This window comes from Dasypus novemcinctus, chromosome 5 (genome assembly GCF_030445035.2).
Source record: "Dasypus novemcinctus isolate mDasNov1 chromosome 5, mDasNov1.1.hap2, whole genome shotgun sequence".
Taxonomy (NCBI): domain Eukaryota; kingdom Metazoa; phylum Chordata; class Mammalia; order Cingulata; family Dasypodidae; genus Dasypus; species Dasypus novemcinctus.
Window position 1 is genome coordinate 37,149,477 of NC_080677.1, and position 288,358 is coordinate 37,437,834.

Sequence of the window (288,358 nt, forward strand, 5' to 3'; positions counted from 1 at the left end):
CAAGAATCTGCACTAGTGTGCATTCTATTTTGGAGCAGAATGGTTCATGGTGTGATTCAAATGGTATTTTCAGGGGGTGATAATGGTACAAGTACCCACTAATCAGAGTAGATGTTGACCAAAAGTGTCCTGAAGGACCTTCCTGGATCAGGTGTTAACCCTGTGTTGGGTGTATGGGATGTTTGGAGTATGGTACAAACTTTATTTCAACAATGGGTGCAGTTTGATACATACAAGAGGGATTTCAGTCTTGCAAAAATATTTGAGAGGTATTTGGGATCTGTAAAGTACTATAGAGTTTATTGTGGAGTCCTTTCCAATAAACACACATAGCATAAAGTAAGAGAATTTAAGGTATCTGACATGGGTCATTAGCATCCATTCTGGTATTTTCCCCCCTCTCCCACAGGTTTGACCCATTCTTAATGCCCAAAAAGTTCTGTGTGAAACTTTGGTGTTTTTGTCCTTATCTGAAGGACCCTCACCCCCCTTCCCATCTGGTGGAATCTTCCTCACTCAGTCTTTAGGCACATTTCAAGCCTCCTTTTCTTCTTTAACTTTTCTTTGCCTGTCCAAGCCCAGAAGCATTTCTCCTTCTTGAGGCCCTGAATGCACATTACCCATATTCTCTTGGCAATTACCAAGAGCACAAGGCAATATTTTGTTTTTCTATATATTTAGCTACTCCTGGTCCAAACTTCAACTTTCTTAAGGGTAGAGATCACATGCCACTCTTCCTTCTTCCCTACAGGCAACACTGCCATATGTAGTTATCAACCATCTACCATGCCAGGGGCTAAGGGTACAATGGTAAACCAATTTAAGATTCTGACATCCTATAATCCTCAACTGACCATTAAAAAAAAATTGATCAAGTTTATGCAATTCTTACAAGTCTCAGGCAAAGATTTGGATCTCAGGGTCCTGCTGATATGAAGTAAAAACCGTAGCTGGCTGTTATTGAGAACAGATTGAGCTGGGATGTGAGGATACACAGCCCCCTGAGATTTAAGGATCCGTTGGAACACTTTTACTCTCAGCACTCCACTATTCCTCCCTCCTGAAATGAGAAGGTAAACAATGATTCACATCATTGCAGGCCTTTATAGTTTATCAAGCACATTCATCACACAACCTCAGGCTTTCAGGGAGGGTCAGGTTCCATCACGTTAACAGAGATTCATCCTCGGGTCACCAGACTTACACCTACTTTGCAATCATAAACAAGTTTTCTCCCCTTATCCTCTAAAGATGGCTGTGCCAAAAAAGGGGTAGCAAGGGCACAATTCTGTCTTAATGGGGTTTGACTTGTAGCAGAATACCGAGCCTGTTTTGGAGCGTTTTTTTGACAAAAATAGCTTCTAGGAATAAAAATTATGATTTGGGCTGGACTGCTAAGACCGCGGGAGGAGGAAGGAGTACCCAGCATCTTAGCCCACTTGGTCTAAGCCCAGGTCAGCCCTCACTGTTAGGAAAAAGGAAGCGAAGCCAGGCTTTAGTCTAGGGGGAGTTAGGGGGGTGGGGGGTGGGGGGTCAGAAGAGGGGTTTCGTGGAGGATTCTGGGAATCCCCGCACCTGTGGATGAGCCGGTGCCCAAGGTGCCCTTCCGCCCGGTTCCTCTTCCTCTTCGGCCCGGGGAACGGCTCGGGGGGCCAGGTCTGGAGGTGGAGGTGAGCTGCTGGGAAGGGCGGGGCGGGGCGCACCTGGGCGCGGAGGGGGAGGCGCTCGGGCCGCGCCTCGCGGGGGCCGCGCGCGCGCCAATGGGCAGCAGTTGGCAGCGCGCCCCGCTCCCGAGCCGCAGTCGCGCCCTCTCGCTGCCTGGCGAAGCCGCAGACCGCGCACGCAGGCAGCGCGGTGGAGAGCAGCCTCCGCGCCGCAGCCGCCCGCAGGGCATGAGGATGGCCGTGGGCTCCGTCAAGATGCAGCCGCCGTGCGAGAGCCCGGCCCTGGCCGCGGCGGCGGCGGTGGCGGCGGCGGCGGCGGACAGCGCCCTGCGCCGCAGCCCCAGCGCCCGCGAGCTGGAGCGCGAGCAGCCGCCAGCCCCGCTGCGCCCGCGGCTGAGGGACCTGCCCGCCCTGCTGCGGAGCGGGCTCACCCTGCGGAGGAAGCGGAGCGTCGCCGGGGGCCGGGTGAGTGGCCCGGCCCGGTCCCGCCCGAGCGGGCATGCGAGGCGCGCACGTGGAGCCCGCGCCCACCCTCCCGGGCTGCTTTTGGGGGCTTCTGGAAGTTGGGGAGGTGGCGGAAGGGACGTCCTTTTGCCTGACTTGGGCCAGAAGGGGCCGGTGACGTCTGGGTCGTGAGGTGCCCACCCTCCACCCACCGTAGAGCGACGGTTGCCCCTTCGTGTAGACGCAACTGACTTAACCCAAGGGCACCTGGACTCGGGCTGCCGGATCGTGGGCATCGCGGGAAGAAGGGCCGTTTGCCTCTTCCCCAAGGGGAAGCTGCAGGTGTCCAGTGCCCAACGGTCAGCCAGTCCTGCCCCGACAGAAACCGTCGGGCCACGAGTGGGATCCCGGTTTGCAGGGGGCCTGGGACGTGAGCGCTTGCTTTGGGCGTCCCGCCTTAAGCTCTGCACGTCTGGGCTGCCTGTGGCCGCCGCTACCGCTGAGGGGGAGACCCAGGAGTTGGAAGTTGTTGGGCTAGCTCCTGGGTTCCTGCACTTACCCGGTGACGCCCCTTTTCGCAGGGGGGTGCATACACCCCCCCGCCCCGAGAATCTTAAATATTGACTTCCTGATGGTGTGTTCAGCTAGGATTTGCCGGTGAAGGAGTGTCCCTCGTTGGGTTCTAAGTGCATCTCATGACCTGAGCAGGTCCGACATGTTTTGCATGGTAAGTGTAGCAGGGACTGCCACTGCCTGCAGACTGTCTCCTGGGATCTTGCACAAGTCACTCAGCCGGCTGGGACGGGGCCTCAGGCCATGGGGCCGGCTTCTAAGATTTCCCTGCTCACCAGAGCTCTGGGGCACCTTTGGTGGTTTCTACACTGTTTTTAAAAAAATTCATCCTAATTCAGCAGTCTTTACTGAGGAGCTGCAGCAATGTAGATCTTTTTTTGGCTGTCATTTGAAAAATGAAGTCTTGCTTGTCTGCCTTAAAAGAAGACCTGCCTGGGAGAGGCATTTGCTCTTGGAAAGATGGGTTTGTAGAAACTTGAGGTTTAGAGAGAAACACTGATTTTGTTGTGGCTTCCTTTGGCTATGGAGGGTCTGAACTGATGTGGATCCTCGGCTTTCCGAGGCTGTGCTCTTCCTTTCCTGGGCATTTTCCTTCCTGTGTAGGAAGACTGAACATGGGCTGCCTCAGAAGGATGTTCTGAGGATGAGCTGGGTGCAATTGGACGTGCTTAATCTCCGGGACCACAGGAGTTCAGGGATTGCTCACAAGTAATCGTAACGTGTGGCGTGCAGGGTCACCTGCAAAGAAAGCAAGGCAATGTGTCCTAAAGACGTGATAGCTAAGTAAACACAAGAACCAGAGTTATAGACTGCAGGAATCTAGGGGAAAGTAGGTCAAATCGTGTTCCTATTTTCCTTGACAGTTACTTTTTCATGGCACAGAATACTGAAGACATGAGGGCAGCCAGGCAATCTGTGAGGAGAATTGCTGAGGGTTTCTGTATAAATAGGTCTGTAGTGTTCATTTGCATAGATGCTTGTGTTTCTCACTGCCCGGGATGTGGTTGTGTGCCTTGCCAATCTACGTTTACTGTAATATTTGTTGTGTTCTGATTGTGGTCATCTCAAACAAGAATATTTAATTAACCCTTCTTTGACTCTGATCCTGTATTATTCCTCCTTGGGACATTCCAAACACATATCATCAGTGCATGGCCCATTTTTTTATTGGTGGAGAGTTTGTCACATTTTCCAATATTGGGAACCAATAATTTTCACTATTTTCCCTCTTTCTGTTTTGGAACCACTTTTGTGATTTTGGAAGAGATTTGGGGAGAGAGAGTAAAAGGGTTAAATATACACCAGGTAGCTTGGTGACCTCTGAGTACCTGGGCTTGTCTTATTAACCCACTTGGTTAGGGCAGTGTTGTTAATGCAGACAAATCAAGGCTTAGCTCCTCTGGTAGACCTTTAGCTCTGAGTCTCACAGGGTGCCCCCGTCAGATTAGAGCCAACTGAACACAGAGACACCTTAACACAAATTCATTACTGCTGGTAGAAAAGCAGCCCAATGTGTTAAGCAAGAAGTTGGTAAGAAAGCTTGCAACTCCAGTGTCGACCAAGATTTGATCTGGGGATTCTTGTGCCTCTTGTGGCCCTGACCCCCATCAACCTGGACAATTCACATTATCTGAGCTCTTCGTGATTGTGTTGCTCAGCCTAAGTGCATTGTCGGCCGTCTCTTACAGGGAAAAATTTAACTGGCATTCAGTTAATACAGCAGAGTGTTCCTTGGTTCAATCACTTCTAATTAAATGGAATTCAAAATTCAATCTGATTAGGATCCTTTGTACCCCTCTCAGACAAATTGGGAGAGACTGAGTTCTGCTTTTGCAGGGGGACCATAGTTAGCTCTTAAAAATCAGTGGTAGGCAGTGTTTAGAATTCCTGTCGAAATCCTTTAATCTTTCTTTATTATGGAGATTCTGAGAGAATATAATAAACACTCAAGCTTCAACAGTTACCGACATTTCGCCAGTCAGGTTTCATTTATTTCCCCCTTCCCGGCTTTTGTGTGTGTGTGTGTGGGGGGGGCGGCTGGAGTATCTTACAGCAAAATCCTAAACATCAGGTCATTCCACTCATAAATGTTTCCGTTTATATTTCTGTTAATGATTTTTAACATGTAACTTCTATTCCTTCATTACAGCTAAAAGTATTAACAATAACTCCTTAATTTAATTCCCTCATTCAAATTTTCTCAAAGGTGTCTTACTTAAGGTTTGTTGGGATCAGGAATTAAACAAGGTTCACACATTACATTTGGTTGTTAAGCTTTTAAATCCCTTTTATTTTATAACATTTCCCCCTCCCTCCTTTCTTTTTTTCCTGCTGTTGATTTGCTGAACAGAGTAGGTCATTTGTCCGATAGACTAGCCTACTTCCTGGGCTGACTCCTTACTTGCTGTGGTGTTTGCCTTGTTCTTCTATTCCCCATGTCGTTAGATACAGAAGGGGATTAGATTCAGATTCAAAGGAAGCATTTTTTGTAGGTGATGCTGGGTACAACCTATTGCATCATATCAGGAGGCATAATGTTTGGATGCCTTTCTTTTTGAAATATTAAATTGATCAGTGGGTTCAGGTAGTATTCACTTTTCTGACCTTTTACTTAGTGAGTTAGCATCATAGATTATTGTAGCCTAGATTTATTTCATTAAGGGTTGCAAAATGATAATAATCTAAATCCAGCATGCATTTGTTAAGTGGGATTCTGTGTATAAAGAACTTTCCCTTACCAACTCTTTGGGTCTCTTGAAATTCAGATTGTGCAGGAAAATCAGGGAATTAATTTTTTTTCCTTTTATCAATTTTCAGAGTAATGATTTGGTGCCCTAGCAACCTCCGTAGGTAACCAATGAGCTTTTCATTTTTTTAATGAATTATTAAGATCTTAAAGTATTTGTTTTATTCCACTGCAGTCAATATTCTTTTTTATGCTCAATATGTCCTTTCCCTTTATACTTTTTACATGGCCCCTGTAGTCTGCTAGCTTTCTTGTTTTCTGGCACAAGCACAAGATGTTCTAAATTCATCTTGTCTGTTTTCTGCTTCAGAACTGAAATCAGCTGTTTTTTCCAAGGAGACTGATTATTTTTATTGAAAACCCTTCATTTTCCCCAACTTTCACCTCTCTTAGTGGCTGCGTTATTTCTACCTTGTTCTTAAACCTCGCACCTTGAGTTTTTTTGTTTTTTGTTTTATCCTTCTCATCAGGCTCTTCCTAAGACTGACATCACCTGTTCCCCTCAATAAGATAGCTGGTAACTACAATCCCTCTTTCTATATATATTGTCAAAGTGCTGGGACTGACTTATTTTGTGCTATGGCTGCTGTGATCTTTTTTGCAGTATTCTACTACCTTCTTCATTTCAAAATCTTTTTATTTACAGCAGTCAGAATGTCTTACCAATTGTGCCAACTTGACTGTTCACCAAAGTCCTCCAGGGTTCTCAGCCTTTGGATCAGACAGCAAACGAATGACCATCTCCTATCCTCCAGCCTCTTTGCTTTAGTCACTTTTCACACAGGCAGTGTCCTATGGCAGATACTCTTCAAACCTGAGAAACCAGGAAGAATAGCTTGTTGCTCTCTAAAGGAAGCTCTCTCTTTCATTTATAGTCTCTTTACCCTGATGAATCTCTTCCAAAAAGGAATCAAGGTAACGCTTTTCTTTTGTCCAAGCTGGAGTGCTTTAGATGTGACTTAATACCCTCCTCTGCCAGAAATTTGACTTTGTTGTTTGAGAGACACATACTGCTGCAAGTTGTATCGTTATGCCCCATTTGTAGTAATTTGTGCACATATTTTATAGGCAAATTATGTAATTTGTTCTATGTATTTAAAATCAATGGTTAATACCTCATAGAGTTTAATTATGTGCCATGCATATTCTGGGTAATATAATTTAATATATATATCACTTCATTTAACCCTGACAACAGGCCTGCAAGTTAGATGATTTCATACTCATTCTATGGATAAGGAAATTGATAATCTATGTAACTTCCCCAAGATCACAGAACTGTAAGGGGAGGGGGAGGTTTGAAGCTAGGCAGTCTGGCTCCAGAGTCCAGGCTCTGAATGACTGTCTTGTTTTCCTCAAGTGCATTGAGGGCAAAGGGTCTATTTACTCTTGACTACTGTAGCCTTATAGTACCTGGTGATACTTTACCACTCAGAGAATATTCAATAAATGCTGTTGATAATGCCAGACTTTACCTTTTCCTCCATTTGAACACCCAGAGGCTTGTGTTAGACCAGAGTAGTTGGTGTGTGTGTGTGTTGTGATTACAACTGAATGGTAACTAATGTGTGCTAAAATAAAAAAAGCATTCAGTGTGTCACAGGCAAACATCACCCAGGTCCACCTCGATCAAGGCCAATGCAGAAAGCTTGTGAACTCGTCCAGATTACTTTTTCTTCTCTGTGTATAACAGCCTTTCAGAAGATAAAGGCCACTAAGAAAGATATGTATCTTTCAGGGACGGTGCGTCAGATCAGCTATGAGGGACATGAGGCGATTTTATTTGAGAAATATTGAGTTCTTTGCTACTGATTGCTGGCAAAGATCAGCTAGAACTGTGATAGTATGAAGTTATGTTAACTATGGCTATAAATAAAGTAAAAAGAAAAAAATCCCATGGATGTTGCTTCCAAAAATATTTATGTGGGAAGAAGAAAATAGAACTGTAGATTCATCTATCCCATTTTAATTTCATGAGAATTTTAGCAAGGAACTCAATGACAAGTTAATACTTTATTTCTTCTCCCACTTCTCGCCCCCTACCCATCAAACACAGGCTTGGTTACATAACAGGCTCAGAGGAAAAGAGTATGGGCTTCGGCCTCAGAAAATGGATTTGAATCCCAGTGCCATCACTCTATATTTTTGAATGGGTTACTCTCTGACCCTTGGTTATTTCCTTTATGGTAGGATACACCATCTGTCAGTTTTCTTCTGATAATTGGGACAATACATGTAAAGTTTTAGACACTTTTAATTGTAGTTAAAAATTGGAGCTTATAATGTTCTTTCTCTAGATGCTTATTCTAGTCAAATGATTTTCATAGACATATTTATAGAAGTCTAAGCACAAAAATTTTGTATGCAAAATTTGCAAAAATGCATTGTATGCAATGTCAGATTCCATTTTTTAAAAAACGCAGTATCCTAACATACAGTGAATATTTTAGAGAATGTCAAAGTCCTGGTACCATAACAAACTTGTCTAAGAGAAGAATGTTTCACACTTAAATTGACTTGGCAGTAATTGGTATCTTGTCTGACTAAAATAGATGGAAAAGGTGGAAGAGAAGTCAGTTGTGATGACTTTGAGTACTTGTGATTTTTTGCCTCAATATTGCATAATCCTTGTTAGGAATACTGATAATTCCACCCATAATATGTGACATGGAAGTAGTTTATGGGATGTTATAGGGCTATAGGTGAAGGCAAAATAGAATCAATAACAATTTTTCTTGTGGTTAATCATTCTTACAATAGAACATTCATAATGAGGGTAGAGAAGGGAAAGTTCACAGACATCATTGTACCTGTGGACATGTCCATATCAGATTGAGACCTCAGTAGTCTTTTTAGGGAGGGAATATTAGCCCAATTTTTGCATAAGAGGAAACGACAGTCCAGAGAGGTTAAGTAACATTCCTGTGATCACCCAACTAGGAAGTGGCAGAGGCAGAATGGAGTCCAGGACGTGATTGTAAAGTCCTGGTCTTTGCACAATTCCATACTGTCTAAGACTATGACCTCATTGTAACAGGAGGTGCATTAAAACAATAGGTTCACAAAACATGGCAAATCTTAGTGCAAAACAGGGCTCATCTTCTTTCCAGTGTCTTCAGTAATGGCTTCTAGGATTAGTCTTTAATTACTCACAAACATGTGGCAAGGACTTGCACAGACGTCAGTCATCTCCCAGCAATACCAGCCAATGTATAAGGAATGGCCTGGGATGACTCATCCCAGGGCCATTGTTTTCTCAGGAGTTGTTGAATCTGACTAGCGCAACATTTCAAATCTACTGGGAGACTTATAAAGCAAGACAGTTCCTTTTCTGGCCTGTGTGGAAAAACTGGAGGAAGAGGGTGAATTAGTTTGGGGTAACTTGGATTAGTATTTCTGATGGGGACTTGCTTGATATTTAAGACACTTCAAGTTAGGAAGCCAGAATTATGTATACCTGTCTAACCGTTGTCGTAATTAAACATGTTGACAGTTTAATAAAATCATTGAGAATACAAATATGTTTTCATGAAATTTAACTCTTGCTTATTTGCCCTTTAATATGATGTGATTGCCTGAAGCAAATGACTTTTTAAAAAATCCCAGCACTTTTTAAGAATCAAAAGTTAGCATTCCCGAAAAATGCACATGTAGGCATAATTTTGCATTTCAGGGGGCTTGTAGATGTTCTGAAGCCTGGACCATCATAGACCCCTGATTAAAAAGCCCTTCCCTACTAACCTGCCTTCTAGAGAGCTGTACCATGGTTTTATTAATGGTTTTACCTTTTATCTTCTCTTGCTCTAAAGTTTTAATATAATAGCAAGTATTCATGCAGTTGTCAGTAATTATTTCATTGAATTAAAATATTTTATTGGTTTGTTGAACTGGAAATTGTTCACTTCTGAATGAAGCAGATGCTTCAATGAACTTTGGAAGGTGGTGATGGTAACTATTTTTTTTTTTTAACAAATCCTTATATAACATTTGAAGTGTTTTAAGAATATTAACTAATTTAATCCTTATGTGGTAGATATTCTCACTGTCTTTTTTTCCAAAGAGGAAACTGAGGCACAGAGAAATTAAGTAAGTTGTCTAAGATCACCCAGAAAGTGGAAGAGCCAAGATTTCAACCCAGGAAGTCTGACTTCAGAGTTCATGATCTAATTATTTTGTTATACTCTTCTTCAGTAAAATAGCTCATGTATTTCCTTTTTTTTTTTTTCCATTTTAGCACTTTTGAAAACAGGATGTATCTTACTATTTTTGTGATCATAAAAAGGGGTAATATTTTTTCAGTGTAAAGCTATTATTAAATTGATGATATGTCTTAAAATTGTTGGTGACATGGAATTAAGGAAATATGATAACCAATATTGTAGTTTTAAAATGTAGGTACATAGTTCATTTAAAGAAATATAAAATAAATCACAGCTTTAAAATTGTGCATACATACAAAACACATACATATTTATGAAGTATGGGAAATTAAAATTAAGATTATTTTAACAATTCGTTTGAACAATGATGTTACTTTGGTAATGATTTAAACATTAGGTAGGAATAAATTTGTAATTTTCCTACAGAAAGTATGAATAGTCTAAGAGTAATATTAAAGGTGGAAGAAATTGCAACTTTTTAAAGTGAAATCAAGTGTATATAGATAATTTATTATTGGTGTTCCCACAGATTTTTTTTTAATTTAGGAAAGTAAAATTTAAAAGTTAAACCTCCCATGTAAAATTCTTATTTTTTAGAACTGAGAACCATAGACATAATCAAATAACAATACATCTAGACTTGCCTTTGAGTCACCTTACTTTGTGTGGTGACTTGGCAGACTTTACTTTCTGTGACTCAGTTAATCTTTTTTTGTGTTTTATCTGCTTTGTTCGTGGGGCATTTGGCTTCGCTCTTGTAAAATGTTTTTCTTTTCATTTTGCACTATTTATGTTATCTGTAAAAAAAACAATTTTTTTCTCTAACAAGGCAAAACAAACCTTTACTAAAGTGAAAGAGTCCTGAAAAACAGAGCTTCTGCCTTCTAGTGTTTGTCTTCCTGTATTTTTTTTTTCCTAACTAGTTTAGCAACTTAAACTCCAACCTGATTGGTAGTTTTGCTCAGTTGAATTTGACCTTGTCAAATCATTTACCTGCAGCTGTAATGAGGTGTGCATGCAAATACTTGTGATTGCCTAACACTCACTCCCTTCGTGCTGACTGTAAATTTGCTTTACTCTTGCTTGTTCCTATTGAGTGAAGTGAGCAGCTTATCACTTCTGCTTGGTCTGACACTCTAAAAGTTGACTATAATGAAAAAAACACTACAAATGGGTCACCCATTGTATTGTGCTTTGAGTTTATACATAAATATAAAATCTTCTTTTGTAAAAAAATAGTAGAGAAGAAATGTGTGAGGGTAGCTTTTAGAGATGAGGGGAAATCTGATATGTATTTCAATCTATTAAAATAGAATTTGGATGCAGTGTAGTAGAGAGAACATTTTTATAAGTTTGTCGTTTAATGGCTGTGTGATCCAGGGTAAGTCAAATATCCTCTGAGTCTTTGTCTCTAAAGTGGAGTACCAATATTCTATCATAGGAAACTGGTGAAATAGGTAATAATCAGTTTTCATTTATTGGTCCTTGTTTGACTAGGGTCACATCCATGATCTGTCTACATTAAGATGCCAACTTGGGAAACGGACTTGGCCCAGTGGTTAGGGCATCCGTCTACCACATGGGAGGTCCGCGGTTCAAACCCCGGGCCTCCTTGACCCGTGTGGAGCTGACCCATGTGCAGTGCTGATGTGCGCAAAGAGTGTCCTGCCATGCAGGGGTGCCCCTGTGTATGGGAACCCCACATGCAGGGAGTGCACCCCATAAGGACAGCCACCCAGTGCAAAAGAAAGTGCAGCCTGCCCAGGAATGGCGCCACCCACACAGAGAGCTGACACAACAAGATGACGCAACAAAAAGAAACACAGATTCCCGTGCCACTGATAAGGATAGAAGCGGTCACAGATGAACACACAACAAATGGACACAGAGAGCAGACAACTGGGGTGGGGGGTGGGGGGGGAGGGGGAGAGAAATAAATCTTTTAAAAAAAAAAGATGCCAACTCAACTCGAAGAACACTTTGAGGCATATCTTAGACAAATGAAGATAGGGGTCTTTATAGTCACCACATCTCTTGAGTTGAGGAGAAATACGCATTATCAGAAGAGCATTTGAAGATCAGGAGGAATCTGATTAAATCACTAATCTGTCATGTCAAAAGAGTAAAAACATAAATCTGTTTCTTGGTAGTCAAATGATTGAACATAAACAGAATTCTGGGAGAGGTATCAAATGAGAACCTAGTGACAGCAACCCTTTGTATTTGTGTGATCTTACCAGGTGGTCTTACCTTCTTTTTGATAAGAAGTTTGTTGCTATTTCTTGTCATCAATGAATGCTGTTTCTTAGTCTCACATTAGCATCAATATGTGTTTTCCTTTACTATTTCAAGTTTATCACAAATCTTCAAAAACACCTGTTGATACATTCATATTTCCCATCATTCTTAGCATGTAACTCCTTAAAAAAAGAAAAAACTGCCTAGTCTATTCTCACATACCTTGAATATCTCAAATGAAGTTAGAGCTTTAAAAAGTCAGCGAATTCACATCATCAGTAGTTGGATATTTACTCTGCCATCATTTATGTAATGCTTTATATTTGCCAAGTGCTGTCACAACCATTCTTATTTTATTCTTCATAACTCTGGATTAAGATAGTCCCTTCTTTTATAGACTATGAAGCAAGTTACTGAGCTTCTCTATATCCTGCCATGCCTGTGAAGTGAAGGTCGTGCCCGTCTCACAGCATGGTGAATTAACACAAGCAGTGCTCTGAAACCGAGCTTGTTCTGTTGAGAGAGGGCCCAGGAAGTGTGAGCTGCTGCCATTGTCATTAGCATCCCTTGGCAGAAATGAAACACTTGGGCCCTGTTCATGAGCTTTGAATCAAATTGTCTAAGATCAGGGCCCTGGAATCTGTGTTTTAATAAAAACTCTAGGTGCTGCTGGCCCACGGACCACACTTAGTAGCAGCACTGGTCTAAAGGGCCTGAAAAGGTGGGGGGCTATGACTCTAAGAATGTTATTGAATTAATAGTAGTGTACCCACCCCCCATATTGGTTTCTATATAATGATTGACAGTAAAACAAAAAGTAATGAGCGCTTAGAAAACAAAGGGCCCATGGCAGCTGGGCAGGTTTATTGCCTGTTGTCCATCCATCCCCTCTCCACCCTTCTCTGCCCTGATCTTTCCCTTGGAGGCTGCACTCTCTGGACTTTTATCACCAGGCTTCCTTGCCCTCTGGCTTTGGTCGGGTTTCGTCAGTGGGAGGTCAGGAGGAGAGAGCGGCCAGGAATTTCTATCCTGCTTCATCCCTTCTGTGGCGTAGTCCTGGCCATGATACCACGGACCGTCTGTAACTACGGTTCTAGCTGGGCAATCCCTTCTCAATGGCTCCACTTCTCTCCAGCCTCCAGTGAGGCTGTGTCTTTCCCTCATCCCTCCCACCTGGGGCTGTTATTATTCGTGTTGGATCCCTGAACTCTATCCACACATCTTTGACAGGCCCTTTTCTGAGAGGACCCTTACTGAGAGAGCAGCCCCTGCAGGAGCAATGCTGGAAAGAGTGACAGATGGAGCGTGGGTTGGTGAGAAGGATTTCGTGAACAGAGTGGGCATTGGCAGGGATACAGCGAGGAAGCCCACCTGGTTCCTGAAGAAGCAAGGAGTGTAGGGAAGGATGCTGGCCTTAACCACAGAAGGTCTTGAGGGGTCCCTGGATCTCCCATCACAAGCAGTGACTGTGCTAGAACGTGGCGCAGGTCCCTGTCTAGTGTCAGGCCTCTGCAGAAACTTTTGTGGTCAGTGTTCAGAACCAGTGACGCGGTTATACGTAGACGTTAGGTTTCTTCTCTACAATTCCCTAGCCATCTTTTTTTCCCTCCCTCTGCCTTTTTTCCCCAGACACCCTAGTTAGCATTGTCAGTCTCTGCACAAGAGTTTAAAACCTTTATGTGGTATTTTGATTTTGTTAAATTTTGTCACAGTATATTGAACATGTTCTGAACTGCCTGCCTAAACTACATTCACAAAGTAACAAATAGTTGAATAGAATAATTACCCCTTCAGCTTCTTTGCCCATGGGTTCCAGTGAAGGGTGTGTCAATAAGATGAAAAACATTTTTCGTGGTTTTGGTGCCCAGCCAAATCATCTTCTACAGTAACCTTTCCACAAAGCAGAACCACAACATATACTCAAACCAATTCTGTGTGTTTAACAGTTCTTTTATATTGAAATGTCATGCTCAAGTTGACACTATTTCACAGCTTTTATAAATAATTTTGGGGTAGTTACGATTGGATAACATCTGAATACATTATGTTAATAAATGAAGTTTAGAGACAAAACAGATCTCACATTTTCCATTTTCCAGTTCTTTAGGAAGAAAGTTCTATATGAAGAAAAATTAACTCTGGATTTTTTCCCCCTTTTTCTGGGCTTTCATATATATGTGTAGGAAAACATGGACATGTGAAGGAAGTGAAGGTATGACTTCACACAACTGAAGCAAATCATGCTCAGTCAGCCTCATGTTATTTGGTGTGGCACCGATTGAAAAGTATTAGTCCGTTTTTTGCTCTGTCTTTCCTCCTTTCTGGTCATTTATCATACAAGTCACTGGGAGCCCCAAGGAGAGGAGCCCACATCTGCAGGAAGGGTTGGAGCCTTCCTCCGTGAAGCCTTCCCAGAAGTGGTGATGCTTGAGCCAAGGGTCTATTAGTGGGAACTCATCAGGGGGGTAAGAATAGGAACTCTAGTTCAAGTGGCCCTGCTGGGAGAGCCCATACCTTGTTCAAGGAGCACGGAGTGGCTCATGGTGGAGGAGCAGCTGTGAGTGGGCTCCCTCTCATGCAATGACAGACTCTGGGTTTAGGGTGGTTCTTGCTAATCCACCTTGTTCTTATCTTCAGTTTAAGTGAAAGTTCTACCAGTCTCCCTTGCTGGGGAAGGAGCTTTTTCTGTTCTGAGACTCCTGTCCATCTGTTCTTGTACCTCCTTCCTCAGTTGGGCCCCAGAACATCTCCGATTAGCCTTTTTCCTGGTTTTTAGACTCAGATCCTTACTTCCCTTGAATGAGCTGTCCATCTTCACTGGGAATTTGGTTCTTGGCTTTACCAGTCTTGTTTTCTTGCTCTCTGCTTCCCCTCGTTCCCCTCCCCCCAGCTTTTGTCCCTTATGGGCTGTTTCCCAGCATCCCTTCTCTGAATCAGCCCATCCTATTGTTTGCTCTCATGGTTTCCCTGCAAAGTACTTCTATTTCTTCATCCTCCTCCCAATCAGTTTACCTGGCCTGAGATGAGTGCCCTGTTTCATATGAAAAAGAATGGATGGGAGAATACCCTTTCCAGGAATTTAGGTGATTCAGGCCCACCTCCTCATGTTAAAGATAATAAGGTTACAACTCTCAGAATCCCTCATCTAACCCCCTTTAATGTTTTGTTTGTTTTTAGAATATTTTAAGAGCTCTCACATCATTGCTTCTCCCACACCCAAGAAGGAAAGAGGAATTTTATACAGGGCTTGAGTCAACCCCATCTAACCTGGTCTGCATTGCTAGATGGAGAGTTTGCAATGTATCATTACATTTTTTCCCTTAAAGCTACTTGCTTAATTTAATTTAATTTAATTTTTTAAGATTTATTTTTTACTCTCCCCGCCCCCAGTTGTCTGCTCTCTGTGTCCATTTGCTGTGTATTCTTCTGTGACCACTTCTATCCTTAGCAGCAGCACCGGGAATCTGTGTTTCTTTTTGTTGCGGCATCTTGCTGTGTCAGCTCTCCATGTGTGCGGCACCATTCTTGGGCAGGCTGCACTTTCTTTCATGCTGGGTGGCTCTCCTTGTGGGGTGCACTCCTTGTGCATGGGGCTCCCCTATGTGGGGGACACCCATGTGGCATGGCATTCCTTGCGTGCATCAGCACTGCACATGGGCCAGCTCCACATGAGTCAAGGAGGCCTGGGGTTTGAACTGCAGACCTCCCATGTGGCAGGCGGATGCCCTATCCATTGGGCCAAGTCCGCTTCCCGCTACTTGCTTTAAAAAGGGACTTCTGCCTTGGTCAAAGGGTGTCTCTAAGAAGTTATTGCTTTTGTAAGAACTTAGGTTGTGAAACTCAAAACCAGTTTCATTTCCTAATGGCTGAAATAAAAGTAGAAGCTTTTATTTAGGGAATTAGCCTTCAGAATACAGGGCTAAAGAGGGCAAAATAGAGAAGTTTCATGATATTGGTAATTGTTCTTTCACTGTAGTAGCTTCTTGTAATGTAGCACCTATCCCTCACATCCTGAGTTGTGATCCAGTATAGTCCCCTCCACTTTTACCTTTTCTGGTATCTTTTCTTTCTTCCAAATATCTGTATTGTGTGCTTACCCTCTGGTAGACAATGTATAAGTCAGGATAGTCTAGGGTTTGCTGCGGTGACAAAACCCAAAAAAATCTCAGTGATGTAACATAACAAAAGTTGATTTCTTGCTCACAAAAGTCCATTTTATGTCTGGGTTCGTTCCAGGAAAGCTGCCTACCCTGTGGGGCACTGGCATCTGCATCTGATGACATTTCTGTGTCATATTTTTCCATGATGACTGCAGCAGGTAAAGAAAGAATGGGGCATTATGTATGGACTTTTTTTTTTTTTTTTTGAGGTACTGGGGGTCGGAAATTGAACCCAGGACCTCATATATGGGAGGTGGGCACTCAGCTGCTTGAGCCGCATCTGCTCCTTGCACATAGACTTTTAAATGCTTCTGTCTGAAGGGACTTTTGCTTACATTTCAGGGCCAAAGCAAGGCACATAACCTTACTAATTGCAAGGTCCTAGGGAAGTGCCATCCTTCCAGAGCCCTGGAAGGGAGAAAAGCACAATTGTTAGTAAGGTCCCCTCAGTCATAGAAGTGGAGACTATAGAAACCAAGGCAGGCCAGGTCTCCGTCCTCCCAGTCCTCCCAGTCCAGGGGAGCAGACAGACATGCTAATGCTACTAGTATTGTGAGATAGTGGTGCACAGCTGTACAAATTACCAAACAGGTAGTGTAATGACTGTGTGAAAGAACAGAAGGTGCCTTGGGAGCACAAAGGTTAAGACTCTACCTCCCTGTACCTGGGGAGTGATGAAAGCTTCAGAGTGGAGGTGGTAGAAGAGCTGGGATTTGTCTGTTTGCCAGGTAAAGGTTATATGTTACCTTGGTAAGGATGGGATCTGATTTTACTTTATGTGCTGCCTAACTCTAAACTAACAATTTTGAATGCCGCTCTAAGAAATAGGCTTACCTGTTTTTGAGATGTCAAAAAAGAAATGAAAGCAATCTGTCAGCGATAGAACAGATCTGCTGGTTCAAATGAAATGCAACACGAGTATCCTTTTAATGAAGACTTGCTAAAAATACTTTTACTGAGCAATTATACTTCTGACAGTTCTTTGATGGCAAAAATTAAACTTGCTATTACAGTATGAAAAGAACAAAGCCAAGTGTAAAGTAACAATCAAGGTTAGTTATTAGGCAACAAAGGTTGCATATACAGTACTTGGGTTTGCCAAGTGGTTCTGACATATTTCACATTAGATATAAATGTATGAGGTGCACTAGCATGGCCAAGAATTTGCTTTATAGACAAAAGCAGGCAGTCTCTTTCTTAGATCACATAAAGCCAATTTCCTCGCATCTTTCACGGCTGTATCCACACTGGCCTCTTACAGGTCCTTCAGCAGCCCAGGCAAGCTCCCACCTCAAGACCTTAGCACTTGTTGTTCTCTCTGTTCCGAATATGCACGGGGCTGACTCACCTGCTTCAAGTCTTTACCCGAAGGCCGCTCTCCTGGGGAGGCCCCCTGGCTACTGTATTAAAGATGGCAGTACCTACCTGCTCCCCATGTCTTATTCCTGTCCCACCTTTAATGATTACCTTACTTATTTTGCTTCAGACCCTTCTTCTCACACTAGAATGTAAGCTTCAGGAGGGCCAGGATTATTGTCTGTTTCACAAACATCTGTATCCCCTAGCATGAGACCAGTGCCTGGACCATAGCAGATACCCAGTAAATACTTGTCAAACCAATGGGGGACTTTTTTTCCCCATAAGAGTTCCTCTAAACTGAACATGAAATTGTATACCTATGTATAGCGTTCCTTCCATGAAACCTCACCCCTTTCCTTCCTTAAGAATTACAGTGTGCCAGCTGCTCCTCCTTAGGAGAACAAAACTGAGAGCCATTCAAGCAGCTCATGGGCTGTTGTAGGAGTCCTGTTGTAAAGTTTAGTTAAATTGAGCAAGTGTTTGAATGTCTACTGTATGTAGATATTGAATAGAATTCCTGAATTCTAGAAGTCTGTTCTTTTTTAGTGTGATATGAGAGGGCTTAAGAGTTGTCTTGTTATATCATGACGTTCCATGGACAATTTCTTTCCCAGTGTGGCTTGGCAGAGTGAGTCCAGTAGCTCTCAGCTTTTCCTCTGCCACGAGACACATGAAGCAGGATCTTCACATGCTTGTCCATCCCAGGGTTGGGTTGAATTCCCAACAAATGGGAGATTTTCCCTCAAAGAATTCCATTAAACTGTACACAAAGTCACTCTTCACCTCTTTCTTTCCCATTCGAGAAAGTATATTGAAAAAACTTCATAAACTTAAGCACTTTTACTAGTAATAAAATTTTTGTGGCATACTGCAACTAATCAAACAGAGTGTCCTGATGCTTCAGTTGAGAACAATGGTCTTATGCAATTTATACTATGAGGGGTCGGAAAGGAGATGGAATTTGATTATTAGGATTTAAGAGAACTAACTATTAGGCAGAGACAGTATTTGAGGGTAGGAGTTAACTAGTTGGTAAGACTGCAATAGGTGGTGAGCGGAATAGTTCATGGCGGAAGGGGGCATGACGTGTGGTGGGGGCATAGAGCGTTGGTCCTGTCTGTGGCAGGAGTAGAGAGGGAGCAACTGTTGGATCTGTAAATTGAGGAAAGGTGATAGGTGACCTTGAGTTTGTCTTTGTATGGGTGTTGCCAGGAATGCAGAATGTCACTGGAAAACCTGTTTACTAAGGAGGCTGCCAGACTTGGTATTTAATGCTGTGGTAATAATAACTTTTTAAAAAGGAACCAACATATGACTTTAAACTTTTTTTATTTTGCCATATAAGCATGCCATATAAGCATGGTCAGTATCTCTCACCAGTCCATAAGAGAAAGACATTTTAGAATGGGATTATGAAAAACCCAACTCCAGAAAAAAGGACTGCTCTGCATAATTAAATCATTTAAATTTAGTTTCATAAGAAACTCATACATTGTCCTTATTCCATTGTGTTTCCCACTGGCTTTTGGGAACCACTTCATGTAATCTATATATGGGGTTCGAGGGCAGAATAAAGGTGACATTATAAGTGGATGTGATCTAATAGTGTAGGTGGCAGTTACTACCGGTCAACCAAGCAATTCTTTACAAAAATTAGTCTGAACGGGTGCTGTGAAGAATGGAGAAAGGAGTTTTTAGAAGCAGGAACATTGGGGAGGCAGGGAGTTTATTCCTAGGTGATGGTGGCTGGGGGTGAGTTAAGATGGAGGCACTGGGAATGAGAAGTTTGAGAGTTTGGGAAGGAAAAGATGCTAGGATTTTGTGATTTCCTTTCTGTTTTAAGGGGTAGTTAAAAACCAGCAAGAACTCAAAACCAGCTCTTGGTGTTCAGAGGAATATAACTTGTCAGAAATTTGACCAAAGATTGTCTCTCTTCTATACAGAAGGTTTCTTAGTTTTCGCCAGACATTTGCTTAAGAAATGGTGAGAAAGATGGTTTGTGTGTTTTCATGAAAAGTGGTCTCTATGTGTGTAGTCAGCTTAGTGAGAGAAAGAGGGAAAGGAGAAAATTTTAAATGACCCACAGGGTGACATTTGCCTCTAGGACATTTTTCCAAGTTCCTGTTGTTTCATTCAGGCCAGGAGAACCAGATGGCTCTCTGCAGCCTTTTTGTTGTGTCCCTCAGAGGTGACCCTGTGTGGCCCCCAGGCAGATGGGAATGGCTGCTTCCTCACCCCCAGGCCTCTCCTTCCCAACACCCTTCTTCAGGCTGCACCAGCTCTGTGCCAGGTCCCCACTGAGGCCAGAGAAGCACAGCGCCTGCTGCCCTCAGAGCCAGCCTTGGGGTAGGTGGAGGACAAGATGGCCCCGTGGGAAGAGAGGCAGCTGGCTGGAGTGAAAGGACGGGGTCACTCCCGTTACGCCGCCCAGGTTTCTGCATGTGCGAAGTCCAGGGAATTGTGGCCCAAAAACACTCATAACTACTTTTCAGTCAAGTTGGACAGAAAGCTATGATCTTCTGTAGCAACTGACCACAAGCAATCCACTTGCCTTCAGCTGGAAATGGAAAAGAACGGCAAACACAGCAATTTCTTGCTTCGACAACATTCACAGTAGTTGTTGATTCCCACCATGCGAGGTGACGATTTGGCTCCTTCCCAGTGCATGCTTGGCCCCCGCCCTCACCTCCCTCTTCCCGGTGTTAGGAAGGTAATTAATTGGCTTGTTACTGGGACAGAGTAGAGTGGAGGCTGTTTTGCTCATATCAGCCCTTCTCTGTAGCTGAATTTGAGATTGAGTCTCAAGAGAAACCAACTCTGGAATTACTGGAGGAATGTTGGGGTACAAGCTGGTTTGCAGATATACTGGCAGGCTGGAGGGGTGGGCTTCAGAAGGGACAGGACCCAAGGGCATCCTCCAGAGAAGAAGCCACAGAATGTGGGGCTTATGAGCACAAACTCTGGATGCAGCTAGCTTGCATTTTTCTGCCACTTAGGAGCTCAATGACCGTGAGCAAGTTACTTAACCTCTCTGTTCCTCCAAGGATACTTATGAATAATAAATGCATTAATATTTGTAAAAAGTGCTTAGAACATGTTTGGTAAGTCTATATTTTTAATTTGTGCATATACATGTGTGTGTTGACTTTAGCAACCAAATAAATGCCAGCTTGCTCCCTAGGCTACAGACTACACTTCCATGTCCACAGCCTTTTCTTTGCTCACAGAAGTTTTCCTTTATCACGAATTGTCAATTTTGGCCAAGGTCTTTATTTCAGTTCTGAATGGTTCCCTCAGAAACATCGGTCTGGAGACTTATTAACAATGAACGTTAACATAAAGATTTTAGTCTCTACATTTTGGGCTTTAGTTTTACTTTGCCACTCTTAGTGATAAGGACAGCCAATTTTTTTTCTGCCACCTTGTGTCTTTTCTTTTTTAAATATATACTGTTTTCATAATCATTAGTAACATCCCCTTTATTCTTCCTTCCTTTTATTTTATTAATTGAGAAACGGCCAACATGAAAACTCTTATAAAAGATAACATTCTACTTCTATGAAGGTTTTTAGAAGCACCCCCCCAACCTCTTTTTTTTCTTTATTTTAACTTTGGCATTAATATTTAGAAATAAAGAACAGGAGAGTTCTGCAATACATAATACATATTCATTTCCTTCTTCAATTTTGTTCAAAGAGAATTACATCTTTCCATTCTTTTGTTGAAATATCCTTTTCTTTGAGGTAAGATTGTTAAGCCTGTTGGTCATTCTGGCAAACCAGATCACCATCTATTTATAGAGATTTACTTTTCTGGGAAAAAAAAATAAGGTGGCTGTTTATCCCATGCATTGAATATGCTGTTTGGGGGTCTCAGTGTTAGTGGGTTAGTGTTTCTCTCACTCTTATTATGTACATTATATATATATATATATATAAATATATATTCAGCATAATTTTGAATGTATAAGTACTTAAATACTTAAATATTTATTGACTACTTTGAAGATTCAAAGTAGCTTAAAATATACATTTTTCATTGACAATTTAACATGAGAATTGTAGAATCATTATAATGAAGTATTAGAATTTACTATGAATATAGATCATAACTTCATGGGCTCCTATTTGATCTTATTTGGTAGGCATTATTAGGGGATGATTCAAAGCAGTTTGTTTCATTATTTACATGTATATGTATATGTGTGTGTCCTCGGCCACTATATATAATGTATTCTTTACTACGGTTTGCAGTAAAAAAAGCTTGGAAGCCACAATCTATTCCAGTTGTGTCTTTGTGGTCATACTAGCTGTGGTCTCTAGTCTGTAGCAATCGATTGCTCCCTCAGGCATAGAAGAGCCGTGAGAAAGCCCAAGAGTAGGTGGTTAAAGATTTAATGGATCACCTGATGGTTAATAGGACTACGATTGTGTAGAAGTGTTTGTTGTCCAGCTGGAGATACAGAGGACTTAAGTGAGGGTTATTTGAAAGGGATTGCCTGCCATGAGTCATGGAATTAATGTATAATTGGAAAGCTTTCAAAAACAAGTTGCCCTATGTGTGTCAGATAGAGTCAGTAATAAGAAATGGGGATAGGTTTTTGAAAACCTTTTGCTAGCAATGAATCTTGCCTACAGAAATGTGGGTGAGAGGGGAGGGATAAAGTGTTTTGTGAGGAAAAAAGAAAGTTCTGTTCTCTGCAGGTGGAGAAGTCCTAATTTTACCTTTATATTTAAGGCTTTATTTATACGAAGTCTTCTGAGCTGCATTTAAGTACATTTATAAGAAGGAAACATGGGTACACAATTATGTTAATTAACTCCTCGAGCTTCATTTGCTCATCGCCATTTAAAACCTCATTGAAGTTAAGAATTAGGTTTGACAAGGAATTAATTCATCACATGCCATGGAGGCTCAGACAATTCCCAGGCAAAGTTGGAATCCCCTAGAAGAGAACATTCAACCTGGAGGCCCTCTTGCTTTAGTTAGGCGCTTATTTTGTTGGCTTTGGAGATTGTCATTTGTAAGGAATTTGTGAATTTCAGGATCTATCAAAAATTGCTTTAAAGTTGGAAGAGTATAAAAGCTTTATTTTAGGAATGTTTTTACCCAAAGATTATAACAATATTTTAGTTTTCTACGTTCTTCCATTACTTTCAACTAATATCTTCTATTCATGGCTTTTGAAACACATAAGAGAAATTGAAATAAATCCTTGGTTGCCTTCTCTTTTCTGAACATACTTCTTCCTTGAAAGTTCTTGGTCAGCTCACTATCTCCTGCAACAGTTTTTCAAGGGGTCTTTGCCTTTTATTGCAATGGACACACAAGTTAATATCAAACTCAAGAGGATATAGAAATGCAAAGCTTTTGCGGGCCTCATTTCCTGGAGAAGGAAATACCTCAGGAAAACAAGAAAAGGTATCAGTCCTGTGTTCTTCTCCAAAAACCTTATACCAAATTAGTTTTATGTTCTGTCTATGAGTTTTTAAGTAGTTTTCAATGTAAGTTAGGAATTGCTTTAGAAACAGCTGCTTTGGTAATTTAATCTGACCTTCAGTGAAAGATCTGTGTGGAAAAGTAATTTATTGAATATGCATTTAAGGGCTCTTTGAAAACCCTTTTTCCTGCCATGGACTGAGAATGTTGTCCCTATCTGCATTGTGGAGGCCTGAGTGTTGGCATTTTCTTATATCAGACTGGAGAGTTGGCCCTCTGGACACAGAAAAGAAGATGATGGACAATGAGGGCATCGTGGTAAGGATCAAAGCTTAAAGTCTTGCTTCTGGTTCTTAGGAAGCCAATATCCTATGTGTGAGGATCATGAATAATTAAAAAAATTGATATGCTATTTGCATATCTAAGAGTCAGTGGTGAATGCAACTTGGGGAGACAAAGAACGGGTAGATTCTACCAGAAACTACCCTGACCCTGTGCCTTCAGATGATGTATTAAATGTAGCTGTGATGTCTTAAGCAATTGTATACTTCACACTCTTCTCTTTGAACCTGATATCTAACTTGGCTGCATGGAGACATAAGTAAATTCCAACACTGAATCCAAAAGTTACAGATATTTTACTTTGGGGTATTTACTTCCTGAATTGTTTTCTTTAGATGTTGTTAGCTCTAAGCATTCAGAGATTAAGGGCAGGAGAAAGAGATCTTAAACACTTCAGCAAATTGTCCACAAATCCACAAAGCAGACACTTCGGTGCTATTAGAATAGGAATGTTGGGTAGAGCCAACTTGTTTCCTTTACCCATGAAGAGCGGCCCCATCTCTTCTTGCTGTGCTTTTTAAATTTTCCAACTATAGTCTATTATTGTCCTCTGTCTCCCTTTCTCTTTCACAGAGAGCTCCTTAAAATTCTTCCACCAATCTCCAAAGTCTCTTCCATGCTCAAGTCTCTTTAGGACAAGCAGAGATAGTGGCTGAATGGACTCCAATGAGCAGAAAAGGAGAATAAGTGAAAGCATCTGTCCGATCTTCTTGGCCCTTTATCTGGAGTTTTATCCCACTCTCTCCCCATCCTTAAATACACTTGCAATGGACTAACTTAGGTTTGGATTTTTTCCTGGCTACAGCCATGCTCTTAATCATTTATGTATAAAATCACCATTTTCATCTGGGTAACTTTGCCTTTCCTTATATGGTTGGAGGTAAGGGTGGGAAGTGTGAGTGGAAGCTTTATCTTGTTTTTCTAAATAGCTATTTTTTTCTGGTTATAAAAGTAATTTATATTTGGAAATTTTAAATTTGGAAATATAGAAAGAAACAAATATCTACTGATAGTAACAGGTAACTGTTACTATTAGCCTTTAGTATATTCTTTTCTTTTATTTCTTTAAGTATAGTTGACCTAATGATGTCTGTTCAGTTTTTTTTTAAGATTTATTTTTTATTTATTTCTTTCCCCTTCCCCCACATTGTCTGCTCTCTGTGTCCATTCACTGTGTGTTCTGCTATGTCCACTTGCATGCTTGTCAGCGGCACTGGGAAACTGTGTTGCTTTTCTTGATGCGTCATCTTGCTGCGTCAGCTCTCCGTGTGTGCGGCACCACTCCTGGGCAAGCTGCACTTTTTTTTTTCATGCAGGGCGGCTCTCCTTGGCAGGGTGCACTCCTTGTGCATGGGGCATCCCTATGCAGGAGACACCCCTGTGTGGCATGGCACTGCTTGCGTGCGGCAGCACTGCATGTGGGCCAGCTTACCACACAGGTCAGGAGGCCCCGGGTATCAAACCCTAGACCCTCCGCATGGTAGGTAGGCACTCTATCAGTTGAGCCACAACTGCTTCCCTGTCTGTTCAGTTTTACCAACCCTGGTGTTTTTCGTTTCACTTTTCATCAGAATACTATCATTTGTTACACGCACTTTAACACATTTGTAATGGCGGCGTAATATTTCCTCACGGAATAGGCTGCAGGCAGGGGGAGTGTGGGTGGAGGAGGGCTGGGGAGTGAGAGGAGAAGGAGTCTAGTGCTTTTGGATAACCAAGGACTGTAGTACCCTTTTAAATGGTAAAAAATACCCTAATGACTAATGTAACATTTTTTGTGATCTATGTATCTTAAAAAAATAAAATAAAATACCCTAATGAAAGGTCTCCTCTATAACTCATGCACATTGTGTTGCTTAATACCTTGTCTCCTCCTTTTGAAATGTAGGACACTTTGTTAACTTTAGATCTTTCACCTAGAAAATGTATCAGTCGATGTTAATGTACTTTGAATAGGGCCTCTTTAAAAATTCTGGGCTGTTGCTGACTCTCCTGAAGTTGACTAAAGTTAGAGAAGAAATTCAGTTTGTTATCTAATTTCATGCAGCTAGAAAGCAGAAAGAGTGCCGCTGTAGGCATTTGAAATGAAGTTTGATTAAAAGTGAAGATTGAGGGTGTTGTAAAAATGGAATCCCATATGAAGTACCTCTTCCAGTAAGAGCACAGGAACACTTCAAGTTGTTTTTGGATCATACATAGCAGAATACAGAATGCATATACATTGGAAACTGGGGGTGATTGTCTCAGATGGTGGCAGAAGTAAACGGGGGCAGAGTGGGTCCGGCAGGCTGGGGGCCATCACAAGTTGCTTCAGTCTGAGGACTTGGGAACTCTGGTTACCCCTGTTGCCCCCTTTCCCCTGTTTTCTCCTTGACTGTTTAATGTCCTACCTTGGGGACCTTTTATGTTAGCCAAGGCTGGTTTCTGCTTGACCTTCCCAACTAAGAACATAGGGGCCAACATCACATCTAAAGTTGGTTCAGGGAAGCGGATCTGGCCCAACAGTTGGGGCATCCGTCTACCACATGGGAGGTCCAGGATTCAAACCCAGGGCTTCCGGACTCGTGTGGAGCTGGCCCATGCGCAGTGCTGATGCGCACAGGGAGTGCTTTGCCACGCAGGGGTGTCTCCTCTGTAAGGGAGCCCCATGGGGCAGGGAGTGCGCCCCGTGGGGAGATCTGCCTAGTGCAAGAAAGCACAGTCTCGCGCAGGAGTGGCGCTGCACACAGGGAAAGCTGACGCAGCAAAGCGGCACAAGCAGACATGGACGAGCACACCATGAATGGACACAGAGAGCAGACAACTGGGGTGGGAGGGAGAGAAATAAATAAAAAATAAATCTTTAAAATATAAATAAAGTAGCTACTTAAAAATAAAATAAAGTTGGTTCGTATAAATACTTGCAAGTCCGTGGTTAGCAGACCAGCAGGAGAGGCTTGAGGAGCGACTGCAGCCTTTTGTAATTTTCAAGTGGAGGTGCTTATGCACTGGGCAACTTTTCAGTGTACTGTTTTCTGATGAACAGCAGTAAATGTCCTTTGAGGTAGTGAGGGATGTTTAGCTAAGTAAATAAATTCCTTGGTTGGATGTGTTCCAGAATTGTTGAGTTAAACACATTTATTTGCTGAGGAACTTCTTTAGTGCCTTTAATATGCTTCTGTGTGTTTTGAGTACAAAAGGAGGGAGAAGAGAGGAAGCAGCACCTTCATTATTCATTTGACCGTACAATTCTTTTTAGGAGGACGCCCCTTGACACCTTGAGGGGCTTTCGTGATTTAGAAACATTTGCAGCAGGAAGCTAGATTTATTATCTAGGTGGTATCAATCAGAGCTTCTCAAACTTTGCTGTGCTTGTGACCCACCGGGGGATCCTGTCAAGCCGTATCTTCTGATTGGGTGCTTCTGTGGTGACCCAGGGAATCTGCATTTTCCATAAGCACCCAGGCGATGCTGATGCTGCTTATCCACAGACGACACTTGGAGTCAGGATGCAGATTACGGCTTATTACTAGCATCTCAGCATTGGCTGAAGGGGAAGATGATGTTTGCCACATGGTTTTAGTAGCATTGCAGGAGCCTCAATTGGGAGGGCCCCTGAAGAGCAGGGAGAACATACTGGGACTCGCTGATGCCTGCTGCTGAATAGGGGTATTTCCAGGGGAAACCAAAGAGGCCTAGAGAGCCCCTTAAATCTCAGGACAGCTGACCATTTTTAGGGTATGGGCTGCACTTCTGGTCCTGTGTGAGGGGATTGCTGACTGTGTATGCTGGGACTGTTATGGGTCTTTGTGCCAGAGTAGAAAGATGGGGCGGGGAAAAGAGCTTGAAAAAAGACTCTCAGTGGTGACTTATTAGAGAAAATAAAGGATGTCTAGGTAGTTTAGAAGAAATAATTCAGTGAGAAGACTGGAAAGAACTGATTCAGTGGAGGCCTAAGAGAATCTAAACCAGGGCCAAGGGGCCAGAATGTGTAAAGATAGAGGCAGGGCAAGAAGTTGGCATCACGAAGCATTACCACACGGATGGCGCACTTCCCATTATAGAAAGGGGATCTTGGGAGAAAGCGACCCTATTGTAAATCCTAAGTCCAACAAATTAGAGAAGTGATAGCTAGGGTGTCATAGCTGGAAACATTGAAAGGAAATGTGGCCCAGGAACTGAGTGAAATTCTGATTCTATAGCAATACTGTTAGAATGTATTAAAGAAGTGAAAAGATGTGAAAGAAGCCAGCATGGCTATAAGTGAACTTTGGATGGACCTCAGGTTTAAAAAAAGACATGTATGCGAGAGGAAGGAGGGGCATGTGACCCAGTAAAGTTTCACAAACCTGTGAGATTCAAGTGCCAGGGAACACGAGGGCTTGTGAAATAAGTGAAGGACAACAAAGCGAATAATTATCTGTGATCAGAGCAAGAAAAGAAGGTGGGCATTGGTTTACTTCTAATGGCAAATTAAGAAATTGACCAATGAGAGACACTATTTTTATCTCCATCAAGAGCAAGACAGACAGAAATAGAGTTCCTAACTGCTCTTGATGACTTCAGGGGAGCCAGAAAATTACCTTCCATGATACGGAGATTCTGCACACGGGTTACAGGCCTGCTGTTGGGAGTATTTATAAAATTATAGGGAACCTATGTGCCATACACTGGAATTGTGAGCATCATGATTTTATAAGTCACACGTGGGAGAGTTTAGATTGCTAAGGTTAATATGGACCCTCTCAAATTCTAAAATGACTTATTAAGTAAAAGATTTGTGAGCACTAAGCAAGATAAATAGTGATAACTAGGAGATAGTATAGATTTAGAGTGAATGGCAGGATTTCCACTTGTCACTGTCCAGGTAAACTCTTGTTTACATCAGAATTGACTGTACGTAGAGTTTTAAACAGAGGTGGGAGTGAAACATTACCACTGATAGAAACCCATGGAAATTCTGTACCCATTAGGAAAGGACCCTGGTCCCAAGAGCCTGATGAAAACGGATTGATTCCAATTCTGTTCTTAGATCTAAATGGCTAGGCATGACTTTGGGTTAAGCCAGACTCCCAAGTATGGGAAACAGGACCTAACCCTCATGGGTGAACTGGGTGAATGAAATAGCCCATGTGCAAAAATGCTTCTTGTGAAAACCCTGGGAATGATGCCGGTAGGAGGGTTTTCCTGTCTCCCACATTCTGTTTTCCCTTCTGACCAGGGGGAACCTTGGGTGAGGATTCTGATTTGGTATGCAGAGAATTCGCTTAGGGCTCCCCTGGCCTTGCTCGGTGCTGGGTACTCTCCCATGTCCTAGGGAGATGGATGGAAGAGATACATTCCAGTCCCCTGAGAAGCTTACTGCCCAGCAGAGGAGCCCCATTCATACACAATTATACTGATATAATTCTATACATAATTTTAGTAAAGCTTGCTGAGTGCTCATCAGATCAAAATAGCTAATTGAGAGTTTAAATTTAGGAGCAGGGAGGTGTTCTAGGCAGAGAGAATATTGTGTGCAAGATTGAGATGTTTGAAACATGTTTGGACTTACCTAGTACATTGGCATATTTGACTCTTGGCATCAGTTTTATGTAGTCTAGACTTGTGTAGCTTGTGGTATAGACTGCAATTTCCTAATTTAAGAGGAGGAGATAGTGAAACTAATTGCTTTTTTAAATTTTTTATTGTTTTACTCTTAGGAGCCAAAAACTGGTTTGAACTATTTCTTGCTGTTATGTAAATAAAGATGAAAATGTGCTGTAAACATTATTGGAGCTAATAATCTTATACTAGTGGGAGGTAATTTTGGTTCAAGACGAAAAGACTGCTTATGGATAACTGGTTAAGCACTGGACTACACTGATAGTGAGATTATAGAGTTCTTCCTGCTCTGTAGTAAAATTTGATAATCTTGAAGAGGATTGACACACTTTTTCTGTAAAGGGTCAGATAGTAAGTATTTTGGCTTTGTGGGTCATATAGTCTCTCTCACCACTACTCACCTCTGCTCAGGTAGTGTGAAAACAGCCAGGGAACATATGAAAGTTAATGGGCATGGCCGTGTTCCAGTAAACTTCATTCACAAAAACAGTTGGCAGTTGGATTTGACCAGAACTTATTATCCATTTAGCATAGTTGAGATGGAGATGTGGAATGGACCAGATGATTGATCTTTAGAGGTCCTTTCTGGTGCTACATCTCTGAGGTTCTTTGTATCTTATGTCAGTATGGATATTTTATTCTATGGGCTATAGTCCAATGCTTTCATTATTTAAATTGTCCCAGATTTTTGGCTCCTGTGGAAAAGGTCCATCTTTGAGTCTTGGTGTGACCGCATGGGTTGATGTTTCTACATGTAGGGATTCAGTGACAAGTTGGGGTAAGTAGGCTTGCTGATTTAACCATTGTTCCTGAATCTTTAGTTAATTGATTCCTAAATTTTAAAGGTTTTTCTGTGATTTCATTAACCAGGGAAGCTCACCCGCCCACCCGGGCAGGAAAAACTCTTCTCTTATTTGCAAACACAATGAGAAGAAAGATATTTTCCCAAGGACCGAATAAAGTAAAATTTGATGAAGCTTTTAGGGTTTATTTCTGTTGTACCTAATATGTATATTTTCCCTGAAGCTGATGGTCCTTGCTCATTTATATCCCTCACAGGTAAGACTATGAAATATTTATGCATATTCCTCAAACCAACTTTCATTTTCTCCTTTAGCTTTTAAATGGGGCAGACATGTTAATACTAGAATAGAGTCCTTAATAATGGAGACTAAAAATTAAGTTTAATGCTGTGGGATACCATCAAAAGGGTATATCCTTTCAGAAGGTATGTAGATATTATGCAGACATAAAGGTACTTCGTCCTAAGGCTATGTCTAGAATGGGATATGCAGAAAATAGAAAACTCATGAACAGGGGGCAAGGTGGGATTTACTGAAACAGCGGTTCTTTGTTCTATACAAGCCAGACTTGAGTCTCAGCCACGGATCCAAAGTGCTGATGGTCAAAATGACTTGTAGTTCCTCTTCTTTCTGAACTCAGCGTGGTATGTGAGGAAGGTAATGTTTGAAGGGTGCTCCAAGACTCATAGTTGAAGTGGATGATGAGTTCAAACTGCTATTCTTAGCCACTTATTCTAACACGGTTTTATTCAATCCTGGCTGCAGTTTAGAACTACTTGGAGAGCTTGGGAAAAAATTAACCAGAGCCCAACCCTAGAGATTCTAATTCACTTGATTTGGGGTGGGACCTGGGCACCTGTTTTTTGTTTTGTTTTGTTTTCAAAGTTTCCCAGAAAGTTCTAATTTAATCAAGGTTTGAGAACCACTGGATCTAGCAGATTACTGTTTTCGGCTTCTTAATGCAATTAGATATTCTTGTTTGTCATGTTACTTATAAATCAACACATTTTATGTTACAAAATGTATGGAGCAATGACTGAAAGTAAAGCTTGTGAACTCAGGCAAGACTAGTTTTGTCATCTGCAAACTAAGACTAATAATAGTACCTACCTCATAGTTTTTCAAGGATAAGTGATACGAAGCATGCAAAATGTTTACTATAAACTCACTTATTAACTATTATACGCTGTTAAATAGTATGTGTCATGTTTCAATAGAAGGGTAGCTTTGGAATCAGTCAAAATTATGTTTCAGTCCTGGCTTTGTAATTTTCCAGTCCTGGAATCTTCAATAAAATACTTAATTTCTCTGACCCTCAGACCTCTTATCTGTAAAAGTAGGGTCAAGTGGTTGCAATTATTAATAAGGAAAAATACTTCAAATGTAGCAGGTGCTCAGTAAGCATTTCTGTCACTGTCCCTTTCATTCTATATATGTTTTTTAACATATCAGTGCGGTAGAAAAAATATCATTTCGAGAACATCATCAACTTTGGTGTGGCTATGCTGTGTTGAGAAGATATTATTACAAACAGTCTTTGTAGCCATGACTGACTGTTGTTATGGGCACATCATTTGAGCCCTGAGGAAATGGTTGTGGGTGTGAATTGCAACCTCAGCTTACAGAAAGAGTTGTAGTTCCCTGTACTGCCGTCCAGTTTTCATTATGTTTAATTGGTGATGACAGTGTAAATCTGAAGCCTACAAACTGGTTGGGATTCTGCCCGTTTAATCTTGCTCAAGTTTTGGAGCTTAGAAATTACCCACAGTCTTACAGCCCTTTTGGATAGCTTTATGGATCACAGTCCTTATTGTCTTGTTTTATAATAAGAGTGTCGTATGTGACCACCAGTTGCTTATGAGGCTTTTTGGCTTCTTAAAATCATAAGGAATTCAAGCATGTTTATTTTACATTTCCATGTTCATATTCTACTTGATCACCCAGAATGGAAAAAGGGACACTAGCTGAAGGTGACAGAAAGACATATCATGAATGGATTTCTCCAGTTATTGGTAAATTTGGTAGCTTTTGTAGGTTCATGTTTTTAATAGGGCAGGTCATTCTTCTGTGGTGATTGAAGTATTTCAGACTCTCCCTTCATTTCTGTCATCTGCTAGTAACCTATGTACTTAACTCAATCTAAGGATATTGTGAAGACCTCTCCTTTAAGAACTGGTGAAAAACGTGCCTTAAGTCTGTCACATAGTTCAGCAAGATATTTTCAACAACTCTGGAATGAGTTTTCCATGCTCAGTTCAGACAGACTCATGGATTCTTGACATTTAAATTCAGTGATGCCCCACTTGAAAAAATGAAAGTAATTTATGGTTGCTAAACAATTATCCTCTTGAGGTATAGCATTTTCCCCCTCCAAGTCCATTTGTGGAGATTAAAGGGTTGCAGTTTTCTAATACATATTTAAAATATGAGGTTTGACTGAAATCATTTAGGGAATCATTTTTCGTGATTCATTAAAATGGAAAGGGGTGGAAATAAATTTGAATTAAAACCTAATTTCATTTGTGTTGCTACTCTTCTCTCTATGGTATGTGTTTTTCATGAAAGAGTCCTTGCATCTAGCCTAAGTAATTCTAGGAGGTTGGAAATAAGGGGGGAAAAAAGAGCTATTGCCTTGTCTGGACTTCGTTTTTATGAGATATTGTGATGATAATCATTTGAGAAAATACCCTACTTTAAGTGTATCCTAGATTATAGAACAAACTGATAGGAAAATCAGGATCAAGAAATAGAACTTATGGTCATGAAATATCCTTTAGAGTGAAGGTATTCTAGTAAATGGGTTTCTAAATCAGGGATGGTATCTTGTTCATTTGAAGGTTTCTGGAAGCTCCCACAGTGCCTAGCAAGGAGCTCAGTAGGTGCATAGTAAAGGTGAAATGAATAGAGATAAATTGCCACAGGAACAATTATATAAAATCTTGGAGGCTGGGTGAAGAAGGAAAACCAAGAGATTCAAAGATAGGATGAAAACATCTGAGTAACGATATATTAAGGAAAGAATGTTGAAATGGGGGTGCATTTTCAGGGGTAATCTAGTGATACTCTTGCAGTTAAATGCTGAAAGAGATTTGTGAGGTGGCTTAGAACAGTGATTCTCAAACTCCTGTGAGCTGGTACATGATAAATTTAAGTAACAGTCCTTTCCCCATTCCTAGTAAAAATGGGGTAATGGATGGACTATTCTTCCAATCTCTTTTTCCCTTGTCTTTGAACTTGCTGTTTTTGATCAATACTGAAAACTAACATAAAATGGTCTCTGAAAGTACAGAGTTAGGTTAGTTTTCTTCAGTTTAATGAATGAGTACTTTATGGCCTTCCACAAAGAGCACCATAACTGTCTGGAGCTCAGATGACAGGTTTGAGAATCACTATGTTAGAATGTTAAAGAAATAAAGCTCCCCTGGTAGCTTCACGGGAGCTTCTGACAGCAAATCTACGTCCTGTGTCCCATAAAAGACTGTTCTTACTATGTTGCTATTGTGGATTCCCTGTTGGCTAGTAGCTTATCTAACCCTGTTACCTATTCAGTGTAGAAGAATCCCATTGCTTTATTTACTCACCTTACACATCTTTTGAAACAAGCCATCCATGGGGCAGTTTCTGTTAAGTGGAATTATGTGCATGTAATGCTAGTGCTGAGACAGCCAGATTTAGGTTGGCAACAGAAAGAAAAGCAAGTGGTTTGCTTTCTTTTGTGAAAGTGTCCCTGCCCATATTTTTAGAACTTGCTTCTACCTAAAAGCTTTCTTTTTTTAAATTTAATTTTTAAATTTAATTGTCTTTTTTAAAAAGATACATGGATCACAAAAAATGTTACATTAAAAAATATGAGAGGTTCCCTTATACCCCACACCCCACACCCACTCCTCCCACATCAACAACCTCTTTCATCATTGTGGAACATTCATTGCATTTGGTGAATACATTTTGGAACATTGCTACATCAAATGGATTATATATTACATTGTAGTTTACACTCTCCCCCAATCCATTCAGTGGGTTATGGCAGGATATATAATGTCATGCATCTGTCCCTGCAATATCATTCAGGACAATTCCAAGTCCTGAAAATGCCCCCACATCACACCTCTTCTTCCCTCTCCCTGCCCACAGCAACTCCCATGGCCTCTGTCTCCACATCAATGATACAATTTCTTCCATTGCTAGAGTCACCTTAGTTCTATAGTAGAACACCAATAAGTCCACTCTAATCCATATTTTATTCCTCAGTCCTGTGGATCCTGGGATGGTGATGTCCACTCCACCTCTAAATTGAGAGGGGACTTAGATCCCACATGGCTGATGGATGTGATTCTTGTGCTTGCAGTTGTAGACACTCTCAGTTCTGTGGTGTGGTGGTTGGCCATCCTCACCTCCCTGTTAGCTGACCTGGGTAAGTTCAACGAACTGGAGAGTTGGTGCTGCAACTCTGCTGAGGCTCAGGGCCCAGCTGGCACATGGACAATCTAGAGATTCGCGTCTCCTGAGTATACACCAACCCCAGCGCCAACCACAGGTTCAGTAAAAGTAACAGAAGAGGCACATGTAGAAAGATCACATCTGAGTCCAACTCCATCACACTGAGGAGCACAAATTCCAAAGTAGGACCCACTGATAAGGCACTGACCTCCGGAGCCATCTGCTATGACCATGGAACCTGTGTGTCTCTGCAGCCCTCAGGAACACCAGTACCTGGGGTTGTATCTACTTTGGCTGTCTCTGGGATCCTGCTGAGATGTGCATAAGTGCAACCCACTGATGACCTGTGGACTCATTTTGAAGTCTCTTAGCCATGTAAACTCATTTGTCTTTGCCATTTCCCCCTTTTATTCAAGGTCTTTTTTTTTTTTAAAGATTTATTTATTCATTTTTCCTCTCCCCTTCCGCCCCCCCCCCCAGTTGTCTGTTCTCTGTCCATTTTGCTGCATGCTCTTTGTCCGCTTCTGTTATTGTCAGAGGCATGGGAATCTGTGTTTCTTTTTGCTGTGTGATCTTGTTGTGTCAGCTCTCCATGTGGGCCACGCCATTCCTAGGCAGGCTGCACTTTCTGTCGCGCTGGGCGGCTCTCCTTACAGGGCACACTCCTTGCACGTGGGGCTCCCCTACGCGGGGACACCCCTGCATGGCACGGCTCTCCTTGTGTGCATCAGCACTGCGCATGGGCCTGCTCCACACGGGTCAAGGAGGCCCGGGGTTTGAACCGCAGACCTCCCATGTGGTAAATGGATGCCCTAACCACTGGGCCAAGTCTGCTTCCCCAAGGTTTTCTAGTTGGTCACCAGCTAGTGATTGGTAGTAATCCCTCAGTGCCAAGAAGGCTCATCCCTGGGAGTCATGTCCCATGCTGGGGGAAAGGTAATGCATTTACATGCTGAGTTTTAGAGAGTGGCCACATTTGAGCAACATGGAGGCTCTCAGGAGGTAACTCTTAGGCACCCTGCAGCTCTAGGCCTAGTTGAAATTTCAAGCACACAGTTTCATAAGCATAGCCATCAGTATCAAGGGCCCATCATTGGACCATCCTTCTTCATGGTCTTTGCCCTTGCACTTGGGGAATTTTTGCTGTTCCATTGGGGAATGTGACAGAGCTCTCCCAGCTAGGAACTCAGCATTCCCTCAGTTGTCGTGTGTAACTCTACCTACTATGACAATACCCAACAAATACACCTATTACAGTGATGAAAAGCAAAATGTCAAAAACAAAGTTTTATGATATTTTTCATTGTTTAATACCCCAATTTATTTTTTATTTTAGTTTTTCTAAGTTAGTTTGTATTCTATTTCTAATCATTAAACCTATCGTTACTATTTCATTTTCCTACTAATTGAATTTGGCAATTTATTAGGCTCCTTTTTTGAAGAAGTTTTGGATTGCAGAGGGGTTCAACTATGACAGGAGAGGAGCACTGGTGTGTGGTGTCATTGATGGTTGGGAGGGAGTTCTCCAGGGTATGTGTATAGGGTATATAAAAGCTTTCTTTTTAACTAGATGATATGAAGCATTTGCTTTACTGAGCTGATACTGGCAATTGGATGAATAAAGATTGCCAGTTCTGGTCTGCCACATTGATTTTTAAAAGTCTCTCTCTTTAAGGGGAAAAGTCATTTTGGATGATGATTCATCTTATTATAAATCTGATGCATATACAAGTGTCAATTTGTTTGGGATTTCAATAAATGAAATCTTATTTAAGCTCAGATGACAGAAGGCCTAGGAAGGGTTGGAAAGAGTGGGTCTAGACAAAGATGAGAAAGCATGGATAGAAAACAAAAATGGCCTGGCTATCTTATAAAAACAGTTTTTTTGAAGTAAGTTGCAAATCTTTAGCAGAGTGTACCAATCAGCATTTCTGAATAAAGAGTCAATATATTTATTTCAGTTTAATAGAAGAAAAGTAATTTAGGAGGCGTGTGGGGTGGGGGAGAATTAGAGTAGGGAATCTATCTTAGACTAAAATTTGGGAGAAAGATCAAATGCTGAAAGCAATGACTGGCAGGGTATGTTTCATAAATTTAGCAAATTATTCTAGGAAGTGGAGGCGGCAGGCTAAGGAATCTCAAAAGACAGCAAATCTTGGAATAGAGGTGTAAAGGGCTTTTAAATATAGGTTGGAAGCTTAATAAATGTTACTTTCTCTGTGCTTTTTCCCATACTGCAGTGGGAAATGACAATAGTTCCCTATTGTACTTTAGCATATGTGGGTGACGGTGCTGCTTACTGGATTGTTAGATAGGAAAAATTAGCTCCTACAGGTCAGATCATTCAGCAAATACTTATTAAGTTGAAATAGACGTATAAATATCTATATGTAAATGGATGGAAAAATAAACATCCTTATGCAAGGCTGTGTGCTAAAGCAAAAGCAGTATGAACTGCCAGCACCACCTTCGAGGAGCTTATGGGTTAGTTGGAGTGAAAGCACGCTCAGAAAGAGAACTGGTACCACAGAGCAGCCCGGGGCTGCCACCTGAATGTTTGCAAAACCACACAGCTCCAAAGAGGAGAAAAATGCAGTGGGCTGGTGGGAGGAGCTTCACCCAGGAGGTAACTGTGCAGATTAGACTTTGAATTCGGGCAGGACTCTGGAAAGATTCAAGGAAAGGGGGGTGCTTTGTAATGTGGGGAACAGTGTGAGCTGAGGCGTGGGTATGAGTGGCAGGTACTTCTGATGAGTAGATAGATATTGCTAAATCAAAGAAACCCTGCAGGTAGGGGGAAAGAGAATTCCAGAAACCTGTTGGAGCCAGACTGTGGTGGGCACAGAAGGCTGGGGTGGTGGAGATGTGGTGGCGGTGGTGGTTTGGATTGACACGCGCATGAGCAATAAGAGGCCTACTCGAAACCAAGGGGCCGTTTAGGAAGATTTGTTCAGTTGAGGTTTGCAGGATGGCCTGAAGGGGGCGTACATAGAGGGCAAGGGCAACCCTTGGAGAGCAGAAGCAGCAGTTCAGGTGTGTAATAATAAAGGCCTGGGGTTGTGTGGTGGGAGTAAAATGAAAAGGAAAGGAGACATGGAATCAAAACCGCATTAAAAGGAAGGGAGAAGTAAAAAAAAAAAACAAAAAAAACCACCAGTTTTTCGATTTTACTTTTTTCTCTTGTGCTGTCTAGATTGGGAGCAGTTCAAGTAAAATATCTTGTCCCACTGGTATGAATTGTGACCAGAGACTTAACATTTAGTGAGAATAAAGACACTAATCTCATTGGTCTATGGTGTGAGAGTTAAGCTTATATATACATATCCATACAAATACATGTGTATATGTGTTATATATGTATTAGCATGGAAGACTCCTGGGCCTGTCACCTTCTCATACATTTTGCTCTTGTGGTTAAGAAGATTTCTTTTTGGTTCTAATTTCTCCCCCTTTCTTTCTTTCAAAACAGACTCTAACGAGAAGAATTTCCAATCCATACCTTGAACATGCTCCTTCCCAGGTATGCTTCCCTTCTCTTGTAACAATAATCCACAAATCTTGGTGTAAAATTCTGTAGATACCGATTCCCTTTGACCTTAACCACATGTCTCCTTCACCTGGGGTTTGGCACAACCGAAGGTGTTTGAGAAGCTGTGGTAATGGAACAGGTCCTGGGTGCTTGTGGTAAGAGAAGATGAGATGCCTCAACTGTGTTCTGTTCAGGAATCGGTCATCAGAGCATTGCAGTTTTTAGAATAACAGGAAACCGTGAGCTCTGTGAGGGCAGGGGCCTCTTCGGCCTTGTTCAGCCTGCGTCCCCTGCATCTAGTACAGGTCCTGGCACATAGTAGCTGCTTGTTAAAGGCCTTTTGAACAGCTGAGGGAATGAACTGTGGCACGAGGCCAGGACCAGTCAGGCGGCAGCTGCCTCCTCCCTCTTTTGGGTAATACTGTCACCGTCTGGGAAGGGGTTTTGTTTGTTTTTTTAAAAATAGTTTTCACATATTAAAAGTAAATCATTTCCTATCCTTCTCAGTTCCCATAATATTGTATCTAGGAGGTGAGAAGAAAATAAAAGCAGTATAAGGATGGGGTTGAATTCCCCTGTCAAGTAGTAATCAATATATTATCACATTGTTTGCTTTGAGGGAATATATACAACGTTTTGTAGACGCAAAACGAATGCACCAAGAAACAAGTAAAACAGTGTAAGTGTCCACACTGAACATATATTCATTTTCATGTGCTTTGCCTTATGAAGCCAGCACTTTTCACTTAGTTTCCTTTGTTTATGAAACAGCCTGCCACATGGGAGGAAGGGGTCACTTACAGAGAAGGAGGCAGTATATGTAGTCGCACCTGGACTTCTCTAGCTCTAGGGAAGTTCTTCTGTCCTGCTCCAAGAATCAGGGACTTAGTTGGAGGAATTAGGAAATTGAAAAAAAAAAAGTTAAGTGAAATATTTATATTACAGTTGGAACCATGAAATAGATGAAGCCAAAATGCTTAGAATTAATCATGAACTCTGCAGCTGAGTGACGCTGAAAAGTAAAGTTGACAGTAGCCAGCTATCAACCTGTGTTGTAGTTGAAGGTGTTCACTAGATTGGAAAAAAATTACTTTCCCATCTTTCAAGACCTTCACATGATTACATTATCAGTGTGGCAGGTTTAATATATTATATAAATGTTCTCAATGTGCTGTCTTGATCAATCGGTGTATTAAAAAGTAATGGATGTTTTGCATTGAAAACTGTGTTAAAGAAGTTTATTTATCATTATAGCTAAAATAAAGCAGCTTAGTATTTGGAGAATAGTTATTGTAGCTTAATAGCATAGGGAGACCAGAGCAAAATTTTTAAAAAAGATAAAATCAAATAGGTAGAAGTAGGAGTGTAGCCATACAGGCAAAAATGTTTTAAGCTTAGGGACTTGGTCATGATTTTTTTCTAGATAGAAGGCTATTGGTTGGTCGCTCACAAATTGCCATGTTGTTGTTTTACATTTACAGTGAATGTTTGTCTTTTCTAATTAGATTTATGGAGAGAGTTCTTCGTGTGCAGGAAGAGCACTGAGGAATATTGTTGTTCAGGCAACTGACCTGATAAAGGACAGAGTGAACCTCAAGGGATTTTACAGGTAACACAGTTTTCTAACACCTTGTCAGAATTCTCTTTCAGAAAAAAAAGCAACCTTGTATTAAAATTGTAACCTTACTCAAAGAGAGATGGACCATAACAGGAGGAGGAGGGGTTTGTTTGAAGTGTATGTTTAGGTTAGGATACTGGTGGTGACTGTTCTCTTTGTTAAACTTAGCTGTGGATTTGTTTACAGCTGGATTTCTGGTTTTGAAGTTCAAGTATGGAATCCACAGGCACAATTGTGGGTGGCTTCCTGATCTCTGTTCTGCTTCCTCTGAGCTGTGATATTTTTACTGTGTGTACTGCACTGGACCTTAATGGATGTACGTCCCCCTTTATCAAGGCTCTTTGAGTACTCCTGGAGGTTGTAGGCAGAGAGACCTTGTGCTCCGACTCCCCAGACGAGAGCCTCCTCCTCCGAGGCGCAGTACGAAGGGGCTGGGGGCAGGTGGGAGCAGGGCTGGCAGTTCTCTGCCTTGGCTAGTGAACTAGGCAGAGGTATCTGAATGGATGGTGGCTTAGTGCCTGCTATTTAAGTACAGTTGATGCCAGAGAATGGTTATTTAGAAACTTTGGAGTACATTGTTCTCATTTCAGGGAGCAGATAAAAGAAAAGAAAAAGTATATCATGGAAACCAGTATGGATTATTGGCTTTTTAAATAGAGACATTTCTAAAAGATAAGTGAACCACACTGAATGATATCAAAAGAAAACTACGAAGTGAAACTTAAAGAAAAACAGTGCCATTTATTTTCACTATTCTTTCTTGAAGAAATGACAGTGTAACATCAAAAAGAGTAGGAAGATTGGGAAGCAGCTTTGGCTCAATCATTTGGGCTCCCGTCTATCATATGGGACGCCCTGGGTTCACATCCCGGGGCCTCCTTGTGAAGGCAGGCTCTCCCGCACGCTGTGGAGCTCTGCCTGGCCCGGGCCCCACAGAGTGCTGCCCCGCCTACAAGCACCTGGGAGAGGTGAATGAGCAAGGTGATGCAAGCAAAAAAAGGGAGGCAATCAAAAACCACAGAAGAGCGCAGAGCAAATGGACACAGAGAACAGACAGCAAGCAAGCTGCAATGCTGGGGCTGGGGGTGTAAATAAATAAAATGCAGACACAGAAGAACGCACATTGACTGGACACAGAGAACAGACAGCACGCAAAAAGCCACAAGGGGTGGGGGTGGGGGTAAAAGAAAAAAAAAGAGTAGGAAGATTACTCAGAAGGAAAGACACCAAAAAAAGAAAAAGAGGTCTCAGAATAAAGGACATTTTTAAAAAACTAAATAAATTTAGCTTTATGCTAAACTCACTGCAGTATTCCTGGTTTTTTTCCCCCATTTGCCACAAATGGGGAAGAAATTTCGTCATTACCTGGCTTTGGGGGATAGTGGTTCCCAATCTATTTGAGTAAGAAGACAACCTTTTTATTGAGATATAATATACATACAATAAAATGTATCCATCTTAAGTGTACACTTGGTGAATTTTTAATTATTACCCATCTGTATAACTGTTGTCCATATCAACATATAATTTTCACATCCCCCAAAATTATTTAGTGCTCCTTTCCAGTCAATAAACATCCCTCACTACTAACTTTTTTTTTTTTAACATGAAAAACTCTGTAGAACTGTTTACTAAGGAGCCTTTAATTGAGCCCCAAATACACACTGGGAAGAAAAACTACAATGAATTAACATTTTAAAAGTCTTTTATTTAATTAATAATAGGTTTTGAGACTATGACCTAGGCTAGACATTATCTGTTCAGTTTACAAAGTGCTTTTACCTCTAAGGACCTGTGGACCTCTTTTTAAAAAGCTCCCAGAGATTAATTTTGAAGATGCAGCATCACTTATATAATTTTAGATAGAGGCTTTTAAAAGCAAGTATTCTAAACTTGCTGCAGTTGCTTTAAGTCTCTTCTTAAATTCCTGTCAACACGAATCTAAAAGACTGGTGAATATTCTATGAGTGTCACTAAAACAAAATACAGAAACTCCTCTGGGAGCAGCATTGTCATCCATCCACCCTAGCTTTGTAATTTGACAAGAAGCAAGTAAATACATTCGACAAAACTTTTTAAATATATACAAACATACATAGTATTCTTTCAAAGTTTGCATCTAGGCTTCTAATATATGGAGCTGATTTTTGATAAGTTTTTGTGTAGTTACTGTTGTCAAAGGACAAAAAGTCCTTTCCCCTGTTTTATTTTTATGTGTGTTCTGATTATATATATTAAAATGTAATTTGATCTTCATTGAATCCAATCTAATAAAAACCCAAACTTGTATTTTGAAAGAAAAATAAAAAAGTTCCAAGACTCCTCGCTGCTTCCCCTTGGGGGGTTCTTGAACTAAGAGCTGAGAACCACTAGTTAAGAGCAAAGGCCAAGTAGACTTGGCAGGAGGAAGAGGGACTGTGGCTGGTCTACCCATGAAGAGCCTCATCGGTTTTTAGATATATGAAGGCATCACTTTTAGATGTGCTATCTGATTTTTCCTTTTGTTTTTTAAAACTGAAATTGTATGTATATGTTTTTGGGTCTACTTGTGAGCAAGCTCAGAAGGACTCATTTTAGCTACCATGTAAGGCTCTGTGTAAAACCTATTGTTGTTCCCAGTTTCGTTTCTTCATTGTGATCTTCATGAAAATAGATTGAAAAAGGAATTGTCAGTTGTACATTCATCAAGTGGAGGGAAAAAGAGCCAGCCATCCAAGTTGCAACATATTTTAACACATTTAAAGTTTAGTGGGAGTAGAAATGGGGAGAGAACACGAGTTTCACTATATCGAGTTGCTGATGGTCTGAGCAGGACCTCCTTTTTTAGTACAGTCTAAGGACTGGCTAAGGTTCTGAGTTTAAAGACAAAGGGCTAATAAGATTGCCTAGAATAGATCATTTTCATTTGTCCGGTAGTAAATTGAAGTAAAGAGGTTCCCACAGACCGTGGGAAAATTCACTTTGAAAACTTTGAAATGTTTTCTTCCTGTTTTGTACTTGTATTAAAGGGAGAATCATACTGATTTCTGAGATGGCATTTCCTTTACACAAATATGTCACTAAATACCACCACTCCATTTATATTTGACGTTAGGGTCCTATCTGCACTGCCATGAATTAATTGGCTAAAAATGCAACCTGAGAAGGAGGCCACAAGAAGCCAAATGTTCAACTTCAGAGATTAAAATGCGTGCTCTGTCACAGCAATCACCTTGGCCTTAGAGCGAATCACCTCCATAGCAGTGTTCCCACCTAGCCTGTGAGCGTAGTTATGTCTACTTGTACTCAGGAGTTTCTGGATTCAGAACGAGGCTGAACGCACCCTGGGGTAAGATCCGCTCCTCATATTCAGATTGCTCCCACCCCATGTCTCGGGTTTTCTCTGCTCCCCTGAGTCCTGTGGATTCAGGTATTTCAACCCAAGTGTTGTAGACATGGTCAACAAGTCACTGGACTAGGAGTTAAGCGCAGGGGCAGCTCCCCTCATTTTGTTTGCTTTGGTGACATTAATGACAGTGTTTGTCCTCACCCTAGTGTTTCAGTTGGGCCACGTGGATCATTGAAAATGGTTTGAAGGGACCTGATAAAGTTAGGGGTTGGGCTAGAGAGGGATCATAGCACCTGAGACAGGAGCATGTCCTAAGAGTGGGGCCCAGCTAGTAATTTATGTCCTTCGGGCAATACTGTGCTCTAGCATATTGATTCAGAGCCCTTGTCCCCCAAAACAGAGTGAGCCGTTCCCAATGAGAGGGCAGGGGATTGGGGGACGGGAGGGCCTCGCCACACCCAGTTTGATCGCCAGTGTCACCGGGAGCCTAGAACCGTGGAGTCTCAGTCCCGCTAGCCCTGCTGTATCAGAATCTGCAGCCTAGCAAGGTCCCCCGGTGACTCCTAAGCACAATTTTGAGAAACCTCAGTCTAAGAAACTTCTCCATCACCTGTGAACAAACAAGCAGCTGTATCCATTTGGCCACTTTTTAAATTTGGCAGTGTAGCTTGTTTAGTAAATATTCTGTTGTGTCCTTCCATACTTGATGCTAGACACCAAAGCAGGCTGAGGAGCAGTCTTGTTCGGAGAATGGAGAATATGGATTAAGAGATACTATTTCATCCATGGGACAAAAGCTCTTTACGAGATTAGCCTATTAGCCAAAGATACTGGCTAATTGACAGAGGTGTTGAGGAATTAATTCGTTAATTAACACTTTGAGCCTATAACATGAAAGGAGTCCTATAGAATTAGAAGTTAGTATTGACTGCTTTGGTCTAATTGCCTGTTTTGTTGTGACTGCTTCTCCCATTTTGTTTAAAAAAACATCCATTTATTTGACTGTCGATCTTTCTGATGTCTTAATGCTAACAACCTGTAACTGAACATGACAAAATAGGCTTCATTGCCTTATAATGCCTTTCATATAATGGTGCTTTATTAAAAAACAAAAAAAAGTGATGCTTTACCAAAATCTAATTTGATCAAATATCTCAGCAAAAAAGTTTGGAACCTTACTTTTTCTGTACCCGAAAAATGTAGTAACTCATGGCATTTCTTCATATTGTTGGTTTCAGTGAATTCTGAAGTGTTGGTGGTATTCTGGCTATGCCAATAACCAGATATAGCAAAACAGGCAATCTTTTTCCATTTTAGGAATACAAATAATATTGACTTCTCTTAGTCCTCAAATACCATGTATAGAAAAAGATAGCCATTTATATGGCACATCATTTTTTAAAGCATTTTGATGACATATTCTTAGGAGGCAAACTGTGATTCATTGAAATTTCTGCAAATAAAAAAGATGTATTTCAGACAGTTTTATTTTTGTTTTTCATCTGAGACTGATAAAGATGGAAAAGTAGACGTGAGTCAAATCAGGGCACTGTTTGAATATAGTTATATATTTTAAGACAACTTTTCGAGATGAATTCTTGTGTGTGGTCAGTAGAATCCATCAAACGCACTGAGGTTTATAGGTTTATGATTAAGGCTTCTTGATTAGGTTGATTAGATTAATTTAAAAGATGAGCAGTCAAATTTATTGTTCTTTGAGACAAGTTTTAGGGTTTAATCTCTGAAGAGTAACAAACAAACCTCTATACCATTGACTGTGGTTCCAACTTTATCTAACTTTCTTGGAATTATTTTGATCTTAAAGGGACTAGATAAAAGTGTGCCAGTGGTTGAAACAAAGTTCCTGATCAGCAGCTTGAGGTGTATGTCTTAACCAAGACAGTAACTTTAACTTCATTATAATAAAGACTACTAAATTTACTCCTTCATTTCTTCAAACAAGGTTTTTGTTTGTTTGTTTGTTTGTTTTTGAGAACTTATTATGTACCTACTGTGGACTGTTCTAATTGTTGGAGGTTTAACATGAGTTATACAAAGTTCCTGTTCTCATGGAATTATTTTCTAGTGAGGGAAGCAGATATTATTCGTTTGAAAAGATATATAATTGTTAAATGTTAAGTGCTTTGAATGAAAAGTATATCTATTTCCCTAATGAAATTATATTTAGAACTAAAATATGAAGGAAGTGACACTTAGAGCTAAAATACAAAGGATGAATAAGACGTCTATCATTTATTCTTGGTTCTCTTCTTTCAAAGAGCAAACACATGAAAAGAATGGTAATAAGTATCAACATTTTTGCAAATTAGTGTCAACACTGCCTTACAGTGAATGACTTTTCTTTTGTCCAGGAGAAGCTGCGTTGGATCAGAACTGGTAGACTGGCTTCTAGAACACTGCTCTTTTGTCGAATGCAGATCTATGGCTGTAGGAGTCTGGCAGCTCCTACTGGATATGGGAATTATGTCATCAGGTTAGTACAAAATGTTTTGAAGACATAGCATGAATATTTTATTAAGATATCAGACCAAAATGTACATGTTTTCTAGAGAATGTTATAAGCTTGGTGGAAGTTGTTTTTTGCATGCAAATATTTGCATTCCTCTTATTTTATAAGTAAAAATGACAGGTCATTTTTTTATTCCGTTATTTATCTAACACCTTTTGTAAAAAATAACCAGGTACTTGCTGAGCCATAGACTGATGATACCTGTAAGAAACTTTTGTTTACCCCTTCCCTTCTCGACTCAAAATGCTGCTCACAGACTTTTTTTTCTTTTATACCTTTAGTTGCTCTAATTGTGTGACTTATCTTCAGAAACTGATTGTATGATTGGAATGTGTATGCCATTTTAATCAGACTTAGTAATCATGAACAATTAGAGATATAAGCTATGAAAATTAGCTGTTTGAACAGAACAGAAAATAGATAATGAGAAACTAAATTGGTGATATGTCTTTTCGTAGGTGAGCCCAGGGAAGCAAAGGACTAGAAGCCAAGCTATCTGGATTCCTTATTTAGCTCCGTCCCTTAGTTCTAGTTAGTCACTGGAGGAGGGGGAAAGGGCTTTACTTCTAGAGATAATAAATATTGAGCACCAGAGAACATAGTGAGGCTCAGGAAGCCTTACTCCTGTGCCTCTGTAAATGAATAGTACAGTTGAGGATGTGGGTGTAATCTTCTCAGAGAGTTGACAATATTACCTTATTTAGAAAATCAGTTTACCTTGGAGAAATGGAATATTATCAACTCACTTGCTAGGTTCAGGCGTGCGGTTACCATACGTATTTTGAGTTAATGTTTTGTGAAAAAGTCTCCAGTTCTTGATCGCTTTAAAACAGGGTTTCTCAACCTTGACCACTGACATGTTGTGCTGGGTGATTCTGTTTGTGTGCTGTGCATTGTAGGAAGCTTCGCCGCATCCCTGGCCTCTACCCACTCGATGCCAGTAGTATCTCCCCGCTGTGACAACCAAAAATGTCTGCAGACATTGCCAGATGCCCCTTGGGGACAGAAGTGCTCCTTGCACTTGGGTACCATTCAACTAATAAGCTGTATTAGTTTGCTTTTGGTCGTAAAAATATTTTTCAACACCCTTTTTTAATTACTTTTGAGTCTTCACACATCTCACAATATAAATATATGTGTTTAATGCATATGCTGGCCAAAGCTTCAAGTAATAAAAATAGACTGTCCAGTAAATCCTTTTCAATGTAATGGGGTTGTGAACATGAATGGGCTTAGAACATAATTATAGTCCTTCCTCTGGTTTCTTCCTAATAATTATTAGGGCTTCCAATTTATTATTTGGTTTATGACTCTCTACTTAATATGCTTTAAAAAACTGATCCATAAAATGGTTCTGCCACTGTGGAAAACAGTTTGGCAGTTCATCAGAAAGTTAAACATAGAATTGCTATAGGACTCGGCAGTTTTACTTGTAGGTATATATATACCTAAAAGAACTAAAAGCAGAGACTCAGATAGGCATTTGCACGCTGAGGCTCATAGTCGCATTATTCGCAATTGCCAAAAGGCAATTGTTAATTGTTAACCCTAGGGCCCATCAGTCTATGACTGGAGAAGGAAAATGTGGTCTATACATACCATGGGATATTTATTACTCAGTGTAAAAAGGAATAAAGCTCTGATACAAGTGACAACATCGATGAACCTTGAAGACATCATGTTGTGTGAAATAAGCCAGACCAAAGGACAAACACTGTATGATTTCACTTCATGAAATATGTAGAATATTCAGAGTCATGGAGACAGAAAGTAGATTACAGGTTACTGCGGGAATGCAGGGTATTAGGGAGTTGTTGCTTCATGGGTATAGAGTTTCTGCTTTGGGTGATGAAAAAGTTTTGGTAATTGACAGCAATGATGGTGGCACAACATTGTGAATATCATTAATACTATTGCATTATATACTTGAAAGTAGATAGAAAGGGAAATTTTGAGTTTTATATATGTTACCACAATCAAATTTTAAAAGAAAAGAAAACAAAAAGCAACCCACATCTCTTTTGTTTCCAACAGTGGACCAGCATTTATACTTCCAAGATACCTATGTGTTCTACCAGTTTTCATCTGATGAATGTAGCTACCTATACTGTGAATTTGAAAGAGAAGAAGAATGGCAAAATGGTGTCAAACTTTTGCTGCAACTTGTGCCTCTCATCCCCTCTAGAGCTGGCATCTGTGAACTGTAAGTAGATCTTTCTTTGTTACGTTATTCTCACTTAGAGAACATTTGTGTATACCAGGGACTGTGCCCTACCCTTTATGATCACTATCTTTTTAAAGAGGTGGTTGTAAATAGGAAATTAAGATACCCCATGTCACCAGTGGAGGAATTAACCTTTGAGTAGAGCCTGGTTGGGGAGTTGGGTCTACCAACTCTTCCCAAATTCCAAGGGTTCTCAGGAGGAAGACCCCTTAGCCTCTGTCATTGAGATGCGTTGTGTTATATCATACCAGGGAAGCCTGCCCCTCCTAGTTTCCTTTGCAGAATTCTGCAGAATGTTTGTCTTATATGCTAACGAACTTGTTTATAAGACAAATCTAATAAAGAAGTAGCAAAAATTGGAAAAGAAGAGGTAGTGATTCTATTCCCATTTTTCAGATGCGAGTTCAGGAAGGTAAAACAGATTGTTGAAAATTAAATACAGCTAATAAATGACTGAATTGGGATTCAAATCCCATACCCTGCCAGCTGCTTCTGATTTATCATCTCTATATGAGTAGATGATCTAAAATAGGAATTAACATGTGATTTGACTCAAGTTGGAATAAAATAATAACTCGCATCTTATCCAGTATCCAAGTCGTGACTTTCCTTTAGTAAGAAAGAGCTCAACAGACATTTTCGAAAATAATATAGAAGCAACATTTGGCAAATTAAAACATGTGAATCATTATCACATGAAGATACTGAATCATCATATGATTAAAATGAATTCATTAATTAGGGAAGATATGGGAGCAGAATTCAAGTCATGGTATGGCACATGCCTTTGTTTATCCATGGCAATGATGACAGGCTTATCTCAGTATTATGACTTGCAGATTAAATTTTCAATTAATAATCTTCTACATATATAGACTGTTCAGTTTTTACATACTGTTGACTCTTTTCGTTTTGTGAGATTAGCAGGGCAAATGGTACTGACCTCATCTCATAGGTAAGAAAGTAGATTCAAAGAGAAATACCTATAACCATAACAAAGATAAGTTACTCATCATAGTTTAAAAATGGTAATTAATACTGAATAATTAATGCAGGTTATTTTTAGGAAAAGAATATAAGTGTCAGAATATTAATGACACACTATGCTAATAGAAAGATTGATTGTAGAGAATGTATTTTATGTCAGGCACTGTGCTAAATGCTTAATATTCATTGCTACATTTTCAGATGAATTATATAAGACAGATACTCTTATTATCCCTGTTTTGTGAGAAAACTGAGGCACAGACGTCAGGTAACTGACCCAAGGCCACACAATTGGTGAAGGGAATGTTGGGGTTTGAATACGTGGCTGTCTGGCTCTAACACCCATGCTGATAACACCTGCTAGATTGTGTCTCCTGAAGCTGTAGGGGTCATTCTAACTTCCCCTTTTGAGAAGTTACGAACAGAAGCTATAGAAATGTTAGACTGAGCACTGAGATGGTTATGAATTTCCCTACCCTCCCACCCTCATTTAAAGAAATCCTTGCAATGGTTAAAAAACATTCAAATATAATGTATCCCTCAATTAGTCTGAGGAATGAAAATGTTCTTCAGTATAATATGCTCTAAATATAGGTCAGAAGTATCCTGAGAAAAGTTGAGGAACATTCGATCAACTTTGACGAGCTTTCTAAGAAAGAGTGGTGTGCTTTTAAACTGTAGGTGGCTGTTACTTGCTCTGACTCTGTGGGACTGGCATTGTCTGGCAGTCTCTTCTCAACCACTTTCCTATCCTGCACACAAGGTGGGGTGGGGTGCGCTACCCCATGGGCATACCCAGATTAACAGAGGCATACGGGCAACTGAAATAAACTTGTTCCCCCACTTTAGGAAGCATATTAGAATAGCAGCAGCCAAGAGGAATTCATTATAGGGATAAACCAGAGTCTGCTCTAGTTTCTGAAAATAAAAATATTGTTTAAACATGGGTCTTAATATTAACTTCAGGTTACTTGAATCTTTTGCCACACTGATCATGAACACAAATGGTGTGGCTCTGCAGCTGAGACTCACTGTAGCATGCTATGTTTATCGTAGGTTTTCTCCATCCGTGTGAATGTACACATATGAGAGGTAGCTGACTCCTACATGAAAGTTGTCACTGGGGAGCTGTGGACCTCTCTGCCCCATATCATAAGTACTAAATACAACAACAAAATTACTCAACCACTGCAAGTCTTTCTGGAGAGAGAGAAACTTTTTTTTTCTTATACTGGAGTTATAAGCGAACTTCCTAGAGAGAATGTTTCTGGTTGAATTTGGACAGCCAAGCTGTAGATGATCCAGACTGAGGATAAATTTTGGGGATGTTGTCCTCTTTCATTTGTGTCTTCACCCTTGTTCCTGCAGTCCCATGCGCGTGATCCCGGCGTAGCTCCCACTGGAACCCGCACACTTCCTTCTTTCTCGCCCCCACCGTCCCGCGTTTACTTCAAGCCACGGAGATGTTCCTGCTCTATCCACTGCCTTTTTTCCCTTGTCTATTCAAATTCTACCCTCCCCTCAAGGGGGAGCCCAAGTCCTACCTTGAGCACAAAGCTTCCGTGATGTCTCCAGTCTACACTGATTTTGTTTTTGGAAACTTGTGCTCTTGATGTTCATATCAAAAATTTTCCCACTTTCTACGTCATCTTTAGTCATCTGCTGCCTCACTTTTATTCTTCCTACTGAAAGGCCCTCTGCAGCCCTCACGATCCATTAACCAACAGTGTCCATTCATGCGATGAAAACACGAGCCTGTGGTTCTTTTAATAAGCTTTTTGATACCTGAAGGCCACTATGATTTGCCTGTGGTTTGCCTATACAATTCTACATTAAGCCCCTATAATTTGCTGTCTTCTCTCTAAGTGTCTTTAAAATGATGCAAGGGAAGTATCTCTATGTAATACAATTCTGCTGTGTACAAACGCATTGTAAAAAGAATAAGAAGAAAAGATTTTATTTAAAAGAGAATGCTTAAAACAGGAGAAGAAAATGAAACGGCTTCAGGTTTCAAGGCTAGAAAAAAAATCCTGTACAAAATAACTTTTATATCCAAGACAAGCTGATAATTTGAAAGATGTGAGTGAATCAGTTGTTCAGGTTAACTGTTTCTGGGGGAAAGGAACAATCATGGTCTCTCCTTCAGACTGAAAGCCAAATCCAGTCACCCAAAATGTATTTTTTCTAACTCTTCTTTTTTATGGGGGTCCCGAAGAGTGGCAAGGAATGATGAAGTAACAGGAGAATGCAGCCTAATAATTCCTTTAAGACTTAGCAAGATGTCTCTCTCTAGCACTAACTAGTTTGAGAATTTAGGATATGAGAAAGCTTGATGATTTCAATTCAACTGCTGATAAGGCAGGTCCCAGCTTGCCAGGGTGCAGATGGCAGTGTTCCAGCTAGATCAAATCGGGAAGCGGACTTGGTCCACTGGTTAGGGCATCCGTCTACCACATGGAAGGTCAGCAGTTCAAACCCCGGGCCTCTTTGACCCGTGTGGAGCTGGTCCATGTGCAGTGTTGATGTGTGCAAGGAGTGCCATGCCACACAGGGGTGTCCCTGTGTAGGGGAGCCCCATGTGCAGAGAGTGCGCCCTGTAAGGAGAGCCACCCAGCACGAAAGAAAGTACAGCCTGCCCAGGAATGGCGCTGCACACACGGAGGGCTGACACAGCAAGATGACGCAACAAAAAGAAACACAGATTCCCATGCCGCTGAAAACAACAGAAGCGGATAAAGAAGAAAACACAGCAAATGGACACAGAGAACAGACAACTGGAGGGGGGGAGAGAAATAAATTTAAAAAAACAACAACAAATAGACCAAGTCTAAGAAGCTTCAAAACATAAAATTATGTTCTACCAATTACACCACAGTCAACGTTTATGCTGTTATTTGGAAAGATGTAGAGGGCTGCGAAAATTTAACTCATGTTCCACTCAGATATGTGAAGAAAAATGTAGCATCTCTGTTTTTCTCTGATGGGTCTGCTGACTATGTGAGCCTCCATCCTGCTGGGTAGGATGGTTTTAATCTAAACCAGTGAAATTATTTGGATGCAGTAGTTTTTAAGTCCCTTTAGTTAATTGTCTAGCATAGTGTGGTGAAAGAGCTCAGTGTCTGTGTGTCCCTTCCCTGTTCCTCTGCAGGACAGCCTCTGGGTACATGGAGGAGTGGAACACTCCTTTGGACCTCTGCCAAGGAGGCTATCCTGTCAGGTTATCCCGTCCCGTCCTCACTGGCCTTGCCAAATGGATGGGCAGTCGGCTCCCTAGTGCCCCCGGAGTAGCCCCTGGCCTTGGACTCTGTTGGTGTCTGCAGTGGAGCCTGGGGCTGGTGTAGCTCAACCAGTGCCTAGGGGTCTTCCAGTGCCTGGTGGCGCTCCCTGGCCGGTCCTTCCCTCGTGCTGGCATTGCTCACTCTCCTGAGGTTGGCTCTGGCTCTCACAGGGATCTTTTTTTTTTTTAAAGATTTATTTATTTATTTCTCTCCCCTTTCTCCCCACCCCCCGCCCTGGTTGTCTGTTCTCTGTGTCTATTTGCTGCGTCTTGTTTCTTTGTCCACTTCTGTTGTTGTCAGTGGCAAGGGAATCTGTGTTTCTTTTTGTTGCGTCATCTTGTGTCAACTCTCCATGTGGGCGGCACCATTCCTGGGTAGGCTGTACTTTCTGTGGCGCTGGGTGGCTCTCCTTATGGGGTGCACTCCTTGTGTGTGGGGCTCCCCTACGCGGAGGACACCCCTGCGTGGCACGGCACTCCATGTGCGCATCAGCACTGCACATGGGCCAGCTCCATATGGGTCATGGAGGCCCGGGGTTTGAACTGCTGACCTCCCATGTGGTAGACGGACGCCCTAACCACTGGGCCAAGTCCACTTCCCCTGCAGGGATCTTGTTCCCCCACTTGACCTCTGCTGGAAGAGCTGCCTCTCACAAACTTCCTACCCCGATCTGTCCTAATTCCAACCTTATGGCTGAGCCTTGGGGTGGGGCATGTGGATGCTTGAGTCTGTCCACACCACACAGAACAAAGGTTTGGCTTGGCAGACCAGAGCTCAGGCCCTTCTCCTAACTACACTGTGTCTTCTGGTTTGCTTCGATGTGTCCATGCTTGGGTTGTTGTAGGGGTTGTCTGGGAGGCATCTCGGGCCTTGAAGGAGAAGCCCTAGTGCTTTTAATCACCTCCTTCAGGAGAGCTCTGTCCTGCCTGCCAGTATCTCTTGCCCTGTTCTTTTTTCTTCCCACTGTCCCTCAGAACTGGGAAGGATGAGCTGCTCTTTAACGTCTCCTGTTATACCCAGGGAGAAGGGGCTGACCTCAGGTGTTCCATTTCCGCTGTATCACGTCCTTATCCCTGATTCCAACCACATGGCTAAATATTAAAGGAGGATATGGTATAGGAAAAAAGACTTATCTTACTGCTTAAAAGGGAAGCAACACTGAAGGCCATTTAAAAATATATCATACTGGTTCATTGTTATTTTTTTTGAATAGTGTACTAAATTGGATAGTGTGCTAATATTCAGATTCCTCAGTGATAAACTCCAGGGAAAGCTCAGGTCCATAGGCTGAGGTGAATTTCATAGCATCTGTGATTCTGTGCACCAGACAGAGAAGAAGAGGAAGGGTGCTTGAGGGCGATGAACAGTGGCAGGGCCTGAAGACAGGAAACTGAGGGTGTGTTGGGGCAGTGCAAGGCAGCTGGCTGGAGCTGGAGCTGGGGGTCACAGCCGGGGGAGTTCAGAGTCTGCGGGCTGGGGGATGGGGCTCAGAGTGATGGCAGGGGTCTGCCAGTCATTAGGGGAACCACACATTATCTTTACATTGACTAAAGAGGCTGTCTGATACATATGTGTTATTTGTCAGCTGTCAACTGTATTTAGATGCTGCTGAAAAAAATGAAATACATTTTAAGTTGCTACTTGAATTCATAGTAATATTTTTGTCATTTATACCTTTGGTCAGTCAATATATGGAGAGTACATGGATCTATGATATGTTTTTATGTTAAAAAATGGGGAACCACTGGACTGATTAGTTGGCCTCAGGTGCCCTTGTGGCGATGACAACAACAGTAAAACAATAACAAAAATAATTAACACTAATGTCATACTTACCCTATCCCAGGCACTATTCTGAGCATATTACATATAATGATTCATGGAACACTCACAACAGCCCTTTGAACTTACTGTTGTTATCCTGATTTTACAGGTGATTTTACAGAATGAGGCCAGACAGGTTATGTAACTTGCCAAAGGTGCACAGCCAGTGAGATAATCCATGACAGTACTCTCTGTAATGGGTGGCGGCAATGTGAATTGAAGGCAAGAGGCAAGTTTGGAGGCCGTGGTTCTCAACCCTGTGATGTTCTTTAAGATTATAGAGGTAGCATCGGAAATCTGCTGAATGAGGCTAGGGAGGAGCGGTCAGGTGTGGTTATCGGTATTTTTGGTAAAGCCCTAAAGGCCATACTAATGCACTGACATTGAGAACCATTGATCCATAAAGCTAGTGTTGCAGAAAGAGCTCTATTAAGTGACAGCAAAAGTGGAAGTTAATTAAATCAAAGTCCTAAAATAATGCATAAAGGACCCACACTAACGTTAACATGATATAAAGGTGACTTTATCCAGCATGGTACCTATGGGCAGGCACTTGGCTGACACTTCAGAAAATGCCACACTTTTAGCTTCATAAGCATTTATATCTGGAAGGGATTTCCAAGATAATTGAATTTGCTCCTCTTAATTTTTAGGTGAGAAGAAAGAGCAGGGAGCAGACAGTCTGGTAAAAGATACCTATTTGTCACCAGCACTCTGCTGAGTGAAAGCATAGACACATAGATCAATGGAACAGAATGGAGAGTCCAGAAATAGAGCCCTCTATGTAAGGTCAATTGATTTTTTGGGCAAAGGTGAGATGGTAATTCAAGAAACAAAAGATAGCTTTTCAAGGATTGGTGCTGAAACTGTTGGCCATCTCTATGCATAAAAATAAGCCATGGCCCTTACCTTGTAGCTTATACAGAAATGATCTCAAAATGGATCATAAACCCATATGAAAAGCCTAAAACTCTAAGACTTCAAGGAGAAAAAAAATAGGAGAAAATGTCTTTTCATTAGGCAGATGTTAGATAAGAAACCAATAGCATGATCTATAAAAGAAAAAGTTATAATTGTACATGAAGTTAGAAACCATTAGCACTCTAGTAAAAGAATGAAGAGACAAGGAGAAAATATTTGCAAATATGTATCTGATGAAGGATTTGTATCTAGAATAAAGTATTCTCAAATCTCAATAAGAAGAAAACAACCCAATAAAAATGGGCAAAAGATTTGGATAGACTCTTCACCAATGGAGATATATTGATGGCAGATAAACACATGAAAAGATTCTCAGCATCATTAGTCATTAGGTAAATACAAATTAAAACCACAATGAGCAATGAGCATACAGTTATTAGGATGGCTAAAAACAACCCCAACAACAACAAACACTGACCATGACAAGTGGTAGCAAGAATGTGGAGCAATTGAAACTCAAATGTTGCTGGTAGTAGTGCACAGTGGCACAGCCACTTTGGAATACAGTTAAGGCAATTTCTTATAAAGTTTACATGTACTTGTCATATAAACCATTAACCCCACTTCTAGGTTTTCAGCCAAAAAGTAAAAACTACTGTTCACACAAAAACCTGTACACAAATATTTCTGACAGCTTTATTCCTAGTCGTCCAAGGCTGGAAAAAACCCAAATGTTCTTCAGCTGGTGAATGGATTTTCAAAACTGTGGTATAAAAATACAGTGGGATATTGCTTGGTGATAACAAGGAACAAACTACTGATACGTGCGACAACACAGTTGAATCGCAAGTGCGTTATATTGAGAACAGCCAGACTGAAAAGGCTAATGGGCATTTATGTTAAAAGCTTACAGTTCTAGACTTATTCTAGTAATGTAAGAACTTATAACATTGATATAAAGACAGTGGTCACCAGAGATTCTGAGGGAGGGAAAGGGAGGAATAGGTATAACATGGGGCATTTTGGAGACATTGACATTTGTTCTACAAGATATTGCAATAGCAGATACAAACCATTTTTGTCAAAACCTATAAAATTGTGCAGTGCAAAGTATAAAACATAATGTAAACTATAGACCATGCTTAGTAGCAATGCTTTAATATGTGTTCATCAATTGTAACAAATATACCAAACTAATGAAAGATACTTTTAGTGGGGAAACGTGTGGAAAGGGGAGAGGGTGGGTTATATGGGGATCTCCCATATTTTCGGTAACATATATGTAATCTAAAACTTCTTAAAAATAAATACATTTTTTAAAAAAGTACTACAGTTCTGAGTTGTGAAAATGTCCAAATCAAGACATCATCAGAGATCCTGTCTTGCAGAAGGTCAGCTGCTGGTGATCCTGGACTCCTGTCATGTGGCACGGCACCTGGAGGCATCTGCTTGTCTAGGTCTCTGCTTTCTCCTCAGCTCAGCTGGGGGCAGGCAGGCATATGGCTCATCTCTCCCCTCTCCTCTGGGCTCTTCTCTTTGAGCCTCTCAGAGGCCTCTTTCTGAACCTGTGTATTCTGCTGATTCCAGCCTCCCACCGCCCAGCCCTCTCTCTCAGCCTCTCAGGGTTTCTCTGTCTCTGCCATCTTTTCCTGTGGGTCTCTGCTTTCAGTCCTCCATTTTATAAATGTGCTGGAGTTTTTTTAGTGTGGGTTTTGTCTCTCTGTATTCATCCCATTTATAAAAGACTCCAGTAAGAGGATTAAGACCTACCTGGGCCACGCCTCACTGAAGTAATCCAGTCCAATCAAAGGGTCCCATACCCACAAGAATGGATTAGCTCCAAGAACATGATCTTTTCTGGGATCCACAAAAAGTGTCAAACTGTCAGAGTGCCATAATGTGTCTTGGAAAAATGAATGAAGAAATACTGATTATGTATCTGTATTTCTCATGTTGGAATGTGAAAAAGCAGAAAGGCAGACAAGAGTCTTTCTAAGAGACAAATTGGTGTAGGGAGGAAGAAAGAATGCATTAATGGTCATCTGGCTTCTGTGCATAGGTAGCATTTGGACTTGTCTTAGTTACTTGATGTTCTGATTTTATTACCAGGTACCCAAACCAGACCGTGGTCGTATAAAAAGGCAAGGCTAATGATTGTTTTCAGTCTCAGTGTCCCCAAATATTACTGTTTTCCCTAGAAGGCTTAACGAGCAGAGAGTGAGGATAGAAAAGGAAGAATCGGCTCCTGAACAAAGGTCAAAGGAGTAATTTTTAAAATCTTTCTGCTCTCCTTTCTTTCAGTTCCGTCCTGTCACTTGGCCTACTGACCTCCCTAAATAGGACTCTTGGCTTATGTCTGCGTCATCCTCATCTGGGTGAGGGTACACGTCAACACAACTCGGAGCAGTCAGAGCAAACATAGCAGGGCTTTTGCTTCTAAATCTCTCTCTCTCTTTGCCCAAATCATCAGTCCTGTGTTTCCTTCATCTTTAGCCATCAGTGGCCATTGTCTACACCTTTGTTGCGTCAAAATTGACACAATGGAAGGGGTGGTCTGAAGATGATTGTTGCTGTTTTTGTTTTTTTTTAATTTACAACTTCCAACCCTAAGTAGGTCTTCCATGCTGCTCAGCACTCCTATCAATTGTTTTAGTTACTTCAGTCCCTTAGGAGATCATATCACAAGATCTTTCCCCTTCCCTTTTTTCTGCTTTTTATTTCATTGAAAGAGGAAAAATCTTCTTATTTCCTTCATCAAAACTATAAACCTACCTACATTTGTGCCGGTGGATTATGACTTCCCTCCTGCTAAGGATGGATGATAGTCCACAGAATTAGCTAAGATCAAACTCCTCAAACTGTGCATTGGCCCTAGCCTGCACCCCTTCTCAAGGACCCCATTCCTACAACCCTCCCCTCTCTTTCCAGCATCATCCCCTTTGTCTTCTCTAGTGGATTCTCCCTGTCAGCACGTGTTAGTTTTCCCACATCCCCCTCTAGCCACTGACCACTGTCTTTGTTTTTCTTTTCAGCAAAATTCCTCAAAAGGTGTATCTCTAAGTCACTTTCTCTACTTCCTCTTCTCCTGTTTTCTCCGGAGTCCAATCGATTCAGATTCCAGTATTACCACTTCGCTGAAAGGTATTCTTGGCAAGATTATAAGAGGCCTCCATCTTGCCTAAAGCGATGGACGAGTTTCAGCCCTTCATCTTCCTTGACATGTCAGCAGCATTTGACATACTCGATCATGCACTTAAAGCAATTTCTTTGTTTGGCCTCAGGGATGCCATCTCTTAGTTCTCCCATCTCCTGCCTTTTCCTTTTGTTTGTTCCTTGTCTTCATGACCTCTGAACATGGCAGTGTCCCAAGACTCAGTCCTCACTTCTCTTTCTTCTCTTTCTTCTCTCACTCCCAATGCACCTTCACTCAGCCTTGTATTTCCATATCAGCTATACAGTGATGACACCCAAAATTCAGGTCCCTGTCCCCTGTTATGCCAGCACCAATAACCTCCTGCTCACTTTATTTTTCTTATCTTGCCTTCCTTCTCCTTTTCCATCTAAAATGTATACACAACATGAGAAGTCCATTGGCATCAGTTTCTGAAATGGTGCTGAATTAACACTTCTGATTGTGGAGAACAAGTTCAAGTCTGCCATTCCTTCAACCCAAATCTACCCTTTATACTCCTGACTTCTAACTAGAATCTCATTTTATGATTGTTAGGAAGAAATACTGCAGGAGTAAACAGATTTTTCAATGTTTTTAAAAAATTTGTAATGGAAATTGCAATGTTTTGCAATAGGATCATAGGTGAAGAAAATTTCCATTTATCACTTTAAATAGTTTTTTTATTTTAAAAAATAGTGTGACATCACCTAGTCTTAATCTTTGTTATTATTCATTACCCTCTCTCCCAAGGAAACACAAAGTCCTCCAAAATTTCCATCATTTACAGACTAAGTTTATTCCAGGTGTGGGAACAGATTGCTTATTTTTATCAGAGTACATCTTTATTTAAGGGTAATATTGGGTTTTTAGCAAAAAGTGAAGTTTTAGGCCTGGTTGTGTTGGCACTTGAAATGCAGCTGTTTAGGTATTAATAATCAATCCTCAAAATTTCAAAGCAAAATGTAAAAGAGATATCAGTAATCTCTAACTTTATTCAATTTTAGATTAACTATATACCCTGGACCCTTGATGAAATCTGTCACATTCACGGTTTACTTCTGTTTGATAAATTTCCTCCTTTGAGCATAACCCGCAGTCTGATGCTATGAAAAATTGCCTTCTCTTGGGAAGGTGAACATGTAAAGTTGGCATTGATGGTATCAAAAGGCCCAAGAAAAATCCAATTCTCATTTTTTTATCCATTCCCCTGTACCTTTTTGTCATGTGATTTTCTGTTAAACAGAAAAAGACCTGTTCAAGTATAGCTGTATGGAAAGATAGAGCTGTTTCTTCATGGGTGTCAGATGTCAGATATGACACCTACCTTCTTGGGATCAGTAGGGATTGAATATGGTAGAGATGGAGTCTGTGCTCTTTGAGGAGCTTTCTCTTGTGTGGTATTTAGGACTTGCGGGTGATTATTTTTCAGGAGGGAAAATTTCACATCTGGTCCAGGGAATATTTCTAAAAAGAAAGTCCCTGAGTCATTTCCTTATCTGACAATCAGCAGGAGTTATCCAAGGAGAGTCTGAGTTGTGGCATCCTCAGCCAATGTAACTTCATTTCTTCTCTGCTTGGTCGAGGAAGAGCTCCTCATGCTCAAGGCTCATTCTTCTGCCTAGTCTCTAGGTCTTATCCCTCTTGAGAGACTTTCTGCTCCTACTTTCTTAGCATCTCACTCTGTTCCCCTGAAGCACACAAATGGGCCCTCAATCATAATAACAAGAAATCAAACCTACCTTTGATCTTATATTGTCCTGTAGCTACTTCTCCATCCTTCCTGCATTTGCCTCACAGCCATCATTCCTGGCTCTCAGCATAAAATCCAAACCCTTTAGCAATAGTCCTGACATTATCTCTAGCTTATTTCTTGCCATTCCTCACTTGTCCTGATCATTCTGCTGCTGTTCTATAGACCTTCTTCTACACCAGAACCTCAGCTGGGATATCACTTCTCCCAAGACACCTCTGACAGTCGCAGATCAGGTTAAGTGACTCTCATTTGTGTTGGCAGAGTATCTGAAAGATGCATTCCACTGAACCCACTGAATATTAGGATTTTTTTTTTCATGTCTCTGTGTGCAGTGCTTCTCCTATTTGTGGAAGGATCATGTTTGAAAAATTCCTGTGAAATTTGTCTTTGTTCTGGTTTTTTCCATGCTCTGGAATTTCATCAGCCCTTAGCAAGGGTAATCTGAAGATCATCCTGAAAATTGTGTCCTCCCATAGGCCTCTCCAAAACATCGGTGGTAGGTCAGTATCAGCCCATCTGGGGGAAGGGGGTGGCAATGGAAAGGAGACGGTAGTAGGATGAGCCAGCCAACTTCCCCCAAACACATCTTCCTCCCTGTCAGAACTCTGATGTGGAGAGAGATGTGCTCTCATCCTTGCCAGGGCCCGATTCAGACTCTCTGTTCAGTGTGAAGATTGATTTGTGTTATGTACATAAGAAGCAGTAGGGAACAAATGAGAGCCCCAGGATGGCAGTAATAGCATTTTACATGAAAGCTGAGTGAGGACAGGTTTCATATGGTTAAATTCCTCTGTAATGTGAGTTATGCCCAGCCCAGTGCAAGGCTACCTGAAGTGTGCCGGGCATGTCACAAATCACACCTCAGCTGGATTGGCATGTGCCAATTAAATACAATCTCCACCTCTAGTCTCCAAATGTTTGTCTGTTTTATTGTAGTTGGAATGCATTTAACACATTTTTCTATATAAACCATATCATGTGTACTGGTAGCCTTTGGCAACCCGTATATGCTATTAAATATTGAATTACACACATATACACATATATGTGTGTGTGTATATATATATAAATATAGTGAAAGAACTGTTTTTAGAGGGTATATCTTTATACAATTATAAAGTGACATTATTTGGATAATATGTCTATGAGAAAATGCTCCTAGTTTTCCAACATGGAATATCAGGAAATCTCTTACACAGCTAAAAGGAAGTGGGGTTTTTCACCTCCGGGATGGTATTGGTTGCTCTTGGGTCCTCAGGCTCAAAGGTTTGGTCAAAACCTGATTCGGGAGTGTGGGTTCCATCTCTCGTCTAGAAGAGGCATGGCAACATTTGTTCTAAAAAAAACAAAACAAAACACCTGACTGGGATCATCTCAAGCCCACCGTACTAAGAATTCTCATGACAGAATTCTCAGTCAGAGGGATACCAGCTAAATCCAGGTTACTATAGATTATATTGGGGCCTAAATGATGTAAAAGGGATTCCACTGGCCTGGTTACGACTCCTTCGCACTGCCTTCTAAGACTGTTGATTGGAACTCAACACTACGTGACTATTTATCCCTCTTGGGACTTAGGGTTTGTATTGGGGGAGCTTCTTGGGTGGGACTTTCTGCTTATTTTCTTTCTATTGCATTGAGAATTGCATATGTGATTATCAAACAGTTGGCTAGGTTGGAAACTAAGTTTGTTAGACAGTGTATTTCCTCAGAGACTGGATAGTTTAAAACCCAAGGGGGAAAAACTTGTTTCAACAGGCTGGAGTGTCATTAAGTCTGAGCTAACTACTTTTTAGGGAAAGATCAGGAGGCAGTGGTAGTGGTCATTGTGTTGCTGGTATTTTATTTTACTGAAGATATTTTCAAAGTTGCTTGTTCTTTAGTATTTGATATGTCATTCTTGTCGGATTTTAGTGTCAAAAAAGTACTAGAGGCGGTGGACTTGGCCCAGTAGTTAGGGCGTCTGTCTACCACATGGGAGGTCCGCGGTTCAAACCCCGGGCCTCCTTGACCCGTGTGGAGCTGGCCCATGCGCAGTGCCGATGCGCGCAAGGAGTGCCCTGCCACGCAGGGGTGTCCCCCGCGTAGGGGAGCCCCACGTGCAAGGAGTGCACCCATAAGGAGAGCCGCCCAGTGCGAAAGAAAGTGCAGCCTGCCTAAGAATGGCACCACACACACAGAGAGCTGACACAAGATGATGCAACAAAAAGAAACACAAATTCCTGTGCCGTTAACAACAGAAGCAGACAAAGAAGATGCCGCAAATAGACACAGAGAACAGACAACGGGGGGGGGAGGGGGGAGAAGGGGAGAGAAATAAATAAATCTTTAAAAAAAAGTACTAGAAAGGAGAACTGTTACAAGGGCGTAGGAGAAGTATGATGGCATAGCTAAAGGGAACTGTTCCTGAGTGTAAGCAGGGTCTTTCAATTGAACTGTCTAAAGCTAACCAGTTAATAGCTTACACAGTGGTAATCCTGGGCTGTTGACTCATAACAGAGTGCCCCTTGAAAGTTATGGTACCCAGTTATTTAGTCAACAAATATTTATTGAGTGCCGTATACCAGGATATGACCTAGATGTTGGGAATACAATAATGAAGAAAAAAACCCAGAAATATCTCTTCCTATGGAGCCTACAGAACAGTATGGGAAGACAGATCACAAACAGATTTGTGTTGCTTAGAAGGTACAAAACTTTATGGAGGAAAAATAAAATAGGGAATGCAGAATGGGGATATGGGCCAGGAAAAGCCTCTCCAAGAAAGTGACAACGACTTGAAGAACACGAGGAAAAGGGCGATGCGGACATCTGGGGGAAGAGTTCTGGGTTGAGGGTACAGTCAGTGCAGATACTCTAAGGCAGAAGCGTTCTAGGGAAAACAAGTGTGGCTGGAGCAGAGCAAAGACAGGGTTGATGAGAAAACTACCAGGAGACTAGATCCTAAGGGTATTGTGCGTCATTTGAGACCTTTGGCTTTATGCCAAGCAAGATGGGGAGCTATAGGGGATTTTGAGCAGAGAAGGGACATGACCTAACTTATATGTTGACCCAGTATATAACTTCTGGCTGCTGGGTCCACATGAGACATGTTGTGGCTGGAAGCACAGTAAGAATGGTGTAGGTGATGAGAAGAGGTCACGTGGCGAGATACTTTGGAGATAGAGCCACCAGGATTTCAGGGTGGGATGTGAGAGAGAGGGGAATGAAGGATGACTTCCAACTGGAAGATGGAGTTGCCATTAATGAAGGTGAGGAAGACTGTGGGGAGGGCAGGTTTTTTTGTTTTTTGTTTTTGGATGGAGAAAGGGTAATGCTAATGGATGCAGTTTGATGGTTAAAGGGCCAGGGACAGAGGATCAGAAGCTTTTGTGATTCCAGCATCCTCACAATGGCATCCTTGGGTATTGCAGACCTCTCAAGTTTACAGAGACATCTGCCCGTATCATTGGACTCAGCACTTTCCCTTGGAAAATTACTGGGTCCGGCTTGGGCTGTGGGTAAGCAGGAACCTTCAGAAGTGGCAATGGAAATTCTGCAAGTGGAGCGTTTGTTGTCCTGGAGCTTCCTGCTGGCATAAGCCCTCAAGAATGAATCTTTCTTCCTGGGGTCATTCCTTTTCTTTTCTCTTTCTCTCTTCTGTTACTTGTCACTACCTTCTGACTCCAACCAGTGTTTCTTTCCCTTCACTGACCATTGGTGAGCCAGACTCACATCTTCTCTCCTCTTCCTGGAGCAGTATAGCCTCCCCTGAGAGGTTTTGGAGGGATTTGTATAGTTAGTAATAATGGGAACATGTGCAATAATATAATTGAATCCTTCTTTGTTCTTCCTTGCCCCATCTGTTTCATTATTTATTTTCATCTGATAAATGAGAACTTTGTCTTCCTTAGGTGGTACTGATGTGTATTTACATACACGAAAGAATCAGGATTTCTCTACATGAAAAACAACAACAACACATAATCTGGGGGAATAGACTCTAGCATTTTTGGGCATTTGGACATAGAGCTGGAAGGCGGTTTGTGTGACCACAGTACTGAGAAAGGAAGATGAGTGACTGAGTGTTGCCCTGCTCTCTTCCTTCCCCACTTCCAAGCTCTTCCACCGCTAGCCTGTTACCACCAGTCCTGCTTCCATGACTCCCTTTAGACAGGTGCTGGCACAGAGGAGCACGGAAACATTAGTGGGGAAGGAAGCATATTTCTGAATTCTAGAGCTCTCTGTTTGAACAGTTGTTTCCTGTCAGACGCTGAGATATAAAGGATTGTTGTGAAATGACTGTGAGTAGGTGATGATCTCTGGGTCTTATAGTTGCCCCTTGAGGGGTGGGATTTTTAAGTGGGGTGTCAAGAACGATGATGCCACACATATACCAAGAAGGTATGAAAAAGATTATTGGTTACATAATGAGGCTTCATGGGGAGAAGAGGGCAGGCTCTGCGCAGGACCCAGGATGCCTTGAGACAAAGGAGGCACTGGTTTGGCTGTAGTTAGGGAGTGGGGCAGAGATGAGGGTTCCCAAGCCTGGACTCAGGCTTGTGTGGACTGAATAGCCCCCCTCACACACCTCCCTGATGCCAGGGCTTTCCTGTCACTGTGCCTGTGTTGGGGAAGAAGCGGGGGGCTTGAAAGCTGTCAGTGGTCAAACCCAAAGACAGTCAGAGTCTATTATATTAGCTATCAATATTTTGTTGGCAAAGTTTTTTTTGACAGTTTCTTAAGCACTTGGAACTTGCCAGTCAGGCTGGCAGTAAGCTCTAATCCTATCTGTGAGACCCTCACAGTTCAGGGGACAACAGATTTAATTTTTTTTTTTTCATAACATAGTAAAATAGTATGTTAAAAGCGATGTTCCTGATGCTTGCAGAACACAGAAGAGGGCACGGAATTACTACTTAGGAGTCACAAAAGTGTCGCTGCCAATCCTGTTCTTTGAAACTGCAGGGGAAGTAAACGAGTGCAGAAGGAGTCCTTTAGGGTGTCAGTTATTTCGTGGATTCCACCCTTCACATGACAGCAGTTTTAATTTGTTGACTGAAGAAACATACAAAGATAAAAAGCTATGGTGGTTCAGCTACACATTTAGAAGAAATTAGTGTAAGTCTTCAAGTGTCTACAAACATTTGAAAAGTAGCTGTGCTTACTGGTGCGTGTGTGAGAGTTCCTCAAGCTGCAGGCATTGCTTGACGGGATAATTCTGTGGCCCCGGGACTCTGTGTGCCACAGGTTGGGATCCATTGCTGTGCCTCTAGCGTGTATCTTTACTCTCCCAAGTGCTTGCTGCTGGTGCGTTGGCTTCTATTTTAGGGTTCTTGTGCCTTGTGAATCTTGCCTGTAGCATGCTGCTGCTCTCCTCTCTGGAGGGCTCTCAGGTATCCTTCCAGACGAGCTGAAATCCCTCTCCTGAGAAGCCTTCCCTGGCTCCGCAGGCAGTTCGCTGCCTCCCCTTCACACAGCTGACTCTCATACCCCTCCAGACAGTGCCTGGTACGTGGCCTTGTCCACAAGGACCGTGTGTCTCAGGAGCAGCCCAGGCCAGGACTGTCGGTGCCGGGCACGTTGGTAATAAGTGAATGACGTTGAAGTATCTCTAGAGTAAAAGGTTGCTTCAGAGAGTAGAGAAGGGACCTTTCAGAAGGTAGAGTGGAGGTGAAGGCTTGGACGCTGTGAACACACTTCAGGTCAGAGGTCGGGGAAGGGCGTGGCATGCCCCAGAGCAGAGCTGGTGGAGAGGGGAAGGAGAGGTGCCTGCAGATGACTGGAAGGCTGGCTGCCGTCAGATCAGGAGGTGTCTGACAGACAGTGCCTGGCATTTGTCTTCTCCTTTAGGCAGTTGGGATGATCTCTGAAGGCTTGGAGTCTGAAGAGCAGCAGGGCCAGATCTGGGCTTTAGAAGGGTAATCCTTGTGCCTGTAGAAGAGAAGAAACTGGTGACAAAGCGGTCCCTTAGAAGGTGTTTCCAACAGTCTGTGCAAGAGGTGAGGGCCTGGCCGGGGAGTGGGGGGACAGGGATCATAGGGCAGCCAAGCTCGAGGAATGGAACTGAGGATGTCTAGTGACCAAAAGAAGGTGGGAGCGGGTGGCAGGGTGACGGGACGTCACGAGAGAGGCGAGGAGGCAAGAGGAGTTCAGTGTGGGCAGTAGTGAATTCAGGACCCTGCAGAATACCCTCGAGGTTAAAATTAGGTCCTGGGAATTCCATCTATAGGGGCTTGCAGGCAGATGGGAAAACGAGGCAAGCCCAGGAGATTCAGGAACTAGTAAAGGACTTGGCAGCCCTGGGCATAAATTGTGGGGACAGGCAATCAAGGCTGAGGCGGGCTGCTGGGTGGTTCTGCTGGAGACCGCCGCTCTGCCTCTCTCACACATAATTCCTTTAGAGATGTTTTTGCCAAGGCATGTTTTGTGCTGGAAGAATGATGAAAGATGGTTTTGTTTCTTAACAGGGAACTGAATTATTTGTCACTAAAACAGCCATTTCTCATGAAGCAGTCAAATCAGTCACAGCCATGCAGCTTCCCTCGGAATTTTGAGTTCCTCACAGCAGTTTGTTAAAAACAGATTCGTGACAGAATTTGTGCTAGTGCAAAATACCTCATACCCAACCCTTCAGGTGGCGGTCGGGGTCTGAGGAACATGAACAGCCCACGTTTCCCTGCAGAGACAGACTCAGAGCAGAAGCCCATGTGGTGCTTGAGCGTTTGGTACACTTGGCTTTTATAATACTTTCCTGTCCTGTTAGTCACCTCTGCTTGATCATGTAAACCTGGGTCAGTCGGTTAGGCATGCTTGGTTACAGAGAGCTGCAAATCTCTTCTCGCTCTAATTCATTTATTATGGAAACCTTGTCAATATAGAATTTTAATAGTAGAGCTCATTGTTTGAAATATTCATTATCAAGGTAACTTGCTTTTGGGGGAACACACTGATGTTAACTTACAATGCTCAGTTCCCACTGTTTTTTATTGGGCAGAGTGTTAACTAACCCTTCAGACACTTTGCTGCAGGAGTAATGAAGTTATTTGACAACAGCGACACTGCTTCATACCTCTACTATGCAGTTTAAGATCTGTGGTTTGTAAGTCAATGCTGCCATTTAAAGGGTGTGGCTTTTTCCTGGAAAAGAGTTTAATAAAATTTACAGAAACAATATGCCAATGCCAGAATTGATCCGACTGGCTTTTCTCTTTGTAAAGAGGTTCTTATTAGCTCTCCTGTGAGCAGAGAGAAGCCCTCCTGTGCTGCAAGTCCAGGGCTCCAGCTCATGGTACTTACTGAGATGGAAATTCATCATGGAACTGTGATTGTGATAACGTTGCTCTGCAGGGTAATTACTATGAATTCCTGCCAGTCCACAGAATGTATTGAAAGAGAGCTTCTGCAAATAGATTTGGGGAGACAGTCTTACATATTCACTTGGCATTAATCAATTTTTTTCTTGGACCAAACCAGAAAACAAAATACTATTTTCTTAGAAAGTAGGTAATTTTATATACATTTGTATATAAATGAGTATACACATTTGAGTTACGAAAATTTTCTCACGGAAAGCAGATTTGACTCAACCGATATAGCGTCTGCCTACCACATAGGAGGTCCAGGGTTCAAACCCAGGGCCTCCTGACCCATGTGGCAAGCTGGCGAATGCGCAGTGCTGATGCACGTAGGAGTACTGTGCCACTCAGGGGTGTCCCCCACATAGGGGAGCCCCATGCTCAGAAAAAGCACATCCAGCCCAGGAGTGGTGCCACACATACAGAGAGCTGACTCAGCAAGATAATGCAACAAAAAGAGACATGGGGAGAGAAATAAAAAATAAATCTTTAAAAAAAAAAGGAAATTTTCTCATGAATTGAGCTAGAAGGGTAATCTTCTTAAACAAACAAACTAACCTTTTACTATGCTATATGCCTCTTTAATTGTTTAATATATGTAGGATCTTCTTAGCTTCTCACCTGGGCTGTGAACTCTTGAAAAAGAGAGAAGTGCTTCTTCTGCTTTTGGGTTCCTCCTAATTCCTGTCATGGCGTTAGATCTATAATGGACCATTACATAGTAAATCTGTTTTGGCTATAACTCAAGCAAAGTGAAAAATTCACGTTTACGGTTCAGTTTGGAACCACATTATAGTTGCACCTATTTATCTGTGCATGCTCATCCTTGTAAATATGGTGTACTAGGGTTCTTCTGCGATATCACTTGTAGAACAATATTTGAAACTCATGATTTAATTGACGTATTGTAAAGAGGCTTTTGCTAATTGATTCCGAAGGAACAGTTGGGCTCAACAGGGTTGTGCTCCTATGACATTTCTGACAATATTATTTGCATGGATACTTCACTAATGTAGTAACAGCAATGTCATTATTTGCTGTGTATTCCCTGTAAATTAGTAGATAAATTTGAAAAACCCAAGCTATAGAGTAATTATTTCTTTTTTTTTAAAGGTCTCATCAGAAAATTGAAGACTCCGAAGAAACGAGTGATGAAATCCTCGCTCGTCTTACGTCCGCGGTAAGGCCACTGCAGTTTTCCTGCGTAGGGCTGCAGAAATAATGAGGCCTGGGTCTTTGAAGGGAGGTGGGTTAGGTAGTGACACGGAGAGGCAGCCTCTTGCTGGCCATTGTGGGAGGCCCAGAGCAAGCCACGGCAAAAGAGACAACAGCAGTGCCTTTGTGGGCCTGAGGCAACCTCCCCTGTGAGATCTTAGATATTCCTGGTGGAAAGTTCATGGAAGCTTAGTGGAAGCGTAGTATCTGACTTTTTCAATGCAGTATGATTTAACCTAAAATTGTGACCTGTGTTTCATTAGGGAAAAAAAAATATCACCTCAGAAGCTGTCTTAGGTCAAGATGTTGATTCACCACCACTCCATTCACTGTCCGCCTGCCCGGCCCGGCCCCCAGCTGGCTACTGGGCCTTTCTTTTCTTCTCTTTCATTCTTTTTTCTTTTATTGTGGCAACATATATAACATTAACGTTTCCCATTTTAACCACTTTCAAGCGTACAATTCAGTGACGTTAATTACATTCACAATGTTGTGATGCCATCACCACCATCCCATTACCAAAACTTTTCCAAACAGAAATTCTGTACCCATTACAGAATGGGTATCAACTTCTTATTCCACCTCCTCCCCACCCTTGATAACTTGTAATCTACTGTCTCCATGACTTTGAACATTCTACTTATTTCTTATAATTGAACCACACAATATCTCTCCTTTTGTGCCTGGCTTATTCACTCAACATGATGTCATCAAGGTTCATCAATGTTATATCATGCATCAGAACGCATTCCTTTTTATTGCTGAATAATACTCCATTGTATGTACATACACATTTTTTATCTATCTGTTGATAAACTCTTGGGTTGCTTCTATCTTTTGAAATTGTGAATAATGTTGCTATGGTATACAAATATCTTTTAGAGTTTCTCCTCCCAGTTCTTTTGTGCATATGCCTAGAAGTGGGACTGCCAGGTCATATGGTAATTCTAAGTTTAACATTTTTGAGGAATCTCAAAACTGTTTTCTACAGTGGTTGCACCATTTTATATTCCCATCACCAACATATGAGGGTTTCTGTTTCTCTGCATCCCCACCAACATTTGTTATTTTCCATATTAGCTCTCTTAGTCTGTCAGGAATGCTATGACAAATATCACACAATGAGTTGGGTTGAATGACAGGGATTTATTGTCTTGTGAATTTGGAGGCTACAAGTCCAAAATCAAGTCTTGTCAGAGCTTGCTTTCTCCAAATCTGTCATGTTCTGGCAGTCTTCTGTCACATGGTGACCACTTTCTGCTTGTGTCTGTTCCTCTGATTTCTGTTTACGTCTGGCTTCTGTTAACTTCTGGCTTACCTTGCATTCGATCAAACAAGCATTATACTGACTTCTGGCATTTACTGACTGACTGGATCTGAATTTCCTTTGTTTGTAAGGATTCCAATCATTTGGATTAAGGCTTACCCTGTTTTTAATTTTACTTTAACTAAATAGGATCCTTGAGGATACTGTTCACAAGGGGGTTCACACTATACCCTGACTCACCTTGGCATATCCAAAGATACTGTTTCCAAATGGGTTCTCACCCACACAAATGTGGTTTAAGACTTGAGCCTGCTTTTTGTGTGGTCTATGACTCAATCTCCAACATTAGCCATTCTTGTGCATATGAAGTAGTATCTCATTGTGGCTTTGTTTGCATCTCCCTAGTAGCTAGTGATGTTGAGTATCTTTTCATGTGCTTATTGATCATTTGTATTATGTTCTGTGGAGAAATGTCTTTTCAAGTCCTTTGCTTGTTGTTTAATTGGGTTGTTGAATTGTAGGAGTTCTTTATATATTATGGATTTTTAATATATATATATATATTATGGATCTTAAACCCTTACAGACATATGGTTTCCAAATATTTTCTCCTATCCTATTGGTGGTATTTTCATTTTCTTGGTACAATCCTTTGATAGCCCAGAGTTTTTTACTTTGATGGCATCCAGTTTATTTTTTCTTCCATTGTTCATGCTTTCAGTGAAAAGTCTAAGAATCCATTCCCTAAAACTAGGCCCTGAAGCTATTTCCCTTTATTTTCTTCTAATGGTTTTATGGTTTTAGTTATTATATTCATGTTGCACTAGTCTGCCAAAAGGCTGCCAATGCAAAGTACCAGAAATTGTTTGACTTTTATAAAGGGTATTTATACTTGGGGCAAAAGCTCACAGTTACAAGGCCATTAAAAGTCCAGCTCACAGAAGTCAGCTGCCATGTGGCAAAGCAAGATGGCTGCCAATCTTTGGCCAGGTTTCAGCCTTCTCCTCCAGGCTCACTCTTTCCTCTTGAGCTCCTTGGGCCCAGCCTTTTGAGGTTTCATACTTAAGTGATTCTGTAGTCTTCTCTTTCCTGGCATAGGGCTTGTTTCTTCCCAGGCCTTCTATATCAGTCTTGGTCATTCTGCTCTCTTCCTGATTTCAGCTGTAAGCTATCAGGCAAAATGGTTCGTCTCTCCCCAAGGCCTCAGCTCCCCAGAACCTTCTCCTTTCTGTTACATGGAAGGATAAAAATATGACAGAGCTCTCTCTTCCTATGTGTCTGTCTGTGTGAGTGTCCATTTATATCAAACCCAGCTAAGGGCGGGGACTCAACCTGAGTCAGGCCCACTGAAGGAGTTGGATCAAAAGCCCTAGGTAATCTAATCAAAGGCTCCTTAACTGAATTTAATGCAATCAAAGGATAGCACACCCAGAAGAATAGATTAGTGTACAAACAGAATCTTTTTCTTTTTGGGATTCATAAAATAATCTCAAACTGCCATATGTGTCATTGATCCATTTTGAGTTGGTTTCTGGATATGATGAGAGATAGAGATCAAACTTCAGTCTTTTGCCTGTGGATATCCAGTTTTCCACCATTTTGATATAGAGACTATTCTTTCCCCATTGAGTGGACATGGCACTCTTGTTGAAATCAATTGGCCAAAGAAGAATGGGTTTAATTTTGAGCCTTCAATTCTATTCCATTAGTCTGTATGTTTGTCCTGTGCCAGTTCTACATTGCTTTGATTATTCAAGCATTGTAATAAGTTTTGAAATTTGGAAATGTGAGGCTTTCCAACTTTGTTCTTCTTTTTTCAAGATGTTTTTGGCTATTTGGGGTCCCTCCCATATCTCCATATGAATTTTATGATTTTTTCATTTTTGAAAAGAAGGCAGTTAGAATTTTTATTGGGATTGCATTGAATGGTAAATAGCTTTAGGTTGGATTGATATCTTAATGTTGTTAAATCTTCTAATCCATGAACATGGGCTATCTTTACATTTATTTAGGTCTTCTTTAATTTCTCTCAGCAATGGTTTATAGATTTCCATGTACAAGTATTTTACATCCTTAGTTAAATGTGTCCCTAGATATTTTATTCTTTTAGTTGCTATTATAAATGTTATTGTTCCCTTGATTTCTTTTTGGAATTTTTCATTGCAAGACGTAGTTTTTAATGTACTATCATATCAGTCAGGGTTCTCTAGAGAATCTGAACCAACAGGATGTGTATGTGTGTGTGTATATATAAATAAATATATGTATGCACCCAGAGAGAGATTTATTTTAAGGAACTGGCTCACACAGTTGTGGGGGCTCACAAGTCCAAAATCCATAGGGAAGACCAGCAGGCTGAAAACTCACACATGAGATGATGTAGTAGTCTTGAGGCAGAATTTCTTCTTTCCTAGGAAGTCTCCATTTTTTGCTCTTAAGACCTTCAACTGATTGGATGAGGCTCACCCACATTATTAAGGGTAATCTCCTATACTTAAATTCAATTGATTATAGATGTTTGTGACATCTACAAAGTACCTTCACAGCAGTATCTAAGCTAGTGTTTGACTAAGCAAGTGGACTCTATAGCCTAGCCAAGTTGGCAAATCAAATTAACCATCACAACTATATTGAAATATTTTCTTTGTGCTTTTTAAGCCACTAAACAGACTTGTTAATTGCCTCGTTGGTTGAAAGAAAACCCATGTTGTTCTTCAAAGAAAAAAGCTGACTGCTGTCTCTAATTTTTGAGGTCCAGTTTTTTATAGGCTCTAACAACCCTGTGTCACAAAACCTATATCTGTTATTTTGCTGTTTTAGAAACATTTTCAGCCTTTCAAAAGATTCTTTAGCTATACTTTAACTGTATTATTAGACTGGTAGTTGCTGAAAATCATGTTGGATTTAGTTATGTAGGTAGAAATTGGTTTTGCACCAGGTTTTGTAAACCAGTTCTCAGTTTCTGGGCATGGCTTGAAAGTGGAAAGATGCCTTTCCTACTCCTCTGGAAGTGGTTTATAATTTTTTTTTTGCTAAATATGGAGATCAGTGGTATAAAACTTTGTGTGAAATGGAATCTTTACAGCATGTTATGAAAAAAAAATTTAATATGACTCTTACAGTTTTAAATATTGACCAATGAGAAGTGACTATTGTATGGATAATCATAGGAACCATCTGTTGAAAGAGCACTCACTATGAACCAGATACTATGTTAAGTACTCTGTGTGTACAAATACATCCTACTCTTTCTGGTAAACATCACAATAGCCCAAAGAAGCAGATTTGAAAGCTTTTACAAATCTTTTACAGATATGAAAGCTTATAGAGGTTAAGTAACTTTTCCAAGGTCACAAAGCAGGAAGCAAACAAAAGCCAGGATCTGAGCTCAGAATTTTCTGTCTCCTAATCATGTTCTCTTAATGAATATGTTCATTTTTCATAATATAATATAGTTATTGGGATAGTTTCAGAAGTTAAGATTTAGTTCCCACATCTATACCAGGAAGACAAGTCAGGTACATTTAGAAAGTTAATATAAAGCAATAAGAATTTGATCACCACCAGTTGTGTAGATAGCAAATCAAGAGCAGTAACAGAAAGCTTCATTGAGGAGTCTGAATTTGAACCACCACTGAGGTAGTCAGGATTTGAATAAGTGAAGATGGGGAGGATGTGTATTCTTGCTATGGGGCTTATCATGGGCTGGTGCAGGAATGAGAAAAGCACATTGGAAAAATAGTGATTATACTCATCTGGTTAGAGAAGGTCCTTCCTTGTTAACAAAATGGGAAGATTTTTTGAATCACAGTGTAACATGAAGTAGATGTTTAAGAGTTGAGTTTGAGGTAGGAAGACTGGTTGGGAAACTGATGAAAACATAGATTATGGTGGTTTTTGTGAGAACCAAAAGAGAGATGGGTTCAAAAAGGAGCACAAAGAAATTTAAAAAAAAATCAGTAGGACTTGTAAAGGATGAGTCACGTGATTAAAGTTCTGAACTTGCATGAATGTGATGATGCTGTTAGGAAATTGAATGGAATATTTGGAACAAGAAATTATTTTAGGGGTTAGGAGAGGACATACTGAGTTTGAAGGGATAAGACCAACTAGAAATATTCAGGAAACATCTGTAGACATAAGTCTGGAGCTGAGAGGTCAGCGCTAAAGCGAAGAGAATCAATCACAGAGAGATTGTAGATCGAAGAACAGCTTGAAAGATGGAGTTGTGAGAAACACTCAATGGAAGCATGCTATAGGGAGGTCAGAGACGAGTCAGAGGAAGTGAAAACAGCTGAATGGTTTAGGTCATGATAAGCCAAAGCTAGGAGGACCTCAGCAATGGGGGGATGGACGGCCAAGTGCTTACTCTAGGTTTGGTTGAAGTGATCTCCCTGGAACTATCCCCCCAAGCTAAAAGAATGAATAAATTGAGTGGAGATATTGGAGTGGTGGTCAAGGATGCAGACAAAGGTCAGAAGAGAAATTTCTGTCTCTTCAGTTGATACCTAATCAACCCAGAATAGTGGAAATATCCCTGTACTGAAGTTGAGGACCTTGACTCTTATTTCTTTCAATAGTGTGACCAAGGCCAAATTGAGGATGTTGAACCAGTCACTAAGGTCCCTTCAAGTTCAAAAATTCCATTGTTCATTCTACAAGCATTATTAAGGACTGTTGTGCTTATTTACCTCTTCACAATGTAGTTGTTCTAGCTGGCAGTGGTGTAGAAACTTTGTTATCTAGGTGTTAGCACCATGCAGACAGTTCTCATATACAAGGCCCCTAAACAGGATATAGAAAATCAAAAGTGGCATGTGGAATTCAGAATTGCTAATATATTCTTCAAGGGTTTGCATATTCTGGGGTTACTGCAAATAAGGCTTTAGTTTCCAGCAATGCAGTTTACTGTGCCCAAAAAAATAATTCATTTCTTTTTATTTGAGGTACTGGGGATTGAATCCAGGACCTCGTACGTTGGAAGCAGGCACTCAACCATGGAGCTACATCTGCTCCCCAATGAGCATTGGTTTTTTTGTTTGCTGGTTTGTTTGGTTGTTTTTTGGAGGTACTGGAGATTGAACCCAGGTCCTTATACCTGGGAAGCAGGTGCTCAACCACTTGAGCTACATCTGCTCGCCATTTCCTCATTTCTTAGCCCCAATAGTTTATTCCTAGACCCTTCTTAGGTTCATCAGGGAAAGGTGTTGCTTTAAACAATAACAACAAAAATCCCGAGAAGTCTATCCTAAAAGAAAATATGAGTGAGTTTGCATATTAAAAAAACAAGAGAAGACAGTGTATATGTGGAAATAAAAAATGTTTGTGTAATTAAGTCAGCTTTACAGTCATTAAATTTATACAAACTTGAGTGATTAAAATGTTCCAGCCATGTTTTTATTTAGTGATTTTCAGGGAAGAGCCACTCTCTCGAGTGCCTGACATACAAAACTCTAAATAATATGACTCTGTAAGAAGTTCTCAGCTTAAAGAAAAAGGATGTAGCCTATAACAGTCCATCCTAGAAAGCCTTCAAAAACACTCTTGGGATCATTATCTGGAAACAATTTGACTTTCCCTATTGTATACAGCCTTATGGCTTCTGCCTTAGCACCTTAACTTCCTTTCCAGTCTCTTCTGGTCCTGTGAATTTTAACTTGAAAACTTTTTTCTTTATTTACTATACGTCTTTGTTGGTACTACAAAATAAAGCTCATAGGCTAAGAAAGGCCTTTGAATGACACAACCTATCATTTCCTGTGATTGAAATTCTCAGCATTATTTTTTATTTTTAAGCATGAATCCTGCCAGGGTTCATGACAAAAGAATATTCAGAATTGCTAACATAGTCTTTATATATATGAATTACAATCTAAGGTCTGCTTGCTCAAAACTAAAGATAGGAAAAAGTTTACAGTAAAATAAATAATACTTTCAATTCTATAGTTCTTAAGGATGTAAAGTTAGGAAATAAGCTGAACTTTGAGCATTGTAAACAAGTACTTGGGAAGTGTCCAAAGTCTGGATATGGAAACTTGAACATCTTTAAAAAGGAGATAAAACTGATTCTAGAATTTTTTCTCATGCTTACTAAAGTCACTATCAGAAAGAAACCTATTAGCTATTTATATTTCCTTAGATTAAATTTTCATGATGGAAATCATAGAGATAAGAAAATACCACATCTTATCTGAGCTTGAGTAAGTTTGTGACTTTAATTTCCCTAGTCTAATCATCAAACCTCTGAAGTGATATGATAGGCTTAGTTGTGAATTTTGTATATTAGGTACCTGTTTCATTGGATGGTTACATTAGGGGCACTTATAAAAGGACAGGGGTTGTGTGGTAGGGTCATCTGTTCTCTTTGGTCCAATGATGTCAGCCCTCACTTGGATGGTGAATGAACAATTCTTTAAGCATCAGAAGAGCATAAACCATTAACAGGGCAGGACAGAGTCGGGTGGGAAGAGGGGTTGGGAGAAGGTATCATGAGAGAGTAATTAAAATTAAAAATCAGATGTTCGGAATTTAGGACCAATGACCAGTGTACCTGAGAACAAAATATAATATTCTGGGGCCATTTAACTAGGAATTCATATACTCTCTCACATTCCTTCTCAGAGCTGATTCGGTTTATCTTTTTTTTTTTCAGGAGGTACTGGGGATTTAACCTGGGTCCTCATACCTGAGAAGCAGGTGCTACACCTGCTCCATGAGTTTATCATTTTGATCAATTTCTGTTTCTTCCTTCATATGGTTCTGCTCCATCGCCTTGCTTATTTTCTTCAGTTCATCCAGCTTTAACTTAAAATATTTGCTTTTGATGCTTGTAGTTGTTTCTAAATTCCATCTCATAGGGTCTTCAAGGCATAAGTTACCACTTCATTGAGAAATAACGCTGAGCTAAAATCTTACATGTCAATTAAGCCCATGTTAAAAATGTTGGCAGTTGCCGTAAGTTCTAGGAGACCTGGAAGCAGATGAAGCTCCAAGAAGTTCCAAGAAGCAAACAGACATACTGGGATAGAATTTTTGGTGAAAGTGTTAGAGAATGAGAAACCTGCTGTGGAATTTCTTGTTGCATCTCTCTAGAGAAAAAGAGGTTATAAATAACTGCTGTACAATGTCAACCTCACAGAAATGTTTTTCCCTGCCTCATGCCCAGAGATTGTGACATAACTCCCTGCATTTTCACATTGCCTGTGAACTTGTTCTGTCATGCTTTCTAGTATTGTTTTTAGTAAACATCTTTTTCTTTTCCATCCAGTTTGTATCCTATTTTACAGGTAAAACTGATCCCATTTTATTCTCAATAACGAAGGCCTACACTTAACTTGGACCCCTGTCTCATTTTTCTCCCATGCCTTCTTTTCCTTAGATGGCATTCTCTTGGGAAATATTTGTTAAACAGCTTCAAGAAACTGAGTTTTACTGAACTACCAGTCTGTCCTGTGTTTCTAACAGCATGACACCATGGAATTCTGAAACCCCAAAATTTTCAATGTCTCTCTCTTCTCAGCTATCTCTATTCTTTAAAATTACCTTTTCTCATATTTTGCTTTTTCTCATTTTAAACTCCTTTCCTTCTTTGCCATGCTTAATCTTCAACCTGAAACTTTAAGCAATTTTTAGGGTGTTTGTTTCACAGGACTCTATTTACACCTTTCCTTAGTCCAGGAAGAATATGAAGTGACTAGGATTCCTCTAATTTGTCCTTCTTTATTAATTTTGTAACTTTAAATATGACTCATTGGAGAAATTCTCTTTTTGAACAGGTAGTATCTGAAGGTAACTGACAGCTTTTTTAAATTAGAAACTTCAGATTGTATCAGTTCAGGAAGCAGAAATAGCATGAGATTTGGTGCTGCATTCAGCTCACAATAGGTTGGATCAAAGGGAAGGCAACGCAGAAATAAAGGTAGAGACACAAGAGGGGAGACAAACCTGGGACCAGGGGACTCACATTGCATTTATTGGGAAACTACCAAGCAGCTGTTTGCCATCTGAACTGCAACATCATTTACAATAACGAGGAACAACTGCAACATCTACAATAGAACAGGTGTGACATTTACAATACGAAACAGGTAAGCCAGTTTCCCACAACAATTTGGGTTTTGCTGAGTCTTTAAAACACAGAATTTTAGAAATGTATTTGAGGTTGGATGCCCAGTTAAGCAAGGTCCAGGAGAAATCTTATCACTTAGGTGATTTTTACTTAGTAAGCATGAGGAGAATCCATCACATTGAGTTCATGGTGAGCCCAGCCAAGTGATGATTTCTACCATAATTAGAAATATGCTTTGAAAAACTCAAAAACACTGGTTTCCCTCCACTCTTCTTTCTAGGCTATCTGCCTCTTCCTTTCCGGGAAATGGAGAAACAGCGATAGTTCATCTCCTTTCCCTCAGTCTATCAGGGACTTGACAGGGTATGTCTATTCAGAGGATGAAAGTAAGTTACTCCCCCAGGAAATCATTAGCCCACTGTCTAGCTGACCAGGATGACAGAGATCTTGTTACCTTTGACTTCTTGTCAGTAGGGAGCATAGCGTTCACACATGGAATCTTGTGGCTGGCTACAACCCTTCCAGTGGCTTGAGATCTGCTATGTAATTTGGGAAAGAACCACTTAGATGGAGTTTTGGGAGAAATTCTCATGTGAGCCCTGAGAAGACCTGGTTTCCTGAAACATTAAAAAAGTAGAATGATTGCACATTTCTGGTATAGTATTACTTGTTCCTGTTGTTTATAAGGAGCCATGGGGCTTGTTAGTACCTCCCTTAGTAGCGTTATAGAAACCCTTATCCTACTAGAGTGTTCAAAGGGTTTGGGGCTGTTGATTGTAGGTCTCTAAGAACCTTTGGAGAACTGGTGTAAGCTCCTTCAGCTTCCCTCAGATAGGATCTCACAGTAATACGTGACAAAACCATGACTATCAATACCCAAACAGCTATACAGAATGGTATATTTCTGTAATTTGTAATTTAAAAATGCTTATATTTTCTATGTCTATTGAATACCAAAATTATTTTCATCCCAGGAATAGATCAGATACCATAATATGCATGTACACACACACATGCACACGTTCTTAAAATTAATACTGTCGTCATCCTTAATTCCAAACAAAAATGCTCCTATGATATTTTGAGTGTTTCCATAGTATCCCATTCCATGGATCTACATTGTCCCCTATTTTTGGACCTTGAGATTATGTTCAATCTTTTGATAATATAAACAAGAAAGAAGTGGACTTCTATGTGGGGAAATCTGAAGAAACTTGCTGACAAATGTTAATATATTAGCCTGCTGTTGATATAGGAAGAACAAGTGAGAAATGGGAAGAGACAAAGACTAGCTAATATGTATTGAGTGCTGACCTTGTACAGTACTTTGCTAATGCTTTCCATTCACTGTCACATTTCAGTCTCCCATCGCAGACTGTGTTATCATTCATGTTGGAGAAATAAAGCATTTGAGACAGGAAGTATTAATTTGAGTCTACATTAATTATAAAAAGTAACTATGTATGCCTAAAAGAAATTGTTTTCAATATTATTGTCTATTACAGCACGTAATATTCACTGAATGTGTCTTAGAAGTTTGGGTTTGGGATTTCATCATGGAATTCTCTTTTAAGGATTTTATGAAAGGAGGCCTACAAAGTATATTGCTGCATTCAGCACACAATAGGTTGGCTCGAAGGGAAGGCAATGCAGAAATAAAGGTAGAGGCACAAGAGGGGAGACAAACCTGGGATCAGGGGACTCATAGCTTCTGGAACTGAGAGCCTCAGCCCTAGTTTTCCCATGCCATTTATTGGGAAACGACCAAGCAGCTGTTTGCTATCTGAACTGCAACATCATTGACAATAACAGGGAACAATTGCAACATCTAACAACTGCTACATTTAACAGGTGTAACATTTACAATAACAAACAGGTAAGCCTGTTTCCCACAACAGTATATTAAATAGCAATTTAATTCTTTTAACTTATTAGAAATCACTAAATACTTGTAAACCTGACAGCATGGTTTAGCAGTTAAGAAATTTATTCAGATTGGTTCTTGGATGTCCTGGTTCCATTTTATGAGCTCCGAGGAAAGAAAAAACTATGGCTTGGTTCATGTCTTCAGGGAGCTTACTATCTACAGGTGGAGAGAAGACAATAAACAAATAACTATGCGAAAAGGTAGAATAAGGTATGTTTTATGGTGTGAGCACAGAGTGCTATAGAGATCAAAGGAGAAAGCCATTGTGTTGTGTTAAGGGAGACTGAAACTTTCCATGGAGGAAGGAGCCTTATGTGAGGTTTCAGATATCAGGATTAGAGGACGTAAATAGGGTGTAGCATGGTAAGCGGAAAGGACAGCATGAGCACAAAAGCCAGGAGACTGGATATATTTGAGGGTTGGTCATTATTTCCATTTGTGAGATGCATAAATGACAGTAATAAAGAATCCAGCAGAGTGAATTGTCAAGAGCCTATTTGATTTGGTAGATGGAAATAACCACCAAAGACCACTGAGAGGATTGGAATGTGCTGTAAGAAGCTTTGACATTTGTGTTGGATGGATTAGAGTGGAGAGAAGCAGGCTGCTTGGTTTCATGAGACTCATCTCACGGCTCAATTGAATCTCATTGTGTCTCCCCACCACAGGTGGGAGGCAGGGCTGGAGAAAGGAAAGTAGAAAATCAAGAGGAAATGTTGAAGAAGGAAATGCCAATCCTTTCCCCAGGCTTGGGTTAGGGGCAAGCAGATGCTTTGAACTGGATGAGAGAGTGAAACTCTGATACTAGACCTAACTGGACTTTTACATATCTACATGAAAACTGAGACTGAGCTGAGAAAGAGGAGAAAAGCTATGGACCAGTCAGAGCTTGTTCAAGGGAACAGTGGTGAGAAAGAGTATTTTCCGCTTTTCTGTTACAGATCCAGCTCATTTAACATGCCATTTATATGTATATTCTGAGTTTTATATTAGGGGTAGACACAGGTCGGTACAAAAGCCATTTTATTGGTTATTTTCTCTTAGTCTTATCCTTTCTCCCTTTTCTCTTCTGTTTATCTCTCCTTGTCGAATATATGCCCAAATCCCTTAATTGATAATAGAGCAGTAATCTCTTAAATGTCAAAACTTGCCAGGCCACAGCTGGTTAAGTTGATTGACATCTTTGAAATTTCAAAGGGAATTTCTGAAACTGAAGTTTGTCCTTCATATACATATAAATGCTTGAGTTCCATGGAAATCTAAGTTTATTTTTAAAGTAAACTGAATATACAAGCACACTGAGCTCTGGTCACAACTTCTCAATGAAACACTTGTCTCTTTTTATGCTAATTGCAATGGAAGGTGGGTTGCCAATGAGTTTATAATGTAGGTAGGAAGAGAGGGCTTAAACAGATGAAGCATTAAAGCAATTAATGGTAAGATATGCCCTTTCTTTTATTCTATCTTCTGTTTTATCATAAGCACAGTGATTGAGCAAGAATATTTTACTATGTGCAGAATATGTAACATTGGATAAATAGCACAGTAGTTCCTGAGTTTGCAAAGTGTATTTTGTCTTTGAAGACATATTTTATTAATTTAACTATCATGCAAAGCCATTGAAGAACAATTTATAATGTTGCAAATCAAGATATTTCGGGCTTACCAGAAAATGGATAAAATAACTTGATGCAAAAATTTTAAATGTAATGATGTAAATACAATAAGTATCTTGGGAAGCGGATGTTGCTCAACTGATAGAACATCCACTTACCATATAGGAAGTCCAGGGTTCGATGTCCAGGGTTCGATGTCCAGGGCCTCCTGGCCCGTGTGGTGAGCTGGCCCATATGCAGTGCTGTGCCACACAGGAGTGCCCCCCACATAGGGGTGCCCCATGTGCAAGGAGTGTGCTATGCAAGGAGAGCTGCTCCACACAAAAAAAGTGCAGCCTGTCCAGGAGTGGCAATGCATACATGGAGAGCTGATGCAAAAAGATGATGCAACAAAAAGAGACACAGATTCACAATGCTGCTGACAAGAATGCAAGCAGACACAGAAGAACACACAGCAAATGGACACAGAGAGCAGACATTGGCAGGGGAAAGGGGATGAAGGGGAGAGAAATAAATAAAATAAATCTTAAAAAAAAAAGTGTCTTAATCACAGCAAAAATCAGAATGTGCAATATAAACATGATTTCATGTGTATGAAATGTTTATTTTTTTTAGGGAATTCATGTTGATCAGCAGTTAGGGGATGTGAGGAACTCTCTGATCAGGAGTTGTAAGAGCAGCTTTGAAAGCTGAAGGAATGGAGATGCCTGCTCTTTGGAAGAGATCAGTGTCATTAGCGCTCTCTTTTCAAATTGCTTTCAGTCATATCTGAAGCTTCTCCTGCCCTTTGGTCCTGAAATTTATGAGATTTCCACAACGATAAATGACCTCTCACAATCTTTAAAAATCTCTGTTAAGATTCGCCTCACCTCTGTCTCTGTGGGGTGCACTAGATGGCCAGTCACTGACTGCTCAGCCACAGCTGGAGGAGATTGCACACCCTGGAGGCTTACGCTTGTTCTCTTTTGATAGGTTTGGAAAGGTGGCATTCATAAAACAATTATTTAGAACAGTTCCTTGGTCAGGGTGCTTTCAGTGTTACCTTTACTGAACTGCACGTGGTAGACGTTTCTGCTCTGAGCAGCTATTTGAAAGTTCTTAGGTTGAGACAAGCATACCTTCATGTAACTTTCCCCTTCAGTCTGAATTTTACCCTCAAACTTTCAAATATCTGAAGTTAATGACTATGTGATCAGGTTCCCCCTAAGTCCTCTGTTCTCAATAGCAACTACAAGCACTTTACTCATCTTATTGATCACAAAGGTGAGTACCAGCAATGGTAGCAGGACTTGGGGTCAAAATGATGAATAAGGGAGTCCATTTCAGCAGCTGATAATTTCGCATTGGAGACCCACGGCTAAAGAGGTAATTTCATTAGAATGTGATAAGTGCTATAACTGAGGTAAGAGTAGAATGCCAGAGGAGTATAAACAGTAGGGGTTCCACTCAGTTGAGGAGGGAGGTGGTACTAAGGAGAAGATGGTAACTCAGTTGGGACCTGAAGGACAACAAATGATAGCCACACAAAATGGGGCAGTGGAGAGGCCTTCCAGACAGAGTGAGTATGCAGACAGACCTAGAGGGAAGGGAGAGTGTGGGACAGGCAGAAAACTTGCAAGTGCTGTATTTCATTAAGGCTAGCGCATGGATTTTGAGAGGAGGGTTGGAGATAGAGTTGATACTAACGGCCAAACCAGAAGAATATAATTGATGCCATGTTAGACATTGGATGCTGTGGTGGTATCATGAGTAAGTCTGAACAGTTTTTCAGGAAGACATGTAATAAAATAAAATTCATATTTCAGGATGATCAGTTTGACTGCAGGGCCAAGAGTCATGTGATGTGAAGGAAGATAAGTTAGGAGACCTTCATAGCAGTCCCCGTTGGAAAAGATGGTGAACAGAACTAAATCAGGGATACCCCACTTCCGGCCTTGGGACTCTGGAGGCACAGTGGTATTATTCATTGAATGTGCATATGGGATGTGGAGCACATCTGTGCGGTGGAAAGAAGGGATAAGAAAGTGACTTCACCTCAGGACATGCTGATTTTGAACTATTAGTGGGACATTCAGTACAGATGTCCAGGAGGTGGGTGGATATGAGACTCTAGGGCCCAAAAGGTTTGGATTGGAGGAGCAGATGTAATTGAAGCCAAATGCAATCAGTGCAGTAGGATGGATGAAAAGGGGAAAAGTCAAGAGGAATGAAGATGGATCATTAGAGAACATAAAATTTAAAAACTGGTGGAGGAAGTGGGGAGACTTGAAGTAATAGCCAGAGAGGAAGAAGAGAAGCCTGGAGAATGTGGAGTCACGGACTCCTAGTGGTTAGAAGGAGGGAATGAGTAAGAGAGTCGAAGGGAAGGCAAGATAAATGAGGACTGCTGAGTCCACTGCTTTAGCTACAGGAGGCGTGACTATCTACTATTTGTCCTCCTATGGACACTGTCTACACTTCCTGAACCTAAACAAATCGTTTCCCAAACTGAAGAGAATACAGACTTATCTTTCTAGAGTCCTTTTTTTTTTCTTTTGGTTACCTGAATGTCATTTTTCTAGTAATAATCCTGAAAACATCATCAACCATTTTAAGTAATCCCATAAACTTTGTTAACTCATACTATGCTTTGTGATCAACTGAAACTATCATATTTTTTCATGTGAAGTTGTAGATGTAATAGACTTAAAGAACAGACTTTTTTTTAAAGATTTATTTTTTATTTATTTCTCTCCCCATCTCCCCCTCCCCCAGTTGTCTGCTCTCTGTGTCCATTCGCTGTGTGTTCTTCTGTGACTGCTTCTGTCCTTATCAGCGGCACTGGGAATCTCTGTTTCTTTTTGTTGCATCGTCTTGTTGTGTCATCTGTCTGTGTGTGCGGCGCCATTCCTGGGCAAGCTGCACTTTTGTGCTGGGCGACTCTCCTTATGGGGCACACTTCTTGCACTTGGGGCTCCCCTACATGGGGGACACCCCTGCATGGCACGGCACTCCTTGCATGCATCAGCACTGCGTATGGGCCAGCTCCACACGGGCCAAGAAGGTCTGGGGTTTGAACCTTGGACCTCCCATGTGGTAGGCGGATGCCCTATCCATTGGGCCAAGTCCGCTTCCAAGAACAGACTTAAAAACCTAAGTCTAGGACTTTATTCCAGTCCGTTTTATTAGTTTCATGCCGTTTCTATGTATATTACTCATTGAATGGCCAGCTATTTTATCTGAGTTAAAATTAATATTAATAGATATCTGAGTACATTCAACAAAAAGTATGCCTAAGAGTTTTTAAAATATCCGTAATAGACTTGGAACAGTTTTGGAACAGTTGAGTAAGTATAAGCTTATTTTATCATTCCAGCATGCCTAACAAACTTCTCTTTGATGTGGTGACAGCAATTATTGGGAAAACAACTATTTGTAAAATTAACTGAGGAGAGCAGTAGTGTCTAGACAATTATATAACTTCCCTAATTTGCTAATTATTGGTTGAAATTAACAGGTAATTGCAGGATTCTCAGTGTGTCAGACTTGTGGCGATATTTGCTCTTCGAATGCAGTGAACTTGGAAGTAGGAAAAGGGGTCTCTGAGGAACAAAGAAAATTGTCACTCAACCCAGTTTCCTTCACAGGAGAAAAGTTAAGCAACCATCATTACTGAGTTTGTGTCTTGTATAAAAGAAAATTGGTTACTTTAAGAGGCATATTTTTTTTCAAGACTCTTTTAAATCTTTACTAGCTTAAGTTTGTATGGTTGTTTAAAAAGTCAGTATGGGAGTAAAACAGGAGAGAGCTTATCAGATTACGTTTCTCATATTTAGGAAGTTGAGAAAATGGGTTCTATGTATTTAAAACATTTCTATATGCTATCAAAAGAAAAATATTCCTAAGATTAAAATATTCACTAAAATAACCTTGAAATTTGTGAATTGGTAATTCTATTTAAAATTAGTTTGTAAAGACAACCCTTTGGTTAGCTAAGACCTTTGCCAATATTGTTCTGTCCTCTCAATATGGCTTTTTTGACATTTTATTCAGCTTTGCACTTCGTTTTTCAAGGGCCTCTTCTTCCAGGAAGTGTGCTCAGGTCTTCTCATTAGATTGTCACATGAAAATGCTCCCTGGTACTCAGAGTTTGCATTTAACACTTGCTGTTACCGTTGAGTTTTGGCTCTGATACACAACAGCTTTGTAAGCGTTCAGACTTTGAGGCTGAGGGCACTATTAAAGTGCCAGAGAAAAAGGAAGTCTGGAAATAAGGCTGGCTTTAATTCTTGTTGAATTTCAGGGCCATTTTGTGGAACAGCCGTGTTGACTATTGGAGATCGAAAGCCAAAACATTTTAACATGTTTCTGATTCTCCTTTCTGATAAGTAACAAGCAAAGAGGGGGAAATTGGGACTATACCTTATCAGTGCTGTAATTATCTTCTATTTAGATATTTATAAGGGCAAATACACCCTAAGCTGCAGATGTGTTTTGAATTATATAGCTTTTTTATATTGCATAAACTATATATATGTGTAAATATAAATTTTATTGTGGTGACATATAAAACATGAAATCTGCCATTTCAACCATTTTTAAGTGTACAATTCAATGACATTAATTACATCTACAATGTTGTGCTACCATCAACACTATCCATTACCAAACTTTTTCATCACCCAAAACAGAAACTCTATATTCATTAAACAATAATTCTCCATTCCCTCCTCCTCCAGCCCCTGGTACCACTAATATACTTTCTATCGCTATGAATTTGCTTATTTGAGATATTTCATATAAGTGGAATCATGCAATATTTGTCTATTTTTGACTTATTTCATGCAGAATAATGTTTTTATGGTTTGAGTTAGCCAAAGGGGTGCTGATGCAAAGTGCCAGAACTCTGTTGGCTTTTATAAAGGGTATTTATTTGGCATAGAAGCTTATAGGTACAAGGCCCTAAAGAGTCCAACTCAGGGTACCATAAGAAGTACTTTCTCACCCAAACTTTGTTGCCACGTGTTGAAGCAAGATGGCGGGCAATGTCTGCTAGGGTTCAGCCTTCCTTCTTCTGCTTAAGGTTCTGTGGCCCAGCTTCTTCTTCTCAGCTGTAGGCTGACATAAGGTCTTCTTTCTCCCAGGGGCTTATTTCTTTCCGGGATCAGCTGCTCTGGTCTCTTCACGAAGTCAGCTGTAAACTATCAAGCTCATCTCTCTTCCCAGGTCTCTGATGTATCTAATGGAGCCTTTCTTTCCTCACCTATCTGCTTCTCTGTGTATTTTACTTGCATGTGAGAGTCTGTTTTAGCCCCACCAAGGGGACAGGGACTCAACCCTGCATACCTTAATGACATGGTTGAATCAAAGCCCTAATATTGATTTTAAAAAGTAAAAGTGAAACCTCTGAATTTAATACACAGGGTAACATGCCCAAGGGAACAGACCAGTTTACAAACATAATCAATTTTCTGTTTTTGGAATTCATAAATAATATCAAACTGCTACAAGGTTTATCCATGTTGTCACATGTATCAGAGCTTCATTCCTTTTTATGGCCAAGTAATATTCCATTGTGTGTATGTAGCACATTTTGTTTATTCACACATGGGTTATTCACCTGTTGGCTATTATGAATAATGCTGCTATGAACATTGGCATACAAGTATCTCTCTGAGGTCATGTTTTCAGTTCTTTGGGGTATTTACCAAGGAGTGGAATTGCCAGGTCATATGGTAGCTCTAGTTTAACTTTTTACTGGAACCACTAGCAATGTACTGGGGTTCCCATCTCTCAATCTTGTCCACACTTGTTATTTTCTGTTTTTTTTTTTTTTTTTGTTTTCTGTTTTTGTTTTAATAGCTCTTCTAGTGAGTAGGAGGTAGTATCTCATTGTGGTTTTGATTTGCATTTCCTTAATGGCTAATGATGTTAAACAACTTTCATGTGCTTTTTGGCCATTTGCATCTCTTCTTTGGAGAAGTGTCTTTTCAAGTCATCTGCCAATCTCTTAATTAGATTGTCTTTGTGTTGTTGAGTTGTAGGTGTTCTTTATATATTATGGATATCAATCTCTTATCCAATATATAATTTGCAACTCTTTTCTCACATTCCTTAGGTTGTCTTTGTACTTTCTTGATAATGTCCTTTGATGTACAAAAGTTTTAATTTTGATGCAGTCCAATTTTATTACTTTTTTTTACTTATGATTTTGGTGGCATATCTAAGAATCCATTGCCAAATCCCAGGTCATAAAGATTTTCCCCCATGTCTTCTAAGAGTTTTATGATTTTCGCTCTTATGTTTAGGTTTTCAATCCATTTTGAGTTAATTTTTGTATGTGATGTTATATAAGGGTCCAACTTCATTCTTTTGAAAATAGTAATCCATTTTTCCAAGCACCATTTGTTGAAGAGACTGTTCTTTCTCCACTGAATGCACATGGCATCCTTGTCAAAATTCTGTTCCATTGGTCATAGGTCTATCCTTGTGCCAGTACAGAAAACTATATTTTAAATCAAAGCTTAGGTTTCTTTAAAATCTTCCTTGCAACCTTCATTATACTTGAGTAGATCCAGTCTCTCATATGACAGAGGTAGTAACTGAATCTTACCATTTGATTGAATTATAGCATAATTTTATTCATACATAGTAAAGACCATGTTCCTTTACAAGTGAATTAAATTATACAACAAAACGAAAAGCAAAGATTGATCATCAGTTGAAATGATTATAAGATTGAAATATTGAGTCTCAGGGAAAACAAAGATATCTTCTTGGATAGAGTAGTGGCTCTCAGCCCTGGCTGCAATCTAGAATCACTTAGGGAGCTTTAAAACAACAACAGCAACAAATACAATACCTAACCCTTAGAGATTCTTATTTCATTGGAGCCCAAGTATCAGTGTTTTTCTAAAGCTCCCCAAGTGATTCTAATGTGCAGTCAGGTTTGAGAGCTGCTGGGATAGATAAGCAATTCGAACTATTTAAGGAAAACACATTTCTTAGTATACAAAAAAAGTAGTGAATGAATAGCTATTTGATGAGAGGAAACAGAAAATAAGAGCGGGAGAACATTTTAGCATAAATTAGTGGTTTACAATCCTTTTTTTACAGTTCTAAAATTTTAAAACTCTGAAAAGCAAAAGTTTTTCATAAGTTACTTGGTAGCAAAATCCAACCTAAATTGAACTTACTTGATGACAAACCTGAAACTGTTTATAGTCTTCCTTTATCTCATTTGGTATGGATAATCATACATTTAATTGCAGAAATATAAATGCACCTGATTACAAGTTTGCTGCTTCAGACTTCACTGAGGGTGTGACAAAGAAAGGGTACCATTCTGAAATATGTAGTATTTTGAATTCTTACATCTAGCCTGAGATATTTCAGAAAAGTGAGTTATGGAGTTATAACTCTTATAGTAGGAAAGAGTTATAATACGAATGGCCAAGATAATGCTGTACTTCAGGTGTCAAAGTTTCATTATTGTTTCTGTCAGATCAAGGGCAATGAATTTCTTACAACCATCTAGGTGGTGGTTGAACATCCACAGTAGATAAAAACACTGACCAACATCACAGTGCGATTCTTGGCTTTACATACATGCATTTCTTGAGCCTAATCTGAGGAGAGGGTCCAATTCAGGTAAAGGTTAACCAGTAATGAAAGTAGAATAAAATCATCTTATAAGAGGCTCTTCAGCCTAACTATCCCCAAAAGTTAGCCACTTATAACAACACGTATTTACTGTCTCACATAGTTTCTAAGGTCAGGAATTCGGGAGCATCTTAGCTGGGTGGCTCTCATTAGGATCCCTCAGGAGGCTGCGTAAGAATGTCAGGTAGGACTGTAGGCATCTGAAGGCTTGCCTGGGACTGCAGGACCCTCTTCCAAGATGCCTCCCTCACCTGGCTGCTGGTAGTGGCCTCGGCTCCTCGCTGTGTGGACCTCTCCATGGCTGTGCCCAAGTATGGGACAGAGCAACTGGCTTCCGCCCGTGTGTGATCCATGTGTGAGAGAACAAAGAAACCACCCTGTCTCTCATGACCTAGTTTTAGAAATCACACCTTGTCACTTCTGCCGTATTCTGTTGGTCATACAACTCACCCTGTGACAGAGTGGGAGAAGAGTCCACACGGTCTAAGTACCAGGAGGCTGAAACAGTTGGTGACCCCCAAAGAGGCTGGTATAACAGAGCCTTGTAAAAAATTACGTTCTTTAAAGAGCGCAACCATTTATAATAGTTCATTCTAAGGAAATAATCAAAGGTGAATAGTAAAACTTCTGCATAGGGATGTTTATTGCAGCGTAATTTATAAAGCAAATTGATTAGAAGTAGCCTACATGCCCAACAGCGAGCCATCCATTAAAGTATGAAAAATTCATAAAATGGCCATTAAAAGCAATGTTTTAAAAATATGTATTTGATGATATAATGAGCACTTTAAATAGGGTTAAATAAAAGCATAGATTACAGAATAGTGTTGAAGATGATTCCAGTCTTGTAGAAGAAAAAACAAATGACTGAAAACCACACCAAAATGAGAAGAGTGGTTTCTCCGGGGGTGTTTTTTAATGTTGTTCTTTATACTCTTTGTACCTTTTGAACTTTCTGGAATAAGTATGTGTGAGAACAAAACCTTCTCTGCTTTGTTTACCACAGATCCTAAAAATTCTAGCAGAATACTTGACACAAGTAGGCATTCAAGTATTTTTTGTTTGTTCTCTTTGAAGTTTTTTAAAAGTTGATTTTAACATGAAATTGACTAAATTCATCCAGTGTGAGGACTAAGAATGTTTTTCCTACACTAAAATCCTAAGAAAAACTTACAAAAATAAATTACATATGATGTGGGCCAGTGTGGGGGCCTCTCCAAGGCAATTCACGTTCTAGCCCCTGGAACCTGTGCACATGTCACCTTACATGGCAAAGGGACTTTACAGCTGTGATTCAATTAAGGATCTTGAGATGGGGAGATTATCCTGGATTTTTTGGGGAGGTCTCGTAATTACAAGAGTCCTTATAAGGAAAAGAGGGAAGGGGAGAAGGCAGATGTGGTGACGGAAGCAGAGGTCAGAAGAGTGATAGAGCCACGAGCCAAGTGATGCGGGCGGCCTCTAGAAGCCAGAAAAGGCATGGAAGGGGTTTTTCCCTAAAGTGCCCAGAAAGAAGGCGGCCCTGCTGGCCTCTTGATTTTAGTTTCATGGAACCTGTTTCTTACTTCTCACCTTCAAAACTGTAAAAGAATAGATTTTTATTGTTTCAAGCCACTGATTTTGCTACAGCAGCAGTGAGAAACTAATCCAACCAGGGATTTGATATAACTTCCAATTCCTCCATATAAAAGAATTGGTTAAAATACAAACAGGAGTGGATTAAGAAATAATCCATTTTGTTTTCGTCTGAATTTATCCAATTTGTCTTTTAAGGGTTTGTCGAGCCTCTTGTATTTCTTGTAGAATGCCAACAGATCTCATCATGATTTAAAGAAAATTCTAGTCTCTGTACACTAGCCCCAAAATTCTACTTTTCAATATAAACCTAACAATTATACTTTGCAAGAGCTTTGAATCCACCTAAAATGTTCTGGAGATTCCCTCTGGGGCTCACACAGGATTGGGACATGCCTTCTCTTTCAATTTTCATGTTCTCTCAGGTAGCTGTTTGCCTCCCACAGGGTCTCATTCTTGGTTCTCTTACTGATTGCCTCCGTATCCAGCTCCTGTGGGCCAGTGATTACGTGTTGATTCTCTGGGTACTGTGATGAAAAGACAGACGGGTCTCTATCTCTGTAAAGTGAAATTTCCATCAGCCAGAAGACAGGGATCAGGCATATAATTTTAAATAATTAATTACATGATTGCTAGTATGTTGGTTTTTTTTCAAAGTCTGTGAATACCCTATAGGTGCACATACTAGCGTTTACCTAGTTTAAGTTTTATCTGATCAACACTTTTCCCGTTGTGTATTTCTGTGGGGGGTGGGGGTTGAGGATGAGGGGAGAATACCCTCCTCTTACTGTGTTTGTGGAAAATCCATTCCCCCCTGGGGCAGAAACATGGAAGCTGTACTACATCCACCCCACGTAAAAAACACACTGATAGCCCCTTGATTGCAGAAGATCAGGGATGTAGCATTTAGTAATCTCATCGTCTTCCCATTTAAAAAGCTTTGATTCCTTCTAAATTTAGCTGTGAAGTTCTTGCCTTGCCCACTGCCCCGAACCTTCCTCCTGACTCTGCACCAAGTGCTCTATTGGTTTTTTGCTCATCTCTCACCCCATCTCTCCCTCCATCTCCCTGCCAAACCTTAAGAGAGGTGTAGTTTATATGATGATGGGAATACATTTCCTTTTCTGCACTATTTATATTTTCAGCCTTATTTCTAATTAGAGAAGGAAAAACTGAGGATACCAGAAGAATTCCAGGCACAAAAAACTGAAGGGGGAGAGTGCAGAAACTGTTTGGTGCCCTGTAAGCAAGTTAAGTGACCCACCTCATGCATCATTTTCCATCTTTGGCCTCTTTGCCTCTCTGAGACCATGGTGGGGTCTCTCCTGGGAGGTCACAAGATTGGAAAGCCATTGACAAGAGGTCACGGTGATTATTCATCATCTGCATCTTATCTCAACCCTCATGTATTTGTGACACTGAGGAGGAGGCAACCCCTGAAAAGACATGATAATAGGTCCATAAACCTTAACAATTTAAAATACATCAAATATGAATAATTGAAATATTTATTTCATTGCTGTTTTGATCTATTTGGGTACACATGTAAGTATTTATAAAGGTTTTCCTAAGGCCATTCATCACTTCTATCTCCCCTAACCCTCCATGTCCCCCATAAATTCATCAAGTAGAAATTTTCCTACTATAGCGTTTTCGGAGCCCACACTTCCAAGGTTGGGGTTGTCTTCTCGTTAGTCTGCAGCCTGAGGGTGTCAACGGCTAAATCGGGAGTACACACTTCCGGATGGCATTCACATTGGCCGGCCAGAGCACAGCGTAAACACTGTACCTGGAGAGCCTCCTCCTTCAGAGGTAATGCTTCCGGGCCGCCGTGGAAGCCGGCCGCTGCGCACTCCCGTGTCTAACACACTGCTACCTTCGCTTTCAGGTCATAATAGAAACTAACCTAACTGAATAGCAGACCTGTGGCTTAGCAGGGGCCTCCCACGGTCCCCCGTTAAAGTGTCACTGGTGTGATGCATGGGGCTACATGACCCTTCCAGATGCCTCCCCCTACCACCTCGGGCTCCTGGACACATACGCTGCTAAAGCGAAAAACATTGTGGCCTAAGGGAGAATAGCTTGGCCACTGTGGGGTTTTTTTGTTTTTTTTTGCTATCAGATTTCCCAAAGATTATCCTCATGTTATTTTTTATTTCATGTCATCTTTGAAAGTGACTGCTTGTTTTTGTCTGTTTTATGACTCTCTTTGAGAATTCTTTTAAGGAGGGATTAAAGCATTGTAAGTACTGAGGGAGACCAAGAATCTGGACAACTAAGTGGGATTTAAGGGATTTAGCATTTTAAAGGTAATTTTGTCTATCCCCATTTCACCTGCCCTATGAGTCTGTGATGCTTGCTTTTATGTCACAGAGTATCTGGAATGGTTGCTATAAACTTGTCAGGCTTCAAGTGAACACTCATTGTGTTTGAGCCGAGGTGCAATTAAACCAGGGTCACACTGCAATTTTTCTAGAATTTCTATTTAAACTAGGATTTTTGAGGGATAGATGGTATTTAATATCGTTGGCATGGTATTGTGTATATTTTTATAATTTAATTCTTAAATGCATTATTTATGAATGTTGCATAATTAAGGTTATCAGGTACTTCCCATCATCATGGCATAAATACCAATGTTTTACAATATATCATTCTGCCTTCGATAGTCTAATTTGTTTCAAAAGTAAGTCAGTATAATTCTTCTAGATTTTTGGTCTAAACTTTCTATGCGGTTTCTTCCATGTCATTAAAAACAAACAACAATAACAACAAAATGAAGACAGAAAACTTGGATTTAATGTAACAGCTCTTAATTTTGGTTATGTGCTTTAAAACAAAGAACTGCTTTTGATAGCTACATTTTTCTTCTTCTAATACAGTTTTTCCCTAATGTTTTATTAGGTGCAGAGAGAGCTAGCAGCTGTTATTGCTTTGAAAGCAAGAAAGTCTGGTGAGTAGTGTTTTATGTGGCTGGAGAAAGATTTTCATTCTGGGGGGCTACTTCACATATTATCCTGTTGTGGACAGTCAGATGAGTCTATCCCAGGAAACTTGGGTGGAGAATGCAGCATTTGGTGGAGAATGCACCATTTGTTTTTGTTTGGTTGGTTGGTTTTAGGAGGTACCAGGGATGGAACCCAGGACCTTGCACGTGGGAAGCAAGTGCTCAACCACTGAGCTACATTCGCTTCCCATTTGTTTTGTTTGTTTTTTATTCCCCCCTTTGTGGCTTCTTGCATGCTGTCTGCTCTCTGTGTCCATTCGCTATGCATTCTTCTGTGTCTGTATTTATTTATTTTTATTTCCCCTTCCCCCCTTGCGACTTGCTTGCTGTCTGCTCTCTGTGTCCATTCACTGCACACTCTTCTGTGTTTTTTCGCTTGTCTCCTTTTTTTTTTTTTGGTTGCATCACCTTGCTGAGTTGTTACTCTGCAGCATGCCAGCGAGCCTGCCTTCACAAGGAGGCCCCGGAACGCAAACCCAGGGCCTCCTGTATTGTAGACGGGAGCCCAACTGATTGAGCCACAGCCACTTCCCCCTTTTTGTTTTGTTTTTTAAGGATTTATTTTATTTATTCCTCTCCCCTTCCCCCCTGTTGTCTGCTGTGTCCATTCGCTGTGTGTTCTTCTGCATCCGCTTGCATTATCCTGTGGCACTGGGAAACTGTGTCTCTTTTTTGTTGCATCATCTTGCTGTGTCAGCTCTCTGTGTGTGCGGCGCCACTCTTGGGCGGGCTGAGCTTGTTTCACACAGGGTGGCTCTCCTTGCAGGGCACACTCCTTGCACATGGGGTCCCCTACATGGGGATGCCTCTGCTTGGCATGGCACTCCTTGTGCATAGCAGCAGCACTGCATGTGAGCCAGCTCACCACAGATCAGGAGGCGCTGGGATTGAACCCTAGACCTCCCATGTGGTAGGCAGATGCTCTGTCATTTGAGCCACATCCACTTCCCCACCCCCCCATTTGTTTTTAAAATCATTTTTTCTAACCATCAAATGGAATAGGATGCTCTATAGTTCTTTAAAATAAAATTTCACTGCTTTGCTCGATTTTATTTTAGATTTCAAGGGAAGACGAAATTTAAAATTTAAAATATGTTTGCAGTTTACCACAACCATGAAGAGTCTAAGTCCACAATAAAAAGAAAAATCTTAAAAGAAAGCAAACTACATTACATTGTAATGTAACAGAAAACAATACTAAAATGGGGGTCTTTTTAAGGTTATATTTTTCATCTCAAAGTAGTTTCTTTTAGAAATAATTTGTTTTTTAAATGTTTGTCTAATGATATTTAAAAGCAAACATTTTCATAGATTGGACTGCATGGATCTGAGTCTAGTGCCTGTGAAATAATTGGTGGAAGTGATATGTGGAAAGGAAAAGGGAGCTTTCAGATACATTTTGAAGGAGAAAATGCCATGCTCTGCTGAAATTCAATATGAAATGGAAACTCACTGAGGTAGAAAAATGCTTTCTTAGAGGAGGGCTGTCAGTGGGAGCATCCTTTACTGCTCCTTAGTGCTCAGAAGGAGGAGTTCGGTGTTGAATGGAATGAAAAACAGGAGAGAGGTACTGCCTGGATAATGTTAAACGAGCACACGACTTTTCAGGTAGAAAGACAGTGACAAAGTCAAACTGAAGACAAAATTTGAAGAAATAAATGGGATGGAAATGTCTTCAGAAGCAAACCATACGTTTTACATCGTTCCTTTTCCAATTAGAAACTGTAAGAACTCGCTTTTATCTCAGTTACTTTTTAAACCAAACACATGGAAGTGTGAATTAGCTTATTATAGTTCTATTACTTTCTTTGCTAATGTAGTTGATTTAAAGGACACAGAGACTGGGTATCATAAAGGCAGTGAAGAGGAAGGTGCAAGCATGAGCAGTCTGGACCCACAGGGTATTTCACAGAGAGGGCAGCGAGATTGAGGCTCTCTGTGAAGAGCAGCAGGTTGCCCGGCATCTGCAGAGGGGGCGACAAAGATGGAGAAAAGACACCAGCATAGAAGAGGCAGGAGGGATGGCTTAGAAATGCCTGTGCTAGAACTGATCTTGGTTCTAGAAGATGGAACTGACACTCTGTACTAGTTGGGATGGCCTTGGAGGAGAGGATTTGGTTTTTAAAGTTTCAGTCTAAGTTAGGGAAATGATCAAAAACAAAGAGTGTGTCAATGCTGGAGAAAAACAGAGTGGTTAGAGTCAGATAGGCTGCAGAAGGGGGTTGCTCATTTACAGGGTGCAGTGGGAAAGCTTCTGATAAGGTGATATTTGAGCAAAGTCTGTGAGGGAGCGAGTCCCGCCAATATCCAGAGGAGAGCCTTTGTCCAGAGGGATTGTACGTAATGTGTTTGAGAAGCAAGGAGGCTAGAGTGGCTGGAGCAAAATGAACAAGGCAGCGAAATGTAGGGTTGGATGCTAGGTTAAGAAGTTTGAACTTTCTGGAGGTGAAGGGAAATGAAGATAAGTAAACAAGACCCAGATAAAATTGTACTGGATTTTCTACATGGGTAATTTTATTATCTGCCAATTATGACTGTCTTGTCTCTATTTTACCAATCTATATAACTCTTTTCTTTCTTTTCTCGTATTATTTTATTAGCTAGGAACCTGAAGTATAAGGTTTAATAACAGCCATGATAGTTGGCATTCTTGCCTTGTCCCTGACTTTAATCATTTTAATTAAATATAGTGTTTTCTAATTAGAACAGTGAAATGAACAATGAAAATTATTTTTGAGAAAAAGACATTTCTCTCCCTACCACCTAAACCCCAACAAAATTGGGAAGCAACTAGTAGTAAAATAACCAATGAGGTGAATATTATAAAGTTTCAAGGACTTTCAAATACAGAAATACTGGAGATAGCTACCTGCTTTACTCTGCACTCTCAATGCTTGAGTTGGGAGTGAGAGTAGATGGAAAATAGCAATGGCGAGTCACCAAAGATCCTAAGTCTTGGGAACTGCTTTTATTCATTTCGTTATCAAATTCTATCTGGGTATCTAATATATGCCAGGCATGGTGTAAGGCACGAAGAATACAAGGACAAACATGGCCCCTGCTACTTTTAAATTGCAAAGCATTAATGAGCCAATGGTTATCTGAAAAAGGAAAACTTAGTTCTGTGACCTTCAGAGTGATAAAATGGCAGAACCATTAGTGGAACCTTAATTAAATAGCATTCCAGCTGCTGAATGGTGCTTCCTACATATGCTCGTTGCTGTTTTTTTAGAACTATTTTGAGTTTTTCTTTTAGGAAAGGAAGAAGAAGAAAAAGAAACTATTTTCCACCTAATAACGTATTAAAATGATGGTCGACACATCTGGGGCTTGACAGAAAAAACTGATTACCCTAATATCTTATGTCTTGCAGTAAAACTGTTAATTAGGGCTCAGGTGGTCACGCCAGATTTATGTCTAACTGTGAAAGGTTATTAAAATGAGAATTAGTATAAAGAAGAGTTTTTGGTTTCAGCTTACCATACAAACAGAAATAAAAGTAACTGCCAATCAATAGGTTATATGAATGAGTCAAGACTCTAGCTTAGTAAAAAGTCAATTTTGTTGTAATTTTCTAAGAGGCCTTTAGGAAGTGCCTTTAAATAGTTGTCTCTTCTAAGAGTTAATCTTGTTGAATGTGAATAGTATATTACTCCACAGCACTTACAAAAATCAGCACAAATATGCTTGCACTTCTTTTCCTTTGTTGGATTGTTAATTTTACTGCTAATGTTAGCTAATTAGTATCTTGGAATGTTTCTTCCCTTTTCCAGAGAATCCACAGCCAAAGCACTTTTCCCTCTTGTTATCTTTAGATCATATAAAATTTGTGCCCTGGTGGGCTTCTATTTCTGGAAAGTCTGAAATCTCATACTTGTAAATCTCCTTGGCACTTTTTAAGTTTCACTCTGTTTCTGCTTAGTCCATTGCTAATTACGTGTTTTAAAACAAAATATCTAGGGTATTAAGGTTTGGAAAGGAAACAAGGGGCTCTAGGTTCTGTTTCCACCATTAAATGTATTTGTGTCCTTAGCTAAATCATTCCATTTGGTATCCTAGTATCAAGCTGTATTAGTCAGGGTTCTCTAGGTAAACAGAATTAACAGGAAATGAATCTGTAAATAGTATGATACTTTATAAAATTCTCTCACATGACCAAGGGGATGCACAAGTCCAGGTTCCGCAGGGAGGCTGAAACCAGGGGCTCCAATAAAAGTCCAGTGAAGGTCCTTGATGAGTTTCTGGGATATGTTGACTGTCCAAAGACAAGCTGGGAAGTTTCTCTCTGAATGCTGAAGTCACTTCCCCTTTTAAGGCATTCAACTGATTGGATAAAACATCACTCATTGCTGATAGCAATCTCTGTGGTTGATCGTAGATGTAATCGGCCATCTATGCAGTAAACTCACTGATGACTGAAGTCCATAAATGTCCTTATATTACAGTTAGCTCAGTGCTCGCTTGACCAAAGAACTGGGCACAATTACCTGGCGGAGTTGACACATTAGCCTAACCATCACCAGGGGGGCAGTGTAGAATCTGACAGCCTTAGAGAGTCCATTCAGCTCTAATAAGTAATATTATAATAGGTAATATGTGATATTATTACATATTATAAAATAATATCCTAATATTTTCATTAATTACTTTAACCTTAATCACAATTTTGGGAGTCTTTTATTCAGGACTCTTTCAGGTGTGACAGAAACTCAGACTTGAAACTAAAAGGGGAATGTAGTGGCTCAGGGAATCTGTGGGGTTTGACAATCTCAGCAGAAAGAGAAAACCTCTCTCCTGATAGTCTCAACAGAAGACTTGGTGAGGGATCTTGTAAGGATGAAATGCCCCCCTCTAGGGCAGTGCAGGAGAGTTGGGGGGTGGGGTGGAGAGGTGAAGTCAGTCCCATACAAGTCACGTGGACTGAGGCTAGAGCAGGCGTGGCTCTGCAAAGCCGCAGGGAGGATGGAGGCTGGGCAGGGGGAGCAGCACGGGTGCACCACAGGAAGAAGTGTTTTGATAGTCCATTTCTCAGCAGAGAGTAAGTATCATGCCTGAGATCACGAAGGCTAGGAAGATGGTAGCCGGATGCAAGCCCAGGTTCCAACACCCCGTCTTGGGTTTTTCTTACTATGCTCTGCTCACCAGTTAATGAATTTCTGGAATATGAGAGTAGAGATGTGATTAGTGAAAAGGCATTTTTTTTAAAAGATTTATTTATTTATTTATTTCCCCCCCACCCCCGGTTGTCTGTTCTTGGTGTCTATTTGCTGCGTCTTGTTTCTTTGTCCGCTTCTCTTGTCCTCAGCGGCACGGGAAGTGTGGGCGGCGCCATTCCTGGGCAGGCTGCTCCCTCCTTCGCGCTGGGCGGCTCTCCTTATGGGTGCACTCCTTGCGCGTAGGGCTCCCCTACGCGGGGGACACCCCTGCGTGGCACGGCACTCCTGGTGCGCATCAGCACTGTGCATGGGCCAGCTGCACACGGGTCAAGACCCGGGGCTTGAACCGCGGACCTCCCATGTGGTAGACAGACGCCCTATCCACTGGGCCAAAGTCCGTTTTCCGTGAAAAGGCATTTTTCTGTTTTCCATTTTTGTTCCTGGAAACAGAAAAGAATGGAGTGGAAACTCATAATTTTTCAAGTAGTAAATATGGAATAGTAGCCTTTTTTTTTTTCTATTACTAGGAAAAAGCAGCCAAGGATGTAGGTTGAAGTGTTATTTGGTACCAATGTATTTTATTATTTCTTGAGTTATAAAAGGTATACATAACACAAATAGCATAAAATGATTTAGTTTACTTTGTTTTAGAGTTTTTTAAAAATTATTTTTCATAGGCTAGAAAGGACTAGAGGAAAGCTAACATTTTACTTTAAATTATTTCTCCTAGCCTTATAGAATTTATTGCTTATTTTATCATCTTTGAATGGCACGTTCAAGCGTCAATAGGCATTTCTAATGGGTGTTTGATTCCAAAGACCTGGAGTTACTGTTCTTTCCCATACAATTTAAGTCTGTGTGAAATATACAAGCAGGCAGCCACTGAATCTGGTGTTCATGGTGGACCTGGTTGAGTGCCTTTTATCGCTGGTAGGCTGGTGACATTCCCAGTTTTGAAGATCTATTAGCAACAATCACCAATAACACATTTTAGGAAATTTTAGCTATTTTAAGCTCCCTTCTTAAGTATATGTGTTTAAGACTGGAGGAAATAAAGTGGTATCTGGTATATGGTGATCTGATATGAAGTGTTGTCTGAGGTATGTAGCCTTCTCATCTTCCCTTTAGCCTGCTACAATTGAAAGGGCAGGACAGAAACGTTCCAACGAAAGGATATTCATATTGCTTTTTCATGAGAAATGAAATAGGTCGATTGATTATTTTTAATAGAGAATAAGGCTTCTCCTTTTGTAAGTATAGAAGAAAAAAATAACCTTTGAACCTATGGAATTGTTCCTTCTTTTGTCCTCTAAAGTTTTGCTTTTCATTTTTAGTTGATAGCTTTTTAAAAATACTGCACCATATGTGACTTTACGCTTATCCTTTTGTAAACACCTAACTCATGTAGGAGCATGTGCATGATAAAACGGGATTTTAGAGAATAGAAGCTAAGAATAAAGTTAAGGGCCAACTAAGACTGGTTCACACGCTAGTAAAATTATCTCAGACCTCCTCTCTCTTTCTAGATTTGTGTGATAATTGTTATTGAAAAAAATAAAAATAAAATGCTCTTAAAACTAAAAGATATAATGATCTTCTTTTGAATGGTTTGTTCCTCTAATCTCTGAGTGCTCTTATAATAATGTTTGAGATGAAAGTTGCTCATTTATAATGGTAGAAGCCTGGCAGTGGTGTTTTCAACCCATTGATATTTTCTCAAGACTTTCACAGCTTACCCTCAAAGGATGCCCCTCTTCTTGCAAAATGGCTGTTTCCACACGGTTGTTTCTGTCCTTTTCCTCTCCGTGGCTTTCTCCTGGATGCGTATCCACCAGGGTCCCTCACTCTCATTTGCGGTCAGCACAGACCTCCCCTGACTGTCTTTAGCCCCACTGAATGTGTATTTAGCATTTGTCAACCAAGAGGAAAGAAGCAGCATGTGTTTTCCCTTAAAATAATCCACAACCTCCTTGTCTTCTTGATTGATTGATTATCTAGGCTGTTTTCGAAGAAAGAACTTTGTACTAACACCACAATGATTACTGAAGTTTGTAAACTCTCTCTCCTTCTCTGGTGCAATAATAACTCCTTATTCTAACATTTCCAGAGACTGTTTTTCTGTCCCTACTCACTAATAGATTTTGTACATTCGCACCCCCATCTCCACTAGGGCATATTCTTATTAAGTAGTGATTAATTCAGTGGTTGACAGGTGCCTGTATCTTCCCTTTTTTTTTTTTTTGATAGCTTAAAAACATAATAAGAGTCTTTGAATAGCAATACTCAATGAAGTGTAAAGTTAAAGGGTCTTTGAAAATGTAAAACTCTTACAATGAAGAAAATAACACTGGTAAAAACCAAAGTAATTGAAAATGCATGCAGCAGATGCTTTGTAAAATTTTCCCTAACTCTCCCACTGGGATACAAAGAAAATTGCCTTTTAAAAAAAATCCTATGACACTGTCTTTGTAATTAGAGCTATTAAGTTGAAATGATAAATAATCATTCAGTGACAAACTATAAAAGAAAATAGCCATTTGCACTGGTTTCTCCTGAATCTCAAGAGATTTGAGAGTATTAAGTATGGAACTTGACTTTTTTAACCCTAAGTGTTGTTAGAATTTAGGAAATCAGAAAGCTAGGCAAAATGATTTCCTTTTTCACCGCTCCTCACGGTCATGACCTTTAAGATGGCAAATGAAACTGATTTGCCAAGGGGAAGAATAATTATAACCGCAACAGCCAGTAAACTCCAGAATCCAAGGTTTTTGAGGCCTTTGTTTTCAAAAACGCCTGCAGGGCACTTCAGCGAGGGTATGGAATGCTTATCGGGCTCAGTAGACAAAGGTAATTAACGTTCCTAATGGACGCTTATTCTTGTTGTAGAGAATCGGCTTTCCACCAGAGAACTGCAGGCTAGCGGTCCCGGATGGTACACGGAGCAGGTCCTTTTTTCTAATTCCAGGACAACAGTTTTACACCATTCAGATTCCTACTTGTTATTCCCTATATTTTACCAAGTTTTCTAGGGCTTGAAAAACAGTTCCCTGGGTTGGAGGAGAGAGGGGGTGGAAGGCAGGTGAGAGGAATTAGAAGGAGAAGCAAGTTTTCTGAGAGCTTAGAAATGGCTTCTACCAGTGCAGCTCCTGGGAATATATTTTCTGTGGAAAAAAAAAAGAGATGAGTGTAATGAGGATGCCCTGTGCATAAATTCAATATTAGTTTTACACCCAGGGTCAAATGAAAGTTAATGACCATTTGCACACCAGAGATCTGAAACCCACATTTTATTTCTTTCTTATAATGACAAAAAAGGAGAGCAATTTATATTTAAATTGACTTAGATTTTGAAGCATAAACACAAAGGTCTCCCTGGTACCCTCACCCGCTTTTTTTCAGTGAAACTTCCTGGCAGGGCTCACTTTCATAAAAAATTAAGTCCCATCCCACCCCAGTTCCCTTGCGTAGATGATACTTTGTTTTCTGTGAAACTATCCTGTTCCCACCCTGCTGGGTTAGTGATACTAAATCAGAAGCCAGCAATGCAATCAGGGCTACTCTCTTTAATGAGTTAGGTTTTGCATTTGTTTAGCTAATTAGCTGATTGAGGCAACTAACGATTGTCTTTAATATGCTGTTGACTGGGCAGCTTCTTCCCAATGGCTGCCAGTTCCCTTGTTTGTGATCCTCCAGTGAGTGGACCCGGTGAATATGTGATATATGCCACATAGCATTCGGAGGCAGGGCCCGGGAGGACGTTACACTAATCCCTAGGTGCCCCAAACAGGACATGCGTCCACGTGAAACCCTGCATCTGACTAATTCTGTGTATTTGAATAAAGCTTTATGTTTTGGGTTTGTGGATTGGGGCCAGGAGGGGGATGCATGCAAGATCCATTTTTAGGATTTATAACTCTGTGACTCCTTCTCTGAACACCCCTAAGGTACAAAGTAAAAATAATTTGTAGAGGTTTTAAAATATTAAATGTTAAAATATTTAAGGAAATATTAAAAGCAGATGAGGACATCATAAGATAGCTAAAATCATTTCTGACATGCTAAAGTATCCTTTAAGAAGAATCTTTGCTCTTCGCTGTTTGTGTAGAGTGTAAAGTTCTGCAGCCTGTTAAATACAGTTGCCTACCAGAATCTATACTCCTCCTGGGCATGGAGTCAGGGAATTTGCCTCCTGAACTTGCTTTGTGTAGAGGAGGCTGTGCCTTTAGGTCTGCAGTTCCATGTCCTTTGTAGCAAGCCTGGGAAACTGCTTCCCTCATGTAGAGCAGTGACATTTTCTCAAGATTTCTCAGCCATACGTGGCTATTGATTCGATAAGAATATAGGAATAATATTGCTGATACTTTGTTTCCCCAGTTTTTTTCATTTCATTGACTTTTGCTTCAGTGAAAATATACAGAAAGTGATAGAGGGAAGCGGACTTGGCCCAATGGATAGGGCGTCCACCTACCGCATGGGAAACACAGATTCCTGTTGCCACTGATAAGGATAGAAGCGGTCACAGAGGAACACACAGCGAATGGACACAGAGAGCAGACAATTGGGGGAGGGGAGAAAGTGAAATAAAAAAATAAATAAATCTTTTAAAAAAAGAAAGTGATATGGAGCAAAAGTGGGTTCTTTTCTCCAGATGTTCCTTTAAACCCAATTCCTGAGATACTGGGGTCTCAAAGAGAAAAAGTTTATTTGGTTGTGCAAGCAAAGGAGAGCAGTCGTCTTAAAAGGCCCAAACATTGCCTCCCTGATGTGCAGAAATTCTAATATTTTGTAACATTCAGGTGCTAATGAATAGTTGGGGTGGAGCTGGACATGGGTTCCTTCCTTAGTAAACCTTAAGGGGTTGAACACGCTGGGGGTAGACCCTAAACCACGGGGAGTTACAAAGTTACAATCATATTCAGAGATCAAGGTTTTGAGACAGCAAAGTAAAGAGGTCAGTTGCAAGGTTTTCCATATGGATAGTAAACAGAGGAGGGTTGAGTGTTTACCATCCCAATAGTAAGCACACACAGGGGTGAATGAACTCAGTCTAGAATTCCCATCCGGATAGGAAGATACACAAGGGTGAGGGTAAGTCTAGAAGAGCTGGCTAGAGGGGTGGGGCCAGCTTCAGAAATATAAGGTGTTAACCTTTGCTATTTTATAATATAAAGGCTTCTGTTATATATAATGACTTAGCAATCAAAATTGTTAATTTTTAACCCTTGATTACAAAAGCTCGCCCTGCCCCTCCTTCTTCACTGCTATTATTTGTATTAACAAATAAGAACTCTCCAGGGAAATCTTTGTTTTGGCCATATGATCATTCATCATATTAACGGTCTAATTATATAAACAGCCATGGAAATGGAGCTGTTCTTGGTAAAACTGAATATGACATAAACACAGTATGTGTGGAAAGAAGTAAATATTGCCCCATAATAAGTAACGCAAAGCACATAACTGGCTTCATCTGAATTTTACTGGGCTATGAGGTTGTTATGCAAAAGTGAAATTTACTTTGTATACAATTCTTTACATTTATATTACATGTAAATACTTAATCTTTGAGAATTACTAAAGCAGACATTTTCTTTGAAAGTAGATAAGTGGTGGTAGCTATTTGCATTTTTCAGATAGCTTATATAAATACTGGACTTTAACGCTACAGACAGTGATTTGAGCTCTGTTTTAGAGATAAGACCAGTGGTAAAAATTTTGACCCTGGAATCAGTAAAGACGGGTATGACATAAGTGCTTTTGTTTGGAATTGAGGAATCAGAGATGGTTAGATACTTTCTAAAAACAATTCTCGATCTCTTTCTGAACAGCTGTGTCAAAATCCCTCATTGACAGACTAAATAAAACTTATTTTTCTAAAGCTGTGTTCTCAAATTTAATTTTCATAGCAGCTATGGAGTTGAGTTTGTTAACAGCACTCATTCTTGGGCCCAGACCCTTGAGATTCCAATTAAGTCCAGATAGAGGCCTTGGAATCTGAATTTTTAACAAGCCCTCTCCTTTAGGTGCTTTAGATGACATACTTGGACAAAAACATGCTGTTGTCTGATCTGCAGTCTCAGGGAGTGAGATAGCGTTATCGGATTTTCTCTGGGTTCGTGGTTAAACTACAGAAAATAAATTTTGACAGCAAACCAGGTTAGTTAGGCCAGTAATTTATTAAAGAATGGTGAGAAGAGAAATGGGAGAAAATAACAGATCATTGGTCCCAGGTAGAGAGGAAGGGGCTGAAAAGTGAGAAAGAAGGCCAATTTACAGACTACAGTTCCCCATTACAGATTACAAATGTCCAGTTTTACTTGTGTGCTATTCCAGGCAGGAGGGAAGAAGGCAGAGCAGGGGGCAGAAAGCAAGAGCAGGGGGTAGTAAGCAAGAAGGGGGTGGAGGAGTGGGAGTGCTTTGGTGCTTGCCTTTTAAACCATTAATTATTCCACCCCTTTGCTAATGTCAGGGGAGGAGTCCCAGCTGTTTGTTGTTTTGATTGATTACCCCACCCATCATTGGGGGCGGTGGCAATGATAAGGTCACCTGGAGGAATATCCAGGGCTTCTGACTTCTGGAGGAAATCTTGTTCCGAATGGGGTTCTCGCAAGTTCTTCCAGCAGCCGTCTTGGGGGTACTGATGTCTACACAGCTTCTTGCCAGGTTCCAGATCTGTCTATTGATTTCCTGTTTTACTAGACTGTCTCAATAGTGTTTAATGAAGGATGTTACTCTAACGAACCAACCATGGTAGAAGGAATCAAAAAAGGAGTTCTGCTAACTCCTTTGTTAGGCAATTTGTTTCTCTACCTGAATTGGGATTTTCTCATGGGAATGGTAACCTAGGTGTAAAGCTCTCATGGCACTGGCCATAAAGTCTTTTTAAATGGAGAGAATTATTAAGCTTTATTTGGTGGGCAGAGTCAGGAATAAGCAAACATTCTGACTGAAGTTTCTGTAGTAAACTTGTCAGGAAGACATTCGTTTTGGATCTGATATGAATGGCTGTAGAGGGAAAATGAGTTTAACTCTGGCTCCAGTTAAGTGCACCTGAACCGGAGCCCTAGCCTAGTAAACTGTGTGCAGATACCAAGTCAGTGGGGTTAACAGGGTTTGTCTGGTTCTCCTGTTGCCAAGAAGTGGCTAATGTCCCTATCTGTTGAAAAACGCATTTAATAAAAGCAAAGCATTTACTTTAAGATCTATTAAGATCAACTGAAGAAGTTTAAACTGTATCATAATATTGTTTCTGGTAGAAAAATGACAAAAATTTGAGATTAAAATTATCTTTATATCCTAAAAATAAATGGTGATTTTTAGAAATGTTACCCATTTCCACCCATTCTATTTAGAAAAGAGAGTAAATCTTGACAGTTACAATTGCCATCTTTAATGTTAGAGACCGTAATTTTTTCATTTTGATTTTTGGCTTTGTTTTAGTGTGTTTAAAAGCTTATTTCCTATGCCGTAGTTCTGAAGGGGGAGGTAAGTTCAGGTTCTCCACTGTCCTGAGTGAGACCTTAAACAGCAAACACCACCTTAACACAGAGGAGGGAGGGGCAAGCAGATCCCGCTCCCCCACCCCTCTCCCTCAGTGAGATTGGCTGGAGCCGGCAGGCTGGGAACCCCTCTTACCGAGGACGGTGGAGGGGGGTCATTGGTCGCTGTCCCATCAGCTTGCAGTCCCCAAGGGGTGATGCATCCAGCCAGGGGCAGGGGGCATTTCCATCCCTGGGCCTCCTAGGGGTTGGAGAGGCAGGCCAGTTGAGCCCCCCACCCCCACCCCAGCACTCCCACCCCGTCCTCTCAGAGTCACCAAGGAAACAAACCACAAGCTTCAAATTCAGCGCTGACACCTAAATTCAAGTTATTGAAGTTGCTGCACTTTTCTCTTTAACATTAGATGGGGAAGAGTCAGCTAATGTCATTGTTTGTCTGGCAACCAAACAGGAAACGTCTCATCATGGAATTGCATTTATTTAAATGTTCCAGTTCCCCTCAAGGGAACTTTCCAGGGGCCTACGCCAGTGAAGTTTTTTATTACCTTGATATTTGAAGAAAGCCAGACAGAAAAAAAATCTATAGTTTGCCAGTGTTATGTGAAAACTCAAAATACTTATACTTTTCCTTGTTTGTGGCTTTGAAAAGTCATTTGGGCTGATAACCTATGCTCTGTCAAAACTTATCTCAAATTTATGTTCATTTAGTTTTGCATCTGGTAACCTTATGAGATTGCCTTTATCTTATGAGCCATTAAAGTATTTTCATTGATACTCAAAAATGGTAGAGTAGCAGGTTCTCCAAATTATTCACTACAATGAAATAGAGAAAAATTCTGTGATCCTTTATTTTCTACAGCTGTTTTTGGGTCCTCACAAGCCCCTACCTATGGCCAGTGAATGATATTCTGTTTGTTTCTGATTTGAACTGTGTTCAGGACATAGCTTCCCCGCTGGCGCTAGTTTAGGTTTCCTCTTTTGTATCACTGAGGGCCTGGTGTCGGGAGTGGAGGGGGCCTCCTTTGCTCACTGCCACCCCACTGGGATTTGCAGTGGTGGTCAGTGGCCCATCTCCCTGGGGTCAGGGTCTCTGGGCCCCCCATTGCTGCCTGCTGGGGCTATAACCTCCCCCACTTCCCTGTCACAGGTTCCATCCAGCCCCTCTGGGGTCCCTGTCCCCAGGCATAGAGAAACTTCCAAGTCCTGGGAAAGGGGGGCAACTCAGAACCTCTGCACCCTGGCTGCCCCCAGCCTTACTGTGCGATTGCTGATTCACTCTGAGGCCGCTGGCCCCCAGACATGGTGGGGTAGACTTCGAGGCCATCTCCTGCCTTTGCCAGAGGTGAGTCTGTGTGCAAACCAGTACCTCCGACCTCAGCAGTGCCCTCGGCCACCTCCCTGCCCTCGGGCTCTCAGAGCCCAAGCCCAGCCAGGGGAAAGTGGGCCTACAGCTCTTACCTTCCATCCCTGCAGCCTCTGGACCCTTCTCCCTGCAGCCCATGTGAAGCCACACTGGGACAGTCTTGAGCTTTTCCAGTCCCTTAGTTCTTGACCTCCTCCTCTAGAGCCACAAGCCCTGTGGCCCCTGGGATCTGGGGCTGCCAGCGCTGGCCCTTGCTCTGCTAATGGAAGGTGGCATGCCTTTCTCTACAGATTTTGCTCTTTGAAGCCTATTGTCTTGCTGAAAAATTCTACTTTGGATGTCAGAATATAAATGTTAATGTCTTTCTTTTTGCATTCCTCACCTTCTACTCTGTACCTATACCAGATGGGTCTAACTAGGAAAAAGGACCCATCCACAGAGAAAAGCACATTAGCATTCTTTGTACTATATAGTAGGTACCACTGATTAAGTGCTATCCATTCCACTCGACATTGCACCCTTTTCTCCGCCTCGTGCCATTTGAGTTTGCACATACTTTTGTCCCCCTTTTACAAGTAATGGAGTTGAAGCTTGGGGACTCGAGTAACTTGGGAAAGACCATATACTAGAAGTATTGTTGGAATGATGACACATTTTTTCCCCAAATGTATAATAAAAGGCAATTCATGTAAAGTCTAGGAGGAATTGATTTAGATGAGGGTTAAAGAAAATGTTCACAAGATTTAAGCTGTGTTACCACCAACCAGCATAGCCTGTTGGTAATCCTCTTTCCTGGCCTCCTCCCAGGCTGTCTGCCTCTATTGTTATTTTTCATGTGCATGCACCTGTGTGTGGCCCATTTAGTGTCACTGCTTTATTTGTAAACACTAGGACTCCTGAGGAATTCTTGATTCTTCTGTATGCTTTAGAATTCCACTGAGATTTCAGTGGGAAGGTTTAGCAATAGAATTACCAAAAATTCAGAAACAAAACTTATGAGCATCTTTTGAGTGGCATGAAATTGTAAAAAAAATGTTATTTTTAAAATGTGGATTACTTGTCTACCACAAAACCTTAGTCAACAACAGTGTCTGCACATCTGTAGCCTGTTTTCTTTTCTGGTTCGCATTCCTGGAGGTGGAATTGTGTAGAGGTGAAAAGCAAATGAACCGACCCGGTTGAGTCCTGGCTCAGCCACTGACTGTGACTCTTAGTGGCTTGCAGAGGCTCTTTTTCTGTGAAATGGAGCCAAGAGTGCCTGGCACCCAGATGGACTCAAAAATCATTTTTTTCTTTTACTTCCTGGAATAAATCTTTTAAAATTTAATTCCTGAGGGAAGTCCTATAAAGGAGATCCGTAGAGTTCACTAGGATCTTTTGGAATGAATGAACAGCTTGCAATGTCTGAGAGTGCTTGCTGATGATATCGTTTTACCACGTGATTGTAGCAGGTCAGTCTGAATCTCTCCTGTCACTGGAATGTGTTCTAGAAAAGCACTTCAAAAACTAAAGCCATTGGATCAACTGGCCCTTCTGTCTCTAACGCAGAATGTTGAAGAAAAACTGTAGTTAAAGTTAACTGGATTTTTGTTCACTGAGACTTTATTTTAGTTGTACAATATAGAAGCTACCTTTACATGAAAAGAAAACTTTTTTTTACTGGGTACATTTCCTCAGAAGAAAGGCCAGCAAACAGGCTACAGGGATCAAGGACTGATCCCCTCTTTACTTCCCTGGCAAAAGGGGAGAATCTATGTGCTCTGATTAAAGGTTTGATAGGCGACACACTTGGCTCTGCTGATATTATCATTTTTCTCTGTTGAATAACTTCTCCATTGATGGGGAATATATTAAATCTTACTCAAAGGAGAACAGTGTAAAAGTGTAGCACTATTAAGAAGGGGAAGCAAAGGAAGTTTGGAGGGTATTGGCTATAAGACAAAGACACAAGAATTGAGATAGAATCCATTCTGTCCTGGGCAGCGATAAATCATGCAGTCTGCCAGAGAGCAGAGAAGGCAGGCTAGTGGTCATCTCTCAAAGGTGTGACACCCCCCAGCCAAGTATGGAGAGTGAGCAGCTGATGGGGGAAATGGGAGTTTCTGGGCACCTCTGATTTTAGTCTCCTCACTGCAACTATTATGCTGTCTGTAGTGCTGTGTGTTTCCAGAAGAAGATCAGCATACCTATACTCAAGTATTAGTAAAAGTAAAATATTTCTCTTGGTCAGCAAATGTTTATTATCTTCTCTTTATAAATCCATGACAAGGGTTGGGGTGGGGAATAGGTAAGAGTGCTTAATAACAAATGTCTTTATAGCCGTAGTAGGAAATGTAAGCTACATTCAAGTCAGCTCTTGCTTAGACTGTTTGCAGTAAACCTTCAGTTTACTCTGTGTTCAGCCTCCTTCCTGTTCAACTCATTTTAGGCAATGATTTAATCCTCAGGGCATATTGGTGTAAATAGGCAGACCGAGGGACATTCCGCTGTCTTTTCCACTGCCTGTGTAATTCTGAGCACATGAGTTAGCGTTCCTTGGCCTCAATTTTCCCATCTGTAAATTGAGGATAATGCTTTTAGAGCTTGGGATCTGATTAATGTGAGGGCCAATCATAGGACTTCCCTAAAACATCAATGGCATGAGAGACTATATAGGCGAAGCAGACGTGGCTCAGCTGATAAAGCATCTGCCTACCATATGGAGGGTCCAGGGTTCGATACCCAGGGCCTCCTGACCCATGTGGTGAGCTGGCCCACACGCAGTGCTGCTGCGTGCAAGGAATGCCGTGCCATACGGGGGTGTCCCCATATAGGAGTGCCCACGTGCAAGGAATGCACCCCACAGGGAGATCTGCCCCATGTGAAAAAAGTGCAGCCTGCCCAAGAGTGGAGCCCCACACACAGAGAGCTGACGCAGCAAGATGATGCAACAAAAAAGAGACGCGGTTTCCCAGTGCCACCTGACAATGCAAGCAGATGCAGAAGAACACACAGCGGATGGACACAGACAGCAGAGAACAAGGGGGGAAGGGAGAGAAATAAATAAAATGTTTTTTTAAAAAAAGAGAGAGAGACTATATAATATAGTCAGATTTCCAATATGAAATGAATTGAAAATCTGCAAAACGTAAGTGAATCCTGTTTTGGCTAAGGAAGTTGATTTTATGCACTAGAGATTTTTTAACGCTCCTTACTGTGTCCATACATAGTGACCGGAAGTGCATTGCTCAAGGCCCACTAAGGTGGCCCCTGCAACCTGAAGGCTCACTAGTGTTTGGTTGGCAATTAGTGGAAATTCTGAGACCACATCACGTAGGAGGTATGGCTGGGTCTCTACAACAAGAACGTATCTGCGTAGGTGACTTACGTCTCTCCTTGTCAGTGTGAGGGTATCATGCAATCCATTTAAAAGCGTCAGAAGACATACCAAATGAGACGATTCAGAAGTGAGTGTGCTACAGCCCAGCAAAAGGTGTTCGTCTTTTGTTAACAGAAACTCAGTTTCCCACTGGTTCTACTAAATAAAGTCTGTACCAATATTTGACACATATGGGAAGGAAGGGACATTAAATCATTAACCTGCCCAGCCTTGCTCGTACTTCTCTCAGAGGGTTATGGAGAAGATTCAATGAGATAATCCACATAGAGAGTTTAGCATGTGTGTGGAACGTAGTAGGAACTCCGCAGCTGTATAGAGTCACTGTAAGGCTAGTGATATATCCTTTGTCCACATTGCCTTGTTACCAAATGACCTCCAGGCACCTCACCATAAACTCTGAGCCCAACCAACCTTTCTGGCTTCATTTCCCATTGTTTCCCACACCGTTGCCAGACTCCGTGCTCTCCTTCACCTTACCTCCGTTTATGCCAACCCATCATCACCATCCTTCCTCCCCCTCACCTCATCCACCTGTCAGGATGTGCCTACCCCTTGAAGTCCCTTTTATAACTTAACCACCCCGCTCCACAAAGTGGTTGACATTTAATTCAGTTTGTATCTACCTTAGTAATTATGACTTTCTGAATCAATTGGCTTCGTTCAGTTTAGTGGACCATTACTTAGCAATGCTATGTCCTAGAAATTATTCCATGTGCTCGGAATATGAAAACATAGTTTCTCCCCCTCAAGAAACTCATGATGTAAGTTAGCAAAGACAGACATCCATGTTGCTAGCTGTAGAACATGGAGATAAATAAAGAATAGTGTACAGAAAACGAGCTCTGTTAGGCCCAGAGGAGAGGCTCTTCCTTGTGACCAGTGCAGGTGGTGAGGACTCAGAGGAGATGGCATGTGAGCTGGAAACCAGTGGAGAAGAACAGTTCCATCCCCTGAAGGCAGGCCCAGGGCACTCCAGGCTAGACACAAAAGAATACATGGGAGGTGCACCTGGAAAGAGGATCTGGGACCTGAGGGTCAGCCTCAAGGCCAGGCTGAGGGCATCGGCCTGAAAGTCGGCCAGTGTTTAGTAGAGCCTGGTCTGGGTGTCCCAGGTGTCAACGCCGCCGAAGCTGCACATCCTGGGGCTGATCCCTTCTGCATCAGGAGCACTGGGGATGCGCCCTGGAGCCTGACTTTGTGTCCAGCATCCTGGGGGAGTCCTGTTCTCTAAGGAGGGATGGGCAGGAGGCTAAAGGGATAGGGTGGCACCATCAGATGTGCACTTTAGAAAGGAATTCGGGCAGCTGTGTGGAGAGTGGGCGGAGGGAGAGGCTGGCTGGGAGGTTTCAGCAGCGGGAGATGAGGAAGTCGTGAGCTGTGATGGTGGCAGAGAGGAAGAGGAGGCGGGAACAGTGCAGAGGGAGAACTGAGGGAAAGGAAGACGGTGAGGACGCCTGCAGTTCTAGCTTGGTACTTGGTGGTGATCTAAATAAAAACACAGGCTCCCGGAGAAGAGGCTTATAAAATAGAACAGAGGATGGGTGTGATTTCAGATCTTTGTGTACTCACCTGTCCTACCCCGTTAGATTCCTCTTTCTTGAGGCCAGAGCTTGTGCCCCTCCATGTACCTCTCCACCTGTCATAGCCTCCTGTATGTAGCGTATACTTAATGGTCTGTGAAGTGAAAATATTCAGGGTGTGACTGGAAATGTGGGCCTAGAACTCAGAGAAGAGGGCAGAGAAGGAGACTTAGATTTGGGGATAACCCCTATAGCCGTGCAAGTTGAAACCACAGAAACAGATAAGATCACCAAGGCCAGAGGCAGAGAGAGGAGAAAGGAAGCCTGAGGAAAACTTGCATTTCCAGAGGGTTCAAGGATGAGGAGGACCCAGAAAAGAGAGTGCTAAATCAACTGTCTCAAGTACAGCTGACAGGCTGGACAGATTGGAGCTGTGAAAAGACGGTTGGGAGAAATTCAGTGGTCTTTGCTGGGCTTAGAGAAGGACCTTCTAATGGCACCCAGTGGGCCAGGTTATAATACGAGGGGGAGTGACTTGATGGTGAATATTGGCCCCTATTTTGCACATTTTAATATTTTAAAAAGCAGGGTGATACATTGAAGGGTTGTGACTTCTTTTTTCCTGGCATTTTAAAAAATAGAAAGGACTTGAGCATTTTGAAGTATTCTGAAATTTGTGGTTATATTTAGTAACTATAAGTGGGTATACTTTATAAGCACTTCTTACAGCATATTTTTTCCATCTCACAAGGAATGTACTCCTTGCTGAATGTGGACTGAGTGTTGTTGAGGGGCTTCCTAAAATAAACATTACGGCCCCTCTCAAGGAATGGTACAAAAAAATAGCTGATTATTTAGATAAGAAGGAACTGGGTCCTGCCTCCTGTGGCCTGGAAACATCGCAGTGTTTTTCTGTTTTTTTTTCGGCCAACCCACAGAGCACACTAGACATCCTGACCTAGTACACATCTCATTGGTGAAAAATGCTTAACTCTACTAGCTGCTGTTCTGGCCTTGAAAAAAATTTTTTTTTCCCTGTTCTTTCTATTGTATTCTGTTCTGTTTCATTAAGAAAAAAAAAAAAAAAGGAAATGAAAATACTGTCAGGATCCAAATGAATTAATTTCCCAATTTGCAGATTTACCAGCATTATCCCAATACAACCTTGACTGTGAGGCCAAGACAAACTGCCCTGGATACATGTCCATTTTATATGTGAAGACCTGGCCAAGTTACTTAACCTCTCTAGTTTTAGTTTCCCTATCTAGAAAATGGGAACAATTTTACCTGCCCAGCTCTTCAGGTTGCATTAATATCAGGTGGGACCCTTTAGAAAAACATTTTTCTTTCTAAAAATGCTGTCTATTATGTGAAAGGTTATTTTGCCGAAACTTTAACTCTCAGCAAAGCATCCAACAAATTCTTTTTCTTTACTCTACATGCTGATTTCTCTAAAATGAAGATAGCATTTAGACTTGAAATGCTAAATTTCTGTCTCTGCTAAACTGTTTGATTGTTTGTAAATCTTTGGAAAAAAATAAGTTGGCGGATGTTTGAAGATGGTCTCCACTTTCGTCACCCAGTGCATCAGGATCCTTGTGTGCTTAATATCCTGTTAATGTGCCTCTGAACTTCACAAAATGGATAGGCAGAAATTAAATAAGCATCTTTTCGAAAGGAAAAGTATTTAATCTGTGTATTTAATATCACTAAGAAAATGTATTTAAGTATTTAATCTGTGTATTTAATATCATAAGGAAAATTTTCTTAGCACTCATCCTAGTAAATTGTAGGGAGAGAAAATCTATTGCTGTCCCCCAGGGCTTATCAAGGCAAGCCCCCAAATCCTTGAGAGGCTGTCAAAGTAGCTCACCTAGAATCTCTCTTAGCTAACTGCCAAATAGAGCCATTTGAACTAGCCTCTCTTATGTGAATCAGTGCTAATTAATCCACATGGAGTCTTAGTTCTCATTCAGGCTCTACTGTGTACTATTCAAAATATATGCTTTCAATCCTATATGCCTGACTTTTGTTGTGGTAAATGCTCTTTCAAAGGGCCTTTTCTTGCTTTTAGACTCTGTGTGTTGACAGATAAGGAATAGTTTGTGTTGGCAAAGAGTAAGGCTCCCAGCCTCCCTGGGTCCCAGAAGCTGTCATTCCTGTGTACGTGTTGCTCTGGAGGGAAGTGTCCCAAAATCAATATTTGCATAGGAAAACTTTCCTGTCCTACCCTTATTCTGATCAGATAAAAGAAAAATGAGACTCAAAATCTAAATAGCTGCTTCCTCCTCCTTCCACCACATGAATCATACCACCAGGAGGCATGAAATGAGAAATTGCCTCCTTATTCATTCCTTGACCTTAATCTATGTATTAAAGGGTCAGTAGAGCTTTCCCTTCTAGAGAACTCTTAACTCTGTTTCATGCATGTGACTGCATGAGGAGATCATAAATCCTTGAAAGGCCAGGAGAAATAAGGTTTTGTTCCCAAATGGTATATGTAGACGACTGGCTAAAATGCCTGTTCTTGAATCCTAATTTTTCAGCATTTCTGAGAAAATAATGTGATTTATTTGTTGCTAGAGGATGCTCTATTTTCTTCGTCATCATGGTGCTGAGGGTGGGAGTGCACCAGAACTTTGAAAGGTTCTCCATGATTCAGGTTGAGCGAGATCACCTTTGCCAAGTCCCTTAACTTGTCTGTTTCTGGTTCTGATTCCATTAACGTAAATGTAACACCAGACTGCAAACTCTGAGGTCGTCAAAGATGTGGCAAAAATGTGGTAGTATTGTTGTTGGGAATAGGCTAGAAATCCAGGACTGAATTTTTATCCCGTTTGCTTTTCTGCTAAGTGAGTCCTCCTGGATTTTATTCATGTATGTTAAGAATTGTGATTAAATCTCAAAAAAATAGGAAGTGTTAATTCTCAGTCCTGAAGTTGATATTCATTATCCCTCTTGTCCTGTGTCCTAGTATAAGGTTAAGAGTAAGAAATACCTATACTCCAGATCATGAAATGGCCAGTGGTGGATTAATTAGTTGGCAAAATACTACAAAATTTAATTTTCTTCACTTTCATCTAAACAAATTTCAAAGAGCAAAAATTCAAGTAAATCCTAAATTAAGTGCCAAGGTATGGTTGGTGCTTTGGCTAAAGTTCTCCTACCTTGGTATCTATCAAATTGTCTTCCAAGAATATTATTCCCCATTGCAAAATGAGGAACAGTCTCTTATTTCAATTAGTTAAGTGGAGTTCCACACTTCAATGCCCATTGCATTTTTAAAGTAGAATTTAAAATGCTATTCTCTAGTTACTTTTCCCTTTGTATTCTTGTCTCTACTTTTTCAGAGAAAAGTGTGTTTTTCTTTATTCTTAAGTTTCCTCCTAACCGGACAACAGTTTCAACAGAGGACACCCTTTGAGCCAGCATGAATGGACTTTTTTGCTGAAAATGAAAGAAAAGCTTCTACCCACTTCCTCTGTTCCTACCTTGCCTTCAGAGGCTCAGTTGGTGGGAGTTATCTGTGGAGTTTAAGCAAAGAATTTCCTTTCCCTCTTTATTCATAAATAAAAAGATATAGCTTATACAAGTTGGTGTGGTCAAGTCGTGCTGTTGGAGTCACTTGGGGATGAATTGTTCATCTTGGTGCATATTTACAGAGCTCATACTGTGTGCCCTGCCTTGTAGGTGGCCATTGTAGATGTGGTAACACCACGCGGTACGCATAGAAGGAAAACGCATGCAAAGGGACGTGAAATAATACTTTAAAAAATGAATAACAGAGGGCACGTATTTAAAAGTACACAAAACAGTGCCACCTGAATCTGACAGCACAGCAGGTGGACTCACTGTCAACTCAGTTGGTATGTTTTTTGCCTGCCTTAGATGGAGAGGGCAACAAGGAAAAATGGCACAGTGGTTACGAAGGAGAGTCCTCATCTACTAGGAATCACCTTGGATTGCTTCTGCGCCTTCATCTTTCTTTTCTCCTCCCCCCACATTCAATTCATTGGCAAATTGTGCCCAGATTGTCTCAAAAAACACCTCAAGTCCCCATGTTTCTCCAGCTCATTGCTACCTTCCTGGTCTAAGCCATCCTCATCTCTAGCCAAGATAGCAAGAGTCATTTAACTGTTCTCCCTGCTTCCACTCTTGCTACCCTAACGTCCATTTTCCACAAAGAAGTGGGAAACACTTTTCCCTTTGTTCTTATGCTGAAATCTGAACTCCCTGCTGTGGTTGCCCCCTCCACAGGCTTGTCTCCTATCACTGTCTCCTGCCCTTGTCCGTTCCATCTCAACTTTCAGGTCTCAGCCCAAATGTCACTTGTTCAGAGAAGCATCATCCCAGACAGCGTCTCTGAAATGAGAAGAAACCATCTTCTGTCATTTCTCCATTTTGTCTCATTTTTTTCTACCAAATTACTATCTGAAAGAAAATTATCTAAAACATTTTTCTTATGAAGGTATATTTGTTTGATATTGTTTTCTCTCTCTCTTTTTAAGCAATTGAGCAAGAAGAAGAGAACAGTGACAAACACGTAGCCGTGACAGAAACTGAAGGTGTTCCAGAGTCTCAGGTATGGTAAATCCTGTGAATTCTCGTATAGTGCCCTTTCTGTTTGTTGAGTGTGGTAACAGTGCAGATGTTCTCAAATCCTATGGGATTTTAACTTTCATATTCTAGAAATAAAGTTGTGTTACTGGGGAAAGTGCTAGCAGGGCCCTAAAATCCTCATCATAGTTATAATTTGATTCATGGGGGAGGCACACCTTCCTATATTCATAGGGAGACATACCTTCTCTGTCTCCATTTACCAGAGAAAGCAAGGAAAGCAAGTGAAGAAGCAGGAGGAAAGCTCCTCCCCCCAGGACCACCATCCCCTGCAGATGGCAGGAGACATCAGCCAGCTCATGTCACCAACCGCCTCCGTTTGGCCAGACAGACTTGTGTGAGGTTCCACCTGCCAAACATTCCGTGCCACCTCCCAATATCCAAATCATGGCACAGCTAAGGTTAGGTAGCACCTAACCTTCAAATGCTTTTGCAGCATAAGAACCCGACACTCTAGTCTCAACTGCTAACATCAAATAAAAGCAGAGTATTTAAAGATTCTTAACCTGCTTGACCAGTTGTGCTTCACCTTTGAAATTCTAAATCTCATGAATCTGGCCAGAATAATTACATTAATTTTTTTTCAGCTTAGATTGCACATATTATAATGTTTCAGTAAGTTCATATATAAGATATTGTTTCTCTGTGATAATGGTCAAAATGTTGCTGTCCACAAGTTCATACTGAAACTCTACTTCAGATTTCCTAGCAAACCTGGGCAGGGATTCGCCAACTCACCACATACACTGCTTTCACTAGGGTTTCTAGATCATGAAATTATTAATGACTTAAGTGTCTCTAACTTTAACTTTATTCTTTATTCTTTATTTATTTTGAACCTATTCTATGGGCAAAAGTCTGTTTTAATGCAATTTTATTCCTCAAAGGGACACACAGATCTTGTTCTCTGGGATTTTGTGACTTTGTTCAACAACCTTAGCATAACCATGTATCTTCACAAACATGAAGCTGAATGTGAATGGATAGTTATATCAGGAATAACTTCTGTTTAAGTTTGAAAGTCAGAGTTCAGTTTCCCGGCAGGCAAATGATGGGTGTGACAGGCCTCGACTGTGTAGGGAGGACAGCAGCTGCCACCTCCTCTGATGTGTCTGGGAAGGTTTGATTTGCTACCACAGTAGAACCACCAGTTTTTTTTCAGCTGGTCCGGTAGGTCCTTGTTTACAAATGCTCTGGGAGAATCACCAGTAGGCCAAGTCATGTCAGGTGAGCTTAAGAAAACTTTCACAATTTCACCATCGGTTATCTAGCGAGAATTAGAAGTAAATGTGTGTGCTCCTGTGTGTATAAATAGGCACATAATTATACATAAAATCCATTTATTTTGTGAATAGATTATATAAATACACATATATGTAATTATACATATAATTTATTGAGCACCCATATGCGAGGCACCATGGTAAATATTTAGCATTATTGCAATTTTCCTTCTTGGGTAAATTTTAAGTGAGTTGAGTGGAAATAGGCTTGTTCTTATTCCATGGTAAGTTATATAACATTGTTCCTAGATTGTTGAAAACTTTGTGTACATAAAGAAAGGGTCAAGATGGTCACTAACCCCAGAGAGACTGGACTTTGGGGTATACAGGTTTCCCACCTACCAGAGAACTCTAGTTTTCCCCTCATATGCTGGCTCCTTTCTCCCTTTTCTCTCTCAAAATCTTTTTTTCCTGCCTAAGAAACTTCCTGTTTCAATACTGCCAGGTATGAGCAGAGTGAAGAGAACAGTTAGACTTGGGCTTGCAGGCCAGTCCTTCTTCCCAGCCCTGGTGCCCTGGGGACATCCCTTAGCACCTCTAGAACTATATGTTCCTGCAGAGCGGCCCCTGTGCCTTTGTCACCGCGGTGTCCCTGCTGTTCTAGCCAGTGCCTGGCATGCTTGGTTTTCATCTCTGTCATATGGAGATTTTACAAGGATGTTGTGAGGTTGAAATGAAGCAATACAAAACTGCAATTCCTGACACATAGAAAGATTTCAATACTTGTTGGGCAGCATCACAGGAAGCTTAAGAGGGCTGCCTCTAGGGCCAGACTGCCCAGTTCATTTCCGGGCTGTACCACCTTAGCCTTAGCCAAGTTTCTCAACTCTCCTGTGCCCCATAGTCCTTTTCTATCATGATATTGAGTGTTAACACTCATACAGCACTTAATACACACTAGACACTCTTCTAAGCACTTTATGTTTATTAACATATTTAAACCTCATAACAAACCCAATGAGGTAGATAATATAACTGCCTCCATTTTATAGATGAGGAAGCAGCTGGTAAGTGGTGGGGCCTAGATTTAAATCCAGGAAGTTTGGCTCCAGAGTCCTTGATTTTAACCACCATGATAAACCTGCCTTCCTAAAAATCTGTGAGGTAGATGTTAAGTGTTGGGTTGGGTTGAAAACTAAATTGAGTAATACACCTGAAGCAATTACAACAGTGCCTGGCATACAGTGGACACTCAAAAAGTAAGCTTCTCTAAGTTGTTATCATCATGGCTGTGATCGTTGGCCACGTTAAAAAGTTTGAATATTTAAAGCATCTAGCATAGCTGAGATGTGGTATTAATCTTTCTGCCATTATGGGTCTTCACCTACATAAAACATGCCAGTACCTTCACTCTTCATAAAGAACTAAAGGATAATGTTTATCATACTGTATAATTTTTCCCTAAGATTCTAATAAGGGTTATGATGTGTTCATCAATGAGTAACATATAATGTGCTGAACTTGGGAAATTCTTGTTTCAGTTGGCCACTGAACAATGGATTCTGTAATTATTTTTTGTATTGTATCCCACATTTGAATCATTGTAATATGAAGTGATGATAATAGTTAATTACAAAATTGTCAATTACAAAATTAATTGTGAAATACTTGATAATTGATTTATCAGTAGCCTAAAGTTTGGTTATACATGTGTGTGTGTATATGTATATATTTATAAACACACACATATACCCTGAAAAAAGGTCTTTTAGGCTGTCATAGAAAACAAATGACCTTTTAAATCCTTTAAAAAGGATACTTTAAAAGGATTTATTAAAGTTTATTAGAGGAATTTACTTATTCTCTCTTTTCTTTCTTTTTTTTTTTTTCTTTCCTACTTTATTATTTTTCAACTGTGCTGCCCTCCTTAGCAGTCTGGTCAATAATGTATACGATTCTGAGCTCTAATTCCTCTCAGGTCAAAGCAAGATAAAATACTGGTGGCCTCCCTACCTGATCTGAAAGTTTAAGGAATCAAGTATATGAAATGAATCTACTCCTTTCTTCATCAATTATGTAATATATGACACTGTTTTGAATTTACCAAAAGGGAAAATTATTCGTTTCTTGGAACTGTGGTTCCTGCCTCCTCCCTGCCTCCCAGCAGGCTTTGGCAGGGTGCAGGATAGCATAGTATTTTTATAGGATGGGGCAGTTCTGATCCGCACAGGGCACAGGCCCTAGGATTTCTTCTCTCTGCTCCTGTGACACCCTGAGTGTGTACTGTGCTGTCCAGCTAGTGGGAGGATGCTGATGACCCGCCAAGATGGTGTGGCCACACAAGTCAGTTCTACAAAGGAGGGAGACCACAGGAGTGAACCTTCCTGAGCCTCCATTGCCTTGCCTGAAAAATGCAGGGCTAGGGTCGCTGAATGATTTCCAAGCTTCTGTGATGCCCTGGCATGGTGTGGCGGCGATGTCCTAGCCATTAGCAAGCCTGCCTCTATCATCACAGTCTTCTATCATGTGCACTGCTCATTGGGGATGCTTCTTAGTCCTTCCTTCAGTTATCAAAGTGTAATACATAGAATATACGTATTTCTATGCCAACCAGGGTGAGCCGTTCACAGTTTTCTTTCTTTCTATGCAGACATTCGAGCAAATGAATGCTTGCTGCCCTAAACTTACTATTTTTTTTTCAGTATGAATTGTCTTTTCAGTTTTCCTGGAAAAGATCCTTAATAGTTTCTGTCTGCTCTAGAAATAGGATGCATACAATTGAATAATGCAATATATCATTCAAACTCATCAGTTTGTTCTTATTATTTGGATTTTCTGTTTAAAATAGAGAACAAAAAATGTCCTCTATTCTGTGACTTTCTACTCAAGTTTTAATTTTAAAGAAATTAATCTACTATATAATAATCAATAAGAATTTATTTGAATTCCCTGACATTGTGAATTCTATACATTGCAAAAGTACTTTTATAAAAGGTGGACTCTTTAATTCTAGTTCCCTTCCCTTGATAGCAACTTTTGCATAATGTTTTAAGTAGGTGTTTTAGGAAAAGTGATTTTTAAAGTTAAAATTATATAGACAATATTGTCATACATAGAACTGTGCTTTCACCTTTTGTCACATAAAGATTGTTCATTTATCATCATCCATGTGGCCTTTCCTAAGGGAATCCTGTCCAAGTTTCATTTTGCCATTGAAAGAATGGGCCCACATTTTTATAACTCCATTTATAAAGGAAACAGACTTTTCATTTACATTCATAACATTTCTCAAATACTGAAAATCATATGAAAAACTTTAATGATACAGAGATTTTTTTTTCTTTAGGAAAAAGAAGCAGACCTTGAAATAAATAAGTCTCTTAAATAATTCTTCTGTTACACATGAATCTTTCATTTTTCAAGCCCAGCAGTGTTAGGTAAACTAATTAATTTACCTAATTTATAATTAGTTTCACATGGATAAATTAAACAGAGCAGGAATGTGAACATCTAGATCAAGGGCCTAGATCAACATCTAGGATCAAGAAATCCTAGGGCCTGTGCCCTGTGCAGGTCAGAACTGCCCCCACGGAATTGCAAATCAGGTAGCCAGTGAGGGTTACTGACTCTTGTACTTTTATTTCTGTAATTAACTGCATGTATTGCTTCTCATGTATGTCACCTGAGAAGAGGAGTGTGAAAGGAATGCCAGGAAAGCTAGCTAATTGATTGAAGAATCCAAAAGAGTTGTACCAAATAGATGTCATGTTACTTCGGGTAACATACATATTTTACATCTTAATACTTATAGGCAAATGTTCTTTTTTATTAGTCCCACTTCTAATTCTGTAAAATGTAGGCACACATGTAATAATGTCCATCAGCACATCAGATTATTCAAGGACTTTTATTCTGAAATGTTATTTCATTAGAATTGTCTTGCAGTTTTTTGTCCTTCCCAAAATGTGGGATTTTTTTTGTTTTCGATTTTCTTTCCAATTCAGCTGGGTTATTAGCATGTTATATAATATCAGGAAATAAGATGGTCCACAGGAATGAGACTTCTAGATAACTCAAACTTATTCCTTTACGGTGTCAAGGGTGTCAAAACATTTGAAGAATGTTAATCATTTTGTAAGCAGAAACTCCACCAAGAGTTGCCTGGTCTTCTCAGTTTAAAAGGGGATCGTTAACCCACTCTAGTGTTGATGAAAAGCAGAGAGCCGCCCATATAGTTAGCATTCTCTCAAGGTATGGGCTCCACTAAAATCCTGACGAAGGGAATATGTTCTTAAGAGGATGGCTGAGATGGTAAACGGATCAAAAGATAAAACGAGTGTGCCCTTGGTAAAGCTTGAAAATCTTCCTCTTCTTCCCTAGTTAAGCCTCTGTTCTTAGGTCAGGAGTTGACAAACCAAGGCCCACGGGCTAAATCTGTCCCACCCTGTTTTTGTAAACACAGTGTTATTGGAACACAGCTGCTACTGTCTTTTGTTGCTCTGGTACTACAGCAGCAGGGTTGAGTGGGCGTGGCAGGCACCACATGGCCCACAACCCACGTGATTATGTGGCCCTTTCCATAAAATGTTTACCAACTCTTACCACATGTATGACTATTTCATGCCTTTTCCCTTACCATCAACATCTTCTCCCCACAGTCCTGACCCTCAACTTATAACTTATTTTTCTAAAAAATAGGAGCCTTCAGAAAAGAATTTCCACAAGTTCCCAGCACCAAATATGCCAGCTGCCCTGCATATGTGTCCCTGTCCTTCACCTTCCATCCTGTTAAGAGGATGAAGTAGTCACATTCATGTCTCTCTGAGTGCAGATCTTAACCTCTCTTCCGTACTCAGACATCCTCCTGAAAATGTCCCTTCTTCCTCCCGCATCCTCACATTTCACTCTCTGCTATATGACTTCTAATAAAGTGCAAATATAATGGAATATCCCTCATCTTAAAACAAACAAGCAAGCAAAACTCTTCAACTAATGCACCATTTCTTATAAAGTAGAACTCAGAAAAGTAAGTTGTCCTCCAGTCTCCGTTGAACCCATGCTAAGCAGGCTTTTGTCCTTACCACTCCAGTAAAAGTGCAATTTTCCAAGTCACCAGTTACTTGTATCTTGTCAAATTTGCTATCAATTTCCAGCTCATTTTGTTTGACCTTTCTGCAGGATTTAACACAAGTTTTCACTCCTCCCCTCACAACATCATCTTCACTACTCTTTGGGTTCTCCTTCTAGTCACAAGCCACTCCTTCTTAATCTTCTTTTCTGATTTCTCCTCATCTTCCCAATATCTAAACATAAGACTCAGTTCCTGGATTTCATTTCTTCAATTACCTTGGTCCATTGGCAATCTTACTCATTTCTCTGAATTTTATACCATCTACACAGATGACTCCCAAATTCCTGTCTCTAGCCTGGAACTTCAAAATGTAAACCCCATACCTCTGCCTGGACATCTAGCAGGCATCTTCCTTCTCAAACCTTCTCCTCCAGTCTTCCCGGTCTCAGTACATAGCAACTCCATCCTTTCAGTTGCTCAAGCCAAATACCTTAGCCACTGCTAGTTCTCCCTTTGAAATGCATCCAGACTCTATCCAGTTCTCATCTACTCCGCCACTGCCACTTCCAAGCTACTTCCATCTCTTGTATACAGACCAGTCTCCTAACTGGTCTGTAAGCTTGAACTACTGCCCCTTGCCCAACAGTGTTTTCTCAACCCAGAAGTCAGAATTATTGTTACAATGTAAGTCAGATAAGGCTAAAACTGCACAGATGGTTCCCATCTCTCTCATAATAAAAATCCAAAGTCCTTCTAGAGCCAGTAGGGAAACTCCGTGATGTGGGCCCATCACCTCTCTCACCAGTCCTGCCAGCTCCTCCTGGCCAGCTCTACTCCAGCCATGCTGTCCTCTTTGCTTTTCCTTGAACATGCCAAATACAGCCAATCCTCACAAACCTGTGCTCACTATTCCTCTGCCTAGATCACTCTTCCTCTGAATATCCACATCATCTCTTCCACACTTCCTTTGTCTCTACTCAAAGCCATCTTACTAGAGAATTCTTCCCTGAAAATCCTGTCTTGTTAGCACTGCCAATCATTTCTCTCTCCCCTCATCCTGCTTTATTTTTTTCTTATCACAAGATTGTTACCTGATATTGCAAATCTATATGTTATATAATCTACATTCCCTATTGAATGTAAGTTCCATGTCATGAGGGACTTTATTTTTGTTGTGATTGTTCACTACTATATCCCCAGAACCTAAAGTAGACCTTGGCACATAGTGCTTGCTCAAATAAAATCTGTTGAATGAATGAATGAATGAAATAATTGGAGATACAGAATATATATATCTGGGAAATACTAAATGGAGGCTATATCAATATTGGTACTTAAATATTTGAAAGGTTGTCAAATTGAAAAAGAACAGACTTAATCTCAGTTGCTTTAAAAGGCAAAACTAGACCTTGGGGGTTGAAGTTAAATGGTTTTGGAGTTTTGTCTACTGTGATAAGGGACTTTCTAACAAGTTTAGCTCTCCATCTTAAGATAGACTGAGATCCCTGCCAAAGGAAACTTTAAAAACAGCTGGAGGACCTCTTGTGAGGGATGTCATAAACTGACTTTGGTATAGGAATTACACTTGCTGTCCTTGGTGAGTCTGTGATATGGGCCACTTCAAGGACTTTTTGTTTGTTTTCTTCCTGACCTATGGAGAAACTGGTCAATAAGGAGATGTCACTGCCCTTGGGAATAAAGGTTTAGTCATGGCCTTGCATGGATGTTGCCATTTCACTAACAGCCACTCAACAACTTTAGCACAAACTGTTAAGGCCACGAAGCTTTCGTTCACTTGCTGGCCCTTCCTCGTATTTGGTCATGTTGCTGTAGAATACTTGAACTCTGTAAGTCGTGTTGGGTAAAGATTCCATAGTTTTAACTACTCCTGCCAAGGGAAATCTGATTTTTTTATTAGCTCATGTCCTGGTATGCCAGTGCGAACCCTCTTGGAAAGAATTTGAGCAGAAACACATCATAAATTTTTACATTAGAAAGAACATATTTTATTCTAATCCAATGTCCTAGAATCCCTTCCTCATATTATTATTTCCCTCCCTCATGTTATTGTTAAGGTGCTTTGGCCTAATTTAAAAAAATGCTTTCTGGATCATTTTCAAACCCTGATGAATGAAATGTTCAGATTGTTTTCCAATGTCTTATTTTTAATAAGCTATTTCACTATCTCTTATGCATATTTGGGATATTTTACTAATGCCCCATAGTAATTTTCCAGTTGTGAAAAAGAAAATGGAATTTGTATGTGGAGTGACATGGTGGAGTTAAAGAATTAGGAGGGTCTCTACTGTTATATTTAGGACTCTGTATCACTTCACCCTTTCTGCCAGAGTAGTTCCTGGCTGACTTTCCCATGAGTTTTTAACCTCTTGCTAGGCTTTGCTTATGTAACAGGAAACAGGCTGTCAGGAACAAACAAATAGTGGCATATCAGGCGCACACTTGGTAGCAAATGATTTAGTTTGCTCTGCTCTTAAGTCTCAAAAGCTGACTGATAAATGATCGCTGCCTTATAAGTCTTTTGGCGCGGCATTCCTAGATTAAAATAATATCAGTTTTGGAAAAGCAGAACATTTTATCAAGACCATGATTTAATCCAGGAGATGGAAAAGATGAATTTACTCTAAGGGGACCTTTGCAGTGGTGTCATGTCCTGGGACTGTGGATTTAAGTATATCTTCGCTTTTTCTCCAACTCTTAAGGCAGGGGTGATGTGCAAGCTGCACGAGAGAGATGATATCGGACGAATCGAACTGGTCCAGAAGCTAGCAAGAGAAAACTGTCAGTTTCTGCAGACGGACAAAAAAGAACAAGAGAAATCTGAGCACGTAAGCCCTTTTCTCATTGGGGAGGCAGGTTTGAAGGGGTGGAAAATGTTTCTGGCTGGCTGAATGTTTGGGCCAATCTTTTGTTTTAAATTCTTAAAGACTTTAGTTTTCCTAAAGTATTCTCTTCAGGAAAAATGACAGTTGCTGAAGGCTCTAAGCCAATGGTTTATGACAGTGGATTTTTAAGAGAACTCTTAGAAGTATACACTTAAGCAAAGATGAATGCATCTCTATTTATGATCTTTTGTTCGATGGTTTTCAAGTTTGACTTTGCAAGTTTTGCCCTATCAGATATTTGTAGAATATTAGAATATGAATTTTGAAAGAAAATTCTGATGTACTGTTATGTTTAGTACGGTGCTGATCTAGTTGCCAAACGAATGCATCCTAAGTGGCTAGAATTAGGTAAGAACAGAAGAACAGATTATATATGGTCTTACTAAAGGGGTGGGGAGGTCAGAAGGGAGTTTTCCCAGTATCTTATGAAAGCTTGTGTTCCAACAAGAGTTATATTGTTTGGATGTAGTTAAAATTGGAGGAAAGGGACACTGCTCATTTCTTCTGAAAGCAGTTATTCAGATTGAGCCTTAGAATGGAGAATGCTGCCGTCATGCTGGCAAGACAATGGGGCCGTTTTCTTCTGCTACACATTGTTGTCCATTTATTTTTTGTTGTTTGTAAGATTTCACTCCCAGTGCCGAACTATCCAGGATGGCTCATGAAGGGGAAAATTCCTCAGGACTTATAAACATGTTTTTCTCTGAGTTTAACTTTTCCTTGCAATTTTATTTCCAACCCTTTCGGAGGGGGAAAATGTTGCTTCATGTTGTTTCTGCTGCCAGCCCATCAACACAGGGCTTTACTGAGCAGGAGAAGGGTGAGATGTTGGAGGATGGCACACTGCTCAGTTTAATAACACAACACATCTCTAGCAGTGAGACATCCAAATGTATCAACTGGTATCTCCAGGGGGAAATAATTGAGCGGTTTCAAAGCCTCACAATTTCAGGGGTGACTATTGACTTTAGGTGTGGTTGGAGCTCGCAGGAGCCTTTTCTTGCTCTGCACTATTGAAAAGTTTCAGGGCTTGCTGGAGTTCTTCAAAGCACACTGAAGACTGACTAATTCAAAGACAAACTCTAAACCCCTGCAGTATCCTAAGAATATTTGAGTACCATTAAGTAAGTGGTGTAAATTTCTCAAAACAATATTTCTTTAGATTCACTTTAATTAGAAGAGCAATAGTTTCCGTATGCCATAGTTTGCTGCTTCCAAGATACCCATTTCCTCTACTTTTTAACATCTCTAAAATTAGGATGCATCTTAACAACTGAGGATGTAAAAACATCTCATCGTTTGTGAGCAATTTTCTTTCCCAGTGATTCTTATAATGAATGATGTATCTTACAGTTGAGTGCATATTAGATTCAATGAGCTTGAAGTAGGGCAAGATCTTTCAAAATAGAACAAACAATAGGGTACAACTTTATCACCATGGGTAGAAATCATCGGACCTGGGCCACAAGTCTTCTTAAAAAGATATCTGTATTGCCTTTATCTTATATTTAGCCTAATCCCAAATATTATAAAGAATTGCATCTAGTGAGAATACCCTTCAGTTATATGACTAACGAAATCTGAACTTTGCACTGATCAATATAAAGAATTTTAACATGAGACAGAAATTTAGTGGTAGAAGGTTTGCAGCTTGGCCAGGGTCATTTACTCTGTTGCTTTTAGACCTTCAATTTAAGGTTTGTAAATTGCATGCTAATTTTTTTTTTAACTTCTTATATCAATATTATAAAGACGGATGCATTAACAGCCCTAAAATGTTTGTGCTTCTTAGAGGAAAGATGGTATGTAAATGATCATTGGAGTTATGTTCTCAAGTAGACTTTCCTGTGAAGCTTAAAGTAAGGAAAGGTGACTTTTCAGGAGCCTTCTTCCTTAGTGATCCCTTAAATATAAACTCAGCTATTTAGTGATCTCCCTTGGCAGGATGATGCCAGTTGAATTAATTAATCCTCAGGGCTGATATTGGTATGAGCAGGTGCTCCAAAATGGAGTATTTGATGCTAGGTGCCTACACTTTTTACAATCAATTTATTAAGAATAAAAATCATCTGACAGATTATTTTAATATTTTGTCTTAAGCATTTAATATATCAGTACCTTGGGGTTACACAATAATTTCTGAGACTGATGCAGTGTTTTCATTATTCCTGACCTTGCTTTCTTTTCAGTGTATATAGACGCTCAGTTATAACAATGAGGAAACTATAGTTTACTTACTGTAAGCCTAGGTCTGTGGTTTCCTCTTCTTATTGCAATAATAATGAACCAACCCTGGAGTTACATAGAGTTCCTTTCTTTTCTGATTTTAAATACTTCATCTACCTCATTTCCCATTCCTGAGCCCAAACTAGTTAAGTAGACTGGTAAAATTTGAGGTAGAATCCAAGTTGCCTATGAGCCTTTTTTTTTCCTCTGGTTCTAATATACCACATGTCATTTTATATGTATGTACCAAAATGAGAACGTTATCTTGAGGTGCTATGGTATAGAGAAAAACATGAATTTGTTCAAGTAAAGCTGTTGTTGGTACATATTGTTACAAATTGGAGGGGATTAGAGTTTTCTGAGTAGGTGTTTCTAATATTTCTTAAACTGGTGAATGCCATAACTATAAAATCATGCAATCAGACAAAATACCTCACTCTATACTTTTGGCAAGGTGTTTCTGAAATTAAAACGTTAAATGTATAATTATCTCAAGTTTCTCAGGAAGCACTTAGCTTTTCTATTTTCTTTTAAATAGCTATAGGCAAAATTAACCAGCACTTATTTCTAAGTGCCAAAAATTCATATAGGAGGACTTTATTTCTTCTAAGTGTTATGATAGTGGAGTTAACATTCAGCCATTAATTCAACTCTCTAGACATTGCATTTGCTTAGTCTTAATTCTATGATTTGATCGATAGAGGAAGGGGTATGTGTTATAGAGAAGAGTGGCACAGGAGAGAGCATTTCAGGCAGAGGGCCTAAGAGGAGGACATATAACTGGAAAATGGGGTGATTCTTGGGAAAAGCAAGGGGAAGACTGGAAGGAAGGTTAGAATTCGTAGTGAAAGATCTAATAAGCCACACTTAGGAGTTCAGACTTGTCTTTCTGACAAAGGCAAGCCATCAAAGAAGGGAAATGGCATAATCAGATGTGATCTTCCTGAGATCTCTCTGCCATTGGTTTAGAGGAAAAATTAAGTGGGAAAGAGAGAAAAGCATTTTGGAAGGAACCCTTAGAAAGTTATTAGAGGAAGTCAGGTGAGAGATGTAAGCTTGCACCTGGGTGATGACTATGGGGAACAAAGAAAGGGACAGATATTGAGAGGCATTTAGAAGGTAAAATTGGCAGAATTTGAAGGCTGCTCAATGGGGGAGTATGCGCGCCATTTTATTTCAATCAATTTTGAATTTTTGGTAAAGTTTCTTTGGACAGTGGTTGATAAGAATGTTTTGTTTTTCACTGGAATGGTTTGTCACCTTGGCCAAAAAGCTACAAATTTACCTTGTTTTTCCCCCCCTGCTATATTTTAGGTGTCTACAATATGTACCATGGCATACAGTGTTCATCTCACTAGCAAATTGTTAACGGGGGTTCTGGTTAATAGCATGGGGACTACATAAACTTCTCCTTCAGACCAGCTTCTTTCAAAATACCTTAATCAGAGAGAATCTCTGGTAGCCCCCAAAGAACTGGGCTTATTTGGCCCAAAACTTTGGCATTTGCTACAGTGATTTGTTTGCTTTCTCCAGAACTGACCCTGATTTTAAGCATGCTCTCTTAACCTATGTAGTCTGAGTTGGTGCTATTCCACTGTTATTCTAGAACAACCTCCATAATTCATTCATTCTACAAACTTTTATTGAATCTGATTATTGTAGAGGATTTGGAATAACTATGGGTGGCTCCTATTCTCAGAGTATAGTCCAATTATGTAGAAAAGACATGGACAGAAATAACTGAGATACAGGGTGATGAGAATCCCAAGAGAGATCCAGAGGTGTTAGAAGAATTTACACCTGGGGGAACAGAATCATTTCTTACGACGAAGGTAGAGTTTGACCTGGACCCTGAAGTAGATTTTGGATTGGATTTAAATAATTCAAAATGGAAGAAAAACATTCCTAGTGGGAACAGTAGCATTAGAAAGTACACAGAGATGTCAAGATACAAGACGTTTGGGGGAAGTCCTAAGCCATTTGCTGTCACCAGAGTACCAGGAGTTGGGGTTGGGGAGGAGATGGTGACAAGGAGACAAGAGGAGGAAGATTTTATGAGAATTGAATTTGGGACCAGACTAAGGAGAATTTTGGAGGCTGAGAAGTTTTACTTCATTCTAGGTCTAATGAGATGCTAATGATCATTTGGTTTTGTTTGTTAGTTTTCATTAGAAAGGGTGATGAAGGGAACTTTCTATGAGGTAGATGATACTGTTTCTTTCTGACAGATGAGAAAGCCGAGGCCGATGACTGGGTAAGCAGAGCTGGGCCCCTAGTGAACCCGTCTGCCTCAGGAGAATATCTAGACCCCAAGTCTGACTGCCTCAGGAGCGCATCTTCTCTCAGCCGTCACCACTGGAATGGTGAATGGGAAGCCAAGATGGCAAGAATCATGAAGTCCTGAGGGGGAGGGAAAGACTAGAAGGGCAGCCCTGGAGGAAAGAGGCAGAAGCATTCTGTATTGAAGGGAGGGTGGGGAAAGGGGAAAAAAGGAAATGCTAAGGTCCTTACTTCATTTGAATCCCAAGGTAGATTTGAGACGCTTATAAACGCTTCACATTGTAGTTATAGTGAAATAGTTACACCATAGTATCTGTCCAGATGTGGGTCCTGTTTTCTGGAATGCAATGGCAGTATTAACAGAAAACCGAAACTCTGTTTTTCCTGAAAAAAGCATGATATGATCATGCTCTGAGGTGTATTACATTATAGATTAGAAACATCAACAATAGCTCCTAAACTGACTTCCTAAAATCCAACGTGCAGAAATAAAGATCTATAAAATGCTTGTGAAAACTGCTCAGCAGTACTTTCCCGAGGGACCCTGTCTGTATCCCTCTCACTTCCCACCCACTTTCTTTGGTCATTTCTTTTGTTACATCTGGGGAGCCACCCTACTTCCTTCCCCTTTTCTAATAAACTCATGAACTATGGGTGGGAAGGGGATTTTGCACGTTCTGGAATTGAATCTTGGCATTCAATTCTGCTTTCAGGGTAGGGTCCCCATCACTCAACCTTGACCGGAATTTCCTTTTCCCGATTTCCTGCAGCCTCATCCTGGAATTCTGCCTACGTCAAAGGGCTAGCTGTTCAAGGATTACTAGGGGAGAAGTGGTTTGGAGGGATCTGGCACTGTAACTCTTATTTTACATATTAAAAGTTGCTCTCTCTCTTTTCCCAACTTTCATTTGGTCTATTAATATGTGTTTAAAAAGACAAAACAAAAACAAATGTTGTTAAATGAAAGTGTTAAAAGTCTTCTTTTTACTCTAAATGAAATACTAAAAGGAAAAGTGGTTTTATCATTCTGTATTCAAACTCACACTCTACATTCACATGTTTATGTCAAGTTAAGGGCAATTTGGCATTATTTGAAGTTTATCAGTAATTTCACTTAACCAAGAAACTACTTAAACAAATAGAATTTTATAACATTATTGTATAATATTGAAAGCCAGAATTCAGATGTAATAGGCAATTCATAATACATTGAATTTGTCCACCTATAAACTGAGAAATCACCATGGTCATACCATGCTTTTCTTTTTTAAATAACAGAATCCTAACTTTGTATTGGTTTGGCACTAACGTGACTTTTCGTTTGACATAGGCTTCCTTGAGTGAGTTGTTTTAGTCAGTTTTTAATCAGGATTGATTTGGCCATAAGAATAAAAGTGGTTGAAGAGAGTTCTTGCCTCCAAGAAGTTTACAACCTACCTGGGGAAAGAACTTACACAAGGAAAATGAGTAACCATGCAAGACAGCACTTAATAGTCTAAATAATTTCACAGGTGTTAGAGAGAGGGAAATCCGTCTGCTAAACATATTTCACAATGCCAACAAACCATGTTCTTCTCATCTATTCAAGAGCCAGATTTACAAGTTTGGTTCACTCTGTGCACTCTCTATATTCTGGGTTTTTTTTTCTCCAGAAAAATGGCACCTCGACTGCCAGGGAGCCAGTGCTGTGCTCGTGTGTCTGGTGGAGCCATCTGCTCATTAGCTGTATTTTTAGGTTCTCACAAGAAGAAACCCACTGCAAGTCCTGACAGTTTTAAAAAGTAATTTCAGTAATTTTAAAGGGTGAGGAATTTGCCAGTATGCTATTTGTTTATTTTTCAGTAAATATTCAAGTTTATCTAAAAAGGCCCAATTAAGAAAATCGATACTGGTTCGGTAAGTTGGATTTACCAAACTCATGTTACCAATGGATCTTTTCTTTTCTGTTTTACAGATGCCATTCCATAGGTTTACTAGGTTCTTATTCTTGTAAAGTTAAAATACATAACCATGTCATCTTCAGTATGTTTGGTAAGCCATTTAAGTGAGGCAAGGAAAACTAGGTTATTTTCCTTTGGCTTTTGCCCCTCTCAGTTGGTATGCCTCACTGTAGAACCCTCGTCACCTTATGATGGTCTTTTCTTCTCTACCCCCATCACAGCCTGATCTGCATTAATGTAACACTAGTTAATATCTTATATACTGTTGTTTGATGGGTTAACAGTAGGTATCTTTGGTTTTTGTGTTATTGGAGCTTATAATGGAAGCTGATAGGGCCAAAACCTAGGGCCAATGGATGGACAGTCCTTCGTGATAACTGTGAATGACTGAGGCTTAGAGAACTAGAGAAAACATGAAGAGATAGGAGGAGGGACACACAGATGCCAAGTCATGGTGGCCCTTGTGTTCCCCTGGGCACTGCCCTGATACGCTACTGCTCTCATGGAGCAAACACTAGAAGCAATGCTAGGGTGCTGAGGAAGCTCTTCACAGGGACCTCGGCTCATCTAGGGAGACAGGCTCAGCTCCCTGAGGAAGAGATGGAGTGAGGAGGATCAGAACAGCTACTAGGAGAGAGGAGGAACCTGTGTGAGGAAGCGGGGTGGGGGGGGGGGGTGGGGGGGTGGAAGAGGAGGAGGAGAAGCAGGAGTGGTGAGTTCTAGAAGGAGAACAAAGTGACTGGTGCATAAAAGGAGGGGGAGAGGCAAGGCAAGAGGCACAGGAGCCCAAGGATTCAGGGCCTGGCAGACTTAGCCCAAACTTGTATGTTTTATCCAAAGAGGGATATCAAACTCTTGTGAGGAAATTAAGCAAGAGAGAAAGGTGATTAGATCTGAATTTTTAAGATTCCTCTGGCTGCAGTGTGGGAATGGGCATGAAGGAGAAGCATGGGTCAGGCTCACTCCCTTCAGAACTTGCCCCTGTCCTTCCCTGGCATCGTCTCTTAGGTGAAGCAGTAACCAGCTTGAACATAGAGAATTTGACGTGCGGAGCTCAAGTTCAGAGACTTCAGCTACAGTGGACATAGATGCCAATTAGAGCTCAGATCTAATTATTTATAGTTTCACCTTAAAATATGCTACTGCATTATTTTCCTTTAAAAGGTGGCTTTTAGTCTTTTTTGTAGAAATGAATTTTGAGCACATGTGTAATATGAATACCATGTATTTCATTTTATGGTGTTTGCTTTAAATGCACCTTATTCTGATATATTTGCCTCATAACTATTCAGCCAAAGTTTGATGATTTCTAAGTGATTCAGATGCTCCAGTTAATAAAGATTAAGAAAAGGAATTTATACAGTTTCCTTGCAGGATGCAAAGAGCCTTTTTTCCTCTTGCAATGGGAAGTAGGAGGAAAGGGAAAAATTCCATCTGCCATCCAACTACCCTAAATGTTGTTTTACGATAGCAAAAATAGAAGATTGCCGAAAATATCGCAACAAAACATAACAGACTGTGGACAAGTGTACAGTACATATTTTTCTAATAAATCATATTAAATATCATTTTTTAAATTTAAAAACATGACCATATTTATATTTGTCATTACATAAAAATTTGTCTAATTAAAAAAATCATCTACTCCATTTCTGAAGCAAAAAGGACCTTTTGTTTTGGTCTGAAGAAGTCAATGCAGAAGCCAGTTAGGTTTACTTGGATTAGGTTTTTTGTCTTTTTTTTTTTTTTTCTTTTTTCCAATATTTTCTCCTGTATTAGGAGGGAAAAAAGGGGAGAAATAAGACAGGGCATGTGTGTTCATTTACTGTACATTTGTACGTAATTAAGCCAACAAGGCTCAACAATTTTAACAAACTCTTGTAAATCTCCTCTTTGTTCAGGTTCCAGGAATAGCTGGACATGATTGAGTAGAGGTGAGTCAGAATAAAGGATTAGGGGCTCCTCAAGATCCAGGAAACACATAGTGGGAGAGTATAGAAGTGATAATAAGACATTTACAGTGACAGGAAGTGGCTGGGGGCAGGGATTTGTAAGGAGCCTCTGCAAACCTAATGATTCATAGGAGCTTACCTGAAAGACCTGGTGGGGGTGGAGGTGTTGGCCCTGTCACAAAGGTGACAAGGGAGGAAGTAATACTTTGTAAGGATGATTCTTTAACCTTTTCTGATCTAGCATGGTTGGGATTTATAGGGGCAGAAAAAGCTGTGTTTTGATATCCTTGTGAATTAATATTCTAATGATTCCCAAGTGGTGCAACGCAAAATACAATTCCAAAATGAATTTGATGGTTGATGCCATCACTTTCTTTCTGCTCCAAAACTTTACTGTTATTACAAGTTGGTGGATTGTGACGATGTGTTATTTTTCACAACCAGGCTGACTGGCCTGGAGATGTTCTCTGAAAGTCAGACTTTGGAAAGAAGTTTAGACATCATATGCTTTGATCTGTCGAGAAAGAAAAAACTTCATTCAAAAACTGACATCTGCTTAATAAGACTGTGAAGAGTTAAATATAAAGATGTTGTAAATGTTCACATAAAAGGGGCAAAGAATACTATGTGATCAGTTAGCTCTGTTAGAAGTCTGTTAATCACAAGAAAATGTTAACATTTTTCAGTTGATAATAGTCTTCTTATAAAGTTGATAGCTTTTAGCTTCTGTAGGTCAGAAGTAGAAATGTATGAATAAAAAGAGTAATAATTGGAGATCTTTAGATGTATTAGGAGAAGTTGTAATTCAGTCTTAGTGCTTTTATTCCTGTGTTCTCACAGTTACATTTTGTGAGGCTAACCTGGAATGGCATTTGCCCCAATAAAACTGCTTCTCCCCTCTCATTCACAATTATCCTATCAGAAAATTAACATAGCAAGCCCCCAAAGCACAACAGTTTTGCCAGCAAAAAATAAATTAGATTATTTGGTGTTTCTCATTAAACAACCATAGGGAATCACAAATCTAAAACAGTATTAAAACAGTAATCAGATGCAACTATAAAAACCCATGAAAGAAGAAGGTAATAGACCATAGAGATTGCACTGTCTTTTCCAATAATTCATATGACAGGAATTTTAAAAGACTTAAGTAAATAAAACTACCGTATATAAAATGGCAGCCAGAAGGAGCACACATGGCCCAAAATGGTGCTGATTTATACCAACACATTTGTGAGGAGAGGAGAAGCCAGTGAGGCAGCAGTGAAGGCAAGAGTTTGAGCCTGAATGAGACAGAATTTGGACAAACCTTTAAAATTCAAGAAAAGAAACATTGGAACAAAACGATGGCAAGCCAATTTTATTCTGATCATCTTTTAAGGAACATGCATGAATGCCAGATACTTGTGAACAGAAACATCCCATGATTTGTTGAATGATTAAATGCCATTTCCATTGAAATTCAGCAATCAAATCTGACCTTTTCTCAGTTTTAAGGAGATTCCATTTCCGTTCCAAGATGGTAAACCCTAAATTCCTACCCTTCACTATTACTCATAATCTTGGCCTGTGGAGGAGATCTGCACGGACCTGAGAAGCGTCTACCACGCCCTGGAAAAATCCTCATTAATAAAGATCAGAGTGGCTCTAGGTATATGCAACATCTGCAGCTGTTGGCTTCTTTTCGCACCACGCTCTGTGGTTTGCCAGTTTGCATCTAAGCGATGGAAGGGTGCATGTGCTGATCGCTGGGAGACATAGAAGACAAGAATGCCAGGAACCTGGTGCTCTGACTCCTACCTATTTGTTCCATATCTGGCTACAGGGGTGTCTTGTTGGTCCCACTGTGGCCCCAACCTCAGTTTTGAGACTGCTTGATTCCAGAAAGGAGAAGCCAGGAATGGTGTCCTTTCCCCTGAGGTGTTAAGGAGGCTGGCAGGCTGCAGACATCCTCTGTCTGGGGGATCTTAGGAAGAAAGCCTGAGTTGGATAGCACCTGGCATTTGCACTCGCCTGTAGAAGACCCCGAGTGACCAGAATTGTAACCAGTGGTCACTTATGTAACAGCCCTGAGGTCTTTGCAGCGGAGACCATCATCCCTCAATAGGTTCAGGCATGAGGTGTCATCACCATTGGCAGCTTACCTGGGAATCTCATGCTTGAGCTCATAGAGCTGATTAGAAAGCACAACTTGATGAGGACCAGAGACAGTCAAATAACTGTTAGGTTTGCTGCCACTTGCAGTGGTCATTCCGCCACAGCACTAAAGATGACTTTATTGAGGGCCTAAGTAATTGCTAATGTCAGTATCACCTTCTTTTTTGTGTATAAAGCAGGTTTTTTTAAAAAGATCTGGCTAAGATTAATTTGTTCTTGCCTTCGTTCATTGAGAAAAGCATTTGTTGAGCACCTGTGAACAAGATATCACATGAAATAAAATAGAACTAAGCCAGATGTGATTTGAGCCCCAAAGGAACCCACCATTTAGCGGGAGACAGGGGGAAGGATGAGAAAACAAAGACAGGAGAATAAAGAAGAAGGGCAATGAGCAGGGCTGGGAAGGGCTTCCAGAAATGAGAAGGGTACGCTTTGAGTAAGGGAGTTGTTTCCAGAATATTGTTCCCTCGCATTCCTGTGAGGCATTTGCTAAATTAAATATCACCGTTTGTACTTCCTAGGTTATGACCGGGTCAGGCACACATCACAACTGGCCAAGCTCATAAATCTCAAATCTAAAGAAAGTTACATATTATTGGAGTTTATCATTGCCTGTCCCCCATTTTCTAACTACTATATATATATATGTATTTTAATTTTAGAATATTATGTATAGTCCTTCACCTGTTTTACTGTGAATTTGTTTTTGAAAACAAGCTTCATTACTGAAAAGGTTTATAAGTGTTTAAAAGTTGTGAACAAGGTATCAGGCAACTTGCTGGAATTTATAGCATATGTCTGTTAAAGTTTCTTCCCATTGTTTAAAATTGTTTTACTAATTGTAAAAGCAATACATGCCTTTTGTAGAGAATTTAAAAATAATAGAAAGCTTCTATTTCTAGTAATAATAGAAAGCTACTATTTCTAGTAATAGTAGAAAGCTACTATTACTATTATTATAGGAAGAAAGGAAAAAATTTAATGATCACTAGCCACTGCATGCACACACACACACACACACACACATACACACACACTATATTCATCATGAAGCTTTCCTCGTGTTTTCACAGCATACATTACATAACCATTCTTTCATTTTGGGGCAGATATGTTATAAAAAATGTTGCTGTTGTAAGTGATCTGTCATGCATATCTCTACACAAAAATATTTATCTAAGTTTATATTCCTTAAGATAAATTCTTAACAATTACTAATAACAGATATGAACTTATGAACTGTGTTAATCTCTGTTAGTTTTTGCTTAACTACTTTCCATAAAACCTACACCAGTTTTCACATTTATCAACTCTCCATGCAAGTACTTGTTTTGACAGGTCCTCACCCCACCTTCACCCTCGCTGAGTAGTATGACTTACAATAGGGAAACTAAGTATCTTTGTCAGGTTAAGGGGGGTAGGGTGGAGTAATACCTTGTTCAAAGTTACATTTATTTATGAATGAGATTGAATATTTGATCAGCTGTATATTAATCCATTTATATTTCTTCTGTAAATAATCCATTTTTCCATTGGGATTTTTCTTATTGATTTTCATAACCTCTATATATTAAGGATATGAAACTTGGTACATTTGTTGTATATGGTTTTTCCACTTTGTTTCTTAATCTTTTAGTTGTTTTTTTTATACATACATGAGTAAAACTGTTGATTCATTTAGAAAAATTGCTTTTAAAATTAGTCATCCCCATTCAGTGACTAGATACTCAACTTTATTGTCTTCTATTTCTTGTATTGTCTTCTTTTTTTATTGTCTCTATTTCATGTTTAACTCAGATTCTTAATACAGCTGGGAGTTATTTTTGTAATGTAAAAGTAAGATTTCTTGATTAGCTATCATGCAAATAATTTTTCTTCAGTTAACATGCAAATAATTTTTCTTCAGTTCTAAGTTTTATTATTAGAATTTCAAAAATTCACTTTATTCTGAAGGAATTAACCTCTGTTAACAAACTCCTCCCAAATTAAATATGTTGAGTAAAGAGATTTAGTGAGGTGCTTTACCTTTCTGAGCTTCAGTTTTTTCATCTATAAAATTAGGAGACTAGAGATTTAAGATTTTTTTTCTTGCTCTAAAATTTCATGTTTATAGCCTTCTTTAATTTGGAGACTTCCAAAATATAGTGACATCCTTACTTTTAAGTGTTGAACTCTCTTTGGGAAAATGCTGCCTCCTTTTCTAGTAGATACCGAGTGATGTAAGGAAGCTTTGAGTAGCCATTATTTACTCTGATTAACTATTTCTAGCAATGTCAAGAATCCATTTTGTTCTTTTATGTTCTAGAAATACTCCTTGGATAGAACGACTGAAAATGTATTTTTGTGAGATTGCATTGATATGTGAAAGATTGCTGATCTAGCGTATCTAACCAAAAGTGTCTCTGCTATCAGGGTATTGAAGTCATATTTCAAGTCAAGTCATCAAATATTTTGAATTGCTTTTCTAAGTTCAGAATGTCCCAAGGAGCACAGATATCTGGAATTACCAAAAAAAATGACAAAATGAAAAATGTTAGCTCTTATTGCCTTGCACCCTTGGAAATATCAAGAATGTAGCCTAATTACACTAGCTAGATTCTTTAACTAAACCCACTGCTTTTAAAAAACACATGTTTATCACTTACATGTCTATCTCTCCCATAAAGAATTTACTCTTTGAGAGCAGCATCCCCAATGCCTACCAGTAGGCTTTCAATCAATGTTTATTGAACCGAATCCCATAGAGAAGGCAGTTGTGAGTGATTGGAAATGTTCCCCAAATTCAAGCATTCAAACGAAATGTGTAAAAATCCAAAGTTCTGCCGTCTCCAGGGTTCAAGATCATTGGAGAAGTAAAGTTTCAATTTAAAGGTTCCCTCTTACGGACAATTAACCTGGAAATGACAAGCAGAAAAGACAGGGAGATTCATTGCCAGTCGTCAGTTGTAACTGCAGACAAGCCTTTGGAAGATTTCACACTTGGTAAAACGTGGACACCAACTTTCAGACTTTAGTGAGTCATGATTAATGAAGCAAGGATTTTACTTGGGCAGTTTTGTATGTGAGGATTTTGATCCTCATTGTTACATTTACAGTCAGGAAAAGAGAACGGGTTTTTTTTTTTGCCTTATTATCTCTTAAGAACTTTGATTTCTTTAAAGTCCATTCTTCTCTTCCCTTCACACCTATTCCCCCACCCAGAAAGGTGGGAAGGTGGAATTTACTATAATACTAGGCAATCAAAATTATTTTTGTCTTATTTTAACCATCTTTCTTCCTTTTACCTTCTGGCTTGTTTGGAATTTTGGATTGTTAGTCTTTCAAGCAGTTTTAGCAATAATTGATTGTGTTTTAAAGTATCTTAACCTAACTTTAATACCAAATTTCTGTAACTATACAGTGTGCCTAGTGTACCACACTGCCTTTTTCCCACCTCATTTCAAACAGTGAAGTGAAGTTTTTGAGATGGCTACTGAAGAGAATAAAGGCATGCTTCTCTAAAAACACCAGGGACTGTATAAAACATGAAAAAATAAGTGTTTACTTAAGATGCTTTGGATCTCCTTGCTCCCATGCCATGTGATCTAGCAGTTGCCACAGTAACTAGGAATTTTTCATTCCATAACTTGCATAAATACTGAGGCTGCCCTTTTTATTACTGCTTTGCCCTCTCTGAAGTCACACACACACACACACACACACACACACACACAAGCATATCCACATGCTCACATGCAGACACACGCATGCAAACACAATTCGCATATACACAAAAGATGTGGAAAGAATGACAGAGCTTCTTGACTTGAAGCCCTCCTATTTTCTAAGTTCTTGCTTTTAACTTTCCTTACTTCCTTTTAAACTTGAAGAACACTTCTGCTGAGTCTGTTCAGGTTTAAGAGCTAGCTTTTTCAAATAATTTCAGAGTATAAAGTCTTACTGAATCAGGAATCATTCCCAGACATGGTTGAATTTCAGATCCTCAGTCTAGAGGAATCTGAGAGAAGCCAAAGTAATAGGAATCAGTCCAGGCTGGCTAAGGAGCACTGCTTTAAAAACCCATATTATCACACAACCAATCCAATGTCCACATAGAAGAGGTGGCATTGGATTGGGAAAAGTGGACATGGTGGACGATGGGTATGGGGAAAGGCAGGAAGAGATGAGAGGTGGAGGCGTCTTTGGGACATGGAGCTGCCCTGGATGGTGCTTCAGAGGTAATCACCGGACATTGTAAATCCTCACAGGGCCCACTGGATGGAATGGAGGAGAGTATGGGCCATGATGTGAACCATTGTCTATGAGGTGCAGAGGTGCCCAAAGATGTACTTACCAAATCCAATGGATGTGTCATGATGATGGGAACGAGTGTTGTTGGGGGGGGTGGGGTTGAATGGGACCTCACATATATATTTTTAATGTAATATTATTACAAAGTCAATAAAAAACAAACAAAAAAAAAAAACCCATATTATCATCTCATTATTCAGAGTTTAAAAGGTTTCTATAAAACTGCTGCTGTGGGTTATTCAAACCCCAGATGACAAATATATCTACAACTAGAATGTAGAGACTTTGTCCTAGTCATACTTCAGCTTAGTTTTTCACCCATCTTTGGGCTACTTGTGAAAAGTGTCTGTATTTCCATTTTCTTTTTAGAAAAGCTTCGTATGTGCATTACATTCACACACACACATATTTGAATTTATTTGAGAATTCTCAGAGACTGGAAGATGTTTTCATGTAACATTTATCTTTGTCATTTCTGTAAACCCTAGGTAGCAAGATTTCAGGGTATTTTTTGTACTTTTAAAATCTCAGGTAAAATATGTATTGTGTTTTGAGGGCCACCAAGATATACCAATAAAGAGAGGTAGAAATAGGTGGTATTCCCATCACTAAGGAATACAGTTTTCCAAGTCATCGCCATTTAGCAAACCCCCATGGAGCTGAGGCTGCAGCAAACATACTGTATAAATAGAACATAAATGGATGCCATGGAGCAATGGAACTCACGCGTTCAATGTATAAACAGCCAGGAAGTTTCTATCCAGTGATCCTGGTAGTTGATAATTTTTCCCCAATGTTTAAGGATGTAATTTAGATTTTCAGAGGCAACCCCATTTCTTCAGAATGACCTACACATAGGCCTCTATGGATCAGGTGTGCACACAATGACCTAGGTTTCTTGAGTCCAGCGAAGCTCAGATGTCAGTGAAGAAGCAGGGTCTGTAGCAAGCACGTGCTAGGTGGTTCAGAGAATCTGGATGATCTAGCTCAGCAGAACCTTCTCAGAGTCTCTTGGGGCCTGCTACCCAGGACAAGGTTATGTAACTCACGAGTCTTAGCGGAATGAAATGACCACCATATCTGGAACAGGGGAGTAGCAGGAAGCAATGACAGACGATGACTGACATCATGCCTTGTTGCCGCTTCTTTTTTCATCCTGTTTATACTTTAATCATGATGGCATTAAAACGCTCGACAGGGTGCTGCTCAACTGCTATCTGAATCTGCAGGCCACAGAGCCTGCGAGCTGGCCGAGATCGACACCACGTCCCGCAGCATCTTGGATGACCTGCTGGAGACAGCCCACGTCACTGCCACTTCTAGCACCGTGCCCACTGCCTTCTGCCCTCTTTTCATTAAAAAAAAAAACCCACAAAGGAATAGATCAATAGGGGGAAAAAAAAGGAAAGAGTAACCCCACTCATAGACTAAGGGCTCCTAAGGTATTAACAGACCCTTAACATTTGAACTTCATTGTCTCCCTCCTGTTAGTTCTTGGTCTCTAGTGATACAGAGCTTCTTGGTGAGTGGGATTTGGGGTTGAGTGAGGTGAATACCAGTGAGAAACAACCATCACTCATATGATAATTATGCATGTCATCATGCCCAGCCGTCCCCTGGCAGTAGGGCTTCCACTCCTCCTTTTCTCCAAGTCCAGGAGCTCTGTAATGACCTCCCGGGACCCCCTCTGGCGCTTAGTGGTGCTTTCAGCTCCATTAGGAGCAGTTTCCAATTCAACTGAAAAAAATTGATGTTACATTATTTTTGTGCGTTTCCTTAAATACGAATGATCTTTACACACATATGAACAAATTATAGCAAGGCCCTGATGTAAATCCAATTCTGTAACACTTTGGTATTAATATTCTTGGATGTCATACAGTGACAACATATTTTGTATGTTTTTCTGCATCGACTTATTGAGGGCTTTCTCTGTGTTGGTCACTCAAAACTCTCTCTAAGGTAGCTATTATCCTATTATGTAGGCAAGAGAACTGATGCTCAGAGAGATGGAGCAACTTGGTCAAAAAGGCCCAGCTAGTAAGTGGCAAGTCTAGGACAGGAACCTAGGCAGGCCTTTCTTCACTTGGTGCATATAATTAAGTTGGATTTGTCACACATTCCTTGAAGGGTTGCCATCCTTAGAGTTTAATTTTTGTACTCCCTAGGAACTGCTATTACCCATGAAATATAGAGAGATGGCCCTCACTGCTGCCATGGGATCTGGTGGAAGGGAAATGATAAGGTGTGTGGGTTGTTAAACTAGGTTTATCTAGTCACTGGTGTTGGGAGCTATGCAAGACCTTTTGCATACTTTATCTTTTTGTGCTCAGAAATCTCCAGAGGGGTATAATCATCTCATTTTTCTGATGATGCCTTCTATCCAGTGATCCTGGTAGTTGACAGCGTTAATCCTATTTATTTCCCCTGGTACACAGCTATAAAGTGGTTGCCAGGATTGACTCTGAAAGGGCACACCTCATCACCCCTGTCCTCTCGGTACAGTTTGATGCCTCCATTTCAGCTGTGAACTCAGCCATTCTCTGAGAACAGAGGTCTCCCTGGGTGAGAAGTATCTCAGAAAGACTCCAGAGTCAGAATCAAGCTCCATTCATGCTGCAGATGAGCTGTGCCCATTACTAGACTTCTTGCTCAGATCCAAACAGAATTCCAGGGAAAGACGTAATAAAATTTTAAGCTCTTATGATGAAAACAATTCATACCCATGTGACGGAACAGCTACTCTCAAAGTTCTCAGGGGAAGTGTCGAGTGTGCAGCAAGCTGTAGGGAGCCTGAGTTGCTGTGAACTAATGTAGGTAATTAGACAAGAAAAAGTGTTGAGGCAAGAGAGCATACAGGAATTGAATTGAGTCAGGTAGAAAATGCTAACACACCTGTTCTAAAGCTTTTAGATTTTCAAAGTATTTTTCTGGCAGCAGGAAGATAGACAACGTTGCCCTGTGGAATGGAGTCTAAATTTGTGATAAGTTGTCGCAAGCGTCTCTGGAAACTACAGAATGTGAAGCGTGCCTTTGTCTCCATCTTTATCCATGCCTCTGTTCTCAGTTCTGCTCTGTGCAGGTGGGCTGTATGTCCAAACCACCGTAGACTGCAGCCCTGGGATCTCCTTCCCTCCAGCTCCAAATGGGACTTGGCCAGTGGGAGATATGGGCTAGAGATCAGAGGGCAGGACTTCCGACTGCTTCCTCTGCAATGACCGCGTTGCTCCATAACTGCTGTTCCCACAGGAGCCAACTTTCACTCTCTCTTCCCCTTCCACCTTCAAGCCCAGGGCTGCTAGTTCTTGGTTATCTCACTATTTGCGGTTAGTTCTCCTCAAACCTATCCACCTTTCTGCCAATGGTCCCTTCATTCAATACTTTCAAATCCCTGGCTGAGTATGCCTCTCTTTTCTTCCAAAATCTGATCTGATCCATCTAGCTAATATGCTCTATTTAAATATACATATAATGAAAAGACATTGACTTGATATTTCAAGATAGTACAAGACTATTTCCATCTCTTTCTGTTTTATTGTTTACTAACAATTTGGTCCTGGGATTAAATGCCTAGACTTACCCTAGTTTTGGGACTCTTAGACAACTTGTTTTATATGATAACTATTAGAAGCAAGACAATTTAATAAATGCAGTTCTTCTCTAGCATATAGACGTTTTCTATCCAGTTATGTTTAGAGGTTTTCTGTGGAAGTTTGGTTGAGTTCAATAATCACTTTGTGTTTACTTCCACACCTGTGAAAGATCGGACTTTACCTAGATTTTTTAAGTTTTGGGATTCTGAATCCTTCTAATACCATTTAGGCTCTAATTTGAATTGTTAAACTTAATACATGTGCAAGATAAAAAAAAAAAAGAATAAATCATTGTTATTTAAAACTCTCTTTCTGCTCCTCTGCCAGAGTAGCCTGTACAAAGATGTATTTGTCAGGCCAGCACATTCCAGCCTGGTGACTCTAAACCACTCACCTTGACACATATCTGCTTATTTAATCTTTCCCTTATTGCACTCTTAATCAGTTCTATCTTGCCACCAAGCAATATTCTTTTGACCCTTATTTTTTTCTTTTTAAAGATGTTTCCTTTTTTTTTCCATGAGAAGAAAGAAGCATGAGGGCCATTGTCAACAAATACTGTGAATGTTGTTCTCAGGCAAAATTGTTTTAGGTCAGAGGAGATTTTTTTTCCAGATAAGTATTACAATTCTGCTGTACCAAATTTATAGTAGAAGAATAGATGGGGGCATTGGTGGTTTGGTATGCTGAATTGTGTGTCAATGTCTGTAGTACAAGATGAGAAGAGATACCCAACTCTTAAATTGTGCATTTTTCCTGTTTAGGGGAACCAACATCTTTGGACTTCTCTGAAAAGAGTGAACTCAAGAAGCTGAATGTTGTAGAATCTTAGTCTTGGAAAGGCTGTTAGTCCCTACTCTTGATGAATAACTACCTTTATTTGTTCTAGAATATCATTGACAGTCTCTGTTGTCACTTCCTTAAGATGAACTACAATTGGCTTCATCTCACCACCCACTAATGGAAGGTCCTTTTTCTGGAACAAAATGGGATGACTCTAGATCTCCCTCTCCAACAAGGCAAAGTGGCTCAGAGAATTGAAATAATATACTCCCACCTCATTCTCCTAATCTTTTCTTCAGCTTCCTAAACTGGTCCTTCATATAGAGCCCATTGTACCTGGGTCAGCAAATCCCTGTGTCCACAGACTCATCTCTGACCAGTTTTTTTTTTTTTTTTTTGAAGTGAGATTCACATAATATAAAATGAACCATTTAGTGTCTGTCCAGTTCTTAAGCCCATCCTGTCATAGGCTGCTTATCCATTTGAAGTCCCACCTCTTCCATCCTTAAATGGCCATGTCTCTGGGCACCCACGCCTCATGGGCATAGGTGCCCACAGACACACAGCCTCTCTCTAGGTCTGCCATGTTTAACACTGTTCCTCGCTCCTGCCTCAGTTCCTGTCAGCTCTTCATTTTCCCTTTTCTGGGTCATGAGCTCTGCCCTGATCTGAGTTGGTTTAGCTGTGGTCCCAAGATCATGCTCAGCCCTTGTCAAATCTCTCCTTATCCTAGAATCCGGTCCCCTGACCAGACTGGAAAGGATAGCCAGAACTCAAAACTGGCCCAGTGGAAAAGAACCAGCAAGATGGTGGTGGAGTAAGGAGCTCCTAGAGTCAGCTCCTGCTACAGGGCAGTTAGCAAACACCCAGAGCTAGCTGAAACACCTGTTTGGGGGCTTTAGGGGACCAGAAGAGCATCCTGCAACATCCTTGAGGGAGTGGAAGGAGGTGACTGCCCATCTGCAGAGAAAACTCATAAGTAGAGTGCTCCACACCCCAGAGACTGGTGCCCATCCTCCACTGGAGGCACAAGCTGCCTCGGGAGCTATTCTGCACCTGGAATTGAAAGCTCCACTTCCCCAAAATGGGGGGGAAGAGACATTTGGGCACCAACTTCAGCTACTGATGAGTAAATTCAGCAGGATAAAGCATAATCCTGAGAAACAGCTAAAGTTTGAGCTTGTCCAAGACAGAAAGAGTCTGGTAGCTGCCATCTTAATGCCGCGCCTGGCACGAGGGGAAGCGGGGTGGACTGAAAACCCAGTACTGGTGTGGGGACTGACTTCTTTCCATCCAGATCATATTGCAACTCTAGTCTAGGCCCCAGTGCCACCTCCAGGAGGGAGGAAGCTATGGGGACCTGCGCCAGCCCCTCCGGGAAATTACCGGCCAAGCCATGTATGCCGGTGATTATCCAACTCTGGTGGCATGAGCTGCCCCAGGAGCTATTTTGTGACTGGAATTGGAAATTCCATTTCCCAAAAACAGGGGAGGAGGAGACAGTTGGCTGCCGATTTTGGCTACTGATTGGTAGATTGGCTGGCTAAGATGTAACCCTGGGAACAGCTGGGGTGTGAACCAACACAAGTCAGAAAGAGGCCAGTAGCCGCCATTTTGACTCCATCCCCAGTCTGAGGGGAAGCCGGGCTGACTGAAACTCTCAGTGTCGGCAGGAACCAGTTTCTTTAATGTAGATCAGCCTGTAGCCCTAGCCTAGGCTTCAGCCTCGCCCCTGGCACAGAGGAGGATGATGAGCCCTGCACCAGCCTATCCAGGTAGCTACAGGTAACTTTGGCTGGCATAGACTGAAATTCAGAAGTCTACCAGGGCAATTGCTGTCATCTTGGACCCACAGTGCATAGATGGCTGCCCACACCTGCAGCTCTATTCCCACCCCCAGCAGGGGAGAAAGGGATGTGAACCTTCATCAGTCTCTCTGGGCAACTACAGTCTAGGCCTGCACTTGGATTATTCTACACAGCTGTGACCCTGTCCCTACCCCTGGCAAAAGAAAAAGTTGGAAAAAGCTTCATTGGTCCCTGGTGTGATGAGGGCAGCTCGAGCCTCCACAGCTTACAGCACCAACTACATGCTTGGCTCCTACTGTACAACCAGCATGCAAGAAAGGATAGAAAGCCCTAAACTAAAGAGAAAAACTGCACCCAGAAAAAATACTCTAGTAAGCCAGATGTGAAGACACCGACAAAAAATTACAATCCACACCAAGAAACAGGAAGCTATGACCCAGTTAAAGGAACAAGATAAGCCTCCAGATGACATAAAGGAGTTGAGACAACTAATCATAGATGTTCACACAAATCTCCGTAATAAATTCAATGAGATGGCTAAAGAGATTAAGGATATTAAGAAGACATTGGATGAGCACAAAGAAGAATTTGAAAGCATACATAGAAAAATAGCAGAGCTTATGGCAATGAAAGGTGCAATAAATGAAATTTAAAAAACATTGGAATCATATAATAGCAGATTTGAGGAGGCAGAAGAAAGGATTGGTGAGCTTGACTAAATGGCCTCTGAAAGTGAACATACAGAAGAACAGATGAAGAAAAAGAATGGAAAAAATTGAACAAGGTCTCAGGGAACTAAATGATAGCAAAGGGCATGCAAACATATTGTCCCAGAAGGAGAAGGGAAAAGGGGCAGAAAGTATATTTGAAGAAATAATGGTAGAAAATTTCCCAGCCCTATTGAAGGACATAGATATCCCTGTCCAAGAAGTACAATGTACTCCCATCAAAAAAAATCCAAATAGACCAACTCCAAGACACATACTCATCAGAATGTCAAATGCTAAAGACAGAGAATTCTGAGAGCAGCAAGAGAAAAGCAATGCATAACATGTAATGGATATCCAATAAGATTAAGTGCTGATTTCTCACCAGAAACGATAGAGGCAAGAAGACAGGGTGAGATTAGAATATTCACAGATAAACAGAAACAGAGAATTTCTAAGGAAGAGACCAGATTTTCAGGAAATACTAAAAGGTGTGCTAGAGCCTGAAAAGAAAAGACAAGAGAAGAGGGGTCTGGAACAGAGTCTAGAAATGAAGATTGTGACAAAAGAGTGGTGAAAATAAAATATGACAGATATAACTCAAATAGTCAGGAATAAACTTAACCAATGATACAAAGCACTTGTATTCAGAAAACTGCAACTCATTGTTAAAACAAATCAAAAAAGCCCTAAGTAACTGAAACAAAATTCCATGCTGATGGATTGGAAGACTAAATATCATTAAAATGTCAACTGCATTCAAATTGATATACAGATTTAATACAATCACAATAAAAATTCCACCAGCTTTAAAGAAAAAACTGAAAACACAATCATTAAATTTATTTGGAAGGGTAAGGAGGCCTGAATAGCCAGAAACATCATAAAAAGGAAAAGTAAACCCTCATCTCCAGACTTTAAATCATAATACCTACCTATAGTGGTAAAAACAGCCAAATTTATGGTTCAGAAACAGACCCTCACCGGTATGGTCAAGTGGTTTTTGACTAGCCTGTCAAACTCACACAGCTCAGGCAGAACAATCCATTCAACAATTGGTGCTGAAAGAATTGGATATCCATAGCTGAAAGAAGGAAAGAGGACCCCCATTTCACACCTTATCCAAAAATTAACTCAAAATGGATCAAAATCCTAAAAATAAAAGCAAGAACCATAAAACTTATAGAAGAAATTATTGGAAAATATCTTGAAGACCTGGTGGTAGGTGGTCGATTCCTAAAGGAGATAAGAGGAGGACTGAGTGGACTACTGATGTTTAATGTATGTAGAAGTTTTAATTAGCTTTACTGTAAGGGTGTGGAAATGTGGATGGTAACACACAGTGAGTAACAGCTAGTTTATAAATGGGGATGTGACTGAAAATGGTAGTCTAGGTATGTAAATGCCATTTGACAGAATGCTAGAGATTAATCTAGGAACTGGATAGCACAGTAAACCAAGAGGTGGATGAGAATTGTTGTTGATGGTACAGATGCAAGAGTGTCCTTTGTTAGCTGGAGCAGGTGTATATCACTACTGCAGGGTGATGGGAATGTGGAGAAGCATGGGAAAAATACAGCTGGAGTGACCTATGCACTGTGGTTAGTAGTAATGATGTGATATTCTTGCATCTATGTGAAGGATGTACTGTGTTAATACTGAGGCAGTATGGAAGATGTGAGCCAGATGTACACTATGGACAAGGTAATAATCAGATGATGTTACTTATCTGTAGCAAATGACACGTCACGTTGTGCTGTGCTGGTGGAGGGGTATTGTTTGGGAGTTCTGCACATGTGCATGATTGTTTTGTAAGTTTACAACTTCTGTAATAAAAAATATATTTTAAACATAATAGTAGGGTGGGTTGGGAGAAAAACGCACCAGGTGTAAGATGGGGACTATGATTAGTAGTAGGATTTTGACAATATTCTTTCATAATTTGTAACAAACATCTCATGACGATGCAGGGTGTTGGTGGAGGGTTAATGTGTGGGACCCCTGTATGATGTTGTGTTTGTTTGCTTTGTAAGTTCACAACTTTTAACTATACACTTAATTGTTTTACATGTTCCTATATAAGTGATATAAAGATAATAATAATAGGATTGGTTAGGGGAAAAATACTTTGTTAAGTAGTAATATTTTGATAATGCTCTTTAATCATTAATTTAAAAGGTTTAAGAATAATGCAAGTTATTTTGGTGTTAGGGTGAGTTGTGAGAGTCCTGTATGATGTTATGCGTGTTTGTTTTGTAAGTTCACAATTATTGTTATACTCTTATTGTTTATGTTTATGTATGAGTGATATAATGAGTTAAAAAAAAAAAAAGAAAACTGGCTTAGTGGTTTTGAGTCTCATTATTCTCTAGATAGACCTGTTGCCTGACCCACTGGTCAGATTTGCCTGCTTTGGATATCAGCACCAGGGTAAATCAGATTCCCTTTGAAAGTTGTAATTTGTTAAATATATTGTTGACCATCTTTAGGGGACATCCATGGTTCTGGTTGGGAGGATTGGAATTGAGCCAGTCTGGGCTAAATCTCAGCTTCACCTCATTCTCATTCTCTTTTTTTGTTTGTTTGTTTGGTCAAGTTACTTTCTCTCTCTGTGCTTTTGTCTCCTTACCTGTAAAACAGGAATTTTAGTAATATTACCTCACAGGGCTGTTATATCATAAGGTAAGATAATGGATGTTCATCTCTTAGCTTTGACTGAATGTGGTCAACCCTCAATAAACATAAGTTAATGTTATAGATTTATCTGCTTGGTCATAGCTTGATTCCTCCCTTGTTGCTAATTCTTGGCCATCTATTTGTTGCATATGGCAATTCCATCTCCTTAATTCTTGAGTTGTGGTACTTGTAACACTATGGGTTAAAATTACATTTGCTTTTAATAGTCCAATAACTAATATTTGCATAATGCTTATAGTACACAAAACAATTTTATATTACCTTAGATATTGGCCATTTCCCAGGGGATCTCATATGTGCTTTTCATATAGACCACCCTCAACCTAAGATCCTGAATGAAAGAAGGTAATTTTAATCTGATATATAACTCCTCACCTTATTCTTTTCAATTCATATCTATGGAGTGCTTTCTCTAAGTTGATGATCAAAATGCAGAATATGGCAGGCCATTATCATCTGCCAACAGAATAGTTTGATGACCATCCTAAGGAAAAGCAACACTCAGCAAAATTTCCCCTTTAAGCCCCATCTAACTTCACCATTAGAAATGTATTCTTTGAAACTTAAGGTATTTGTCTCTGTACCTCCATCGTAAAATGCACAATCATCCATTCATTCTTTTGTTCATTTATGCATTGAGTAAGTGTTCATTGAGTATCTTGATGTGATAGGAGCTGGTTGATAATTGGGAATTCAAAGTTGAAGAAGATATGGTGTGTAGCAGTTTGATGTTATTGATGAATTCCAAAAATAGATACTGGATTGTTTGTAATCTGTACCTGGGCATGATTGAGTTATGATTAGGGCGTTTGTGGGAGGAGGGGCACCCGGCTTGCCTCAGTGGCAAACAGTGCGGCAAGAGGTGACACCGCCTCTGCCCACTGGGCCTAGACAAGGTGACCACGCCTGACTAGGCCTTTGCTGCTAGCGGCTGGCCGGCACCGCCCTCCCCCTTCCTATCTCCCGCCTAGCCCAGCTCTCACTTCCCCTCCCCCCTCCCTTAAACCTAACCTCTTAGTACGCTGTTTGCCCAGCAACAGCTTACAACCACCTATCAGCTTAGTAACAGTGTCAGCCTATCAAGAGTTAGCACATACTCTACTGGCCAATCACTAGCCCAATGCCAGAACATTGCCTTATATGGAAACAGCATTTGCCCTAGCCAATCAGAACCCGCCACACCACTCCCCAATCCTATAAATCTGCATCCCCTTCCGCAATAGACCAGACTTGTGCCATCAGCCTGTCTCCGCGACTTCTTCCTGGGTCGTGCGCCCTCCACGCCTTCTGAGCCCCCGAGGGAAGCCTCAGCGGCCGTACGAGGCTTTCTTCCCCACGCCAGGGACCCCTCTCGTCCCACAACGGGACCCCACTCGTCCCATAACAGGGACCCCGTTTCGTCCCTCAGGCGTTTAGTCCCTGCCCCTTGGTGAGTGGGGACTCACAGATAAAAGGCATGACAAAGAACAGAGTTGAGGGTTTTCCGATATTGGAGTTTGATGCTGAAGACTTAAGCTGGAGCCTGAGGAAGTAAACTCACAGAGGAAAGAGAAGCCAGCCCCAGGAAGAAAGGAACCTTGAACTCAGAGAGAAGCAAGCCCTGGAAGGGAGGAACCCAGGAAGCCTGAACTCTCACAGCTGTCGGCAGCCATCTTGCTCTAACAAGTGAAAATAGACTTTGGTGAGGGAAGTAACTTATGCTTTACTGCCTGGTATCTGTAGGCCCCTACGCCAAATAAATATCTTTATAAAAACCAACCAATTTCTGGTATTTTGTATCAGTACCCCCTTTGGCTGACTAATACATGGTGCCTGCCCTCAAGTGAGCTTATAGTCTAGAAGGGAGACAGAAAAGTGTATCAGTAGATACCTTCTCAGTGGGCTAAGAAGGACACATGTAGTGCTGTGAGGTCACAGAGAAGAGCCAACCAAATCAGACTGGAGGTCAGGGGGGAGCTTCCCAGATGAGGCAATTCTTTTTTTTTTTTTTTAACTTCATTTTGTACATTTAATAATTGAAAATATAAACAATTTAAAACTAAAAAATATATATAGTTGAATAAAAACATACATTTCTCAATTAAATGTACTGGATACATGTAATTTTTTTTAAATCATACAATATGTTACACAATACATTTGGTTCATAGTGGCACAATCATACAGTATTTGTCCTTTTGTGTCTGGCTTGTTTCATTCAACATAATGTCCTCCAGGTTCATCCATGTTCTCATATGCTTTATGACTTAATTTCTCCTTAAAGCTGCATAATATTCCATCGTGTGAATACACCACAATTTGTTTATCCACTCATCAGTTGATAGACACCTGGGTTGTATCCAACTTTTGGCAATCATGAATAATGCCGCTATGAACATCACTTTGCAGATATCTGTTCTTATCACTGCTCTCAGTTCTTCTGGGTATATACCCAGTAGTGGTATTGCAGGATCATGTGGCAAGTCTATATTCAACTTCTTTAGGAACTGCCAAACAGCCCTCCACAGTGGCTGCAACATTCTACTTTCCCACCAGCAGGGAATTAAGCGTTCCTTTCTCTCCACATCCTCACCAACACTTGTAGTTCTCTGTCTTTTTAATAGTGGCTATTCTGATAGGTGTGAAATGATATCTCATCGTAGTTTTGATTTGAGGCAATTCTTGAAGCAAACTTTTGGGGTGAATAAGAGAAGAAGAAAGTTGTGAAATAAAATAAGGCATAACAATCTATTTAACTATAAATGCATTTCTATGAGTTAACATCTTCAGTTACTTTGTTCACAGACTTGAGAGAAAGCAACACTGGCATTTATGTTCCTTGCACAAGCAGGGACACTTGTCCTTTTCTTCCAGCTGAAAACTTCTCTGGTGTTCCCCACGCCATCCTTGTGGAGCTGTGGGCCACGTGAGCACATGAGAAGTGTTGAGGATGCTGGTTGGAGCAGAATGGAGCAGGAAGGGGAGATTAGAGGCAACAAAACATCCACCTTGCTCAGTGCACAATTTAGCCTGCAGTTTGTCCTGTTTGTGCCCACCCCTGGTTTTTCACGGGCTGTAGTCTGATGGACAATACCATTTGGCAGATACCTACTTAGTGTTGTGTCAGTGACATGGTCTCTGGTTTTAGGGAGCTTGGTTTAGTAGAATTCATACAGATGGTATAAATACTTAAAACACTCAGGTTCAAAAAATATAATTTTATCCTGTGACAACCTGACAAAAGTGATGGAGAGGAGAAAGTAAAGGTAGCCTCACAGTAAGAGTGATGTTTGAGCCATGCGAAAAAGAATACTGCCTTTTAAAGATAATTTGCTCAGTCATTCTCTTGCTTGCTCTTTAATTTGTGTGTTCAGTAAACCCATCAAGTGAATAGGAGACGCCAGGCCCTGAGTTTTGTGTGTCTTAAGGAAGAGAAACAAGAGGCATAGTCTCTTGGAAGCAGATGTGGCTCAACCCCTTGGGCACCTGCCTATTGTATGGGAGGTCCCAAGTTCGGGTCCCTGTGCCTCCAAAAAAAACAAGACCAGTTAGATGCTGCCTTCTGCTGAACAAGCTAGACTCTGCCCCCACTGCCACAAGCAGATGCCACAAGCCAGCAGACCCTGCAGCCCATGCAAGTGGATGTGGCTCAGGCTGTTGGGCACTTGCCTCTCATGTGGGAGGTCCCTGGTTCAGTTCCAGTGCCTCCTGGAGAAGGCAAGCAATGAGCAGACAGAAGCGAGAACCATCTGGGAGAAGGGGATATAATTAAAGTAAATAAAAATAAATCTAAAAAGAAAAAAAGAAGGCATAGTTCCTGCCCTCAGTGAAAAGAAAAGGAAGGAGCATAAGACCAGAGACCAGGGGACAGATGTCACAACTGACCAACTAGTTATCTGCAGGTATCTCATTGAGATGGAGGGAGTTAGTGGCAGAGACTTGACAAAGAAGGCGCCCTGGAGGAGGTAATAAATGTGACTTATTTATTTCTCTCCCCTACCCTGCCTGACCCCCCCCCCCCCCAATTGTCTGTTCTCTATGTCCATTCGCTGTGTGTTCTTCTGTGTCCACTTGTATTCTTGTCAGCAGCACCAGGAATCTATTTCTCTTTTTGTTGCGTCATCTTGCTGCATCAGCCCTCCGTGTGTGTGGCACCACTCCTGGGCAGGCTTCACTTTTTTCGTGCTGGGCGGCTCTCCTTACGGGGCACGCTCCTTGCGCGTGGGGCTCCCCTACGTGGGGGACACCCCTGCATGGCACAGTACTCCTTGTACACATAGCACTGCGCATGGGCCAGCCCACCACGTGGGTCAGGAGGCCCTGGGTTTGAACCGCAGACCTTCCATGTGGTAAGCGGATGCTCTATCCATTGAGCCAAATCCACTTCCCTGAGTTCCCTGTTATATAGTCTTTTTACCATTTCAAGTTCTTAGACTTCAGTGAGATGAAGAGCTCTGAACTCTCTCCCTAAAAAAAAATGAGCTCCCACACTGAAAAGAATGTACTTCTAGAGGGATTTCTACATCTCTAAAGTCTGTCCATGAGCCCCTACTTAGCAACCCTAGCAAGAATGAATTTCCATGGAGCAGCAGGGACATGATGCCTGAAAAATGCTGGGGGCTGCTTTCTGAGTACTTGGGAGAGACTTGTGACAATTCTAGCAGTCCTGAGAAATCCCTTAGTAACCACTTTTCCCTGCTTAGTGTTCGTGATGTGCAAATACATAAATACAGTCAGAAACTTGGTTCTGGCCAGCAGAAGTTAACACTTGCTAAACCGTGAGCAGCAGTTCTTCACCTTACTTTTTAAAAAATCAACATTTTTATTACTTTGTAGCTAATTTCACCCCAAAATAAATACATCTCTCACATGAATAAATGAAAGAAAGAGATGACAAATTTGATTTAGAAATACTAAAGTTGATCATGATAATAGAAGACCACCAGAAACATACTTTTAGTTAAACAAGGTGGGATTGTTGCTCATCACATAAGGGAGATTTCACACCATGGGGACCATGAGGAGTCTCAATGGCAGGGTAGTAGAAAGGACTTATTAAAAAAAATTTTTTTGTGTGTGATCTACTAACTTTAAAAAAAAGATAATTAAAAAATAAAAAAAAGGACTAATTGTAGGACTTGGTTAGTATTAGGTGATTTGGAGGAGGCTTAAGGAAGCATTGAATTCTGTCAGGAAGCAGGGTAATTCTGTGATTGGGTATCTTAGTAATCCTTATCTAGAAGGAAGGAAGACTAGAGCAAGACTAAAGCTGTAATTGGAAGAGAAGCAGCAATCACTCATATTAGCCAGGAGAGGAGCATGCGTGGTCATTTTTGTGGTTTGGATAGTGTTCGTTTTTATATGTGCTCAGACATGAGTACAGAGTGGTTTTTTTTTTCTTTTTTTGGTCTCGCTCCACTGTGATTGCAGAGTGGCTTTGCCTGATGTAAATGTTCCATGAAATCGTTGATGTTCAGCAGGGGAACGCCAAGGTCTAGTTGATAGCACCAGCCCCACTCCTAGATGCCAGGAGCTGCTTTTCTCTTTTTCACTCTCAACATTCAGATATTTGCCTTCTCTTCTTGCCTCCTCCTCTATCACGCAGGCTGCTCTCTTAGCTCATGTGGGGAGTTGTCTTCACCCTCCGTGTTTCCCCAGTGTATCAGCCCCCTTCTTGGCTCCCTTGTTCCCATAACCAGACAGACACCACATGGTGCTGAGCTTTCTCCATGATGTGCTGACTGCCTCACCCCCCAAACCCGCCCATCCATTGCCTTCTGTTCTTTCCCCCTTTGCCAGACCCTTATCCTAGATGGGCCTCGTCCCCTCTTGTGTTTCTGAGCACTTCAGGAGGAAGCCATAAAGCTGGAAATCCATAGCTGCCTACCATGCTGCCCGGCAGTCCTTTCTTTCACACCTTGCTTACCCCTGGTTGCACCCTTGAGACCACTTTTCCAAAAATATTGTTCTCTTCAGGTGCCCATCTCTGCACATCCCCTCTTTCCAGAAGATAGTCTCTGTGCCATGTAAACAGTGGCCATCTAATATGATCTGCCTCAGCTTCCTTATTCCCTACTTTAATTTTTTTCCCATATCTCTACCTATCCTCTCTCCCTTTGTCCTAGGGAAAATTCTCATTCCTTTCCCAGCCTAGCCCCTCCACTAGTGTTTCCAATCCTGTCAGCTCTTCTCAACACCCCCACGCCTCTGCCCACCTTGCCCCAGCATGAAGGCCTCTTCGTGCTGACTCCTTTGCTCTGTCAGGAGATTCGTAGGAAGTGGCCTTCCCTGGCCGGCCCTGTGCTTCCTCCTCATTCACTCACACACGAACCTTTTGAACACTTTGTGTTTGCACTCCTCTTCCTGCCTCTTGAGGGTGGGATATGCTCTAGTCATCACTTTGTCTTAGATTACATCTTTGCAAACTTTACAGCATCAGACAGGCTTTTTCCTTAGGTTTCCTCATACAGTACGCTCTGGTTCTCTTTCTGGCTTATGTTGGGTTTGCTTCTTCATAATCTCCACAAGTAGCTTTTCTACATGTCTCTGATTCTCTCTCCCCCCCTCCCCTCCTTGTTTCCCCCCCTCCCCCTCTCTTGCTCTTCCTCCTTCTATGTTTTCCCTTCCTTTCCATCTACTCCCAAAACTTAACAATTCACAAAGTTCTCTCTCTCTTTGACCTTTCTCCAGAGGTCTAGTTTTCTTTCTTCTAACTGCCTGCTAGCCCTCTACCCAGGGTGTCGTGCCAGCTAGCTGACCCTAGATTCATCAGCCTCACCAGAACCAGTTCCACTTTCCACCATTTCTGTCCCGTTCAATGACATCCGCATTCTCTCAGTCACCCAGAGTCCTCTTTGGCTCTTCAGACCCAGAGAGCCTACTTTTGCATTGTCTCATGGTATTCACTAGGTTACACATATGTTGTTTTGGAGCCTATCAACTTGTCACTTCAGGGTAGGGTGTTTGTCTTCTCACCTTTGCTTTCCACTGGGTGCCCAGGAAAATGCCTTTCCCAAAGGAGGGTCTTACTTTTGTTGAATGAATAATTGAAAATTAAGTGTTTGAATGCTTTATTTGGACTTCATGCACCAGTGAACATATTTTGCAGAGTTTTCTGAATACTTTTATTTTTAAGATTTATTTTTGTTTATTTCTCCCCTCCTACCCATTCCTCCTGTTGTGTGCTCTCTGTGTCCATTTGCCGTGTCGTCTTCTGTGTCTGATTGTATTCTCATTAGGTGCTCCAGGAACTGATCCTAGGGCCTTCTGGAGTGGGTGAGAGGCGATTACTCTCTTGCACCACCTCTGCTCCCCTGTTCTGCTATGTCTCCTTATTTTCTTTCCTCTGTATCTCTTGTTGCATTATCTTGCTGTGCCAGCTCTCCACATTGGCCGGCCCTCCTGTGCAGGACGGCTTTCCCGCACTGGGCGGCATTCCCATGCAGGACTGCACTCCTGCGTGGGACGACATTCCCACATGGGTCGCCAGTTTGCCCTCACCAGGAGACTCTGAGCATTGAACCCTGGATCTCCTATATGGTAGATGGGAGCCCAGTTGGTTGAGCCACATCCATTTCCCTACTTTTATTCTTAACCAAGCAAATACCAGAATAAAGTGCTATACACAGACCCTCGACTGTGGCACTTCTGCTCTTTTTCAGGAAGAGTAATTAGTTAAGGGTGTGTGAGTCGAGAGGCATTTATTTAACCTTAAAAACCAGATAGAATAGATAGGACTCTTATGTTTTTATGGCAATTTTAGATAACTTCCATCTTCCTTTATACATTGATTTTTCTGCCTTTTCCTCTTCTTTATTTTTAACCAGGTTTGCAAAATGGAAACTATCACTGTGACATAAGATGCTATTGATAGAGCATCAATATGATTCAGCTATTCCCCTGCCCAGCAGAGTGTGGCTGCTCTCCGCACAGCCGTGTAATACATATTAGTTACACAGACAGTGGAGAAGCCCTTCCCATCCATATGTATGTGCATGGCCTGTGGAAGTTAATAATGCCATATATCATGTACACGTAGAATGTGAAATGTACTTCGGAGTGACAGCAGGCTCATATAAAATGAGTATTGGTTTACTATTAGAGGATCCCAGGGAAAGATTTTTGTCCTTTCCTATCTGCTTTACTGAATTATTTCAGTCTGTCCCTGTGTGTCTCAGTGTCCCAGGCCCTCAGTCCTTTTTGTTGTTGTTAGCACATTCCCCTCTCTCCAGACACCTTACTTCCCTTCAGCCACATGGATAACAAAAGGACCCCTTCAGAGAAATGAAAGATAGCAATTACACATTGGTATTCATGATACAGGAGTCACTGTGACGTCCTTGGGGAGCTTAACAATGAATATCCAACATTAATTGCCACAGTAACTGCCTGTCTTACATTGCTGAAATATAATACACCAGTTTTACATAGTAAAATTATTTGCCACTGAAAGATTTTAAAAGAAAGATCCTATAATTATTTTGCTGTTTAAAATGACCAGTATTTTTTGTTTTTAAGAAAAATCCTGGGGGACTCCAATGACAGGGGGCTACGTTGTCGTAGGAATCAGGACACTAAGAGTGAAATCACAATTTTATCACTGGTTTATTGGCAATGATGGCAAGATTAGTGCTTTCCAATCCTTCTGAAAGGCAAACAAACTATATTGACATCCCTGATAGGTCGATGGAACTGATTAATTAGGCATAGTGGATATGGTACTTTTTAATCAGTGGGAGAAAAACGTCCTCTCTCATGTTTTTACCTAATTATAGGTGGGATTTTCAGTCAGTAATGGAGACAGTCTAGGAATCTAGGACATGTTTTCCCTTTTAAAGAAGTTACATCATTTTCTAAAGTGACGCCCACTTGCTATCAACTTTTCTTCTTTAATCTGGGTGTAGATCCTCAGAAAAATGGCAGATAGATTTTCTTACGTGCATTTACAGTTCTTTTTCCCTGGGCTACCCTACTCTTACTGGGTGCTGCGCACTGGGAGAATTTCACACTAAATGCTCTGGAAATGCTTATCCCTGGGAGGCTGAGTCCACACTGCTGGGTAAGCAGGGGGCCGCCTCTCTGACAGCGCCACGTCAGCGGGCCACGCTCGCTCTGGGCTAGGGGAGCTGCGTGTGCAGAAATGAATGATTGTTCAGCCTCCTCTCCTTTTTTAAAAGGAACTGAAATGAAGAAATACAGTGCACTCACCCATGACATCCGAATTTCAGCCTAGATGAGGTTCTAGCTAGAGATCCATTTATGCTTGTATTCTGGCGAAACGAGTACATGATAAATTTGAAGGCTACCTCAAGGCTGAAAAAAATTTATTGAACTGAATGATTGAATGGAGAGCTAATTTGCCCACCTTTTAAAGTAAGGCTGTGATGTAAATGAATATATTTATCAACTAAAACTACATAATATGGCTTGCTCATTGTTTTAATATTTATATATGTTTTATATAATTTTCCAATTTTAATAGAGCAGTTAGTTGACTGTTTAATAAGCATTAACTAAGTAAAAGAGAAGACAGTACACACCCAATTAAAATTTTGTCCTTGTAGAAACTCTGAACTTTGGATTCCCTAATTGTTCAGTTTGTTTTAAAAATGGACTTTATGGATTCCCCCTTTTTTTCTACTTCCTTTAAGCATTTATGCCTAATACTTTGTTTCTATAGAATTTGAGTCTGGAAACTACCATCAGAGGGAGGTTCTTGAGCAGACTCCTAATTTATTCTGACTCTTTAAAGTAACTCTAGAAAATGGAGCTTTGGTTGGCTCTTTTTTTTCCCTTTTTAAATTTTCTCTCCTTTTTTCCCTCTTCTGTCCATCACGACCATCCAAAATTAAAGCAAGATGATGACTTGACGACGGTTCAGGTTAAAGAGCAAGACCAGAGTGTCCTGGTGCTGAAGAAAGTGCCGAGCTGGGGCCCACCCCCCACAGCTGGGAGTGCGGAAAGTGATTGGAGGTGAGAGTTCTCCCTGCAACCCGCAGAGGCCCGCGCTCCCGTTTCCCTTTCCCCGCCTGCCGTCCCTCCTCTAGCTCCATCTCACTTGCTCTCTGCCTCCTCTTCCCTCCCTCCCTCCCTCCCCCCGCCTCTCAGCGTTCAAGCTGACTGCAGAGCTCTGAGCAGCTAGATGGACTCGGTTCCCACTGAAAGCACTGGGATGGCAGGATCTTTTAGCATTTAGGGGATGCCTTTGTTATTAACTGCTCACAATGGGCAGCTCCCGGCTGAGGGTCTTCGACCCTCATTTGGAGAGGAAGGATTCCGCGTCGCTCTCAGACCGAGCGCTGCCCTTGCCTACCTTCGATGTGCCTTATTTCAAATACATCGATGAGGAGGATGAGGAGGATGAATGGAGCAGCCGCTCACAGTCTTCCACCGAGGATGACTCAGTGGACTCTCTGCTCTCTGACAGATACGTGGTTGTGTCGGGAACCCCGGAGAAGATTTTGGAGCACCTTTTGAATGACTTGCACCTGGAAGAAGTCCAGGACAAAGAAACAGGTAAGGCGTGGGTGTCTCCTGCTTCCAGACTCACAGCTGCCGGTGCCCTTGTCAATATCTGCAGAGGCAAGGCTGCCCCTCTTAGCCCAAACCAGGGCGTGTTGAAACAGCACATGCTTTGTGCGCCTCCCCTTTTGCCTTGTGTTGTTCTGTTCTCATCCAGTAAATGGACACATGTAAATCCCAAGCAGCTGCCTGGGAAGTAGGTGTACAAAGAAAATGATATGTAGGCAGTTCTTGTTTCTTTGGCAGTTTCTACCCAAATCTCACCTAAAGGCAGTTGGCAGGAGGCCAGTGTTCAGTATTCCAGTGTTCAATGTGAAGAAATACAAGGGGTAGGGGGTTAGAAAGCGTTTACCTGGCCTGTGGGAAGTGCTGAGCTGGGGGAGTTGCCTCCCTGCTGAAATGTCAACAATTAATGAAACTACTCGTCAGCTACAGCTTAGCGGCAACTTCTGCCTTTTTCCAAGTGGCTTACAAACTGCCTGCTCAGGGCGAGCCCTGGTGTGCAGCCTCTAATAGGCATAGCTTTTCAGACCAGAAATTGTAATTCCCTGGAGCCTTATTGATCGGTCTTCTGGTCCTTTTGTATTTAATCTGCGTGCAAAATACCTATTTAGCTTTTTCACCCATGCACTTTCAGAGACACTAACTACTCCATTTACAAAATGACTTACCCACACCTCCTTTATTGCAGCGTCCTTGCTCTCTTAACCAGAATTTGTACTTCGTTCCAGTCTGGGGCAGCTTTTCCATTGAATAGGCCTCTGGCTGTCGCCTGACTTCTGCAGCTTGATCCCCTGACTAAAACGCAGTTTTTGTTGCCACCACAGCACCTGCGATGCCCACAGTTTGCAGTACATTCGCTAGAGCAAAAAGAGGCAATTGTATGTTGTATTGGGTCAGGGTAATCCCTTAGGTTTTTACCATGCAGGAGGGTTGTGAAATGACAGCGTAGGTAGGAGCAGGAGTTTGCTTGCCTTCCGGTAGTTTTGTCTGAATGTAATTATGTCTAGGTCTGTGTTGCATTATAAAGGGCAATAAGAGAAACAAGGATGTGAGGAATATGTAAACAGGTAAAAAAAAAAAAAAAAAAGTAGCAAAATGACCCAATCATGTATCCCACAATAGTGTCATTGTGTGGATCTAAAAAATCAAATAAATACCTAATTTTGCATATGTTGGAGAAAAATATCACTCGTCATCTATATTCATACGTGAAACAATAAGCTGAAAGAGAAAGCATATTCTCATGATACTGGAGTTGTTTTTGTATGCCTACAGATTAATATTTTGTGCATCCAAGCACTATTCCCATGTTCTGCTTCATCAGATCTAATCATCCTGGACCTGGGCATAATTACCATGTGCTGATTACCAGATTGCTTTACACAGGTGGTTTGGACTAGATTACTGGCAAGTTGTGTCATGGAAAGGACACCTCTAAATGATGACAGAGGTTTGGGGAGATTGGATGCTCTTTTTTTTTTTTTTCCAATAACACCACAATTCTGGTTTAAAGACTTGTTATTAATAAGCATAGAAATTATTAAAGCCAACACTAGGCCGAAGTTGGTTTCTTTTTTACTTTCTTTCTAATTGTCACTAGTTTGTTTTCCTTTTGCCTTTGAGAGAAATGGCCCAGGTGCTCATTAACCTGCACCAACTATTTAACGTGGGGGATGAAAAATCACCTGCATCACGGTTACTGATACCCGGAGTTGCCTGCTGTTGGGAAATGGCCACAGACATATCTGGCACCTAGTCACTTTCACTCCCTCTTCCTTCTCAATTGTATCGACCCTTAGGATAGAATAGGCTCCATCAGTCACTGCTCCGGCAGAGCAAAGAGCAGCAGGGCTCAGTGGCTTGGCCCTCGTGGCACCCAAAGGGAGGCAGGAGGGGACCAGTCAGGGCCGGTCTCACCTGCTTCCCGCTCATTTCCTTACAAGGTTGAGGAGGACACATGTGAAACTTCAGATTTCTGTGGGGACATTTGAGGGGGGGAAAAATGGTAAAGCCTTTTCCTCCAATCAAAGGAGAATTTCATGAGGAAAAAAAAGTCAACTCTGGAGAGTAACTGATGTGTGCCTAACAGGAACGCCTAAGTGGAAGTCGCATTTAGCTCCTCAAAACTTCAAGTACACAGGAAAAAATAGAAAATTTGGTTGATAAAATTAAAAGAAATATAATAAATATAAGTTTCTGGTACAAATCGAGAAAAAATTAATATTCTAGTTTGAATACAAAATAAATCTGATCTTTAAAGGCATCCAGGCTTCTTGTCCCTGACAGAGGTAAATTCTACTTCTTTATCTTGGTTGGGATGGGATGGCAGCCCTCGTTATAAAAGGCCTGTGTGTGCAAGAGCTAATAGTTGCAGAAACCATATGGAAGACAGATGGAGGAAAATGAGAAGGGGCTGCAATAAAAGTATGCAGCAGCGTTTTTATGTTCTTGAGCGCCCTTTTTAGGGAGATAGAGCCATATGGGGCCATGAAGAGCCATCTGGTGGTCCTCCTCGAGATCCCTGATGGCAATGGGGAGAAAGTCTAGGTGGGAAGAAAAAAGTGGTCCTGGAGGCTGGAAGGAGCCTTTCCTGGATGCTCACACTCTTACATTCCTGTCCCACCAGAGGAAGGGGAAGATGACCAAGAGATGCAAATAATGTCCCATCTCCTTCCCACAAAAGTCACTTAGTTATAAAAATGTAGGTGCAGGGCCCTATGTTTACATAGGACAAGTTGAAGTTGATGTTAATATGCAAGTAGAAGACAGCTTATATAATTGAATGGGATAAGGAGCATGCCAGGGTATAGAAAGGGCTATTGCAATAATTTAATGCATTTCTGTTGCTACCTGAATGAAGAATACAATAGAAAACTAAGCAATTATATATTTTATCACCAAATAAATTGAATTTTAAAAATGAAAATCATTTTAAAGATGCTGAAGAGCAGCTTTACTGATTTTCCTGAATAATTTGGTCCACACAACACCTACATACTTATTTTCATAATCCCCTATGAGCATGACTTTCTTCTCTTATAGTACCTGAAACAGAAGCCGTCAAGTAAATATCTGTGGAATGAATGGACAAATGAATCATTTTTTAAAGCTCTTAAATAGAAGATGAATGAAAAATGCTGAGTTGGAGGAAAAAGCAAAACAAAACAAAAATGCAAGGTTTTGGGTCTTCCTTTGCAGTGAGCTTTAAAATCTTCATTAATCACTGCTACTATCCCTTTGGTTTACTAAATTAGCAATAACACTCCCCAGGAGCAAGTAGCTATGAAGTTTAGTATGATCTAAATTTTTGAACATTTATTTTATTATCCTTCACTATTTGAAATGGAAAAACTATTTGAGTCGGGTAACTGGATATTTGTTTGTGAGCATGGTAAATGGCTGAAGCTGTTTTTAAAGATTTCCTTTTTCTTCCAGGATTCAGGTTCTGACTTGAAACTTTTGGAATGTTAGGGAAGAATCAAGCAGTTTCTGCAGCTCTCTTTTCTCTCCAAAAATAGGGCAGGCATCGTTGGGCATTCCCATCCTGGGAGAATTCCAAGGAAAACAAGAGAAATAGAAGGGCATGTAGGTAGAGGACCTAGAGAGATAGAGAGCTTTGCCCCTGCCTTGGTCTAGAGTGGCTGCTGCTCCTTTCGCCCCCCTGGAAAAAATAAAGTATGTTTTGCTTAGAGATCCTGCTGCTGGGAATAATGATGTCTGTTTTAAAGCTGGGGGAGATAACTGTATCAGATGGATTATGTAGAGAAAAATCTTCTTACTGATTTTTCTTTCTAAATCTGTGTTGTGATGTGTCTACCTTAAAGAAAACACAAATGGAACTATATTATTTGCTCCCCTCTTTCTTTTTATTTCTCCCAATTCTGTGTCTTTAGTTCTTTACCAATCTGTTTGAAGAAAATGCACTTATTTTCAAAGGTCTCCAAGTAAACTAAGCAAACAGAATAGGAGAGGTGGCTGGAATATATAAAGGCAGGTGAAGGCTACCATCTGATCCTCATTTGGCCTGGCCTGATTTCTTCAAGGTGTGATGATTGATTTACTTCATGAGGTTACCAGTCAATGTCTTCCATTACAGTGTATTCAGTGTGGAAATGTCCGCTCAGTCTGCTTCGATCATTTCATGGCTGCCTCAGTGTTGGTGATACGCTTTCATCAGATCTGTAATGCTAGTCAATTCCCCTGTAATAGCAGGTTGAGCATGTTATTGAGGAAGTGAATCCCTTACTGTTCTAAAGAGGCAACAACCTCTGTGAAAATGCCCGATTTGTATTATAGGAACACCTCACTTGAAAAAGTTCAAAAATTATTCTCTCGTGGTTTTTTTAGAGCACTGCCTTGGCAGAATCTTTGAGTAAAGCTAGGACAAGCCCCTCATTTTCGTGAACTTTTCTATCTTCTCCATGCCAACACCAAGCCCAAATAAGCATGTAATAAATTTTTGCTGTGGAGGAAAAGAAAATTAAGAATGTTTTTTTTCCCTAATCCTTGGAAAAGTTGAAGACAATATAGGTAAAGCTCTTCCTTGGTTACCTTGCCTTTTGGGATTTCTGGAAAGGTGTGGGGTTCCTGTTCCAAGCTTCCTCTCCTAGCTCACCAGACCAAAGTCCTACAGCAGCATGACTCTTGTAGGACTGAAAACTTTTTCAGGATAAGCAGACAATTTTTTTAGATGATGTTAAGCCTCTCCATGATTTTGGACAGTTGAAAAGCACATGAAAATATCTTGTCTGGGAAGCTTTTCTGTGGTAGTATTTTTTTGTCTTTGTAACTGACCCATTGCTCAGAAGTACCTGGAGCACTTTAAAAACTACCCACGCCTGGTTCCCACCCCCAGTGATTCTCACTCAGTTGGCCTGGTAAAAGCTCCCCAGGTGATGCTAAGATGAAGCCAGGTATTCAGGAGAACCACTGAAGAAACATTTCTTTTTCTCACATGCTTTCTTATAAAGAAAGTGGTTTTCTAGGTTTCTAATGATTATAAATATCTATTTTCCTCGGAGAGTTAGGGGCAGCATTCCCCCTCTCCTCCCCTTCCCCTTTTATTCCCTACCGACTGCTTTATGAGCCGCAGCATCATTTCTCTTAGTCCTTGCCCTGGAGCCCCTGCAGCTGGAGAAGTCTGAAATTCAAAGACTTGGACAAGTGGTCCACCCACTGAAGTGGTTTTGGAAAAATGAAGCAATCAGAGGGTACAGAGGTACTGGATACACAGCTGCCTGATTTCTCAGGTCTTGGAATGAAGAAGTGATGATATAGTAAACAAAATCCACTTGGATTTTGCAAGGGTTCTAGCCTACAAACAGCCAAGACTGTATGCTTCCATAAGAAATAATACTTTAAGGAAGGAGAAAATGCACGTAGGAAAGGAGAAATGCTGCTAAAATGAGATTCTAAAGCCAGACCTGGGCTCCCTTAATAAACCAGCCTATGATCTTGAGCAAGTCATAAACTAGATGACCTCTGAAGTATCTTCCATCACTTTGAATCTTTGCTTCAAAGGATTCTCTGTCAGTCTCTTTCTTTGCAAAATATGCCACAGAACCATAGAACTCTAGATCTAGGGGAGACCCTAAAATTCATATAGACCACCTCTGGAATCTTGCAGTCATTTTCCTGAAATTAGTATCTCTTAGCCATTGCACAAGGAGTTAGGATATTCGTTCTAACTTCACATTACTTTATATTACTGCAACATTTTCTTCAGCCCTGTAGAGCAGTTAGAATGTTGATGTTGTAGTAAGCTTGGAATCCAAGGCTCAGTGGCTGTAGACGGTAATGATTTAAATGTGTTTGTACATAGCCTCGTCCAATTGGGAAACTTTTTAAATTCCTTTGAGAAATTAGACCATAATATTTCTGAAGAATAGCATTGATTTATCACTTAGTAGTAAAATCCAATTGCAGAGTTTTATTACCAAGCCATTTTGGGATATTCAGAAACAGTACATCACAGGAGATAAGCAGCAGTTTTCCCCCCAGTGATGAAACATGCTACATCATATCTGTAATACTAGTCAATGCCCCTGTAATTTCTTTACTTTTTACTTTTCACACTGCTTCTGTAATAAAATATAACAGTAACAGTGCATATTTTATTTCTTCAATTTATATATCCACCTGAAAGAATACCTTAGAAAAATATAATTCCTTCCTTCTGCAAATATCTTTTGACCTCCTACTATGCGTCAGGCACTGCTCTAGAGGCTGGGGATGCAGCTGTGAACAAAATAGACAAAATCCTTATCTTCTTGGTGCTCATGTTTATTGCCTGAAGACACACAATAAACAAAATAACCAGGAAAATATTGTACATTAAATGATGGGTGCTAAACTATAGGTACTAGTTTTCAGATAACTGCATCCTTGTGTTTTTAAAAATAAAGAAGTTGGGGATATTTTAATATATTTAAAATATTTTAAGAATTAACATGAAATTTCTGATCATATTCAACAAAATTCAGAACCAAAGGAAATAGATTGAATTGAGATAAAAAAGGTAAAGGAGAGTTAAAGTAGGCGTAGGTGCCCTCTGTTGGTACTAGCTACTGCTAGAAGCCGTGGAATCTGTATCCCTGGACATGTTTGATAAGATAGGAGCATTATACCATCTTGAACTGTGGAAATAGCTTTCTCAGAGACAAATATCTTGTCTAGGATGCCACTTGAGATCTTTTTCAGCTTTATGAAACTGTCACTTTTAAATATTAGGTTAATTTTGTTTGCAGGCATGCTAATAAAAAAAAAAGACTAAATACATTGATTAGCACAAACTCCAGCTGCCCTGGCTGTGCCTCAGATGCTGCTGACGAGCACCACTGTTGAGTGAGGGTTTGTTTTTCCAGATACAGCAGACTTGAAGCAGCTATCCACAACTGACACTAAAACATCCTCCAGTGGTATCAGAGAACTAGGAGTGAAAGTACTCAATTTAGAATATGGTTTCTGCTGTGTTCCTTACTCTTTCTACTCTGGTTTGGGTTTGTTTTGGTTTGTTTTGGTTTATGGGCAGGTCCCTTAGCTACTCTTTGCATTACTAATATGGAGAATCTAATGTAGTGTAATTGAAGTGCTTGGGGACTTTATAAATGATGCTGACAAGTGATGAGATAATCAGACTTGTGTAGCAGTGTTCTTTTTGGCTGCCTCATTTATAAAACAGAGGACCAGACCACATGACCTTAGAGGACCCTTTCAGGTCTGAGAGGCAGGATTCAAAGATTGCTACAGATGTCAATTCATTTATCCAAACTTACTCTCCACTTGATGGATTCTTGTGCAGGATAATTATCCCTATTTAAAAGACCTAGAAGCTGAGGTAGAAATTAATCAAGATACTTCAGGTGATAAAGTGAGTGAACATTTGAATCTGGAAATGAAACCAGCTTTATCCCGGTGATCCTTTTTTCTAGAGACTAGAATCATGGATGAAATGCATAATTGCAATAAAAACCTACCATTCAAACCTAGCTGTAAACTCCAAATCAGGTGCTTTGGTAGCCACTTAAGAGCGATCTAATCTCTAGCACAAAGACCTGCTTCTTGGTTTCCAGCTGCGAGCCTGATGGCCACTGGGTGAGCTAACTGCATCAAAGAGGCTAGAAAAGCAAGAGAAGTCCTAGTTCCTGCTGACTCTGTATCAGACTGTTCAAATGAAAAGTGACTAAAAATCAGATTGTGACTGTAGATTTTATGGAGATGTTCATCTCCTGGGCTAATCTATTCACACCACCTTTGAACATGAGATATTATGTATGATAACAAGGGAATTGATGCTTTTACACTGCCAGTAGATTGCGGGTTAATTAAAACCCTTGTTGGTAATGAAGCAAGGTGAAATGAAGTGAGGCAGAGCTGAAGCATAAGGTCATTAACATACACTGATTAATAATGGAAATGTGGAGGTTTTCATTACAGCATACCCAATGGGCAAAGGAAGATGTTTAATGGATAAGGATGTAATAAGTAGAAATATCACATACCTTTCAGGAAAACTGTTCCCATTTAGAAGGGAAACAGTTCCTATTTAGAACAAAAATGATCTGCTGGAATGCATTTTGAAAAACTGCATTATTTCCTTGTTTATTACATATTCTCTATTCCTATTACTTTGAGCTGTAATTTATAATCTGCACTTTAATTTTAACATTACAAATGATTTCAGCATAAATTATGAAAGTGCTACAATTTTCCAGTGAGACTAGTTTCAGAGAAATGTAGAATAGTTTATTAAATGGTTACCAATAATGGTTGTGAACTATATGGAGAGTGGAGAGATGAATACTCTCATTAAAGTCTTAATTTTATGATTAACTTTCAGTTTTCTACCCTTGCTCATTCTCTGTCCACTGTTACAATTTATATATTGTGTGTGTACACGTGTGTGTAGTATGAAAATAGAAAATAAAACATTTGGGTAAGAGTTTATAGTCTTTCTTCTTTAAATTCTTTCTTTTTTTAAAGGTTTATTTATTTATTGTTCCCCTCCCCCCGCACTGCTGTTTTTGCTGTCTGTGTCCATTCGCTGTGTGATCTTCTGTATCTATTTCTCTTTTTTGTCTTCTTTTTTTCTTCTCTAGGATTCACCAGGATTTGATCCTGGGGAACTCATATGGAGAGAGGGTCCCTGTCAGCTGTGCCACCTCAGTTCTTGGTTTCTGCCGCTCTTCACCTTGATTCTCCCCTTCATCTCTCTTTTTTGTTGTCTCATCATCTCGCTGCATGACCCACTTGCGCTGGCACTGGCTCACCTTGCAGCATTCAGCTCACTGCAGGGGCACTCAGCTCACCATGCAGGCACTTACATGGGCACTCAGCTCACCGTGCAGGGACTTGGCTCGTTGTGCGGGCACTTGGCTTGTTGTGTGGGCACTCGGCTCACCACACGGGCACTGACTCACCACGCAGGCACGCTTTCTCTTCTTCTTTTTCACCAGGAGACCCCAGGGATCAAATGTGTGTCCTCTCATATGGTAGGCAGAAGCCCTGTCACTTGAGCCACATCCACTTCCCTTTAAATTGTTGTAAGGAAAATGTCAACCAGTTTCTGATATGCTAGAGTGAAGGCTTTGTCCCAGAGGCAGGAAGAGAGAGGGGGTCCTTGAAAGTTTCCTTCACACAGTGTTCTAAATCCTGGTGGTGATATCCTCAGCTGTGGAAGCTTGAGGTTTCTCTGTGTAAATTGCTGCCAGTGTGGAAGGTTTAGAACACATGGCCTTTCTCCTTTGTTACATTTGCACATTTCTTAAACAGTTTATTATTGTGTTTTTGTTTTTTTAAATTCAAACTCTGTTTTGAACTAAAAAAAATAATAATTACAGGAAAAGACAGCTCAACAAGTTATGGAAGCATAATTCCTAAAATGTTCTGTCCAGGCAATTTTATCTCATTTAGGTCCAGCTGCTAGGTCAGTTGTTCTTCTAGTGTTCAAAAAGATACACAGAGGAACACAGATTGGTTAAATGGCATAGTCAGTGTCCCCTTATTAATGAAAAAAATGAAGAAGAGAAAAAATGCTTAATCATATTCATTCATTTATACATTTGCACATTTTATTTGCTTCCCTGAAATGCTTTCCCTTCCCACTTCAGATACCCAACTTGACACTTACTTCTTCAAATAGACTTCTAAGAAGGGCCTTCATTATTTCTTTGTAGTTAAGTAAATTTCTAATTTTCTGGAATGGCTAGAGGGTAAATTGTCACAAATAATAAAATATTCTGGTATTTAGAGAGTTGACACAAACATATACATGAGTTGTCAATTTTTTAAGAATCAGAATATATAAAATTAGAATCTATTTTCAAATATAAAATATAATGAATCTGTTCAAGAAGTCACAAATTTCATGTAGAATCATGAAGTAATAATGGTCCTCAGTTTTATTATTTTATGAACAAGATGTTGGCTTTAATCATTGACATAGGATGAAGGTTGCTTTTGAAATATAAACCTTCAGTGTTCTTGTATTTTTTCTAATAAAAATAAAATTTGAGACAGATAATTTTCTCCTCATAGTCTCTCTCCTTAATATACGTACCCTTTAATGGTGGAGACTGCAACTTTTCTACTGGTAAGTCTTTGAAAATAATCTCTACAGCACAGTTTCTTAGTTTGGTAGTGATTAGTAATTTTGTTTTCAAAAGAAATATACTGTTCTAAGTCTTAGACATTTTTTTTTAAGATTTGTTATTTATTTATTTCTCTCACCTTCCCTCCCAGTTATCTGCTGTGTCCATTCCTTATGTGTTCTTCTGTGTCTGCGGCACCTGGAATCTATGTCTCGTTTTTTTGTTGTTACATCACCTTGCTGTGTCAGCTCTCTGTGTGTGTGGCACCATTCCTGGGCAGGCTGCAATTTCTTTCGCGCTGGGCGGCTTTCCTTACGGGGCGCACTCCTTGCACATGGGGCTCCCCTTCGGGGGTAATGCCCCTGCATGGTGAGGCACTCCTTGCACACTGCAGCACTGTGTGTGGGCCAGCTCATCACATGGGTCAGGAGGCCCTGGGTTTGAACCCTGGACTGCCCATGTGGTAGGCAGATGCCCTATCCGTTGGACCAAATCCACTTCCCTTTGAAATTTTTAAAACTGCAGTATTTGCTCAGTGAGTTTTAGGTCTATTGGCAAACTTAATTATACTTCAGTAGAAACACATGTGGTCTTGTCAGTGTTCACCTCTATTTCCAGAAACTTGTTTAAATGTGTGATGTAAGTCAGGGATTTTTGGAGTAGCAAATTGAAAGGAGCAGCAGATACTGAAATTTATTGAGACAAGATACTGTGTCAGTAAGGAGTCTGACAACCTAGTAATTTTAGCAAAATGATAGTTTCACCGTAACATCAGCCAACTGAAATTACTTGAAACAGTGTTTAAGACAATGTCAAAGGTTGAAAACTCTCTCTTCCTCTTCCCCCGCCCCTACTCTCTCTTCTCTTCTCTCCTCTCTCTTCTCTTTCTTCTCTCTCTCATCAGGGAGCTTGTGTCTTAGACAACTGATGGATTTAAAGTGAAATCATCAGATGTGCTTGTCTGATTTTTAAAATGCTTGTGATAATTGTTTTCAAGAAAAATTTAACATTTACCAGAAAAATGAAAAAAATACAAATAACTGTATGAGTGTGTGGACTTCAGACAGTTTTATTAATTTGATGAAGGAATGTTAGTGGATAGCAATTTGTTGATTAAATCACTGCATGTTAATCTCTCACAGCATGTTTCAATCAAATTATTGCTTCATTTAAAGGATGCAATGCCACAGAATTGCTGTAATTGACAAGCACACATGTAAAAGGAATATTCTTTGAGTGGGAGAATTTTTGCCTTGAACATACCTATAATTGAGCTTTTCCTCATTTCTCTTTGCAGTCCTCATTATAATCTTCCCCTCCCATTTCCCATTACCCTCATTTTCTGCCCTTGGGGCATTCTTGCTCTACAATTGAAACCAGTCTTTTCGCAGCTTTTCCCTGTACCTAAGGCTGCTGCTTGGCTGGCAGTTATTCCTCCAAATCTCAGAAATAAATATGGAATTAGAGTCATTACATAAGGAATACTAAACAAACAAACAAAAAGTTGCAGAATATCTTGACATAATCTAAATAGTGATGGAAATAATTTTCAGAGCAATACTGCATCCTTTCTGCCTCAGATTTGATAAACTCATCTGTACTCAGCAGACTGCATATTTGGTGAATCTTTGAACATTACATCTTTTAATCCTTTAAATGAGCTTCAGTTCGTATGAAGATGAAAACCACAAGTTAAATTTGTCCATTGCCTACCTTCTGGAAGATTTTGACTTAAATTCTTAGTCTAAAAATGAATATAGTTTGAGGTGATTGAAAGTGTATACTGAGGCCCATGATAGAGTATTTCTAATTTTAAGGGATCTGCTACTTTCCTTATTACATCCTTTTCAATGTTCTTTAAATGTACCTGTTCTGAAGAGATTTACATAGTACTAGAATAGGGATTTCCCCCCAAGTTTCCTTGCTACCTTACCTGATAGCACATATTTTGCTTCATGCAGGCTTATAGATGTCTTAAGTCTAGTGTCATGTCAAGTGTTCTGTTAAGAAACAGGGTGAAGATCTTTTCATCCTAATTTAGGGTCTTCTCCCGTGAGCTGGTCCTTTTGGGTCTGGGTTCAGTCTGATCTGAATTCAAAGGCATTTCAAGCCATTTCATTTACCACTGATGACTTTTGTAGAAGAATCTTTCCAAGTGCAAGTCCTGCCCGTGCTGATTGACATAATATTCATATCTTAAAATTGTTATGACAATTTATACTATTTGACAGACTCCTGGGGAGGGTGGTAGTTCTATAAAAAGCATACTCAGCCAACTTGTCTTCATTAGCATGATCTAGAAATCCACACTAAGAAGATCAGAATAAGTTTACAATAGTTATCATTTGAAAATAACCATCCTACATCCTTTTTGTTAACGAGGTTATATATCCCTTTAAAAAGGCTTCTGGCTCTGGCAATATACTTTTCCTACTTTTGATAATTGGGAAACTTGTAAACCAGATCACAGTTTTAGTGCTTAGGCATTATTTGCGATTAGGTATGGCTGCATATAACAGAAAAACCCTAACAGTGATTTAAACAAGATGTATTTCTAGCTAAGTATAGAAATGTGCAATCCAGAGCCGGTAAGGCCGCTCTCAAGTCAGCCAGAACTGAGACTCCTTCCACTCCTGGTGCCGGTGTCCCTAGCATGTGATGCTCGTCTCACAGATCCAATGTTTGATAGCCTAACAGTCATCACATCCTGCTGTTCTGTCTGGGCAGATGGGGAAGTCAAGAAGGATGGAGAAAGTCAAGCGGAATGCACCTGATCATCTTTAGGAGATTTCCCAGAAGTACCCATAACATTTCTGCTTATATCTCATACACCAAAACAGTCTCACAGCCACATCTAGCTGCAAGTGAGGCTGGGAAATGTATTGTTCTGTTGTGCTGTGTTTTAACAGCCAGGGAGAAATATGCCCAGTGGAAATCAAGGTTTGAATCCTAAAGAAATGGAAAATGTCATGTAGTTTTTAAATCAATAAAAACTTAAGTGAGTTTGTTTTGATATGTTAGACCTGAGGCCGTAATTATATTTTGTTTCTTCAAAGTAGTATAAACATACTGTGATTTAAAGCATCAGATAAGCATTTGTTTAAAGTCTCTAAAGTTGTTTGGATTAACTCCGATAGTCTCCTCAACAAGTGACTATTTAGAATAATCTCATATATTCTATGCATGCAGAGTGTACTTAACTGTAAAAGATTTACGTTCCTGTGTCTGATTTGAGCCATTGAATTCATGTTTGAGACTTCCACATCTTTCACTAAAAATTCTTCCTAAGAATTTTTAGAAATATTTTTTAATAAAAGAAAGTAAACATGTGTTAAGAAGTATTTCATATATTAAGTCTTGGAACAAGTTATTTTTTTAACAGTGGCACAAATTTGTCGTTCAGGAGTAGCTTATAGTATATCATCATATACAATGTAATGTAACATATTCTTTGTGATTTTTCAGAACTCAGATGTGCCCATTGCATATCTGCTGTGTGGGCCACATCACCATGTTTCATGTGATATCATTGGTAAGAGAAAGGCCCACATGTATTCTTAGGTGGGTTTGAGTACTATATTTATTTTAAAACAAAGCTATTAGGCCCATCTGAGAGACAAAGGAGGATGTATGAGTGCCTTTAGTCGAAAGGCAAAAATCTGTTGTCCAGTAGCAGTTGGGACGTGTTTTATCACCTGCTTCCCCTGGCATTGGCTGATGGGCACAGATGATAACTGAGGTGAGGGATGGCCAAGACTTTGACATGGATGTCTCTTCTTTGTCATAGGAAAGAGTGAACCAAACATAAATTGGTGGTTTTCCGTATCTGTAATGCTGGATATGGAGAAGTTTATCTAGAAGGAAACCAAATTTATAATTTAGTCTTTATTTTTAGTTTCTGCCATTACATTTAAATTTTTAGCCATTAAAATATCTTAAAAGGATTATGAGTTTAAGAACTACCTTAATCCTTCCAGCTGATTGTCAATTGTTCCTACAGGAAAAGGAAAGTGGCTGCTTCTGTTGGTTCTATGAGCTTTGGCCAGGTATTTATTAGAAAATAAAATTTGAGTAGGAATAAAAGCAGAATTCCTGCTGCTAGACACTGGCACATAGACAGAAAACAACTTTATACCAATGTCTTTGGCCATTCTAAGCCAATAAAAAGCCCAAGTTCCTGTGTCTATGCCACTTCTCCCCTTCCAAACGCAGGAATTCCGGGACTGTCGTGCATTTCCTTCCTTGCCCCTCCTGTCTCCTCAGTGTGGACACTCTGGGCCCACACTCAGTAGAGCTTGGGCAGCAAAACAGCCACAGAGTTGGGGCTCAGCGGGCTCTGGCATCCAGGCCCCTTCTGAAATTAACTTGCTGGGAAGTCTCACATGGTATGTATCTTCTCTCAGCCTCAGGTTCATCTCTGGAAAGGGGAATATAAGACCTTTCTATTAGAGTGGATAGCACAGGTACTGTGGATAGAGCTTAGTGCCAGCACACCACGTACGTGGTTACGGTTATTTTTAGTTTCGAGGAGACGAGCTGCTGTCACCCTCCGTTCCCTACTTTCCTTACTGGCCACCAAAGCCACCACTATCTTCCTGGTGCTTGGTAAGGGGTAGGTATGGTTCTATGCAAACTTTGGAGATTGTGGTATGGAGGCTTGCTCAGGTACTCAGATGAGTAGAAGATTCATCAGCCTGGGTCTCATAGGCTGCCTAGTGTGGTTCTTTAGTGAACTCACCAATCAAATTCTAAAGCCTTGTGAACGTCAAGGCTGTATCTTACATCTTTGTGTTCTCCAACCCCAGTGCTCAACCTTGATAATAGGTGCTTGGTAAACAGTTGCTGACTGGACCTTTCTTTGTGACCCTAAATGGCAAATACCCTTTCCACCTGTGTGAGAAAGACAGCCGCTGTGTTATTTTTTTTTTTTTTTTAAGATTTATTTATTTATTTCCCCTTACCCCCCCACCCCAGGGGTCTGTTCTCTGTCTATTTGCTACATCTTCTTTGTCCGCTTCTGTTGTTGTCAACGGCACGGGAATCTGTGTTTCTTTTTGCTGCATCATCTTGCTGGGTCAGCTCTCCATGTGTGCGGCACCATTCTTGGGCAGGCTGCACTTTCTTTCGCGCTGGGCGGCTCTCCTTATGGGACACACTCCTTGCAGGTGGGGCTCCCCTATGCAGGGACACCCTTGCATGGCAGGGCACTCCTTGCGGGCATCAGCACTGCGCATGGGCCAGCTCCACATGGGTCAAGGAGGCCCGGGGTTTGAACCGCGGACCTCCCATGTGGTAGACAGATGCCCTAACCATTGGGCCAAGTCCACTGCCCAGCCGCTGTGTTATTGAAAGCAATGCTGACTACTCTGGAATCGAGGCATGCCTGCTATCAGCCACTGGTTAGTAGGTAGCAAATTCATTAAATTCAGTTTTCTTGTATTGGAAGTTTTCAGTTTGTAGATCTTGTGCCAGATTATTTAGCAAGAGCCTTAGTTGTATTTATTTTAAGTAAGTTTTGTAGAGTATTTTTTTCTTAACATATCTAACCATCATACTCATTCTTAGCTTTACAAGTGATGATCGATTATCATTTGCTTTTGAGGAAAATAACTTCTCTCTAGAAGTTCGAGAACTTCTCTTAACCAGAAACAAAAAAAATTAATAAAATTTTACTTTTCTGAAACGCAAAGCTAATGATTTACAATGACCAGAAAAAATTAACATTCACAATGATGATGCATTTCAAGTTTTGAAAGAAAGCTAATGAGATTCTTCTTGCAACTTGAGAAATAAAAATATTACATCTCATCCAAACTGGATTCAAGTATATTGGAGTTACTGTTAATTACTGAAAATAACCATGCCCCATGCCTCTCATAGGATTTTAGGTTTAAATTAATTGTTCTTTGTTTCATGAAATTTTGGAATATTTCATTGAGCTTAAGAATGCATTATGTGGGAAGCAGATGTGGCTCAAGTGATAAGGCCTTTGCCTACCATATGGGAGGACCCAGGTTTGATCTGTGGGGCCTCCTGGTGAAAAAGAAGAGAAAGCGTGCCTGTGTAGTGAGCCAGTGCCCATGTGGCAAGCCGAGTGCCTGTGTGGTGAGCCATGTGCCCACGTGGCAAGCTGAGTGCCCACGTGGGTGCCTACAGGGTGAGTCAAGTGCCACGCAAGTGACCACGTGGTAAGCTAAGTACCCATGTAGTGACAGTGCCTGCGCAGCGAGCCAGTGCCTGCTCAGTGAGCCAAGTTCCCGTGTGGCCAGCCAAGTGTCTGCACAGTGAGCCAAGTACCCACGAGTGCCCGTGTGGTGAGCCAGTGCTCACGTGGCAAGCCAGTGCTCACGTGGCGAGCTAAGTGCCTGTGCAGAGAGCCAAGTGCCTGCATGGTGAGCCAGTGCCTGCACAAGTGAGTCACACAGCAAGATGATGATGCAACAAAAGAGAGACAAAGGGGAGAGTCAAGGTGATGCACAGCAGAGACCAGGAACTGAGGCAGTGCAATTGATAGGGAACCTCTCTCCACATCAGAGGTCCCCAGGATCGAATCCCTGTGAATCCTAGAGGAGAAAAATGAGAAGAGAAGACAAAAAGAGACAGAGATAAGAAGATCACACAGCAAATGGACACAGACAGCAAAAACAGCAGGCAAGGAATACAGGAGGGGAAGAAAATTAATTTTAAAAAATAGATTATTAAAAATTAATTTAAAAAACCAAAAATTAATTTAAAAAATACAAGAGTCATGGCCTATTTTTTTAAAAAGCATGCATTATGTGATGTTGATCCTTTAGCATGCAGAACTCAGGTCAATTATGTTAGACTGAGTAAGTCTTAGAACTGGATGTTCATTTTGTTGGTAGGTGCTTCTAGTACATTTGTGCCTCCCAATTATCCTACTTTCCTGCTTCATCTCTTTCCCCTTCCTTAACTCACGTCTTTCCTACCATTGCCCAAATGTGACATCCAACCCAGCTCAACCCTCAGACCCAGGGGTGGTGCTGTGAGAACTCCTCTTGGTGACAGCCATCCTCTTTGGAGAGTAACTCCCGTAATCATAGTTCCGGCCCTCACTGGCAAGCTTCTGTCTTTGATTTCTTTGCCCAATAGTTTCACTTAGAGCAACCTGGGGAACCCAAGCTCAACATATCTAAGCAGGAATTCATTCTCCTTTCTCTTATTCTTCCCCTGTGCAAATTTACTTGCACACAATAGCAAGCTTAATCTGTATCTCTCTTGTCACTTTTCACATTGCAAACCTCCATCCGCAACCATTTCCTACGGAATGAGCCCCAGTCTCCTTAGTCTAGCACTTAAAGACCCTCTAGGAACAGACTCTAACCCACTTTTCTAGCCTTTGTTTTTAGTTCTATTTCTACTTCACAGTGATAACCTGGACCAAGAGTCATGTCCACAGGTCATTAACAAGAATGAGTGAAGTCAGCCAGGGCAGAACGGTGATAGCCTCTCTTTTGCTGCCCTGTCTCTCCGCCCCGAGCCCTTAATGAACACCTTATCAGTGTCAGAGTCAGTTCAATATGCAGTTTTTGTTGGTTGACTGGGACAGGATCTAACTAATTTTATTTTATGAAAATCAATGGCAGGTAGTGTTTGAGTGGCTAGTTCCTCTAGCAGTTCCTTATGTATGTATCCAATTTAATCCTCACTAGAACTTCTGCTCAGTGTGGATGATTTTCACTTTTCAGGTGCTCTAACTTAGGCCCAGAGAGGTTAGTTAGTATGCCTAAGACTACTCAGTCAGAAACCAGCTCCGATTCCATTTGCATCCGAATTTCTACTGTTTCTTGGGCTTCCCAACTGTCATGGCAGATGCACACATGAGCCACGAATGGATTAGAATTGTACCAATGTACTGAGGGCTGCTGATTGGGGCTGGGACAGCAGGAGCTCCCCAGACCTGTTGCCTCGTTAACCCTTCAAATGTGACCCTTCCTCTGTGCCCCAGCCTGGAGAAGGTGGGCTAACGCTGTGTTCATTACTCCAGGCCCCTTCTAGTGAAATTTTTTAAAGGCAGTGTGTAGAATCAAATGTTTAGTAGCTAAGAAAATAATTCCAGGGCTGTTCAAATCATTCCTCCCCAGAGAAAAAATGATGGAATTCCAAAACCAAAATTCATAAGTTACAATAAAAATGAATTTTATTATTTGAAGAATGCTACCTGAGCTCTGTGTGTATTAAATTCCTGTCATAAAAAGGGTGACTCTTAAGAGTTGGTGTATAAACAGCATTAAATAAGCATTCCTTGTGCAAAAAAAAAATTGAAAAACAAAATTATGTCTTAATATTTGGTACTTTACAATGGCTTAGCTACAGTCTATGGTGAAATTTTAAAAATATGCAGAAATTCAGTGAATTTAAAAGCTATGGAGAACAGCTATAGTTGAGGTTATTAATATCACTTTCAGAAATTTAAAATGCACCGGCACAGAAACAGCTTTTAATGGAGTTGCACTTTTACTCTATGATTTAGACATGAACATTGAAAAAAAAAATTTATTTGTACTTAATCAAATTACATGGTACACTTTGGCACTGCTTCTCAAAAGCTAATATTGAGCTGTAACATTATAAGGCCAGAAATGGCTCCTTGAAAGAAAGGTTAGATAGAACATTTTAAAGAGTACCTTAAATTCCATTGCATCTGAAGTAGAAATATAGATGAAACAAAACTGCTAATAGTACTTCAGGGAGTATGAGTTAGTGCAAAAATGTTAAATATTCACATTACCATACTTAGATTAAATGACTAGTATAGGCAGTTGTCTATCAAAACTCTTTTCATTTGCTTTCTGGTAATTCACTTTAACAGATGAGTGGTTTCATTATTGCAATGCATTTTGCTTATGAGCATTGAAAAAGTGACTGAAGGAGATTTCTATAATTGTTCTTAACTATCCCAATACTACTATGGTTTCTAGACTTCAGAGGTTTGTTGGTTTGTTTTGTTTGTGCTTTAAGAAAAACTAAGCTTAAACCTTTTAGTAACATTTATATCAGTATCTCTAATTTGATTAGATTTTCTGAACAGAACCCTATAAGAATGTTCTGTATCAAACCTCCTAATATTATACCCTAATCTAACTCCAAGATGCTCTATAAACTGGTGTTTTTGCAGAAATAAAATGGGAAAACTTAGTGCTTGATACACTTAAAATGAGACTGAGAAACTATTCTAATACATACATAAAAGAAAAATACTCTAGGGAAGCAGACTTGCCCAATGGATAGGGCCTTTGCTTACCACATGGGAGGTCCGCGGTTCAAACCCCGGGCCTCCTTGACTCATGTGGAGCTGGCCCATGCGCAGTGCTGATGCGTGCAAGGAGTGCCCTGCCACGCAGGGGTGTCCCCTGCGTAGGGGAGCCCCACGCGCAGGAGTGCACCCTGTAAGGAGAGCCGCCCAGCGTGAAAGAAAGTGAAGCCTGCCCAAGAATGGTACTGCACACACAGAGAGCTGACGCAGCAAGATGATGCAACAAAAAGAAACACGGATTCCTGGTGCCGTTGATAAGGATAGAAGTGGTCACAGAAGAACACACAACAAATGGACACAGAGAGCAGACAACTGGGAGGGGGAGGGGAGAGAAATTTTAAAAATCTTTAAAAGAAAAATACTCTAGTGAAATAAAACAAACATAAGCAATTGTTTTCTTATGCCTTAAAAATTAGTAACAATGAATGTTTCTATAACTCCACATCTTCTTTTTCTGTTTTTAGTTTTAGTGTTTATTTTTGTTTTTAAATAGCAGCCATTCTAATGGTTATGAAATGGTATCTCATTGTAGATTTGAGTAGCATTTCCCTGATAGCTAATAATGTTGAGCATCTTTTCATGTGCTTTCAGAACATTTGTTTATATCTTCTTTGGAGAGATGTTCTATTCAAATCTTTTGCCCATTTTTAAAATTGGGTTGTCTTTTCGTTGTTACACTGAAGGGTTTCTTTATATATTCTGGATATGAAACCTTTATAGGATATGTGGTTTCCAAACATTTTCTCCCATGGTGTAGGTTGTCATTTTACTTTCATGATAAAGTCCTTCGAGGTGCAAAAGTTTTAATTTTGAGATGGTTCCATTTATCAATTTTTTTCCTTTTGTTGTTTGTGTTTTGGGTGTAAATTCTAAGAAACCATTCCTAACATAAGATCATGAATATGCTTCCCTGCATTTTTTTCTAGGAGCTTGTTGGTTCTGGCTCTTATGTTTAGGTCTTTGATTCATTTTGAGATGATTTTTGTGTAAGGCGTGAAGTAGGAGTGGTCCTCCTTTTTTTTTTGCAAATGGAGGTCCAGTTTTCCCAGCACACCATTTGTTGAAGAGACTATTCTTTCCCAATTGAGTGGTGAAATAGAAATACTCATTCATTGCTGGTGGCAGTGTAAAATGATGCAGCCACTATGGAAGACAAGTTTAGCAGTTCCTCAGATATCTAAGTATAGAACTACCATATAACCCAGCAATCCCACTACAAGGTATACACACACACAAAAATTGAAAGTAGGATTTCAAACAGATATTTGCACACCAGTGTTCTTAGAGATGTTATTCACAATTGCCAAAAGATGGAAGCAACCCAAGTGCCTATCACCCAGTGAATGAATAAATAAAAAATGCTATATTCATACACTGGAATATTATTCAAGTGTAAAAAGAAATGAAGTCCTGATACATGTGACAACACAAATGGCCTCAGAGACATTATGTTGAGTGAAATAAGCTGGACACAAAAGGACAAATATTGTATGATCTCACTGATGTGAAATAATTAAAATAAGAAAACTCACAGAGGTGAGTGGTGGGGATAGGGATTGGGAATTTAAGGCTTAAAATGTACAGGCTCATTTTGGATTAATGGAAATGAATTGGTGATGGGAGCACAACATTGTGAATATAATTAACATTATTGAAATATACACCTGAATGTGATTAAAAGAGGAAATGTAAGCTTGTATATATGGTAACAGAATATACTTTTTTAAAAAAATCCATGGAACTATACTACACAAACAGTGAACCCTAAGTTAAACCACAGAGTATAGTTAACAATCCAATTTTTAAAATGTATTTTCATCAATTGTAACAAATGTCCACACCAGGGTAAGCTGTTAATAATAGGGTGGTATATGGGAATTCTGTATTTTAGGCATAATTATTCTGTAAACGTACAACTTCTCTAATAAAGAAAAAAAAAGTAACAGAAGATAAAGGTCCTGTATAAACATCAGTATGCCTAATTATAGGCATGATTTATAGAACAATTTCCATCAAAGTTTTAGATTTTGACAGCACATTTGATATATTTCAAGTTACATAGTACTTCAAATTATTATAATACTTGCCCTCCAGTTATGATGGTTATCAGCATGTTTCTTTTATACTGCACCAGTGTTTGTTCCCTTATTTAAAAAGCCACTACAAAAATATTCTCTTTTTGGGGGTGGCAGGAGGCAGAGAAATCATTCCCCAGGGGGTGCCTTTTGGTATTTAATAATGACCCAAGAATTTGAGATTAGATTTAACGATTGATTTAATGAATACAATTTCAAAGAAAACTTTTTTGTACGTTAATATTTAGGTCCACTCAAAGAGGTAGAAATCAAAAGGCATTTATCTGTTTATTCAGAATGTTAGTGTACACAGCAACTATGAATTTGTTTAAATGAAAGATACTTTTATACACAAAGGTGCTTTTCTGCTGTAGAATCTTAAACTACTATTAATTAACCACATATGACATAATAAATCGTTATTGTGTTTTAATATGGATCCCAGTGGATTTTCTAGTCTTTCTGAATGGCTATTGTTGGCCCATAGTCTTCAGGGGATCATTCATACAGCCACTGCAATTCTAAAAATATCTCTAAATACCAATGGGATAGCCTTTTTTGCAGCATACCATTTTGAAGTACACCATTTTGATTATGATTTTTTATGCATATCACTCAATTACTTTCAAAAATTGTGCATCAAAAAGTACTGAAAAAAATAGAAACTTATGTGGAAAAATTCAGAACAACTTAGTTGTTAAATAGAGAAAGATTTTAGGAGTATTGGGAGTCTTTTCTATTCAGTGGGATTTTAACTGGAAATATTTTTCTGTAGCCTCATTGTTTTTATTTTAATTAATATTTCTGCGGCAGAGAGATAATTAGGTAAATGCTGTTGAATATTAAATATGGTAGCTGAAGGGAAAATAAGCATTACTAGGTCAAAGTATTGTCATAAATGAGCTAGTTAATTGAATTGAATGGGTTTGCCACCATCCACCTAGACTCTCACAGTCTCAGGTCATTATCTAAGGTGGTTCCAGAATGAAATGGCTGGTTATGTCAAATGGTGTTCTTTCTAATCTCACCTACTAACAGAGTAGATCCTGATTAGAGAATAATTCCAACCTCCTTAAATGAAGTTAAGTGTAAGGGAATCTCAAAGAACCTGCACCTGTATGTTATAGTAAGCATTTTAAATGCTGACCATTTCAAAGCTATCACCGGGTAGTTTCTGTATATTGCTGGCTGTTCTCTGTATGGGCCCACAGAAGATTCTAAAAGATATTCTGGGCTACTCTGATATCCTTGCTGATTGTATGCAATTTTGAATAATTAAAAAAAACACAAACCATGGAGCAGTTTTAGATCAATGGTTGAGTGCCTGTTTCCCATACAAAAGGTCCTAGTTTCAATTCCCAGTACTTAAAAAAAAAATTCAATGAGAAGAACACTTTTAGTTCAAGTGGTTAAGTGCCTGCTTCCAATGACAAGGTCCTCAGTTCAATCCCCAGTACCTCCTAAAACAAACAAACTTAATTTCTAATCAGACCAGAGAACCATACTTAGCACAGAACAATGTTAAAATTTGCAAATATTGCTATTTAACAGCACCTCAGCATGATAGTTTTCAAATTGTATTCCAAAGTGCCCTAGAGTTTTCAGGCAGTCTGCAAATATTAGATTTTAATTTTAACTTTTTCAGACTGTGATGAAAGGCATGCAAAGTTTCATATATTATCCCAAGTTTCCAAGGGGTGACTAGTGATTTACTTGTGCTGCTATTATACTTTCTTTTTCACATAACTAAAAATTTGGTGTCCAGAATGTAAATAATATGAAAATTAAATCGTGTAGTAAAAATGAATTTTAAGAGGAGACTAAATAAGGACGTTATGGCAAAATCTCAACTTTGCATTCTACATATAATCTTGTCTGTCATTTTGCAAATTACATTGGAGGTCAGAGTTTGCTTGTGTAGCAGTTCCATATTACAGCTAAGCTGAACCTTTCCAAGAACATTGATGGCAAAGAAGCAATAAAAATGGAACCTGTCTTTGGTGGTCAAGTGGTAGAAAAGGGACTAGCAAGGGACGTATTGTGATGTGCTATACCTGCTCTCCATTTTTTAACGGGACCCAGCTCTGTTTCTTTTCACTGCAGTAAGAAAACCACTTATCACTTTCCTAAGTTCTTACAGATGCATGTGAGAGATAGAGGTGTATGGCCTTGGAACCTGATATGTGTCCTCTGGGTTTTATTATCCATTGTTCTTGCCCTAGACTTTGGTAAATGGCTTTGGAAAGCCTTAATTTATTAGAACATGCAGGCTTCTTTCCCTGTAGGACTGGAGTGCATACCTCGGAAATCTCATAAAATTTATTTTAAGGATATTATTTATGCATTGGTTTTCTGTAACATCTTTACCCACAAATATAAATGATATTTTAGGGGGAAAGTGACGAAGTTGTATCTTTAGAGAGCCTTGCAACAAAAAAATATCTCACTGCTCGAGGCAGTCTATATAAGGAGCTTTAAACTCTTAACTTGAATAAATAAATAATGTGTCTTGTGGCTAAAATTCTCCTATTCTGATCCCCACCACCACCACTACCACCATTTATCACATTGCTGCCATGATTACTGTCCTAGGATCAGGATAAATAAGTGCCCTTCTCTTCTCCTCCTTGTTTACCCTGTGTTTGTTTGTTTGTTCTTTGCAGAGACCCTCCTCGATGACTTCCTTCTCACGTACACTGTCTTCATGACAACCGATGACTTGTGCCAGGCGCTGTTAAGGCAATATCCTTCATTAACTTCAGGTGCTGTGTTGTCTCCCTCAGACAGATGTCTCCCGTTAGGAATTCACTGCCTTTCTTAATTTACTCAGCCCCACCGTAGTGTGTGGACATGTTAAATATTAATGTAATGATATCCAGGGTAAAGAATGAAATTAGACAGACTAGACGGGGGTGGGGGATGGGCTGGGAATGGGGAGCTGTTATTTTCACATTCTACATGGAGGGTGAATTGTACTGTTTATATTTTTTCAAGTCTATGCCTCATGATTGCTTAGAAATCCGAGATAAATTTGGCCTACTGGGTAAATCCCTGAGTCAAGAGGTTGAACAGAATGGCACAATATCACCCAATAAGTGGCCTTAGAAAGGGATCAATCAGTTAGTGGCAGACCACTTACTCAGGAAACAGATGTGCTACTGTGTTTCTGGGCAAGCGTCCCAGGGGAGACGAGGCATCCCCCACATCCTGGAATAAAATGTCATCTTTTCTGAGCTTTGTCACTGCATGCTCTTTTAAAATGATGGATGTGATTAAAATGTCGATGACCAGTTAAGGAAGACTTTTAATTTTATCCACTAGCTAGAAGAGCCGCAACATAGAAACACTGAAAGACCAAAAAACAAAGCCAAGTTTCAAAATGGGCTTTTTGCCTCAGAGTGGTTAAAGAAGATGCTTCAGAGTCATTTAAGTAGCATGTTAACTGCCACATGTTTCCTGAACCAAACTGAAGATTGCACATTAAAATTTTTAGAGAAATGGTTTTTTTTAACATACCAAAGTTTTATTGATCCCAGTGATAATGGTCTTGTTAATTATTCTTTTCCTGTTAAGTGGTTTTGCCCATCTCCTACAGCCTTTTCCTGCTTGAAAGAATACTTTAGAATTCCATAAAGGGCATAATTGACAAAAAAGCTCCATTAATAATAATAATACTTTTTAATGCTTTATTATAGTCTATGACTAGCAAAGCTACAGATGTTTTGAAATCTTTTAGAACCAATTCATAAAACCGATTTGAGAATATTATTAGTTTTGAATTTGGAAAATTTTAATATATACAGATTTCTTCCACAGTTTCAAGGTCGAGTGTTGCGAAGAATTCAGCAATAATTACATGATTTTGATTTTCTCATTCTTTGAAAGTGTTTTGGAAAAATATCTGTAAGCTCATTTCATCTATATTCCACCAACCCCCCTTGTGGCTTTTTGCTTGCTGTCTGCTCTCTGTGTCCATTTGCTGTGTATTCTTCTGTGTCTGCATTTATTTTTTATTTACTCCCTTCCCCCTTGCGGCTTGCTTGTTGTCTGTTCTCTGTGTCCATTCTCTATGCACTCTTCTGTGTTTTTGTTGTCTCCCTTTTTGTTGCATCACCTTGCTGATTTGGCTTCCACGGTGCTTGCAGGCCGGGTGGCACTCTGCGGCGCTTGTGGGCGAGCCTGCCTTCACAGGGAGGCCCTGGGACGTGAACCCAGGACCTCCCATATGGTAGACAGGAGCCCATCTGATTGAGCCACAGCCACTTCCCTGCATCTACATTTTAATGCTAAAATATCCAAAAGAATTACCGTCCATTAAATAAAATAAAGGATATAAAATGTGTTTTATAGAAAATTAGATTACTTAATAAATTGCTGTTTTTAACTATTATTATAATATTTTTATTATCATTGAATAATTTAAAGCCTTATTGGATACCCCTAACAATCTCTAAAACTGGGATATAATCATGTTTTGAGTCTTTGACTAAGACATTTTATATGAAAAACTGTTAAGGTTCTTATTAGCCTTCTGATTGTCAAAACTACCTTTGTTTCCATTTCGTTTTGTATTTTTTTTCAAAATAGTACAAACCACAAACAAAAATGACATCCATATTTAATCTGAAATATTTTTATGCACCTCTTCATGAAACTGTCATTGTCATTCATGTCTCACTACTACTACCAAATACAAATTTAATTAGTAATTTTTTTTAATATATCTTGTATGGAGGAGAACATGATATTAAGCAACTCAGTGGTAGTAAGTATGAATGGAGAAGAGTGGTGAAAATTTCCATTTCTGAAATTGCTTTATCCTGCTGTTTCATAATTGTAGGACATATTATGTATGCAGCTTTAATAAGAACCTCACATCTTCACCTACATATGCTGACCTAAAAAAAAAAAAGTTATTAGTATTTCTTGATTTTTCAAATTTTTTCTTTATATTAGTGAAGTCATTATAGTCACAGGTAAAGAAGTAAAGGATATCTGCATAGTGGAAATAATGTAATATAAATCTTCATATTTTGCCTTGTAAGAGAAGAAAAATAGAAAAATTAGACACTTTAACAGGTTCTTTGTGTGGTTACCTGATTTTATTTCATGGATGGAAATCAAAGAAATCAGATGGCCTTAATACATTTTCTCAAGATGGGGAGACAATGATTGAAATGTGTTTAAACATACTTGCAAAGTCTGATGTAGAAATTATTCCAGTTTCCAATTATATATCATCTTTAAATAATGTGTAATCTTGTCCAGCATCCCCAAAGCAGTCCTGTTATCCAGTGCATGGTGTCACTGTGTTTCCTATTCCTAGTAAATTTTTTAATATGTCCAAGGTCATTTTGGACACAAGGCTTCTAGGTCAGTTTGGACTACACCAAACTTCTGTCTCATTCTTAGGGATTTAAGCATTTTACATTTGAGTTTGTGATTCTCAAACAATTTCTACAGCTTACACATGGTCAGAGTATACAATGGGAAATGCAAATAAGTATAACAAAAATAATTCATTGTATTTTGAAATCACATTGTCTTGAGAAGCCACCATTAACTTTTTAGTATATATCCTTCCCCATAAATTTATTTAAATAAGCATTGGTAACAGAAATGGACCACCTTACACATATTCTTTTCTACTTGCTTTTCTATTCAGCAGATCATGTGAATATTCCATGTCAATAAATGTACTGCTGGATCATCATATTTTTGACTGCAGAATAATTCATTAAACAGATATGAAATAATTTAGTTAATGATCCTAATTAGGCTAAGCTTGAAGCATTTAGGTTATTTCCTATGTTATTTTATTTGTATTTTATTTTAATGAAGGTAAAATTAGTAGTCTTTTTGCACACTTACCCAATTCTTTTATTTTAATGAATACCTAGAGGTGGCCATTTGAATCACATAATAAATTGTGCTCCAGAAAGGCTGTACTAATCTGTGCTCATTCAGTCCTACCTTAGAGGTAACTGGTTTTACAGAATGTGAATTTCTGAGGATCAAAGACTTATAGGTCTAGTTCTGATCCAACTTTCGAGGAAGTCGTGCTCACCTCTGTGGTGGGGCCAGATCTTCTCTTGGTGCCACGTTGAAGTTAATGGGCCATCCAGGGTCTCCTTGAACTTGCCTTAACCCTGTGCTGCCTCTGAAACTATGTCCCGCTGTCAGTGCAACATCTAACCCTTATTTTCATGGCCTGCTGCTGAGTGTCCTTAGATCATTTTCCTGGGTTTACATTTGCTCTTCACAGTGCATGCTTTTTGCTCTTTCTATGCATATTCTTTTCTTCCTGCAGGATTATTATATACTTGTAGATTCTTTGGAAAATAGGCCTGAGTGTATTTTATGAAAACAAGACTAAATGGATTTCTTCATATGTTAATTTTCAACAATGTAATAGTCTTTCTTAACCATTTGCACCTATTCCGCTAAGAAGTATCAGGGCAAAGAAGAAAACGCAGATGTTCCGTGTAGGAAACGTAAAGTCTTACATCTTGTTTCCCAGTGGATTGCTCTGTACAAAGACTGGTTACATGAAGATGAACACTCGAAAATGTTTCTAAAGGTAACATACCGCTCTCAGATATTCTTTGATGCCAAAGGACTGATTTTACTTTCAGTTATTTATTTCAGAAATCTCATTTGTAGGAAACAGTTGTCCAGCTTTTTTGTAATAGTCAAGTTGTGATTCAAAAGAAGTGGTATAAATTCATTTTGATTGTTGAGGCCTGGTATTCCCTACACAGATAGAAACTTAAGTTTTAAAAAATTTTAAATAATTCATTATGAAAATATATGGAAGGGAAATTTTACATCCACTAATTTGAAGTTATTTATTTTATATGTCAAGGGAATTTTGATTGCAAATGACATAATTAAGGAAGATTAAACATACTTCAATACTCAATATTATTTAATATTTTGAGATTTATTATAAGTTTGAACTAACCAATTCCATATACACACTATTTGGATAGAACATTATTTGTCATTTAAAAACTATATGGGGCATATATACATAAAACTTTTTCAGGACATGGTGTATTTTGAGAATTTGAAGCAATAATTTGTAAAATAGATACTCACCAAGGTTTGCCTTTTGGATTTAAACAAAAACTGATTTATTTTTCTATATCATTAATAGACCACAATATCTTTGCCACATAGACGATTATCTGGAGATGATCAGTAGAGAGTTGGATTCCCCTGACCATCCAGGTTAATAAGGAGTGCAGGTTAATAAGGAGAAGGGGTGGGAGGGAGTTCTAACCCAGCAAGAGCTCTTTTTCATAATAGGCAAGTGCAAAACTGATTCTGCCTTTCATGAAAATTCACTTTGAATTCAGCTTTCAGTTGTCATTTAGACATCCAGTCTAACCATCTCTTTGACTACAGCCATTGTTATTGTCAAAATAACTGATTATTTTAGTTCAACAGATTTTTTATTTCCCCAATGATTATGTGGATATTATTGAAAAAAATATAGAACAGACACAGAAGTCTCAAGTAACCAGCCAGGTTCCAGCATTCCTTACCCGAAAGCTGATAGAGAGTCATAGCAGTTGGGCAAGGGGCTAGAAGGGATAATCCCCCTTGGAGTGCATTGGTTTGACCCCCTGCATCGTCCTGGAATCCACCTCGTTTCCCTGGGCAAAGTTGCCATTTTAGCCTTTTTGTGAGTCTTACTCCTTATAAAATGGGCATTAAACCATTTCAGCTGTCACTTGTATTTTTCCCCCAGACCATATACAGGAATGTACTGGATGACATATATGAATACCCAATTCTTGAAAAAGAATTGAAGGAATTTCAAAAGATACTTGGAATGCACCGTCGTCAGTAAGTATTTAATTGTCCCTTATTGTGACTGAAGAAAGCAGCAGTAAACGGGATACAGTGTGGGAGTGTCTTAGACATCAAGATGATTTTGAATATTTTAATTGATTCATCTTGATTCATCTTCTGTATTTTGCTTTTAGATCTCAAAATGAATGAACACTAAAGCAAGCTCATTGACTATTTTTTAAATGTTTGATATGGTAGAAACCAACTGGACCATAACAAAACCTGAGGGCATAAAAACAATTATTTAATAAATGAATATTAATTTTAGAAGCCTAAATATTTGTGTTTTATGGGGGCTCAAGCTATCTATGAAATAGGAATTTTAACCTTTCCTTATGGAGCATTTGGGAAAGCACATTCATGTATCTTTTTTAAAAGTTCTATAAATAGATGCCAGGGAGTCACTGAGTATTTTAAAAGCTAATTTTATGGGTTCCTTGAGGTTCCTGTATCAATTTAGAAAAATTAAAGAAAGGCATTTTCTCAATGACTTTTGGCATGTCCAGGTGTTCCCTAGGTAACTATTGTTAATTCAGTTGATAATACCTAAATTTACTGTAATTTTTATCATTTTTTCTTTATTAATTTTGGTAAATGAAAACACACACACGTCATTATTTCATTTTCAGATACAATTACAAAGTTCATCTGAAGGGGAAAATTTTACTCAGATTTATAATGTGGTTTGTACTTAGTAAACATGAGGCACATGTATTGTCAAGTTGTGAGATTTTTCTATTCAGATCTTAACAGTCACAAATGTCCTTCTCATAGAAAACATTGATTCATACCTTTCTGATTATTGAGTTGAGAATTAAAGCCTGATATATCTTTAGTAAAGGGAAACCCTATTGCAAACTTAAATCTCTAGAAATTAATTTTAGGGAACAAAAACATCATTTGTAAGCTTTAGCCTTTAATCATCAAAATCACATATTTAGAAATTCAGAAATGAGGTACAAGTTAGGACAGTGCATTGGAAATGAATTTTGTGATTTTTGGTAGTCATCTTTTATCAGTCTACACTGTAATAATATTCCATGGCCCAAGACTAATATGAAAACATAAATAAATGAACCCAAAAGAAAAAAGAAAGAAAATCCTTACACCAAAATAATTCCCTGCATAGAAGTTGCTCTGTTCCTATAAGGCAGCCTGTTACATATGTGAAACTAGTTCATGGTTTCATACATTTAAATATATTAAATACATTAATGGAATGTGTTAATGCACTTAGTGCATTCCATTAAAAGTGAGTAAAATAGGAAATAATAGATTGAAATAAGGGAATGATATGAAGATGTGATTCTTGTCTTTTTGGTATAAGACTATGAAATAGCTATAGATTCTGGAATAAAATTTGAGCACCACATATTGAGCTCATCACATTTGTCTCTAATCCCAGTGTGTAATTGAGGAGAAAGTGTTTTTTTCTGAGAACATCATGGACACGTTAACTTTATGGTTTACCTAAAGATGGGTGTGGTCAGCCACAGTGCTGGCTCCTTCTTGACTTGGAGGTGACCTTCACAAGCACTTGGTAGGGGGAACCTGTGGAGCATGCTCAGAAACTGTCCCCAGTTTGGCCACACAAAAAGCATCCTGGAAAAGATGCACCTTGGCTAAATTATTTACCTACCTAAATAACAATAATTTCACCTAAAATCTAATAGATGAGAAAACTTTCCATGGGCTGAATAAATCCAGTTCTTCTTTCAAATGCTCAACTTCACTTTCTGTGGGTAGAAAGCAAAAGATACCTCTTAATAAATACTCTCTTTTCTTCCTGACTCATTGGAAATTCAGAGCCCATTGTCCGTTACATTTTACATAGCAAAACAATAAATAATGTGCTTTATCTGATTTGAAGAGTAAAAACCTCTGTCCACTGGCTAAAAATTAGGCTTTTCTGTGACAAAAAGACAACAACAAAAAAAACAAAAAAACAAAAAAAAAACAACATTGTGTTATTCTAGGTTTGGGACAAAGACTGACTTCTTGTCTTTTTCCTTTCAGCACTGTAGATGAATATTCACCACAGAGGAAGGTAAAACAGACCCTTCTATATCTGACATGGGGTGCTACAGTGTGGAGGTGTGACTTACCTCACTTGGTATTTCTTAATGATTACGAGGACTCCTGCCTCCAGCCTAACAGGCAGGACAGGAAGCCTGGGGCTGCAGCTCGTCTGCGCTTTCCTGCTTCTCTGTACTTCCCCCACGCCTGTGCAGATCCGATTTCAGCCATGTGCCCTTGACTTTATGACATTCTGCATATTTTGTGGTACATTTTGGAGTCTCAGAGCTTCCCCAATATCCCCAAGGTGATATAAATTTGAATTTTAAAATGGTCATAACAGAAAAACTCGAGGCAGGAGTCTTGGCTCCAAGAGTTAAAGAAATCTTATGAGGAAACAGTTTGCACTTTTCAACACCAGAAAGAGCGACAGTAGCAAGCGTGAAAATTTGTTGCCAGTTTAATTGGATGAGGGGGGAATGCAAAATGAGATGTCAAGCACAAGTTTCTGTAGAAGCTTATGTACCAGGTGATTAATCATCATGGCCATGTACCTGTCCCCCTTAAGAAAGTCGTTGTGCTAAAGCAGAAGTGTGAAACAGGGAAACGGACTTTGGCCCAGTGGTTAGGGCGTCCATCTACCACATGGGAGGTCCGTGGTTCAAGCCCCGGGCCTCCTTGACCCGTGTGGAGCTGGCCATGCGCAGTGCTGATGCGCGCAAGGAGTGCCGTTCCACGCAAGGGTGTCCCCCGCGTGGGGGAGCCCCACGCGCAAGGAGTGCGCCCGGTAAGGAGAGCCGCCCAGCGTGAAAAGAAAGTGCAGCCTGCCCAGGAATGGCGCCGCCCACACTTCCCGTGCCGCTGACGACAACAGAAGCAGACAAAGAAACAAGACGCAGCAAATAGACACCAAGAACAGACAACCAAGGGAGGGGGGGAATTAAATAAATAAATAAATCTTTAAAAAAAAAAAAAAAAAGAAGTGTGAAACAATCTCAAAGTTGCATCTGTGGAAAATGTAGAAGGCAGAAAATCAGATTGTGTTAACAAACTTGAAAGTGATGTTGGGGTGAGGAAACAATGACTTTCCTTAGAAGAATAATCTGTGGATGTCTGTATATCCAGAGGTGGGAAATCATAGGGATATTCTCGGGCATGCTGTGGGGACGTTTTCCCTGCTATTGGTTTTGGCCAAGCCCTGTTGTGTTGCTCAGAATCTTCACCTCCACATGCGTTTAGGCAACTCCCAGTTTATTTCTCTAAGATTTGATGGATGGATTTCACAATTTTAAAAAATTGACTGGCTCGCTTGGAACATGTTGTAAACAGCTGTAGTTTTCCAAGAGGCAGGGATACATTCATTGTTCTCTTTCCCCTCTTCTTGCAGACGAAAGCCTTTTTCCACCAATTCAGTCTTAAGGAGAACTGGCTCCAGCATAGAGGAACTGTGACTGAAACAGAGGAAAGTGAGTATGATTTGAAGGCAGATTTGGGCTGGGTGGAGAAGCGGTTAAGCACCTTTATTCTGCACCATTAACTCATCAGCCGGGCTTGAACCACCATTTCCAGATGTCATCTCTCTCTGATGAGCAAGGTAGCCACAATATCATGATTTTTCTTTTCTTGCTCAGAGTGTTACAGTTTTCTTGGTTATATAATACCATCCCAAGGACCAAGGGAATTTTTCATCTGGGAAGTAAGAAAATGAGACTGTGTGCAAAAGGCCTCCCTGAGTTCTTGGGCAGAGATACAAAGTGAACTGGAAATCGAAACTTTTCACTCCTGAGCTGCCTTCTCCCTGGCTCATTGCTTATGATTAGCTGGAAAGATTACCAAAGCAAATGGGCAAGATTTGGACTGAGTCAATCCCTGAGATTTGAAGAAGAAAATCCTGGAGGGAATAATAAGAGGAAGGATGTGCAGTAGAAATCCCTCCCAGGCAAGGCTGTGCCAGGCAAGGCCACACGTCCAGTACATCCTCAATCAGGGCTCGTTAGCACTGGAAGGGCTTGTGACCTCTCCTGGAGAGAGCGGCTCACTCAATAGAAGGGGAAGCACCTTCTCAGCACCATGAAGATGCTGACGTGCTTTTCTACGTTAACATCTTATAACGGAACAAGAAATGGTAGCAGTGGTTTCCTTCTGTTTGGATAAAGGTTGAGTCAAGCAGACAGCTGGGAAATGCAGCAAATTAAAACATCACCCCATTGTGACTTTGAGACGTTCTCATTTAACTCCTCTTTTTCCGTGTGTTAAAGTCTAAATGTGGACATTTGCTAGCTTGCTCAACTTCTTGAATATTCAAAAAACAAAATCCTCCTGCTATGTAGTATTTATGTACAATGCTCCTGATAGAAGGGGCTCTGTTATGTCATGTTACATATCATCTGCACCAAGTGAAAGAGCAGACAAAATTATCATACCTCCTAGTCATTAGCAGGTGACAGTCCTTGCCTATTTGTCATACAACTTAATTATAGGGGAGCAGATGTACCTCAATAGTTGAACCCCTGCTTCCCATGTTTGAGGTCCTGGGTTCAATCCCCAGTACCTCTTAAAAAATTTTTTTATATAGTTTTCCAAGCTAAGTTTCAAAGAGGCCAGGCATTTCAAGGCCCTCAACTCTTTTTGTTCATCAGTTTATTAAGCAAACTATAAACTTATCTCACATTTAGTGGTTTGTAGACTGTATCTTTGCCTTGTTCACAAACTCCATTTCCTGTGGAAGGAGGTAAGTCTTTTTAGTCTCTTATAAGTCTGTTGAGAAAATACAAAACAACTGTTTGTTGGATGTTGTTGTTTCAGAGACACATGCAACCAAACACAATACTGTAGGTGTTTCATGATGTGGAGTTCACTTTTAAGTTCTGTACATGTGAACTCATAGTTTGGCTTTTCCTTCAGTTGTGTTTCTGTGAAAACATTGCTGAATTTATTTTCGTGGATGCCATTTAAATTGCATATGACATTTTTCTAGGAGCTGCACTCCCTTTTTTTTTTTTTTTTTGCAACATAAAAGACAAGAATTTCTAAGTATATTATTGCCCTTCTGTCTATTGTAAAGAAGCTAGTATTTTATAAATTCACAGTAGCTGAAGTAAGATTCAAATAGTGTGTCAATCATCTCCATTGCTATTAAAACAGTTTCTGCTATTCAAATCATAAAGAAAAAAATTTTTCCAGGACCCATTCACCCTCACACTGATAATTATCACTGCAGATGATAAAAAGGAAATTAAAAAGGCTAGAAATGTGACCTCCATTTGGAAACTAAACTCACCACCACCTTGATCAGAGGAGTCATTCTTAAATAATTGAGAAGGCTATACACAAAAACCAAGACAGGCGATAGTTTTTTTAGATAAGCTTATGAGAATTCTAATAGCAAAATGCAGTGATCTTGATTTGGCCATCTGTGACTGTTCAGAAATTGAGTATACAAAATTATGAGTTAGACATTTCAGTATGCTGTGTTGAGGAATCCCAGGAACCCCAAAGAAGGTAGTCGAAGTGCAGTGTGTGGACCTCAGCTCCCACTGTACTGTGGCCACAGGCTCCACCTTGAGAGCAGACTCGCATGATGCACATTTCACTGCAGGAAGGGAAGTATAAGGACAACTCGTGCTTGTTCACCAGATTCTTAACGTCCATGTCTCATGTGTGTGCAAACACACATTTATATGCATATACCCTGATGTGCTGATGTGCATGCATAGATATGAAAATCTAGCTGTATATGTTTTATATTTAAAAGAATAGCAGGGTGGCTGCTGGGACTTAGAAAGTCTGTATCTCATGACCACATCTCTTTGTTTACTTATGGTTCTTTTGCCTTGTACAGTTTTTTGTCACGTGTATATAACTGAGCACTCCTATGTCAGTGTGAAGGCAAAAGTTTCCACTACAGCCCAGGAGATCCTGAAAATTGTGGCAGAAAAGATCCAGCATGCAGAAGAGGATCTGGCTCTGGTAGCCGTCACGTTCTCTGGGGGTAAATTATTTTCTGTCGTTGAATATTAATATTTGAAAGGATCTCCTCTGAAAGGAGAGGGTTGGCGTTTCTGTGGAGTAAATGTGCATCCCGTCCCTTCTGGTTCTCTTCTGGGTCTGCAGCTGGATGACCACAGTAACAATGAGAAGCTGCCTACCAGAGGTGTTTCCATGACAACAGTTGGGTACTGTTGAATATTGAATTTCCTCCCCAAGAATTGAATGGAGAGGCATGTCAGTGTTTTTAAATACATTTTAAAGCTTTTCACATTTTGTGTTCTAGATAAGCCTTCTATTTTCATATTTAAATTAACTTAGGAAATTGCTAAAGGAAGAAATTACTTTAGGAAAAAAAAAAAGAGCACAGCCTTGAACAAGTCCTGTTGCTGCCTGACAATTTAATAGTTACAGACGTCCAAAGGAAAGAAACAAAAGCTGATACCATAAGCCACAGCTCACAGGCAGTGCTCCTTCAGGTGAACAGGGGAGTGAGGTCTGCCACTGCTTTTCCTTCTGTTGGGCCTTTGTTGTCCTCAGAGAATGGTTTGTTGTCTGTTTTGAATAAGATCACACAGATCACAAGCTGACACTATTGAGCTAAGTGACCTGCACAGACCCCTTCCTTCTCACTGGAGCCTGTCAGATTTCAGTGTTCCTGGCCTCCTCCTTGGCTTACCATCTTTATTTAATATCTCATTAACCCTGAGAAAAACCTAAAGTAACTTAGCATCGATAGTTGAAAAATATGGGTACCACGGGAGCTAGTTCACCAGAGGCAGGGCAGGCGGAGGAGGAAGACAGATAAATGGCATTCCTGTTTGCCCTTTGTTCTAACTCTACAGTTAGCAGGAAAATATCAAACTAATCTTGACAATAAAGTATTATGTGTCAGAATATTGTTTCGATTGCTTTGTTACTCAGGGGCGGATAGACGGTCTTCCGAGCCCGCCGATTACCTATGCAGACAGAGCCCTCTCCCAGGCTAATCTACGCCTCTCTGCTCCCTCTCCCGGGACCCCAGTTGCTCAGGCCATAAAAATAGTATCTAGGGAAAGAAAGCTAAAATTTGAGAAACCTGTGGACTAAATAAACTTTTGGGGATTAGTTATGTTTTTTAAAAAAACAGATTTCAGGTCTGATAAAGGTGTGTTATAGTTAAAGTGAGTAAAAATATTAAATGACTTTAAACAGTATTATGCTTCATCAAAACCTGTATTTACCATTCAGACAGAGGGTGCTAGACTTTGTGGCACAATAAAGTACACAAATCGAGTGAATTTTGTGACACAATGAAGACCCATCTCCTTCAGGAACTGGCTCAGAGACAGCCCAGGACTACATGCAAATCTGGCAATTAACGAGTGGCTCTTTTACTACCCAGTATCCGTTTGATGGCTCTGCTATACCATTTCACACTCTGTTAAATTAGATTCATCAGGGTGGGCAATGGCATTCTAATATGTGCTGACCCTTTGCTAATCATCACTAGAAATATCAGCTCATCTCTTGGATTATCACATGCATTTGGAATCATGCCATCATTCCACATCCATTAGTGTTTTTGCCTAAGAACCTCTCTTGCCTGCATCTTACTCCAAACAACAATGTTTTAATGAAGAAAAATAGTGCAGAGTTTAGTGCATTCCTTGTGCTAGTAACTTAAGTTTTAATGTTTCAATACTACTTGAAAATGAAATGACAATGCAATCTGCTTTTTTCTTTTTGTCAAAAATAGTTTAAAGATATTGGAATATTGGAGGATTTGGTTTGTTTGTTTGTTTTTTCCCCTCTAGAGGAATGGTACTGCCATTCTCATAGCTTGCAAGGAGTTTCTGAGTGTTTTGTACCCAGGCTTGGTCTGTATATACAATAGTGATCTATCTACTTATTCAGAGATTAAATTTCTATCCGTTTATAGTGACAAAACTGAAATTAAGGGGAATCTTTCTGGCAAATAGAAAAAAAAGGCTGTGAGAAAACCATGGCAATTTACTCTGTAGAAGGTATGGACTTCATCTCATAGATTCAGGTTTAAGGTATGTAGGCACACATGGAGGGCTGCAAGAAATTATACCTAAACAAAGAGGGAGGGACTAGAAGAACTTTAGAGCCCAGTAGTGTGGGAACCATTTACTATATACAATATATACAATATAAGTCTGACTTATAGTACTATTGACCTTTATAATGCTGGGCTGTAGAGAATATATTAGATTATCCATTGTGAACTCTGTAATAAGCAAGAAAAATGTCCATCAAAAAGGCTCAAAATAAAATTTGGCATTTGAATGTAAAGTTTTTGTTTTTGCTTTTCTTTAGGAGGTACCAGGGATTGAACCCAGAACCTCGTATGTGAAACACAGGCACTCAACCACTGAGTTACATCCACTCCCCAATGAGAGTTGGTTTTTTCCATTTGCTTGTTTTTTTAGGAGGTACTGGGAATCAAACCTGGGACCTGTATGTGGGAAGCAGGTGCTCAACAGCTTGAGCTACATCCGCTCCCCAAAAGTTGGCATTTGAATTGATTGAGTTATCTGGAAAACGGTATATGGTACATTGCATTTTTTCAAACATCCTGGTTAACTAAAAGCCTGCCTTAGGTGAAGATGATGGTGTCACATAGAATGAACTTTTTAGTCCTATTCTAATCTGTTCCCATACACATTTTGCACTAAAGATGAGAAACACACTTTTCTAAGAAAACTCTTGTATTATAATAGGGTTCCAGCCATGGTAGAAAAATTGGTCAAGACATAGGAACAATTTGTAATAAAGGAAATAAAATAGACAAAGAATAAATTTTTAAAAACAGTCAACTTCACTATTAATCAAGAAATACAAAATAAACTGATAATCTATTTTTGGTTTTAGCAAAATAGCAAGCTCACCAAACATAATGATCAGTGTTGGTCAGTGTTCAACTTTTATACCTATTTTTAAGAAAATACATTGATTTATTTTCCTTAAAATAAAAAATTGACAGCAATTTCACAGTTGGTATCAAAATCCTTAAAAATATTCATCCCCTTTGACCCAGTAATCCCACTACTGGGAATCTAAAGGAAATCTCTATAAAGCAGCCAAAGATTTACGTACAAGGATGTTCACTTTGGTAATATATATTATGGCTACTATAATAATAGATCCCATTTATCAAGCTCCTTTTATGTGCCAGGCCCCTGTGCTATGACTTAGCCTACATCAAGTCACTTAATTTATGTGATAAAAAAAAAGTAAAAGCTATTAAATGTTCAACAAAAAAGGAAAGATTAAATAATGATATGATGGGCTCTTTTTTCCTCTCTATTTTTTTTTTTAATGTTACATTAAAAAAATATAAGAGGTCCCCATATACCCCCCACCCCATCACCCCTCTCCTTCCACATCAATAACTTCTTTCATCATCATGGCCCATTCATTGCATTTGGTGAATACGTTTTGGAGCACTGCTGCACCACATGGATAATGATTTACATTGTAGTTCACACTCTCCCCCAGTCCACCCAGTGGGCCATGGCAGGACATACAATGTCCAGCATCTGTCCCTGCAGTACCACCCAGGACAACTCCAAGTCCTGAAAATGCCCCCACATCATATTTCTTCTTCCTCTCCCTACCGTCAGCAGCTATCGTGGCCACTTTCTCCATATCAATGCTACAATTTCTTCCATTAGTAATCGCAATAGTTCCGTAGTAGAATATCAGTAAGTCCACTCTAATTCATACTCTATTCCTCCATCCTGTGGACCCTGGGATGGTTATGTCTACTCCAACTCTGTATAGAGAGGGGCTTAGATTCCACATGATGGACTATTATGCAAACAATTAAACCTGATTCCATAGATGTCATTGTAGAATGCTTGCAACACAATTAAATACACTTTAAGTCCTGTTTGCTCAAATATTTTACTTTATTGAGCTTCCCTCGTTAGGCATGTTATCTAAGCCTGCTACTATTCTTGTATTTCTAAATACTGTTCTTGCCTCTTTTTTTTTTTTAATAAAGAAAAGCATGAACTCCAGTCTAATGACCTGGCCATCTCCAAATCCCTTGATGCATCTAGTCGGATATATGTCTACCGGAAAGACCTGGCTGACACTTTGGTAAGGACTTTTAGCCTTGTACTTGAAACACATGCACAAAAATGTCAGACTCAGAGTAAATTTTCATAGGTTTATAATGAAAATTAGGGAAAAAATGTGTTAAAATATTTTCTTTCTTGGCCAAATAACATTACCTTTACAAATCAAAAAGAGATGCAACTTGAGGAATTCCATACCCTTCCTAAGTCAAACCCTGCTTCTATCTGAGCCTTTGAAACCAGGGATTTGGGACAAATGACTCCTTCACCCATGGAATCTTAATTCCATTTCTTCTTTTTTGGAGGATGCTGGTGATCAGGCTAACAAATACACCCTGGGCAGATTTAGGGGGAAGGATACTCTGTGTCCTTTATTTCACTACCTTTGGTACACTCTCAATACCCCATCCCTTCTCATGATGGCAGGGTGTCTGATGACTCTGCAGAGAAGAGTTTGAAGAAATGTAGGTGTTGTAAATGAGTGATTATTTTGTTGTATTGTAATTTTAAAATACAGAGATTAATTCTTTGACTCTAAAATATTCCCTTCTCCTGTGTCCTTTATTTTTTCAAAATGCCGTTCCTTTGGTTTTTAAGACACGATCATTAGCTATTCAAGTCCAAGGCATCAGAATCCTCAGATGGGGGAATTTATATTTTAATTGGGAAACATCAGCTAGTTTGGAAAGACACCAAATAGTTTTCAATCACTTTAGTAGCAACAATAGATGTAAAGATGTTTGTGGCCATTAATAATTTCTTGACAGACATGAAAAAAATACTCCAAACCACGCTTCTAGGTGCTAGGCCCTATTCATGAATGGAAAGCAGTTGATACTGAAACAATCATCTGCCATAGGTATAAATGAAATAACATTTTTATGTCTGAGTTTTTTCGCTTTCCACAGACATTTTAATAAAATTTGTAAATGTGTGTCTGTTATGAGACTTGTTAAACATATTTCCAGCAAAAGCCATGTCTTTATTGACGTGCCTTGTGCTATTTCTCTCGTTTGTTTTTATAGTCACCCTGCTGGCACATTAATTCTTACTAGAAGCCAAAGTGATTTCAGGGCTCTCGCTTTCATTATTATGCTGGGGCAGTGCTTTAGAATCAGACTTGCACGTGTGCGCATACCGGGGAGGGGCAGGCTAAGTCAGTGAAGTATCATTGATCACCTTCTCCTGTTTCCAAGGCTGTTTCCTAAATTGGCTGTAACTCTCTGAAGGTGAACAGACCAGGGGAAATATTAAGTGCATTCAGAAAAGATTACTTTTCTAATCTGCGTTTCTAGTGCCTGTCTGTGGCCAGCCTGTTCAGTACAAAACATTTGGTAATTACTGAGGATCCTTTTGCTTCTGTGTGTTGGTGTAGAACCCATTTGTAGAAAATGAGGAATCTCAGCAAAGGTCACTGAGGATTTTGGGAATGAACACTTGGGATCTTGCTCTGGAATTAATGAATTTTGATTGGAGTCTCTTCAATTCAATTCACGAGGTAAGGAGGGAGTAAGAAGAATGAATGCTAATGCTATTTTAAACTGTGAAGCCTTTTTGAAGAATATTTATGCACATGGCTAAGTGTAAAATGAAAAAAAGACTCATCTCTGGTGATATAGTTTTGCTAGTATAGCATGGTCCAAATGATGTTTGAAAATTTTAAATATATTGAAAAACTGATCCAATCCTAGAAAAAGCAGAATATATGGTCATCCTTTATTTGCTCCTAGTGCAATCAAATGTTTGTGTAATGTAGTGTAAATTTGCTATGTTTTACATGGGTGTACATATTTGTATTATATATAATTTATGTGTATATTTGAAGCTTTAATGAGGTTGAATAGCTACTATACCTTTGATACCTCTGATATAAATGGTTTTTACCTTTTCCATGAAAATTAGTTACAAATGAAACATTTATATTTATATATATACTTTTGTATATATATAATCTTTTTGCTTTAAGTAAATCCTGTAAATTTAAACTGTGCTGCAAGATTTCATGCTTTCTTGAAAACTTTGAGAAATGTTTCAAATTTTCATGTCCATCGATTTCTCCTTTGTGGATAGATCATAACCTTTATAAAACAACAGAGTAGGAGCAAAGGGCTGCTGATGAAGCGTAGATTTGGCCAGTGGAGAGGCGCACAGGAGTCGGGATGAAAACCATGACAGCCCTGGGAAATCATATGTTGGGTTGGCTTTGCCTTACAGTGAAAATTTTCATTGCAAAATGGCCTTTTCCTTCTCAAGAAGGAACATCATGCCCAGTTTAAGGACCCTTGGGCTTCACTTTCTGTTTGGAATGTCTTTTAAGTGTCTTCCTATTTTCTCATTCAGTTGAGAGAAATCTTCAACATTATGAACTGAATTTGAACAAGTAGTGAACTTTAAGGCTAAAGGACTTGTGACTTTGAAAGTGTTCGAGTGGCCTGTGCCCCTGCTTATCCTGAGTATCCAGCGGGAAAATGTGGGTTATTTCTGAAAGATACTTACCTTTAAAATCACAGCTCTTCTATTGCTCTGCATATGATTAGTCTGCGTAAATAGTTATTGGTCTTACTTGTTTTGATAAAATACTGGAGCATACCTTAATCTCACTTTTTTTCCATTTAGGATTTGATAATATTTTAAGTCAGTGGTTCTTTTTTTTTATTTATTTTTTTAAATTAATTATTTATTATTATTATTATTTTTTTTAATTACATTAAAAAAAATATGAGGTCCCATTCAACCCCACCGCCCCCGCCCCCCACTCCCCCCACAGCAATGCATGATACCCAAACCAGCAGCAGCAGCAGTTCCCAGTTCCCAGTTCTTACCTGGAAACTTGTTAGAAATGGAAATTCTCAGGCCCCATCCAGACTTGCAGCATCAGAAACTCTGTGGGTGGGCCTAGCAATCAGTGATCCTGATTTATACTAAAATTCGAGAAGCATTGCCTGGAGTATTGATTTAGATTCAGCCTATGACTTAAACTGCAGACCGACTTAGGTTGTAAGGGCTTTACCATCCTTAAATTCTGAAAAATTACCTTTGTAACATATTGTTATTGGTTATGCTCTCTGTTAACAGAGAGTATATCAGATCTAATGAAATAGCAGTGACTATCTGAAGATAACTCTTTAAAATGGGCTAAGTTTTGTACCAACTTGACTTTGAATGTGCTTAAAATAATCCCTGGCATAAATATATTTTCCTTCCAGCAAGAGCTGATCTACTTCACATTCAGCAGACAGGGAAGTGGGGAGCACACTGTGAACCTCAGCCTTCTGCTCCAGAGATGCAATGAAGTCCAGCTCTGGGTGGCCACTGAAATTCTGCTCTGCAGCCAGCTGGGCAAGCGAGTGCAGCTAGTGAAGAAGTTCATCAAAATTGCGGCTCAGTAAGTTTCTCCTCGGAAAAGGTGCTATTCCTCCAGCCTCCTTGAATGCATAAAGTATTTTCCCCTTGTGGTTATAAGAAGGGCTGGAATGTGAAAGTTCAATATTGAGTTACGTGACCAAATGGCTGAAAAGGTCTGTTTTTGAATATTTATATCTTTGCATTTGCAGTGTTTATATTTTAAAGTAAATGTCAAATTACCAGGCTGAAGCACTGTGCAATGGATAGAACTGATGAGCAGGCAGTACACAATCCTGCATCCTGCTGTTAAATCCCAGTCTAGCCAGAAGAACCACAGTAGGCTGGGAAATTGGGGAAGACGATGTGAGGGAGTGACAATCCTTGAAAACAGATGCGTTCTAGGATTCCACTCTTGGCTTTTTTTCACCCACTAAGAACTTGGCAAGCTCCTTGGAAGGCCCTGCATGGCTTCACCCCCACGTGCTCTCCGCTCCAGCCCGTCTGAATGCCCACCTCTTCCCCCGACACCATCCCCCAAGCCTGGACTCTGTTGCTCCATCCACCAAGAGTGCTGTCGTTCTTCAGACCCGGCTCACATGTTACTTCTTTCCTGATGTCATCCCTGACTTTCAAATGCAGGGTCAGCTCTTACCTGCTCCCCCAACACATGAAGAGTTTTTTCCTTAAAAACAAACAAACAAAAAACCTTCTCTTATTATATGTATTCTCTTTATCTTTAAATTTATATTTATTAAATGTATCTGTCTGTCTTCACTGACAGATAACCTCCCAGAGGACAGGTTAATCATGGTACCTGGGGTATCTGGTATAGAACTTGGTAAATAGCAGTGACTCAGTAAATGTTGGTTGAATGAAATTTTCATAACTTGCCGGGAGCATCTCTTGCAATACCAGATTAGTGCTCTGAGACTGCTCTTCAGACGGCTTCCCAACAGAAGCACAAAGAAGCAGCATGGATCAAATTCTTCTCCAGTCCCTTTTCATTTCTTCATTGTTGTCCAAGGTAGTGTCCATATAAAACTATTTTTGAATCGCCCTCAATCAAGATATATTCTGGATATACATACCACTTAGCCACCATATGTGCAGACCCTTGCACGATACTGTGGGGAAATGAGACTGAGGCGACTCTCAATCTCTGCTCTCGTGGAGGGTGCAGTCTCCTGGGGGAATAATTTTATAACGCACATGGCTAATGTGCAAAGTAGAGTGGGGAAGTGCCCTGTTAATGGGGTCATATTCTATTGGGACTTTAGGGGAAGGAAAGATCAAATCCAAAGGGATGGGAGAAGGATTAGGAAAACCTTTTTGAAGGAAGTAGCATTTCAGGTTATATTTGAATTCTAGGTGAGATGTTGACAGGAAAGAATTTGGAAAGTCATGTTCTCCACAGAGATAAAACTCTCTGGTGGTATGGAAACTGATAAACAGAGTGCACGGTCAGGGAAGGTAAAGGTAGCCAACTGGGCAAGAGTGTTGTACGGATGTTGTGGGAGACTGATCTTCAGGAAGGTTGATATGAAAATAGCATAGATGAACTGTAGGTAAATAGACCCTAGGAGGTAGGATATTTTATTTACTTAGGCAAGAGATAAGAGAGGGTCTTGGCCTGGTTTGTGCTGTGACTGGGAGTGGAAGAAGAGACAGAGAGTGATAATGGATCTGCTCAAGTCTTGGACTGCTTTTGTTATGAATGCTCCTTTTTAAAAAGTTTTTCCGGTGCAATTCCATAGTAGCCTGTGAAATTCCTGAAGATGATGCTCTTTGGGTTGAAAAGCTTTCTTATACATTCCAGTTACATGGAGAAATGGGACATTAAAGCTCCAGGAAGTAAAGTGACACCATCCAGCTCAGTTCTCAGTGTAAGATTGTATCCATCTGCAGGGAAATGAAATAGATTCACATCTTCTCCATATGGCCCGGTATCTTGAATTATTCATGGTACTGGTCTCTATCCCTTGCTCATGAAGTAGAATGCCAACAGAAACATAAAGTCATATTTCTTATAATCACACTGGTAGGAATAATCAAGGAAAAATAGTAATTTCCACAATCATAGTGTTTTCTTTGCCTAAGGCATTCCTATTTGCATATTCATGTTTCCCCATCTCTCTCACATCCCCATCCTCCACCTCTGTGGATTGAATGAATTTTATTTCCTCACACAGAGACAAAGGACTGTTTGCTAAACTGGAATGTTTCATGTCAGACTGCCTGTTCATGTCATGGAATGAATGACTCTTGGTAACAGACTGGAATGGTACCCAATATTTATAGTGTATCAATTTATCTTCTAGAGAAATCATGTCTATATTATTTGCTTTCTATTTATGGATTCGGATATTAGTTATATGTGTTTTTGTTTGTGTATGTTTAAGTATCGCAAGTTATCTTGAGCACCAAGTGTGGGGAGGCAGCAGCGGCTTTCCAGATCCCACTCTTGGTGCTGCCAGGCCTGACCCCCACTGGCTGGGAGCCGGGAGGACGGCTGGACTTGGGCAGGCTGGAGTCTGCAAGGCTGGCTCTAGAACCAGGCTAGTACAGGCAGGATCTGCCAGGGCTCAGCCAACTGTGCGAGTCACTGCTTCAACAGCTCCAAACCATTTTCTGGGGTCTGAACCAGGTGCTCTTACATACCTTCTGGGCACCTGGAAATTGGTACTGCTTTTGGGACAGCCCTTTGTAATGTGGATCAAACACTTTAAGCTTCATAGCTTTTGACCCACACTGTAATGGCTGGAAGTCTAGGTTATTGAAAAACTCATAAATATGGTCAAAAATGTTATGCACAAAGATATTCATTACAGGGATGCGGATGTGGCTGAAGTGATAAGGCCTCCATCTACCATATGGGAGGACTTGGGTTCAACCCATGGGGCCTCCTGGTAAAAAAGAAGAAGAGAAAGTGTGCCTGTGTGGCGAGCCAGTGCCAGCGTGGTGAGCCGAGTGCCAGCGCAGTGAACCAGTGCCCATGCGAGTGCCTGTGTAGCGAGCCCGGTGCCTGCAGGATGAGTCAGGTGTTCATGTGAGTGCCTGCATGGTCAGCCAGTGCCCACGTGGTGAGCCAGGTGCCTGCGCAGCAAGCCGAGTGCCCACGCGGTGAGCCAGTGCCCATGCAAGTGAGTCACGCAGCAAGATGATGATGCAACATAAAAGAGAGACAGAGGGGAGAGCAGAGGTGAAGCATAGCAGAGACAAGGAACTGAGGTGGCCCAATTTACAGGGAACCTCTCTCCACATCACAGGTCCCCAGGATCAAATCCTGGTGAATCCTAGAGGAGAAAGACAAGAAGAGAAGACAAAAAGGAGAAATAGATATAGAAGATCACACAGTGAATGGACACAGACAGCAAAAAAAAACAGTAGCATGAGGAGAGGAATAAATAAGTAGATAAATAAAATAATAAATAGAATTTTTTTAAAAAAGCTATTCATTACAGCATTCTGGTAGCAGGAAGGAATTGAAAATAAACGTCCACAATAGGGGGATGAATGAACAAATTATGGAATATGCTCTTAATGAAATATTCTACAGCCAACAATGATAGTGATGAGTCCATAGTACGTAATAGAGCATTTATGTCAACTGAAAAAGCAGGATCCAGAGTTGTATATGCACTGTTTACAATTTCCATTTGGTGAAGACGCCATGGAGGAGGTGGCATTTGAGGGAGGCTACATTAGCACCCTTTGGGTACCTGTTATGCACCCTCTTATGGCTAAAGACTTTAATATTTTTTCCTATTTAGTCATCAAGGTAGGGTAATTTCTTAATTTTAAAGGCTAACCTCAGTAAGGTTGTTTTATAATGCTCCCCCAGTAAAGGAATCTGGAGTTCACAGGTTGTTCCGGCTGATCTTGAAGTCCAAGCTCCTTCTGCTACCCAAGCCCCTTCAGCTGGACTTGGACTTGGAAATGAGTGGAATTTTGACCAGTTGAGTCTAAGTCATGATTGACTGTGTGCAGAACGAATAACCTTAAAGAGTGAAAGGAGCTCAACAAGATCATTTTACTTCATTTTTCTTTAAATGAGAAATGCGAGACCGTAGTCCCATTACATGTGCTATATTTTAAATCTATACATGATAGAGTAGCTCTTTTATCAGTATCAAAGAAAATATGCTTAAATGTCATAAGAGGGGAGCCTAGGCCTGGGAGAGGAGAAGGGATTATCTGTCCCACCCCCTCAAAAAAAAACAACAAAAACCCCCAGCACGCTAATTCGAGAGGCTGGGAAGCGGTAACAATGAGAGGTTTTAATTCAGCTCTCGATGGATTTAAAAGTTTTCTGTTGGAATCGTTAAGGTGTACAAAATAGATTCAAAAAAGTCAGAATCTTTTAAAATGTTAACAAGGTGTCAAGAGCACAGATCTTTCCCTAAAGGTAAGGATGAGCTGAAGCATTTGGAAGCATTTCTGTAGGCGTTAGAAACAAACGGTTGAGGGGAGACCCAGCCTCTCAGAGCCGTGGTGAGGGGTGCGCTCGCTTTAGGGCAGAGTTCAGTTCTGCCCGAGAGGGTGAACGCCGGGGCCTAGGAGATTCTTTTCAGCTGTATCTTTGGCGATCACCTGGGAAAATGACGTTGCCTCAAAGAGCCCTCTCCTTTCTTTTACTCCATAGCTGTAAAGCCCAGAGAAACCTGAATTCCTTCTTTGCTATCGTGATGGGCCTCAACGCTGCTTCTGTCAGCCGGCTGGCGCAGACCTGGGAGGTGAGCCTTGGGGTGCCAGGAGCTTTGAGGGTGGGGGAGTTAAACCCGAAAGGAGAAGGTTTCAGTGAAAAGCCAAGTCTCAAGTCGGGAGGGACTCTTTTGATAAAGCGGTTTTTAACATGGTTCTCAATATATGTGAAAAAGAGAACATTTTTAAAAAATGCACCCCAGCTACAATTTAGTCTTCCTCTCCTCTGCCCCTGTGATAGTGTGTCTGCAATTCCGCTGTGGTCCTTTCCCATCTGACCTGCATCATGATGTGTGTTTAGAAGTAGATTTGCTAAGATGCCAATGCATTTAAGCTTCCACGCCTCTCCCTTACACGGGCGGTGGGAATAGAGTCACTTGGATGATGTGTATCTTTGTAACATTTGCAAATGCAAGGTGATTTTGTATTCTTTTTCCTTGAAGAAGGCCCACTGAATGTTAGAACTTTCAGTCCTCCCAAATCCTGGATGGGCCTCTGTGAGTGCTGTGTTCTGAAAGCTGTGTGGGTGATAAGGGGCAGAGGCACGCTCAAGACAGCACGAGTCCTGAAAGATGGACTCTCAGGGTGCATGTGGCAGGACTGAAGCTGGGGAGTCCCCAGACTTAGCCAGACACGGAAGCAGCACACTCCACCTCTCCTGTGGCCTCATCACCTTCTCTGGGCTTTTATTTCTTTCCCTCTCCTTTTCCTTCCTGTCTGGCTCTCTCGCTGTGTGTGCCATTTCTCTCCCTCCGCGTTTCTCGTTAATCACAGGGTCTTCTCCCTCATTGTTCCAGCCTGCCTGTGGCTCAGCGTGGTCATATTTGCCCCTCTTAGGCCTAATTACATCCTCTCAGATTCAGGTCCTATCACTAGCTATTCCATTCTCTTCCTGTCACCCAGTTCCTACGAGAGAAGCTGATAGCACAACTGTCTTTTTCTTACATTAGATCACAGTACAGGACTCTGGGCCGCCCATGGACTCACTTTCTTTGAGTCAGGGGGGTTCCCTGATGGAATGCACTGTGGCAACCCAAGGGTCAGGGTCAGTGCTCCTTCAGGGGCTCAAAAGGAAAGAAATGAAAGCCCTGCCTCCTTTGCCGGGGCAAGCAGGACCAGCACACACACGTCATGAGATTAAAGCAGGTGGGCAACAAGTGCCAAAACCAATCAGAACAGGAGGAAAGCAAATGGCTTGCAAGGGCCTGTAGAGAACGGAATTTGAACAAAACCCTGAAAAAAGTTTGACTTGCAAAATTGGGAGAATTAATTGAGCCAGATTCAAACAGCATACATTTAATGTGTGTCCTGACAGCCTACTATGTGCAGAACACTGCATCACTGCCATGGCACACAATAAGTGAGCCTGGAGGTTTCAGCACAGGGTGCATGTGGTGAAGCAGGTCTCGAACCAAGTCCAGATGCACCAAAGAGGAGGAAGTGGAGGGACCCATTGTGCCACAGGGCAGCTGAGGAAGACTCTGAGAGAAACCCTGAATGGCAGAGCCTTGGAGTTTGAGTTGGGGGTGGATTTTTTCTGTGAAGGGCCAGATAGTAAATATTTTAGGCTGTGCAGGCCATGTGGTCTCTGTCTCTACTACTCAACTCTGCCATTAGAGTGCAAGAGCAGCCAAAGACAATATGCAAACGAATGAGCCGGGCCAGGTTCCACTGAAACTGTATTTACAAAAGCAGGCTGTAGGCCAGATTTGGCCCATGGCTGACCTCTGGAATAGATCAATTTGGCTTTGGGCACGTTGAGTTTGAGGTGCCACTGAGACATTCACATGGGAATCCAACAGACTGTAAGACATGCAGCATGTAAGAAAGACTGCAATCAGTTGCAAATGCCTGCATCTTTTCTTTTTTGATTTGTCCTCCATTCATTGATGTGTGTGTGAATGTGTATGTGTGTGGCATTAGTTTCCAAACAGATTAAGCTTCCTGTTCACTGTGATTATCAAAAGGAAAATCCATTTCTAAATAATTTAAACATCTAATTATTATGGGTTTTGCCTCATTAGCTGGATTCTTTTTAGAAACAGAAAATTCCACAGATATTTTCTTGAACAGGGTTAGTGTTACCAGCTGGAATTTGTTAAGCACTTACCATGCACCATACACTCTTCCTGAGTCATCCCCCTATCCTCGGATGAGGAAACTGGCATCAGAGAGCACAGACTCATCCCAAACCACACATATAGAAAGGATCAGAGTTGGAATCCATGACTTCAGGTCTCCTTTTTACCACAAGAGATTACCAAGTCACATGGAAGGCAGCCAGGCGTCCCCTCAGTCCACTCTAAGGGCAGCCGACATTTTTACTTCACACTCAATAAAACTACTAAGAGAGCATATGTCAAAGTTAGAACAGGAAACTGAAGTCTAAGTTGTTTTTATTAAATAATCACCAGTGTATAGAATGTCTAACCAGCTAGATTTCTGAAACGTGTGGCTATTACTTTAAACTGATTTTAGCAACATTCCCAAGAACTGTCACTTTAAGGGAATGACGAAAGTTGAATAATGAGAAGCAAAGAGGGTAGAGCCACATGAAAGAGGTATTAATCTTCAGTGTGGCGTGTGGAAGCACAACTTAATGAAAACACCTCTCCGTGTCTCTCAAAGTAACTGACTTCAGTGACCTTTTCTGTTTGTTTTTGTTTTTGTTTTTAGAAAATCCCTGGAAAGTTTAAGAAACTTTTCTCTGAACTTGAAAGTTTAACAGTAAGTAGTTGGGCCAAAGGGGTCTTATTCTTCAAATTATAATAATTACTGGTGTCTGATTTCTTTCTAGATTTCAGTGGTCTGTGTTTGTACTCCACAGTGTCATGTAGCTTAGAATATGGATATGAAAAAATAGCTTCTTATGGAGAGGAGCAAATTGAGAGTTAATTAATTCTTCTTCCTCTCCAGATAAAAAGGTGATGAGAATAGATAGTCCTCTCGGTATGATTTTCATGAGGCAGGTTTTTAAGTTTAGGCCCTTGCAAAGCCTATGAAATTAAGCAGTATACATTTAGTGTGCAAGTTAGTGCCTTATGCATTATTCTTTTCTGCTTTTTACCATTTCTTAGATTTAAGCACAGCATTTATAGTTTCTTTTCAGAACACAATCAAACAGTGTTTTCTTATTTTCCCTAAATTGTCTATGCATTATGAGGGTAGTTTTTCTTTGCAGTGTATCTAACAAAAGACTTTGAGGTTACCTCATGATAAAAATTATGCAGAGGAAACAGTAGTTAAAGAACCTATTTGAGGAAAATAATAGGGCAATCAAAAGGTGTCTCTTTTGTAGTCATTTCCCATTATTGTAAACTAATAACTTGAGTTTCATTCATTGCCTGGATTTCCTGCCCTAATTTAGTAAGTTTATTCTCCTAGGAAACCTTTATCTACTTCATTCTTAGGAAGAACCTCTTTATATCTAAATTATGTTCAGATTGTTTAGCAAAAATAGATTTAGAATTGTTTCTTATAGCATATTGATTTTTCTCTTTCTTTGCAATCTGCTTGGTTCGGAAGGATCCTTCCCTGAATCACAAAGCCTACAGAGATGCATTCAAAAAGATGAAGCCACCAAAAATCCCTTTCATGCCTTTATTGCTTAAAGGTAACGATTTTCTATCTTTTATGCTATATAATTCTATCTTCCAGAACTTTATCGCTCTAACTGTAGAGGGCAAAAAGGGGACTTTCATTTTATTTCTTTATAGTAATTTTGACATTTTGTACCTAATTGTGTTTATGTTTTGGTTTTTTTTTTTTTTTTTTTAATACTCAACTATTTCTGAGATACCTAGAAAAAACCTTAATTTTGCTTGAGCAGACATCAAAGAATTTTCACTTGGCCTACAAAACGTTGCACTGGAAATTTTTGTGCTTTTGTTTTTTTCTGCTTCAGACTGCTCAATTATTTCCTTTGACTCTACAATTCACTTAATTCACCCAAGAATAAGGCTACATAAAGAACCCAAATGGTGTTCAATCCCACTCTATGTTTGCAATCTAAATTACAGAGACACAGCCCACAACTCATCTGAGAAATATCTTTGGTCAACACAAGGAATGGAGTATATGAAAATTATTGGTAGATAATGTAACTTCTTTCCAGGAGTGGCATCCAGTTGGGAAAGTACCTGACAGCTCCAAGTTAGTCCACTAGTCTCTTTTCTATAAATCAACAAATAATTCATCATGATGTTAGTTAAATTTACTAATGAGATCTCAATGGCCTCTCTTTTAAACCAAAGGATCAATGAAAGGAAAACTCTTTTGAATCTACACTACTGACATTCAGTTGTCCTTCCTTATGTGTTTTCAGAGAAAAGGGTTTGGCCATTTTTCTTGGCTGTATTTTGATTAGTTCAAAGGATTTTATAAGAAGTCTCTTCCATTCAGCTTTTGCCCTTCAGAGGCCTCTAACTTCTATTGTATCAGGCCCAATGGGTGAACTTTATGTGTAATTCTGGAAGTGAGTTGCCTAGAAACTGGGTTGCTGGATGGCTTGGCCACCCCCCAACCTCACCCTGGCTTTTCCCATCAACAATAAGGATGAGTTTCCCTCTCCTCCAGGATCTTTCAAGAACAACTTGAGCTTGGAGAGGTATTGTGAGTTGCTGTGCATCCCTTCAGCTACTCATTTAGTCTTCAGCTAATATAAAGCAAGAATTTCCCAAGAAGCAAGAATATGATATTAAGATAATTTGGAGAAGCACAGAATGCTTCATTCAAGTTGTAAAGATTCTGATCAATGTGGAGGGATGAAATAAGGAAATATTATAATGCCAAAATAACCATTTAAAAGTCCATTTTATTATTCATACTTATTTGCTCTTAATATAAGTTTGTTCAGGCTTATGATTTTTATATGCCAAATAAAACACAGGCTTATGATTTTTATTTGCAAAATAAAATGCCTTCAGTGGGAATGGGAATAGGTGGTACGTAACACTGAAAATCACTTAAAAACAGATGAACAAGAAATGAGGAGACCAAATTGGAAAAGGAAGTTTAGGTAGAAAAAATTTTGAAACAAATATTTTTAAGGTAGTAGGAGAGTAGTTAACAATATACCTTTAACTTAATTAACTATGAGCACAGCATCCTGCTATATATTAGTGTTTTTCTCCCAAAAATATTTAATGCAGTCAAGTGCCTCACACTTACATCTTAGCTTGCATGTAATTTTCTGCTCTACTGCATTTATCTAGACCTCATTGTTGGCAGCAAAACAAATTTCCCTTTTTCCTCCTGAAAATACATTTAGTCATTCTGAAAGAACAAGCAGTAAATTAAAACATTTTTTCTTTTTTTCACTGGAATTCTTCTCAAGTTTAAATAAGCACTTAATTTGTTTTTCCTTCATCTTAATTTTTGTCATCACAAAAACAAACATCATGAGTACTCTTATATTTGCCCATTTTTGTCTGAAATAATTTCTAAAGAAAAATGGGATAAAAATTAAATATATATATGTATCATTCCTGAGATAAGACATTTTAGAAAAATAAACATTGTTTTAGGTATTTAAACTACATAATTACTTTAAGAGTTGCAACGAACATTTTGGAGCAATCAGCATAATTTTTAATGAAAGCTTTTTTCCCATCTCTTATGCCTACTATTGGATTGCTTTTAACTACAGAAATGAGACAAAGCTGAACTCCTTAGGAGTTTAGGAAGGATTAGACCGCTGGTATTGTGTTTTGTTTTGTCTTTTTAACAATTCCTAGTAGGCATGAAGGTATTAAGTGCACAACCCCATGATCCTTCCAGCCATCAGCTGTCTTATTTGCCAGAAATTCCTTGCCTTTTGATCTACTTTCTCCCCTGCTCTAGCGTGAAAACTGGTTCACACATGCTAACTCAGTGTTGGGGAAAGAGTCCAGCTGAGCTGTGGGCCAGGGAAACCCTTGGGTCAAAAGCCACTGAGTGCTCTATAGTGTCTGGTATTTTGGGGTCCCTTCCACCAGGGCCAATAATCAAGAGGTGTCTGGAGACAAACTGGGGTCTTCACGGTGCATGGAGTGGAGATTATTGATGCAGATTTGTGGGGGTATTTGAAGGAGGGCAAAGTGTTTCTTTCTCCTCTTTCAGTGGTTCCCTACTCAGATGGGTCATTTCTTCCAGTCATTCTATTTGATGAGATGTTCGGTGTGTCTTCAGATGTCTGCACATGAAAGGGGCCTTGCCCTGCTCAGCACCCTGAAGCTGCTGCACCTCCCACTTAAGTTTTAAAATGCCGGTTTTTGAGCTGGACCACCTATTCCGTCATCTGTTTCACTCTTTCCTCCTAACACACGTGCCATTCAACTGCATCAAAACCTCCCCTCACCGAACCCATGCACTCCACCTGAGCTGGGGCCCCAACAGCTTCTCTTCCGTCTCCACCCCAGTTCTTGCTCGCCCAGACTCTGGGCGCCTTTCCTTCCCTTATTCAGCATCCTCCCAAGCCCCAGCCCTCCACAGAGCCATCGGTGCTGCCCGCTGACCTCGGCAAATCCCTGAGAGGTTAAGAGGGACCACCCAAGAAGAGGAGACACCTAAGGCGGGAGAGAATCCCGAGACAGAGTGAGGAGGGAGACACGTTAAACACTACAGAGACACCTGACAGGCTATAAACTCAGCAAGTCAGCTGTATCTGGCAAGAAGGAATGTCCAAGTCCTTTCAACCTGAGATACACAGAGAGGCACTGTAGAGTAAGGGGACAACCCCCTTGAGTTTGACTCCTGGCTCTGATACTTGTCGCTGTGTGAGATTGTGCCCACTGCAGAAGTCCTTTGGGCCCTAGTAATTCATATGCTTTCCTCCTTGGGTTAGACCTTATGGGATTTGTGAGGATTAAATGAGGTAAAGCAGGTAAAGCACTGAGAGGCTGTCAGTAGAATGTATAATTAATGGCACCTTTTTCCCTAGTAGGATATTAGTTTAAAATTATAATAATAAAAATAATAAAAACCCCATTTGTGTATCGTCTTTGGAGAGATGTCTGGTCAAGTCTTTTGCCCATTTTTAAATTAGTTTGTCTTTTTGTTGTAAAGTTGAAGGATTTCTTTATATAAACTGGACACTAATCCTTTATTGGATATGTGGTTTCCAAACATTTTCTCCCATAGTGTAGATTGTCATTTTACTTTCATGATAAAGTAAAATATCTCAACGATATTGAGAAACGTATTTTTACTTTCATGGGGTCCCCTTTATCTATTTTTTCTTTTGTTGTTTTGGGTTTTGTAAAGTCTAAAAAGCCATTGCCTAACACAAAATTCTGCAGATGTTCCCTATATTATCTTGTAGAAGTTGATAATTTAGGCTCTTAAACTTAGGCCTTTGATCCATTTTGACTTGATTTTTGTATATGGTGTAAGATAGGGGTCTTCCTGCTTTTTTTGCAAATGAAGATCCAGTTTCCCCAGCAACATTTGTTGAAGAGACTGTTCTTTCCAATTGAGTGGTCTTTGCCACCTTGCCAAAAATCAGTTGGCCATAAATGTGAGGATTGATTTCTGAGCTGTTGATTCTCTTCCATTCGTCTATATTCTGTCCTTGTGCCAGTACCATGCTGTTTTGATTAGTGTGTCTTTGCAATGAGTTTTAAGATTAGGAAGTGCCAACATGATCCTTCTTTTTCAAGATGGCTTTAGCGGTTCAGGGCTCCTTACCCATCCATATAAATTTGATGATTGGCTTTTCCATTTCTGCAAAGCAGGTTGCTAGAAATTTGGTTGGGATTGCAATTGAATCTTTAAATTACTTTGGGTAGTATTGACATTGTAATGCTGTTTAGTCTTCCAGTCCATGAACATGGGCTATCCTTCTATTTATTTGGGTCTTCTTTAATATATTTTAGCAAATGTTTTGTAGTTTTCTGTGTATAAGTCCTTTACATCCTCAGATTTACTCCTAGATATTTGATTCTTTTAGTTGCTGTCAGGAATGGAATTTTTTCATATGTATTATTTTGTTTGTCTTTATTTATTTTTTTAATGTTATGTTAAAAAAATATGAGGTCCCCATATACCCCCCACTTGGAATTTTTTTCTTGATTTCTTCTTCAAATGTTTTTTACTTATGTATAGAAACACTACTGATTTGTGCTATTGATCTTCTACCCCACCACTTACCTGAACATTTATTAGCTCTAGGAGCTTTGTTGTGAATTTTTCAGGATTTTCTGTATATAGGATACTATAATCTGAAAATAATAAAAGTTTTACTTCTTCCTTTCCAATTTGGATGCCTTTTATTCCTTTTTCTTGCCTAATTGCTCTGGAAAGAACTTCCAATACAATGTTGAGTAACAGTGGTGAGAGTGGATATCCTTGTCTTGTTCCTGATCTTAGAGGTAAAACTTTCAATCTTTCACCATTAAGTAGGATGTTAGCTGTGGGCTTTTCATATATGCCCTTTATCATGCTGAGGAAGTTTCCTTCTATTCCTAGTGTCCTAAGTGTTTTTCTATAAAAAAAAAAATGCTGTATTTTGTCAAATGCCTTTTCTGCATTGAGATGATCATGTGAGGTTGTTTTTTTTTTCCCTTCATTCAGTTAATGTGGTTTTTAAATTAATTGATTTTCTTATGTTGAACCAACTTTGCCTACTAGGGATAAATGCCACTCGATCATGGTGTATAATTCTTTTAATATGCTTTTGGATTAAGTTTCCTAGTATTTCTGTTGAGTATTTTTGTGTCTAAATTCCTAAGAGATATTGGTCTCTAGTTTTATTTTCTTGTGGTATCAGCATCTGGCTTTGGTTAGAGGATGATATTGGTCTCATAGAATGGATTAGGGAGTGTTCCCTCCCCTTCAATTTTTTGGAAGCATTTGAGCTGATTTGGAGTTAGGTCTTCTTGGAATGTTTGGTAGAATTACCCTGTGAAGCTATCTGGTCCTGGGATTTTCTTTGGGAGGATTGATTACTGATTCAGTCTCTCTAGTAATAATTGGTTTGTTGAGATCTTCAGTTTTTTCTTGAGTCAATGTAGGTAGTTGGTCTCTTCCTAAGAATTTGTCCATTTCATCTAAGTTATCTAATTTATTGGCATACAGTTGTTCACAGTATCCACTTATAGTTCTTTTTATTTAGGTAGAGCATTTATTAATGTCCCCCTTTTCATTTTTTTTAAAGAGGTACCAGGGATTGAGCCTGGGATATTGTACATATGAAGCAGGCACTCAGCCACTGAACTCACCCATTCTGCTCCCTTTTCATTTCTGATTTTAATTATTTGTATCCTTTCTCTTTTTTTATTTGTTAATATAAGTAAAGGTTTGTGGATTTTGTGGATCTTTCTGAAGAATTGATTTTTTGTTTTGGTGATTATTATTTTGTTTTTGTTTTCTATTTCATTTATCTTTGCTCTAATCTTCATTTCTTTCCTTCTGCTTGCTTTGGGTTTTGAGCTTTTTCTAGTTCTTCCTCCAGTTTTAAGATTAGATCTCTGATTTGAAGTCTTTCTTCTTTTGTAATGTAAGCATTTAGAGCTATAAATTTCCCTCTCAGCACCACCTTCACAGTATCCCATAAGTTTTCGTATGTCCCATTTTTGTTTTCATTCACCTCAAGATATCTCCTAATTTTCTTCTGATTTCCTCTTTAATCCATTGGTTGTTTAAGAGTGTTCTTTAGTTGACACATTTATGAACTTTCCTTTTTTCCCTCTGTTGTTGATTTCTAGTTTCATTCCATTGTGATCAGAGAATATACATTGTATGATTTCAATATTTTTTTACGATATTGAGACTTGTTTTGTGACCCAACATTTGATCTATCCTGGAGAAATGTCTGTTACATGTAGTTGGTATAGTATATCATTCAAGTCTTGAACTTTCTTATATTTCTTCTGAATGGTGTGTTTAGTCTCCTACTATTAATGTAGAACTGTCAGTGTCTCCCTTCAAATCTGTCAGTATTTGCTTCCTATATTTTGGGGCTCTGCTGTTAGGTGCACATATATTTATAATTGTTAAAGCTGCCTGTTGGGTTGTCCTCTTTATCAGTATGTACTGTCCATCTTTGTCCCTCATACCTGTTTTTTTACTTAAAGTCTGTTTTATCCAATATTTTAGTATGGCCACTCCAGCTCTCTTTTGATTCCTAACTGCATGGTATTTTTTTCCCCATCCTTTCTCTGTCAACCTACTTATATATTTGAGTTTAGAGTGAGTCTTTTATAAATAGCATATAGCAAGGTCATGCTTTTTTATCCATTCTACCAATCTCTGTATTTTGACCAGAGAGTTTAAGTCTAATTACATTTAAAGTCACTGCTGAAAATATAGTTCATTCTTCTGCCATTTTGCTGTTTGCCTTTGTAAGTTTTATACCTTTTTTTGTCCCTCACTTCTGTTAAAGCCTACTTTTATATTTATTTGTTTATATGTTATGCTATATTGAATACCTTCTCATTTCTATCTGGATATATTTTTAATCTCTTTTCCTTGTGTTTATCATAGGGTTAAAATTTAGCATACTAAATATGTAACAATTATATTGGGTTTGGTACTAATTTAATTTCAAATAGCGTGCATCTATACTCTTCCTATACCCCTCTGTCCTATACCATTTTTGTACTTGTTGCTACTTACGTCCTCATACATTTTATGTCCAAGAATCTAGATTTGTCATTACTTTTTATGCATTTGCATTTTAGCACCTGTAGGAAGAAGTGGAGTTACATACCAAACAGTATAATACAATAATATGGTATTTATAATTACCCAAATAGTTACGTTATTGCAGGTCTTTATTTCTTTATGTTGCTTTGAACCATTGCCTAGTGTCCTTTCCTTTCAGTCTGTAGAACTCCCTTTAGCACTGTTTGTAGGGCAGATCTAATGGTGATGAAATCCCTCCTCTTTTTTTTGGTCTGAGAATGTCTTAATATCACCCTCATTTTGAGAGAGTTTTGCCAGATATAAAATTCTTGACTGGCAATTTTTTTCCTTCAATACTTTAAGTATTTCAACCCACTGCCTTCTTTCCCCCATGGTTTATGATGAGAAATCACCATTCTTATTGACACTTCCTTGTATGTAAAACATTGCTTTTCTCTAGCAGCTTTCAGAACTCTCTCCTTGTCCTGTGCATTTGATAGTGTAATCAATATATGGCTATATATATTGTATTTTTCTTCATGTTACCCTGTTTGGTGTTCTCTGAGCCTCTTGAATGTACATATTCACATATTTTGCTAAGTTTAGGAAGTTCTCTGTCATGATTTCTTTGACTATTACTTCTGCCTCTTTCTCTGTTTTTTCTACTTCTGATACTCCCACAACATGTATATTGATGTTTATTGATATCCCATAGCTCTCAGGCTATTTTCTCTTTTAATATTTCTTTTTTCTTTCTGCTCCTATCTGTGGTTTACTTCAAGTAGCTTGTCTTCAAGTTAACTGATTCTTTCTTCTGCCAGCTCCAATCTGCTTTTAAAACCCTCTGGGGCATTTTTCATTTTAGTTATTGTGGTCTTCAACTCCATCAGTTCTGTGTGGTTCCTTTTTAAAATTTCTATCTCTTTACTATGATTCTCATATTGTTCATTGTATTAGTCAACCAAAGGGGTACTGATGCAAAGTACCAGAAATCTGCTGGCTTTTATAAAAGGGCATTTATTTGGGGTAGAAGCTTACGTTTACCAAGCCATAAAGAGTAAATTACTTCCCTCACCAAAGTCTGTTGCCACGCATGGGAGCAAGATGGCTGCCGACATCTGCAAGCATTCAGGCTTCCTCTTCAGGTCCACAATCCCAGCTTCTCCTGGTTTCAGCTGTAGGCTGGTATAAGGCTGGTCTCTCTCTCCCTGGGGCTCATTTCTCCCTGGGCTCAGCTGTTCTGTTCTTTCCACAAGGTCAGCTATGGACTAACAGGCTCTCTCTCTTCCTGGGGCCTCTGTTGTGTCTATGGAGTCATCTCTATGTAGCCATCTCTATTCCTCTGTTTTCTTCTCCTATGTATTTACTTCCCAGGGCTCCAGCATCAAAATACCAACTGTCTCCTCTGCCGTGTTGTGTACTCTGTGATCATAATTTAATCAAGTGAAAGTGAAACCTCTGAATTTAATACAATCAAAGGGTAACATGAGCTCAAAGAAACAGAGCAGTTTACAAACATAATCCGTATTTCTTTTTGGAATTTATCAATAATATCAAACTGCCACATTCATTCATTGTTTTCCTGATATTCTGTAGTTCTTTGTCTATGCTTTCCCACATCTCTCTAAGCTTTTTTAAGATTTTTTTAAAGACTTGCCTTAGAATGTCCACATCTTGGTGTTTTCTGGATTTTTATCCTCTTCCTTTGGATGGATTAACATTTCCTATTTCTTTGTCTTGTACTCTTTGGTTTCACTCTGTACATTTTACTATCTTAAAATGGGAACTTCGGGATTTACTCCCTGGGATGTTTATTTCTTGGTTTATAACCAGGTAGTGATAAGACAGAGATTTTCTTGAGCTTCCCCCTTGTATTAAGAAGGTCTGCCCAAGGCGAACGCTCTGTGCAGGGTGTTCTCTGTCCTCCTGGGCCCCTGTCTTGTCCTGGGTTCTTACTTGTTAGTTGTTTTGGAGTTCTTCTGTTGACAGTTTAGTTGTCCCCTCTTCTTCCCAGGGAACAAACCTCCCTCTCCCTGGTATTTGAAGCCGGCAGGCTGTTGTCCCAGACTGTCTGCTTCTATAGTCTTTTATACTCCCTGGGAAGGACTTTCCCAGTTTGGTCTTTCCCAGCTAAGACAGTGCCAGGGACCCACGAATGGGGCTCAGACCACCTCCAAAGTACCTTGTAGAGGGGGTTAGGAAGGACACCAACAACTTCTCCAGTGGCTCCCCAAAGCTGAGCTTTCCTGGCCTGTCCAGAAAATGCAGCCCTTCAACTAACTTTTCCCCACAGCCCCAAGGAAGCCCTAAGTCTTTAAATCTCTACCACCTTTTCCCCTTTTCGGGGCATGTTGAACAATGGCTGCCTTCAGAGCTGGGACCCAGCAATCGGAATTCACTGGTCAAAAAGTGATCAGTGATAGACTTTGCACACCTCTTTTCTTGGAGAAGAGAATTTTTATGTCCTTTTCTGTCAGCAGCCACGAGCCAGAGACTGCACCCCATGGCAGCCTGCTGCAAGAGGAAGGGATGTATGCTAATAGCCACCTCAGGGAGAGAGCAATATATTATACAATTCTTTACCATAATTTATCAACCTTTCTCTCCTACTCTTCCATGGATATTGTAGTGTTCTTCTGGCCTCTAGAGTTTCAAAATAGTGGCTTCAGACAGTACCTGCCTGTTTAATAGATGTTTTGCTGGAAGGACTGAGTTCAGGAGCTCCCTACTCCATCATCTTCCCTGAAAGTTCTGCCTGTTAAAATTCTTTTTTTTTTTTTTAAAGATTTATTTATTTCTCTTCCCTCCCCCCCCCCACCCCAGTTGTCTGTTCTCTGTGTCCATTTGCTGCGTGTTTTTTGTCCACTTCCGTTGTTGTCAGCGGCATGGGAATCTGTGTTTCTTTTTGTTACGTCATCTTGTGTCAGCTCTCCATGTGGGCAGCGCTATTCCTGGGCAGGCTGCACTTTCTTTCGCGCTGGGTGGTTCTCCTTACGGGGCGCACTCCTTGTGTGTGGGGCTCCCCTACACGGGGGACACCCCTGCGTGGCAGGGCACTCCTTGCGCGCATCAGCACTGCGCATGGACCAGCTCTACACGGGTCAAGGAGGCCCAGGGTTTTGAACCGCAGACCTCCCATGTGGTAGACGGACGCCCTAACCACTGGGCCAAGTCCGCTTCTCTGTTACAATTCTTTTAACAAATTTTTAAAAAATTATTTTGCTTGGTTCTTTATGTCTCCCATAACATTTATTTTTGCACATTCTTTAAATTGTAGTATGTTTCTTATTCTGATGTCTGTGAGGATTCCCTATTGCTCTGTTGCTCACCTTATGATCTGATTCATTACAAAAATCTCTCCTCACAGCTTCAGTTGCTATGTTTCAACTAATTCCCAAATCCTTCTCTCTCAAGTAGGCATTCCTATATTTATTAGAGCTAAAAGGAGATTTACATTTCAATATCCCCTATCACTTTAAATATAGTGAGTCTCAAACCAAATTCAGCTTTCCCTTCCTCTGAAAATGCATCTTCACCCTATTCTCCTTATTTTATTATTGCCAGTGATGTTTTCTACCAGACTATTATGACCATAAATCTTGCCGTTTTCAAATCTGCTTCTTTCCTCACTCACTTCTGATATAGAATCAGGCACCAGCCTTGTGAACCAGAAATGTAAATCTTAACTTTTTAGGTAAAAAAGGTCCTGAGCTATACACTTGGTCAGAATTGTTTAAAAGCAAACACATAAATATTAGTAATAAAATCCTTTTGTTTCTGAGTAATTCATTCTTTTCTCCTCAGTGTTCTGGCCTAAAAATATAATGGACCAGTTAAATTACGGAATATCATTAGCTTACAGTAAGGAAGTTAAAGACAAGCACTCCATGGGGAGTGCACAGTATATACTACAGCTTTTCCTCCACACACATGAATTATTTCACACTGACTACTATATGCATGCAATTTCAGGTTGCCTTGCTAAATGCATTGAATAATCTATAGGTATTGCATAATGTTTAAGAAAAGTTAATAAGTGGCATTATTTCTAGAGTTCTTTAAGCCCTGATAATGATCCATTTTTAATGGTGCATATCTTTTTAATTTTCGTTTTCAGATGTAACATTTATTCATGAAGGAAATAAAACTTTTTTGGATAATCTCGTCAATTTTGAAAAGCTGGTATGTAGATTTCATTACTTTTCCTTTTCCCTGTTACAGAAGAAATGTATGCTTTTCTTTTCTGCCTCAGGAAACAAATGATTTATGAATGCATGGTAATTTCCAGGAGCTTATTTTCTACATTTAATGTATGGCCAATAAAATGTATTCCAATTAAAAATGAATAGGAGCAAATGTAGCTCAAGTGGTTGAGTGCCTGCTTCCTGTGTAGGAGGGCCCAAGCTTAATCCCCGGTACCTCCAAAAAATAAGGTAAGTAAGTAAATAAATAAATAAATGTGTTAGCACAGTTCCAAGAACCAAATGCAATTGTATACTAAAATGAAAATCTGCTTTTTATTTTTTAAAATGGCACTTAATTGGATTAACATCAGGGCTTGAGTGACTATTATAGAGTCAGAAATAAAACTGTAAGGTCCTTGTCACAAGGAATTGGACTCATGAGGTTAACTTTACAGCCTTCATGGTGTCTCCCTATGCCTCAGAGTGTGTTGCTTCAGAGGCTCAGGGGGACAGAGCTCTTCCAGGGAGATGTCTGTCTCCCAGCACTCTAAGCTGGGTGTGAGGGTGTGATTTATAGGTCTGTGGGGAAGGGGAAGGGCCATCCCTTCAGCCTGTGAACAAACAGGCCCTTCTGAGCACTGCAGACAGAGCAGCCCTGGCCAAATGCCCTTCCTACTCACCAGAGAGCGGTCCCACGTCAGTCTTGCCTCACAAATTGCTGAACTGGCGCCTTCTGAATTTTCTCTAGGAATAGTCTCAGGTTCTTTGTCTTGCAGTGGGCCCCTCCAAGACTTTCTGATCTTTCCTTGGGCAAAGGAGGAATTACCTATAAGAATTGAGCAACATTAAAATAGGGGTACCCAAGGAGATGCCGCTGACTGCCAGAGGAATGGGTTTGCCTGACAGATGCTATTTAGTGTCATAGAGTAAACTCTCTTTCATGGTTCAAGATGATACCAGTGACCCCTGTCAGTATACCATGACCTTTGAGTGACCTTTTCAGTAATGGTAATGGATTTGTGAGATCTCTTTCATGAACTGACCCGTTCCCTGTGTCACTTGGTCAGGCATTTGAGAGAAGGTTGAATGAGGCAGGGGCCGCAGACCATGACCTAAGAACAGTACAAACTGATAAGTCCAAATGAGGCTTGGCATCTGACCTTTGCCTCTTAAGTGCACTGCTCTGATCATCAGGTTAACTCAACTGCACAGAGGGAGGCAGAAAGGTAACTGTAGTCGGCTCTTGTACAACCAGGAAACCCAAGAACCTGGATTCTGAAACACAGACATATTGGAATCTCTTAACATAACTTACATTTTATTCACTCTGAGGACGATCATTCCGTGGTTGCTTTTGACACGGTTATGTCTATAGCTTTTAAGGTCTCTCTGCACTGACTGCTTTGGAATCAGAGCCAAGTTATTTTAGATGCTACATTTCCACCAACACAGCAGGGAATGAATATTTACAAGGTTAAATTTTTGTACTTACTCTGTAGATGTACCCTGTGTTGAGCTGTGTAATGGCCTAAAGTTTAAAGGGCACTTATTTGCAACCAAAAGTCTTAGGTTCTAGAAACTAAAATTCAAGTTTCCAAACATGTTAATCCCCAGTGTTTGATATTAATGACACGATTGCATGAATATGAACGTTTGTTCAGTTTTCACTTATCCTCCTGGCTCACACATCTGTTTAAGAATTTCAAATAAGCTTTGTAGGGCCTTCATAAAGAGGTGGGATAAGGTTTGTCCCACCAAGTGGAATTCTGTGTAAAGGTCTAGTAACATTTTCCCTCTAACCCATAGGGGCCATGGGAGAACAATTACACTCTTTATGAGCTGCCTGTTGTCCATTGTTAAGGGCAAACTGGTGGGTGACTTTCTTCTGAGAGTCAGACTGCGGCTTGGTTAAGTCCAGTGTGTCATTTCCCTTCAAATAGCACCACAAAAGTGAGGGAACAAGTTCATAAAGCACAAATGGGAAAGAGCAGTGGAAAGATCCTGCACCCTTCTCTCCTTTTATTCTGGTCAGCCCTTCCCTGCCTTTCTCCAACAATCCAGTGGAAGCCTTCAAATGCCACCTAATATAGTCCGTGATCTCGCTTTCTTCCATCCCAAAACTTAAGACTAACTATAGAGACTGAAACAAAGAATGCCTAAAGTATTAATACTTCTGTTAGGGACCACCATTGTCTGTACCCTTAGTTCTTTAAGAAAGTTTATGGAAATAGCATGCCATAAATAAGTTATAGTCTATTCTTAAATTAGGAGGTGCAGTTATACATACACACAGCAGACCCTTGGCACACACAGGCTCAAGGCCACCAAATGGTCACTGGCACAGTAATTACTAATGAGAACAGACTTGGGGTCTGTGAGGTCCTGTCCTCAGAGCAGATAGTTCTTAAGACACAGCAGGCCTCATGCTGACCCCTTCTTGAAAGGCTAGGGTTTCACTTAAGCAAAGGCATGCTCATCTTTCACAATAATGAACCAATAGAAACTAAATGAATTAACTTGTGAGAAGCCAATTTCTCATAATGGATATTAGCTTGAGCCAGTGAACAGATAATTTGGTGTCTTTTCTTTATGGCTGAAACAGTCCAGCACATAAAGTCAGACCACGCGAAGACCCAGAAGTGGTCACTGGGTCTAAAAAGATTTCCATTGTGCTAAGTTCTTTTCTGCCTCAGTATCTCTAAATGCTAAAATTTTCACCCTATGAAATAATGCAGAAACTATTTTATTCTTTTCTTCTCTTCACTTCTCAACACTGAGAGCACGTTTTACCATATTTCCTGCCTCCCCCTTCAGGAAACAGATGACTCAGGTTTCAGTGCCACACTCAGCACTGAGCCTTGCATTAGCTCTGAGTTACACAAATGAAGCATGATAGAAATCAATGTGACACCATGGTTTAAAACAAGAAAACTATCCTGAGAATAGGTAAAATTTGGCGACGCAAATTTAGCAGTACATTCAGAGACATGAGTCAGGTCTTATATCCTTCACAAATGCAACTTGAGTTACAGCTGCAACTACCGACCTACTTAATTTTCCATTGTTGAGTAGAAATACATTGAGTTGCATGGACAATTTAATCAGTAGGACATATTCAAATAATATTTCTGTGGTTCTGTTGGATTTTACGTAATTATTTTTAGTTTTAAAATTATTGTTTCAGCAATAATTCATTGAGGGATTGAGGGTTTGCTGTACATGGACCATGGTATGTTCAGTGTGTACTGGCAGGATGTGAAAAATGATGACCCATTTGGGGAAGTTAGGTGGGCCAGATAATGAATGATGTTAATTCTCAAATAGCAGGATGATGATTGGACTTTGATATGAAATGAGGTAAGGAGTTACCGTAGACTCTCCAGGAGGATTAGAACATGATGAAAATAGTATTTGAAGATTATTCTGGGAACTGTATAGGAGGGAATATAGTGGAGAATGGTCTCTTCCTAAACTGTTTCCTTCATCATGGAAAACTCAAAATGGTAGATACAGCTAGAGGACTGTTGTGTGAGGTGATGGGAGCTTGTGAAAAGCAGCCCAAAGTTGCAGAAGACTTTTGCCTGGAGATCAGTGAGAACTTTCAAGAGATTGTAGTGGAACACTGGAGACTGAAAGGGGGTGTGCAATTTATAACCAGAAAATGGTCTCCGTAAAGGAATTGATGTTCTAGAAAATGTTTGTCTTTCATAATCTCTCTATTCCTGTCACCATTTGAGACACATGAATCTTTGATGACATAAAAATTCCTGCCTCCACTCAGCCAGCACTAGGGAGTTAAGTGCAGCTTGTGGTAGGTGCGGGGCCCACAAAGCGTCCAGCAGGACCTAGACTAGGGGAGGAGAAAAACTCAAAAGCAGTCACAACAACGCCAAACCAGTGTACACCGTAAGGAGAGCAGGAGGGAGGTTGAGAACAGAACTTCCCAAGTCCAAGTGAGAGATCTCAAAAAGGCTTCACAGAGAGAAGGCCAGGCATAACCTAATGCAAAAAAGCCTGAGCCAAGTCGGGCAGGCAGACAGGATTTATTTACAGTGCGTTTTCCCATGGCTTAGTCAGAATCTGTGCAACCAGGTTTAGGAGCCACTGTTTCTGCAGATAAGGACAAAATGTTCTTTTATACTCCCAGCTCAATATTACCAATTAAAGTTAGAGCCCACTCCAAACACAGTTCTTCTCTTTATGCCCAAAGGTGTTTGTCTAGCCATCCATTCGATAAACAGCAGCCACTGCTACTTTCAGCAAAACCCTAAATTACCCTTATATTGACGTGTTTTCTGGTCTGCCTTTCAGCATATGATTGCAGATACTGTTCGAACCCTGAGACACTGCAGGACTAACCAGTTTGGTGAGTAATTGAAGTCAGGTGTGGAATGTAAATTTGTTACACATTGGTACTGTTGTGGCCATGTCACAAGTATTTGGTGGTGATAAATTTAAACAGATTGCAAAGTATCATATGAATGAACATATGTGTGCATATTGTACTCATACAATATATTCTTTTGTTTCATCACCACATTCATAGGGTGCAGAGGGAGGCAAGTTGTGGCAGATTTTTGTGCTCATGTGGCCACAGTATACACTGTACAGAGGAACATGAAATGATCAGAAGCTCCCTACCTCATCCCCGACCCCAGAAAGTCTTGCTTTGCTTGCCTATTGGCACGGAACAGCTGGGGAGGGGGTTATCAGGGGTGACCCTGTCCCTAACCTCCTTGCTCACAGCCTTCCTGGAATAGGACTGCAGTGTGTAAACGTGCCTACAGCTGCCTTTCAGAATATTTTCTCCTCCCCTTCTAGGCTGAAGCTGCTTCTCAGCTGAAAATTGTTTTTCTGGACACTTGGGTCATAGATTCCCCACTGAGCAATATTTCTTCCTTTTTAAATCTCAGGCATAATTCACACTGTGGCTCCATGGTGTTAGAACACTGCAGGAAAGAAGGAAGTCCCCTTATTGGGTGCAGAGAGCTCTCACAGGGACAGTGGCATCCTGACCCCATCCTAGTGACTGGCAGTCATTCACCCTATGGGTGTAGAAGTGGAAAGGGAGGCTCAGAGAGGTTAACACATTCCCCTAGGAGCTGCAAGAGCCCAGGTTCAAAGCGGGTCTGCCTGACTTCCTTGGCCATGCCCTTTCCTTAGCTTTGTTCAGATTCTGTAACTATAAAGGGCAATAAAAAATAGAAAGTTGAGTTCAGTAATTATAAATCAATCATAGTTGACTATTCAGTAAAATTTAGTTTAAGTAAAACAACCTCAGTAATTTTTTCAACAGTACAGAACTACATAAAACAGAAAATCAAAGTAGAACTTCACTATATCTTACTAGTGAATTGATTTCTATTCAGTGCTGGTCTGGAGTGACAATATTGTCCCCCAGCAAAAGAAGTTAGGAACTGAACTTTGTGGCTTGCAAAGTTACTCTTTGAAAGGGACAGTTATAAGTATGGAAATATTGAAATATTCACATTTGTTAACACCACGGACATGTGTTTATATAACTCTTGACTAAGATCATGAGCACGTACACTAGGGACAACGACATTCACATGGTCGTGGAGAGTTACTCATTTGCAAGCACAGCGTTTTTCATGACTATGGGTATATACTTTTTCATCCTCCTTTGCTTCCCAAGTATTGACTGGACGCTCAGCTAATTCTAAGACATCAGGCTCACTTGCTAAGGGATTCTGGTTGGTGGCCACTGAGAGTGTGCCCAGGAAGGTCGTATTGGCCGGCTGTCCTTAAACCTACTGTACACCTCCTGGTCACCAGGGAGCAAGTCTACTAGGACACAAAACAAAGGAGAAACTTTAAAACCATCAGCCCCATTTGAATTCTAAGATTTATACATCTTTACAAATTGGAATTCGGACGGATTTCTCCAAATTCATTTTGACAGTTTATATAGGCATAGTAATCCAATGTTAACATCTGGGATAAAATAAGATTAACATTTACCAAGCCATTTTATAAATTACCATGCAAGTGTCAGTTGTCATGGTCGGGACCATTCATTCTGCCATCCATTTAAGGCCTAAAAGTTAACAGCAAAACAGTCTTCCAAGGGAACGGGTATAGCTCAGTGGTTGAGCTCCTGCTTTCCATGTACAAGGTCCCAGGTTCAATCCCTAGTGCCTCCTAAAAAAAATTTATCTTTGTAGCATGATGTTTTCTAAACCAATATTTACTGAACCAAAAGCAGCTCCCTGATGTCTTCCAGAGAAAGTGTGCAAAAAAGCTAGACTACCATAGCTTTTTGGTCACTTCCAGACAAATGAGATGGTAAAAGCTTTAACTTCCTGGTGCTTCTATTTGCTGAAACCAGAAAGCCTTCTTTCTGTTAAACCTAAGAGTTAAAAGCCACCCATGACATACAAGTCTTAAATTATTTCCTCATAAAATGCATTTGTCATAGGGAAGGGAAAAAAAGGGTTTCACCAAGAAAACAAATCCTGCATTAAAATACCCAGACTCCTGCATCCCTCCCTAAAGGTTCTTTCTTTCTGCTCCAGCTGAACTCCAGGCACACACCTGGCCTTCCCCATCTCTAGTTTCATGGAAATAAAAGGATGTGGCACCACTGTCACTCACAAGCCGTCACACCGTAGCACAGCTCAGCCAGTCTCCCCATGCCTAGAATTCTGGTTTTGTTTTTTTGTTTTTTATGCTGGGAAGTGGGCTTGCACCATTGCCCAGCCTACTTTATCTCTGGTTCCTCATCAGAGCTGTCACTAGCATGGCACAGACGTGTTCACAGTGCACTAAAGCCTCCTGTGGTCCTTCCAGTATTTGCCCCCGATTTGTGAGTGGACAACTACCTTGCCTTGTCCTCCTCTGGAGAGACTTCAGCTCATATACATAGTCTCTGAACCTACTTTGCCTGTTTGCCATACCTTAAGTTATGTCCTGTAGGCTCTGTTGATTCAATTGGTCCCTTAACATTATTTCCGAAATATGGCACTAAAGGATTATGCAAAATCTAAAAAAATAAGAGCCGTTGTGTTCCTCTGCTCATCACATTAGCAATGATTGCTGACAATGCCAGGATGACATATCCCCCAAGAGCCAGTACAGTCCATTTAGACGGGGCAGTTGTTAGGGGAGGCTGCATAGCTTGGGAGCTCAGCCCAAGAACTCAAAAGCCCAAAGACCTGCGTTCAAGTCCTGTCTCTGCCACTTACTTGCTGTGTGACTATGCTCAGTTTCTTCATCTGTAGCATGGGATAAAAACATACTCACTAAATACCATAAAATGTTTGTTAAGTGATGAATGCTATATGAATGTGTGTGAAACAAAATCTCTCTAACAGTCTAGTGCTCTGACCCAAAGAAACCAGTTCGAGCTGAAAAAGCATTTCTACTGTTAGGACAAAGATATCTCCTCTGGAGTCTGACTAATAAGCAGCTAATGTAGCTTTACTCTGAGCCTCATGGTGGGGCTCTAGTGGTATTTAGAAACATCATTACTATTCTCATGAAGTTGTCTTTTTTTTTTTTTCCTCTAAAAATTAGGAGGTGACATGTCTCCAAAAGAGCACCAAGAGTTAAAAGCCTACGTTAACCACCTGTATGTCATCGACAGCCAGCAGGCCCTGTTTGAGCTCTCCCACAGGATCGAGCCTCGCCTGTGAGCCCTGCCACCTCACCTCCCCTGTAACTGCAGCACTTTGAGCTACCGGAATGTCATGCCAAGCACATTGCTGTCCTGAGGGAAAAGTTGCTGAGTTTTATCAGCATATCACGGAACATAGACAGGAAAGCCAACCAAAGCGTGTTCAGGAAGTGATGTCAGCCACCCGAGATGGGGAGAGGCCTCCCCACGCCACCCTAGGAACGAGAGGGCAGTCAGAAGCATTCTTGAAATGGAGAAGTCTGGTTTCTTATGATAACATTGTTGAGTCCATAAAGTTCTCAATTTGAGCTGTGCCAGTGTCAGGACAAGAGAACACTCCGTGTCCCACAATGGCCAAACGTGGCAGTAAGAGCATGTGTGAAACCGTGAGGTAACAGATTACTGTTTACAGGCTGTCAAGACGTAGTGCTTTTGAAAACCTAAAAACAGTTGATAGCCTCTCAAGATTTCCAGGGAGAAGGAGACATCTGTCATGGTACAAACACTGACATCACCAAAAGCCAGTTGTGTCCAGGGAGTTAGTGAGAACCAGAGCCGGCATCCGTACTCCATTTCCAGAGGAGTGTCGAGGCCTGCATTTCTTTGCATCCACAATCACTTACGGGCATATGCTTGCAGGTGAAAATATGTCTGCACAACCAAATTGCAACTGTATGGCAAGTTAAACTAAGTCGCTTTACCAATAAGGAAAAGTAATATTCTTTAAGAAATTGATTCAGTTTCATTCTGGGAATTTTCTTTACACTTGTAAGCAGATTCTGATCTCTTATTGGCTACAGTGTAATTTTTTTTTAAAAAAGCACAGTGCCTGACACTTTGTAGGCACACAGTAACTGCTTACTGAGGTGACAGAGCCCCAGAGGCCCGCATTCCTGTGCCTGACGATGTCCCTGGTGTTCTGCAGCTCTCAGGCAGGCCCCTTGCCCACAGTGTGGAATGACGTTGGCAATACAGAGAGGTTTCCTGAGAGCTGGTGTGGGAAGCACTTGGCACTCCCTAGAAAAGAGCTGACAGTGGTCATCACCAGTCTTTGCACAAACGAGAAGAGCCGTCATGATATCCAAATGTTTGATTTAGAAGTCCTGTACGCTACTTCCCAACCAAAGCAGGAAGCCTCTTGATAATTTGTCTAGTTCTTATTCAAACTCTCAAGAGCTTCTGGTTTTGTTTTGTTTTGTTTTTATTCCAAGTTTTGCAGATTGAAGCTTCTCCAGTAAATAAGAGCCCTTGCTCTTCTCGAGGCCTGGTTAGAGGATTTTCCTCAGCCTTCAAATATCAATCCACCCCTGCCAGCTAGATACCTGTCACTTTGCTAAAATGTAAGGGCCCTCGTTCGTGCATTAGGTTGGCTTGTTTTCCACACGTGTGATCCTGGGAAGCATGTCACCACTTCATCTCCTGAATGCCCACCCAGACCGTGTGATTTTGTCTCATCAGCACCCTCATTGTTCCTCCTTCCTGAGGTATGTGCCCAATGCTTTCTGACACCTCAACAGCAGTGCCGTTCCCCAGGATGAAGGGGCACACTGCGCGTGGGCTATCACCACCATGGGAGAGAACTCCAAACCTGCCGTTGTACAGGGTGTTTCAGAAAAGCACCAACAAATCAGCCAGGGTTGGCCCACTCAGAAATGTGATCTTGTCCATGGGAAACCCATGGGAGGAGACCAGCACCCTTGGGATCAGGGAAAAACACTTCCCTCACAGGTGACCAGCCCTCATCAAGCTCTCCCCTTGCAATTACCAAGGATAGCCGAGGTTTAAAGCTCAGGCAGGGGTTCTTTGCTTTTCTCTATGCTAAGGAATAGGACTTGACTGGTCTAATCATGGAAGACCATTTGGCATCGTCTCTATGTTTTACAATTAATTTCTTTTTCACATTAAACCTCCATCTTGCTCCAAACTGAACATAATAACCTCAGGAGGACTAACTTGCAGTGGAGAACTATTTCAGCATAGCACCTGCTGCCGAGGCCCCAGCCAACTTTCTGCACTTGGCCCGACGAAGCCACACCTACATTGAGATTAAATCCACTTGGGGTGGCATACTGAGGGTTTCCTTCATAGTCTGAGTGGGTACAAGCTGGGGAGAAAATGGTGCTTGCCGACCTCCTCTGGCCTTGGCCATGGGGCTCTCAGGGCAGCAGACAGGGAAGGGGGGATTTGCTTAGCTTCAGTTTGCTTTTCCATCCCTGCCTTCTGAATGCCAGTGTCCTTGCATCTTCCTGAAAATTTAAAACTGCCTCCAGAGACTTCCCAGGTAGGAACTCTCAGAAGCTTCCGAAACTCTGAGGAGACTTAAATCAGGAATTCAAGGATCAAGGCAGAACTGTGGATGAGCAGCTTTAGCTCCTCTTGGAGCTCTTCCTGACAGAGCCGAGCAGGCCACGGTGGGCCCAGCATCTGCCAGTTGCCAGAAACACGCTTCTTCCATCTCCAGACCTCTGCCACGGCCTCTTTAGAACAGATTCTTTATCATGCTAGAAGGGGGGACTGGAAGATGCCTATGCTCTCTTTTAGCTCTCTCTTAGGGCTTTATGATCACATACAAAATCCATTCACTATGAAAATCTCATGTAACCTGCCAACTTACCAGCATGCAGTGCACAGGCCACTCCTAAGTGGGCTCTTTCGGTTCCGGCACAACCCTGGGATAGTCCCTGGAGTCTCTGGATTCGGCAGCAGCCCAGCAAACCAGCCCTGCTTAGAAGTTAGCACAGGGCAGCAGAGCACAGGATCCTGTAGACAAAATAGCAAAACTTTTGGATTCTTTTTTTTTTACATGCACATTTGCAGATGACCCAAAGGCTGTGGGGTTTTAAAATCACTTTTTGTTATCATCTGTATAAGTGCCAAATAGTTGTAGTGATGAATATTATGACCTGCATTCACTTTATCCTAGTATCATTATGTTCAGAATAAATTCATTTTCTTAGACTCCTCCCCACAAGTAGGTATGGTGGAGCATTTTGAGTTTAGAAGCATGAGGATAAAGTAAAAACCCATACTCTGAGGTTGGTAGGGTGAAGAGGTTGCAGTAACATGGACAGGTCCCTGAGCAGGGGAGAAGCATTGCCTGAGAGCATGTGCCGGCCTCTTCGATGCCCCAGTCTCCAGCCCCCTGGTTTTGTCATACCATCATGTACACTTCAGAGCTCAAATTGATTGTTCCCAAACGGTATAACCAGTCCAAGCTTCTCAGAAACTAGAAAACATGTGGAAGATCATGTCCACTGCAGTTGTCCAATACGGGGTTGTTTTAAAATGCTTCAAAGTCATGTCCTTAAAATTTCAGCCTGCTTGTTAGTGAGTGGGCAAGTTGTGCTTAAAACTGGTAGGGGAAAAAAGTTTTTTTTTTAAAAAAAAATTGCCAAAAAGTGAGATGAAAATGTACTACTGTATAAAACAAAGCTGTATATATTAAACATTTTTTAGCAGAGTAATATTTATTTGCATAGCCTATTTATTGTATTCGTATTACACTGTTAAATACTGGGATGAAATCAGTGACCTGAAGCAAGGAACCTTGCCTTTTAACGTATCATTAATTAGGACTGCTGTGCCATTGTCAGCTTGCATCAACAACTAGACGATAGAAAACCTGCAATCAGGGTGTCTACCTAACTTCTCAGGGACTACACTTTGTAGTTTTCCACCATTATAGGAACTGGTAAAGATGAAACCTTTGTTGAATTACCAGAATTGCCATTAACAGTGTTTTCTTTCTCCTATTTCATGCTTTCTGCTTCTGTACATATGACCATGCTGTGTATTGATCGAAGCTAGTAAGCAATAATTTATATGTAAAAATGGCCAAGCAATATAAGGTTAAAACTTATATAAGTAACTGTTATCTTGTATTTTCAAGTGTTTTTTAAAACTGCTTTTCCAAATATAAGACTATGTTAAAGATACTAGTAATGCCTCACAGCTTCTTGCTTTTTCCAGGATGTGTGTGGGTTAAATAGTCTTTGCATAGGGCACTAAGTTTTTGAAATTCAAAAGTCAATGAAAAAGCTACACACTGAGCACCCCAAAAATTCTAAGTCACTTGTTGTGCCATTGAATTATTGTAGAACCTAAACGCATTTTGTTGCAGCTCATACGGTATTCTCATATTCTAGGATTTGGGGATTGCTGTGAACACTGTCACCGCCTAACCTCACTCTAGTACAGAGGGTTCTTCATTTTTTTGTCCCACAGACCCCTTACTAAGTCCACAGTATACTGTGTATTATTTAATACATATACCACACCGGCACCACCACATCCCCACAAGAATAACGGTTTTTTGAATTTCAGTTCAAGCTCACGGACCCGTTAAGAACCCCTGCAGACCGCCCAGGAACGTTCCCCTCCTTATCAGCGCAGACACTGAGAGACGCTCCAAACCTCGGTGTGACGCCCTTTCCTGCAATAGAGGCCTAGACCCAGAAAGAGGTTTGGGTGGAGTGGAGGGGGCTGAGGGGCGGTAGTGCTGCCCTGGGAAAGTGGGGAGACAAGCCGTATGTGCCCACGGCTCGACTGCATTGTTGTTCAGGATGTTCTCTGCCCGCCTCTGGAAGGGGGTTGTACATCCTGCTCATTGGTGTTGGGCTTGGCCATTTGCCATTTCAGCAGGATTAGGGATTTCATCTTGGGGAACTCAGGAATGGCCAAGTATCTCAGTTTGTCCAATGAAAAATGGGGAGAAGCGACCAATGCCACGTCTAAGCGGCTTCACGACGCAGCGCGCCAGTGCTATGCCCCCTCTCCCATGAGACATGCAGGCTTCCAGGTAAACGCCTCCGTCAGCCTGGAGTAAAGGCAACACAAAGCAGAACTCCAGCTCGTGGAGGACCTGTAAGTTGAGTGAGAAATAACACACTGTCTTTGTGATCCCCTGAGATTTGCAGGTCATTACCCCAGCATAATTTAGCCTCCGCTGACGAACACAGTCTCCCAGAACATGTCTCTTGATAAACTGCCCTTTTGCTCATTTGAGGTGTGGGGAGTAGCCAAGTAGTCCTTGGCCCAGAGTATGAGGGAATAATGGATACGCCACCTGTTACCACACCTCTATACAAGGGCTGGTCTTTATCAGGGAAAAGATAAGACCTTACAGGAGTCTCAGGAAGTAGCACATCTGTGAAGAGAGAAGAACTGGGGAGTGAGAGCCACAGCGAACATTGCCTTAGGACAGACAGAGGGGTGGGGAGGGAGGGAGCAGGAGGATGGAGGAGGACACTGAGCTTTACCTTTCTTCCTGGTCCCATTATTACTTAATTCCTGGGGGCTGATATACAGGGTCTCCCTAGAATCGGGAGCAATGCAAGAGCTGAAGGGAGCACGGGAAGCCCTGGGCTCCAGCTTTGGAAGGAGAGGGGATAGGAAAATTCCCCTTGCCGAGGATACCTCAGGATTTTCTTCCCTTAGGATTGGGATTGCTGGTACTGGGAAGATGAACTGTGGTTTAACGTGAGGCGCACATGAACTCTGAGGCCAATTCTTGTTCATATTAGCAGACCTTGAGATGCTACTTTGCACTCATGGCCTGGTGCACTAGCTACAAAAGCCTATTTCAGGGAACGTGCGCTAAAAAATCAGGTCCAATTGCTTGTCCCAGCTCTTCTGGGTCCCAGTGCAGCAATTGATGTGTTTACTTTCCCTTCACTGCTTTCAACAAATGAGATTCCTAAGGGTTTAGATTTGCTAATGTTCTTTAGTAAAATACTTCCCTGCTGATTTCTCTCACCTGAACAGAGAAGCAGCCGTTCCCTTTCCAAGCACAAGAGAAGTGCACCAGTAAGGACAGACATACTGTGCAGACACCTGCAGTCCGAGGACTCAGCTCCTAGGCCCCCCAAGCTGAAAGCGCTGCTCCAGCCACACTCAGAGCTGGGTCAAATCACCTTTCCCCAGTTTCTCTTCCAGTGACTTGGTGTCTGCTAAGGAGCAACCAGGCCAGCCCCTTGGCCCTCCGGTACCTCCTAATTACAGGGGGCTCCCCTGAGGCCTGGGTGGGGGTCGGCAGGTCTTCCAAGGACTGGGTTGAGATTCTCCGGGGTTAGTGGTAAGGACATTTCTGCCACAGGGCCATGCTTCTTCTTGCCACAGCCATCCCCCTGCTGGCTCTGCAGCCAGCCCCCACAGCCACCTCCTGAGTCCATCGCTCCCACCCTGGTCTGGAGATGAGGGCACTTACATTGTTGTGGCAGAGAGAAGACGGGTGGTCGCGGTTTTGAAGGCCAGGATGTGAGAATCTGAGAAGGAAGATTTATTAAGAGTGGACCAGGCTCAGCAGACTTCTGTCCAAAAAAAACCAAGCCTGGAATGGGATTTTTGGGTCCCTTTCATACAGAGGATGTAGGAGTGGGGAGTCAAATGGTGCTTTTATGCAAAAAGACTTTCTTTGTTAGTTTCTTAGAGTTTTAAGTGTTTGAGTACCAGATGTTTTGAATTAACATATCACCCACATTCCAGGTAAGCTTGAATTAACATATCCCCCATGTTCCTTCTAGATGTAAGTTCAAAAACACTCTGTTTGCATCCTCCCTATAGAGCCTATATCACTTAATTGGCTTTCCAGGAACTAGGCATACTTGGATATAGAATGAGATAAGTTTGAATCCATGCACAGGCCATATTAATATACCAAGATGAACCAGGGCAGGGGGAGGGTGGGACTCTTCTCCCCTCCCTCCTGCCTGACTTCACCATGCCACCATTCACTTCCCCCGTTTACCCCCGTCCCATGTTGAAGATCTCAACGTGTCTGACAATTTTCTCCTGGACGAGAAGAACACACTCCCCGGTACTAGAGTCCCCCCAATATCTCTGTTTCTGTTACTCCCGGTGTTGAACACAGAGTTGAGGAGGATGGAAAAGCCAAGGCATGCACTTCTGATTGGACTTTACTTCTCCAGGAAGACCCTTTAAGGCAGTCCCAGCCTTGGAGACTTGCTTACCGAGTGATACCAGGGGCAAGCAGGGGCAATACGTAGAATCCTGCAAACCAGAGCGCCCCTTTCCTGCTCACAGGTGTGCCCACTGATGTGCCCACACCTGCGGTCAGAGTCTGTAATTTCCTACTGGAGCTTGAGAGAACATCATCACCTTCGGAGAAAATCCCTGTAGCAGTCACCTTGTTCCCAGAGTCTTGATAAGAAAGAGCAAGCAGAAAGGTCGAAGACTCAAAAGCCACCAGCCCACATGGGAGACTTGAGGCAATGGCAGGATCTGTGCCAAGTGCAGTGGGGACAGTGGTTCTCTTCAGGCCCCTTCTCCAGGAGCCTCCTATGGTGAGGGATTCCACCACCCAGCCAAGTCTGAACATGCAAACTATCTTGGTGCCTCACCTCTGACACACCTCAGCCATCAAGCTGTCCAATAGCTTCCCTTTCTTCCCGCCCACCCCCCTGCCTAAGTTTGCTCCCTTGGTACTTGCCTGATTCATTACGGTAACCTTCTATATAGTCTCTCTCCCTCTAGTCTGAATTGCCCCAGTGTAATCTCCGAATTTTTGTCAATATATTTTTCATAAAGCACAAATCTGGTCATGTTTCTCTCCAGCTCAAAATCCTTTGATGGCTCCTCCTAGGCTATGGGACTGCATCTCAATTGCTTACATGGTGTGGTAGTTTGAGTCTTTTGTTGACGCCAGAAAATTATATTCTTAAACTAATCCGTGCCTGTGGGTTCGAGCCTATTGTAGGTGGGGAGATTACCCCAGGTCATAATTCCTTTACTGGAGTTCTTTAAAAATGGGATGAATAGAGAAAACAAGACCTCCGGGACAGAGAGAAAGCCACGGAAGCATAGGGAATGTCACTAGAGCAAGAAGCTGAAGTGGAGGGAACTCGGGAAAGAAGCAGCCAGCAACTGAAGCAGCAAGACCTGGAGAAGGGAGGCGCTGCCACGTGCTGGGCTTTGGTGCAACGATGGCATCTCCTGATATGCCTTGATTCGGGCACTTTCAGTGGCCTCCCGCTGTAAGCTTGCAACCTCATCAATCCCCATTAGAAAAGCCATCCCATTTCTGACATATTTTGAGGGGCAGCTTTTAGTAAACTAAAACACAAAGTCTTCACATTCTGGCCTCTACTCACCTGCCCAGGGCCAAACAGATTGGACAGAGGTCCCCAGGAGACAAAATAATTAGGTATCCCCCTTAAACTGATATTTTTTCATGTAGAGATCAGTTGCTCTCTACCAATTCAAAAAATTCCTGTTCACAAGAGCATGCACCAAACATTTGCTAAACAAACAAGTGTATTGAGGCGTATTTCTACATTCAAGGTATGAAATCTTTTAAGGCCGTACTGATGTGAGTGTTTGTATATATATATAGGGATGTGTGGGGATGGGACGGGGGCTCTAACGGAGGAGCCCAGGCTGCCTTAAGGATAACGAGTTCTTCTCCATCAGAGAAGTACAAACACACCTGAAACCAACTAGCTGGTTTCATGGGCAATTCAGGCATCAGAAGGGGCTGTGCCGGAAGAACTTTCAGACCCTTTCCAGCCCGGACCATTAAGAGCCAGTGGAAATCTGTGACCGCTATAGCTAATCAGGCGCTCTCTCGAGCTCTCGCTCTCTCTAAGGAAGTCACTGGTCTGATAGAGGAAATAAGAGCTTTTCATGCTCCTTTGTATTCAGCTGACCTGGAATAGGCCTCAGAAGTTGGAAGGGAAAAGGTAGTGGGAGGGGCCGGAAGGGATCACTGGGCCCCTTCCCAGTCCTGTGCCCAGAGGCTGGCCCCACAGCCCTACCAGGACAAATGAATGCCTGCAAAAGCGAGATAGATAAGGTCCCTGAAACCAGCCTTCCGCGGCCCTGCAAAAGGTAGGGGCCTCTTTCACTTTATCCTGCCTTCTCTCCCAGGCTCAGGGGGCCGGCCCAGAGCTCAGGTGTGAACAGCCTCTTCTCAGTGTCCAGCCCACCCCTGCTCACCCCATCACAGAGAGCACCCCTGCCCGATTTCCTGCAGCGCGTTCCTCTGTGCCCTGTCTGGCCTCCCACGAGGCCAGGGCTGTTAGGGAGCAGGCACTGCCGCCGCCTGTGGGGCACGTGGCCAGGCTCCAGCCAGGCTCAGGCACAGCGGGGGGAACTTGCCCTTAGCTGCTGTTCCATTACCTCCTCAAAGCCAGGTTACAATGCTCTTTACCTCCAAGGTTGTTGTGAGCAATAAAATGAGAGGATGCATGTAAAAAAGCACTTAACGCAATGCCTGATATAGAATAAGCACTCAGTAAATCATTAACGTCTCTTATCTTTAGTTCCCCAATTGTAAAACAAAAATTATAGTTTCATCTTTGCCACCAGGCAGTTGTGAGAGTGAAATGGACACTTCGTGGGAGAGTCCTTTGTACCCCACGGGACAGGAACCATTCTAGGTGCTGGGGACAGAGCCATAAACACCACAGAGATCCCTTCCCTCGCAGAGCTCTGTTCCTTTTGGGGGATAGAAAGTAAACAAGATAAATAAGAAAAAATATGTAACATACTAGGTTGTGGTAGTGTCTAAGGAGAAATAAAGCTAAAGCAGTGAGGCGATGTCAGGAAGGATGGGTGGAATTTTAGATAGGGTGAGCAGGGATGGTCTTACCAAGAAGAACTGGGGCAGCGAAAGAGCCAGCCATGGAGAGAGCTGCAAAAAGCATTCCAGGCAGAGGGAAAGCAGCTGCAAAGACCCTGAAGGTGTGCCTGGGGTTTTAAGGACCAACCAGAAGGCTGCTGTGGCTGTTGCCCAGTGAGCAAGTGGGGGACCAGGAGAGGAGCTCCGAGCCAGGAAGGAGCTGGACCACTGAAGGCTTTGACCTTTCCTCTAAGTCATGTGATAGCTCAGTGGAAGGTTCTAAGCAGAAAATGATGTGATTTGACTTGTGGTTGAACAGGATCACTGACGGCTGGGTTTTTAAAAGAGCCAGGATGAGCAATGAAATCAATTAGAAAGTTCTTGTAATGATCCAAGCAAGATACAATGGTGCCTTTAGCCTGGTGCTGGAAGTGGAGTGGCAAGATGAGAATAATTCTGGATATATTTTAAAGGTAGTTCTGTTAGCATTTGCTGATGAATAGGATATGGGAAAGAGAGGATCAAAGTTGACTCCAAGGGTTTTAACTTGAGCAACTAGAATGATGGAGTTGCAACTGACTGGGATGAAAAAAACTTTGGGGCTAGAAGGCTGGAGAAGAATATCAGGCGTGCAGTTTGGGATGCATTATGTTTGAGATGCCCATTAGACCTGGATTGGAATGAGTTGTAGTTCATTTACCAGGTTTGGCTTATATGTTGGGTATAGTGGAAGGAACTTCAATCCCACCCATTTCTTGGACTTTCACCAGAGTCCAAATACTCTATGAGCTGCATTGTGTAGGATGCATACATGCTTTTGGTTGACTAAAGCTAAATAATAATGCTTCAGACCTCTAAGTCCATGCTTCAAGCATTGCCAGCAGGGCCATGTGAAGTAACTTTGGAGCATGAAAACCTTCCATGCTCCACCAAACATATACCACCCCTTGAGTTGCAAGTCCTCTTGTGGGGCCACCAACTGAGGTTCTTGATATTCTTCTTCTATCAACAAATTACATCTGTTCAATTTGATTTCACAGATTCATTCAGAGGCTGCCTTCTCATTCTGGCTTTCCTTCCTGGAAGAAAAGCAGGACTATGAATTACTAATTCACATTAAGTAATAAGCTCTCAAAATCAGCCTGCAAATTTACATTGCAAAACTAGAGATAGACCAATCTTGCCTGGAAAGAACTTTTAGGACAACCTATTACTTTTATATGTTTCCTTCTTTTATCCTCAAAACAATCCTGCAAGAAAGGATTTTTGATCTACAAAGGACTCCATACAGCACTCAGTGCACATTTAATGCTTAGTTAATATTTGTTGAATGAATGAAGCCTTTGCTTCCATCATGACCAAACTTGAGACTTTGGTGACATCTGGTGGCCATGTAGCATTCCTCTTCAGAATTTAAGTCTCAGAAATGTGGGATCCTTGAGAGACCAAATGACACAATGGAGCACTATTAGAAGCCTGTGTCAGAATGATGAGGCAATGATTTTGCTGCCCTGCTATACTGGGGCAGGGCCAAGTGGGTTATTGTTCTCTGTTTTTACATATAAGGTGGAACATTTAAAGATATATATGTAAATCAAAGATGTAGAAAGAGGCTGAACTAAAGCGTTGAGGAGGCTAGTACATAAGGTCAGGCATTGTAATCCGTAGACTTCTAAGGGGATGAAGAGGATAAAGGGCCAGGGTTGGATGGGCCAAGTAAGTCTTCAGTGTCAGCATACACATGCACAACATACAGTCACACACACACACACACACAGACAGTCATGCTTTGGCCCTCAGGATAAAGTGAAAATCCCCAAACATGGCTCACCACACACTTCCAGATCTGACTCCTGCTTCCTTCTCCAGCCTTACTTCTTGGTACTGCTCCCTGCCCCACCCCACGCCTGGAAAGTCCTCCATGCTCCACACCAGCACAGAGCTGTCAGCAACCTCACCTCCTGGCCTCTGAATGCATTCCTTCAGCAGGGCGCTAGGTGGAGCTGTGTGAAACCTGCTAACAACCAGGAATGAGAATTGTTTCCATCCTCTGGGAGCTTACAGTCTGGTGGATGGATGGGGACTTCTGCACAGATCGCCTCCACTTAAGTAACTTCTAACTTACTTAAGTTACTTCCTTAAGTAACTCCTCCTCCTTCCCCAGGTCTCAGCACCCCCAGAAAACCTTCTGCGGTCCCTCTGGCTTGGGCTGGGTTCCCCTCCCTTACGTGCTCCCCTTACACCAGGTTTTATCACCCAGTTAAAGTAGCAGCCTGTCACCTGGTCCCCACCCCACTCCACTCGACTACCCTAAATGTCCCCGGAGGGAGCAGACTTTTTTTTACCACTGATTTGTTGGTGTTTATCACAAGGCCAGGCAAGAGGTGGGTGCACATGTAGTTGTTGGAAGAGCTGTGACAATGCTGAGCAGGTAAGGGACACAGTCTGCTAGACAGTAAAGTTGCTCCTGCGGAGACTCAGTGAGGGGAGCTCTGCGGGTTTCAAGTCCCGGTGAAGGTGGAGAGGTGGAGACAAGGTGACACTGCCTGATCAGAGGGGCTTCTCAGGGAGTTGATGAGGCAAGGGAGGTCCCTTCTGGCCCTGCCCAGTGTTCTCCGGCTGCCTGGCCAAGTAACTGGCAGCAATTCACACACATTCCTGAGCGTTATTGTTAAGGTAAGGCAAATCCAAGTTCACGTCCCTGGAGCAGGGCCCAGGTAAGCCACGCCTGAGTTCTGATCCAACACAATCAGTCCAGGGGTCCTAGGACCACCGTAACACATTTTTCCGTGTGGCTCCCTAACCCTGTACACAGTTCAGAGGAGATGGAGGGAGACCTCAGCTAAGCCATGCACAGAAACTTCGCTCTTGCTGACTAAGGTTGATGAGAACCCCGGCCTCTCCCCGACTTTCACCTCCCTGCTATCGCCCCAACATCCTACCAGGGCTAATCCCTGGGCTGTGACAGCTCCCATGAGGGCTAAGAATTTCCCCGACTCTCACAACGATGGCTGAATGAGTGGCCTCAGCTGCCCGGTGAGCAAGTAGGTTACAAAGATTGTAACTGACAGAGCTTTATTTCCCTCCCCTCCCTTTTTTACCTTCTAGGCAAATCCAGTAGGAAAAGGCAACAGCTTTCCATCCTTAGTCACTCATTTGTCCGGATGTTTGCTCCTTCGTCCTTTGGCTGGAGCAGGGATTTGAGCCCACGCCTTTCTGCTAAGACCAGGGAACGGACCCTCTGCTAAGACCAGGGAACAGCCCCAGGGTGCGGGGCCCGCCCTTGGCCGCAGAGGCGCCGTGTTGTCCATTAGCCTTCTCAGGTGCCTGGGCTTGCGCTTCCCTCAGAATCCAATCAGTCAAGGAGGGCTGCGACAAAGCACAAACAGGGCCTGGAAGCCAAGAGACTTAGATAAAAATGGGGATGAACAGGCATTTCCGAGCAGCCCCAGCAGGGGGTAGGGCACAGTCCCCTCTCTGGCCAGCAGTGTCTGGCCAAACAGTCCTCCCGTTTTGGAGCTGGCCGGTTGGTTTGGGCCCAAGTTTGGCTGTTCGCGGTTGGCCAGGATGGGCTGCCGAGCGGGTGGGGAGGGGTGATAAGGAAAAAGGCTCCCTCTGGATGGCGAATGGGGCATTTTCATATTCCACGCTCCTGTACAAAGCCCTCCGATGTGGAGGCCACTCCTCTGTGGCAGGGTTATTATATTTTTTCATTTCATTTAAGAAAATAAGTTCCCAGTCTTAGGATTTGCCAATTCAGAGCTTTTAGAATCTTCAGCTAGAAATTGAAAAGGAGCCCTGTAGCCTCTCACCATTTCTTTTGCCCAGTGGTTTTCATTCACTGCCATAGGAGAACAGACCCTGGAGTCGAGGAGCCTGGGCTCTGGTCCCTTCTCCTCCATCGTCCCTGGGTGTGGCCTCGGGTAAATCATTTATCCCTCTGGGGTCAATTTTCTAACATTCTGTGATTATCAGAATCACAGGAAGAGACATGGCTTGGTTAGTTCAACACTGTTACCATGTTTTCATTCTTTGTTGGTAACTTCATCCATTCATTTATTCAGCAAATATTTACATATGACAGAACTCATGACAGATAGGGAGATAAAAGGCCAAATAAGAAATGGTCCCTGCCCACGAACGTGAGTGTCGTGTGATGGAAAGAGCACTGATTTTTCTGAGAGACTCAGCCAGACCCCACCACCAATTAGCTTTGGGAGCTTAGCTACATGTTTTCACCTTGGTTTTCTCATCTGTGTAATGGGGACCGTGGTATCTACTCCATGGGGTCATTGTGTAGTTTCACCATCCATCCCAGTTTGCCTGGGGCAGAGCAGTTTCCTGGGATTAGGACTTCCAGTGCTAAAAACAGGCAAGTCCCAGGCAAACCAGCACATGTGGTCACCCTGAGTGAGAAGGTGGATTGAAATGAAGCCTATGAAGGACCGAGCACAGTGCCCAGCAGAGGAGGTACTTACAGACACAGAAAGATGTATCATGTACTCTGTAGGTATAACTCTAGTATGCACATGCACAAGTCAGACACGCCCACACCCACACCCCTCACAATGTGGAAAAGGAAAAGGAAAAGATGTAAACAAGTGACTATGGTGTGGCTAAGGCAGCACTCAGGAGAGGAGGATGTTCCTGAGTAGGATGGTGGAGAAGAGCCAGATGCTGCAGGGAGCAGGGGCCCCGGGAGTTAATGCTAAAGGAGGAGCTGGGGCTTATCAGGTGATGATTGGGGAGTGCAGCCTCTGCATGAAGCATTTGTAAATGCAGGGAGGTTTAAAGGCTTGGAGTTTCTCGCTTTCTGTGCAGCTAGCAGGAAGGACATAATATCCCTAAAGTGGTTTGATTAATATCAAGAGCCTTCTGAATAATTCCAAAGAACTTGGCATAATTTTTTAAGTCTCCAAACATTTTCAATGATGCATACCTTTGGAGGAAAAAAGTTGAAAACTCATTCCCCTCCCAATACATATTATTTACATATAAATAATGTACCTGTACTGTATAAAGCATACAAAAAATAGGATTTTTAAACAAAAAGTGATGTTACAGTATCAGATAAATATTAAATGAAACTAGAAGTTCTAATGTCTTCTCTCTATGATCCAGTGACTCATCTTACCTGCTTCCTGGAGTACACATGCTCATTTTAGAGACCACTGCTCTGGGCAGTGGAGGGAGTCACAGAAGGTTTTAAAGCAAAAAACCTGACATGATCAGATTTGATTTTTGGAAGATCACTCTGGCTGCATATAGGAGAAGGGGCTACAAACACAGAGACCCATTAGGAGGGTTGTAAAATCCAAAAGAAAGGGGACAGTGGCATGGACGACGGTGGCAGCAGTATGTATAGCTATGTCTGTATTGTGTAGAGAAGGTGGCAGACTGGAGAGATTCATGGGAGGTAAAAGCAAGAGGATGTGTGACTCAGAATGGACCTGTCCAGTTAAAGCATGCATGCATCTTGAAAGACGTCCACAAGAAGACCTGGGGGAACTGGCATTAAATTTTCACTGACGTTTTGGATCTGCACTCCAAATTTGATTCACAGGAACAATCAGGACTGCATTAAGTCTTTTGTGAGTCCTAGACACCATTCTTTTGTGAGGCCCTTTATGGAGAACCATAAAAAAATATTTAAAAAGTAGAATTTGCCATTGCATTGGTATAAGGACAAATATAATCCAGGTGTGTTATATTCATTTTTCCTGCTGATTTTAAAATCAGATAGTCACTGGCCTTACGCATTGGGGCTACTGTGCCTACTGGATAAAGCGGTCCTGGAAGCAATCCAGGTTCCGATTGTGCTGCAATTTTGACCACTTCAATATGAGCACGGAGCGCCATCTAGTGGTACCCAAGCCACTTCAGTTTTGCTGGAAAAAAAGGTTTGCAAAATCATCAGAGTGAGCCTAGACCAAACGCAATCCCTATTATTACTGCTTGACTCAAATCTCAACAGTCCGAGACACCAGGCTTTGAGGCTAACGGAAGGCAGATAAAGTGAGACCTCCAGCAATCAGAAAGCCCAATGGTAACTGTAGATCAGCTGAGAAAAGCAAACAGTTCAATTTTATCATCAGTTTTAGGGCAGTCATTTTCAATATTTTTATGCTTGAGGCAACATAAAAAAGGAACTATAAGCCAAATGCCAGTTTAGGAAAACAAGTTTTAAAGTAGTAAAAAAAAAAAAATCACAGACTTGCAGTATTCCCTCGGCATTTCTTTTTGACTATACTTTTTTCTATATCTATAAGGCAAAATTACTCCATGTCTGGCAGGTGATCCCACCTTTCTTTGCAGGCAGGTTGAGATGGCCTCTTACTGGCCACACATTGCAGCCTGCTCTGTACCCATACTGCTGTGTATTCTATCTGACAGATGTCCCCAGAGCAGGGTACACAGTCAGAGAAACTGGAGGCTTACCAGTAAGATTTTCTTTCCAACTACATGAATTTATGAAATGTGTTTAATAATAATTGCTACCATATGCGTGGAGTGCCTATTGTGTGCACTTAATGAGCTTTTAAGTAAACATCAAACAACCCTGCTAGGAAGAGGTCAAGTCAGGATACAAACCCAGATGGAATGGCAACACTTCACAGCACAGTTTATTGCCTCTTAGTTTTGAGAGTCAGATTAGCCTCTTGGCTCTGTTTGAGATACAAAGCTAAAGCTCAGTGAGCAGTCACAGTGGAGGTATTTGGGAGCTTTTACATAGAAGTTGAAGCCCTGGGTCTAGCTGAGCTCACTTGTGAGAACACAAGTGATTTTAGATGTATTTACCTGGGAAGGTCTTGCAGATACTCTGAACTTCAGTTCTTCTGGAATATGTACTCACCCAGTACCATGTGCGAATCTAGCTCAAATGAAACCTTCCTTGGCAGCCCAAGGACAGTAGAAATAATAATTTCTTCCTCCTCGTTGCTGTAGCACATTGTAACAACATTGACCATATCTGTCTGTACTCATATTTGATTGGAAGTATTTACTTAAGTGTCTTTCAGCCCAGCGAAACTAAAAATTCCCTGAATTTAAAAAACGCATTAATCTTCATCCCTTTTCTTCCCAGATGCCCACTTCTAAGTCAGCCCGGCATCTAGGATGGTTTCTGATATATTCTAGGGATTCAATAAAAATCCCAATGGTATTCGAAGGTTGAATAAACTTTTCTATATTGTTCTTTTAGACATAGCCTGATTCCATAAACTATGACTCATATTAAGTTATTTTTCTCCATGTGCATTCTCCAGGGGTCAGATATTTACTAGGATGCCCACGCTGTGCTCTGTATCATCTTGCTGATGAAGAGGAACGCCATTCCCTGCCTCTCTACAAGGTGCAGCTTCATGTGTGAGACAGTAAACAAGCAATTGTGAAAGGCTGCACGAGACTAGGTAGGAGGGGCACCTGTCCAGGAGGACTGGGAGGAAGGGGGCAAAGGAAGAGGATCGGGTCAGGACTGACTGGCCAGAGGGAGGGAACTCGAAGGAGAAATGTAAGGGGTGGATACAGAACAGGTAGATGAAGAGAAATGAAAGCATTCTCCAGGACAATAGCTCTCATATGAAAAGATTAATATAAAAATACACATACATAATTTTCAAGTATACACAGAATATTCACTTACCTAGACAATACATCCTGGACCGTAAAACAAATCTCAAGAAGTTTTTAAAAAAAGATTGAAATTATTCAAAGTATGTTCTCTTACCACACCAGAATTAAACTAAAAGTCACTAAAATTTCCAAATATTTGCAAATTAAATTACATGCCTCTTAACCCACGAGTCAAAGAATAAATCACACAGTAAATTAGAATATATTTAAATGCATTAAATATATGTATATCATATATAATATATTAAATATATTTGGTTAAAAGTGCTTAGCAAAATGTTTAGAAATTTATGACTTTAAGCACTTATATTAAAATAGAAGAGTTGCCAGATCAATGATCTAAGTTTCTACCTTAAGAAGCTGGATAGAAGAAGAGATTAAACTCACAGTAAGCAAGAAGAAATAAAAAAAGAGCTGCAGAAATCACTAAAAAAGCAGAAAAAAAACAAAACAATAAAATCAAAAGCTGGGTTCCTTAAAAAGATTAACAAAACTGATTAACTTCTAGCCAGCCTAATCAAAAGAAAAAAAGATATAGAAGATACAAATAATCAAGAATGAAAGAGCAGACTTCTACAGGTCTGCTAAAAGGATAACAAGGGAATATTATGAACAACATGATAGAAATAAATTCTAAAACATAGATGTAATGGACAGGCTCCTTTCAAAATATTAATAGAAGAAATTTAATTTATAGTTTAAAATGTTCTGTTTCAATGAACCTAAGTACAATTAGGAGACAACCCATATGGTAAATTACACAGGGGAAGTTTAATATAAAGAATTATTAAACTTGGATGGAAGAGGAACTATAAGATAAAATCAGTGCTGGTGAGGATGTGGAATAATGGGAACTCCACACATTCCTTGCAGGATTGCAAAATGGAACAGCAACTTTGAAAAACAGTTGGGCAGTTTCTTATAAAGTTAAACACATTTTGCCATATGACCCAGCATTCCACTCCTAGGTATTAACTTAAGAGAAATAAAGGTGTGTGTCCACACAAAGACTTGTCCTTAAATGTTTATAGCAAATTATCATAAAAGCCCGAAACCGAAACCACCCAAATAGTTTGGATGTGTGGATAAAATCATCATGTATATATGAATGAAATACTAGTCAGCAATCAAAAGGGACCAACCACTGATAAACACAACAACATAGAAGAGCAAACAGCTGGCACCACAACCTAGCCAAGTAGACACATGAAATTAACCATCACAACTCTGGGCTCTGTGGTTTCGGAGGTCCACGAGCTGACCCTGTCCCACTCATCTCCCATTTACGAAGAGAGTCATCTTTATGTGGCCCAAATGTAGCCAGGGTAACCCTGCCCAATGCAAAGACTGGAGAAGAGTGAGGCCTGCTGAGGTCTTGGCTAATCCCCAGTGAGCCTCTATTCTTAAGATAGATCATCAGCTCCAGTTCCCAGTCCTGCTTTTCTGCTCAGTTAGTACAATTTAAGGACTCTTGACCCATATGTGCTATTCCTCTTTCACTCTGTCTTGCCAGATTTCAGATTCAGTCAAAACTAATAGTACAAGGAGTAATAAATAACACACAAATCATTTGGTGAGTAGCAGAGAGATTTGCGCTATTATGTCCCCAACATCACTGAGGAACATCAAATGCTAAGGGATAAATATGAAACATTTTCAATAACCCCTTCCACTGGGCTCTGTGGAAGCATCAGGCAGGCTCCCTAAACAACTGGGGTTAACTCTAACTTTCTAACTACTTTGTTACTAAAACAGTCGCGTTTTGGTTGTGAAGATTGCAGCCTGTTCATTTTTAAATGTCTCTCTCGTATCTATTGTCACCCCTTTCCAGGCAAGGAAGGGCCGCACCGTCAGGGCCTGGAGTGGGGCCAGGCAGGGCTGGGCTGCCCTGATGCCCACTCCCTGCTTTTCTCTGCACTCACAATGGTGGGGGAGGAAGAGACAGGCCTGGCTGTGTGTGGCTGTCCACGGCAAGGATGCGGTGATCCTCACTGGGGCAGCCTGTTGTCTCTATAGATCCCATATGGGCGCTGGCAGTCCTCGTGGACCTGGAGGCTTTGGGGACTTGATTTTCTGCAGTGCCTGTACCCACTATTATCCCAGCACCAGTTTTTAACCTCCGAGGTCAGAAAAGCCTCTCAATCAGTTTATCGTACCATCCTGTTATTATAACACAATTTAAAATTGGATACAAGACATCTCTGGTTTTTGTATTTTTAAATCCCTTGCCCATTTTTCCACAAAGCAGGCTCTAGCTTCTCACTCAGTTCCTTGGCTGCCCCCCTCTCAAGAGCAAAACCAAATTCTTTCTATTTCAGTTCTCTTCTGTCCCATCATCAAAATTCAGCTCTCTGCCAGACTCTGCACATCCAAATCCACAAAAAAAATGCCAGGTCTGCATTTTTCCAGGATCCACCCTCATAAAAGATACCTGTGATATAAATAGCAATTGATGTTCCTATGTTACAATTACTGTTACATTTTTAGTCACCAAATATGGATGAGTCCCTTTTTCAGTGGACCCTCTGCTGCTTCCAGCGTGCTTCAGGAACCATGGCCTTGCTCCTAAATTCTCATGATGAGACCAAGGCATGCTTGAGTTTGTGCTGAGTTATCTTCTGTTCTCATTGGCGTGAGTCTGTCAGTGATGTTGAGGTAACCCTTCTTTAGAGATGTTGACCACATTTTCATTACTATATGCCTTACTTGATAGCTTGGTTTGCCTTAAGTAATACCTTATAATAGTGTCATTCAGTTGAACTGCTTCTGCAGATGAATTGTGGAATTTCAAACATACTGAGTTTTCTTCTAGAAACAGCTGGCTGCGATTATTTAGCGTAGACTCCCTGCCTCGTGTATGGAGCAGGGCAGGTGCACACGCTGGGTTGCACGCTCTGCCCCCTGCAGGCCAGACTGTGGATTTGCACTCTCCGCCAGGCATGGGTCCTGCAATAAAGCCCGGGGCGACCACAGGCAGTGAGCGGGAGGTGATGTGAACTCTGGGTCGCAGGGACATTGTTCTGTTTAAAGGGAAACTGGCTTGATGGAGTCAGGCTGACTGCTCAGACTCGGTGCTTTCCAGAAATCCATTCCCAGGCAGCATCTGCAACAAAGTGCAGGTACGAGAAACTGGGAAGTTACATCCGGCCGACAAAACTTCAATCTTGAGTGTATGGCAGCTGCGTGGAACAGTCCAATCACACAGGGTCCTGGCTCAAAAGGGCCTGAAAGTCTTAATAATTTCATCTTTGAATCTCTGTTTTGTACCTGACGTCCAACGGGGCCAGCTGTTGTGTGCCCGGGGCTTGTAGCCTCAGCTCATGAGTAATCTTTTCTCCCTCCACTTCCCTGCCTTCTGGTAAGGCTTCTGCATCTTCCTCCTCCCTCACCCTTTCCCATCCCGATACCCCAAGCCCCCCAGGCCTCTTCTTCCTTGTCCCCCTCCGTCCCCTCAGGGAGAAGAGGAGAAATGAATGGTCTGTATACAAGGAGCCTGGGCCTCAGTTTTCTCATCTCTAAAATGGAGACAGTTGTACCTCAGGGGATCCTTTTGAGGACTAAATGAGACTGGGTACGTCATGGGTCTGACAAGCAGTAGTCGCCCAATAAATGTCGTTAGTTCCTTTCCGCTTTTGTTGCCCTAAAGACAGCTTTAGTGAATTCAGTCCCGTTCATTCATACATCCAAATATTTGTTGAGAGCCAGCTATATGCCAGGCACTGTGTGAGGCATTAAGTATACAAAAATGAGCAGAAATTTATAGGCTCCCATCCTCATGAGGTTCTAAATCGAGTTGGGGAGTCATAAATTTTAAGTTGTAGAAATAGCTCATTATAATAATAGTAATCGCTATGAAGGAGAGGTAAAAATAGCAAGTTTACTTTTTTATGATAATCAGAGAGAGTAGGTAAAAACCTGTACTTGAGTTGAGATCTGAATAACAACAAGGAGATAACCCAGGAGAGTGCAAAGATAAAAATCAATGTACTGGAAGGACTGTGCAAAGGTCCTGGGGCAGGAAAGAGTGTGACATGAAAAGTAGACTGATAAATAGCCAGTGTGGTTGGAGCAGAGAGGGAACAGGAACTAAGATGAGCTAAAAGAGGCAGAAAATTGGCATAGCCCTATGCCCTGCAGCCCAGGTTAAGGGATTTGCCTTCTTCCTGGGTAAATAAGCAGCCACGGAAAGGTTTGGGGAATGGAAAAAAGCTGCATGACAGATCAGATTTGCTTTTCTTTTGCATCAGAAAAGCATAAAACAATTGTTTAAAAAAATTCCTACAGTTTTAATTATATGGGATATAGTATGTTTATGGAAAAGAAAATGGGCTTTAGAGACTGGGCTGGAACTCCCACTGCCCAGCCTGTCTTGACTGCTTCACTTAAAGCCTTGCTGCTCAAAGTGTGGTCCATGAACCAGCAGCATCTGCAACACCCAGGAGATTGTTAGGAAAGCAGCATCCCCCGACCCAGATCAGAATCTACATGGGCACAGGATCCCCAGGACACTTATATGCACATCAGCATTTGAAAAACATTGACTAAGAGTTACTCCAGACCTGTGAACATTAGTTTAATACCTCAGTTCCCAAACTGCACACCAAGACACCCGGGGCACCCCAGGGAACTCACAAGAACATTATATTTTTCAATGTCAAGCTTCAGCTCCTCAGGAACAACTAGCTTGAAGTAGTTCCGTTTCGACATTAATTCACCACATCCCTGGGTTCAAGTGAATCATGTTCCTGCAAAGACATGCTCAAGTCCTGATCCCTGATCCTATGGATGTGAACTCATCTGTAAATGGGATCTCTGAAGATCCTTTTAACTGCAACATGGTGGGTCTTAATCCTATATGACTGGAGTCCTCATGAGTGAAGGAAATCTGGACATAGAAGTGGAAGCCACAGGAGACAGAAAGAGACATGGCCATGTGATGGAGACGGAGATGGCTACCAGCAGCCACCACCAGCAGGCCACTGACTTCAGAGAAGGACAGTCCTGCCGACGCTGGGTTTCAGATCTCTAGGACCAAACCGTGAGACAACGAATTTCTGTTGTTTAAGCCAACCAGTTTGTAGTATGTTCTAGCAGCCCTGGCAAACTAAGGTGATTCCCTTTGATGATGCTGTATCAATGAGAAGCTAAGGTTTAGGCTGTGATTCAAAGCTAGTACTGTATGAAAATCAACATGCAACAAGAAATGAGAACAGCGGTGTCCACTCTGATTCCAAAGTGTGAGAAGCTGTGCACAGCCCAGTGTTAAATTGTTAGGATGCCAATACTTAATGAAGCTTTTGTACCCAACTATGTAATAAACAAAACAGTTACAGAACAGTTATATATTTCTTTTGGTCTAAGGGAGCTGACACACTAAGGGCACTAAGAAATGAGGGAACCCTTGGTTTAGCATTTGGTTAATTCTCTCTCACTTTAATTTTTAAAATGTCTTGTTGTGGTAAGTATATATATAAAACATAAAACTTGCCATTTAAACTAGTTGCAAGTGTACAATTCAATGGTATTTGCATCCACAATGTTGTACAACCATCACCACTATCTATTTCCAAACCTTTTTGATCACTCCGAACAAACTCTACACCCATTAAGCAATAACTCCCTATTCCCCTCTACCCAAAGCCTCTGGCAGCCTCTCACCTACTTTCTATCTCTGTGAATTTGCCTCTTCTAGGTACTTCAGAAGAGTGCACTCATAGAATACTTGTCATTTTGGGTCTAGCTTATTTCATTTAGCATAATGTCGTCAAGGTTCACCTGTGTTGTAGCATGTGTCAGAATTTCATTCCTTTTTTAAAAAAAAGATTTATTTATTTATTTTATTTCTCTCCCCTCCCCCCCACCTCACCCCAGTTGTCTGTTCTCTGTGTTTATTTGCTACATGTTCTTCTTTGTCCGCTTCTGTTGTTGTCATTGGTACAGGAATATGTGTTTCTTTTTGTTGTGTCATCTTGTGTCAACTCTCCATGTGTGCAGCACCATTCCTGGGCAGGCTGCACTTTCTTTCGCACTGGAGGGCTCTCCTTATGGGGTGCACTCCTTGCACGTGGGGCTCCCCTACGCAGGGAACACCCTTGCATGGCACGGCACTCCTTGCATGCATCAGCACTGTGCATGGGCCAGCTGCACACGGGTCAAGGAGGCCTAGGGTTTGAACTGTGGACCTCCCATGTGGTAGACGGATGCCTTAACCACTGGGCCAAGTCCGCTTCCCCTTCATTCCTTTTTATGACTGAATAATATTCCTTTGTATGGTGTTGTAGTTTGCTAGGCTGCCAAAATGTAATATACCGGAAATGGGTTGGCTTTTACAATGGGGATTTGTTATCTTATAAGATTACAGTTTTGAGGCTGAGAAAAATGTCCAAATCAAGGCATCATGAGGTGATAGATTCTCTCAGAAGAATGACTGTGATCCAGGTCTCCTCTGTCATATGGCAAGGCACATGGTGGCATTTGCTGGTATCTCCCTTATCTCTGGGTTTGGTTGCTTTCAGTTTCTGGCTTCCAAGACTTTCTCTCTCAGCTTCTGTGGGTTTGCTCTATCTCTCTCCCCCTGTATTCATCCTGTTTATAAAGGACTCAGGTAAGAGGATTAAGACCCATTCTGGGCCACACCTTACTCAGGTAACCTAATTAAAGGGCCCTTAACTGAAGTAACCTAATCAAGAATTCCCACCTACAATAGGTTCACACCCACAGAAATGGACCAGATTTAAGAACATGATTTTCTGGAGTCCATACAGTCTCAAACTACCACATATGGATATAACAGATTTTGTGTATCTATTGTACACTTGGGTTGTTTCTATCTTTTGCTATTGTGGATAATGCTGCTAGGAACATCAGCATCCAAGTATCTGTTAGAGCTCCTGTTTTCAATTCTTTGGGGTATATACCTAAATGTGGAATTGCCAGGCTCTCTCATTTGATTTTTGAATAGATTAAATGGGATGAGGTATGACTAATCTCTGTCCTTTGACTGTTAGTTTACTTCACTTTACCCTTATTCAATATGGTATTTGTATTTTCATCTGTATTCTTTAGCTAGTTGTACAAAGCCTTCCTGCCAAGCCTGGTGGCCTATGTTTACAATGATAAAACAAATTTCCCTACCCTACTGTGCTTCCATATGTGTCACTTTATATCGCTACAAACCACTTTCACATGTACTCCTTAAGTTTCACAATCTCAGAAGGAAAGTCAAGGAGGTTTATTTAATGCATTTAAAAAAAGAAAATCCCAAACCTCAAAATTCAGAGAGGTTGCATAATTGCACAAGGCCACATAGCAGAGTCTTTGTTCTCTAAGATTGGTGTCCCTCTTACTCCCCTTACTGCCTGGGGAGAAAGAGGATAGTCGAGAACTGGGTTGAGTCTTGGCGGGAAGTTTTCATTTCAGTCCTGCAGGTGTTGTGAATGCTAGCCTCCGATGGAGAAGAAGGCCTCACACTGAGGTCAGCTAACAGCTGTCCTGAGGCTCACAGTCAGTAATACTCAGGTCTTATTAGAACCCAACTAACTCCCCCAACTCGCATGAAATTGCTCAGGTCCTGGGACTACAAGAGACATCAGCCCAGCCTGCTTGGAATATTCTATTTGGCACTGGGCAGCTATCATGGCTGAATAACCCTCTGATGGCCTCTTCCTCCTCTGAATTGATATGTGGTGCAATCTTCAAAATGGAAAGGAGCCTCTGAGATGGTTTAATACTCTACTCCCCTACAAACCTGGCCTGCCAGCCAGCTTAAGTCAGACCCTACAAAATAGGACTTCAAAGCGCCTCTGTGTTAGGCACTAGCCACACGATGACAGAGCTGGGAAGAAAAACCTAGATCCCTGATTGCCCAGGTGATATGCACAGAAAGAAGCCGTGGTACAATCCAGCTCCTGCTCTCTCTGGTGGACAATGGAAAAAGTCACTTGCTTTCAAAGGTTGGGTTCCTATTCCAAGGTGGCACTTTCTAATTAGTAGTCAGATAGCTATGCTGTCAGGGTAGAGGAAAGGTAACTTTCTACTCTGCTTCATTTATTCCCATTTAAGATGACTTAATGAGCCTTATAGATATACATACACAAAGGCAATTTTGGAGGGTCTGAGTAGATCAGGGGATTGGTAATGGACTCTGGTCCCAGCAAAAGGGAAACTTCTGACCAGAAAGGGCTGGGACAATTTGTGGAAGGTAACTGAGGTCTCCACAGAGAGCTTAGAGATGAGGTGAGCTACATAAGGGCTGAACAGGCCATTGCCTCTGGATCCCTCATTTGGTTCTTGTCCAGATAAGCATGACCAGAAATGATGGCCATCTGTCCACTGTTTCTTAGCCTCCAGCCAAGGCCAAGCCAGCCTGGTGCCTGCCACCACTGCGGCCACTTCCGCAGCCCACTCCAGTCTCTCTCCACTGGGTGGAATGCCTTGCTTTGTTCATTTTCCTTCTTCTCAGGTTTATCCCTGTACTTGGAGTCTGTATACAGAATCATATTTCTTTCTTCTCTTTAAATATTAACAAAATCTACTATTTATTGAGACATTTATTGAGACAAGTAACAGGCATTATGTTACTTGATTTTAGAAAGATCTCACATCATGCTCCCAAAATGCTCCCACCATTTACAAATGAAGAAATCAGTGCATGAAGAGGGCTAGCATAGCCAGGCTGGGATTTGAACCCAGGGATGTGTGCTTCTGATTCTGCAGGTCCATTGCCCAGAACTGCGATTCCCAAACTTTGTTGAACACCAGCATCACCTGTGGGGCTTAATTGCTGGGCCCCAACCCCAGAGTTTCTGGGGCTGAGCATTTGCATTTCTAACAAGTTTCCAGGTGCTGCTGCTGCTCATCCAGTTCCCACACTTGGAGAACTGCTGCGCTAGTGGGCCTCAAACCTCTTTGTGCATAAATATCACCTGGGAACCTTCATTTTGTTCTGTTGAGTCTTTAGGGCAGATCCTTGTGGGCTATTGCAGGAGCTCTTGATTCACCAAATCTGGGTGAGACTCAAGAATCTGTATTGTAAGCACTCAAAGCAGGTGACCTGCGTCCTATGAGCACTGACCATACACTGAGAAAAAATGTGGTTCCTGCACCCCATGGACCTGTGGCCTTGACTGCGCACTGGAATCTCCTGGAGAAATTTTAACAGCACCGATGCCTGGGATTCTGAGTTCATTAGTGAAGGGTGCAGCCAGGTTGAGAGCCACTGCCACAGCCCAGAGACGTGGTGAGAAGGGTATTAGAGGAGCCCCGGTTCTTTCCCATCCTCCTTTCAGAGAGGGTTCTTCTCATTTCTAAGACTGTCTCCAGTCCAGAAGCCTGAGAATTCTCTCAAACTAAAACTCATTCACTCAACCTGTGAGCACCCTTCTGACTCCCCACATCAGCTTGTTCGGGGAGTGCGACCCCCAACAAATTACTTAACCATTGTGTGCCTGGCCTTCCTCATCTGAAAATGCTCCTCGCAGTGGCTCCTGACCTTCAGGCTAGTGAAGAGTGAGTCACTGTAACTAAGGACAGGGCCTGGCACGGAGTAAGCAAGGAATCCGTGTGTTTTATAGTCACTTTTCTGCAAATATGTATTGAGCAGCTACCTGTGCCAGGCCCTGGGGTACAACACGGAATAAAACGCGGGTCCCTTCTCTCAAGGAGTTGCCAATTGAGGGAGCAGGTGGAGATGTATAATGCGAGGAGAATAAGTTATTTCTATCTCAGAATCCCCCAAATGCACAGAGGAGCTGTAAGTGCGGGAGATCCCAAAATCAAGTCCTGTGCCTCCAGGCAGTGTCTGGCGGGGGGCTGTCTGTCAGGGGTAAGGAGAGAAAGATGGCAGGGTGGGTGCTGATAGGTGAGGGACTCACAGGATAGGAATCCCATTCACCAGCGCGCCGCCTACGCCGTCCTCCTGTCAGAAGAACCCTTCCTAGAAAGCTCTCTTGATCTCTTTTTCCCCACCCCCTGCCCTCCAGATCTGCAACCCACCCCCACCCCCAAATGATACATTTCCCAGAAAATTCCCCACTCTCGCTAGTTTTTTAGACTCTCCTAAAAAAAAAAACAGTTTGGAGAGTGGGGCTGGGGAGAAGGCTGGGGTGGACCCGAGCCAGGGGCCGCACAGACAAATGGGAGGAGAGTGGTCGCAGGACCCGTGGCCCCCGTGCCTGCCTGGGTCAAGCGGACAGAAGCGGGTTTCCGCCTTGGAGCGCCGCGTGCTTGCCTTTCTGCGCGGCCCAGTGAACGCAGACGCAAATTCGACTCTCCCGGGGGGCACCGCAGGGCGCCGGTTCTTTGATTCCCTTAAAGACGCCCAGCGGCCCGCGCGATCTCGCCGGCAAGGCCCGGGCCAGCGGGGCACGACGCCCCAGGTTCTGCAGCGCCCTCTTGGGGAGCGGCCCCTGGCGGGCATTAGCCGGGCGGGGGGATCCCCCGCCGTCGCCAGGCCGCCCTGGGGACGGCCGCGCGCTCCGCCGCTACCGCGCCGCCTCGGCAGGTGTCGCTGTGGTCGGGTAAGTGAGAGCCTGCCCGACGCCGGCGCCCCGCGCACCGCCCGCCCATGCGTGGGACGCGGTGGGGGCGCCAAGCCCGGTCGTAAAGAGTTGGAGCCCCCAAACGGAGTGAAATGCTGTTCCCCCAAAACAGCTCCAAAAAATTTCCTCCCCCCGCAGCCTCCGGCGGCGGTCCCGGGAGGAAGCTGAGAGCCTGCTTTGCAAAGCAGCGATAAGGACTCGACTAAACTCCACGTCTGCTGGGGTCCTGGTAGCCCCGCCGCCTAAGCTTCTGTCCTGGGGGGCTCTCTCCTCCCTGGGCCTATCTGGAGCCCGCAAGGGGAAGGTATTCGAAAGGCAGCACGACCACGTGAGGAGCTTTAGGTGCAGATCCCCGTGCCACTCCTTAGAGTTTCTGATTAGAAACTAACCCGGTGGGGCCTAAGGAGTCTGCATTTTTAACGCAGGCCTCGGGTGTCACCGCTGGTTTTGTCTCTACTTCAAGAAATACCAAATAGGCGGATCAGTCAGATAAACTTAAGTTTTTGAGGATTTACCAGGAATCTGTACTGTTTCAAAAGATAATCATTTTGCCAGGTAATTTTCTGTAATTTTTATCTCCGAAGGGCAGAAAGAGGCATTTTCACCATTAATGCGTCTGCATTTTGAATCCCATCCCCACCAAGCGCCTGCTACTCTGTTAAACCCACGCATTGTCTCATTTGTTCCTCCCAAAACGTGATGCCCTGGGACTGCCGGTTTCCACACAGGGAAATGAGACTTCAAGAGGGTAAGAAACTTGTCCAGAGTCGCTCTGCGCATGCGCATACACGGCAGCCCTTGGACTGGAACCCCAGGTCTGACTGGCTCCGAAGCTTCCTGGCTTTCTGTGCAGTGTGTGTAAACGGTGAAAGGAAGCTGGGCCTCTGATCTGTCATTCGGCTGCTTGAGTTGATGATGTGCTAGTTCCTCAGATTTCTGATGAGACACAGGAGCTAGCAGATAGAGATGTACTGCAGACTTAACTTGAAGGCCATTGCAAACTCTGCAGGGGTTTCTGGCCCAAATTTGGCCCGCTGTTGGACATTGCTGAATGCCAATGAGTCCTCAGTTCTTTGCACTGCTACACAAAGGCAGTTTTACAGCAACCACCCTAGACCAAGCCACCTCAGCTCTCACTTGCATTATTAACAGCCTCCCAACTGGTCTGCTGGCCTCCACTGCCCCCTACAGTCTATTCTAAGCACAGCAGCCTGGGTGGGTCTTCTAAAATAGCAATCAGATCATGTCATCCAACTTTCTTATGGCTTAGAATGAAATCCAAAACCCTGTGACCGTCAAGGCCCTACCGGCTCTGGCCCAGGCTTCATCTCCCTCTTCCTCTTCTACCACTCCTGGCTGCCCACTAAGCTCTTTCGTCTCTCATTCCCAGCTTAGGCTCTTTCCCAGTGGTGTTCCCCCTATCTGCAACCCTCACCCCCAGTTCTTGGCAGGGCTCCCCACTCCATTCATTCACATGTCCACTCATCACTGCCCCTAGAATCATCGCTGACAACACTACTCAAAAAAAGCATCCCCCTATCAACAGCTGTCATTTCACTCTACTTCTATTATTATTATTATTAGCTGTTGTAGTTGTTGTTCTAGTCATCAGATTTACTAGTATCTGAAAATATTTCGCCACCCACTGCCACTTAAGTTTCCCTCTCTGAAGCTACTTCCTTTGCCTCTAGGTGAAAATTCTAGTATGATTTTTTTTGTCACTCCTAGGCAATAAAAAATCCTAAAACAATCCCTTCAAATCACACACAAAAAAATGTCAATGCGGTAATAGGCCAAGTCAAGGAGTCATCAAAATTTCAATCTTCAGCTTGACGTCACCTGGAATCTTGGTGGTAGGAGAAAATCTCTTTTGCAGAAGGGGCCTGGTTGCTTCTCATCTCCTACCCTCCCTGGAGTCTGTCCTCCTCCTCCCCCTCCTTGCTTTGCCAGGTTTCTGGCAAAGACGCTCTCCCTGCGGGAGAGAGTCCAAGGAGGGCAGCAGAAGTGAGGGGCAAGGAGATGGAGCAATGTTAGTGCTCTGGATTTGGCAACTCTGTAACACAGACTCTTTCCCAAGGGAGTGTTTTTTACATTCTTTGGACCTGCCCAGCCCTGGGGAATCTCTCCACTACAGTTCCCTTTCCAGGGGCAAGTGCACTCTGGGGGATGGCTGTGGAGGAACGTGAGCGCCCTGCCTCCCTCAGCCCTTAAGAATGTGGCAAGATCTCCAGCTGAGGTCCCCCACCCAGTCCTCGCTGCCCTCCCGGAGAACACCCAAGATGAGCCTGCAGTACCCCTCTCTCTCCTGTGCCGCCTCCTCCATCTGCTTGACAGAAACTGCTTGTTCAGACTGGGACTGCAGTCCACCCCAAGACAGCAGCCACAGCGCAGTTGCCAGTCACCCATTCTTTGGACTCCTCAGCTCCCACCACCCCCTTCCCCTGGTAACTCTGTCCTCTAACCACAGGACACCCCCAGTGAGCCCTCCAGCAGTTTAACTGAGATACCTTCAGGTATGGGGCTCCCCCTATTTGGGGGAGGGGGGTTTGGTGACAGGGTTTTACGGCACACTCACAGCTCTCAAGGAATCTCCCTACTCGCTGCCTCTGGGCTACTTTATACCCTGTGTTAGGTGGGGTCGGGGTCGGGGTAAGAGTGACCTGAGTGAGGCGCCAAAATGCTCAGTAATCAGGATAAAGATTTTAGTGTAATATTTTAAAAAATGAAAATTAATGCAAATAAACCCACCTCATGATCAAAATAAACTTTTAAATAAAGGCAGGATCAGTATTGTTAGAGGTTTTAGAGTTGCAAAATCAGTGGGTTTTCTTCCCCCCTCCTCTTTCTGCAATTCTATCCCACTTGGCACGTGTTTTCTATTGTCTAGAAACCTCTGCCAAACTTCATTTTTAGCTCATTTCTTGTCTCATGAAAATAGCCAGGCTATGAGGACATAAAGGCTATTACTTTGCCCTGTGCACTGTTAAATATTCAATGCTGGCATTCAGTAAATATTTGTGACTGAATAAATGAAGCACTCTCTTTCTCGATTCTTGGATATCGTTTCATTAGGGAAATTGGGGGAGTGGAAAATAGCTATCGCTATAAGCTCAGCAATGCTATGTTTCTTGTCTACATGTTATCTTTATGATATGGATTTAAAATGATCTTAGAGAAAACAGTGTAAAGCATTCTATATCTTAAAATTCCAGTATCCATAGGAAAAAAGTGTAACAATTGAAAGGCAGAAATGACCATACCTCAACAAAAATTTCAAATCCTAAGTATTGCGTTATCTCAAAGGTTTTAGGATGTCCTTTGTTGTAGTGGTTTCTTTTTCTTTTTGTAGAATTAAATGGTTGTGGAAGAATTACAATTGTATGATAGACCAGTGCCTATTTTAGGTTTTGTTTCTGGTTACTTATTTTACCTCTTATTATTTGGAATTCAAATTATTTTATAATGCAATTTAAAATATCCTGTGGCAACCAAACTCATTATCTGTGCAATAAGGTAGAAGTGATGACACAAAATGCAATAAAACTGCTCTACTTACAGTCAAACACATTTTTGTCAAAGAATAAAGAATTCTTTTTATCATTCTTTTGAAGGCATTAATATACCACATTATGTCACTCCTTAAAATGTTAGTATTTTATACTTATAAGCTGTTTCTTCACCCAATTCATTTATATTGAGGTACTTCTTCAGAAGTGGGAGATTTGATTTTGTGTTTGGATTAGATTTAGAACTAGAACTTATTCATGCATTTTAATTTATTCTTTTATTTCTAATTTAGTTTTTAAATTGTGGTAAAACATACATAACTTAGAAATCATTTTAACCATTTTTAAATGGACAGTACTGTGACATTAAGTACATTGACAATATTGTGTAACTTCTAAAAACTTAAACCCATTAAGTAATGATTTCCCATTCTGCTTTCCCCCTAATTCCAAAATCGCTATTCTGCTTTCTGTCTCTATGACTTTGATTATTCTAAGTATTTCATATGAGAAATCATAGAATATTTGTCCTTTTATGTCTGTCTTATTTCTCTCAACATGATGACTACAAGATTCATTCATGCGGTAGCACTTCATTCCTTTTTGTGGTAGAATAATATTTCATTTTATATATGTATCACATTTTGTTTATCCATTTATCTGTTGATGGACACTTAGGTTGCTTCATTTTTTGGCTATTGTGAATAATTCTGCAATGACTATTTGTGTACAAATATCTGTCCAAGTCCCTGCTTTCCATTTCTTTTGGGTATATACCTAGGAGTTGAATTGCCAGGTAACATGGAAATTCTATGTTTAATTTTCTGAGGAACTTCCAAACTTTCAATAGCAGCTATACCATTTTACATTCCTCCCAAAAACATGCTTAGGTTCCTATTTTTCCACATCTTCTCCAACATTTGTTATTTTCTGTTTTTGTTTTTTTTTTAATAAACAACCTAGTTAGTATGAAGTGGTACCTCATTGTAGTTTTAATTTGCATTTGTCTAATGTCTAATGATGTTGAGCATCTTTTCATATACTTCTGACCATTTTTGTGTCTTCTTTGGAGAAACAGCTATTCAAAGCTTTGGCCTATTTTTAAATTGGGTTGTTTGTCTTTTTGTTGCAGAGCTTTAGGTATTCTTTATGTATTCTGAGTATTAAACACTTATCAGATATGTGGTTTCCAAATATTTTCTCCCATTCAGTAAATTGCATTTTCACTTTCTTGATAATGTCCTGTAATGTTCAACTTTTTTTCATTTTGATGGGGTCCTTTTTATTTATTTATTTTTCTTTTATTACTTGTGCTTTTGGTGTAAAATCTAAAATTCCATTGCCTGCTAAAGTTCCTGAAGATGTTTCCTTATATTTTCTTATAAGAGTTTTCTGGTATTAATATTAGCTCCTATCTATGTCATTGATCCATTTTGAGTTAATTTTTTATATTGTGAGATGTTTGAGGATCCATATTCACTCTTTTACCTGTGGCTATCTAGTTATCCCAATACCATCTGTTGAAAAGACTGTTCTTTCCCCATTGAATGAACTTGGAGCACTTGTAAAAAATCAATGACCATGGATATGTGGGTTTATTTCTGGACTTTCTATGATATGCCATTGCTCTATATGTCTACTTTATGCCTATACCACACTGCTTTAATTATAGGAGCTTTGTGTAGTAAGTTTTTTAATCAGAAAGTGTGAGTTCTCCAACTTTGTTTTTCTTTTTCACGATGGTTGGCTTTTCAGGGCCCCATGCAATTCCGTATGAATTTGAGGATCAGCTTTTCCATTTCTGCAGAAAAAGCTGCTAGAATTTTTAGAGTTTGCATTGAATTTATAGATTGCTGTACACAGTTTGACATCGTAACAGTATTAAGTCTTCTAATCCATGAACACTGGATGTCTTGCTATTTATTTAGGTCTGTAATTTCTTTTTTCTTTTTTTTTTAAGATTCATTTTATTTATTTACCTCCCGCCCACCCCCCCACCCCCCGCCACTTGCTTGCTGTCTGCTTTCTGTGTCCATTCGCTGTATGTTCTTCTGTGCCTGCTTGTCTCCCTTTGTTGTGTCATCTTGCTGCACCAGCTTTCTGTGGGCGCGGGCTGTCAGCTCTCCACAGGCACCGGCCGGCTTGCCTTCACAACGAGGCCCTGGGAAGCGAACCCAGGGCCTCCCATATGGTAGATGGGAGCCCAATCGGCTGAACCACATCTGCTTCCCTTTCATTTCTTTTAAAAGTATTTTGTAGTTTTATAGTACAAGTCTTTCACCTCTTTGGGGTTAATTTATTCCTATGTATTTTATCCTTTTAGATGCTATTGTGAGTGGAATTCTTTTTTGATTTCCTTTTCAGATTATTCATTACTTGGTGTATAGAAACCAAACTGACTTCTGAGTTTTTAACTTGTGTCCTGCAACTTCGCTGAATTGATTAGTTCTAGTAGCTTTCTTGTGGATTCTTTGGAATTTTCTATACATAGGATCATGTCTTCTGTATAGGGACAGTTTTACTTCTTCCTTTCCAATTTAGATGCCTGTTATTTCTTTTTCTTGCCTGATTGTTCTGAATAGAACATCCAGTACAATGTTGAGTAACAGTGGTGACAACACATATCTTTGTCTTGTTCCTGCTCTTAGGGGGAAAGCTTCCAACCTTTTACCATTGAATATGATATTTGCTCTGGGTTTTTCATAAATACTCTTTGACATATTGAGAAAGTTCTCATTTATTCCTAGTTTTCTGAATGTTTTATCATGAAAGGATGTTGGTTTTTTCAAATGCCTTTTCTGCATCAAACAAGATGAACATATAGCTTTTTTCCTTCATTCTATTAATGTGCTGCATTATATTGATTTTTCTTAAATTCAGTCACCCTTACATCCCTGAAATAAATCCCACTTGGCCATGGTGTATAATTATATTGTTGAATTCAGTTTGCCGGTATTTTTTAAGAATTTTTTTCACCTGTATTCATAAGGGATATTGGTCTGTAATTTAATTTATCTGGTTTGGGTGTCTGGAAAATGCTGGCCTCATAGAATAAGTTATGAAGAATTTCTTCATATTCTCACTTTTGGAAGAGTTTGAGTAAGATTGGTGTTAATTCTTCTTTAAATGTTTGATAGACTTCAGCAGTGATGATATTGAGTTCTGGGTTTTTCTTTTTTGAGATGTTTTAGGTTACTAATTCAGTCTCTTTTATAGGTCTGTTGAGATTTTCTATTTCTTCTTGTGTCAGATTAGGTAATTTGTATGTTTCTAGGAATTTGTCAATTTCACCTAGGTTTTCTAATTTGTTGGCATGTAATTGTTCATAATATCTTCTTATAATCCTCTTTTATTTCTGTAAGGTCAAAAGTAATGTCCCTACTTTTGTTCCTAATTTTAGTATTTGTGTCCCTTTCTCTTTTTATTTGACATCTGGCTAAGGACTTGTCAATTTTTATCTTTTAAAAAATCAAACTTTTTGTTTTATTGATTCTATTGTTTCTCTATTTCATTTATGTTTGCTCTAATCTTTATGATTTCTTTCCTTCTACTATCTTTGGGCTTAGTTTGTTCTTTTTTACTACCTTTAGATGTGAAGTTAGGTTATTGATTTGTGATCTTTCTTCTCTTTTAATGTAGGCTATTACAGCTATAAATTTCCCTTTGAGCACTGCCTGTACTGCATCCCATTAGTTTTGATATGCTGTGTTTTTTAAAAATTAATCTTTAAGTATTTTCTAATTTACATTGTCATTTCTACTGTGACCCATTAGTTGGTTGTTTAATGGTGTGTTTAATTGCCATATATTTGTAAAATTTCCAGTTTTCCTTCTGTTATTGATTTCTAGCTTCATTACATCATGGTCTGAGAAGATATTTTATATGATTTCAATATTTTTAAACTTATTAAGATTTTATTTGTGGCATAACATATGGCCCATTCCAGAAAATGATCCTTGAGAAGAAAGTGTATTCTGTTGGGTAGAGTGTCCATTAGGTCTAATTGGTTAGTAGTGTTGTTCAAGTCTTCTGTTTCCTTACTGATCTTCTGTTTAGATGGTTTATCAATTAATGAATGTGATATATTGAAATCTCTAGCTATTATTGTAGGACTATCTCTTTTTTTCTTCATTAAAAAAATTTAGGGAAACGGACTTTGGCCCAGTGGTTAGGGCGTCCATCTACCATATGGGAGGTCCGCGGTTCAAACCCCGGGCCTCCTTGACCCGTGTGGAGCTGGCCATGCGCAGTGCTGATGCGCGCAAGGAGTGCCGTGCCACCCAAGGGTGTCCCCCGCGTGGGGAAGCCCCACGCGCAAGGAGTGCGCCCGTGAGGAAAGCCGCCCAGCGTGAAAAGAAAGAGCAGCCTGCCCAGGAATGGCGCCGCCCACACTTCCCATGCCGCTGACGACAACAGAAGCGGACAAAGAAACAAGACACAGCAAACAGACACCAAGAACAGACAACCAGGGGAGGGGGGGAAATTAAATAAATAAATAAATCTTTAAAAAAAAAAAAAAATTTAATGGAGGTTTTCTCAAATTTGACAAGAATCCTAAAACTTTACATGATATTAAGGATAATGTATTGTGAAATTTAATGTCAATAATATTATCAATGGTAAAAAATAAATTTCAATCGAACATGCTGGAGAAGACACTATATTTCTATTGAAAATGATATTATAAAAATCAATACATATAAAGAGTGTTCAGGCAAAATGTAAGAAAACAGTGGTAGAACCAATTACCATATATCACATATAGTTATATATTTATCAAGATATTTAAAAATATACATTATATATACTATATGTCTTTGGATTTTGCAATGTCTGTGATATTTGTCAGCTTTTAAAAATTGTAATTTATCATTTCATTTCTCATTCTAAACAATCACTTTTGAATCTATTCCCACCTAACCATTATGATTTTGCCATCCAGGATGGACACAAACAGGTGAGCAGCACCTCCTGTAAGAACTTTCCGTAAGCCCACAGATATGTGCTGCACACCTCACCACCTCCCAACAAGGAAGGAAAGGATGAAGAGGCTAAAAAGGAGAGAGAAGAAAGAAGTATGGAAATTCAGGCTGAACAGGTGAAAGTGGGCAAAGAGAAAGATAAGACCCAGTAATAGTTGCTAACTAGAAAGAGACACATAAAGCAAAATATTAGGAAAATGTAGAGTAAAACAGACTAAACATTTTAGAGGGTTTTCCTAACTCTCTGCCAGGCCTTTGCCAGATGGTAACTGAACCATTTGTTTAAATTAAGTATTGCTTAAATTATAAGGAGCTGAGCTAATTTTCAGTGTCAAGAATTCTTGGAACAGAGCCAAAGGAGGTAGGCGAACGTTCGATGCTATAGGGTGGGAAAGAGGCTAAACATTTGCCAGCTGAAAATTTCTGGGATCCTTCTGTTATTCGCTCATGTTTAAAACAAAAACCACCCTCCACAAGCTAGCCACTTCATCGTTATTGTAGAACTGAGGGCCAGGCACATGAAATATTCACTATCTTTAATGGAAATTATCATCTAAAAAATTCCCTGAAATAAATGTAAGAGAGGAAAAGTGCAAGTTAGGGTGGGGTACTGTGCTGACTTTCTCTCCCCACCTTCCTTTATTAATTTTTTTCTTTTCATTATAGCCATATGAAGTGTTTAGATTATAAAGAATTTTAAAACAAATAAGCAACCTACAGGCTTAAAAATTAAGGTAAAGTTGACCTTCTTTTAGTTCAAGTATCCTCAACAGTCACCTGTGAAAAGAGAATTTCCTGGCATTACAAAATATAGTCCTAAGTTTTGGTCTTGAAGACTCAGGGTTTAAGATGAACTATCAAAGAGTGTGAAAAAAACTCCCTTAAAATGGGCAGAGGTCCCCGGGGCATAGCTCTTAATCATCCATAAAGAGAGGCACTCTCTGGATGAGGACAAATTGTCCATTTTTCCCCTCTCAGAACACTTAGTTCCTTTGCCCTCTGCAAGAACAACTCCCTAGGCTGTCTCCAAGTCCTTCCCCAGCATCTCCAGTGCCAGCTCATCTGAATTCTCTTTTTTTTTTTTTAAGATTTTTATTTATTTCTCTCCTCTTCCCTGCTCCCTGCCCCCCCCCCCTCAGTTGTCTGCTCTCTGTGTCCATCTGCTGTGTGTTCTTCTGTGTCTGCTTGTATTCTTGTCAGCGGCACCGGGAATTGGTATCTCTTTTTGTTGTGTCATCTTGCTGCGGCAGCTTTCCATGTGTGCGGTGCAACTCCTGGGCAGGCTGCAGTTTTTTTGCACTGGGCAGCTCTCCTTATGGGGTGCATTGCGCGTGGGGCTCCCCTATACGGGGGACACCCCTGCTTGGCACAACACTCCTTGCGCACATCAGCATTGCGCGTGGGCCAGCTCATCACATAGGTCAGAAGGCCCTGGGTTTGAGCCCTGGACCTCCTATATGGTAGGCGGACACTCTATCCTTTGAGCCAAATCTGCTTCCCTCATCCAAGTTCTCTAGCTCAGATGGATTCCTGCACACCCACCTGCCCCAGCTGTGTCTTTCAAAAACACTCAGAGGCTGCAGCCAAGCCAGTGTTTTAACTTTCAGTTTTTATTGAGAGGTAAATTAGGAGTTGGGGACAATCCCAACTTAACTTTCCTAATGCTGTCCCTGAGCTGCCACGGGTAATTGCTTGAAAGCTGCGGCTGCCAGATGACCATCTGATCAGGACAACCTGTGGTGGTCGGCCCATCTCAAACAGAGATTCAGCGCCCTCCACAGCCAATTACACGTATGCCCTCCACAGCCAATTACGCGTATGCCCTCCACAGCCAATTACACGTATGCCCTGCTGAACCTTAGGTGGAAAAAACAAACCTCCTGGATCTGCAAATTTGGATCCGAGCTACCTGCACAGCTTCTCCATTGACTTCTCTGGGCTAAAGGGACAAGAATTTTAATTTGTGAAAGCTAATGATGATGATGTCTAACAAAATTACTTGCCCATGTGCATGTTAAGTTGAATCAGTTGCTGGGGACTGTTCACCTAAGTTAATGACTTTTAAAGGGACTTGGGGCCATGGGGGTGGGTATTTAGTTTTTTGCTTTCGGGGGGGGGCGGGGCACTTTAAAACCCTATAGGGCACATAAAGGCCATGTGGCATATTAAAACAAAATTGAATGCAGTGTCAGGTCTGCCTTCCTTGACGGTGAGAAAGCAGTATAAACGTAGGCAAATTGTTACATCATTTGGGGCCTCAGTTTACCCATCTCTGAAAGCAGATGATGCATTCTGCCATGCTTACTTCAAAGATTAGTTAAGGAGAACATAATGATTAGAGTTGTGAAAGGGCTTTGAAAATTATTCTATAAATATAAATGGAGTATGGTATACAAATGAAAGGCTTTGTTACTAGCAAAATATTCTCTCCCTCAAGCACCTTGAAATATAACCTTGATCCCAGATCCTGCAGAAGCTGCTCTTTAGTTTTGTGATTGATGAGATTCTTCCCATTTGAATAAGAGTCAGTGGTGTTTGCAAAGACTTTTAAAACTGAAAGAACTTCAAGGGTCTCTTATTTGCCACAAGTTTGTCCTGACCTCAACTAGCCTCATACAATGGCACCGTGACTGATAACATGTGGTGATAATGCATGAGTGATGGAATGAAAGACTACAAATTAATGCACAGAAAATATTAGCCAGCTTGCAAAATTTTCATCAGCCCTTGCAGATTTTGTTCCACAATGACAGTGAAATACATGGCCGAGGAGCATCACTAAGCTAAAGAGTCATTGCTCTTTCCTACTCTGTGGACAGAGTTTCCTGGCTTACTTCTTTGTTCCTATTAGGTTGTTATTAAGCCCCGTCGTAATTTTCCATTAAGTTCTTTCTTAACTTGCCTAGTTAACAAAATTCCCAAGCAAAAGGGCATCTTATTATTTTCTTATAGGTGTATTTTCATTATTTGAAAAAAAAAAATCGTTGCATGGAGTGAAATAAGAAGGTAATTGCAAGCAAAAAGAAAACAGCAGTCAACTTTCAGGAAGGGAATCCGAGGAACTAGAAAACAAGGAAACCCTGTTTATTTTTGTACTTTTTTCAAGGTATAAAAGGAATACATGCTTAGTGTAGAAAATTTATGGAGTACAGCAAAGTAAAAAGAGGCAGAAAAACACTGGTACTATGTGAACACTTTCCATTTAGTATATTTTTCCCAATGTATATTGGTGTAAAGAAATGTGATTACTTTTTTTCTTTTTTGAGGTACCAGGGTGTAGTAGTCAGCCAAAATTGTGCTGATGCAAAAAAACAGAAATTGCTTGGTTTTTATAGAGGGTATTTATTTGGGGTAGTTACTTACAGATACTAAGCCATAAAGCATAAGTTACTTCCCTCACCAAAGTCTATTTTCACGTGTTAGACCAAGATGGCTACAGACGTCTTTGAGGGTTCAGGCTTCCTGGGTTCCTCTGGGCTCAGCTCCTCTTTTTTCTCTACAAGGTCAGCTATAGACTATCAGGTGAACAGCTCTGTCTCTCTCCCTGGGGCTGAGGTTCAGCATCAAACTCCAGCATCAAGACTCCAACATTAAGAACCCTCAACTCTGTCCTTTGCCATGTCTTTTAATGCCCTAATGACATGGCCCAAACAAAGCCCCAATCATAACACAATCATACCCAGTAATGATCAGATTACAAATATAATCCAATATCTATATTTGGAATTAATAACTATATCAAACTGCTACACAGGGGTTGGAGATTAAACCCGGGACCTTGTATGTGGGAAGCCAGCACGCAACCACTGAACCACATCGGCTTCCCTCAATGTATATTGCAAGGCTCAAATAATTTCCTTATTCTTGTAGTAAATAATCTTCGGGGTCCCACATGCAGACACCATGCTGAGCAAGTGCTGAGAAGACACTGGTGATAATTTTATCCAATTTTGCTTCTGCTCTCTGCATGTATTGCAAGCCTTCTTACAGAGATACCGTTTTCTTTAACCATTTGGGCAGGCCAAGTCTGCAAAACTGTGTTCAATTGTCTTCCTGTGGGGATTGTTGACAGACATGTCTCTCTCTAAGTCACTTGAAAGTCTCTGTTCACTTCTTACTTATAGTAAAACTATAATACTCTTGATGTAGCCAGTCAGTGATGCATAAGACTCATGAACCATGATAATTATCAATAATACCCTATCAAATTTTTTAAAGGAGTACCCAATGATATTAGGCATGAGCTGTGGTGCTTGCTCTCTGAAGGTTGTGGCTAGGATAATAGGATGCAGTTGGCTCATCTTTTTCTGGGTTGCTAGAGAAAAAGACAGAGATAGAGTGACAGAGTCAGAGGGACAGAGGGGCAGACAGGAGAGAGTGTCACTGTTCATTCCTTGTCCACATGGGGTAATATTGTTTCTTATACCTTCCCCTCAGCCCTCAAAGTCTCTGAAGCATAGGCTTTCCTGTGTGAACATTCTTGCAGATGGAGAATCAAAGAGAATGAAAAATGAAATATTTTGCCTCTAAATTGTTCAAACTGAGGAATGCAGGTACAGACTGCAGTGCCATTAAAATGGTTTCTCCCTAAGCTATAGCAAATACCCCCAACCAGTCAAAAGTCAATTAACTTCCCACTGGCTCTAAGTGGCCTCCCCAGTCACAGAGGGGATTTCCTTGTTTTCCTTTGTACCCAGGCCTCCCCCCCAGCCCTTCAGTGAAGTAGTCTAAACATTTATATACAATCAAGCTCCAAATGCAGCCTTCCCAGTGGGGAAGGCTGAACAGAAGAGAGGCTTGTGGCACACAAGGACTTCCATCTTAATGCCAGAGAGCCATTCTGAGAAATTTCTGAAAATTTCCCAATTTTTGATATTATTTTCTAAGTCGCCTTATGTCAGCACAAAGGCAAGTTTTCAGAACAGTTTTTCAGAGATAAGTACACTTGATATTTTTCATATTACAGTTGTCAATGAATGCATGTCAGTGTTGGGATTAATTTTTCCAACGTAGATGGTTCCCTGCTAAGTTTTTTGAAATGTTTATCTTTGGATTCTGTCATTCATGTTAGTTCGTGATTGTAATAAGGCAAAAGTCTCCCCTTCTGCGAGGTGAGAGTTTCATTTGAAAATTTAAAGTGTGGCTCACCAAGTTCTTTTCAAGTAATAAATACAAAATGTCTTTTGGACAGACTAGTCATTCATTCAACGAACATTTATTGAGTGTCTGCCGTGTGCCAGCAACTGTTCTAGGTGCTTGGGATACGTCAGAGAACAAAAACCCCTGTCTCATAGAGCTTCTTTCTAGTGAAACTTTCATGCCTTCTTGGCTATTTGGTCTCAGAGTTGTTTGAGAGTCGTAGGCAGTGTGTTAATTCAGTTCACAGATAATTTGTTTGGCTATGTCAAGAGGGCCCCATGCTGTCCAGGAGACAGAAACCTACACCGTTTTCTGGTGTGTTTTTCCTCCTTGATGAGCTTCACTCCCACATGCACCTGTCCTGCCTCTGGAGGCATTTGACTTTGTGGCTGGTGTCATCTCCCTGTATCTGCACTCAGTATTGGTTCCTCAAGGCCATGTGGAATTTTTTCATCCCTCTTCCATCACCTCAAAGAATTCAGATGCTCCAAATATATTCAAAGCTATAGCTAAAAGGTTTGCTGTTTGTGGGGAGTCAAACCGCAGTGGTGCTCCCATATAAATATGCAGGTCAAGAAAGGCCCATGACTTAACTGCTAGTAATAGCTAAGGGGAGTCTAACATTTACACTGGGCAATCACAGATTTTTTTTTCTATTGGGAAAATTGTGTATGGTGGCTACACATTTTCAGGAGGATAGTGGAAGTCTCTTGTCAGATTCCTTCTAGATGTTAGCCTATTGTGCTGACAGAACTACTGCCCCCGTGCTATTCTGAAGGGGAGTGCTCCTTTCCCCACCCATCCCTGTCCCTGTAAGTCATTTCCCTCCTCAGTCCAATGGACTTTAAAGTTCATTAGAGCGGTTCATTCTCCTCTCATTCTTGCTGATGTCCCCTTCTCTGAACTCATAACACACTTCGTGTAGTTGATATCATTCATCCATTTACTTATTCAACATTTATTGATGGGTCATCATGTCAGGCATTCAAAATTTAGCACTTAATTATAAATTTTCTTATATGGTTTATGGATGGTTGGTTGTGGTATGTTTATCGTGACTCCTGCACAAAATGTGTGTTTTTCCACATGAAAGATCACGCGACTGGCCACCGTTAGCCACACAGTGCTCTTGTGTGAGTTAGAAAAGGAACCCTCTCTGGAAGCTTGGCTTGGAAAGGGGAGCACTCTGTTCCTGCCCGCTTCCTCCCCGGCCACCCTCCTGTCCTGGACAACCAGCACAAGAAGCAAGTTTCAAACAGTGTCCCGGTAAAGAACAGACACCTCCTAAAACCTTGACAGAGAATTCATTCTATCTAAAACAGAAAGTCCTTGGTTATCATTAATAAAGGAGTGATTCTTACTAACTTCAGATTAACCAGGCTCTCAAAGGTAAGAGTTAATTTCAAATTCTTTCTTATAGGCCCAATATGAGGACATAAAATCAAGTCCTTGTCAAGGTCTCAGTTTTTACTGGGGTGACCCTATAACTTATATCCAAACCAGGATGCTTATAAGAGTGAGAGGAAATGCTCTTCATGACTATGTCAGCGCAAGGTGGGGTAACTGGGTCTGTTTGTACCCTGGTGCCTCCAGGAGTAAAATAAGGGGCCCTTTCACCAGTTACCACTTCGGAAAGCACGAGCTTTTCCTCTGGGAGATATAGGTCTAATGGGGACAGGCTGCCTCTGAGTTAGGCCCGTGAGTGAGGACTTGAAGCAGAAGCCTCCCATTATCAATTTTTATAGTGCCGAGTGGGCTTTAATAGCTCTAACTAGTCACCATGCTCTTCTTTGCATCCCACCTGGAGGTGGAAGGGGAGTGGAAATACATTCTGAGACGTCTGTCTCAAAGTCACAGGCAGAAGTTCCACCTTCAGATGTCGTGAAAGAAGTTAGGAAGAAGGGATGGGTTACTTGTTCCTTGGTAGCTTCTTTAATCTCAAGATCAAGAAAGTTTCACTCAACTCCTGCTTCCTTTGAAGAAAGTTTCACTCCCTTCAAGTCTTTCAAATGTAGGGGAGAGGCATTTAAATAGTCTTCCAGGAGCTTCCAATCCTATTTGAGGACACTCCAAAATATTTCCGACCCTGAGCCTTTTTAAATAGACTAAGAGTCTCACATGCAATACACATACACAAGGTCCCCTATATTTATGCCTATATGTGTAGCTCATCTATATCCAAATAAGCACACACAAACACCTTTTATCTCGATAAAGAAAGCACGTTCTATTCATAGGAAAATAGTTGGGTCAGGCTTTCTGGGCTTTTTGTTTTGCGCCACAGGGTGCCTAATAGCTCTGCAGGGGCAGGCATCCGATGTCACGCCAGCCACCTACAGCACGCGGTGCCAGAGGCAGAGATGAGAGCTCTAATTAGAGGGTGTCAGGAGGCACGGAGAGAAGGAAGGGGGCAAAAAAGACGAGGGAAAAAACCACAAAACTTTCCATGAAGATGGAAAGTAAAGGGGGGTGGGTTTCTCCTTTTATTTTTGGTGGGAATTCTCAGCTTTGGGACTGTACTCGTTTCAAAATAGTAACCTCTTTCTCGTTCTATAACTTACAACAAAGAGCTGGCTTCATGGAAATAGCTGGATGGTCTTTTGAATGTTGGCCCCATGCTTGTAATAAACATTTTCAACCTGCTTGTTTCCCTACTTGCGTCGTGATAATCCCTCTGCTCTGTATCAGCCAGTGCTGACAGAGCCGAGGTATTCAAGGGTCTTTGTGAGGTTCCCTGATTTTGTGCAAGTTCTAGAGTCCAGCCTTCCCTCTCTTCCCAGGGGCCATTTTAGTTTTTTGTTTTTCCTGGGGTGCCCTTATCTCAAAGTAAATCTTGCTTGTCAGAGGGATATTATTATAATGTTACTAATAAATTACCATGACTTGTAGTAACTGAAGATTTGGATGGTTCCAGCCATATCCTTGGCATTTTTTGGATCTGGTGTTGTCCTTTTCTCCCTGCCCAATAGCTGCGGCCTTGTCTAGATGCTTCTTTTTTTTTTTTTAAGATTTATTTATCTCCCCTCCCCCCATTGTCTGCTCTCCGTGACCGCTTCTATCCTTATCAGCAGTACGGAAATCTGTGTTTCTTTTTGTTTCATCATCTTGTTGATGTCCCGTGTGTGTGACGCCATTCTTGGGCAGGCTGCACTTTCTTTCGCCCTGGGCGGCTCTCCTTACAGGCACACTCCTTGCACGTGGGGCTCCCCTACGCGGGGGACACCCCTGCGTGACAGGGCACTCCTTGCGCGCATCAGCACTGCGCATGGGCCAGCTCCACACGGGTCAAGGAGGCCCGGGGTTTGAACCGCGGACCTCCCATGTGTTAGGTGGATGCCCTATCAATTGGGCCAAGTCTGCTTTCTTCTAGGTGCTTCTTAATCCTATCTGAATATGAAAATCATCTGGGAAAGTTAAAAAAAATATACCGGTGCCTGAGTCCCACTCTGGACCAGTGAAATCAGAATCTCTGAAGGGGGAAGGTTCAGGCATTGGTTTCTTTTAAAAGTTTTCCAGATGTTTCCAATGTTCAGCAGGGTTGAAAACCACTGGCCATGCCCCTATCATGTGATCACTGTACTCTAGTAATATTGTAAACAGATCTCCTTGGTCCCATTCTCTTTCCTTGGACCTACTGCCGCCTACTTAATCAGAAACTTAGTTTCTTTATGATTCTTAAACATATCACCAGGGTCAGGACTAGGGTGAGGCAACTGAGGCACCTAAAGGGCAACATTTAAAGAGACAGTCATTCTAGGGTCTCTAGATGCGTTGGTCCACATACCCTAGACCCTGCCCTTCAAATCACATGAACTTCTCAGGACGTTGCATTCAATTGCCCTTGAAATGAAACCTTTACTTCTTTATTTGTCTGCCCTCATAGTCATCTAATTCATATCTATTGTTCTGCTACCTCATTTGGTAATCCTGTTCAGGAAATGCCATTTTAAGGAAAGGACATTTTAAGTTTGCCTTTAGAACTAGCCCCAAGCCATAATGATTTTTAAAAACCCACTATTTTCTTTCCTTTATAGATACAGTTGTTTTTTTTAACCAAAATATTTTATGCTGAGCAATTTTTCACATTTCCCAAAATTTGAATTCTTCCTCAAAAGTCCAAATTCCAAAACTTGTGCTCTTTCAGAAAAAATGCCAACATGAACTTCCAAAGGCTTTCATATCACAAATTATATATTGACACCCCTAAACCACCTTCTATATGTAGATTGTTTCAGTATGATTAAATGTATGATACATTCCAGATGGCTATTACAGACCTTGGGTGTAATGACAGATGTCAGTTGTCTTGCCTGTAGAGCCTTATTTCCCATTGCCTACCTCATACCTATCCACCAGGAGGTCTCACAGATACCTCAAGTGAACATGCGTGAAACTCACCTCATTGCCTTCCCTTCCTTAGTTCTTCTTCCAAACTTACTTCTTCTAAACATTCGTCTCCCCTATTTCTCATCCTGGTGAATTGCCCCATCTTCTACCCCACTGCCTCAGGCTAGAATCCTGGGAGACATCCTGCTACCTTCCCATTCTCTAATCCCTCCAATCCAGTCCAGTGCTACCCTCTAAGTATTCTTCCAGGTTGTTTCTTCCTCTCCACAGTCATCACCACTGCCAAGGCTTGGCCCATCATCATCTCACTAGACTAGAGCAATAACCTTCTCACTGGTTTCCCTGCCTCAGATTTCACCCTTTGCCAATATATCCTCCATCCCACTGTCAGATAAATTCTCCACTTAGATGTAAATCTTATCATGTTGTTCACTTGATCTCCATAGCCTGTAGACCATCTAGTTTCCTTGATATGTCCTTCAAGGCTCTTCATGGTTTGGCCATATTTACTCCACTCCAGTTGACCAGCCCTCTCCTGAACCTACTGTGTTCTCTCATTCCTCTTTATCTTTGTAAATGTTGCCTTCCTGCCCAATGAGTTCTTCCAGCCCATCAGACAATTACACAGTTCTTTTGGCCTTGGTAACAGTCATATCCCGTGGGAAACCTTCTGTGAACCCTCCAGACTGTGATGTACATTGTCCTGAGTCCCCATAGCCCCTGGTTCCAGTTAGGTTCAGCCAATGGAAAGCCCTGACAAAAGAATGGAGGGAGGAGAGAGTGATACCAGGTTTATTGCCTGGCCCGCTACCTGCAGTGTTTCCTTAACCATAGCTCTTATCAGGCTGCCTTTTCCACCAGACTCTTTCTTGCTGTAGATCACCACTCCCTCTGCCTTGCCTGTTGAAGCCTATTGGTGCTCCCTGTCCACTTAGCCTTTGGTGTCCTTTATTCTGATGGCATCTTTGTAAACAGTCCCTGTATCCAACTTTCCTCACATTCCTGCATTTGAGCATATCTGTTTCCTTGATACTTGATTATTGATTATTGATACATCTACACTTCTTCAAGTATTTAGCCTCGCAGGTCAGGTAAGAAGCTAAAAGACATCAGGGGGAACTAGGAATTCTTTCCAAATCTGTAAGAAGTTCTAATGTGAGGTCCTATCAAAACTCTTCAGAAAAGGCCCTGAATAAGGGAATAATTTCTCATATGGTCCCCACTCTACTTTTCTTATACTTGGACTCAGAGCAAAAGGAGTGATTTCTGGAGATGATTTGTCAACTCAAACCCATGTTTACTTGAGAGGCTGCAAATTTATTGCAGCAGGTTTTAAGCAGAAAATATTTGTCTAAAGTGAAAAACCTGGAAGCCAGCAATGTGTGATTAGAAAATGTAAAATGTCATTTTTTAAATTGGTGAAGAAGGATGTAAAGTGGAAGATTCCATTCTGTCCTTAATTATGTGGCTGGGTCTTCATAGACTCTTAGTCTAATCTACATAGATACAAAAATTATACAGCAATCTGGAAGCTTAAAAAAAAGAAAAGAAAAATGGCAGTAATTAAATGACAAAAAACTATATTCAAATAAAATTAAGGGTTTGACTTAAAGCCATGGGGGGCATCTCCCTTTGTTTCTTTCTATGAAGCATTTAAAGGAGAATGAAACTAAAAGAGCATTCTGGAAGGTCTGAGCACCAACTCTAGCCCCAACCTGAGGAGAGGTTTGTTGGTCCCAAGTGCCTTGGATAAGCAGCATGTAAAAGCCCCAGAGAAGAGGCTCTAGAACCAGAAAGGAAGGACTTCCAAATTTAGTTGTTAGGTTTATCTATCATATCAAGGGTTAAGAGAACCATTCATGAATAAAATGGAAGTTACTATGATAATGATGATTTATAAAAGAGCAATATTACAGATAAACAGAAAAGCACCCATATGCCTGTCCATATTTAACATTTTGCAATCTTGCTTCATTTTTTAAAGTGATGAAATATTTCAGCTTTATTTGAAATCTTCATCATGCCCTCACTCTTCTCCTGTCCCATCCCCCCTGCCCCGGGAGGTAACCACTGTATTGAAGTTGGTATTTACTCTTTCTTTCTATGTTTTAATATTTTGCCTCCACAGGTATGTAATTATTAGTGTTTTGCATGATTTTTTTTGGTATGATTTTAAACTCTAGATAAACCATATTATACTACATTGGGATTTCAAGAATTATCCATGCTGGAACATGTACCTCTAGAGTGCTCATTTTAAATGCTGTACAATGTTCTATTTGGTCTATTTTTCCATTTCCTATTGTTAGACATTTAGAATGTTTCCATTTCTTTCTGCCATTGCAAACACGTTTTGATAAGCATCCCTTGAACATCTTGTGCACAGGTGTGAAAGATTCTCCAGGATACCTACTTAGGGTAGAAAATGTTGGTACATCACATGTACCATCAGCTTTACTGTCTATTACCACATCTTCTTGGGAACAGTTGAACAATTTGCATTTATATATCCATTTCCTCCATCCTTGTCAATATCTTATATAATCAAATGTTAAAATTTTGCTAGTTTAATGGTGATTTTATTTGCATTTCTCTGATTTATTATTCATGAGGTTGAGTTTCTTTTCAAATGTTTATTGGCCATTCAAGTTTTCTCGTTTTCAGTGATCCCCTCTTGCTCTTTTTTCTTTAGAATTGTTTGTCTTTTCCACGTTGATTTTTATGGCTTCTTTACTCTGCTGGATCCTATAGGCTTCACATAGTTGTCTTAGGGGGCAGTTCCAGCTTCTGTGTGCTAAGCAGCAAGCATCACATATGCTTATTGCAAATGACACGTTGTTCCAGGGTTGATTCTAGGTTTTGCCAAAAGGAAGAAGCCTGTTCTGATGTGTTTTCTGAGAAAGCATGAGTAGAACAATTCATAGTCCCTTGTGGATTTAGGGCTGAGTTACTGAGGAACAGCTCCAAAACAGAGAATTAGGAATTTGTCCGAGAGTGGGTCAAAGCTCGGAGAGTTGGAGGACATTATGGAAGGGAAGAGAGAATGTGATAAGTGGTAGGTGGCGGCATGGGCTCAGTGAGTGGAGGATGACTGCCTAGGGGGGTGGTCACCAGCAGCTGTTGGGGCCTTGGGAAAGGGGCGTCCTCATTCCTGACAGTCTGCCCGGTGCCACAGCATGTTGAGGTGAGAAGGCAACCGGGAGAGGAACCAAAAGGGATCAGAGAGGGAAATCCTCAGTCAGCTGCTCTTCGCCACTATCAGTCATTAACGATTTTGCAGGGATTAGTCAGTGATTGTCTCAGCGAGGATACCCCCAGACCCCCAACCAGACTACTGCCCAGCCCATAACTGTGGTGCTTAAGAGAGTGTGATAACTAAGATGGGAAAGGGAACTAAGAGCTCTGATGTGTCACATTGCAATTTGACTTCAGATAATTAGTGTTTAATCTATGCTGTCTCCAAACTAGAACTAGCAAATAGCAAACTGAATATTTTACCTTTTTTGTTTTCTCTTCCAATCCTCCTAGGAGAGGTCCAATGAGTATTAAATGACCCTCAAATAGGTGGAGGAAGGTAAAAGGATTGATGATAAAATATTAGGAATATGACCCTATCTTCTGCTAAAGTGAACGACGACTGTGTCATCATCCAAGAAGGGAGGTAAAAGCGAAAAGCAATTGAACTTAAAAATCCCCCCAAATTGAACATTGCTTAGGCTTCTAGCTATTTTAGGTCCAAATAAGTAAATAAGTACCTGATAAGCCTGTTTGCCTTTGGCAGTGAAACACTGCCTCATAAATCAAACAAGTGAGGGACTAGAATCCACCCTAGTGTCTTGGGTACAATTAGCTATATTACAGAAGGAATTAAGAAGCACGCCCTCCCTTGCTGCCTAAACTAATCGCAGCCTTTCCTTGTAAAGCCAGACATCAATCTTTGGAATTTTTTTTTTTTTTGGTCTTCTTGCTAATAACACACGAGAGTTGGTTTTCTTACCTGAAAACTGCGTAGCCGTGAAATGTAATGCATAGCAGACTTGGTCAGATTTGTTGTAAGCATATAATGTAAGCATTTATATGCCACAGCATATAAATAAGTATGCTAATAAGTAAACTATTCCTAGAGTATTCATTAATTCTGAAGTCTTGGTTCCTTTTGTTCAGTTTCACTCAGCAAATTCTGTATCCTCAAAGTCCTACCCTTCTGATCCATCAGAATCAATTCTACATGTCCTCAAAGCATACCTAGAAAACTAACAAAGGCATATCAGAAAATTCCCAGATTTCTTTTTGGCAATATCCAGTGGCTATTATCCCAGATTAAAGTGATATTGCCAGAGACAGGAAAAAAACAAACAAACAGGAAGAATCAAATCAGCGTAGTATCACACAGATTGCCAGGGAGTAAATTAGCATGGTGGAGGATGTATTCTGTCTTTTTCAGCATTAAGGAATAATAGGCAAACAAAATCTTGGGTTAGCATGAAATTTTGTATAAAGCAAATGCCTAGCTCACCCTTGACATTCATCTTCACAATTCTATTAAAAGGTTTTTCTTAAGAGGAGATTATTGGGCTTCTAGAGATGAATTGACCATCATCACTATGTAAATTTATTTCTAACGATACCATTTAGTTGAGAAGTCTCTGGAATTTCTCCTTTATTGCAGTTATAAACAAAATTTACTTTAGCTCAGGATTATGCTCCAATTAAAGTGGGCCCTTATACTATGGAACCACTGTAAATTTTTTTTTATCTGTTTTATAAGGAACCTGACTTTCTCTTATGTTTCCCATTTAATGTGCTTCTAAGCAAAAATAAATAAGTAAATAAACAAATAAATAAAGTTTTTAAAATTAGATTTTACTTAAAATCCCCAAATCTCATTCCCAATATATTCTGATCACCTAATTTTCTGTGTACTTTGAAAATATTTCTTTTCAAAATAGCAATTTTACCACTTTCTCCAGAGCCCTAGAAGGAAACTTACCCTCTTTGATAAAAAGAAAAGAAGGGTAAGTGGATGTGGCTCAAGTGATTGGACTTCTGTCTACCATATAGGGGATCCCGGGTTCAGTTTCTGGGGCCTGCTGGTAAAGGCGAAGCTGGCCGGTGCCGCCGAGAGCTGGTCTGCGCCACGAACTGACACAACAAGATGACACAACCAAAAGGAGACACAGGAAAGACAATGAAAGACACAACAAACCAGAGAGCTGAGGTGGCTCAAGAGATTGAGCACCTCTCTCCCACTCTGGAAGGTTCCAGGATCAGTTCCCAGTGCCTTCTAAAGAGAAGACGCACACACAGAAGAAGGCATAGTGAATGGACGCAGAGAACAGACAGCAAGTGCAGGCAGCAGGGGGAGTAAATAGAATAAAATAAATCTTTAGAAAAAAGAAAGGAAGATGTGCATGAGGCTGAGACGAGTGTGGGACGAAACCATATGGTATATTGGTGAGGTCCATATAGGAAACGGTCTCTTTGCTTTGCTCAGGGTTCTCCATCCTGACTGCATATTAGAATCACCTGGAGAATGAGTAATGCTCAGTGCCACCAAATACCATACACCAATTAAATAAAAATCTCAAAGTGAGGTCCCAGGATGAGCAGTACCACAGCACCTGGGGGCTTGTAAGAAATGCACCTTCTCTGGGCTCCACTCTAAACCTACTGAAACAGAAACTCTGAGTCTGAGGCTTTTATTTAACAAGCCCTCCTGTTGGTTCTGATCACATTTAAGTTTGAGAACCACTGCCTTAGGGAAAGTGCCCCTGCAGTTTGTATACAAGTTGGGGCCAGAATCTCTAGCTCTTTATTTTTCTACCTATCTCTTTACTTCTGCTTTAGCAAAGAAAAGGCCAACTGGCCTGACTTGATTCTGGTCCTTCAGATCAAAGAGCCATAGTTGGGAAAGATCTGGCTTCCTGAATTATGCTTCTAAAAAGCCCAGCTGGAAACCTTTCTGGGAGGTTCTGTCTTCAGGACCAAAATTTTGACAGGAATGAAACCTCAACCCAGAGAGCCAAGAAGTATTGAAAGCCCCTGGAGAAATGGAGAAACACAACATTATTTTATTAGTAACTAAAGTATCAGTCCTATCTTTTCTTTCATATTGATTAATGTTCAAAATTGCAAGGCATTTTTTGTTTGCTTTGCTTTCGAAAGGATCAGAAGGAGTTTATGATGGCTATTATTTAATAAAGTTTCAGACCCCATGTCATTAAGCTTGACATCTGACTGGTAGGCAGACTTGTAGCTTTAAATAGAAAGAGCAGTCCCCAATAATATTTCCTCCTTTCCACTCTGGTCCCTTACAATTTTCATGCCCCCTGTTTCCATTATTCCTTGCCTCACTCCATTCCTCTCCATTTATTGGTAAACTTTGCTCCTATGTAAGACAACAGATACTGTTTTTGAAATTCATATTCTTTTCAATTTTAAAAGAATCATACTATGTGCATTCTGTTTATCCAGGTCTAAAGCACAAAAGGTACAGATATTCAGATTAAATGGATGGTTAGGTTTTGCCATCAAGTGAATTAACAAGAAAAACTTGTGGTTTTTCAGAGCTTTAGCATTTCAGCATTCTGAATCAGGTATTGTAGACAGTGTTTCTATCTTTGAACCAAGAGGTAAACCAGCTTCAAGAGTATCTGAAAGTCCCAGAATCTTGAAATAAGCTTAAAACAATTTTATTTTAAAATAATTTTATTTTAAAATTAGATTTTTAACATTTAAAGGGCAGAACTGGGGAGCAGATATAGCTCAGCAATTGAGTGTCTGCTTCCCATGTACAAGGTCCTGGGTTCAATCCCCAGTACCTCCTCAAAAAAAATTTTTTTTTTAAATAAGTAAATAAAGGGAAGAACATACAAATATGTAGCTTTGAGTTTTAGTGCCTAGACCTGTGCTTAAAAAGCATCCAAGCTTAAATGCTTTTCTTTGAGATGACAGTTTTGGGACAGTCACCTTGCCACTTAGGTGAGCTACTAAACAAATGGTATTGGGACAATGACTAACCATGTGGAAATGAGTAAACCTGGATCTTTCCATTCTTAACTGCAATATGTTCCAGGTGGATCAAGTCATAAACATCCTAGAAGAATAAAGGAGTGAATATTTTTATAGTATTGGAGTAGGGAAGACTTTTCGAATAATAAAAATACCAAAAAGCATAAGTGATAAAAGTTGCTAAATTTGCATGAATATAAAAAAAAATTCTTTAGGATAAGAATCACTATAAGAGAGCCAAAATTACCAAAACATATTTGTAACACATGCTGGCCAAAAAAAGTGCTTTTATAAACCGATAAGAAAGAGACCATCAATGTAACGAAAAAAGGGGAAAATATCTGAATAACTGAGCCACAGATGAAAGGAATTGATAATGTCTTTAAAATATGAAAAGATTTCCAACCTCATATTTAGTTAAATAACATTAAGAAAATTCATCAACTCTCAGATTGTCAAGGATTAAACAGAGTTTGCTTAGTCTACTTGGAAATTTACAATTATACTCACACAAATACGTTAAGATATATGAACAAAAGTTTTCACTGCTGTGCTATTTTTCAGAAGAATGAAGAATTGCAAACAACCAAATGTCCTTTAATAGAAGATTGGCTTACTAAGCTAAAATGCATCTAAAGGCTTAGACCCTCTGCAGATGTTAAAACAAAGGCTATAGATCTACGTGTGCTGACATGGAATGGTGTCCACAGTATCTTGATCAGTGACAAAAGCCAGTCGCAAAACATGATGTGGAATAGGGTTACATGTATGCATACGTTGGCATAGGGAGAGAAAATGGCTGGGATGCTGCACAACACACTTGTGACAAATGGTGACCATGGAGAGAGGGCGTGCTTTTCATAACTTTCTATATGTTTGGTTTTTTTACATTGCGCATGTATTCAAGAATATATATTTTTAAACATTTAAAAGCTGCGTATGCTTCTATTCTTACAAGATGAAGACAGCTTTCATTCAGTCTTATTTTGGTAGATGGAGGTGGAGTTGAAGGGGTAGTATATCATTTTTTTACATGGATGCCTTATTGTCCATTTGCAAGAATGCCTTATATTCTTTAGTTAGAACTGTAGTCAGCCAGTTTGAGTCAGTCTGCAAAGGGGTTCTAGATTAAGGACATTGGCCTCACCCAAAATGAAATTAACACTGCTCAAATTTTCTTGACTGAAAACCATTCCTCTTTTCACCCCTTGTAACACAGTCTAGGCTGTCCAGAGTGTCGGAAACAGAGGAAAGCTGTGGGCACTAATTTCACTGTGATGGTCCAGAAAGGTCCAAATGCAAGCAGGACCCGGGGAACTAGGGAACCTGGGCCCACGGCCATCCTGCTCTACCGCCTTTCATCAGCCTCACAGTGTGACCGTCTCCTGCTGGCTCCAGTAGAGCCAGGTGGCCCAGGCCCTCTTCGGGGAACTTTCGCCAGCTGCCAATGAGGAAATGATGAATCGATCGGAAGCCAAAATCAGGATTCCCAAAGAAAGGCAAAATAGATGCCAGACACGACCCTGTTCCGTTTTGTTCCTGACAATGTGGGAAGACAAGAGCTGATGAGGCCCGCGTCGTTCCAGACTGTCCTCCCACAACCCAGTTGTACTGCCTCCAAAGACTCAGGGCACATCTTAAAGCAAAGCTGTTGCTTTTCCTGTGGGCCAGGGCCTCAGACCCAGGAGAGACAGTGGGCTCGATGCTGTGACGGAACCTGAGTGGAGGTCCACCCCAAGGAAAAGGCAGCCCCTCTGCTCTTTCCAGACAGCCCAGCCTGGATTGACTAGCCGGGGGCCAGAAGGTGCAAGCTGACCCTCTGCGAAGATTTTCATGTCATCCTCCTTCATTCCACCTCCTTTTTCCTTTTCAGGCCATCTACGCATTTTAAGCTTTAGCGGGCAAGTCAGGTTTCTATTAGGAGCCAGTTTGCGTTGTTGGTAAAATAACTGATGAATCAAATGTGGATCTATTGTGAAAATAAAAGCCATGAAGCTTTTTATCACTGTGATTTATATCACTAGCTTCCTGGCAATCCATCTGATTTACAATGACGTCTTCATGACTCCAAATTTAGAATATTTCTTTGGGAATTCAGTTTCGGTCTCTCGACAGCTACCATCCTGACAAGGCACGGTAAAGTGGCTGCTGTATGTTTTGGGTCTGCTAATCCAACAGTCATTTCTGAGACCCATACAAATAAAAAACATACCAATAAGTCACAAAAACCCTCAATTATTCTAATGTATGTACCTAGGCTCTCCCCACAGCACCTCTCTCCTCCCACCCTCCCTCCACCCAAGCCTTCCTTAACTCCTTTGGGCACAATCTACTCTCTGCAACATCCACCCCATCGTAGCTCACTTAAACGGCTGCAGGAAATTTGTTTTACAAGGCTGGTTTTAACTGAACTACCTGCTGTGCACCACATTGCTACTGTTTGTGAAATGAATGATGGGAAAGGCAAGTCTGTGATTTCATTTGTTCAGACCGATTACTCACACGTTGCACACGGTATCATTTGCTTGTCACTTAATGACTGACCAGCCTGCCTGACTCATTAGAGCTGCAGCGCAGTGAAAGGAAGACCTCGGCATAATGAGGAGCTGAGGGAAGTGGAGTGCTGTTTTACCTAAAAGAAATGGTGCGCAGAAATCCAGCACAGCTGCAGGTGTTCCGATGACAATGTGGGAAGCAGTTAGCTTCCAATTTAGCAGAAAATTAAGAGCGAAAAAACTGTTATTTGTGAGAGAAGATACTCATGGCAGGCAATCATCCTTGCTCCGCATCCACAAGATGAGCATTCAGCTGTCTTTGTCGTGACTTAAAACAATTGGTATCTTGGGCTGCATTCAACACCAGATTGGTGCTTATTATCTGCAGTTTATTCTTTCTTGGGATATTTTGTTTTTTTTTCCCCCCTATTTTATGGTTAATTTGCTTGCTTGAATGTAAAGCCATTTAAGCTGAAAAATCTGGATTGTGGCTGATCATTGTGCCAGGGCTCTGAGCTGGATGATACAAGATAATTGGCAATTTTCAAATTCATAATCCATTTTGCTTCATGCATCTCCCCCCACCCCCTTTGTCCCTTCTGCTGACTCTTCTACTCTGTTCTCTGGCACAGTCTTTGCAACTGGTAACAGAGGGAGGTTGGGGGGATGAAGGTTCCTCTAGTCAAGACCCAAACTCATGAGACACACCTTTGGGGAAAGGAAGAGCAAAGCTTTATCATGCAAACCTGTATACTTCCAAGGAAGGCAGTCTCATAAATAACAACAACAACAAAAAAAACCCACAACACTTCCTATGGAAAGATTTCGTTCCATTTAGAACCCAAGCACCATGTCCTGTTGAATCAAAGGTAATCATGGTTAATAAGATTTTTGCTTATTTTACAAATTTCTTGTTTGAGGCAGGCAGGAAAACCTTATAAACCAACAGTTTCTTCTCTGCTGATGGCCCAGTGGATGGAGCTAACACAACATATTATATTTCTATTACCCCATGCTTTGTCAAGGCGATGATGTAAAGCTGCCCAAGTCTATATCCACTGATATTCTTTTCTACTTTCAACAAATTTAGCCCATGGGGCTTATTCCTAATAGTGTGAGTCTTTCTAGTTTCATTTTTTCTATTTTTCTGCCATAGCAGTGTCTTCAGAGTTCACTCATTCCTATCAAGTCATTCCTGACCAGCAAAATTTCCCTCAGGAGACTTCTTCAGGGATGAGGTAGCATGCTCCTGTCACTTCATCCAATTCTGAACTCAGGAAAATGGTGGTACTCTGTGTACAGCCTCTCAACGGAATTTGTAAGTGTGATAGCTGCAATGTGTTAGCAGACAACGGAGCTGTACACAATAGTCCCTCTGCCTCAGCTAATCAGAATAGGCAGAGCTTCTCTCTCATTGAGAGGGCACCCCTGTTAATGATGTTTTTTATTCTTTCAAATGCCTAGACCTTTTTATCTTGAAAGCAGGAGAGTACCATACTTGTTCATTTTCTTCTACATATTGACAGCAATGTATTTGTTTTTCCATTCTGTCGCCCTCATATTTCTATGAAAGTATATGCTAATAACACCAGTTAAAACTGTAATACACTATGTTCCAATTTTGCAATAATTTCTCATTTAAACTGTATTGTCATTTTTCAAGTACTTTTGTGTAAACTCACAGAAGGAAGATGCAAAAGGAAGAGAACAGAAAGCATGAATATGATGACCTCTCAAAGACAAAACAAGCAACGGATTATTATCCTGAAGAGAGAAACTACCAGAGAGCAGGGATAAAAGCTTTCCTGCCAACAGATCCTATTTCTTATTCATTATCATTACTCTTTCTGCTTTAACCTTAGTCCCCAACTTAGACACTCAAATGCCCCTTCACTATGGCTGTGTTTATTTTCCAAAATACTGGCAAACCTAAATTTCCCATTTATGAACGGCTTTCTATGGCATAACTTAGACTTCCCAGCAATCCCCATCCCATGTGTGGATTTTCATTTTACTACTTCCTTGCACAGATATTATGTTGTCACCAGCTGGCCTGAGAAAACATTCAGCTATGCTCTAGTTTTGTGTCCACTAATAGTCACTCCATCTTCTGTTCTGCCAATTTGGTGCATAATATTTTCATTTTCTCTCTATTCATTTCCAAAACTCCTGTCAGCTTTCAGCATCTACTTCATTAAGCTTCTCCTCTGGTTTAACAGCAATCAGCAATGAAGGATCCTTTGTGAGGCCGGGTGAGAATTGATCTTGTTCCCTCACCACACTTGTGGACCTGCCAAAGCCAGAGGATTTACTGCATGTCACACAGATTGCCTGGAGGACGCTCTGTTTCTCCATTTGTCATGCAGCTTCCATTGCTCACCAGGCACAAGGGCTTGTAAACTTATTTCTGAAAATGTGAATGGATTATCCTCGCTCATAAAATGCAATATTTGCCTAACTACCTTAGAAGATTTAAGGCTGTTCCACTTTTTTTTCCCAAGAAAGGCTTATTTGAATTACAAAGTAAAATTGCTGTGGTGATGGGAGAGAGTGAGGTTGTGAGGTGGTGGCCACAGCTGGTCATCGGTCATTGCTCTCCTTAGGGAAAGCCAGACAAGCAATGTCAAGTGGTGCATAAAGGAAGCTATAATGTTGACTTAATACTGTTCTACACTGTGAAACAAAGTACTGGATAAGAGTATCTATTTCTTTTTAATTGAAGGATTCTTGGTCCAATCTGTCTTATTTCCTGAAGGGCAAAGGATCTTACTTCAATGAAAAAGAACATTTGAAAACAATTAAACCCCAGTTGCTATTTAACTTTTATTAAGCTTCTA

At 40.9% G+C, this 288,358-nt stretch overlaps 1 protein-coding gene across 4 annotated transcripts; it reads left to right on the forward strand.

Moving 5' to 3' along the window:
• The first annotated feature begins 1,415 nt into the window (after window positions 1-1,415).
• RAPGEF5 (Rap guanine nucleotide exchange factor 5) lies at window positions 1,416-234,232 on the forward strand. 4 transcript variants are annotated; one of them, XM_058296892.2, is made up of 26 exons: window positions 1,416-1,670; window positions 37,421-37,471; window positions 38,986-39,089; window positions 44,799-44,920; window positions 46,991-47,159; window positions 67,566-67,632; window positions 92,666-92,714; window positions 116,194-116,267; window positions 125,317-125,442; window positions 159,765-159,883; window positions 160,338-160,426; window positions 184,539-184,617; window positions 188,311-188,455; window positions 189,632-189,729; window positions 191,752-191,782; window positions 193,139-193,217; window positions 195,593-195,742; window positions 199,751-199,848; window positions 201,202-201,324; window positions 203,033-203,211; window positions 207,814-207,904; window positions 210,549-210,599; window positions 211,398-211,485; window positions 222,592-222,656; window positions 226,970-227,024; window positions 230,195-234,232. In XM_058296892.2, the coding sequence occupies exons 4-26, from the start codon at window positions 44,869-44,871 to the stop codon at window positions 230,311-230,313; spliced, it is 2,196 nt and encodes a 731-aa protein (XP_058152875.1). In that variant the 5' UTR covers window positions 1,416-1,670; window positions 37,421-37,471; window positions 38,986-39,089; window positions 44,799-44,868; the 3' UTR covers window positions 230,314-234,232. The 4 variants fall into 4 exon arrangements, with proteins under 4 accessions (XP_058152875.1, XP_004461388.2, XP_023445392.1 ...); XM_004461331.5 differs by lacking the exon at window positions 1,416-1,670 and adding an exon at window positions 1,799-2,129; XM_023589624.3 differs by lacking the exon at window positions 1,416-1,670 and adding an exon at window positions 2,134-2,835.
• The last annotated feature ends 54,126 nt before the right edge of the window (window positions 234,233-288,358 follow it).

Excerpts from the sequence above, each read along its gene's own strand:
- RAPGEF5 (XM_004461331.5), top strand. The coding sequence starts at position 1,893 with ATGAGGATGGCCGTGGGCTCCGTCAAGATGCAGCCGCCGTGCGAGAGC. Across the intron at positions 199,849-201,201 it reads AAGACCTGGCTGACACTTTG|AACCCATTTGTAGAAAATGA; the intron begins GTAAGGACTTTT and ends GTGTTGGTGTAG. Across the intron at positions 207,905-210,548 it reads GGCTGGCGCAGACCTGGGAG|AAAATCCCTGGAAAGTTTAA; the intron begins GTGAGCCTTGGG and ends TTTTGTTTTTAG.